The sequence below is a fragment of the Lepisosteus platostomus genome, chromosome 4 (genome assembly GCF_059453375.1).
Source record: "Lepisosteus platostomus isolate fLepPlt1 chromosome 4, fLepPlt1.hap1, whole genome shotgun sequence".
Classification (NCBI taxonomy): Eukaryota; Metazoa; Chordata; class Actinopteri; order Semionotiformes; family Lepisosteidae; genus Lepisosteus; species Lepisosteus platostomus.
The window spans coordinates 32,833,758-33,066,610 of NC_142614.1; the positions used below are offsets into that span (position 1 = coordinate 32,833,758).

Here is a 232,853-nt window from a genome sequence, read left to right on the forward strand (position 1 = left end):
GCCTTTCTTTCTCGCGAAGAGGTGTTGCCATACCACACGGTGATCCTGTTGGTGAGGACGCTCTCGATGGTGCAGCGGTAGAAGTTCACCAACACATGTATTGGCATCCCCCATCGCTTGAGGCACCTCAAGAAATAAAGGCGCTGCTGACCCTTCTTCATGATAGAGTCAGTGTTCACAGTCCAGGTTAGATCTTTAGAGATGTGAATTCCCCAAAACCTAAAGCTGGTGACTGTTTCCACTTCCGTTCCATCAATACTGAGTAGGCTGTGAGTGTATGGCCTGTGTCTCGGAAAGTCCACTATTAGCTCTTTCGTTTTCTTTATGTTCAAATCCAGGTTATTGCTATGACACCACCTAAGCTGTGATGTCACCGCCCTTTCCTGTGAATAGCAGGGCCTGCAGCCGCTGGGCTGAGGGGAGATCTCTCTTTAGCTCAACTGGCTAGGTCCCTGTTGAGTGAGGCCGGAGGCCCGGTTTGAGTCCCCGACGGTGGGGGACCGACCTGATGCTGCGGCGGCGAGAGCGCCCTTATGAACCCCGTAGCGTTACATTATTATTATTATATCTGACCAATACTGGAACAAAGTTACTGTGACATTCTTGTGATAAAATCATACGCTCTCCTTTGCAAGACCTACCTATCGCAAAAACGTCCATATACAAAAATTGTATGTGTGACTGAAACTTCTCAGCCATTGAATATAACGTAGACTGCAGTTGTAGACTAATCTCAAACTCTTGAAAGGAGGAAAAAAATGTGTATGAAATACATCAAAATGAGAGAGATCACATTAAATAAAAAAAAGACATTGAGACGATAATGTTCTCTTCAGATCATAAATGAGAGATTATTAAAATTATTAACCTTTTAAATGGAATTATTCACTGGTTATGTAGCTGTACAAACACCGCACTGGAGATTGCGCTTGTTTGACTATATTCTAGTAATCTGAAATGACAAACTGGAAATCAAGCCTTCTTAAACAGTTATTCTGAAAATGGACATAAAATATAGTAGCTAATTACGGTGTTAGAGACAGAACGATCATGTGAATCTTTTAAATGTTTTACATATACATTAGTTGACTAGTTCAAAAATATTTAATAAACAGTGCCGCCCTGTATGTCATAAACATTAATGGCATTGATGGCAGATGAATGGTATCTGTAGATAAGTGAGGTATGGCTTCTTTTTTAATACCGTCAAGAAATAAGGATTCACTCTTGTAATTTTTTCTTACCTATTTTTTTACAAGATCCAGTTGCACAACGTCTACTGGCTGACGAGTGTTCTGGACCCAGGCGAGGTTAATTTGATATTACAAGAGGCTCAGACACCAATGGGTGTCCTTACTCCTAAGAAACTACACAGGGTGTCCACAGAAACGAAGCAAAACTTAACTCTTCAGCTGTACGTAATAAATGGATCGAATCACACTGAATGTTGACGTGTGGTTTAAAATTGTATACTTTACAGGAGCGTTATTTAGAAATCTAAATCTACAATATTGTATAAAGATCATTTCGATTATATTTATAAGAATGTGTCACGATATCCCGCCTCCAAAAAGCCCCCTGGTACTATAATAAAAATAAATAACGAAGTTATTACGTTGTTTTCCAGGCTGCATTGCCCCTTAGGTCTACACGGGCTAGCAGTATTGTGACAACTGATAGACTCCACCTACAGAAGCGCTTGTCCGTCATCCTTCAGATACTACGGTTGTTGCTTAGTATTAGTGGCTCAACAGCGCGTACGATTTGCGTGCTAAGCTGTAGGAGACAGTTCTTCATAACAAATAAACACACATAAGTGCACAAAAAAGTATTTTCCACTTTCGTTGTTCGTGTATTTGACCACCGAGGCAAGTCTGCGGTGGAGAATAGGCGAGCGCCCCGGGCTGCTTCACTCCCCGAGCGCTGCTGGAGACTCGGGGAGCCCTGCGCGCTGTCTGCGGGTTCCGGGAAACTTCGCGGTGGCCGCTGTTGGATGGAGTCAGAAGCGCTGGTGTTTCCACTTGGTTTAATTTTTGGGTTCTACTTCGGAGGAGGAGCGTTGTGTCCAAATAAATAAAAGTCAATCTGGAAGAGGAGGAAGCGCGATGGTTTCTGTTTTGGTCGCAGAGTGAACAAGGTTTCGTTCATTTTACATTAAGTCGTGGCGCGATATATCAAGGACGTGTATTCAGATAAATTCAGTTAAAATAAATAAACATAAATCATAAACACGTCAGTCGTACTGGAGTGAAAAGAAAAAAGGAAAATTGTTTCAGATTGGAAACGAAAAACAACGACTGAGTAAGTACTGAAACTGTTTTATCTCATTATTATTGAGCTGTTTGTGTCATGTTAGCACTGGTTTAATTTTGTAACTTTTCCAGGATCTCGGCGATTTACCAGCAACACCAACACTAAAGACACCATGTACAGTGCCAGCTAATGTTGTTGGTTTCTTTTGCTAGTTTAAAACTACAGTATTTTCTAATAATGGGAATTTTGATGGTATAGTACGGTGATACTGCAGTTTTAACTCGCGCTAAGTTTTTATTTTACTGCTGCTTGTACTGCATGCTAAAAACCCTATGGAAAAAGTGCAGATAACCGTACCGTATGTTTCGTTTTCAGAACAACTTGCAACAAGGCCTCCTGCCTTAGTGTCCTTGTTGTTCCGTCAGTAATACAAGTGTGAGTGGGTACGCTTTTATCTTTAAGTTAACTGTGCTTTGACGAGGGGCGGAGAACGTGTTTTATATTGCGAGGTTTGCGGAGATGTTTAAAGGCCATTTTATTATGATACTCTTCTGCTGTTTCTACCGGAAGTAAATGGCATCACCGATGTGCTGTCGGCCTAAAACTGTAGGGAAAGAGGAAAAAAAAATTGAACTTCGCAGTTTTTCGTTTACTTGTAATGGTGATTCAGAGGCGTTTTGCTGAAGATATTTTAAATAAAAAATGAACGTCTTGCTTTTGGATTATGTACACACAAGCCCGACCTCCTAAATTCACCTTTATTATGTCGTTGAATTGAAAAGTGACAGAACCATATTTGCTCTAATTTTCCATTGGGAGTTTTCAGGTTTTAATATTTTACTTCTTTAAATGACTCATGTGGAGCAAAATCGACTCTAGAAACAACTCGGCACCGTCAAGAATTTAGCTGTACTAAAGCTTTTGCTGGAATCACTATGTAACAGTTACAAGTGTGGCTGTAAAAAGAGGTAATTTCTCTGTATAACGAGTTGTTTTACTCTCTTGGCATTATAACTACCTACAGACTAAGGTTTTGTTTACACTGTTTTTGTAGTGGAGTTTTTCCTTACGTTTGGTAACTGGGTGTAATATTTTGAGCTTAGAGCAAAATTTGGTTCTCCGAGTTTGTCTCTGTTTTAGAACATAAGAACAGTAACAAATAAGAGGAAGCCATTCACCTCGTCTAGCCTGTTTGGTTGTAAGCTACTTAATCCGAGGCATGTTTTTGGAAGAAGCCAGGATATTGGCTTCAACAACATGGATGGGTAGCTTGCTTTCTGTTCCCACAACATTTTGGGTAAAGACGTGCTTCCTGACCTGAGTTCTAAATGTACTTTCACATTGTTTCCACTTGTTTCCAACCTGCTGTTGTAGGACATTTTCTTATGAATCAGAATGTATTTGGTTGCTCTTCTCTGGACTGATAAAAGAGCAGCAATATATTTTCTAGAGTCTGGTGACCAAAATTAAATGCATTATTTAAAATAAGACTTTGCTAGTGCACAATACAATTTTAACAACATCCCTTGATTTAAATTTTAAACCTTCTTACTGTATATCTCTAGATCTGGTTAACCTTTTTAATTGCTTCCCTACATTATCTAGAGGATGTAAATGATGTGTCAACATAAACTGTGGTTCCTATTTTTGTAGATATTGTTAGTTTTTTTTCACTTGGCTACTTTAAATGTCATTTTCCAGTTGTAGTTGAAATACTATTGGAAATTAATTGACAGACATTCATGACATATTCAGCAAAGATGGCCACATGGTTTTTCAGTAGTTACTACTTTTGTAAATATGTCTGTCTGCCTCTACAGTAAGTGCTAAATTATATGTTAGCTAATGTTGTAATGAAATGTAAATGTCTCTGAGAGATGATAAAATTTGTCATTTTTGCATCTGAAGTAAATTGAAGGTGAGTGGGACGGGGAAGATAATTAGATTGGACTGAATATAGCTGCTGAGAACGCTGAAATATTCATCTGAATTATCAAGAAAATGGTTTTTGACCTTTATGCTTTGCTCTGATCTGTCATTGTTGGTCACTTTCTCTAAAAGTGCTGCTTGGTTTTTGCTTTCTTGTTTTATTAAAACAGATATATTTGTACTGTACTCTGTCTTTCACTGGTATTAAAAGTCAAGTTCTTGCTGGTTCTGCTTTAGTTGTGCTTGATTTATTTGATGGAGGTGATCTGTTGAACAGGTCTGTGTGTCAGCAAGTCAGTCTTACCATAGCACTGCCTTGCGTCACTGGACAGAGAGATGTCAAAACTGATTTGTTGCCTTAGGATCAAAAGTAGATATGAATAAGACCTTGTGATGTTCACTGATTATCAATGGTCCTTGCTAAAGCATGGGTTCAGTAGTTTTTTGTGGTAATTTAATTAGTTGTATTACAAGGCAAAAATAGGATTATAGAACAAAGATTACAAAGAGTTAACATTATAGATAACCACCCTCCCAAAATCTCTCAGCCAAATAATTTGCTGGTATGCAGCTAAAGAAGTTATAATGAAGGAAGAATTGTGTATTAAGCAAGTGGTGCAATAGCAGACCTGTTTCAATGAAGCCATTAATCATCCTTGGCTTTTAAAATTCAAGTGGGCGTAGGTGTGGAATCTGAAAGCAGTTGAACGTAATTTCAGTCAGGTCTCCAAAAGACAGTATGCAAGTCTTCCATCACAACACTTTCCAACATTAAGCTGTTGAGAGGCTGACCAAAAACATCTTGACAAAACCTGTTTCCAATCATCCAGCAAGGCAGAATCTCTAGGAATCAATAAAATAATTTGGACAAATACATCTTACAGTAGTTACTTGATCTTCTTGCAAACTAACTGAATATGTTTGGCTTTTAAACCTTTTTTTCAAACTTGATTAGGGCTCTCTATTACAGTTTGTACCAATCTAATCAGAATGTGTTTCAGCTCTTACCAGAACAGTTATCAGTGGGACAATTGATGTTGCAAGCAGTGACAAAGGAGAATCATTCCTGTTGTATTCTAGTAATAGAATAGATGGCATATACTGTAAAATGAATTATATAGAAAAGTACAGTATATGTTGTATGGACTTACAATTACTTTCCTCACAGTCTGCAGAGTTAATGGAACTTTTTAAAAGATTTCTCATGATTTTGCTGTAGAGCTACCCAGTTTAATGACAACATTATTTGTAGTTAAATCCTAAAATGATTTAGAACAATTTGAAGACTTTGACCCAAAATAATTTCGCAGCCTGACATAAGGGTATAAGGAAATGGATCAAGTATTTGCTTTGCTTCATCCTTTGTGGGCTTTTTCTTTCTGGTGTGTGGTAAATGAATCAAATGAAATGACAGAGGGAGACCAATTTATAGGTCACTGCTTCTTAGAATGTGTAACAGGCTTAATGGTGTGGGCTATTAACTGTGGGTAATATACAGATACATGGAAAAGCAGAAAACAAAATGGAACATTTCTGTTAGCTAAAGCTATTTAACAGCTAGCCTAGGCAAAGGTTATAGAGTGGTAAAGTGGAGTGATAAAGGGGGTGCACATAATGTATGTTATAAAACAAAGCATTTTTTCTCCAAGTTAGTCTTGCATGGTTTTGTATCCTGAAACACTACAATAATTTATTTTATGTTGTGTTTTAGTTTATTCCAGGATTCATTATTGTTATAGTTCACAGCTATGTAAGTTGACAATTTTCAGTTTGCCAGGGAACATATTTTTGCATACACTTCAAGGTGAGCTCAGGCCTTGAGTTTGCTTTAATTACAAACAGCGCTTTTCTGCTTGCTTTTTATACAGTTGGCAGAACACCTTGGTAGCTAATGCTCAGACATAAAAATGGTGTAATACATATAACTGTTCATCCTGTGCATTTGTTAAGACGTAGTACAAATTGTTTTGGAAAAATAACAAAACTAGTAATGTAGGTCTTTAAAATCTCCAAGAGAAGACATATTTCAAAGTAATATGGCTTGGAAGGGAAAACAGAATAGTTTATCCAGAATGTGTACTAAGGTAAAAAGTGAAAATATTGGGACGGTGAAGTACAATTTTTCATTTTTGCTTTGAACTATGTACTATTTGTAATACTAATGTAATACTGTAGTACTAATTTGTATTTCAGATAATTAGATATTTATAAGGCAAAAGTGCAGAATTTCAGATATTTTGGTGGATATATGTCAGAAAAAAATGTTTTTGTGTTTAATGACCTATATAAGTATTAGTCAGCATTAGTATTAGGACTAATTAGTATTTGGCTACATGCCCCTAATATGCAATTGCTGCTTCAAGTCTTTGATCCGTTGACATCACCAGGCTCTTGATTTTTTGCTTTCAGATACTTTGGCTTCAGTTTTGTGGGGTTTTCTGACTTTCCTCTTCAACAATAAAATTAATGCTTAGTCAGATTCGTATCAGGGGAATGACTTGGCTATTTCAAAAGTTTCCACTTCTTCCTGATGAACCCATTGATTAAGTGTGCAGTTTGGTTTGGGTCATTGTCTTGCTGCAGGGTTGAAATACTGCCTGCTGAATTTGGATGCATTTTATTTGGACATGGGTAGACAAGATGTTTCTGTACACTTCAGAATTCATTCTGCTGCAGGCATCATCAGTTATATTGTCGATAAAGTCAGGTGAGCCAGTTCCAGAGGCAGCCAAGCATTCACATGCCATCTTTACAGATGAGGTGGTGAGCATGAGATGGAGAGGATCTGTTGTAGCTCCTCTCTTTCTCCACACTTATGCTGTTCTGTCACTTTAATAAAGTTTGTTTTCATCTTGTATATCCTTAACATTTTGTTCCAGAACTGTTGTGGCTCATTCTTGTATTTTATTGCAAATCTTAATCTGCCTTTCTGTTTTTAGTGCTAATGAGAGGTTTGCATCTTTTAGTGTAGCCCTTATTCTCCTGTCAAAGTCTTCTGTAACTTGAATTTAGATTACTTTCACCCCTGCACTCTGGCAGCTGTCTGTAATCTCTTTCCCTGTTATTTTAGGTTTTCCTCACAGCTTTAATGAAGACATATCATGTTGTTGATCATGCAATGCAAAGGAGTGTAATCCAGGCATCCTAGCCAAATTTCCCATTGGCCTTACCAATCATAATAATAATAATAATAATAATAATAATTCGAATTAATAATAATTGCTTACACTTATACAGCGCTTTTCTGGACAGTCCACTCAAAGTGCTTTACAGGTAACGGGGAGTCCCCTCCACCACCACCAATGTGCAGCATCCACCTGGATTGTCACCAGTCATCAATAATAATCCCCATCTCTGAATTGGCTTAATTACTCTGTTCTCCTCTCCACTAATAGCTGATGTAGATAAGATCACTTTATTGGCCATATACAATTTCTTGTATTAGGAATTTGTCTTTTCGCATACCCCAACTTGCTCTTCATGAGAGACACATGATGTGTGGTGAGCGTTCTGGTGCACCATGGCTGCCATCGCATCATCCTGGTGGATGCTGCACATGGTGGTGGTGGAGGGGAGTCCCTTCCTGTAAAGCGCTTTGAGTGGAGTGTCCAGAAAGTGTAAGCAATTAATAATAATAACAGTAATAATAATAATAACAACAACAACAACAACAACAACAACAATAGTATTATTATTATTACCTGTCAGCCATTTGTCCTAATACTTATGTTAATCTGAAATAAGAAACTTGAACACAGCAAACGACATATGCAAAATGATACCCATGTTGTCTCATATTTTTCTTTTGGTCTGAAATACAGATTTCATTAGCACACAACAAAAATAACACATGCCACTTCATTATCATAATAGATATGCTCTTTCACTGTATATGAAAGATACATTTATTAAATGTTGGCAGTTCTCCAGTATTAGTGAATAGTCTACATACATTTTAAATAAAAGGTTTTTAACCAGGTGTCTGGGTTTGTCAGAGAAGGGTTCCTCTGTGCTTTGTACCATCACCCCAAGTCTTGTAGCATTAAAATCAGCAGGTGAAATGTGCTTTGACAGCACTTACAGAGATCGTGTTGGTCTGCAGTTTTATTTCTAATGTTTTATAATTAATTTTGTTGTTGTACTGATTATCATTATTTGAACTTTATTGTTAGAATTTAGGTGTGTCCCCAAAATTATTATATTTGATGTCCCCCAGTTTTAGTACTACTGTATACAGTAGAAGCTTCCTGTATTAAAGGGAACAGGAAGGTGCTGCCATTGTCTTAACTAGGAACTATAATGTGTTCCACATGTAAATTACTTGAGCTTTCTTAAAGTGAATCACTTTTAAAGTGGAAGTTTTCCTGCTGTATAGAATTGCTTGGAAAGCACCTATTTACAGGAACTCCAATTTCATTTCTGCATTTGCTTTAGATGATGTACTGTAAATGTGAAGCATGGCAAATGCGTGACAGCTCATTCATGGGAGGCTACAAAAAAAGATGTTTTCAAATGTTTTTGAAAAACAAATTTAGGGAAATAGTAAAGAAATAGTAAAGCTAAACTTATAAATATAAATGGTGTCTTATTCTAACTCAGTCTTTGTTTTTTTCATTATGATTGAGTTTGTATTGTTAGCACTGTCGTCTAATGTGCAGTGCAATATTTTTCAATTCATTTTTCAGCATTAAGATTTCATACGTGAATCAGTGCCAGGATTGGTTTACATTTATAAAACCAAATATAGTAATACAGCGAACGAGCAAGGCCACTTAATAATTGTAGTTCAATTCAGGAAAACTGCTGATAATTTATGGATGAGAAATGTACTTAAAGAACATTATTATTTGATTATCAGCTGAATAACTAAAAAGTATGTAATGTTTCTTGGAGAATATCACATTTAAAACTGTTTTAAAACAAAAATATTTCATCTACATGGCACTAAGAATGGAAAATGGAAAAAGAATGGAAAAATATATCTAGTATTAGCCTTAAGTACAAAAATCAGGACAGAACTTTTTTGCCACTACTCGTCAACCCATTGTATTATTTGTAGTACTGTATTACCTTTCCAGCTAGAACAGGAAAAAAAATTGTCAGCATCTTGAAGTATTATTCAAAACTTCAGGGTGCCTAGTTTTTTCCTTATTACTAGTACTCAGTACTATAGTAATTGCAAACAACGACAAAGAAATAAAAAACTATGAAATGTGCTGTTAAGTTGCGTGTTTTTAGCTGTGTTTTTAGATTGTGTTTGTTTTCTGATTCTTGTTTTACTGTTGGTTCTGAAGATGACCATTGGGTTGATATTACTTATGGCTTTGAGGGCTGTTGATAAGTATACAGTATAGAGATTCTCTTCTTTTAGCCTGCCTGTGTTGTGCATTGCTTTCAAACCCAGGAATTTATCTGGTTGCCATTTTCTGGACGGATTCCCAAGCAACAGTATCCTCTTAAGTAACATGGTGACCAAAATTGTGCACAGTACACTAAATGAGCTTTTTCTAATTTATTGTACAGTTTTAATATAACTTTCTTTCATTTAAATTCTGTTTGTTTTACAATGTAACTTAACATTCTATACCTTTTTTCTCCAAAATGCCTGCAGATCAACATAAACATCCAGCTAGCTACTTCAAGCCCAGTGTTTCCTACTTTATATTTATAATGCAACACACTGCACTTGCCTATGTTCAGTTTCATCTGCCAAGTATCTGCCTAGTCCTAATTTTGATCTAAGTCTTTTTAAATTTCTTTGGCAGCTACTTTGAATCAGTATAGGCAGCATCTTAAAATAATCCTAAAAATTATTTATCTAAAAATCCCCTGACAGACGTTTTTTTTTTTATTTGACCATTTCTCAGCTATAATACCCAATAAAAATAAAGTGTACCAAGCAGGGTTTTGTGCTCTGCTGAGACACATCTTTTACTGGTACCTTCTCACAGGTACAAGCCTCTCGGGATGCAGGCTCTCTCAGCCACCTTGCTTCTCAGCTCTGGAACTCACTCCCTCCATAATCTCTTTCACAGTCTTTACATCTAGACTAAATCTGCTTAGTCTTTTTAGTGTTTGCCTTTTTGCCCTTCTCCACGTTTTTTTATCTCTATCTTTATTTCCGTTTAATGATATTTTGATTATTTCTTTTTGTTTTGCTTTCACCCTGTAAAGTGCCCAAACACTGTTGGCGTACATGGGCACTGAAACTTGTAGTGCTCATGGTTTCTAGATCATGAGACGCTGTAAGGCGGGAAAAATCCTGGCTTGCTTGTGACAATTGACATGTAATACAGTATATGTGGGAAGAAAATATATCTAAGAAAATCAAGGTATTTATGTTTGTTTATAAGCAACAAGGTGCAGTTCAGAGAATGCCATATTATGTTTTTCCTGTTACTGTATTCTGCACTTGTCCAAAGCTCTAACAGCAGAGTTTGATTATTAATAATATCATAACACAATAAAATCACCACAAAAATAGTCATGATCAATTATTGTCCAATGGTTATTACAGACTAAGCTTTTTTGGGGGTCCTAAACATTTGATCGCTTACTTAGGGGTCTTCATTTCTATTTTCAGATTGCTGGAAAAATAAGCCAAGCAACCTTATGTATTCATGCTTTGAATTGTTAGCAATGTCACAAGCAATAAATTGACAAGTGTAATTCAGAAAAGTATGTTGACAATTAATCATTAACTTTTGATGATAGCACCTTGCCAGATTTAAACTTTGACTATCTTTGTATTCACAATCTGAACCTGGATAATTGTACGTTTTCATCTGAGACGTGGTGCACCTGAAATTCATTGTACAGTTTTAAGATGCTTTTTAATATAATGCTTGTTTTGGTTCACAGACACAATTGTTTCCTAAACAAAGTATTAGTAAGAAAATCTGAACAAGATAAAGAATCATCAGACCCACTTGGCATTGATCAGTTTATTAAAAGTGTTTCCAGGATCCAACATACATATCCATGAGCTACAAAGCACTGGGAGACAGCTGTGAAATACTGGAGACAATCAGAAGCGGATGGATACAATAGCATGTACAGCTGCAGTTGTTGATGCATATTTCATCAAGCTGTCACTGTTAAAGTTAACTTAAAATTTTGGTGATTACTGACACTTGACACAATTATCACAACCCAGGATAACTAGTGTTGATCTTTACTGTATAAAACAAAATGACTTAGCCTTCTGCCCTTGCTAATCTCTCTTGTATGACCTTGGTTTGTGTTCCAGTCTCCCTTGGTGTCAGGAGGGTGTCAACATTCATTAGTCTCCTTCCAAAGGAACTTTCAGTAGAGAAAACCAGCGGCTCTATAGATGTGTATTATAAAAAAATAATTTCCTAACAGAAATCAGGGCAACCTTTTCTGAAATAACCAAGTAAAACAAAAATACAAACCTTTGCTTTTTAGATACCCATGTGCAACATATTTTTTTCTTATAATGTTTTGAGCATTCAGTTTTTAAGATTTGTAGTTTTGTATTTCCAAAAACCGAATAAGTTAAGACAAAACAATGGAATGCAAGAGCATTCAGCAGCATATCTGTTTTGTTCAAAAAGGCATTTCATAATGTATATTTGTTTTTGTTTTACCGAGTGGTTTCATCCTGTCCACCTAAGGTATTAAATAGCATAACCTGCTACATTGCAGTTAGCTTATTGATTTTTTTTCGACTTTGTTTTGTACTTTTCTTTAAGGCATGTTAGCCTGCAGCAAATGCTTTCATTGTGCAAGTTATGTGCATTCAATTTTTGCACATTTGTGCGAGTGATATCATCTGTCTGAATGAATTCTCTGACCTGTTTTTTATAATTACCAACCTTGATAATGTAGTGCTACATTTCGGAATCTACAGTACCTCATTTTCATCAGTCTTTTAAATAGGCTGTTTCAGTTTTCAATCAGAACTGTTGAATATTCCTTTTTTTTAAATTTAATTTCCCAGAATAAAAAAAATATCAAACATATTTGGGAGGTACTACCACCTTCATGGAATCAGCTTTGTGAAGCTGCCTTTCATCTTTAAAGCTAAATGAAATCTGAAACGCAAACAAGAACATAAATATATGTACTCTCTATTGAAATAACAGTAAATAAGAAATAATAAGACATAACAATTATGTTTCTTCAATAAGAAGTAACAGAATAAATGTAAGAGGAATGCAGATATTGTACATGATGTGTTCTTTAAATACCATTTGAGATTAATTTGCTGAATTATAAAGGTATAATATTTGTACCTCTGTTTAAATCTGTAAGCATTACTGTATTTATGATATCATTAAGAAGCCATGATAAATATGCACACTAACTGTCTTTCAGGCAGTTTACAGTTTTAAAGGGTGAACTCTGCTGTTAATGTCATATAGTGAATTACATAAGCACCCAATGAATGAACCCAAAAGAATAACTTGGAGTCATGCTTATCATAATGTTACTTATCGAGTGTAAAAAGGCTTCTATTTGTATGGTTTGCATTTTACTAGAGTCCTTATTTTATTTTGGGTCTTTGTTTGGAATAGATTTAAAAGGTTTTTTGGAAAGAGCAGAAAACAGATGATAATGGTCTATCTGAAATTTAGTGCTAAAGCTAAATTAATTATTTGTGTTCAAAATGTCATTGAAAGTTTGTCAGGTGGAATTGAAGAGTAGTGAAAGTTATGTGTTCTGTTGACCGTACCTAGTGGTGTTCAGAACCCTCGTTTATTTTACATGCAAAATGTTAATGTATTAATATCAGTGTCTCAGTCTTGAAAACTGGTTTTGGGTCAGGGTTCCAAACATTGGCTGGATTCTCCTCCAGCTCTCAGAGCTGACCACATCCCTTAGTACGGAATCAGCCTGTCTTATCTTGCTCACAATTTTGTTTATAAATTGTTATTTTTCTATCAAGGATTACATAACATTGGTATGATTTTATTTAGTTCCTTGTTTCTTTTTGAAATTTTTGTTGTACTTCACTGTTGCTAACCCCTCCCTCTTCACCCGAGATGTGTGTGTTCTGCGTTGCTATGATAATAACAAGAAGTGCTGTTATTATTACTTGCCACCTGGAAGGCAAGACAAGCCATTAGACCTTTGAGACCCAGAGATGTGTTGTTCTCAGTGATTTGTGAAAGGCTCTGTGGCAATTTAACAATAATACCTTTATTTGTGAAGTGCTTTTCTGAACCCAAGGAAATCTGTTGTGAGTGCTATACCAAATAATAATTGAATTCAATTAAAATTTCATTTAATTCAGTTGGCCACTAATTTTATCCTCAGTGCTTAAATCTGGACTTTCTTTTCTGTAGTTTAATGTATTCTACTTTGATTATATCAAGACCATTTGGCTATGTGTCCATAGGCAAATCCAATACAATACAAATCCAATACAATCAATTGTATTGATTGTTAAAGTATGTCTTCTTTAAGCAGTGATGCTAAAATCACATAAACTAGACCCACAGTGATGGACACACCTATGTACCAGCTAGTGGTGGATGGTACAGTATGTAAAAAAGCAGCAAATTAAAAAAAAGTTTTGGTTAATTTCTTGTATTTTTATACCATATGCTGTGAGGTAGCTCTTCTTCATTCTAGCGTTAATCCCGCATTCGGCAGGGTCCGCTTGTCGACTCGCCCGTCTCCATTTGGAGTGGTCATAGGTGTCTTCCGGGGCGACGTTCACTTTCCGCACGTCTTCAGTGATCTGATCCATCCACCGCTTCTTGGGCCGCCCTCATGGCCGTCGACCCTGCGGGCTCAGTCGCATCGCTGTCCATGCCACCGTGTGCTCGCCACTTCTCATCACATGTCCATACCATCGCAGTCTTCCTTCTCGCATCTTCTCCGTTATTGGTGCCACTCCCATACGTCGACGGACATCGTCATTGAGGACGTGGTCAAATCCTGTTAGGCCGAGACACCACCGGATCATCCTCATTTCCATGACATGGAGGGCCTGCTCGTGCCTGGAAGTTGCATCCATACAGGGCGACAGGGCAGACAACGGTCTTGTAAACTTTGGCCTTGAGTTGGATTGGCATCCGGCGATCGCAGATGCACTGTGAGGTAACTAATTAATGTTAAGTTTAATCTTTTTCTGCATCTGTCACCATGGAGAGAAATAAAGATGATTTGCTTTTCTTCTCCGAGACGTTTCACACTTTGATCCCGGGACTTTTTAGCTGTGCTTCTGAACTGTTCTGAAAAGCACATGCAAAGTGTAATTTAAGAGGATTTTCCAATATTTAATTGGAGTTAGCAGCTCCAACAAAAGTTAATTTGACTTTGAATTTTTATTTTTTGGAAACCATTTATAGAATAAAATTGAAAGTAATCTTAAATTCATATTTTGGTATTATGGTGGGAGAGCCCCTGAAAGAAGCAGGTTTCTTAATAGGGAAGTGTTCCAAAACTGAGGTTTCAGCTCTGTGAAAAACTCCAAAAAGAAACACAGATGTCCTTCTGTTTTCATTTAGTTTGATTAGAGTATTACATTAAAAGCAGCCAAAGTGTAATTTATCTTCCTGGACTCATGTTGTTGTGCATGCGATTTCACATTTTACAGTAGCAGCATCAACTTTATGATCTAGTATGGTTTTATTACTGTAATGTATTAGATATATTTCCTGCAGTTTGATGACAAAGATGATGTTATACTGCTTTGTGTAATTTGTTCTTGAAATTTTAGGTGGGTGTCAATAGCATGGTTGGCTTTCTGAATCATCTTCTTTTAATCTTTAAAAAATAGTTAGTTTAATTCATTTCCATGCCTATTTCAAATATTTTCTGAAGGAAAATACATGAAAATATTAGCATTGTATAAACACAGACATTTGAAACTCTTATAGTGAACTAAAATCTTTACAGCCTAAGATATTTTAGTATGAACTGCTCAATCACTGAAAGAATCAAAAGGCAAACCAAAGCGGTTTCATATGATGTGCTTCTCACGTACTTAATGGGTCATTAATTTATATTAGAGCAGAGGTTTTCATTCGTGTTCCTCAGGGTCTCCTTTGTCAGCTGGTTTCAATACAACCTTATTCTTCTGTGGTAATTGGTGTCGTTTAAGATGGTGTCTGGCCTTAGTTTAAAACTTCCCTAACTTAAGTGCAGATTTTCAAGCACCTTCAGCACAAAACTTTATGCAGTCTCTCCGAAGCTTAGCAATTAAGTAAATGCTCATTTTTCAAAGGTGACTTACTTGCAATTAACAGATACACGTGGGAATGACAAAATATGTCCTAATTCATCAAAGACACCTAAAAAGGACAGTTCTGAAACTTTCCCATTACTACAGGGTTGAATTAGGTTGACACACCTCTTGTGTCTGAGTTGATAAGCTATGTCAGTATAATTCAAGACATCTGTAATACATTAAGACAATGTCTTTTAGTTAGTCTTTTCATTGTATTTGTATTTCTAATGTTAACAGTGTCTGGAAATGTGTTTGTACCTACCTAAAACTTTTTGTAAAATGCTAGACTGGAAGAGATTTGTTTTCTCTGCAAGTAACAAACTCTAAAGTGAAAGTCAAAACACAAAATATTTCATCTTATTTTTGTGTTAGACTGTTCACTGATAACTGTGGTCTACAATAAAAATAAATGTATACTTTAGAGTTTATTATTTATTATTATAAAAATGATTTTCATATTTATTAGGAACAGTAATAGAAGATGGCATGATACACACCAGGTCGTTACATTGTGTGTATAGTGTCTTCTTGATAAAATGTCTGAACTGTTACCACAGATATTTACAAATCATTTTAATCAAGTATTAGATAAAAAGTAAGACCTGTAGTTTCTTTCTTTCATTTCTTCTGATCAGCATATGAGCAAATTTTACTTTATGAGAAGGATGGTGGTAGTAAATAAACAAATGAATAATTTTCTTCAAATCAGCACCTGGAGAAACAGAAGCATCTTGAGGTGCACCTCAGCTGGATGGTCCAGCTCGATGGCCAATGAGATAAGGAGTTTAAAGTGGTGAAAATAATGCATATGCATGACTTTTTATTACTTTGCTTCAGTTAGATTGGAATAAGTGGGTCATTGTCACATAAGAGGAGGTCTGGAGATTGCACTTGCATTTCTTTCTCCATCATAAGGAATTATTCAGACTGTTCACGTATAATTAATTAACTAAAGCACTGAATACAAAGCCCTCACTTGCGTATTGTGGTGTAACATATGATGACTTCATTTTTTACTGTTCATCCCTGGAAATTCTATTTATCTTAATAGGTTTTTTGTATGAATGTATTCTCATTGGCTTTTAATAACTACAGCTGTCCATGTATACCTGTTTAGGAAATAACAAAAGAAGACTTCTTAGATATAGCTATTATATAATCAACCAAAGACCTCAGTTATTCTTAAATCCATTCCTAACCACACCATCAGCCTTTTGATGATTAGACACAGTAGTTTAATATGGGTCTTAACTGTATTACATGTATACACCACTTGTGTTGTGTTCAGACATGATATATGTCTCCTACAGACAGCAGGAAGATACACTGTATGTTTAATACAAGGTAAAGGTTTTCCACAAAGTATGTAAGAATACTGGAAGCCGTTTCATGTAGCTTCACAGACAGATTCAGTAAAATGCAATAGGGGATAGTGTTGTGATAACTTAAAAACAAAGCATCTGACACAAAATGTTGGATGTCAGAAAATGTACTGCTCTGAGAGAGAATTTGGAATCGCTGTGTGATGCAAGCCTGTACAAACACTCTGTTCACAGTGCATCAGGGAAGATAATTATTAATAATAATTGCTTACACTTATATAGCTCTTTTCTGGACATTCCACTTGGAGCAATTTACAGGTAATGGGGACTCCCCTCCATCACAAGCAATGTGTAGCATCCACCTGGATGATGCAACGGCAGCCATAGTGCGCCAGAATGCTCACCACAGATCAGCTATTAGTGGGGAGGAGAGCAGAGTGATGAAGCCAATTCATAGATGGGGATTATAAGGAGCCCATGATTGGGACATTTGGCCAAGATGCCAGGGTTACACCCCTACTCTTTTCTAGAAACGCCCTGGGAATTTTTAAATAACCACAGAGAATCAGGACCTCCATTTTATCTCTCATCCGAAGGACGTTAGTCCCCATCACTATACTGGGGCATTAGGACCCACATAGACCGCAGGGTGAGCTCCCCCTACTGGCCCCAGTAACACCTCTTCCAGCAGTTCCCACCCTACAATTCTGGTTGCATACTGTTCATTTCACATTGGTTATACTACCTGCATTACTTATAAACAGATTACATTTGCATTTACATCTGTGTTTTCTTTACACATCCTTTGACTAATAAGGATGTGTTACAAAATAGGAGGCCATTTGACGTCTAGCCCACTTGGTAGTTTGTAGATAATTTGATCCAAGGATTTCGCCCAGTGTTTACTTGAAAGAAGCCAGGGCATCAGCTTCAGCAACATGACTGAGTAGTTTGTTCCATACCTCCACACCTCTTGTGGTAAAGAAGTGGCTACCATTTACAGTTTTAATTGCACTTCCATATACTGTACAGTAGTTTATTCTTCTGTCCACTGCTTCATGTTTCAATGTTCATTCTCAGGATGTTCCCTGGGTTGGCTTTGTCCAGTGCCCTTGAGGATTTTGTATACTTGAACGCTGTTAATAACTGGAAAGGTTCCATTTCTTGAACCTGTCAGTGTAAAACATTCCCTTATCTTTTAGAAGATATCTGCTTTCTTTTCTTTACGCTGATTCCAGAGCAGCAACATGTTTTTTACAATGCACCAAAGTTGTACACATTCTAAGTATGAATTGAACCATTTTCATACATTTCATCTACAGATTAGTAACTGTTCATCAGCGTCTGAAATCTGTTCTGTTGTATAATTAGTTTTATTTTAAAAAGAGCAAAAAGAAAGGAATTGAATGTATAGTATTTACAAACTAAATATAACTTGAACTATGTGATTAACAAAAGACAAACAGAATGCATACAAAATGTGGTTTTGTAAACCACATGCTCTAAATTTCCACTCAGTTTGGCGGTTTGAGTAAAAAGGTTTCCAGCTATTGCCCTATCAAATACCCCTGAGACAGCAAGTTCAGGTCTTCCGCAGACTGTGACTTCGTTCCAATTAGGCTATTCATTTTAGTGAGATACTACATTCAATTACTCAATAGGACTTGATATGAATAAACATTCGGAAGAGAAAGAACTAGATTCTGCTGTTCAGTGCTTAGTGATCAGTCAAGATTATTAAATAGGTGGTTAGACAAGGACCATGGCCATTGCTGAGAGCAGTATATTCTCTAAAGCTTTGTTGATTTAGAGCAGTACAAACCTGTTAATATTTGTAATCAATAACTATTCAACAATATTGTTTTGTTCTAATTTTGAAATATCAGCAACACATTTTGTATTAGGGAGCAGGTGTAAAACCTTAATAGCCTTTGGTGGTATTTGGTCATAGTGATAATTTTAAATGTGCCCTTTTCTTTGCTGTAAATTTGGTCTGATCTCATTACTTCAAACTTCTGAACAAGAAGATTAAAAAAACATGCACAGCATATATGGCTTCACAAACAGCCCCAACCCCAGTCTCTTGCCGCTTAGAAACGAGTATTTTTAGAAGCTATATGGATGGCTATTGATTTTGATTTTTTAAATGATTTTGGCACATTTTTTCAAATGTCCAGATAGCATGCAGATAATGCATAATTAGTTTTGCCATCTATGACATACAATTTGTGTAAATAATGGAGATCAGTACATTGAACAAAAATTTGAACTATTTTACAGCATAGTAAAAAGTACACTTCAGTCAGCTGTAATTTGTTAAACTGTTACTACACTAGTCATTTTTATGTTAAAGAATGAACACTGGATCTGATGTCTTTAATGTAAACTACGGCACATGTTGTTTACTCAAAACACAAGTGTACAATCCTAACCCATTTCTAAGAAATACTCTTAAGGCCAGCAGAAGTCTGTGGTAAAAATATTTTGTCTCATTTTTCACATTGCAATACAATAGTATACTATTCTTTCTATTCTTTTAATATTTTGAGACTATAAAAGATAAGAGCTAAATTTTCTAAAAGACTGCAAAGTGTTTCACACCACATGAACAACTCCCTATATAAACACTAGCGTTTAGACTAGCACTGGCATGGATGTAAAAGTTTGTGGTTACAGAAAATAGGCGAGATAAGTTATCAACAAAATCTCCCACACAAAATAAAGATGACATAAACCATTAAAGACCTTTTGTCACACCATGTATTCAATATACCCGACCAATATAGATAAGTTTCACTGTATAGATTCAATTGATTATATTGTCTGTATGGTTATTTATATAACTGTTACTTTCTGTCAAAATTAAATAACATTAAATAAATAACTTATCTGTCAGAATTAAATAACATATACTCAGATATTCCTATACACTGTTTGATCTCTTCAAATATCAATTAGAAAGTGAGAACATTTTAGAAAGTTGAGGGTTTATTTAAAGAACCTAAATATGCATATGATACAAAAATGGGTTGAGTGGCAGAAAAGGGAGCAAGGGAATTGCTAGAAAACTTAAAGTTCTGAAGTAGTAGACAATGTGGCAAATTAAATTTAAACATTGATCTTTGCCAAGTGATCACACTGACAGTAGGAATGTGGGTGTTTGTCGAGTCTGCTATGTCCTTATATAGACAATGTGGCATTGGAATGAAAAACCAAATAGAATGATTAGGTATGTAGCAAACAGTGTTCAATTTAAATCCAAGGAAGGTTTGTTTAAGTTTTACAAATCTTGAATAAGAGCTCACTTATTGGACTGTGATGGTCATCATACCACAAAGAAGATATAGCCCAAGAAAGATTTCCTAAAAGAGCAAACAGAATGATTCTTTCTCAGGTTATTGTTGTATGCAAACAGCTCAAAGTAGATACATCTCTTCAGTATAGAGCAATGGTAATAATAATAAGCTCCTCAGAAGTACAGTATAGATGCATTTAATCTATGGGACTGTTTCATAAGGACACAGGCTAATTTGGAAACGTAAAGGGAATTCAGTTGGGACTGCGAATAGAAAACACTTCTTTACACCAAATATTATGGGTATCTGGACAAGGCTTCCCAGTCAAGTGGTCCTAACCTTGCACACATTTAAGAACTGGCCAGGTGAAATTTCAGTTTCACTTCACTTCCCAACATCCAAAATGAGCAAGATGGAACTAATGGCCTCCCCTCCTTTTTTGGTCTTTTTTCATTTTCTTGTGTATTAGGAACTGAAAGTAGGAGTTACTTTCTTTAAGCAACTATGCATGCTGGGTCCCTTACACTTTTCAAGAAATGCCAGAATGAATTTCCTATAGCTGCCAGCAACCAAATAAACAAGATTAAGTGAATGTTTTCTAATTTTTAAAAGATAAAACAATTAAAATAAAAGTTGTAGCATATGGCTTTTTAGTTTATCTTCTTTAATAGAAAAGATATTGGACAATCTGTACTATATAGTACTAGTCATAGACCCACCGATTGTTTGGCAATTATGCGATATAGATGAGATGGTGTGCTACCCATCTTTCATGTATAACTTGTGAGGGCGCGTATGTGTGCGAGCCTAAAAGCTATTTCAGTATTTAACAGTTCTGTCTTTCTTGTGTTGTTCCCCTCAGCTGAATATCAGAAATAAAGTAGCATGAACCACTGTGTCAATGTAACAATGTAAGTTGCCATCTTAACATACAGATGCTTTCTGCAGTTTTCTATAAAGATTGTTACATTCCTACTGTAAGATGAAAAACAGGAGAAAGAGATTATTGTTTATTTTTTGCACTGTAACCCATGAATCCAATACATTTCCTCATAAATGCCGAAGGCATTAAGGTCCCAGAGCAAATTTCAGGGTTATTGTTGAGCTCTTAACAAATGGTTAAAGTGATATTGACATGTGTCTTGCAGCAGAACATGATTGTAAAAAATGATATGTACTGTAGTCAGTAGCCTCAACAGTGTTGAGAAAAAGACAAAATCATGAAGATACAGGTGAGTTTAATGTCAAAATATTTGCCATCTTTTTCGTAGCAGTGGTAAGCTGATAGTGGTTCATTTCCATTTCTAAAATAATAAAAAAATGAATTAGAGATGACAAGCAGTGCTTTCATTATGTCCTTGTAGAATACTTGAAGGACAAGCTCACATACAGACCCAGCCACATGTACTTTAAACACAGCTATACAGACACTTACACACATTGCAGACAGTCCCAGGGGGTGTCCTGTCTGCTGCTGTTTAGAATGGAGCATCCAAATAAGTTGCTCTTAACAGAGCTTGTTTTTCAATATCATAAACTGTAACACAAGATGCGAGTGATTTAAACAACAGCAGAGCTATCATTAGCTTGGATAAAGTGAAAACTATCCCACAGAGCATTCTCAAATATGTGAATGTGCTGGATAAGATTTGAATTTGTTTACATTTTAGTTTTTCACATATGGAAACCTTTAGAAGGTGCTTTAAATGGTAGAAGGCTTTGATGCTAGAATGATGTACAATAATAACTGGTTTCCATCATATGGTGCCAGCTGAAGCAGTGCTCCTGTTTATTTGTCTGTCTAAAGTGGTTAAGACTATACAGATAGAGATAAAGGTGTTATTAGTTAACTAGTAGGTGTTGTATCAAAGCTCACCACAGGTTTAATATAGAAAGAGGTTCAAAACATAACATAAGGAAGTTTACTTTTTGTGAGCTTCAGGCCCCCATGTAAGCAAATGCCAGGAGCTAAACATCATGCTTCTTACATTTGGTCAATTATTTTACTGACGACACAAAAGATCAGTTCATAAAACTTTCAATGTCTGTACAATTGTGTGTTTCTGTAAGGTGGTTGAGAGTGTTTTACTGTGGCATGGGGTATTTGGTAGAATGGCCAAAACATTTAACACTAAGTTCAAAATGTACTGGTTGTACATTTTAGGATAACGCCTTTTTCACTGAGAGCATAAGTAGATTAAATCACAAAACCAGTGTGCTTGCAGTAGGTGGCTTTATGTGTATGTGTTGCTCCAGTTGCCTGGTTTTGCAGCAGCCAGGAATGGGTTATGTGTGAATGCAGCAACTCGTGTGAGTCTGTACTACTGTAGATTAAGGGATCTGTGTTGAGTGGTCGCTGCCTGGCCTGAGTGATAGGAGCAGCCCCTAGACAGTTCCAGCACGCAGATAAGCAGAGAACAACTGGTGGTTTTCTTGCTGTTGTGTGATAGCAGTCACAGAAATAAACAAGTGAGGGTGTGAGCCTGTGCTCAGGAGATACTCGGGGACTGGCTGTAATTTGTTCTTCCAAAAAAAAAATGTGTGGAGTTCTCATGTGATGCATTCACCTGTGGCAAAAAAAAAGCCAAAGTGAAACTAAAACTAAGACGACATTCTGCCCTGTGGAAAAAAAAAAACTTCTGGGTATTAAAGCTGATATTATTTTCTGGGTATTAAAGCTGACGTTATTTTCATGACAGAATGTCCTAATAATTGTTATTCAATTTATAATGATTCTTGGAACATGCTAGAAGTATGTGTGTACTTTTTGCTGAATCACCACATTAGGAGGTCTGGATAAATATGCTGTCTAAGTACACCATCATGACCGAGAAAAGCGATGTAAAGCTTTTACATTCATGTTGCCTGCTGCTTAGCTAGCTACAAGTATTAGAGTGTTTGTATTGTGTCAGAGAAAGCTTGTCTGAAGATCACAGAGATGGGGAAAAAAAGCTAAATGTTTTGACAAGATAGTGGTTTCACAAAAGGTAACTGATAGTTCCTTATTTTATTATCTTTTAGTTCTTTACTTTGTAGCTAATTGGCATTAATCCTGTTAATCCTACACCCATGTTCATTTGGGACTCAGTAACACTTAATTTTCATTAACTTTCATTATGAGCTACATGACTCACTTAAATCTTTAGTAGACCTCCACACAGTGTGTTCCATGCAAGCTGTAAACAGTCCATTGTGGTCATGCTGTTTACAGAAGAATAGGAGTGATAGAAGTCTAAGGTGGGTAATCTGATTTCCACATTTTGATTTCAGCTCCCACCAGCAGCCATGCATTTACGGGGTAGGGTGGAAGTATGGCGTAAGACAGATAGAAGGGACTCGATTTCTATATTGCTTATGGGGTTGCAATGTTGATCCCCCCTTCCTCTCCACTGTCAAGTGGTTTGTGAAGTCATTCTGCCAAATGGCTGACAGTCTCGATGTGCCCTATTATCTGTAATTGTTGCCTTTGCCATGTAAATGTTTTATCCTAGCATAAAATGAGCCCACACAACACAGACTGAGTAAGGAGTTGCTCACCTTTCCATTGTTTTTTTTTTAAGGGGTTGTGGGGAAGCAAAAACAATTTTGAGTAGCCATGAATTTCATTTGTCTCCATTCTAAATGTTTACAAGAGTGAAAAGATCATTGCTCCCTTAGTCTGTCTTTAACATTAAAATATAGTTCCTGAGATAAGTGAAAGATTCTTAGGAAACAAGGTAATCACCACATCACCACATCACCTCAGAGTTGTGCATTTATATGTTGTTTTACTGTGTAGTACACAATCTTCAGTTCTGGGGTGAATTGTAGTTGTGCATTTACATCAGGGAAAACAGTTCCAGCCAGAGAGGGTATAGTGTTACCCTTTTCTAATGGAGAAGATGTTGATTATTGAAATTTGTAAATGTTCTCTGTAAAATGCATTTAGCATTATAAAGTTTACAATGGGGAGTTAATCTGCTTGAAATTGTTGATCCTGTCTAATGTGTTAATGTTTTATTTGAGCTGAATATAGTATGGTATGTTTTATCAAAGAAAGACTTCATAGTGTAACACAGTGATTTTAAACCTTGATCTCAAAGGATCTCTGTGTCTACTGGCTTTCATTCCAGCTGAGCTCTTAGAAAACAGAATCTCTACTAATGATCACTGGAATTGAACTTTTTTCTATAATAGACCTTTTTATTCAGTATTTTCTCTCAGTTTTTGGGTTCAGAAATATCCTTCTGCATGTTTGTTGTGAAAACAGTAGCAAGCAGAACTGGATCTATTCTCTCCTCGGCTTGTTTATTAAGTGGTTGCTGCCTTATTTTTACTAAATAGCTTGGAATAGGTGACACAATAAATAATGTCCAGACACAGGCTAAATAGAATTGCGCTTTATTCAAAACTTGGATTAAAATATAGGGTGAAAAATCCAAGATGGTTTCACCATGATTTTTTTTATTTATTTGTGGGAGTTTTTGTGGATTTGGTATGTAAGGAATAAGTGATAAATACACCAGACTGTTTCCTAAGACACATGCATTCTTATACCAAAATCTAAACTCTTCTTGTAAAAGATCATACTGATGGCTGAAAACAGCAATTCACAGGGGATTGTTCAGCAAATAACAATTGCAGATGTAAATATGTGTGTGTGAGTTAAATATGATCTGATTAACCTGGTAGTGTTCTTTATTTTCTTTGTTGAAGATAAGAACTGGATAGTACATGTTGTCTACATATTCGTTGTGAACTGAAAACAGTAAAAGACTGTCGGACTTCCGCTTTGCTATCTGATTTTGAGAGCAGGTTGCGTAAGTTTTGTACATTCATGACTGTTACTGTTTTAATAGACTGAAAGAAAGATGGTAGAAGATGTCAATTCCAAGGGTTTAAGACTATAAGACCATGACTTTCAACATGGTAGTGTTTTACACATTGACTTTAGCATCTCAGTGTCAAAAGAGACAATTTCTAGGCTTTTTTTTGTGTACAGATAGGTTGTATCAGACAGCCACAGGAATATCTGACACATATAGAAATGTTAGTAGGGTGCTCTTAATTGAAAATATGTTTGAATTTTGCGTAAGCACAGTACAGAATGACAAATGTTATAAGCAAGAGAGTGGAGGTAGAATCCCAAAGGTTTACCCTTGACTACAGGATCAATAAATAAACCAGAGAGAGCAGGTTAAAACCCTGCTGTGTACATGTAATCTGAATATGATGGTGTTACTTCTTTTTAGATGTAGTATTATAAAGTTTTTCTAAGACGACATCAAGCTGTTGACCTAATTTGCTGTATTTTCATTTTCCAAAGTGTGAGTTGCATCATAATAAAAATTTCCTAGATTAAATTTTGTTTAAAAATACTCTTATTATTTACCTTTGTACAATCATTTTGTGGTACTTACTGGAGACTGTAGAAGTATACTTTGCAAAGTCCTACTGTCTCTAATTGTAGGCTTTATATGCACCAGAGAACACAGCATACTTATGTAGGATGGAAGCAGTTTTAGGTCACATAGTGTTTTTCCTGGGGTTTCCAACACACCCTTGCATATATGTAGCTTTGCTGCATGTGTTGTTTGATGAAGTCATTTTCTTTGTACTTCTTGTATGTATTTGAGGACATTTTAAAGGGGGAATTAAAGGCTTCTGCATGTGTATGTCACAGTTTTAGATTGTTTACAAAGGGAAAGAAAGACAAAGTGAATAAATGGGAAATTAGTGCTTGATGTTCTGTTGTGCCTGGATTATGCATTTATGTGGGTGAATAGAAAATGCAGTTCTCCATTGTTTTGCACAATTGGAAAAATGCTTAAATCATGAGGGTTATTTGGCAAAGGAGCACAGGGCTCTGGGAGGCCACAACTTGCCTACTGACCTATTACACTAGACAGATGGCACTGATTTGATTTCCCATCTTGAGGAATGACAGCTGAACCAGCTAACCTGTGCTGTCTTTGATATGAATAAACATAAACAGCATCATTTTAAGTCCTTGAAATCATGGAGATTAGATATATTGAATTGATTGTGTTCATCTTCTGATTTGTTGTAAAAAGACTTCCAAATTAAAAATGTCAATTCCTTAATTTTCTCACTTAAAATATGAAAATCACCTAATGCAGTTTGTTTAGTGGTGTACTTAATTGGTAGGTTGGTGTAGTGCAGTGTTTTGGACATATTGTAGGGTTTAGCTACTGCACAGGACCTTTATAAATTCGTGTTGTCCCATAAAATAGCATGTTTCAGGATATTGGTAATAGTTAATGACATCTATTAGAAGATTTGATAAAACTGGAGGTTCACTCTTAGTGTTTTTTCACCCTTGAAAATAGAAAGCCACCTGTTTTAACGTGACCCACACAACAAAGGGATTTTTTTGTGTAAAAGCATGCGCACAGAACGCAAAGAGAACTTGCTGTGGTTTGTTTAATGCGTCAGTCGGTGAGATGTTGTCAGGAAGTAGCATGACATCTCTGTGCTGTAATTATCTTGCTAACTAAAAACTTCAGTGCTGTTTAGAAAGTGTGTGCAGGATCAAACTTCAGGATGTGGTAACTACTGTAGCTGCCTGTTATCCTGCTGGGGCCCATACATTTTTGTATCATGTTTTCCAGTGAATCTCTTCTAGATTTTGGGTATGTAATCTCACTTTTGGTAGGTGGTTTTGAAAACTTTGTAACATTAGTCTTAAATGCCCATAAGGCATAACTGTTCATAATAAAATTTCTTGTTTGGTGATATTTAATGTCTCTGTATGAAGATCATATATTTTTTGTATTTTGTAATGTACAGTGCCTTGCGAAAGTATTCGGCCCCCTTGAACTTTTCAACCTTTTGCCACATTTCAGGCTTCAAACATAAAGATATAAATTTTTTATTTTATGTGAAGAATCACCAACAAGTGGGACACAATTGTGAAGTGGAACGAAATCTATTGGATTTTTGAAACTTTTTTAACTAATAAAAAAATGAAAAGTGGGGCGTGCAAAATTATTCGGCCCCCTTGCGTTAATACTTTGTAGAGCCACCTTTTGCTGCGATTACAGCTGCAAGTCGCTTGGGGTATGTCTCTATCAGTTTTGCACATTGAGAGACTGAAATTCTTGCCCATTCTTCCTTGCAAAACAGCTCGAGCTCAGTGAGGTTGGATGGAGAGCGTTTGTGAACAGCAGTTTTCAGCTCTTTCCACAGATTCTCGATTGGATTCAGGTCTGGACTTTGACTTGGCCATTCAAACACCTGGATACGTTTATTTGTGAACCATTCCTTTGTAGATTTTGCTGTATGTTTGGGATCATTGTCTTGTTGGAAGATAAATCTCCGTCCCAGTTTCAGGTCTTTTGCAGACTCCCAACAGGTTTTCATCCAGAATGGTCCTGTATTTGGCTGCATCCATCTTCCCCTCAATTTTAACCATCTTCCCTGTCCCTGCTGAAGAAAAGCAGGCCCAAACCATGATGCTGCCACCACCATGTTTGACAGTGGGGATGGTGTGTTGAGGGTGATGAGCTGTGTTGCTTTTACGCCAAACATATCGTTTTGCATTGTGGCCAAAAAGTTCGATTTTGGTTTCATCTGACCAGCGCACCTTCTTCCACATGTTTGGGGTGTCTCCCAGGTGGCTTGTGGCAAACTTTAGACGAGACTTTTTATGGATATCTTTGAGAAATGGCTTTCTTCTTGCCACTCTTCCATAAAGGCCAGATTTGTGCAGTGTAAGACTGATTGTTGTCCTATGGACAGACTCTCCCACCTCAGCTGTAGTTCTCTGCAGTTCATCCAGAGTGATCATGGGCCTCTTGGCTGCATCTCTGATCAGTCTTCTCCTTGTCTGAGGTGAAAGTTTAGAGGGACGGCCAGGTCTTGGTAGATTTGCAGTGGTCTGATACTCCTTCCATTTCAAGATGATCGCTTGCACAGTGCTCCTTGGGATGTTTGAAGCGTGGGAAATCTTTTTGTATCCAAATCCGGCTTTAAACTTCTCCACAACAGTATTACGGACCTGCCTGGTGTGTTCCTTGGTCTTCATGATGCTCTCTGCGCTTTCAACAGAACCTTGAGACTATCACAGAGCAGGTGCATTTATACAGAGACTTGATTACACACAGGTGGATTCTATTTATCACCATCAGTCATTTAGGACAACATTGGATCATTCAGAGATCCTCGCTGAACTTCTGGAGTGAGTTTGCTGCACTGAAAGTAAAGGGGCCGAATAATTTTGCACGCCCCACTTTTCATTTTTTTATTAGTTAAAAAAGTTTCAAAAATCCAATAGATTTCGTTCCACTTCACAATTGTGTCCCACTTGTTGGTGATTCTTCACATAAAATAAAAAATTTATATCTTTATGTTTGAAGCCTGAAATGTGGCAAAAGGTTGAAAAGTTCAAGGGGGCCGAATACTTTCGCAAGGCACTGTATATAGCTGGAGTTCATGACAAATAACAATAATTATGATATTAACACCAAGAATGCTGTTGGTGTAATATGCCTAGGATTACTAGTTTTCTATCTTGATTGGAGGTAAAAGAAAACATTACTTCAATAATTGCCTGAATAAGGTGAAACTGGCAACTGAGTATGCATTTTCTTTATGACTTGAATATCAGATGTTGCTAGTCTCAGCCAGAGATTCAGCAGTTGATAACAAGGGATCCTTTGTGATTTTGTGAAGTGCAAACTTGGTAAACACAAAAAGCATGAGAGTAAAAGTGTTTCATAGATGTACAATGCTGGCCTTGTCTGTTTTTTAGTGATATTTGAGAGATTAAAAACACAACAAACAATAACATTGTTGCAGTGCCACCTAGTATTTCTAAAATATACAGTGTCATTTTGTGCACATAGGTACAGTAAGTAATGTTATAATTGAGTAAAGGCCATTCCCATCCTGATCATTTAGTTTTTAGTATCTTTTAAGTCTTTTTAGTATTTATCTTATCTTAGCTTACATCTAATAGATATTTGTCCCTTGGTAAGGGTTCTGGACTTGTAACTGGAAAGTTGTGGGTTAAATTCTGGATAGGGTGCAGCGGCTGTATCTTTGAGTGAAAAACATCACTTTCATTGGTTCAGTAAAATGTCCTGCTGGATAAGTGAGGACAAATTTGCTTTGATAAAACCATTAGCCAAAAACAAAATTGCACACCGTACACTTTAACCACGTCTTTGGGTTTAGATCCAGATCTCCACAATCTTTCTCTGTAACAAAGCGTCACCTCTGTTGGTTTTGAATACTTTTGAACTTAAATTCTTCTTGTCCCATTATTCTTGTATTGCTACTGATGTGCGCATTGAGTTTGAGGTGCTCTAACAAAAGCTTATTGAAAGACCAAATATCATGTAATATACTCTTAAGTTATTGTTTTACTATAGTTACTTGTACAAAGACGTCTAGTAAGTTAGCAAGACAAAATCTAGCTCTTCTAAATCCATGCTGACTACTTTCTAGACCATGGATGAAATGTCTGATCCTGGAGAGCTGTTGTGTCTGGGGATATTAATTCCAAAGTAGCTGTTAACATCCCAAATCTGAATTGGAAAGATAGGATTAATCATCCAAAACTTTTGATATTGATTTAAAATGATAAAAGTTAAAGCTAATGTTGTCACTGGGAGTTGAAACAGGAGACTTCACCTCAATTCTAAGCACTGCTGTGGTACTTTTACCATTGGCAATTAGATAATTGCAATGACTGGATCGGAGAATCAAGGTGGCTTGAAATGATGTCTGTCCCTTCTATCATATATCAGGTCAAAGACTCGCAAATATTATGCTATTAGACAAAAGGTATGCTGAAAGCATTTTGTGGCGTCCTAGACGCATCTTGGGTTTAGGTAATGGATTACATTTTTTTAGTGTTTCTAAATGACGTATTTGCTGGATTGACTCTCACACACCCTATAATAGATCTCAAAGTGCTAGAGGTACCAGTCTGTAATTCTTACATACTGTATGTACATTTTTTTGCAAATACATTTTTAAAAGATTGTGTCTGTACTGTGTATACACACTGTGCACTAAAAGCATAAGATCTTCATAGATTTTAGACAAAACTGTGCCAAAATCCTGTTTATTTCAAATAGAATAACCTGCTAAAATCCTGTGAAAGTATTGGTGGTGAATGCAGTAATCCAAGAAAACTGTTAAGCAGAACTAGTAATGATCTCAGAAAACAATTATATAAAATTTGAATGTAAAATTGCAATCACTCTCATGAATAAGTGTAGTTTGCATAATGAAGTTATCTAGAGATGTTTTTGGATACATCATTTGGAGGCTGGGATCTTATAGTACACTTTTCTTAACTTTTAGTTAACTCTAGTTTACAACAACTGTGATCTTTAGAAACAAAAGCTTCAGCTAACTTTTAATTTTGAAAATTCAGTTAACTGTTACAGTGTTCTGTCATCTCTGGAATGTATGACTAAAAATAATCTTGGTTGTTTTCTGTCATTATTATGTCAATGGTTATGCTTTTACAAGTCATTATACATTTATGTTTGAAAAAAATGGAGGTGTTCTCTCACATTTTAGAAACTGTAGTTTAGACTAAAATATTTTATTTATTTATTATATATTTATTTGAGTACTAACAGTTAATTTTTACAGGAGTACTTAATCTGTGGAACTCCATTGTCAGATCAAGAAGAGTGGCATAACAACAACATTGTATTGTAGATTTTGTTCAGCCGAAATGGAATCTGATAACCATATTTGCATGAAAAATGTTAGCATTTTTACTACCTGCAGGTAGCTGTCAGAGAAACTGGTTCAGTTGAGAGGGTAATTTTGTTAAGAGTTCCATGATTTTTTATTCAGTCCTTTCTGACTTAACAGTGCCTTTCTGCATTTGAGGTTTGTAAATGTCCTGTGTGGGAAGCAGCATTCTCCAAAAGCATCCGCCCATCACTTCAGTTTCAGATTACATCTGTCTGCATCTACTGTCACATTCCCGTGGGCTTAACGACATTACTTTCAGTAAGTGTGGGAAGACTGCAGATGTGCCAACACATTCTTTACATTTTACTATTAAGGTATTACCACTTTGTTTTAGTACATCAAATTTATCAATCTCATTTATTCATTTGTTTAAGCACTTTGGGATGCTGTGGCAAGGTTCAGATTGCAATGTAATCGTTAACTGACAACAGGTGTCTGTAGAAAGTGCTGTTGGCTTAAAAGTGCTACCCACTGAAGAGATCTATTTGTTTTTAAATGACAGTCATAGTCTAAGGAAAAATGAAAAATAGAAGTTAAAAATGGAATATGCAGAGCTTGAAGTTAACAAGCCCATATCCATTACTGATATTTATTTCTTTACAAAATGAAAAGTGAACTTCCTTTTCTTCAAGAAATCGTTGAGTTTAGAGTAGTGCAGAAAACATCATCAGCAGCAGTGTTTACAGAAATATCTGAGAAAAATGAGTATGAGAATTAGCTTGAGTTTGTCATCTGTATGCACATCATGACTGAAGTGGCAGAACGTTTTATGTGATTGAGGAGCTCTAAAGCATTAAATTCACTTGCTCATATTGCAGGTTGAGCCCTATAATCCTGACATCACAGTTCACGCCTGGGCTGTGTCTTTAGCTAACTGTAACTGGGATAACTCATATTGTAGTGCACAGGCCTCTGTGCTGCTTGGGCAGTGAGGGCACAGGGGTTACATGTTACATGCGATGCACAGGATATTGCACAGAGCTGTTGCTTTCTTTCTTGTAGAAAAGCTACAAAAAATTTGCTTGCTTTCTTGTAGAAGCTATGGAGCTTTGTCCTTATTCTCCTCATACACCTTCAAGAGTCCTTCATGTTAATGAACAGTTGGAAGTTTCAGATTGAGATGGTATTAATCTAATTCACAATTGCCTGATAATTTCATGTCAAATGTGAATGAAAGTTTCTAATTGACTTGTAGTATGCATTCTTCCTTAAAAGTGCATTTTGTCTCCACAGAAGGACTGTACAGACTGCGGGGTTGCATTGTTGGTCCTAGCAAAGTACTGGACTGTGCATGGAACATCTCACTAGTAAGACCTTAACTTACTCAGCATTCTTCATTTTTTCCTTTTTGTAAAATAACATTTATGGGGTAAACAAGTTTTATGTTTGTTGTGCATAACAGCAAGTTATGGGAAACTAAATAAAACCAAAAGGTTTTGGAATTAATATTGTAAAACTTGGTAAGTGATAATCCCGCAAACAGCAGGAAAACAGGACAGGCCTAGCAAATGCTACATAGTACCAAAGCACCAAGTTGGTATTGGACTATGTGACATTACTCCATTATCCCAGTAAATGACCTGATTCACTGTATGGGTAGAGTTGGGAAAATTTATCTAGTAACTCATTAATATGATTTTTCTTAAATTAAAACTTCTGTGCTCTTTTGGTACAGAATTATACAGGTATACGGGTTTGGATACTGTACCTGTCCTGGATAAGCACCTGGGCTACAACCAAATACTTTTGATAACAAACTCCAAGTTTAAAGTTATAAACAACACCCTATTATTTTAATTTTTTTGTGAGAAGGTGCACACCTTCATGGTTAATGTAGTTTTTTCTGCGACATTTATTTCTAAACCTTTGTATTCTTAAATCTGATTAGTGAACTATTGGAACACTTCTAATTAAACTCCCCAAAAGAGTACTATCACCTGAATATTAGTGTCATAATCTGAACAATAACCTTCTTCACAAATGCATTTTATTTTGTACTTTTACAAAAGTAAATACATTTTAGAATACATGCTTTTCCTCTGTATTCAAGGAGTTGACTTTTTAGTTTTTAAATCTTTAAGATTTGCAAGCAAAAGGTTTTAGTTAAACACAAACTTTTGATATTATGTTGTTGTACAGTACATCCCGTATGTGTATGGTGTACAGAGTAATGGAGTATTTGAGAAAAATATAGCTCAGAGAACAAAATTAACCATAACAAAATCAGTTTTCAGCTGTGCTTTAAAGGCTGTTATTCTAGATTTTCCTGCTTAGAGAAATGGAAAAATAAATAGAAACATGGCAGGATTTGTGAGTGTATTAGGAATCTGCTGTGTTTGCAGGCTCATTATGGTTGGTCAACTGGATTTATGGCAATGCACTTGATCATATATATACTGTAGTTTGATACTAAATTTCCAACCTTCAGATATGTTACCATGTTTACAATTATTGCGATTCCATCTTCTCTTTCTTAGTTCAACTTTTCATATTGAGAGCAAGATTAAATTTAAAATTAAAAAATAATTTTGTGGCAAAAAACAACACAAGCTTCAAACAAAATATGATTTATTTTTTTTTCTCCTTATTCCAGCATGCAGCCATCTGTAGTTAATTTGAGGTGGTGAATAATAATTATAATTCGTAATAATTGTGTGATGGAAAGATATTTTGCTACCTGTAAATTAGCTTCCATGTTAGGGCACAGTTTGGTCAAACGTCAAACATAATTTCATTATGTGGGAGTGATGAATGTAGAAATGCTTGCTTGGGATGACTTTCTGTCAATGATTTGGTACCTGGTGTAGTTAGATTCTGCAGTAAAATATTTTTTTGGTGAGGGATTTTTTGCTGTTGATCAACACAAAACATTTTAGAATGTCAAAGTGAAAATAAAATTTTAAAGACGCTCCTAAATTAATTCTATACTGTAAGTATAAATTATATAATAGATTGCATATGATCAATTATCAAACATGATTATTCAGGTCCATAGGTATGACACACCTAAACAGGCTCTAGTGCAACCAGTTGACTTCAGAATTCACATAATTAGTTGAATGGAGTCCTTGAATGAAGACCTGTGTGCAGATAAGGGGTTTTACAGTTCAGGAAGACAGCAATTACCCAGGTGCTTCATAAATCTGAGCTTCATGGAAGAGTAGCAAAAATGAGTTGAAAAATACTCACATCAAATCTTAACTACAGTTTGCTAGAAGGCATGTGGAAAACTCTGAGAAGTGGAGGAGGTTTTTATGAACTTTGGGTCATATGCTAAGCGTTGGGTTTGGCACAAGTACAACAGGCACAAATCTTGCTATGGGGAGACTTCACTGCATCAGGGCCTAGTGAAGGTACTGTAAATATAATATGCAAATAAAGATATATATATATAAAATGTCAAACTTATTGCATTTGGTTAGTTTGATTTGTGAATTGTTTCACAAGTTTCACTTTATCATTTAAACACCTGTTTATTTTTGAGACACTATTTCAGATGTCAATAACTTTGTGAGGAAAATACACAGATATTTCAAACCATTCCTAGCGATTTTGGAATTTATTGCAACATTTAGATCAGCATACCTCTGTGAACAGGTATTTTCACTTATTAAATCTGTTCTTTGTCCCTCCTGTAGTTGGTTTATAACTGAACACTCAGAGACTTTTGTGTTACTTATAGTTTCAAGCAATGAAAACAAGGACAATGATCACACTAAATGGTAAGATGTGCACATTAATTTATTATTTTTAGATATTGTCATATTTTAATATTAATCAAAATGTAAGTGGGGCTATTATTGATGTTAAAAATGTATTAATTGCTTGCAGATCCTTAATTGCAACATTTCCAGTGGACCCCATACTGAAATAGAAACCCAGTCATGTTTTATAGGTTCTCCTGGGACCAGGTGCATTAGGGATACAGATCTCACACAGATAACTGTGGTAAAACAAAAGACCCACTGATGCCAAAGAAAGGCATACAGAGGCTCCCATCATTGAGCAATGGTTTTAGCAACTGTGAGTCCAGCTTGCCAAACCCTTTTCTGCTTCAAAGATCAAGAGAGAATCTGTTATTCACTGAAAGCACAATAGGAAAATCATGGAGAATTCTGGTCTACAATACTAGATGAAGTACAGGACCCCTTATCTCCTAGCCCAGACAAATTTGGCCATTCCTTAACTGTATGCAAAAATGCAGCTTATACACTGTGTGGCAAATCTGTGTTGCAAGAAAAGGAAGGAAACAGCCTAGTGACATATTGTATAAACAATGTGTTCAACCAATTCCCTTTTGTCATTTCAGCTTTGATGAGTTACATAAGATCTATACAAAGTGAAATAAGGCAAAATGAAATTGGCATGTTTTGTTAATGATCTACATATTTGCTGTGTGTACAGTGGCAAATCAGCCTCTTTTGTGATTCAGGACATTTAATATGTCTGTTTTGCAAGGCTGCAGCTGCATCTTACATTTTCTGTCTTCATAGTTGAAACCAAGTAAAAATGTGGTAAAAGTAAAATAAAATTATTGAAGAGAGTGTTGGTTATAAGCTGATCATGAGTTGACCACAATTGCAGGTCAAATGCAGGCGTCTTTAATACAGCAAGCTCATTAATGAGCTGTAAACTTGGCATTGTCTATGGTCTGTTTTTTCACAAAGAGCTTTTGGGTTTTGGATTCCATTTCACCACCTCATGATTTCACATTCTGGAAGTGTATCTTATCTACATCTTAGACAAAGTCATATGACGAACTAAGTTTTGCCTATATTCTCATTGCAAACATCCTGAGAAAATGTGCAGCTTAACAAAAAAAACAATATCTATTGATACATTAATTTAAATTGTATAATTTGAGTTTTGGTAGTTTGTATATGTGTATTAATTTGTATTCAGAATATAAATACCTTTAAAACAAGGATAAAAAAAATTCTATGTTGTGTACAGATGTAAACTGAGCCTTAAATTTAGCTGTCCAAGCTACCTGAGTGGAAACTAAAAGGGATTTTTTATGATACATTTTAGTTGGAAGTCAAAGTGCAAAGTATCAAGTGTGCGTTGGAGGCGAGACGTACAGTATTATTTTATTTTGTAAGGCTTTGTAAGGTTTCTTTTAGGCTTGTGAGTTTAAAATGACTACAGCTGTAGTGGGAGTGGGTGATGGAAAGTACTGTACATATCTTTGACACACTTAATTAGTCCACCAGTGCCTAGTACCACTGGTTGGGATATGATCAATAACAGCACCTAGTTTGGCACTAAGATCCTTTAGTGCAAAGTGTGGAGAAATGCCTGTGACAGTTTTCTACTTCTATTATTGTGCAAGTAAGTTGGTTCTTGCTCTGTAATGTAATTGGTAAGCTATGTTTTTACCCTTTTGTTATGAGTTTAAATATTTGACATTAATACTGAACACCATGCCAGCTTCTTAACCAAATTGCAATATAGCCACATCATCATTGCCTTCCAGTGAGAGGCCCTTACAAAAAACAAACAAGTGCTTTATTTAGAAAAAAGGGCATGATATCTTCTTTGAATGGCTTTACAGTTAGGTTGTTTACAAAGAAGCTTTTTGAAAAGATGCTTTGAGATAAGACATAATCATATAAAATATATTATTGTCAATGATAATGAGACGTTTATTATTATATGACAACTAGAAAAATGAATGAAGGCTATGCACAAACTATGTCAAAAGAATTCAGTTTGTTTTTTAGCAAATTCAAATAATGTATATGTACTGCATTTTCTTATTTTGGACTTTAGGCAGTTGTGAAAACTCACTTCTGCTTGGATTCCCAATCCAGGTCCTTTTCACCACATTGTCTGTATTTTGTTTGTATTTTCAACATTGGTTTGTAAATCTCCCTCTGATCAGCTCATGTGTAAAGCCATAGAGAATCTGTATTAAACCATACAGATAAGCGAGTTGCTGTGCCTCTGTATTGCACAACATCGTGCTTTAGGAGTCATTTCTGCAAAATCATACCTTTCTAGCACAGGAGATTTACACAGCTCAATGTTGTGCAGTATATGAGTCAAGCACAACCGGACTATGCAGAGAAGACATTGATTCCCAGTCTTCCAGCACGCCTAACATGGTTTGTGTTATGACACAACATATACAGTATACAGAGAGAGCTGATGGACAGTCATGCAACTGGCAAAAATTTGGTTTTATGTTGGCATGAATACAGCATTTATTATTTATTCCTCTGCTGAATTGCTTTCTTCATTAAAACTCAGAACGCGATTTTTTTATTTTGCTTTATTTAAAAAGACAGTACCTACAGTTTCATAACCTTGAAACTTCTAGCAGTTTGTAAAAAAAAAATTGGTAAAGTATGTTATAACTGTGGGGAACATATGTTTTTTGGAGCATAGAGTCCTTTAAATCCCTTTCTTGATTCATCTGTTTCAATTTAAATAAGGTCATGCTTTTTACGTCACCAGTGTGTCCTATGAGATCCTGACTCTGTTTGATTCAGAGTAAATTGATTTGTGGTCAATCGATGTCAGTGTCTGTCGCAAAACAATATTTAATTATATTTTGTTACATTTTCTTATGTAATAAAAACCATACTTGAGTACTGAGTACAGCTACTAACTAACATTAAAAAGGGTTTACTCAGTGAAAAGCTACCCTCAGTCTCCATCGAAATAGCTGTGGGTGAAATGCATTATCATTGGGTAAATTAAGAGAAATTATTTTGAATTAAACATGGTTGAAAGATAGTAAGATACTCAGCAATGTAAATAGGTAGAAAGTTCAGTTATACCTGTTGCTTTGAAATGCATGCAAATGTTTGAACATTGCAGATCTTTTGCACTCAAGTATAGATAAAAATTAATAATAATAATAATAATAAACTTTATTTTATATAGCGCCTTTAAAGGTGGCTTCTCAAAGCGCTTTACAGGATGACAATAACAATAAATAAGAAGACTACAACAATAAATAAGAAAATTTCACAAGACAGGACACAATTATAATTACAGCAATACAACAATAACAATAGAGGAGACCGTGGAAGATGGTATTAAGAAGAGCAGAGGGGTGAAGAATGGAACCAGTTAAGTAAAGGCTTTTCTGAAAAGGAGGGTTTTGAGTCTGGATTTGAAGGAGTTTAGAGAAGGTGACTCTCTAATATCCTTGGGCAAGGAGTTCCAGAGCTTGGGGGCATAGCAGGAGAAGGCCCTGTCGCCCATACAATGTAGACGGGCTTGGGGGACAGTAAGGAGGGCAGAATTTGAAGAGCGGAGGTTGCGAGGTGGGGAGTAGGGCGATAAAAGTTCAGACAGGTATTGAGGTGCCAAGCCATGTAAAGCCTTGTAGGTGAGCATGAGGATTTTAAAGTCTACGCGGAATTTGACCGGAAGCCAGTGCAAGGACTCCAGGATAGGAGTAATGTGAACACTTGCACTAGATCTGGTCAGGATTCTGGCTGCTGAATTTTGGACATACTGCAGCTTGTTCAGAGTAGATTTAGATACCCCAGGGAGCAGAGCATTGCAGTAGTCAATTCGAGAGAATACAAATATGTTGATCAGCTTTTCAGCCACAGTTAATGATAGCATAGGGCGTAGTCTTGCGATATTTCTGAGGTGAAAAAAAGATGTTTTGACAGTATGCTGTACATGTGGGTCGAATGTTAAGCCAGAATCGAATATAACCCCAAGGTTTTTCAATTTTGATTGGAGCTCAAGTACAGAGCCATCTACAGACAGGGTTACAGGACTGGCTTTGCGAAGTTGATGGGGGGTACCAATAAGCATGACTTCAGTCTTGTCACAGTTTAGATGAAGGAAGTTTTGAGTCATCCAAATTTTTATGTCAGAGATGCAATTAGATAGAATAGAGACAGCCACATCAGTGTCGGGTTTGGTATGGATGTATATTTGAGTATCGTCAGCGTAAAAATGAAAGCTGAGGCCATGTGATCTTAAAAGCTGACCAAGTGGGAACATGTAAATGCTGAAGAGCAAGGGGCCCAGTATTGAGCCCTGAGGGACACCAGACTTGACAAGACCAATTTCAGACCTGTACCCATTGAGAGAGACAAAGTGACAGCGATCAGTGAGGTAAGACTTAAACCATTTGAGGGCAGTGTCAGAGACTCCAAACACAGTCTCGAGACGAGAAAGTAAGATGTTATGGTCAACAGTGTCAAAGGCAGCACTGAGATCAAGAAGGATGAGTATGGAAAGAGAACCAGAATCAGAAGCTATTAGGAGATCGTTGGTGACTTTGACTAGGGCGGTTTCTGTGCTGTGAAGTTGACGGAAGCCAGATTGGAGGGGTTCGAAAAGGTTGTTTGTCATGAGGTGGTTATGTAACTGAAGTGTGACAGCACGTTCTAGAATTTTAGAGAGAAAGGGTAAGTTGGAGATGGGGCGAAAGTTGTTAAGATTGTCGAGAGCCATGTTAGGCTTCTTTGGCACTGGGGTAATAGCAGCAGTTTTGAGGACCGTTGGTACAATGCCGGTGCTCAAGGATTCATGTATTATATTGAGGACAATGGGACAGAGAGAAGAGAAACAGGACTGGAATAAAGTGGTGGGAATGGGATCTAAAATAGATGTGGTGGGTTTCATGCGCGTAACTAGTTTGTTTAGGGATGCTGAGTCAAGAAGAGAGAAGCTGGAGAGACGGGAACCAGAGAAGTTGGATGAGGAGGGAGGAGGTGTGGAAATTATATCCGTAGTGGAGAGAATGTGATGCCGGATGTTGTCAATCTTAGAACTAAAGAAATCTAAGAATGTGTTGCAAAGTTGTGATGAGGCAGGTAATGTGGTGGGGCAGTTTGGCTTGAGCAGTCTGTTGATGGTGGAGAAAAGATGTCTGGGATTGTTTTGGTGATTTTCAATGATGTGAGAGAAGTAGGTGGATCTAGCAGACTCTATAGTAACCTTATAATCAGATAAGTAATCTCTCCAGGCCTGATAATGTACATTTAGGCCGGAAAGACGCCACCTACGCTCAAGTTTGCGAGAGGCTGCCTTCATGAAACGCAGATGGTCATTGTACCAGGGGGCAGGGCGAGAGAAGGAGATGGTTCGAGTTTTTAAAGGAGCAAAGGTGTCGAGGGTAGATAAAAGAGCATTGTCAAGTAACTGTATTTTGTCCTCTAGAGGGTCAGAGGAAGAGAAACAGGATAAGGAGGACAGAACAGAATTTGCAAACCTTGGGTGATCAATTGATCGCCAGTTGCGGAAATTTACAGAGCGTGAGGGGGAAGTGTTAGAAACAGGTAATTCCAGATTGAAGAGAATGGCTAAGTGGTCAGAGAGGCCTAGATCAAGGGGGGAGCAGTGGGAGACAAAGGAGTCATTTGCAATAATTAGATCTAAGGTGTGTCCTTTGTTATGTGTAGGGGTACAAACAAACTGAGCAAGGTCAAAGCATCCCAAAAGAGAAAGGAAGTCTTTAGCCAGACTGGAGGAAGTTGAATCAATGTGTATATTAAAGTCCCCTAGAATAAGGATCCTTTTAAATGTAAGGGATAAGAATGAGAGAAAATCAGCAAACTCACCTAAGAAGACTCCACTGGGTTTGGGTGGTCTGTAAACTGTGGCAATAATAGTAGATTTGGGGATAGAAACATTTAAAACAAGACACTCAAAAGAAGAGGGAGGAGGTATAGCTATAGGACTTAGACTGTAAAAAAGGTTGTAAATAACAATGATGCCCCCGCCTCTGCCTGAAAGACGCGGAAGGTCAAAGAAACCATATCCAGGAGGAACTAGTTGGTTGAACAGGAGTCCATCGTTTTGTTTGTGCCATGTTTCGGTTAAGCACAGAAGGTCCAGTTGTTTTTCTTTGATAATGTCACATAAAAGAAGAGCCTTGCTGTTAACGGAGCGGGTGTTGAGTAGCGCTGATCTGGCCAGTCTCGGGGATGCGGGGGGAAGCGGAGTGCGGTCCAGGTGCGGTAGTGAGAGGAGAATTTTTAGATCGGCGCCGGTACGTGATGGACTTACAGACGTGCGGCGAAAGGCAGGGATAGAGACTCCGCAGGCAGACGAACGTAGAGAACGGTGTCCTGTGCTGCGATGGATGTAGCGAGTCGGTCGTAAAATCCCAGTAAAACGGCAGTAATCGAATGTGTCTTTGACCAGGAAGTAGCTTTGTTTTAGTTGAAGAAGTTGCAGTGCAGTGTACCTCAGAGACATGATTGATGAAACGAGACGGGAAGGAAATCCAGAGAAGGCGGTAGCAAGAGGTGAAAGTCTTCAGTTGAGTAAGTTCACAATGCAGTGGAAGTCGCACCCGTGAACTTGTAACGTGAAGCGGATGAAAATAGATAAACTAGAAATCAGTGCAATCGAGGAGAAAAAGGGAAAAAAAAACATAAATAAGTAGATAGAAATGAAAAACTGGTGAGAGGAGCGGCAGCCAAATGCGCCAGCGTTCCCTCTCGACCGGGAACCGGATTTAACCGAAATTAAATTGTAGACCACCAGTGCTACTGTAATCTACTATAGCCTTTCAATTTTAGACCAGTTAAAAAGTAAAATTGGACAGTCGACTATAGCACAAAGTAAACTGAGGTGTTCAAATTGATGTTTTCTGTCATTCTGGGATTACTGGATACAGCTGATTTTGCATGGTTTATTAATGGAACCAAGTGTACTGTGTCAGTATTACAACTGCAGCTGCCTGTGCCTGCAACAGACAATATCTGTAGGTCAGCAAAACTGCTCAGTGGCAGTTGCAACCTTTTCTTGTGTATAAGCCAATCAGTAAGACTGCTACAGAGCTGTAATTCAAGCATCATTCCAAAAATGGGCTGTATGAAAATTAAATGCAGAAAAGGAATTACCATCCATTATCAATTACCATGCATTCTTTTCTGTCAATTTCATGTCTCTCAGCTATTTCAAAACTGTCAGCTGACCAGGACTTTTTATACATTATGTAATCTTCATAATTCAGATTTGAATACTTTACTCTTTGACTCTCCTGGTAAAATACAGTGTTTTTTCTATTGCCGAAGAAATTTGATGGATTAGAGCTGTAGACATTTGGTGGATGATAGACATTCAGTAGTAATGTTCAAGCCATGTTCTTGCAAACTTCTAGTATGAATGGGAAGCTAAAGATACAGTTTTTTATATGGGTGCGACTTATGCTATTGACTCTTTTAGCTTACAACAAGATTAACTTGTGTAATGCTTGCTGTTGTTGCTGCATCTGTGAAACGCAGTAGCAAACATTTTATGCTTTCAAACTTTCACCACCTTCTTTTCTTTGTTGGTAAAGACTTTCCTTTGATCCAAACAAACACACAACCTAAGGAAATTGAAAACACAATTACATTAATAGGCCTTTATAAAATTCACCTTAAGAGTACTAAATATTTAGGTAAGCTGACCAGATGTCCTCTTTTTCCTGGACATGTCCTCTTTTTGAGACCTAAAATATCGGTCCGACCAGGATTTATAAAATTCCATAAATTGGCCGGGATTTTGTTTTGCTCTTCACTCAGACTGTGTAAACAAACATAGCCCTACATATTTTCGTTCATTACATGCATTACCAGTAGATGTTTTGAACCTACAGGCACCATATGCAGCACAGCTTGAAAAAGGTTTTTGTGCGCGTGGCTGTTTTTATGGCCATGACAAATAACAAGTAACAAATAAGTTAGAAATAGGGCTATTTTTCATTTTTTCCTTGTTTGCCATTATGGAGAAATATTAAGAGAAATAGCGACCCTGTAACTGTTTAAAATTTTACTAAGAAGTTTAATAAAAAGTAGAGAGTTTAAATTGATGTTTTGATTAGAAAAAGTAAAGAAGATTGATTACTTTGGAGGCATATGCTGAGTGTCAATTATCCCTCACCCACCAAGTCCTCTTTTTTGAAAACCAAAATATGGTCACCCTAATTTAGATCTACTTTTCATACAGTGGCTATAGAAAATCACCACTCCCTTTCAAAATTTTTACCTTTTGTTGTATGACACCTTGAAAATATAACAAATTAAATTCCATTTTTATTTACACACAGTAACCCACATTAGCCAAGTGAACATAACATTCAAAAACATTCTGAAAATTAATTTACAACAGTACAATCCCTTATTTGGATAAGTGAACCTTTAAGTATCCCTTGGAGCACAGTCAAAAGCATCATTAAGAAGTGGAAGGTGTATGGCATCACCCAGACTTTGCCTAGATCAGGCTGTCCCTCCCAACTGGATGAGCAAGCAAGAAGGAGACTGATCAGAGGCCGATGGCAACTTTGAACAAGCTACAGGTCTGTAAAACAGTTCTGTAAAAGGAATGGGCAAATATTCCTCCCTCTAGGTGTGCAAAGTTGGAAGAGATGTATCCAAACAGACTCAAGGCTGAAATTCAAGCAAAAGGTACTTCCACCATTTACTTAGGTGGGCGTTCTCTTATCAAACCTAGTTATTCTATTTTTTTATTTTTATTTTCAGAAATTTTGCTTCTTTTTCACTTGGATGTTGCAAGATACAATTTGTAAATAAAATTGATTTTATTTGTCTTCTTTTTGGGCTTTAGGGCAACAAAAGGTGAGCATTTTGAAAAATGGTGGTGACTTTCTATAACAACTGTATCTTATGCTTCACTGTCAGAGACAGGGTGGGATACTGCAGGCAGATATCCTAGGACAGAGCAATCTACCACACACAGGACCTGTCCTCTGAGCCTAAAGTGTACAAGTAGTAGGTCTGAGTGATGTAGCAGACAACTCTATATGTGCCCAGCAGAATGGCAGTGATCTGAGACATACCTATTCTGTGATTCTGAATGAGCACGTCTAAAGTTCTGCATTTAAAGTGAATAGCCTTACTGTTGGCTTTACTTTTGGGTATAGTCAGCATGTCATTTTTAAATGGTGATCCTATGTAAAATTCCCTGAATTTCATTGAAGAAGGATTTTTTTTTCATTCATCTAGAGACCAAGTATTATAATTTAACCTTATATCAGAATGAGTGGTTAATATATTTTGGTCCTTGCAGAAAGATACTGAATGTGTTAGCATTGGAACTGTTAACTGTCTGGTAGAAGATATGATCCAAGGATCTCATCCATCCAGGCTATTCTATAGGTTTCGTTGCAATTGTGTGGTCAGTTCTGCTAGTCTAATCATTAAAAGGACAGTTGTGAGAAAAGAGTCCCTGTTGAATTTAAAGCCATGCAGCTTTATCTGTCTGGTTTATGTGAGACTTGATTCAGGGCTATGGGAGGGACCTAAATAAGGCATTTATTTCAAGAGCAATAGATGCTGTAGGCGACTTATTCTGGAAAACGTTTATACATCTATTGCTCCAGTGCAAAGAAAATGTTATATACAATATATAGTTACTAACAGAACTAACATTCTTCTGTCACTTTGTTCAAAACTTTAATTTAGTTTTGAATATTTTTATGGTGGTGCATATATGCTAATACATTCAGCATTTAACCAACCTGTACCATAAAACTAACCAGCATGTAGGTGTATGAATACTATCACTAATAATATAGTTAGCTTGATAATCTTAATATTTAGTATTTAGGAAACATGTCCTTATTTATTGTAACTTCTATTGTAAATTTATTGTAACTTCTCCATATAATGTAGAAAAATAAAAGTTTCATCATAGTTACTGTTGCATCTTATTTATGATGTGTCATTGTTAAGTTTCCTGGAGGGTTTTATATTGGAAACCAGAATTGCAGACTAATGTTTAGGTGGTGTCCAGTCATTGCAGAGATTTAATTTAAATTGTCACATTTAAATAAGATGACTGTCTGGGAGAAGCTGTAAGAATATAAATAAGCCAGAACAGAACCAGGTTCAGAATTACAGAAGCATCTAATTTGCTTTTTCGTTTTTTGCAATTTAATTTGATTTGCAAGTACATGTTTTATCGAATACCCAGAACTTAATTTTAAGTTAAACTTCTGTCAAGCAACAAATCATGCTCTCTGTTTTCTACACAGTTCCAAGTTTGTTTTGTATATTTTTTTGTTTTGGGAACCAAAATAATGATGCGTGAGAAATACATGCATACATGGTCAGCATGGCAAGGAAGTGAATATGTCCTCTCAGGTAGTGATGTACCAGTAACACATGGCCACATTGAAACACATTGCATTAAAATGCTTCTTGCTTTTTTCAAAAACAAATTAAATTACTGGTACTGGTAGCCCCAGGAATAAATATCATAATGGATACAAAGCCAATGAGGTAAATAATGACTGCAAACTGTTGCAGAGAAAGGTACAATTCTAAGAACTTTATAAGAAATGTTACAGTATGCTTCAGTAGTGGCACATACTGTCGATACATGGTACTCTTCAGTGCAAACATTAGAAAGCCAGAAATTAAAACACACATTCACATTTGTGCACTAAAAACTGCAAATTTCAACAGTTTCTATTTACACTATGTAACATTTCTGTGTTACATAACTATATATAAAATACTAAAAATACTATGTAAAAGCTTTAAAGGGTTTGATTTATTTTACATTTTTGCATTTTACTTAACAATATACAGATGACATGCATTAGCCTATCTCTGGATCTGGATAGATCTAGATAAAACTGTAACCAGACTTAAAATTGTCAAGCTTTTGTTCTGCAGGTCTCTCTCTGCATTGACAGCAATGACAAGTGCGGAGAGATGCATTTCACATGTCTGAGTCTAAATACATGTCTTTGTCTCAGTGCTTTTGTTACAACAGCGGTTGTAATGAGGGAAACACCCATTTCTGATGACTATGTACCAATATCTACTATGACTTAAATAATAGTGTAGCTAAGCCTCTCAAATGTAATAACCCATCACATGCTTGTAAGATAGACCAAATATTTCTTATTCAAATCCAATCAGTGATGTTGTCTGTGTATCAGAACCCTGTTTAATTTGCATTTAAACAGAGACATAACCTGTTCCTTTGCACATAAACCTGATGTGTTACATGGACTATTTTATGCATTTAGTTGTCAGTTTTAAAGCACATTTGTGATGAATACCATTTTTCAGAAATCTATAACTACACCGTCCACCTAAACAGAACTAGAAACCTTGTTAAAAAGAGAAAATAAAAAGGAGGTACAGTTGAGCTTTTTTACAAAATATATTTTGTGCCTTGAATAAAAATTAAATATTAAAATATGTTTCTTATTCATTTGTATTGTGATATATGTAGGTTATATGTCTGTACAGAATTACCCCTATTTTACATTTCCAAATTTTTGAAAAATTACTAACCTCAGAAGCTTCCTGCATAAGATTATTTTTTTTCAGAATGTGTGGGCCTGCATTAAGGTGTAATTATTGAAGTAGTTAGCAATAACTTTGGGGAAAAAATGAAGAACTACAGAGACAGCTACTACACTGAGAGTTCTTCACATAAAGTTTTATAATCAGTTTTTGGGCAGTTATCTTCAGTAGGTTGTAATTTGCATATTCCCTGTATCTGTTATTTTGGGGGGATTTTTTGTGCTTTTGAACGGAAAGATCTGTAAAGTGGGTTTGATAAAGTGAAAAAATACTGTTCCACATCAGAACGCCGCAAGGAGGCCCTTACATGAGAAGATAAAAGAATTTCAGCTTTCGCAGTGTGCGGTATGCTGTCACCTCGTAGAGAACAGCGGAAGGCCAGATGAGTAGGTAGGAAGGATGTCACGGCGGAGCTGTAAAACCACAGATGTGCCTTGTAAGTGGCAGCAGGAGTGTTTTGCACCATCAGAACTCATTATCTGTCTGGTTTCCTGGGAAAAATTAAGTTGGCTTTGGGGTACTGAACACGAGGAGTCAAGATCATGAGAGAGATTCTTCTCTCTTTGCAGCTATTTTACTCTTTCATGTGTATCACCACAGGATATGCCAATGAAATATTTGAATTCTTCTACTTCTGATTTTTTGAGGTTGGGTTTGTGTTTTGTTTTTAGCAAATGTGCATAAATCATGCTGTATTTTCTTGTAGATATATTTCTGGATAATAGTACCTTGTACACCAACTGTCCTTGTTTGTGTCTGTAAGCTGCAAAAATGTGGAAGAAACTTCTGATCTGATTTTTCCCAGCAAGTCCAAAGTATTGCTGTTTCAGCCCCTTGAATTTGTTTTGCCATTTTTAAAAATATTATTGAAGGTCTCTTAAAAAATCTTTCTAAGGAAGAGAAGCCACAAACACTTTGAGAAGGCTGTGTGAGGGTTCAGAATAGGTAGAACACTATTGAGGTGTTGCATAGCTGTAACATGTTGATGACCCAAAGCAAGTGCTTGGCATTCTTGGAACAGAAGTGTATTGAAACTGTGCTTACAAGCAGCTTTAGCAGAAGTTAAAATCACATACTAGTGTGAGAATGTTACTCTTCAGTGAGCGTTGGTCAGTGTACTAAAGATATTTATTGCTTTTTGAAAACAGTGGTCTGCCCTTGGAGTTTTTTAGGTGCTGTGTATGTCTTGAAGGCAGTTAAGACAGCTGAAACTCCTGATTCCTGTAATTTGGTGTAGTGCCAAGAAAAAGGCTTGGAACCTACTACTATATGTCCGTCCATATTCTCATATATTTTAAACCAAAAAGTAATTAGATATTCATGAAAGTCTTAATGATGAAGACAATCAAAATGTAACACACAGACTTTTTTGGATTATTTAATTAACAGAGCAGTCCAACAATAAGTATTCTTATGTGAATATGTCTGTGAACACTTAGATTCAGTAACTAGCGGCTCCTCCTTTCGGCAACAATGACTTCTACTAGATATGTCCTATAACAGTTTCTGAGTCTCTCGTATCATCTTTTATTAATTTTGGCCCATTCTTCTTTACGAAACTGCTTCAATCTGGTATCATTTGAGGGTTTCCTTGCATGAAGAGCTTGCTTTTTTGGGGCAGAACAACCCCAGACCATGATACCCACATTACCATGCTTGGCAGCTGGGATGAAGTGCTTTTATTGGAAGTTAGTGTTTGGTTTGTGCCAAATGTGTTGATATTATACAGTGACAAGTAAACATTTAAGGTTTGCCAAAGAACACCTACTGGAATGTTTTCAGGACAGGTGGAAATGTTTTGTGTGGTAAAAACTGTGTGTATCGTAAAGCTAATGATTTTATCTTACTAGTTTTCAAGAAATTTCAGAATAGAAACCAGTCCACCTTGACAGCTGACCTCTATTTAAATATTCGCCTTTCCTAAAAGCATGGATTCATATATTTTTTAAAATGCATACCACAGTATTTAGTTGTGATCTGTAGCCTTACTTGAAAAATATCTTTGGGCTTTAATCATATTTGTCACATTGAATATTAATAGAACACAACAAATGAAAAACAAAATAGCTACATTGTAAATATGAGTAAACTTAAGTCATTATTCTTGTTCAAAGATTGCTTTTAGTCCTTGCTGATGGTGAGCCAACATTTTTTTCATGTGCAAATCCATGATGTATTGCTGTAAAGTAGAGGTAATATATTTTACTTTAGTCCATTTTACAGTATTTTAATAGAATATTCCATGTGATTATTTTTATTACCTTTTTTACTTATGTGAATATGAAATAACAAATATGAATGCAACACTGTATGAAACAAATGAAAATGTATGCTCAATTACAATATTGAGAGCAAGGCTTAATTGTATTTATCATTTGTAGGTTTACCTAGAGCTGCGAAGTTTGTTTTCACTGTTTCAAACATAGGTTTTCCACTTCCAAACTCATATTTCACTTCTTAGTGACTACTGTTGAACTATTATGCAAATATCATTATAGTTATTTGCATATCAAGTATATTTGCATCTGGCAATCTTTTATCATATCTGTCAGGCTGCCTTATCTCAGGAAAAATTCTATATGGAAAATCTTTTTTTTTGGTATTCATTAATCATCACACCAACACAAATTGTGCTTCTTCCATGTTCACAACTTGTTTTTTCACATAATCTACTATTAGATGTGTTAAAAACATTTCTGTTGCCAGATTTTTCCAATTGACTTGGTCTTTTTGTCTAGGCTGTATACCGTTAGTGTTAACCACAATTGCCTATTAGGATGGACCTATTTAAACCTTGTTGTGTCATTTTTGGGGTTTTGTTTTCCATACAGTAAAACCTGAATATTTGCAAGTTCTACATTTGCAATTACTCCTATTTGTGCAAAATGTGAGTGACCACTGTTTCTGAATTTGTGGAGTATATTTGCAGCCTGTGCAGTATCTGTCTCTGTAGTAAAGGCATGTTTTGGTTAACAAAGAGTTAATGTTTTTTATGTAGAACTGCATCATGGGTTATGTTTATTAATCTAGTTTCTTCAGGAAAGCATTAGAAGTGTGTTGTGTATAGAGCTGTTATCATAGAAATGTCTGTGTATGTGAGTGTTGTGCTGTGAAATAAAATAAATGTTAAATAAAAAAAACACTGATAGAAAAGAATAACTGGTGAGGTTGTCCCACATTCGGAAATTCAGTATTCCTGTAGATTTCAAGATACCTAAACCTCACAAATACTTTTTTTTTAAAAGAACATGAAGGTATACAATAATAACTTCTGCTGGTTAAATTAAGGCTGCAGAGAAACAAAACTGATTTAAATCAACCCATTATTTCCTGCTGATTGTTTAATTGATTTTAAATGGTAAAGATCCAGTAATCATGTAAAAATGTACTAAATTACCTCTCACTGGTTAAGAGTTTTTCTTTAATGATGTCTGCCTTCTTTAAAATCAGTGAAGTGTCAGGTTAATGGGAACAACAAATATCCTGGGGATATATAGGGTTACAGCTTTAGATGTATATTGAAAATAGCTTAAAGTTAATTCACTAGACCATCTTAAATATGAATGCGTTGATTTAACCATGAAGAGGAATCATTGACTACATATTGTATTTTGTTATTTCTGTTTATTATTTTTTACTTATTGACAATAACTGGGATCAGCAGTGCTTCACTGTTGAAGAAAGACAGTCTGTCTGCCTAGCTCTTCAGCTGTGACCAGTTGCATTTATCTTGTTGCAATAAAGTTCAAAGGGAATCGATCACATGAAGTTTGAGGCAATAACTAAAGGCAAGTCTTGTGATTGTACCGCTGAAAAAAAATATGCCTGACATGCTAAACTTTACAATAACTGAAAATATTCTTGAGGTGAGATGAGAACCTCTGTGTTATACTGTTGCGAGGGAAGGGGGGTCTTTGAAAGGCAACTGAAAAGAATTACAGTTTTTGCATTGTATTTTTTTCTGAATGGCGATGTGTTTATGCACGTTAAGAACACCAGTTTTTATTTTATTGGCAAAGCAGTAAAACATGCATCTTCTTCTAGCAAATATATATTATTGCTATCAGATTCCCTAATATTATTGGATTTTTTTCAGAAATCTGTGATTTACTTTGGGATTCAAATGGAAAGACATTATAGCCATTATAGAATTATAGCCAGCATCATGACTGGAATACTAATTTGCTTACTTTGTGTGAGTCCTGGCAATAAACTATAAGATATTTTAGGAATGACCTTTACTGTAATTAATGCTTGTCATGGAGAAAGAGAAAAGAAGACTTTTGTTACACAATTATCTAATGATACTGACTATTCAAAGCTGATAATGTGTAACTGCACACTATTAATAGTTTCATAGACAACATGACCCCATTAAAAACTATCAGGGTTATTCAAAAGTGAAGATACAGTAAGAAAATCATAATATTCTCCCTTGTTCAGAAAGTACATTTACATAGGTTTATAATATTTTGTATACGTTTCAGAACTTAAAAAAATAGAAACTGTCTAGTTTGAACTAAAATGATAGAATAACAAAAATCTGTGGAAAAAGCTTTTTAATCTAAATTTTTAAACATTGCATACTTCATATTTTGTTTTGACCTGATTGTATAATTTAATGGTTTTCACATAAAGAAGTATGTACCGCCTTAATTAAGAAGTATGCACCTCCTTTGTGTTTGTTAAGAATAAAGCTTGTAGCATAAGGATAATAAGAGTGAACCATTGTCATGAACTTTAAGACTTCAGACAAACAAGCATGCAGGTTGTACGGAAAAATAGAAAGCAAAAAACACCTAGCCGTCTTCTCCAGTTATCCCATCTTTGGAACAGAATACAGTATCTGAGGGCATTTTGTGGTTGGTGGCTGTTTCTAAGGGAAACGTGAGACAAGATGGTGTGTGAATGAATGACAAAAAGTAGATGAAAGAGGCCTGGTAAGAAAATCGCTGTTTTTCCAGCATTCATGATCATCTTTAGAATTGATCAGTGTGGTTACTTCATGATTGAGGTTGCCTAATTTCCTCGTGCATTAGTCATATTAAGCACATGCATGATCCCCGAAGGCAAAATGGCTGAAAAGCACTTGTGTTGATTTTTCCGAGTAGATAAATCTGTTATCTTTTAGTATAATGTGAAATTTCATAGCTGCTTTGATTAGCGCCTTTTCCAGCTGACAGAATTCTGCATACCAAACGTTAGATCAAACGTGGAAAGATTAGATTGTTATCGTTTTTTTTTTAAATACATTTTAGAAAAGTGTAATCTATACTAAAAAGCTGTACACCACCTGCTATAAAGATACATATTGTGATACTTTCGGGTTCGGATAGGACAGACACAAGAACTCAGACTTGCGTAGTTAAAGCAAGTTAAAGCCTTGATTTTATATATCACCTTTAAAAGTGGCATCTCAAAGCAAAGTAAATACCCAACACTGATTGTACCCATCTGTCATGCTAATAAAGCACCTTGAATTGAATTGAGAGAGAGAGATTTAAACTGCGACACTTATCATTCAACCAGAGCTCGAAATATCACAAGGATCTCAAGAGCACAGCAGAGACTGTATTAAAAGTATACTAGTGACAAACTAGTATACTTTAGATCTTTTTTTCTTAACCAGGGAAGATCTGATCATGTTTCTCTATAACAATAATAAAAAACATTATTTTACCTATCACCTTTATGTGATATCACCTTAAGGACAGCACATACAAGGGTTAATTGCACAATGGACCACGCAAAGAAATTTAAAATAGTCTTCTTTAGGTGTGAGGGCAGGAGTGGATCGCAGAAGGCATAATCGGCAAATTAGGAAAACAAAGAACAGGACAGGCGAGACGTTTATCCAGAGAGCGAGTGATCAGTAAAAGGAACAGCTGTTACGCCCAGGTTTTACGCTCTCTCTGCTGAATGAATAAAAGCATTTTATTAAAAACACGTTTGCGTTTGTCTGGGTATTTACTTTGTAATCTGTGGTTTACATCTACTGTATTGCTTTGAGATGCCACTTTTAAAGGTGATATGTAAAATAAAGTTTTTTATTATTGTTATAGAGAAACATGATCAGATTTTCCCTGGTTCAGAAAAAAGACGATTAAAATCTGTAATCTTTCCACTTGTATGTCATCGGAAAATACAAGACGTTTTTTCTTTGTGTAAGGATGGTATCAAAAAGTAATCTAAGTCGTGAGAAAGCTGTGCTCCTCAAAGCGCTTTACAGGATAAAAACAATAAGAACAATAGTGTTAGGCTGGGCAAACGATCTTTTTATAGAAATACAAAATGAGATATAATGATGTGTTCCGGCTTAGACATTAACGAGTACAACCCCCCTCTCTGCGGGAGTGCTGGCTGTGACGAATTAAACCGGTTTCACAGGTGTTTTCAAAGTAGAAGGGAGATTTCCAGCGAAAGACACCTCCCCCCTCCAAAACCAAGGAAGTACAGTGCTTACTAGTTAAGAAAGCTAGGCTCCTCAATGAAATCGCTTTAACATGCTAATGCGTTGGTGTAACAGTCCGGGCGTGGCAAGCTTCTAATGTCAGCTCGCCTCGATTGGAAGACAATGAACATATTCTAGCCCTAAATGAATTAATAGCGAACATGGTTTACATAAAAGACATTTTTCCAAGAAAGTTTATAATAATACGATCTATAGTTGAAATCTGAGCCTAAATAAAAAGAAAAAGCATTTTCAGAGAGCAATTACGCTGTGTTTATGTAGAATAAGTGATTAGGTTTATGAGCAATCTAATTAATTATTTGTTTAAAACGCTATATAAAATAAAGTTTATTATTAATTTGCTGGACAGAGCGGTGAACATTATTATGCATAAGACAAAGATAACGATCCTGATCAGTTTAGAAATCTGTGTACGCTGTAAGGTTTTTACTTCTTTAACTTTTAAAATACACGTTTTGAATAGAAAGAAATCCTCTTCCTGGTACAGTATGTACGTATAGCAAACCAGCACGTCTTTTTTCTCCAATCAGAGGGGTGTCAGATGGTGTCAGCCAATCGCCATTCTGAAGCCCTACCATAATCTCTGGTATGGGGAGACCCCAGAATTGTGTCCCATAGTTTAGACAGATGATAGATACTTTTATTGATCCCGTGAGGGAAATAAAGTAAATCATTTTCATTTTAGGAAATTATTAAACGCTTGGTTAAAAGCAAAGGAGATTGTTATAGTGGACATAAAAACAAGAGTTCGCTGGCATTATATCCTAGAAGAGACAGACCGGGAGAATGCCCGCAGCGTAAAAGAAAATGCCTGATGAACTAGGGATTGGACAGTTTCCAAGTGCTTGTACAATCGATGGAAATGTTCAAATAAATGTGCAAAAGAAATAAACAAAATTAATCATTTTTTTCTTTATCATATTGGCTAGCTAATGTCCTCTCTTTGCTAGTTAGTGGCTGTGTTTCTGCGTTGGGTAGCAACGGGTGACTGTTCTCAGGCGGAAGATGTAAACAGCTTAATTTTCGTGTTAAATAATTTTTTACAATTAAAATTCATTCTATACAGCAATCACATATTTGGGTACCGTTTCATAAAACTTTCATGCTTAAAATGTTTAGGGAGAAATGGAAGACTGGTGTGTATTTTTTCTTTAAACTACCAAGACCAGCCATACACAGTACAGTTTACGTACATACAGTAATGTTTATGTTCCTAAATTAATATCGTTTATGACCTTCAGATGCGTTATGCTCTTCTTCTTTTTATGCTCAGCTACTAAGATTTCCCTTTAGTGGTAAAATTCCATATAAATATTCAAAACTAAGTGGATTAAAATGTGCACAGTAAAGACATTAAATGATTAAATCTTTTCACTACCAACCAATGCACCACGAGTGCCCCTGTCGGTCATTTTGGCCAGCCAATCACTTACCGTGGTGCCCTACGGTGCCCCGCGGTGGCTTGTGGGTAGGTTACCGTACTGCGGGTTTGTACCGCGCATTTTGAATGGCTGCATCTGTGGCAAACCATGTCTGGAATGGAATTCAGGGCCCCATTGCTGCAAGGCTGGAATGCTAACCACTGAACTGCTCTCATTATTTGGTTGATTGTTTAAAGAGATGAGAGATGGGAGTCCCTGTACACTTTCAAGGCATGAGATCTGCCAGTAGGGATGCTGTGGATTTCGCAAGTTGCTCTACACACATAGCTCCACTCAAATAAGCAAGAGCTTTTAGAGTAATATTTCAAAAAACCAATAAAAAGGATATAATCATATGTAATATTTAGTCAGTGTCTATTACATAAATTACTCCCCCATCCCCCAGTGCACTTCAGTGTAGTCTAAAGGATAGTAGAGCTTTTGTATTGATAGACGCTAAGATGTTGTGGTCTTCCTCAGTGAACAGTGGTATTTTGTACCAAAAGGCTATAAAAATATTTCACAACAATCCTATTTGTGGAAACAGGCAGGATTCTGTCCTGCAGCACATCTTCATCTTTCTAATGGTCTCTGTGCAGTTTTGTTTTACTGTTCATAATCATAAGTTGATGTTAATGTATAGTTGATGTTAAAGACTTTCTTTCGTAATGTTCCTTCTTGACAAGAGCAAAGTTTATTTAAATTGTTCATATTGCAAGTAAATGTGCACTCTACATTTGGGGCACACAATGGTCATCTAAATGAAAAGAGGCTTTATTTTTATTAATAGACATGTTATTTGGAAGGTTGTAAATCTGAAACTTAGGTCACATACTGTATATGTTGTATATTTCTTCATCCCTGACTGTTCACCTCTTTTATTTAGACCACCATTGCTCCAGAGCACTAGCTCAGCTATTAAAAGCAACAGTTAATGCTGAGCTTGTGGGGGCTGTTAAGATATCAGAAGGAGTCAGAATGGTCTTTCCATGTTAACTCAACCAGAGGTTCCAGAGTACCAGTCTAATGAAGCTTTGATGGAATAGAATAGAATGGGAAGCTTGAGTCAAAGCTTGTGGAAATGCATTTTTGAAGATGGCTGTAATGAAGATCATCAGTAATTCTGTACCACTTACATATATGGATTTTTTCTTTTTATGGTTTTATTATATACATTTAAATCTAAATATATCCATCCATCCATTTTTAACCACTTTATTCAATATAAGGTCACGGGGGTGCTTGAGCCCCCCTCAGAAAGCAATGGGCACGAGGCAGTAAAAACCCTGGATGAAATGCCAGTTCATCACAGAGCATACACATACACACACACTTGGCTTGTAGGAAAAATGGTCCAATTAACCTACGAATAGGTCTTTGGACTGTGGAAGGAAACCCACACAAACACAGGAAGAAGATATAAACTCCATGAAGATAGCACCCAAGGTCTGGAATTGAACCCAGGGACCCAGTTAACCACCGTGCCACCCTATAAATATGTATGAATATGTATAAATAGTAATGTGCATCTATAGCTTTACCAAAATCTGGGAGGTTGAGTCAGCAAATGTAATCTCTCTTTGAGAGAAGGGGAAAGGTGAGAACGAAGTTTCAGGATAATTTTTGTTTCTGATGTCTTTCTGCTATAGGAGGTAAGAAACCCTATGTTGAGAATGCAGACAGAGAGAACAGTGTGATCATGGCCGTCTGACGTGAAATGAGAAACTATGGGCTTGGAGAGATCTTTAATCTTCACAGCCCTGACATGTTCTCTGAAGTGGTCTCCAAGTCTCCTTCCTGTTTCGCCAATGTAGATGGCTGGACATTTACTGCAAGCGATACAGTAAATAAGGTTGCTGGAGGTACAAGATGTCATCTGAGTGATACGGAATTGTCCTGAGGGGCCTTGAATGAATGTGATGTTAGATATGTAATTGTGATACAGCGAGCTCTGCTGAGAGGAAAAGTGCCTGGTGTGGATGATTGCTAAGGGCGGTCAAGGGAGCAGTGAACAAGTAGGTTACCGAGATCAGGTGATCGACGATATGAGATGATAGGGCGGTCATATCTTTTGTGTAGTTACTAAACTCATGTTTCCTTTTACTTTGTAAATACTCTGGAGAGGGGTGATGTGGTATGGTGAAAAGCGTTCCTCCAGGCACAAACTGTGGCCGTGAGTCAGTAAATCACTTGATCTTATGTGCACATTAGTGTGGTTGGTCAGTGTTGAGTGTGCGAAACCCATCCAGGCTCCTGTGATTTACGAGTGTTCCCCTTTCAGAGAAGCCTGCTCAGCCACTAAAACCAGTTTGTCTCACAGACGTCTGGTATCGCGTATATGTTCCATGGGCTTTCATGTAATAGGCATATTGGTCTATAATTAATTAGTTCTGTTTTATCCTTTTTATGGATAGGCGCAAAAATGAGCAATTCTCCAGTCCATTAGTACTTCCCTTGGCCACTATTAAAAGAGTTGTGTTTGTGACTTTGAATTGTTTTTCTTGTTCTTTCATTGACTGAACTGGTAAGGCTTCAAGCCCTGGAGATTTATCTTGTGTACTTGTAGTACTTGAAAGAGTTCTGTGTTTTCTGTGCTATGCTGTTTAATAAAGAACTACTTCTGCTGCCTGAAGCAAGTTGTTGACTTTTTCCTTAATGTACACCTGAGTCAAATACTTAAGTACAGTACTTTAGTTCTGCCATTTACCTTTTTATCTAGAGGTTTACTGTCATTGTCTTATATACATTGTACTTCATTCTTAATGGTTCTTTTCCTGTTTTAGTACAGAAAAACATTTTTTACACTTTTTTTACACATATTATGCAATATTCTGTTCTCTTTTTAGGTTTTACTAATATCATATTTAATCTATACTTACAACTCATTGTGTTATTTTCTCTAACTGTTGTTTTTAATTTGTTAAAAGTGCTTTTGTTTTCCCTTATTTTTCCTAATTGATTTGTTGAACCATTTGGGATTTGGGATTTTTTTAGCTTTTGAATTAGCTTTTAAATTGTTTTTTAGCTTTTGAATTGGTACTCTCGGGATAAATTTGTTCTGTGCCTAAAGCAGAATTCTTTTAAATCTTTTTTTTTTCCTCCCCGTACAACTTCCTTTTGGACTTTCTTACTTTCTTTCTCTCCTTCCATTCTAGTTTAGCATTCTTGTTCTAGATTTCTTTGTGTGTACCAGTACATCTGACTGCCCATCCCACTGAGATGTAATCCAGCACATCTAGACAAATGGCCTTTGCCACGGAAAGGTTTTCCAGGTCTGTCCACATCCATTAGTTGTTTTGTCAAATTACCCTTTTAGTTTTTACAGCTTTGCCCGATGCTGGAAGGAATCCTGAGGAGGTAGTCATGTTCTTCAGTTTCTTGCCTAGTTGTCTGAATTTGCTGGATGGTTAAAGTACTGTTCATACCAGTGTCATTTTTCCCCATGCGGACAACTGGGTTGTTTTCTGCCCTACCAAGGAGCCTGTGAACAATCAACAATATCAGTCAGCTTAGCCTCACCTTTGTCTCATTGTCTCTTCTATAAATTGCAGTTGTTCCAGAGGATGGAGTCTTCAAAATCCACCACTTCATGCTGATAGTAGTTGTAGTCAAGGTGTGTTTGGAATTTCTGGTTGCAGTGGAGGTGTCATGGCCTTGAGCTCCCGCATCTAGTTGCAGGTCTTCCTCTAACTAGTACCGTTTCAGTAATTCATTCAGCTAGAATAAAAAAATGAGATTAGAGTGGGTTATAACGCATTGAAGGCCTTTAGCATAATAGGGTTAAAAAATATATTTGACCAGCCACGTCTGTTTATGTTTCAGGTGAATGTGATCGTCTAGAGATCTATGGCCTGTATGATCGACATGGAGATGTCCACATGCCCCACACCTCACCAAAATGGTGATGTCCACAGGAGCCCCCAAGTCCCAAAGCAGGCCGACTCCATGCTGAAGGTCTATCTCTACCACACCCAGGATGGGACAGATGGGAAGACTCTGGGCTACATTCCAGGAGAGTATGTGGTGGAGGAGATATGTATCGATGCAGCAAAAGCATGTGGTGAGTAAAAAAAAAAGATAGAACAGTAGACCCGTCATGATGATAATGAAAAAAACCCAAAGAGAAAAGGGGCAACTGAAATGAGCATATCCATTTGTGTGTTTTTTCTTTAAAAAAAAGATCCTTAGATTTCAGGAAGACACATTCCATAACAATTTGAATTGCCATTTTAACTGAGCAGCTCACACAAAGTCAGTATTGCTTTTTGAAAACATATTTGAGGATTGTATCTATTAAACAGTTAATATACTGTACTTATACCTGGCTAGACAGTAGTATGGCAGTTGTATTTTTTAAATGCATTTAATAATGTATGCACACTTTTAATTGGGCTTATGACAGCATAATTTATCAATTCTAAAAAGGTAGTCTAAACACCTTTGCAGATGAAAATTTAATGTTATGCACAGCACATACAGTGGATATAGAAAATCTACACATCCTGATATCAAGTTCTCCTAATTCCCATTTTTAAAATGCATAGCATGCAAACATGTTTTTTATGACTATTCTTATATTATTCTATATTAGCGAATACATTTGAAAATATAAAGTTACATACTGTTTAAAAAATACTTTTAGTTAGCAAAATACAAAATTATGTTCCAGTTGATTTTTTTTAATGACTAAAGATTACATTTGTTTAATTAAGAGAAATTGCTCTGAATAAAATTAAAGAGGCGTGCTTTATTTAGGAATATATAATAGGTTCAGGATACTTTTTCATGTTTTAACTTTTAATTGCAAAGTGGTTATCCCCAGCAGAATCCCTCTGTATTACTGGTAATCTAGTTATCATATTTGTAGAATATGTGTTTTGGCAAAATATGTGTTTTTATACATTAGTTTCAGTTGCTTTAGCATTTTTGTAAATGTATTATGATAAGAGTTACTTCCTGGTGCAGCAATACTAACATTTTTCACATAATAGGGTTTAATTTCATACAACAATATGTTATGTAAAATAAAGTGTTTTACCTACTGTAAGTAGACTGTTGTGAGACAAGTTACCTCATGGATGATTTGTTGTTGGTGGTAGTCTGTTCAGTATGAGAGGAGAAATCACAAGCTAAGATATCTCATATATATCCTTGGCTAAGGCTGAGAAGGTTCCAGTTGTGGGATTATGACTCAATGCCTGTAAACCAGAAGTAAGGCTAGGAAGTGTACTTTAGAGTACCCACCCTACCCTGTTCTGTAAAGACATTGTTTTCACTATGCTTGGTGATAATTGATTTGCCAATGACCTAATTCTGGGCTAAAGAGTCATTATAGGAGTTATTATGATTACCTAATTAAGAGTGTTACATACTGGTATCAAAAATATCCTTGATGAAATTACCTTTAAAAACACTTAGGTGTTCATGCTGATTTAATTTAATCTAGAACAGGATTTCTCAACCTGTTTGATGCCAGAAACTAGACTGGCCGCTGCTCTGCAACAGTTTAGGAGGCCTTAAAGTGGTCAAGGCTATGTTCATCTGTTTTTAAATACATTTATTTAACAGTTGTTTTGCTAATTTAGTATGGATAACAACAAGAAAGCTAGCCATTGGCCTGTGTATTATGGCTTCCACAAAGGAGGGAGAAGGTTCTAAAAATACACGATACACAGGTTCTTTTACTGTTTTTACTCAATGCTGTATAATGGGGGCACTGGTTTGGAAAGGATTTTCTGGAGGGTAGTGTGCCATCTTCTGGTCCAACGACACTAGCAAAAGCAAAGGCTTTATATAGTGTGGTGTCTCCGGGGGAATAGATAAATGTAATAAGTACGAAAGTACTCACACCACAAACTCTTCTTTTATTTTCGTGAGGTTTCGTCCTTTTCTTTCGTTCGTCCGTCTTCCAAACCAGTCCGCAATCCGTTTTCTCTGTCCTTGTTCAGTCTGTGTTCCAAAAGTTCGCAAAATCCAACAAATCCGCACTGAGTCCAAATCACAAGCCGTATACCGTTATCCTTTATTTATTCCGAATATCCGTTGTCCTTAAATCTTTATTCACTCCAACCAAACTCCCCTATCTTCTCCAAAACGCATTCACCTACTGGCTTCCGCGCCGGTTCACTGTTTCCGGGGCATATATATTTTGTTTCCTGATGAGACCCACCTGCGTCTCATTGTCTTTCAGACTGAGCCCTTTCCATCTGCGGGTCAGCTGGTTTCTCTTAGCGGCCATCTTGGTCAGGTCTAAGTCAAGTATAGTGAGCAGATCGTTCCTAAAATACCTGTCCTGGATGACCCTTCCTCTGGTCCTCTTACATACCCTCCCCCTGAGATCAGCCCCGTCCTCGAGCTGTCTGGAAAAGAAGCAATGCATTCGGGAGAGGGCATCGACATTACCTTGTTTTCTTCCTGGTCTATAAACCGTTTGGAACTGAAACCTCTGGAGACTAAGGCCCCATCGCGTAATCCGATCATTTTTGTCCATGATCCTTAACAACCAGGTAAGTGGCGCATGGTCAGTATACAAGATGAATCGTCTTCCCGATAAATAATATTTTAAATAATCCAGGGCCCATTTTATCGCAAGACATTCCTTTTCGATTGTGGAATAATGTTTCTCCGCAGGGCTTAATTTACGGCTAATATACAAAATGGGGTGCTCCAATCCTTCAATTTCCTGCGACAGTATGGCTCCAATCCCTGTGTCCGATGCATCAGTTTGTACCATGAATGTTTTGTTAAAATTAGGTACCTGTAAAACCGGCTGCGATGACAAAGTCCTTTTTAGTTCTTGAAAGGCCCTCTCTTCCCTTTCTGTCCATTTTATTTTTTCAGGGCAACTCGTCTTTGTTAAGTCGTGCAATGGGGCGGCAATGGAGGCAAATCCTGAAATGAATCGACGATAGTATCTTGCTAATCCCAAAAATGTTCTTATTTGCTTCTTTGTAGAAGGTTTAGGCCAGTTTCTAATTAACTGTACCTTCTGTTCTTGTGGCATGATCATTCCCCTCCCAATCGTATAACCGAGATAATTGGCTTCCTGGGTCCCTAGACAACATTTTCTTGGATTAGCAGTTAATCCTGCTTTCCGCAAAGCTCCGGTTACTGCTCCCAAGTGTAGTAGGTGTTGTTCCCAAGTCGTGCTATGAATTACGACGTCATCTAGGTAGACAGCCGCAAAATCTCGATGAGGTCTGAGTATGCGGTCCATTAATCGCTGAAACGTAGCAGGAGCGCCGTGTAAACCAAACGGAAGGACCCGATACTGGTATAGCCCCTCCGGGGTGGCAAACGCGGTTTTGGCTTTAGCTTCTTCGGCTAGGGGTACTTGCCAATATCCCTTCGTAAGGTCTAGCGTACTGATATATCGGGCGTTACCTAATCGCTCGATTAGCTCATCTATACGAGGCATAGGGTATGCATCGAACAACGAGATCTCATTTAATCTTTTGAAGTTATTACAGAACCTAATAGTTCCGTCTGGCTTGGGTATCAGTACTATGGGACTAGCCCACTCGCTATGGGATTCTTCTATTATCCCCAATCTTAACATTTTTTCTACTTCTTCCTGAATTAGTTTCCTTTTTGCTTCAGGTACTCGATAGGGGGCCAACCTTACCCTTTTTCCTGGTTCCGTGATAATCTTATGTTGAATGAGGTGGGTTCGACCAGGACTTTGGGGGAAAAAACATCCTTGTTTTGCGACAGGAACTCTTGTAATTCTTGCTTCTGCGCCGGAGCCAGGTCCCCCACGGCGACGGCACCCGTTTCTTCTTCCAAAGGATCAGGGGAGAAGTGGGTGAGCAAATCTTCTGCACCATGCCATCTCTTTAGTAAATTCACATGGTAGATTTGATGCTGTCGTCGTTTGTCAGGTTGCTTAACTTTATAAGTGACCGGACCCATTTTTTCCACCACCTCATAAGGCCCCTGCCAGGAGGCCAGGAATTTACATTCCGGGGTCGGGACCAATAGCAGTACTTTGTCCCCTGGCTGAAATTCTCGCACTATAGCTCCTCTATCATAAATTTGCTGTTGCTGCGCCTGGGCCTTCTCCAGATTTTCCCTCACAATGAGAACAACAATGTTTATTCTTTCCCTCATTTGTCCCACATGTTCAATGACAGTCTGTAATGGTGAAGGTTGATGCTCCCGGGACTCTTTGACCAGGTCTAATAATCCCCGTGGTCTCTGAGCGTATAATAACTCAAAAGGAGAGAACCCAGTCGAGGCCTGCGGTACTTCTCAGATAGCAAACATTAGATAAGGGAGCAATTGATCCCAATTTTTGCCATCCTTTTGCATGGCCTTCCTCAGCATGCTTTTCAGGGTTTTATTGAAGCGCTCCACTAGTCCGTCTGTTTGCGGGTGATAAACAGAGGTTCTGATTTGATGAATACCCAAAAGCTTACTTAGGTCTTGCATGACCTTTGACATAAAAGGAGTCCCTTGATCGGTTAAGATCTCCTTAGGGATTTCCACTCTAGAGAAAACGTGCACTAGCTCTCTAGCTATGTTTTTGGCCGTAGCTGCCCTGAGAGAAATGGCTTCGGGGTAACTCGTGGCATAGTCCACTATCACCAGTATATACTGATGTCCCTTTCTAGTTTTAATCAGGGGTCCCACTAAGTCCATACTAATCCGCTCAAAAGGAGTATCTATTATTGGGAGGGGTATCAGAGGGTTTTTATAATAAGGTTGTGGGGCAGTTTTCTGACAGGCTGGGCATTCCCGATAATATCTTTCGATGGTCTTGTATATTCCGGGCCAGAAAAATCGAGAAAGTAGCCTTTCAGCTGTTTTCTTCACGCCCAGGTGTCCTCCCAAGAGGTGGCTATGGGCCAAGCTGAGGAGTTTCGACTGGTAGGCTCGTGGAATGAGAAGTTGCTCCACTTCTTCTTGTCCTCTCTTCTGGACCTGATAGAGGAGATTGTTTTTTACCATAAAGTAAGGGTAATTCAGGGGACTATTATTATTACATAACTCCCCCTCAATTTTTCTCACATGTCCCCATGCATGTCTTAAATTCCCATCTTCCAACTGGGCCGTTCCGAACCTACCTCGATGTTCGGGTGGCTCCAAGTCTGGTAAATCCATATTTAAGAACTCATCTCCAAGTTCCGAGCCTTCTCCTGGTTGGTCCGCCTCTCCAGGGGAATCTGTGTTATCATCTGAATCTCCTGGACAGGGGAGTGGTTCTTGCCTAGCCAACTGGACAGTATTCAAAATTTGAAGAAAGTGGGGACAGTCACGACCCAACACCAAAGGCAATTGTTCAACCACCCCTACAGTCGAACCATACATTCCCATTTCTGTAGTAATGGAAACTTTCACAGATGGATACACCTTAGTTTCCCCATGAATGCACGTAATAGGTATCCCCACCGGTTGCCTGACCTAGGTTCCTTCAGGTTGGGCTGAAGAGGTCACCAGGATCACTATACTTCCAGAGTCTAACAGGGCCTTGACAGGCTTTACCCCTATCTTGATTTTAGCGATGTGGGGCGCCTCACAGGACTGGACGCTCGCCGTGAGGTAGTTGCACTTGGCTTCCTCTCTGGTGTCCACTTGCATAGGTTCACCCCAATTGGGACAATTACTGGCCAAATGTCCCTCTTTATGGCACTTAAAACACCTACGGGACTCTTTCCATGGTCGGGGCCTTTGAACCGATCTTTCCTGAAAAGATGTTGTAAATTGAGGAGGCTTCTGTGGCATGCTGTCGCTCCACTGAATCAACAGCCTGGTCTAAGGTCTGGGGATCCACATCACTCACTTTTCTTTTCAAGTGAACAGGCAGACTCCTCACAAAGTGGTTCAATACTACTCTTTCTGCCCCGAGTTCAGTTTTTCTGGCTGAAGCCATTTCTTCGCCAGATGTACCAGGTCAAACATCTGAGATCTGGCGGGCTTGTCCATTTGGTACTTCCAGTTATGGAACCGGACTGCTCTTATCGCCATGGTTACCCCTAATCTCGCCAAAATCTCCTTTTTTAGAGTTTCATAGTTCTCCGCATCCTCTTTTTTTAAATCATAATAAGCCTTCTGGGCTTCCCCAATTAAATAAGGCGCTACTGTCCCTGCCCATTGCTCTCTGGGCCAGGCATTCCTGGCAGCTGTTCTCTCAAAGGTGGTTAAATACGCTTCTACATCATCGAGCTCCGACATCTTTTGAAGCCCAATTTCTTCCATCTTACGGGGTTCTCTCCCTGTTACAGAGGACCGTCTAATTTCTTCTCCTAATCTTTGCAATTCCCCTCTCACCAAATTCTGCTCTTCTATAATTCGTTGATTCGTCTCCGTTTGAATCTTATTAGCCTCCTGCTGTGCCTGTATGGCTTCTTGTTGTGCCTTTAAAGCCTGGAACTGAGTTAGGGTGGCCTGGGACAATTGTTGTATCAATTGTTCCATTGTTCTTAGCGAGAGTTCTTACCCAAACCGAGAGAAGGAAAGAAAATAAAAAAAAAGTCAACTTTTTATTTCCACAAGTCTTAGTCACGATCAGCGGTTGCCCGCATCCTCCACCAATTGTGGAGTCTCCGGGGGAATAGATAAATGTAATAAGTACGAAAGTACTCACACCACAAACTCTTCTTTTATTTTCGTGAGGTTTTTTCCTTTTCTTTCGTTCGTCCGTCTTCCGAACCAGTCCGCAATCCGTTTTCTCTGTCCTTGTTCAGTCCGTGTTCCAAAAGTTCGTAAAATCCAACAAATCCGCGCCAAGTCCAAATCACAAGCCGTATACCGTTATCCTTTATTTATTCCGAAAATCAGTTGTCCTTAAATCTTTATTCACTCCAACCAAACTCCCCTATCTTCTCCAAAACGCATTCACCTACTGGCTTCCACGCCGGTACTCTGTTTCCGAGGCATATATATTTTGTTTCCTGATGAGACCCACCTGCGTCTCGTTGTCTTTCAGACTGAGCCCTTTCCATCTGCGGGTCAGCTGGTTTCTCTTAGCGGCCATCTTGGTCAGGTCTAAGTCAAGTATAGTGAGCAGATCGTTCCTAAAATACCTGTCCTGGATGACCCTTCCTCTGGTCCTCTTACAATAGGAATATAGAACAACATGTTTTCCTCACTGTGACTTGCTATGGATCAATACACTGATTTAATGGTAAGGACAGACACTGAGAACAGAAGGCACCAAAGGGTTCTGGGAGTATGGAACAGGGTGCAAAGCCATTATTTTGAAACCAGTGCTTCAAAATAATTTTTTAAATACTGCTGGATGAGATCCTTGAATCAATAAACTGATAAATGCCATAGGACCTAGATGGCCTGAATGGTCACGTCTTGTGTGGAACTGTTCATATAATCTTACAAGTGTCTTACACATCCAAACATCTTCTATTACAGAAAGAGTAACATGTTTACCTCCATGCTGTTCACATACAACAAATAAGGAAGTAATATTTCACTACACTTGACCTTGTATCAGTACAGGGCCATTCTCACTTGAATAAGAGAGGCAGAACAAAAGAAATGAGAAAGGAAGAAAGGAAGAAATTGGTACAGTTGGACACAAACTTAGTTATGTCCTTATGCTTAACCCTTCACATACAGAACCATCCACTTATCAGGAGATGTTATCAAGGTGCTCTTAATACCTTGGGGAAGATGTTCACTGCAGCAACTGAATGAAACAGCTGTGAGAAATGAATGACAGTGGTTAATACAATAAACATTGTTTGTCACATATTTTGTGAGCATAGATGCTTAATTTCCTGAATTTGAGCTCAGTGAGTGATATGCTTTTGACATGTGGGCTTCTACTAAAAATAGTCAAAAATAACTGTTGTGGTCTGAAAATTATTTAAGCTTGTATTAACATTTTGTACATTGTAATTATCTGGTTGAGTTTAAACGTAACTCTTTGGTAATTTTTTCTGTGGTATTGCACAATAAGCCATGCAGAAGCTTTTCATCAGTGACCTGACCAATTAGTGATGAATTCCAGGACCGCAATTAAACTTTTATAGAGTTCACCAATGTATTTGTATCCTAGATGTGCTACAGGGGACTTGTAGTACGCTGGGCAAACGTCCCGAGATCGAATTCTTCCGCGACGGGGGTACCTTTAAAGCGGAGACGACGGCACCGAAAATTTTTGGCGCGCCCTCTCTTTAAAGCCCTGGCCAAATACGAAGACAGTACGTACAGTTATAATTCAAACGGAATTAAAAACTACACATCCCAGTTACCATGGTGGTGCTTGTGATCATTGCGTTTAACCAACGAAACAGGGCGAAAAATCAGTCACATGACTTTGGGGCAGAGTTTCGAAAGCTTAACCTATCAGCAACAAAGCGAAATTTACACGATAGGCTACCTCAAACTGTCAGTTACACGACTGTGTATGTCGCTTAAGCCACTCCTATTTGGCATTTTAGTTATGGAGGCGAGAAAACGCCCCCCCCCCCTCTCTGGGTGTCTGATTTGCCGCCATGTTTAACCGTCCGTGTCCGAATCGCAGTAGCTACGCGTATGAAATAAAGTTCATCCCAGCTACAAAACATATATATTTTTGTGGTAAGAGGGCGCAAAACATCAGTATTTACTGCTATTAATTACTGTACGATTTATAGTTGAAATCTGAGCCTAGATATAAAGTTAAAATCTCGACAAAACAATGTAGGAAATACAGAGAAAAGAAATCCTTTCTGACATCTAAAATCAGTTTCGATCAAGGTCTCTAAAACGAACAAGAAAAAGAGGATTTTCGGAGGGCAATTACGCTGTGTTTATATAGGATAAGTGATCTATGAGCAATCTAATTTCTTGTTCGTTTAAAACAGTGAAATGTCAGCTGCAAAAGATCGCACCAGAAACGGCACTCTCTCTGCCTGTCATAGACGTTCAGGAAAGGCTGAATGAAGTCATGTTAAGAACAATAATTCGGTGATCAATAATAACAGTTGTAGGACAAGAAACAAAAGATAATGAAAACTTCTTTAGGCTAAAACTCAAGTTCATTCTACAAATTAAGGCAAATGAAAATTCAGGATGTTAAAGTGCTAGAGGTGTAAAAAATACAAAAATGCACATGAGTAAAAAGTTTTAGAAATGGAGCAGGTGTTGCTTTGAAATAAGCAAACAGAAAAAAAGCCATGACTAAAGTGCAGAAGAGGGATGCAGGAACACTTGCTTAGATATACAAAAAAAATCACAAAAAGGTGTATGTTACAAAAGAACATGCAAACATGTTCATCATGTACATCAATTTCCCTTCACGATCAATAAAGTCTTATCTATAAACATGAAACAGAGTGAGGAATCAGAAAATTAGCATGCATAAAAAACAGCAATTCTGTCAATAAGCCCTAAATGAATTAATAGCAACCATGGTTTCATGGAGGGCTTCTCAGATAGTTGGGCATTCAGGTAGATTGCCAGGTGAAAGGATTTGTAAACATACTTTGTTAAAGCAAGTCAGTTTTTTCTGCAACACATAAAATACATTTTTCCAAGAAAGTTTAGCCTTTGTCACTAATGAAACCACTAAATAAAGACATAAATATAGAAATCTTAAGATTTTGTTATTCAATGTTGGTAGCAGGATGAACTGTGCTAAGTGTATATTTTGTCGCAGCTTTGCTGCAAGATGTTAACAGTGAAAAAAGGTATTTAGAAATGAGTTATTTCAAGAAGAAAATGTTCAGAATAATTGCAAATCTAGCAGGATAGAGAAAGCACAGAAAACAGGCAGTTAGATTGATCAGATTAGTATGAAAAGTTATTTAGCAAAGGGAATGAGAAGAGTGACAAACTAGTATGCTTTAGATCTTTTTATCTGGACCAGGGAAAACTGATCATGTTTCTCTATAACAATAATAAAAAACTTTATTTGATATATCAACATTAAAGGTGGCATCTCAAAGCAATACAGTAGATGTAAAAACAGATAAAAGGACCACAGATTACAAAGTAAATACATATAAGAAAGACAAGCAGTTAGAGGTGCTACCAAAATTAGAAAATGAAGCAGATACAGACACTAAGTCTTCTGAAAAGAAAGGTTCTGAGGTTAGATTTAAATGCACTCAGGGTACGTGACTGATATCACTGGGAATACAAATTGAGACCTCTGGGGTGCAGCTAGAGAAGACCCTGTCACCCACAGAATGTAGATGTTCTTGAGGACAGCTAGAAGACCAGAGTCAGACGGACAAAGGTGGGGAGTAGACAGATAATAAGCCATATACTGTAGGTACTGAATGAGGATGAGGATTTTGAAGTTGACTCGAAACCTGATAGGTAACCAATGCAAGGACTTGAAAACAGGTGTAATGCATCCCTGATAGGATTCTCGCTGTCATATTCTGACCATATTGAAGATTGCTCAGTGTGGATTTAATTTCCCCAGTGAACAGGATGTGCATTTATTAATTCTAGAAAAAAAAGCCTTTCTTGATTTCTCTAGTTCTTAGTTTCACTAGTTCCCTTTAAAATAAACTATTATGCCACAATGCAGAGTATTATATGGACAGTATTTACACATGATATTGTGATTTAAAGAAATGAACACAAGCAGCTTTTCGAGATTTAAGTGTTGGCTGAGTTATTGCAGGATAAAAAACTAGAGATGTTGGTAAGAAGATAATTTTGGGATAGCTGAGGAATACACTGATAACAAGAACACTTCCTAATGGGGTTAGGCATACTTTTGATGAAGATGATGAAGTTAACAGACTGTATGTTTACATAGATACTGAAATGAGGATTGTATTTTAGATTTTGTGTAGTTGCTAGCATTGAACTGTGTGTTGGATGCACATGAATTGAAGGAATGGGCAAACATCGCTGATGCGGATCCACAGAGCCAGCATATTAAGATGTTTATAATTAGAGGCAATTTGTTTAAATAACTAGGTATGGATACTGATGTGCAAGAGAGGTGGAAAGGCTGTTTACTTAAGCCAGCACTATAAAATATTTTATTCTCAATGAGATGCTGCCATTTCATAGTGGGTTTCTAACACTGAGTATAGTTCAATCCACACAGTGCCTTTACTTCCATCCATTTCTAATCTCTTTATCCAGTACAGAGGATTAGGAGCCTATCCCAGTAAGCAACGGACACAAGGCAGAATACACCCTGGACATAGCGCCAGTCCATCACAGGACAGACAGACACAAACACACACACACCAGGGCCAGTTTTCCCATAAACCAATTAACTTACCAGTATGTTTTGGAGTGCGAGAGGGAGTCATATCACACATATGGAGAAAAACCATGTAACCCAGAGAGAACATGCAAACCCCACACACACAGGATGGCAGGAATTGAATCTAGGACCCCAGTGCTCCAAGATAGCAATGCTAACCACTTTGCCACCATTATAAATGGATGGATATCTTAGTTATCTTTCTAGTTCACAGGTTTGCATGCATAATTTAATTTTGAAAGGCGCTGAGACATCAGGTACTACTGTTGTATTTATGAAAAAGAAACAAAACAAAAAGCATACTAACAACTGTGCCATCCTACTCTTTAGTTAATACAATTTATTATTTATAAACAGTTAACATTGTTAGCAAAATATTTTGAATTATATTTAATTAGTCAGATTTAATGTATATTTGAACAATGAAAATATATTTTTACAAGATGCGGGGGAAAGTGCAACAACTTATTACAGTGCTAAATTTAATATTGATTGCTAATAGTTTATGCTAACACCTAACGTTCTTAATTAGGTGTAATTAAAACAGTGAACTAAGTGATAACATACCATTCAGAAATACAATCGAGAATAGTTTTGTGGTGTTTGTATGGATGAAACGTTTCTAAAATGTATAACGTAACAAATTTAAAGACGATTAAATTCTGTAATCTTTCCACTTGTAATGTCATTAGACAGAACAAGAAGTTTCTGCTTTGTCTAAGGATGGTATCAAAAAGTAGTCTAGGTGGTGAGAAAGCTGTGCTTAATGATAATTAAGTGACTTAAAAGTAAAAAGAGATGCTTCATATTGCTTGATTAATTTTAAAAACTAAGTTATAAATGCAGACGCGATCGCTGCCATAAGCGCTCCAGGCAGTAGAACGTTCGTTCTGTGCTGCTGCGCTCCGCGCCTCCTCCCTCTCTCGGTGCCGCGCCCCTCTCTGACGGAGCGCAGTGGGCGGTACGCTATTTTCAGAGCCTCTGATTGGGAAAAAAAGACCTGCTGATGAGTTTCACACAACAGGAAGAGAAAAGAATGGGATTTTTTCTCTTCGAAACGTGTGTTGTCTTTATGAAATTCGTGTATTTTAAACGTTTAATTAAGAAGTAAAAACCTTACAGCGTACACAGAGATTCTGAGCTGATCACGAGGAAGAAAAATCACCCATTTTTCGCGCATAAAAAGTGGTTTTTAACTCTCGTAACCCATTTTTATAGGTTTTAAAGTCGTGCAATGTCTAAGTTAAGCAGGAACACATCATTATATCTCATTTTTTATTTCTTTTTAAAAAAATTTAAAAATCGTTTGCCCAGCCTACTTGTAGCAATACAAGATAGTCTTTCTGTGAGCCGAATACAAGATAAATGAAGTTTCTAAGAAAAATTGTTGAATTCATTGAATTTAGTAGTTCCTAGCAACATTATGTAATGTGGAAAAATAAGTGGTTTTATGCAAATGAAATAAATGTAGTTTATAAGTGAATAAGTCCTTCCTCTTATTTTTTTAGATTTTCTGGAGCATCCAAAAAACCCAGTACATTTGCTCTCAAGGTACTCACAGCTTTGACATTTGTGCTCATGAGGTACTCCAGTTTACTCCAGTTTAATCTGGAACCGCTGGTATGGTGTTGTATACATTCTCAGTGTTGTAAACTTGCTGATGGAAGAAAACTTTTTCCCAGTCTCCATCCCAATCAGGATAACTAAGTAATTAAAGACTGAGAAAGCCTGCTCAGGTCTTGCAACATACATATGCCATATCGCCAAGAGTGTAGAGACCAGGGTGGGTAGATCAAGGGCTGAGACCCTGACATATGGGGCCATTTCTGTCATACCAGTGAAGTTGTTCTACCATTTTTGCAATAACTGGGCCCCTTCAAAGGGACAGATCTTGTCCTCAGGAGCAGAAACTAAATGGTCCTTGGAATGCAACCTGAACTGAAAAGTCCAAAAGCTTTGGAGCACTGTAAGGCTGTGACAATTAGATCTTTGGCTTCATATACTTCCAAAGAAAAATAATTACACAAAATGTCATTTTTTCTGGGTAGTTTGGTTGGAATGAAATGGGGATCATAGTAGATAAGCAATCAATGTGAGAAAGTATATTCATTTTATAATGGATATCCTCTCAATCATTTTAGATATTTATTTATTATTTCATTTATAAACAATACAACTGTATGATATAGTAGCCAAAAACCAGAACAAATCAACCCCTCCCTTCCATCCTCATTCACAATGGCAAGCCACATCTACAGAGAGATAAAAACACTGCATGTAACAATGAAAAATCTGAAATAATGGTAATGGAGAGAAGAGGAGATACTATGACCAATGTTGAGGAGACAAATGGAGGAAAACTGAAACAAGTTGATGACTTTAAATACCTTGGATCAAAACTGGTAAAGGGAGGGGAAACACTGGAGGCAGTAAAACAAAGAGTGAAAGCTAGATGGAACAAGTGGAGAGAAATAACTGGAATAATCTGTGACAGGAAAATTCCCAGAAAGTTAAAGTGCAAAATGTACAAGACTGTGATTAGACCTGTACTACTATATGGAGCTGAATGCTTGGCAGTTGGAAAGAGGGAAGATAACTTGATGAGAAGAACTGAAATGAGGATGTTGAGATGGATTCTGCAGATTTCAATGAAGGATAAGATCAGAAATGAAGAAATCCGTAGACGATGTAGGGTGGTGGATGTGGTTGAGAAGATGCGAGAGGCGAGGTTACGGTGGTATGGACATATCATGAGGAGGGACGTTGAGGAAGTAACAAAGAGGGTAATGGAATTTGAGGTGGAAGGTAACAGAGGAAGAGGCAGGCCTAGAAAGAGATGGATAGATTGTGTGAGAAAAGATATGGAGGTATGTGAAGTGAGTGAGGAAGATGTGCTCGACAGAGACAAATGGAGAAGAGCAACCAAAGCAGCTGACCCCAGGACAGTCTGGGACTAAGGCTGTGAAGAAGAAGAAGAAGATGTAACAATGAGGGATGTAAACTGGTTTTAATTAAGACCCCCTTATCTAATTGTCAGTGGTCAAATAATTTTGAAATCATGATTTCATTGCCTTGAGCATGTTCTGTTTATGATCCTGCTGAAAATTCTTTAAAATGGGCTAAAATGACTGTCCCTGAATAGGTCTATCCTAGCAGTGTGTTTAAGAGACATGAGGACTGATTTTGAGCATTTGTTTCATATTGTTATAAAGAGAGTCTACTATCAGAGTTATCAAATACGTTTAGAATGTGTGGAACTGACTGCCATCAGCCGAGAGTGAAATATGGTTTTTGGGCCCCTGTTTGTCACTGAGATTAATACGTACATTGTTTTGGATTAAAACTCTGTTCCAGGAGTTCTAATGAATAAACAATAGAAATAATGGAAACCTCTGGTTAAGTAATGGTTAAGTACACCAGCCCATACAGAACTAAGGATCTATTACTCAATGGATGTGCACACAAACACTTGGTTTATTATCTGCCAAATATGGATTACATTGATAGGGGGATTATAACAACCATAGTGTACTATAACCAGCCTATAGCTAGTGCTATACCAGAATGTAAAAATACACTTATATGCATCCATAGAAAGTTTCCTTATTTGGAGTAAAAAATGCAACAGATAACACATGAATGTTCCCTTTCACTTAGATGCTAAATATTATTATATCTGAGTTTAATAGTTGTAATGCTCTATGCCTAAAGCATTCTAAGGGATATTTGTCTTTTTAAGATGAAAAATTAGAGCTGATTTTTTATGCTGGTGCAAAGACTCAGATTGAAATGACATTTTAACAGGATTTATTAAAATGCAGCCTTTCAAACAGAGCAGTGTTAAAATGCTGATTCTGTGTACTGCATCAATCTATATTAATCTGTTCACTGCATTATAAATACAGACTTACTGTACTGCAACTTTAATTAAATGCATTTGACTAGCTCCTCCATCTTCTAAAGTCTTAAAAGTAAAACAGACTCTGTACTTCTGGCGTAACTGTGTTTCTCAGTTCATTTAAACCAGATGCCTTAAGCTGGTGTTTATACATTAAGTGGGCTCTGTATTAGGAGTGTGTGTGGCAATCAGCCAGGTGCTTCTGTTAACCTTGGAATGTTGCCCTGCCTGCTGGCATTATGCATACTGAAGGCCATGGTGGATTAGCTGAGCAGCAGTACATGACTGTGTTTGTGTAAACAGTATCAACGGCACCAGCACCCACATGCAAAGTCAGAAAGAGGGCTGGCACCTTACACAAAAGATTTGGTCAAAACATAAGGGTGCTGGGGGATTGGAGCAGGAGAGCTGGGTGTTCATGGTAACAGGCACAGAAAACAATGGTTTAAATATTGAAAAAACAAGAAAGGGCACTTACCCTAGGAATGTACTGTACAGGATGTGGACAAAAAAACGGAAACACTTAACAACAATATATTAATATCAAGGACCTAATAAGGAGTATGACCACCCTTTGCCTTCAGAACAGCTATAATTCTTCTTGGAATGCTGTCATACAAGTCCTGAACTGTGTGTAGTAGGATATTGCACCATTCTTCAAGAAGAAAAGCCTCCAGGCCTTTGAGGGATGAAGGAGGTGGAAATCTACTTTGCACTTTGCGCTCCAGAACTTCCTATAAAGGTTCAATGATGTTTAGATCTGGTAATTGGGGAGACCATGGAAGGCGTTTGACTTCATCATGGTGTTCATGAAACCACTCTTGAATTTGTTTAGCAGTGTATATGGGGGCATTATCATCCTGGAATATGGGACCATCATTAGGGAACAGTGTTTGCACCATAGGGTGCACCTGTAAAATGGCCTCATATTCTTTGGCCATTATATGACCATGCAGAGCAATCATTGGACCTAATGACTCCCACAAGATGGCTGCCCATACTATTACAGATCCCCCACCATGTTTAACAGTTGGCAACAGACATTGTCGGTTGAAGGCATCCCTTGGCTTTCTCCAAACAAACCCGTCCGGATGTAGGTAATAGGTTGAGATGACTTATCAGACCATATTACTTTTTTCCATTGCTCAGGGGTCCAGGTTTTGTGCTCCTCACACCAGGTTTTGTGCGTTGTCATTGGATACAAGCAGTTTCCGAATGGCAGCCCTGCCATAAATTCCAGCTTTGTGAAGCTCACGACGTACAGTTTTTGTTGAGATTGGGTCACAGAGGTGCTGATTCAATTCTGTGGTAATTTTTAAGGCTGTACTTTTGTGGCATTTAGCAACTATCCTTTGAAGTGTCTGGCTATCCCTGTCAGTGAGCTTCGACTTGCGACCACTGTTCCTCTTTGCCGATGTAGTTTGTCCATGTTTGGCATATGGTGTCATTATTGAGACTGTTCCCCTTGACACATTAAATAATTTTGCAGTTTGTGTGACCGATGCACCTGCAATTCGGGCACCGACTGTTTGGCCTCTTAGGAAATCTGTTAGTGGCCTCATGTTGTTTGAGAACTCGCATATCAAAGTACTGATTGTCAGACCTCTTTTATAGCTGACGCATACTGCTAATTGGCAATCAACCTAATATGACTCACCTTTGCATCTGCATTTGAATTTGTGATTTAGTTACTTCAAAGTTAAACTTCTTTTTCATGTGGTGTTTCCATTATTTTGCTGTTTTATATTTTCGACAGATGAAAGAGCTGCTTTTTCTGAAAATTAAAAAGTGACATTAAGTGTGAAGGGTAAAAGACCCTGATATTAATCAGTTTTAACTATGAACCAGATTTAATTATCCTTTGGTCACCCTCATATATAAATGTGCTCTTTTTCCAAAACCAGACAGTTTGAGGTAAATTGTAAAATTTATCAAGATAATTTTGTCATGTGACTTCTTTGAAGTCTTGTGTTGGGAGAGAAAAGTCACAGATTTTCCTCACTGTTTTCTTTATGTGGACCCATCTCTGATGAAAAACATTTCTAGTGAATGTCTTGACTATTTTTTTACCTCTGAACTTTCATGCCCATCAGAATCTGTTCATTGTTGAGTGGTTATTGAGAAACCTCAGACCGATGTGTGAATGAGGAACAGATAATCTTGTCAAACCAAATCAAAATTCACACATTTGTATAATTTAAGAGAACAGTGTCATTTGTATGCAACCTTGGTATGATGCGCCTCAATATACTGTGGAAATTATCATGTTCCCCGTGATGGGTATGTTTGATTTAATTTCAACATAGAGGGTAGAGTCTGTAGTTATTTTTTATTTGAGTACAATATATTGTTGGGTTCTCTAGTTTTGCCAAGTGTTTTTATGAACTCTTCTAAAACCTTCTCAACCTCAGAAACCCTGGAAAAGGATATGGCACATGCTATCTACCACGTTCTTCTAATATACTCATTAGTAAGTTAGCAGGCCTGCAGTATTGACTTCCAAAAGACAGAATGATAGCTGACAAGCAATTGAAGCTTGTTGAAAGACTGAAAAGGGGGAAACCAAAAGCCAGTCTATTTCGCAAACATGAAATGTCAGAAGGAATGATGTACTGTAAAATAAACTCACTGTATTATAAGTACCTAATGTTTATTATATCAACATTTTATTTATGTTCAAAACTGTGGGGATGAGTATACTTCACAAATAAGTTGAAAAATGACTGAAATACGTCAGTTACCTACACCTTGACAACTGTTATCCCGTCGGTTTCTTCTAGAGGAAGATGCATTGGTTCAAAATGAGGCTCCTCTTCCTCACTTGCCACAAGAATTCCTTCAACAATATTCAACCTATAGCGTTGTGCAGGATACAACAACCATTCTGTGCCCTCATCTGGGAGTCGTATTGAAGCATATTTTTCATTGTTTAGACAGTGTTCCCAGCTGCACTTTAACCGTGATGTTTTGTCGATATCTCAAGCTAATATCGCTGTGGGACTGTAAAGTTTTTTTTTTAAGAAGAGAGCCCAAAATGCTCTGAGAACAGATTTAATCATTTTTTTTCTCTACTAGAGAGAAAAAGAAGTAGCGTCTTGGCTTGCGAGCCACAGATGAGTTTCTGTGAACAAACGCATGGAAATCTGCATGGGCATCATATCTGCATGGGCATCATATTTAGCAGCCTGTTTTGCTGGGAGCAGCTGTTAGCCACAATCTTGTAATTACATTCCCACGCGGCCGTCAAGATGGTGAGAGGAGAGCTGAATGGATTCTAGTGATGATGAGCGGAGGTTCGGTTCAAAGGAAAAAAAAAGATTCTCTGCTGTGCCACAGCAGTAGGACTTCATTTTTGGCAATCCAAACATTTGCTTGATCACATTGCCTTAAGGTCTGCATACCATATTGTAAGCCTTTTCTCCTTCATATGTGGAATGCGTACAATTAAAAGTGAAGGGCAAACATGTAATTATTATAGCAATTGTTAATGATTTGCAAAGCAGACAGGTGGTTTGCAGTGGTTAAGTATAAAATAGAAATAGAAAGTCAAGTGATTATTTTCTAGTTTCCCAATGCTTGTTACATCAGCTTTTCAATAACTAGAATGCCCTTTTCAAATCCAACATATAAATATTATACTATTTTTGTGTGTACACAGAAAGTAGTATAATACAATACATACATGAAATCACAATATACAGTATTTATCCACAGTTCAGATGATGATACTATATTTATGATTTACTTAAGTTAAGTAAATTAAGTTGGAAATTAAGGGAATATGTTTAAAACATATCTGGATGTTATTTCAACACTTGTGTGCAAAAGTTTAGGCAGCCCTGGTTAAATTGTATTTCAACAAAATGAACATGAAGGTGACATAACCTCTACAGGGTACAAAGTTAAACCTACAGATACAGCCATTCAAAATGCGCGGGCGATACCGCATTATTTTGCGGCGCGCTTTACGCGGTCTACCGCGAGTTACCGTAAATTCTCCTATAATACCGCAATTAAAATAATAGTATCCGGAATTTCCACAAGGTGGAGCTAATAAAGCTCAACCTCTCATGTTTGAGCTGTCGCCATCAAAGTCTTTAACGAAGATATTACTAATAGTATTAATAATGAATGACCTTGGACAAGCTGTAAACAAAGTATTGCCCTGGTCCACATTCTTTTTTTCATTGACCGTCTTTGTAAAAGTAACACCACAGCATTTCGCAATCACGCATTTGTTTCCAATCATGCAAAGTACAGTAATTTTTGAGAATCGATTCACCATGCCTTTCACATGCTCATAAAAGAGATTGATTTAAGAACATAAACATATTACCGTATGCAAACTGTACTGTATACAGTATGTATATGTATATTTAATGTCTTAACTGTGCACGTTTAAGTATTGAATATTTATTTGGAATTTTACCACTGAAGGGAAATCTTAGTACCTGACCATAAAAAGAATAGGAGCATACTGTAACGCGTGTGAAGGCCATAAACGATATTAATTTTGGAACTTAAACAAACAGTATATGGCTGGTCTCGGACTTTAAAGAAAACATACACACCAGTATTCCATTTCTCCCTAAACATTAAGCATCGAAGTCTTTAACTAACGTGATACCGGAGTCAACAAGCATACTTTTAGAATTTGATTAAAAGGGAATATAATATGGAATCGTGTATCTAAAGAAATTAATAATGATGCCGCAACACAAGAATAGTACACGCTGTACATTGTCTGTTGATAATGTTTCTGTAGTGCTTTTTCATCACTCTGCACGTGACCTTGCTGGTGGCGCTGTGGGTTAGGTTCCTGACTCCCACCTCACACGGTCTGTGATCGAATCCCACTGGAGCAATGAATTTTTTTTAACAAACATTTCTTTGAAAAATGAAACATTTCCTGAGTCAGAGATTAATTAAAACCTCACTCGCACCAAACAAATTTATATTTATAAATATCACAACATGATCGAATTTAAGTCATTTTAATAACAATGAATAGTCACCTAGGCGTTACAATATAAACATTTATATTGATTTAAATCGCGTTTAAATCGCCTTTATTTAAAACCCATAAATAAAGCTGATACTGTTTAGACTTTTAATTATTTAAAACTGTATTACAGCAGCACAATGCACAATGCAATGAAATCGCTATCTTTGTCTTCTGTGTAATAATGTTCACCTCTCTGTCCAGCAAATTAACAATAGTAATAATAATGAACTTTATTGTATATGGCGCCTTTAAAGGTGGCTCCTCAAAGCGCTTTACAGGTTAAAAACAATAACAACAATGTTAGGCTGGGCAAACAATTTTTTTTTGTTTAAGAAATACAAAATGAGATATAATGATGTGTTCCGCCTTGACATTAACGAAGAGCATAACACGTGGGCGACGTAGAGGTCGGCTCTGGCTTTCCCATCTACTGTATACACTGCAAGTACAACCCCCCTCTCTGATTTTGTGTAATGCTTTATGTTGAAAATTGAGGTGGATTTTGTTTATGATAAAGAGGATAAACTGGGATGGGAAGAGGGTTTGGTTTTGCATAAAGGGCGGGATTATGATAATTGGAGGAATTTGCGAGAGTATAATGGTTTGATATATTTGATTTTGTATTTTGGTTGTTATCTATGTTTGTGGTTGGTATTATGTTTATATGGTTGTTTTTGTTGGTTGGTTGTTATTATGGTTATTAATAATACGATCTATAGTTGAAATCTGAGCCTAAATAAAAAGAAAAAGCAATTTGCTGGACAGAGCGGTGAACATTATTATGCATAAGACAAAGATAATGATCCTGATCAGTTTAGAAATCCGTGTACGCTGTAAGGTTTTTACTTCTTAAACTTTTAAAATACACGTTTCGAATAGAAAGAAATCCTCTTCCTGGTACAGTACTGTATGTATAGCAAACCAGCACGTCTTTTTTCTCCAATCAGAGGGGTGTCAGATGGTGTCAGCCAATCACCATTCTGAAGCCCTACCATAATCTCTGGTATGGGGAGACCCCAGAATTCTGTCCCATAGTTTAGACAGATGATAGATACTTTTATTGATCCCGTGAGGGAAATAAAGTAAATCATTTTCATTTTAGGAAATTATTAAACGCTCGGTTAAAAGCAAAGGAGATTGTCTGTTATAGTGGACATAAAAACAAGAGTTCGCTGGCATTATATCCTAGAAGACACAGACTGGCGCCAGACAGGGAGAATGCCTGCAGCGTAAAAGAAAATGCCTGATGAACTAGGGATTGGACAGTTTCCAAGTGCTTGTACAATCGATGGAAATGTTCAAATAAATGTGCAAAAGAAATAAACAAAATAATCATTTATTTATTTATCATATTGGCTAGCTAATGTCCTCTCTTTGCTAGTTAGTGGCTGTGTTTCTGCGTTGGGTAGCAACGGGTGAATGTTCTCAAGCGGAAGATGTAAACAGCTTAATTTTCGTGTTAAATATTTTTTTTAAAATTAAAATCCATTCTATACAGCAATCGCATATTTGGGTACCGTTTCATAAAATTTTCATGCTTAAAATGTTTAGGGAGAAATGGAAGACTGGTGTGTATTTTTTCTTTAAACTATCAAGACCAGCCATACACAGTACAGTTTACGTACATACAGTAATGTTTATGTTCCTAAATTAATATCGTTTATGACCTTCAGATGCGTTATGCTCCTCTTCTTTTTATGCTCAGCTACTAAAATTTCCCTTTAGTGGTAAAATTCCATATAAATATTCAAAACTAAGCGGATTAAAATGTGCACAGTAAAGACATTAAATGATTAAATCTTTTCACTACCAACCAATGCACCACGAGTGCCCCTGTCGGTCATTTTGGCCAGCCAATCACTTACCGCGGTGCCCTCCGGTGCCCTGCGGTGACTTGTGGGTAGGTTACTGTACTGCGGGTTTGTACCGCGCATTTTGAATGGCTGCATCTGTAACATCTTTCTAAAAATTACTGTATAATGAAAAATTATTATTTATTTGCTGATTTTAACAGATTGGAGAAAATTAATGTGGCATGTGTATTGGGCACTCTTCAGCTGATTCATTACTTCTTTTTTAATTTGTATTTTTCAAAAGCCACAAAACGTGATTGACCCGTTAGGCCACAAATTAAGTCAGGTGAAGACAATTCCATGGTTGAACAAATACTCTGACCCTTCTAACCTGTCAGGTTGTGAGTGTTGTTCTGCCTACGTTCAACAACCATGGACTCCTCTAAGCAGCTGTCTGAGGACTTGAAAATAAAGATGATTCACTCTTACACAGCAGGGTAAGGCTGTAAGGTCTCTAAGGCTTCCAGCTTGCAATATTAACTGTCAGAAACATCATTCAGAACTTGAATGTTAAAGTCCAGGCAAGATCTGGAAGACCCAGAAAAGAAGATAGAGCTGGTTGGTCAGATCTGCAAAGCAGAACCCCGAGGACCTGCAAAAAGGTTATACTGACACTGGAGTAGTTGTCCACAGGTCCAGAGTACAGCTTTCTTACACAAAAATGATTTGCATGGAAGAATTGTCAGAAGGTGACCTTTCCTATACCTCATCACAAAAGTGAATGTCTAACAAAGTGGAATTGGAAACAAAGTGCTGTGGTCTGATGAAACGAACATTGAACGTTTTGGCCATAACCACAGAAGACACTATACGTTTGGAGAAAAACTGGTGAAGTATTTGAAGAAAAGAACACCTTGCCAACTGGTGAGCATGGGGTGGATCTGTTATGCTTTGGGGTTGTGTGGCAGCCATTGACACTGGAAATATCGTGCTGGTGGAAGGAAGAATTGATTCAGCTAATTATCGACAAATCCTAGAAGCTAATGTCCCAGAGTCAGCAAAGAAAGTGAAACTGAAAAGAGGTATGGTATATCAGCAACACAACGATCCAAAACATACCTCATAATCAACCATGAAGTACTTACAGAATGAAAAGATTAAGGTTTTGGAATGACCTTTGCAGTCCCCAAGGATCTCAAACATCCAGTGGATGCAAGAAGACCTAAGAATATTTCTGAGCTAGAACATTTCTGCAAGGAAGAGTAGTGAAAAAAATCCAAAAGTAAGAATCTGAAGACTCTTAGATGGCAACAGGAAATGTTTGTAAGCTGTAATTTCTGCCGATACAGATGTTGCTAAGTATTGACTGCTAGGGTGCTTTTGTACGTGCCATATTCATTATTTTATTATTTTGAATATCTACAAAACTGTCAATAAATACTAATTGTGCATTATAAGTTGCAGAAAGATGTCATGTTTAAATTTTTACAACAAAGAGCTTTTTTCCACTTAAGGTGCCTACACTTTTGTACAGAACTTTACCTTATGGTGTATTTGGTCCCTGACAGTGATTAAACACAGCAGATGGTGACAAAGTATTAGATTTGCGACAAGAGCTGTGGAATTACAAGTTACAAGTGCAATTACAAATTCTTGTTTATATGATTGTGTGGACTGGCGTTGTTTTTAGTGCAGTGTGTTTTTGTAATCATTGTCTTCAATTACTCTAGAAAATTGGACGTGACATAAAACATGAATTCTGATGTATCTGATGCTTTTGCTGATTAAGTTGTAACCAGCTATAACCTGATGGATTGGAACAATGGTAGATTGAGTCCCATCAAGTTGCCTATGACTCTGGACACTGGTGCCCATGCACATACCTTCATGGCAGTACCTTTATCTGCCAGGACACATTGTGATTGTAGTTATTTTGCTCATGGAATGTGTATATAACCAGTGTAAGCAACACTCTGTGCATTGGTTTAAATGAAAAGAATTATGGTTTTGCTGGGAGTTTTGATTTGCAGCTGCAAGTGTAAATATATTCATCAATTGGTATATTTTTTGAATTTGTGAATCTCTTTACCATGATTTCTTAATAATACATGCATACATGCACCCATCTAAAATTATAGTATTATATAATATTCAATATTAATATGCCTGCATAAGTTAAATAAAAGGTAAAAGGTTTTTAATAAACATTTACTTTTGTAAAATAGTGACCTTAGTTTTACTTACTTGCGTTGCAAATCTGAGGTATTGGTCTTGTGAATTTGTGTATTTGTATGATACCTTCATCCAATATATTTTACAGATGTTAAGTTAAAAAAAGTGTGCTCTTTCCTTCAAATAACTAAATACAAGGTACAAATATAGGATAGGTCCTCCTTCTTTTGCTAGATTCCTTACCAGTTCTACCAATCATCAGGGTGTTATGATGCCACTTTGCCAGTGAAGTTAATGATGTTTAACCAATTTAAAATGTCAGCATTTTTCTAAGCAGGGAAGCAGTAGATGCTGTTGTTTACTAAATTTATTATTTCTCCTTCACTCAGTCAAGAGAACAAAAAGGCAAGTGGGATTTTGGCATTCAGTGTTCGGATAGACAACTTCCTTTACACCTCGCTCTCTTGTCTAGTTGACTTGATTAGATATTGAAGTGAAGTGGATCTGCTTTGCAGAGGCCTAAGATCAATTTGCAGGAGCTGTTCACACAAGATTTAAGAAGATAACAAGTGCAGGGTAATCTTCTTTACCAAATTAAGTATTCTTTTGTGTTGTATAATTTACATATTCTTCCTTTTTCTTTCAGGAGTCACCCCAGTGTATCTCAACATGTTTGGCCTTATGAGAGAATGCGACCGTAATTGGTACCCACCCAACCATGTCTTCCATGTGGATGAAGCCTCTTGTGAAACTGTGCTATTCAGAATCAGGTAAAAGGAGAAATAAGAAACTGCTAGCTTTAAAAAAATACCCTTGAAAGTCTGAAAATCTGCCAAAACATGCAGTAGACATTCATAGAATTGGTTAACAAATAAAAAATAGACAGTATAGACAAGTGGTTGATGTTAGATTTAGGTGATATATTTAGTGGAATACCACCTAGTATTAGAAAAAACAAAGCCTTATTTTCAGTTTAGTTGTGAAATACCAGAAAATATTTTTTATCCTACATCTCAATGCCATACAGTTACAGGTAATGGACAAAAAAATAGAAACACCTGGGTTAATGAGGGACAGAAGGTATATTGAAAGCAAGGGCTCCCACTCCAGTGTGGTTCAAGCATTAATTAAGCAAGTAACATCCCATTAAGCTTAGGATAAAGTATAAAAGTGTTGGACATGCCTTGTTGCCTATACTTATTACTAGCTTGGCTGCAAGAGAAGTCCTACCTCCCTGACATTGAAAGAGGAATGGTTATTGGGACATGTGTGGCAAAAGTGTCAACAGATGCTTCAGAAGCCACAGTTTCTAAGGTGATGTCAGCATGGAACTCTAAAGTAAAGACATCATCAACAAAGATCAACAGTGGGTCAATATACATACTTTTGGATTGTGACAGGAGAGCAACTGCAGGTCAGTTGACTGCAAATTTCAACCTGAAGCATGAGAAGCCAGTTTTATCAAAAAAGGTCTGTCAAGAATACCATAGAGTGAGATACCATAGTGGGTTGCAGTGAACAAAAACGACTCATCAAGCCTAGTCATGGATGTTTTTGAGTCCAGTTGTGCAAAGAGCACAAGCTTTTTTAAGTGCCTTAGCTTTGTTAAGTGCCTTGGGGCAACCTTGCTGTGAAAGACACTATATTAAAATAAATTGAATTGAATTGGACATCTGAGCTGTGATATAGTTTGAATGAATCATCCTTCACCATGTTCTTGACAGACAAATTAGTGCATGTGAGGCTGTATTGGCCACGCATGTTGACCCACAGTGATTTTAACTGACTTTACAGGCGTTTCTTTCTTTTCCACTGCCTGTATTTACAGTAATTTACATTAGAGGACAGCATGTTATAACCCTTCTCTTTCAAACAGGTATTATTTCCCTGACTGGTACAGCAATGGATCCATCAGAGCATATCGATATGGGGTGATGAAGGGTTCAGAGAGCCCAGTCCTTGATGATTCTGTAATGTCTTACCTCTTTGCTCAGGTGAGCACAGGCTATGTTTCTATTCTGTTCAACATAATGAACACAGCAGAGCAGGTGAGGTGAGTAGTTTGTATTCAAGGAAGACCAGGAATATTAGTCTAGAAAAGTTTAGCACTTTATTTTCATTGCTCAACCAATTGTTGTTTGACACCAAGAATCATAAAATAACCTAGTCAAATGTATTCAGTTGAATATGTATGCCACTGCATGCTGGATCAGTAGTGCAAATAAACCATAGATTATCCCACCTACTGACAAATATAAATACTCACAAGTGTCTCTTAGTTTAAAATCAAATGGCTTTCAAATGACAACCCTCACAATAAAAAAACACATTGTGGTCATTGTAAATTTATTTTTGCAGTTTTGACCCCACCTACAGTGTTTAGAAAAATCACTTTTTATTAAAATTGTTTTTTTCAAAGAATTCGTTTTTCTAGAGGGTTATCACTAAAACTTGAGTTTTCTCTTCATGTTGCTTCTAATGTCTCTAGCTAAATGAGTAGAACTAAAGTGATATGATGCAAAAATGGATATGTATGCTTGAGGTCATATGTATGTATGATTTTCTGTATCCAGAAATAAACTCACCATTCAGACAATGCAGAAGAAAAGTTTTTAAAAAATGATTAAATTTAATTATCAAAAAATAAAGGTATCTAGAATAGATATCACAATATTGCCTTGGTGTGGTCAATAAAACAATATGGACCCTATGGAGTTTGTTGACTATCCTCATCAGTTTGCCTGTTTAAGGGTTTGCAGTCTACAAATAGAAAGACTATTTCTATTTGTGTCATGAAGTATTCTATCTGCATGTTTTTCATAGTGCTTTCTGAGAATTTTGTAAAGTTTACCTATGCCTGGGCTCTGTAAATCTATGTACTGTATTTGTAGTCTTTTTGAAATTATACAACTAAATGCCAGTTATGAATATTGTACAAAGCTGCAGATAACTGAACAATTTGTGTTGAACAATTTTCATACTACTGTGTAGAACAAGTAAAAATATGTTCTTTATAATTATGAAATATAATTTCATTATTTCACAAAAGGAGGAATGCAAAATGAGAAATGTATTAAATATAACTCAGATTGTGTTAATTCATTTTACTGGACACACAACAGTGCTTTCAGTCTCTTTATAATAAAAAAAATGGAATGATTATTCCAGTTATTCATGATTGGTTACTTCCAAGTGCTGGTTTGTGACTTTCCTTTGAATTACCATTTAGGAGAAATTGAATTTGCTTACTCATAAGAAGTCCCTAAAGTTATTTTTTTAAAGCAGCTCTAAAGGCAAAAGTGTTAAATAACCTTCGAGAAACAGTGATTGTAAAATAACCCTTAGAGAAACAGTGATTGTAAAATAACAGAAGTGAAGACATAGCCACTAACACTAAGCCTTCCACATGAAAGCAGGCAAAGGTTTCCAGTCTTTTTATTGGCCTGTCTACCTACCCACTGCTACCAGTTAAGAACACAGTGAGGATTAAACTTTCTACTTTTTACTTTTTTCGGTTTATGGCTTAGTAAGTTGCATATGATGGTGAGTGGTTTACTTTTTCCAACATGCATTTTTAAGATGAAGATTAGAAAATGTATCACCAATTTCACACATCCCTAAGGCTTCGAGAGTCCTGTCAGCAACATGGAAGTAAGGACGAGCAAGAGATCTCTAAGCCCAAAGAAATCACCTGAACAAAAAGAGAAACGGAGACAGATTATGACTTCTGAAAACTCAAATGAAAACTGTCAAGTACAGTGATGTAGTGGTTCTTTTCTAAACTGAAAAGTGTAAATAGAAGTATTTCATGTAAGAATAAAAAATGTATAATAGTTTTTGTCCTAATTAGAGTTGCAGAGGTGAGTATTGTGTCAATTTAATATGTACACTGTCCCATGTCTTTAGTTTATAGGTAAACCTGCTTTAATGTTCTTGAAGAGTTGAAGAGCAAAACCACTGACAAATGTATTCATCTCTCCTAGATGTTTCAGTCCAAAGGAGGTTAACTATTTTTTTGGTACTCTTAACAGGTTTCAGGAATGCTCAAAACTAAAATGCTGGATTGTACAAAGTATTGTTTTGAGACTGACAAACAAGAAACACAACAGACAAATGCAATAGTCATGTAGTCAGTGAGATGAATAGTGAATATTTTTTGTGGTTATTTCGTGTATGCAGTTTTTCTCCCTCAGCTTGAATGTGGCAGGAATAGTGCTATTCAGTTTGACATCATCCAAGAAAAATAGTACTGTACTTTAATTGCCATGCATGGTTTGCTCCTTTAGTTAAAATCAGATCACTTGCTTTTATTCACCTTAGTTTTGAAAGCTCATGAGGTTTTAAAGTTCTGCAAAATTTAATGAAACATCTATGGGGACATCTACCACAACATGCAGTTGCCATCAGACAAATATTAGATCTTATAATAATACTTTAAAGTATCTTCTTAAAGTGCTTTACAAATGAAAACATTAACAAAGATAGGAAATATATTTAGCACAAAGAAACACAAGGGGTTAGAAATACAGTACAGGAGAAAATGCAAGGAGCAGACACAAAATACCAATTACAATAAAAGCCTTTCTGAAGAAGAGTGTATTTGAATATGCTGAGGGTAGGTGTCGCCCTGATATCCTTAGAGATAGAATTCCAGAGCCTTGGGGCATAACAAGAGAAGGCTCTGTTACCTGTTGCATGTAGAGGGACTTTGGGGACAAACAGGAGACCAGAGTCAGAGGAATGAAGATTGTGAGATGGTGAGTAGGAAGATAATTAGTCAGATGGGTTCCAAGGTGACAAGCCATGCAGAGCCTTATAGCTTAGCATGAGGATTTTTAAGTTGACACGAATCCTGATGGAAAGCCAGTGCAAGGACTCCAGGAGAGAAGTAATGTGATTACTTGCTCAAGGCATGATCAGAATTCTGGCTGAAAAATTCTGGACATACTGAAGTTTCTTCAGTGTGGATATACAGTAGGTGCCCCAGTAAGTAGGGCATTACAGTAATCAGTTCCAGAGAAGTCAAAAGTGTTGACCAGCTGTTCAGCTACAGTCGGAGACAACATAGAACATAGTCTGGCGATATTTCTGAGTTGGAAGAATGATGTTTTCACAATAGTTTGCACGTGTAGGTCAAAAGTCATGCCTGGATCAAATTTCACTCCCAAGATCTTCAGTTTAGATTGAAATTCAAGTACAGTCAAATTCACAGACAAGGTTACTGCATTAGATTTACAAAGTTGATGGGAGGTGCCATGAAGCATGACTTCAGTCTTGTCGCAGCTTAAATGAAGGAAATTTTGAGTCATCCAGAATTTTATGTCCAAGATGCTGTTATACAGTGCAGAAACATGTGCTTCAGTTTTAGGTTTAGTATGGATGTAGATTTGATCATCAGCATAGATGTGATATTTAAAATCATATGGTCTTAATTAACTGACCAAGTGGGAACATGGAAATACTGAATAGATATGGTGTTTAGAGTACGATTGCTGCCTGCAGTTTGTTGAACTGACTCTCCGTCAGCTGTGTTTTTCATAACTCTGAGAGTTATTCAGAGTTTTGACCTTTTATTTCTGATACCCATCCATATTACTTTCACATTATTTTTTAAATCTCAATTACCTCATTAGATTTTCTTCAGTATTCTTTCATTTTTTCTGTACCCTACTGTTTTTTCCTCCAGCAACTGATCAGCCCATTGTGTGTCACAGGTGTATCATAACAGGATCTTTTATATAGGCAGGACAACAGACACCTCAAACTCAGCTGTAAGTTTTAAAATTGACAGTGCAGGGAGTAAAAAAACTAAACCAACACCCAAAGAAAACCCTGTGCTCCCTTTTCAACTTCTGGTAAACGTTTTTACAGCATCCCTCTCTATCATACTGGGCAGCTTAAAAGCTTCAGAACAATTCAGTCTCTCTCCACAGTTCTCCTCAAAACTACTCTCTCCCTCTGAGACTCTTCACAATCATGTACTTCCAAAGTTCTCAAAACTCACAATTCCTTGTCACTTAGTGGGTCGCTTCTATCTCCCCTCCCTCTTGTAAGTGTGAATTACAGAGGATCTGCCTGGTACTTCCATACAGTATATTGACTAATGCAAAAAGCCTCTGCTTCCTGTTTTTTAAGCATTCTGACTGGGAGCAGCAGCTCATTCCCCCAGAGGTTTCTGGGAAATGTGGTCCAGACAGGGCTGCTCTCTTACACTACCTTATTGTAACATAAATCAGAAAAGCCATTCACAGCAACGCTATATGACACATGATTGAAGTACTAAAGTTTTAATTTATTAGTAATAATTCTTTGCAATTATATAGCTGTTTTCATCCCAATAGATCAAAAGGGCTTTTCATACCAACTTAATTCATCACTGAATAAAGTCAGTGCTGATGCACTGCTGATGCACAGCAGTCATAATACTGCAGCAGTCCCACTATACAGGTTCAGATGGAGAGGTGGAGAAACTACTTTGAATAAAAAGGGAAACTTTAGGGAGGCTAGATTGTGTAAATTCAGAAGATAATAATGATAATAAACTTTATTTTATATAGCGCCTTTTAAGGTGGCTTCTCAAAGCGCTTTACAGGATGACAATAACAATAAATAAGAAGACTACAACAATAAATAAGAAGATTTCACAAGATAGGACACAATTATAATTACAACAATACAACAATAAGAATAGAGGAGACCGTGGAAGGTGGTATTAAGAAGAGCAGAGGGGTGAAGAATGGAACCAGTTAAGTAAAGGTTTTTCTGAAGAAGAAGATTTTGAGTCTGGATTTGAAGGAGTTTAGAGAAGGTGACTCTCTAATATCATTGGGCAAAGAGTTCCAGAGCTTGGGGGCATAGCAGGAGAAGGCCCTGTCGCCCATACAATGCAGGGCGATAAAAGTTCAGACAGGTATTGAGGTGCCAAGCCATGTAAAGCCTTATAGGTGAGCATGAGGATTTTAAAGTCTACGTGGAATTTGACCAGAAGCCAGTGCAAGGACTCCAGGATAGGAGTAAAGTGAACAGTTGCACTAGACCTGGTCAGGATTCTGGCTGCTGAATTTTGGACATACTGCAGCTTGTTCAGAGTAGATTTAGATACCCCAGGGAGTAGAGCGTTGCAGTAGTCAATTCGAGAGAATACAAATATGTTGATCAGCTTTTCAGCCACAGTTAATGATAGCATAGGGCGTAGTCTTGCGATATTTCTAAGGTGAAAAAAATATGTTTTGACAGTATGCTGTACATGTGGGTCGTATGTTAAGCCAGAATCGAATATAACCCCAAGGTTTTTCAATTTTGATTGAAGCTCAAGTACAGAGCCATCTACAGACAGGGTTACAGGACTGGTTTACGAAGTTGATGGGGGGTACCAATAAGCATGACTTCAGTCTTGTCACAGGTAAGATGAAGGAAGTTTTGAGTCATCCAAATTTTTATGTCAGAGATGCAATTAGAATAGAGACAGCCACATCAGTGTCGGGTTTGGTATGGATGTATATTTGAGTATCGTCAGTGTAAAAATGAAAGCTGAGGCCATGTGATCTTAAAAGCTGACCAAGTGGGAACATGTAAATGCTGAAGAGCAAGGGGCCCAGTATTGAGCCCTGGGGGACACCAGACTTGACAAGACCAATTTCAGACCTGTACCCATTGAGAGAGACAAAGTGACAGCGATCAGTGAGGTAAGACTTAAACCATTTGAGGGCAGTGTCAGAGACTCCAAACACAGTCTCAAGACGAGAAAGTAAGATGTTATGGTCAACAGTGTCAAAGGCAGCACTGAGATCAAGAAGGATGAGTATGGAAAGAGAACCAGAATCAGAAGCTATTAGGAGATCGTTGGTGACTTTGACTAGGGCGGTTTCTGTGCTGTGAAGTTGACGGAAGCCAGATTGGAGGGGTTCAAAAAGGTTATTTGTCATGAGGTGGTTATGTAACTGAAGTGTGACAGCACGTTCTAGAATTTTAGAGAGAAAGGGTAAGTTGGAGATGGGGCAAAAGTTGTTAAGATTGTCGAGAGCCATGTTAGGCTTCTTTGGCACGGGGGTAATAGCAGCAGTTTTGAGGACCGATGTTAGCCAGGACCCTGGGGTTTAGGCCCTCAAAGCCTAATGAAAAGTGGCATGGAATCTTTACCATTCAAAGCACAGTACCTCCTGCGGCAATAGTGTCCCTAGTTGCCACACTTGGACACTTGGTTTAGAAATTCTGTTCCACGGGGAAGGGTGCCACCTACTTGTTCATTATTAACATGACAGTAACATGGTTTTCCTTGGAGTTTTCCCATCCTGGTGTTGCTTGGGCCCAGCCTTGTTTTGATATCTGACAGGATAACAGGGTGCCAATGCATCTACCAAATATTGTACAGACATATTATAATAGAACTATAGATCTAATGATTTAAGAATGATTTTTTCAAAATCAAAACTCTCAGTAGTATTTTCAATAACCAACAGGCATTTATTTTTTAAAATTTCTGACCAATAAGCACTTACAGGGTACTGTAACTGTTTTTATTAACATAACCATGTCACATAAATTATTGCAATTATTTTAAAATGAAATTTTTGCAAGTTATTGTTCAACTGCTGATTTAAAGAGTAAATTACAAAGTTTTGAATGTTTATACTGGCCTGATGTATTAAGAAATGTACATTGTGCAATCTTATTGTGTTTATTTTTTTTGTCAGTTGTGATCTTTGGACTTCTGTTTTGTAAGTACAATTTCATCTGTCTTAAAGCTTTGGCCTTGGGCTGCAGTATCATGTGCTCACATTCACTGTTGTGTTGTGACCTAAAATAGTAAATTGTGAAGAACGTTAGACTGTTACAACCATAACAATTGTACACAGAACACATTCACCAGTCAGAATACAGACATACGATTTATATGTTTTTTTATAGAAGTGACAAAAGTAAAAAAATATATCATAGCAATTCCCTTACACCTCAAAGAGGGTTCCTTTATTAGCCTTAAAACAAGCAAAAAAGCAACGGTTAATTGATCTGTGATCTAGCAGAGCTTGAACTTTGGCTGACCTCAGCAGCTTTATTTATTTGTTGTCTGGATATCATCCATGTTGAAGTGTTGCCAGGATAGGTTAGTGGCAGTGAAGACAATCGCAAGGACAGCAACCTTGATACAATCCTCTAAGCTCTCTGTGGAGAGTGACAGAGCTTGTCTGATTGCGGGTACCAGCCACTGATATGGAGACTAGAAATGTATGTATTGTGCAATAAAAATATCTTGACGTATGCCTTGGGGGAAAGACTGCTTTTTGCTATGCTGTTTTACTTAATTTACAAATATAACTTGCATCATGTACTTGCTAATCGCTTACAAAAAGCCATTTAAATGCTTTGGTTTTTGTTTTTTAGAAATGATATAAAATATGTAGTGGCTTTACATTCAAATATTTGAGAATAATATGGTTTTGAAAATACATTATCATACACTTATTATGATAATAACCAATCATAAGAACCATTCAATGGTTCAAATACTGATTTTATAATCTCCTATATCAATGATGTTCTGCCATGAATACCACAGATAAAGTTTCCCGGAAAAGGAATTAAACCTACTTGGAATTGAGTAGGAAGTTCATGTACTGCCAGTCTATATGTACTACAAGAAATATATCAAGAGCCTTCTTTTTGTTCTATGTTTTTTTTTTTATATTTAGCTTCTGGCAATGATCTTGTTTTGCAGTACTTTACATAATCCACCCTTAAGTAATTTTCTGATCAAAAACTAACTAGATGGAGATAACTGTGAGTTGTTTTGGCTTTTAAAACTACGTATGTAATTGTGAGGGTTTTCATGAAAAACCTACAGTTGTAGTATTTCTTTTGATTTATATGAAGTTCCATAAGGATCCTTAAGTGTTTGACAGGTAGGAAGGGTACTCACTTTGCTTATGGTTTCTTACTTGTTGCCAGTGTGTTGCATCATTACTTCCTGCGTTAGTCAAATTAAGCACGTACTGTATATGATTCCCTAGAGCAAAACAGAAGAAAAACTCTTGTTTTAGTTTTGCTATATGGACATTTCAGTTTCATATCAGTTGTGGCACACCCAAGGGTGGTGTGCAACAACAGAGATCATTTTTATAGGCAGAGCTTGGTAACCAAAAGTAATGGTCTTTTATTTACAGTACAAGAAAAAATAAACCAGTCATAAAACCTCTCTCAAAGCTCTAGACTTCTAAGTCCCTCTCCATAAACTCATGCTCATGCTCACAGGCTTGTGTGTCAGTTGTTTCCTCACTGCCTTCTCCCTCTGGTGTATTCCATAGCATGGCTCTGCTCTCTTCATGAGCAGATGTCAACAGCCAATTTAAAAAACCTCCGTTTCCAGGTTTTAATTTTCACCTGACCGGTTATGTTCCTCCAAACAGTCAGGTGACTTGGGCTGCAGATAATTTCTCTCTGGGGGAATGTATTAAGGCAAGAATTACCATTACGTCTCCACCTACCATATTCTTAAACGGTGTAATTTGTCAAGCCGAATCCTAAGTCACAAACGTCAACAAGTGCAGCTGGGTCTTGAGGGTAAAAAGTTCAGAAGGGTAAAAAAGTTCCTGCCTTTTGAGACTTAAGTCAAGTCTGTCTAAAAAAAGTAACCGAAATTGAAGAAGTTATTTGACCAAAAATAGTTCACATCCATTAACTCCCCCTGAAATAAACACCATTCGGATCAGGTCCTCGTAGCACTCAGCCCCATGTAACACCAGTACATTATGTCATTTTTTAGCATTTAAGGGTCATTTGGTACTTATCTTATAAAATCTATGCTTATGTTTAATACTCTCCAGACTAATTGTGGGTACTCTTCAAACCAAAAAAAACATGATAAGAGAGATGAGAAGAACATTGGAGCCATGTTAATCAGACGCTCGGTTACCAGTTTCCTGCTGTCCACGTGCTTCTTTTTAGAATACATTACAGTCTGCTGTAATCCTTTCAAAAAGATTGTGAAGATCAGGGAACCAAAATAAGGCATACGGGAATGCAGTTTTCTTGTTCATTTCACACATATTGTGTAGTGGTTGTCTTCAAACCCAGTGTATATAGGGATAAGTAGAAAAACTCAATGAACATTCCACAAGGCTGGCTGGTGTCACCGAATTACAGACTATAATTCTCAGATGTCTTAACTACATTTTCTGTGCATTCAATTTCTGCCTCCAATTACTTTTTGTCTGTAACATTTAAGACATTTAAAGATGTCCCTAAGGTGGTATTGTGGTTAAAATTTTAATTTGATAAGTTTGATTGAAATTGATAAGAAATTGATTTGTTTGGCAAATGTACAGTATGGGTGCTTTCTTCTTCTCTAAATTTAATATGGTTTTGAAGTGCAAAAGTCCCTACTCTTTGGATTGCTATTTAATGTAAAAATAGAAAGACATGTCAAAACCATAAGGAGGTGAAATCTCCTAAAAGTACCTGGCATATAAAGTATCAGCTGTCAAGCTTATAGCTTATTCTTTCTTCTTTCTTAAGTGGCGGAGTGATTTTGTGGATGGTTGGGTCAAAATAGCCATCAGCCATGAAACCCAAGAGGAGTGCCTAGGAATGGCAGTTCTTGACATGATGAGGATAGCCAAGGAAAAAGACCAGTCTCCTCTGGATATCTACAATGCCATGAGGTGAGACAAGAAGACCTTTAGCCCTGCATTCTAACATTTGAAACAAAAATATGGTGTCTTTAGAATAATTGTGAAAAGTTCAATTGAATTTCTTAAAGTTATGCACTTTAAAAATAATGCACTGGCATTAATTTGCTTCATTAATTAAGAAGGCTTTAAATCTTCAATGAGGTTAGAAAATGAAATTACTAGATAATATTATTAGGATTAGTAAAGTGTAAGATAGTGAGAGGTGGCATTTTGAGGGAAAGGATAGGCTTTGTGTGGAAGACATGGAATTAATGAAGTTGAGTACTTTGGTGCCTGCTGATTACTGAAGATCAAGACTAAAGAGTTAGTGAGAAGCTCTAGTGACTGTGATGAGTGTATGTGTGGGTAAAACCAAATTAAGACCAGCAGAAGGAAGAGGTCTCTCGTCTTCCCTAAAAGGGGGCTAATGATTTCATAAGATGTGTGATGTAAATATCCCTTAAAATGAATCTGAACTCTTTTACATAACCAAATATGCCAGTCTGTACAGTGTCTGTACAGTTTCTTCAGTATTGCTCTTTCCAGAAGATAATTTGTTGCAGTATGCAACAAAAATGAGATCCCTTTAATATCTCTAATATTGTGCAAGTTATTATCTGTGGTGAGACTGTGAAAACCTCATTGCAAATAGTCTGTGCTGTCCATTGCTCTGGAAGGTTTGGTCACATTCATTGTTGAATGGAATTTTCTAGGCATTTTTTGTTTCCTATTTTATGAAAAATAAAATATAATGTAAACAACAGCTGATTAATTCAAATTCATCAGCTGCTAGGTTCTATGATGTGATACCATTGTTGGTTTTTTCAACACTATTTTATTTCTTGTCCCCCCACAGCTATAAGTCCTTTTTGCCCAAGGACATGAGGGCGAGGATCCAGGACTACCACATTGTTACTCGAAAACGAATCCGCTATCGCTTCCGCCGTTTCATCCAGCAGTTCAGCCAGTGCAAAGCAGCGGCCCGTGATCTCAAGCTGAAGTATCTTATTAACCTGGAGACGCTGCAGTCTGCCTTCTACTCTGAGTACTTTGAAGTGAAGGAGCCCTCTGCTGGCCTTGTCACCATCCGCGTCGCAGGCAACAACGGCATCCAGTGGTCAAGAAACAAGGACAAAGAAGCTAGCTCAATTTCTGAACAGGTAGAGCTCTTCTAATGGGTCCTGACACTTGTATTTAGGAACAAATAAAGTTTCTAAAGTTGAGCTAGAGAACCAGAATCATTTTTGTTTCAGTTATGTCACACAGTAGCTCTGTCCAGAATGTGAACAAACCTTTCTCCCCAGTCTAAATAGTCCTGTCAGTATAACTCTGGCAAGTTCTTGAGTCAAACACCTACCTTGCCTACCTATCACCCTTTATGTGCACACCCCTTTATGTGCAACTGTCCTGAATCTTCTTTGTTAAATTACAATGTCCAGTGGTTTTCTTTTTGAGCAAGGTTTGGAATAACTATGGTAGTCACCATCATTAATTACTTATAAAAACTTTGTAAGCTAAAGTTAAATATGTTCTCTCAAATACAAATATGTACAAATTTATACTACAAATATAAAGAGAAAAAAAGCTAGTTTTCAGTTACTGAAAAGGAGAAATCAGCACATGGGCAGATAGAATTTCAAATGTCACACTGATTCATTATTTTTGGGGGATGGGGGGTGGATTTATAATGTACAGCGAAGTTCTTAAACTTTAAGGTATACTGAAGTGCTATCTTTCTGATTCAACTGTTACATAATGGGGATAAAAGCTGTTCCTTGTAATCAGGTAAACTAAAGTGTATTATTGCCACATAAGCATTACTGTTTTCTTATGAATTGTTGTGCAAGTCCTTCTGCTTTTCCAGAAGTGCTGATTATGTATCTGTTTTAACAAAAATAGCTATTTTTTCTCTTATGTACACTTGATGCTGATGAAGCATTAGATTTCTTTCTAGTGAAGTAGATAAACTTAGTTTTTTTTTTTTGCAAGACCTCATTGGTTGATTATCTTGATATACTCGGTTTACATAGAGTATAGTGATCTCCTTAGATGGTAGTGTGGTTTCAAACTATAAAATTATAAGTGAATTTCCTGTGCAATTTAGAGAGAAACATAGAGAATTGCTGACATAAGTCCAGTTCCAATTATTATAAGGAGAATAAATTTGTTATAATAAAACTTTAGAAATATTACAGCTGCCTCAAATGCCTCAAAGCAAGAGACTGAGTTTTGCAGTGCTGTCACCTATTGGGTGAAACAGTAGTGGTTGGGAATTTAGTATTCTTTTCACTTATACCTTCCATCTTTAACAATTCCTGTGTTTTTATACACTTGTAATGCTTGCTAACAGTTATTATGGAAAATTTTTTCATTCATAACTTCAAAAAAGCTCATATCAATCTTTAAATGTACATTTCTTGTCATCTTGTCCCTTCATGAATCTCTGTTTTGTCATCAATATTATGATTAATGTATACTATATATGTATATATTACGGTATATATTATACTACTGCATATACTATATATTCTACTATATATTTAGATAAAGTATTGGTAACTATATATCAAATATGCTTTATTTGTAATATTGTGTAGTGTATAAAGCATTGTCATGGTCTGACTCAAAAGTTTGCTGTAAATCTTTTTAATTTCTCCTTAGGACTTACAGACATACTGCAATTTCCCTGATGTTATTGATATCAGCATCAAGCAAGCCAACAAAGATGGGTCCTCTGAAAGTCGAATTGTTACCATCAACAAACAGGATGGCAAAACACTGGTATGAGTCTAAATAACTGCATATGCACTGGTATTGATACTCCTTATATTATGTTGTCTACGCACATACCTAGTATTCCTTAAACCCTACAGTTTTGTTAAACTCTGACCTTTTCAATGTATATGAACCCTTAATTGAAAGGCTATAAACAGGTCCAGATGGAATTTGCAGGAAATTTCTTCAGGTTGTGCAAAATATTTTACTAAATTCTGTGGAAAATAACCTCAATTTATGTAAAAACTAGGTTTGATTTTTTAATGAAAAATATTTTAAAAAATACTGCAGTGTACATGATTGTACCAAACTGTAACAACCTAAAAGCAGTAATGAAATAATTGCCATCTTAAACATTTGTAATAAGCTTCTTTGACCATATTACATTTGTATTAGTAGCAGTAATTATAGCTTTTCTGCTTTTTCATATAGTACAATATTTAGTTCAAATATGAATTATAAATCTCTATTAATGATAGATTATTACAGTTTACTTAGAATACAGTAGCTACATCAGAAACATAACACGTACTGCATGTGTACATGTACAGTATACATGTAAATGTCACTTGTTTACGTTTTTTCAGAAAAATTATGCAATTATGTTTTTAAACTAATAAACAAATTCCACCTGAAAGAATGGTCAAAATGGCCCCTCAGGACTTCAAGAGTCTTGTAGCACATTACAGGTGGTATTTGACAAAGAGATTTGCTACAGGCTTCATCACAGATGCACGGCTGGGTTTGTTAGAAACCACAAAGCCAGCTGTTCCCAATAAAATATACATTAATTTATCTGTCTATCCCATAGCATAGTAGACTAACAGCAATGAATTAGACTACCAGGGTGCCTTTGAGATTGTAGTTTTGTCACTGAGATCTGTATCGCTTCTCCACTCGATGCATGTCATTTTCAGAATGACAGATGTCACAAAAATGGGCATGCTCCTCTTCTCACAGTGCTGGAGAGAGGGTCATTATGCAAATCCTGATGATTGCAAATGTGTGGGTTTTTGAAAGAAAAAAATCCAAAACAAACAGTAGTTAACTTATTTTACCAATCTTGCTGTTTGTACTTTGCCATTTTTAAGAAGGTCTTGTTTTCCATTCTGAGAAATTTATTTTTCTTTCTTATGGTTTCATAATTCACTGCTTTTAAATGATTGTTTTTCACTTTTTCTATCATTTTCAACATAATTAGATGCAACGTAATGAGAATGTACATAAGGTGGAAAGAACTGAAAGAAAGATGAATTAATACTTTATAAAAAACAATGATCCAGCAAATTGCATCTTATGTGGGGATAACTTTTATCCAAAAGTTACCTGTTTTCTGACTAGAATTATACATGCAGCTGGACCTAATAAGCCGAGCAGTCCTTCAACTGGAACAGTTTAGGCAAGAGGCTGTGTTTTGCCAAACAGCAGATGACCTGCAGTGGATGGGTAGATTATTACAGCAACATGTGAGGTGAAAATATGAGGCAGCACTGCTTGTTCATGTTATCTGCCTAGTTTCAGTACAATCTGTAAACTGGTTGCTAAGATGAAGATAGTGTAAGATGAGAGGAAATTAAATATCAGCCACATTACTATCGTGGTACTGTATATGCCGGAACAAAAGCGTGTCAGATATTAATGATTTGATCACTAGATAGTTACCATATTTGGAGTTAATTGTCAAATGCTTTTTAAACAGCAGGAATCCATTGTATTCCATTTGCACATATATATGTTATGGAAACATTCACCAAATTCTTGATCACGTGGTATGGACATAAACAAAGGTAACACAAGTCTAGCAGCGCAGCAGCCTGTGGTTGAAATCTGCTAAATTTAAATTCAATTGGTTCAAAAGTTAATATATATAAGATTTTGAAAGGGCTTTGAAACTTACCATCTTGAGTGGTACTGGACAAAATACTCTAAAATTTAATGGCTTGTCTGTCCTAGTATACCTGTCCAGAACAAAGTGTCCAGTCTGTCCAGTCTCTAAACAGTGACAGTAGAGTTTCCAGTTACTGCCAACAAGTCTAATAATGCTAAAGTGGATATCAGTAACAGAATAACGCTGTAAACACAGCTTGAATGAAGCAGTTGAAAACATAAACAGTGATGCTTGGCAGTGCAGGCTCAAGTGAAGGCAAGGCTTGGCAGCCTTTTATCAGTAGAAGCAATCTTATATAGAGGACAGTGCAAAAAACATTTTAAATGTGTATATTGTTCGTATATTAATATACACTCATCAATCATTAAACAAGTACTTAACTCACAAGTACTCACTAAAATGAGAAATACATATACATACTCTTTTTCTGTCAGACATGTGAACTTTCCCAGCCCAAGCATGTAGCTCATTCTTCCATTTCTTTTGTTCCTCTTGGCTGTTGTCATCTAAACTATCTTTACAGAAATTGTAAAATGGGTGTTATTGTGGTAATGGTCGGTAATTATCCTTTGAAAGTATAATTTGTAAAAATAATATAGATTTGCAAATATTAGCATTATATACAAATGTTTTACAAAAGAGATGTTTTATTTAGATTATGTGCACTATGAATGCACCACACGGGTCTCACCAGGCAACTACTCTACAGTATATCACTTTGACAGTTAGGGGTTTTATTCTTTGACATTTCCACTACATTTTCTCCAGAAGTTGTGTCCTAGTGTATAAAAGGGTCATTGTAAATTAGATTTTTTGTGTAATTGGAGTACCACTTAACATGTAGATAGTAGATATGTAGATATAATAAAAAAAGAAGTAGTACTATTTTATTGATTTTTCAAAAACCGCTAGGTAAAGGTGAGATGTACAGTAAATATCTACTGTGTACAAACAGGTGTATCAATTTGTGTCACTTAATGCAAAAAAAACACGATGTGAACTGGAGATTTGCCTTGAATGAAAATGCATCTAATCGTGTGCCTAATTTTGAATAATATGTGTGTACTTGGGCATCACTGTGACATGGAAGTTAGCACTACTGCCTCAGAGGTCTTGGTACTGGGTTAAGGTCTGTACTGGTGCACCTTCTACAGTATGTGCAGTTTCTCCAGCTGTTTCTGTTTCAACAACTTCCTGTGAGGTTAATTAATGTCTATAACCTGTTCCTGTGACACTTTTGTTTGTGCCTCTCTGTCTGCAGGAGCTGGAATTCCTTTCATTAATTGAGGCTCTCTCCTTTGTGTCCCTGATTGATGGTTATTACCGGCTAACGACAGATGCACATCACTACCTCTGCAAAGAGGTGGCACCGCCACGACTACTAGAAGTCATTCATAGCTACTGCCATGGCCCTGTTTCGTAAGTCGGCACCTGTTAGAGTTCTGTGGCCTTCACGTTTTTCCTATTTTGTTATACTCCTCATAAATTAGGGTCTTCAGTGTTCAAAAACTATCGTTATTATAAGGAGACTTAGCTAGACTTTTCTTTCTTCCTCATCACTTCAAAGGAGAAAAATCCAAAATTGGGAATGTCAGACTAAATCAACCACACAGTAAGGAATCTATAAATGTCAATATTGTGTACAGATTTTTCACCCATTTAAGCTTCACTGCTAAAATTCACTGTTCAAATAGCAGTCATTTCAGTAAACTCTTAATTAAGTTTTATACTAGTAAAGAGAACAACTCCCAGCTCCTCTGTCTGAATCTAACCTTTAGAGTTGAGCTCAAGCTTTTAAACTGGGCATCCTAAGAGAGAAACATTCCTTTGGATAGAAAAGAGGTGCCTTTATCTGAACATAATTCAAGTATAACATTAATTGAAGGGACTCAGTTTGGACAGATTTTGAATTATTAGACAAAAATGAACTAATTTGAAGGTTAGCTTAAACCAACTTTCGTATTTTGAGAACCTCTAAACACTATTTTTTATAGATATCTTCACGCAAAGAGTTTTTCTGATTTTATTCAGTTACCCATTCAACAGATCCAATAGGAGCCAATTACATTTACAAGAAATATTTCAGAAAAATATTTACCTATTACTAGCACAACTAGTGTTATCCAAATTCAAGGGAAATTTTAAGACAGCAGGAAGGGCTCAGTGAATGACAGCACAATCATCTGGAGATAATCTAATTTCTTCTGAATTACAGTAAATACTAACTAGTCAATCAAACTACTGCTCATCTTGTGATGGTCTTGAATTGTTAGGATTCACCTGCTCTGTAAGGGGCTGAATGGACATCTCAGCTGAGGATCCTGCAGTAATTTTGACAACACAGAAACAAGTAAAGGTTTAGGTGTATTCCATGCTGAAAAGAGAAGAAAAAAACACAGCCTTTGGCTCCGCAGCCAAACCATTGTGTTTCTTTTCTTCTCTTTTTAGCATGAAATAAACTTAAACCTTTAATTGTTCCTGTGGAGCCTACACATGCTGACGCAGCTACCTACTTGAACTAATTTTGACAACTGTTGCATATTGTGATGCTTTGGCATTCTTGGTTAAAACAGGTTATTTCTTCTTGTCCTCTAGCATAAAAGAACAACATAGACATTAATCCCCTGCATGGTGTAATCTGAATGGCTGTTAAAATGAAAATATGCCTGTTCAAAACATTCTTCATCGTTATCCTTCTATTACCAATATAGTTTACAATCGTGATCCAGAGAGCTGTTTCCTCTTTAGAAATATATTGAAGACATTGATTCAAAAGAACCATAAGTCACAGCCCAAAGGCACTTTCTTGCCCAGTTTGACTATACACTTTCTCCACAAGCATTCTTCCACCCCCACTCTTTCGAGCCCAGACTGTGTCTGTGATCCTGACAGTGACTGGGTAGTAGAGCGCTACTGATAGCCATTGCACCGTCTCTCTCTTGCCACAGGATGGAGTTCGCCATCAGCAAACTGAGAAGAGCTGGCAACCAGAGAGGGCTCTATATTCTGCGCTGCAGCCCCAAGGATTACAACAAGTACTTTTTGTCCTTTGCTGTAGGGGTCAGTATACTGCAGTGATATATCCTGTGACCTTCTTTTCTTTCTTCACAAGCAGCAATCCTCCCTGCTGTTCATTAGTCCATAGTCTGCCTTTCACAGAAGTACAGCTCGTGTGTGGGACACTGGATTACATTACACGTATGCTACTATGTTTGACCAACTTCACAAGATTTGGACTCCAAATGCTATAATGTCGATTATTATCATTTATTGTTATCTGTTTATTTGGTATATTTTCCCAGATGGGGAATAGCATAGCATTATGTGAATAGTTTGCAAACAGCCAGCCACAACAGCATATTTCAGTTCCCCTTTATTCTGTACTATTAAAATTAACCACCCTTCAATATCTGCAGAAAGTACAGCAGGCACATTTTCGAAAGTTTTTTTTTTTACTTTTATGCATGGAATAAATGTCTTCCTTGGAACTCCAAGAAAGTCATGTAATTCAAAGTATTGTTGTTTTGTTCCAAAACATCTCCTTTAACAGTTCATATTTCAGAGACAGTTAAGAGAAAATGTGGCACTACTTTATACAGTATATAATGCTTTACAAAAGTATTCAAACCATTTCATGGTTTTCACATTTTTGCTTTAAAGCTTGCTAAACAGAGAAGTAAATAGATGATATGAAAGAGTAATAGAAAAGGAATTTTGTGTAATTATATTTGGACTCCTTAGGAAAGCCTAGGTTAATTTGGACGCACAAAGTTACCATAATAAGTCACACAATTAGGTGAGTGTGTAGTGACTGCTGACTGCCCGGGCCACAGCATGTGAACCAGAGACAGCACTTCACTTGAATAGGTGACTTTGAAAAAAAATACAAAATTCAGTGGTTGAGGCTGGTCACTTCACAAAGGTATATTGTGTGGAACTAAAAATAGGTCTAAAATCCTGCATGGGGTTTGCAACACAATACCTAAGTGATACTGGAAACGTGGCAAATAGTTTTTGTGGTCTGACAAGACATAATTGGAATTTGAATATCACATCTGACACAAACAGATCATCAAACACAAACATCATTCAGTGAACACCATTCCTTCTGTATGGTGGTGGAACATTATTTTATAATCCTACTTCCCATTAGTAGAGAGTAGGAAGCTTGTCAAGAGTGATGAGAACATAGAACAAATAATGTACAAGTATATCTAAGAAGTGAAGTGAAGGAACATAAACTTAACTTTCACAAGGGCAATGATCTAAAGCATATGGCCAAAGCTAAACTAGTTTAAGAACAAGAAAGTGAATATGCTTGACTGGCCAATCAAAGTCTTGACTTGAATCCTATTACAATTTTTTGGAAAAACTTGACAACTGCTGTTTGAAACCAGTGTACAAATCTGGTAGAGATTTACCCAAAAGACTTGTGGTTGTAAGTGCTGTCACTGGAGCCTCCACCAAATATTGACTTAATGGTTCTTAATACTTATGCATTCAAAATATTTCTTTTTTTTTCTAACATTAATTGAAGCCTATCTTACTCATTATCAATTTGAGCATTCTGGTTTTAAATAAAATATTAAGTTTAAAAAATGTGTATGCATCATTTATATAATTTCACGATGGAAGGGTCTGAATACTTTTGTATGGCACTGTATGCATGAAACATTTATACAGGATTATTGACTGAATGATTGTCAAATAATACTTAAGAATCACTCTAATTATCTTACAACTACAGCAAGAGGACTTGTATAAAAATGTATGTAGAAAGTATTGACCCCCCCATGGACCTCTACCATACAGTATTTTGCTATGTTACAAACCTCAAATTGTAACACAATTGAACAGGATTATTTTTCATATGGTTAACAAAACATAATTAACATTTTGATGGGACATAATCATTTTTATAGTAAAATAAAATTTTATGAAAAATTTAAAACTGAAAAATACAGCTTGTCCAAGTATTTACCCCATGAGAACCTTTAGCATTTAATATTTAGTAGCTCCCCCTTTGCAGCAATTAAAGCCTCAGGTTTTTTTCAGTATGTTGTAACTAGCTTTTCATTTTCTGTGTAATTTGCAGACTATGTAAGTCTGCATTTTGACTGGGCCACTAAAGAACATCCACCTTCTTTTTAAGCCACTCAAGGGTTGCTTTGACTTTGTGTTTGGGGTCATTGTCTTGTCTTTTTGAAGTATAAATCTCCCTCCCAGTTTCAGATCTTTTGCAGACTGTTTCAGGTTCTGCCTATATTTTGCTCCATCTGTTCTGACCTTTATCTTGACAAGCCTCCCAGTCCCTGCCAATGGAAAGCAAACAGAACATTATGCTGCCACCACCATACTTCAGTGTGGGGATGGTGTTTTGTAAGTGATGAGGAGTGCTTTTCTTTTACCAGACATAATGCTTGGCATTACAGCCAAATAACAAAATTTTTGTCTATTCAGACCACAGATTTTTTTGCACATAATTTAAGAGGCTCCTCTATGCCATATTCAACGAGGGACTTCATGTGAGCTTTTTTTAAATATGGCTTCCCCCTCGCTTCTCGCACCTCTCAGTACCTGAGATACTGTTTACTCTCACAGTTTCTCCCATCTGAATTATGAGATATTGTAGATTATGGAAGGTTGTTTTTGGCCTTTTGACTTCTTTGACCAATGTCCTTCTTGCCAAACTGCTGAGTTTTGGAAGACAACCTGGTCATTGAAGATTCTAGATAGTCCTCCATTTCCTTATTAACTGTGCTCTGTACCTCTCAGTGCCTTTGAAATCTTTTTTGTGTCCTTCGCCTGACTTCATCTTTTCATAACTAAGAGAAAAAGACACAGTCTTCCATACTGTAGTTGTTGCGGAAGCTCCTATTTCTTTATATTGATTTTTATGCAGTGTCCAATGGTGGGAACTCATACAAACAGGTGTGTTTAACCTTCTAAAGATAGTTGTGTTCAATCTGAATGGTAAACCACTTTAATTGGACTCAGATGGATTTCAGTAAACATATTGTTCAAATTCTGAAGGCAACTGTTTGAAGTAGAGCTTATTAAGGAGCGTTAATGCTAAGGTGGTGAATCTTTTTCCAGTGAAGATTTTTAGAGGATATTGTATGGATCAAAAAGATATACAGTAAATACATTAGTCTTAGAGGTTTTCTGGTTGTTACACAACAAAATGTGGCAAAATACAATAGGGTCAGTAATGTCTACATTGACTGTATTAGGCACTATTAACATGGCCAGATCCAGTGCCAGAAATTTGGAATACAATATAATTCCATTTTTTTCTTCCTCTCTTTGTTCCACAGAATGAAAGTGGAGTTGAGTACAAACACTGCCTTATCACCAAAACGGAGAATGGAGAGTACAACCTGAGTGGAGCAAAAAAGAGCTTCGGGACCCTCCGGGACCTGCTTAACTGCTACCAAAAGGAAACTGTGCGTTCAGATGGCATCATCTTCCAGTTCAGCAAATGTTGCCCACCCAGGACCAAAGGTCAGCTCTTTTGGCTCATACAGAAATCCCCTCTCTCGTCTGATTTCAATAGTACCAATATAATCTTAAATAAAGAGAGCAACACCGTTTTGTGTTCAGATGTAATGAAGATTTAGTTTTGCTGCTTTTGCTGTTTAGTTTAGCTCCTACATGCAGGTGTTTAAGTAAGGGAATCACTTCAGATTGCTTTCCTTTCTGTTCCTGTAGTACTGCTGTAAATGTATCAGATGTGTTTGATGGGATTGAATGCTACACTGTCTATGTTTTGTGAATGTGGGAATAAAAATGACACTGGCTTCTTGCTAATTTCAGGATTGAAAAACACCAAATTTTAAAAGCAATCACCATGATATTGTGATAAGGAGTTGGCTGTTTTATTGTCTTTGTTTTCTTTCATTTGTTTTTTTTTTCTGTTACTGTGTTTGTGTGGTAAGATACTGAATATCTCTCCAGTTTCACTCTTTCAATCACTGCTGTCCTTACAGATAAATCCAACCTCCTGGTGTGCAGAAGTAACAGCTGCTCTGATGTCCCCCTGTCCCCAATGCTGCAGAGACATAACATTAGTCAGATGGTATTCCACAAAATCAGGAAGGAAGACCTTGAAATTGTAAGCACTGGTAGTTTCATGCCTACGATTCATATACATTTCTCTTCAGTGAAAGTAAACTAAAATTAATGTATATCTTGCATGAGTGGGTGTTTTTAATTTGCAAATATGAGTCAGACAGCAACAATTTATGTCTTTACAGTGTCCTTCATCACAATTTATCATATTACCATATTAGTTTTGATTTCATGCTGAAGTCCATCTTATCTTCAGCTTGCTTAATAAACCTTAGCATGAAAGGAGAGCAGAATCACTGCCAGGTTAAAACTCCCTAGTTATCTGTATGCCATATGTCCTGTAAGAAGAAGGCTCTACAATATCAACCATCTCACAAAATGTGGGTACAAAGTAGTCGGAAACAGAGCATAATCCAAGTGAAAGTGTAATTCAGACTTTTGCCCTGTATGGCAGTTTAATGTATGGGGTAACAAACTAAGAATAAATAAAAGCCCTACAAAAACCATTCTGTAAAAACATTCTTAATGTGCAGAGAAAAATACCATGGTCACCAATTCCTGAAGGGCTGAAATAGGCTGATATCCCTTGTTCATTAATATATAGAAGATAGCTACACCTATAAACCAGTGACCAAAACTCCTACTGGTACCAAGATACTGCAGAGCCAAGAAACTCACTATCCTGAGCCACACTGACAATAACCAGCTTCAGGATGACACTGCTAAAACACCACAAATCTGAGTAAACCAAATGACAAATGACAGCACACCCCAGTAACACTGAACTGGAATGCAGTAGGTCCTAAACAGGCTGTTCATACTGGCTGATTATCTGACTGGAGTGAGAAACAATCATGTACAATGTACATGATACCCAGAAAGCACAGGCTGAGCTCCAACTGCCAGCAGTTGGGAGTTTGAGAAATACTTCTTATATCTTCTTAGGTATATCTCTATATTTTAGAGAGATACTTCTTTAGTCTTTTGTGTAATTTAATGGGTATAATTATTTGACAATTACTGTTCATTTTGGACTTTTTAAGTATGACATACTCAATCACCAGTTGAATTGCTAAGAAAATCTGTGAAAATCTAAAAGCACAATATGTCTTAGGTTCTTAGCCGTTTATAATCATTTAATGAACAAAAAGCAAGAATAATTGAAGAATGTATGAAGATTCATTGGCATTTAATCGTGCATTTTTCAACAAAAATGCAGCAAAAAATATGCTTTTTGACAAAAAAATGCAACATCAGAGACAATGCAGCTGCACAATTAAAGTGGTAAACCTTGTTGATGCTAAGTTTTTATGCATCAACAACTGAGCTGCAGCCAGACATTTTGTGGACTTTATTTCACCAAAAAGTCATTGTCTCCTGTGACACCGAAAAAAAAATAATCTAAATGCTAACATGCTGGAGATCCATCAAAGGGGTAATTGCTGATGGTTAGCGCTAGTGGATTAGTATTTAAGTGAAGTGGCGTAGTCACCAGCTTCATTAACTCGTCATTTGGTTTTAGCATATGGGATGGGGAGCCTGGATTAAGGGTTGACTTTGATAGCCATTTTTCATGTCACTGACCCCTGTTACTTCACTTTTGGCCCTCATAAACCACACATCTAGCTATCCCTTAATAATGGTATTGACTCTTCTGTGAAGACCAGTCAGATCCGACCCATAGATAAAGGCATCAGTGGCTGGAAGGGGCTTTGATGCTTTGGCCACATCCAACAGATGAATTGGAGAAGATAAGCTTTTTAGCACGCTGATTTGTTGAGCTCAAACAATAAAATAAAATTCTGGGGGGGTACAATATCTGGATTACAGAAACAGAACATTCCAGTCTTCTAGGTAATAGTGTATTGACTAATGGGCACTTACTCAAATTAATTCTCACATGCCTTTGTTAAGATTATAAGGTTTCCTTGTAGTCCTTAATGTTGCAAAGTGTAGTATCTTTTGTTTTATATTGTTTCTTACTCTTTAAGTAACACAAAGTTAAAACCTTGCGATTTTATCAATTGTGCAGTTTTTTTCCAGTTGTAATATGATGACCCGTGAGACATCCATAATAGCACTTAAAAACTGAACATTGAAACAAGAAATTTGAACTTGTTGTAATGGCAGTTCAAACTTAGACATTTTTCCATTAACTGCCATGTTGTAATGATTTACTGCAGTGGTTCTCAAACTGTGGTACGTGTACCAGCAGTGGTACGCGGCGCGCCGCCAGCTGGTACGCCATATGACCCTGGACCTTTGTTGTGTGTGCTGAAAAATTGGGACAGGTTTTCATATTTTCTATTTTAATGTGTGTCGAATACGCAGCCCACGTACTACGATACGGCGCGCGCTAATACTTGAGTGGACACAAGAGCTACAATGTAGTTCTATACCGTTCTATAGGAATGCGTGCTATGAACGTAAGTGATCAATTGTATTTAAAAAAACATATCTCCAGCAAATAGAGAGGTAGGAGAATGCGTAGTAATGCGTGCTAGGAACGCTGGTGATCTTGTGAGCACAGGAAAGCGTGATAGATAACAGAAAAATATTTAAGAACTGTTCTAGGTTAGTTTGAGAAAAATACACCGAGCGTCTCTGTGTTTCGCTCCCATGCGCATGAAATAAAAACTTCTTTTAACTTCTGAGACGGACTCCTGAAACGGTAACGGGGAAAAATACAAGCTTGCGGATTGCTAAAGCAGGTAAGCCCCACACTATTTTTGAAGAACCTTGTTTACCATTGGCAAAAGAGCTGACACGTATTATGTGTGGAGAAAAGGCTGCTAAACAGCTCGACCTGCTGCCCCCTCTGAAAGACGCAGTCACTCATAGAATTATTGAAATGGCGGATGATATCAAAGGTACGCTGGTAGAGCCCGTTAAGATGAGCAGATGCTTTTCATTGGAATTAGATGAGTCTGTAGTCGATTTGGCCAGTTCGCTCGTTTACGTTAGATACGAGTTTGAGGGTACGTCCCATGTGGACTTTCTGTTCTGTAAACCGCTACCAACAGGAACTACAGGAGAGCACATATTTCAGCTTCTGAATGAATTTATCGAAGAGAATGGCATCGACTGGATAAAATGCATCGGAGTTTGTACAGACGGTGCTAGAGCGATGACAAACTGACACAGCGGTGTAGTTGCACGAATTAGAGAGGTTGCTGCAGAAATGAATGGATGCATTGCAACATCCACTGCGAGACCTTTGCCATCAAGAAAATGCCTGACGATTTATAATAGATTTTGCTTCAGATATGAAGTGGATGCACTGCAGCATCCATCAAGAAAATGCCTGACGATTTAAAGACTCAGTTAGACTCTGTTGTGAATTGTGTCAAGGCTCAAAAAATGAATTCACATCTGCTTTGCTCGACTAAACAGGCTCACCCCTCTCACTGAAATAGTGCTTTTTTATTGTTTATTTTTATTTGTTGTTGTTCCTGGTTATTATTGTTCCTATTATTAAAGTTTATTATTATAATATTTATTTTATGTGTATGTGAGTGTTTCTGGGGTCCCTATGAGAAGATGTCTTATAGGTGGTACTTGGATGCTGGATCAGGGGTGGTACTTGGTCCAAAAAGTTTGAGAACCACAGATTTATTGGATTTTAACTTGTTGCAACATTTGTCAGTGTTGTAGAACTTTGGTTACTTTTTGTTTGCTGCAGAGTCTTGACAAAATATCTGTTTTTTTACTTAATGTATCTCATGATGATAACAGTATGTTTGTTTGTTTGCAGCATGACAGTTTAGGCCAAGGAACATTTACCAAGATTTTCAGAGGAATCAGGAAAGAGCTTGGGGACTATGGTCAAATGCATGAAACTGAAGTCATTGTGAAGATTCTGGATAGAGCACACAGGAATTATTCTGAGGTGTGTATAAAACACTTGCTAGTTATTTCCTATCTTTGCAGGTAACTGAAGCTCCTGAAGTCATAGACATAGCGACATCATAATAATAATAATAATAATAATTGCTTACACTTATATAGCGCTTTTCTGGACACTCCACTCAAAGCGCTTTTACAGGTAATGGGGACTCCCCTCCACCACCACCAATGTGCAGCATCCACCTGGATGATGCGACGGCAGCCACAGTGCGCCAGAACGCTCACCACACATCAGCTATCAGTGGGGAGGAGAGCAGAGTAATGAAGCCAATTCATAGATAGGGATTATTAGGAGGCCATGATTGATATGGGCCAATGGGAAATTTGGTTAGGACGCCGGGGTTACACCCCTACTCTTTTCCAGAAACACCCTGGGATTTTTAATGACCAGTCAGGACCTCGGTTGTATGTCTCATCCGAAGGACGGCGCCTGTTTACAGTATAGTGTCCCCGTCACTATACTGGGGCATTAGGACCCACATGGACCGCAGGGTGAACACCCCCTGCTGGCCCCACTAACACCTCTTCCAGCAGCAACCTTAGTTTTTCCCAGGAGGTCTCTTATCCAGGTACTGACCAGGCTCACACCTGCTTAGCTTCAGTGGGTTGCCAGTTGTGAGTTGCAGGGTGATATGATAGCGAACATTTCAACAATGTTAAACTAAGATATCTTAAAAGGCTAATTTATTTATCTTTTCTACCAATCAGTTGGAATAGCCAAGTATTATTTGTGAGAGACTGCAGGTTTGTGAAAACCATTCTACTAAAACGAGCAGATTAAATTTTCTTGCATCTTAATTTGGCATTAGAGAAGTCAAGTTGACAGTATTATTTAGGTTTGTGTTCTAGAGCCATTAGGTACAGGTATGTCACTGGTAAGGGATTTGAAAATTGATTATATTTTCTTTATTAAAACAGATGTTTAATTTCCGTTCTTTTATGTATAAAACTTAATTTATCTTTCTACATGCTATACTTCTCAGGTGTGTCAACCACTTTTTCAGTTGAATTGCCATTAACCACACTTTCTGAATCACTGACTCAGTGAGAATGATTTTTCTGTACAAATTAAGAGTGAATGTGTCTGACAATATTTGTCTCTTCCAGTCTTTCTTTGAAGCTGCCAGCATGATGAGCCAGCTCTCCCACAAGCACCTGCTGTTGAATTACGGAGTCTGTGTGTGTGGTGAAGAGAGTAAGTCTTTGCATTCTATCTGACCAATCTTGAAATTTAGACCTGTTACTACAATACAGTCTTTCTGTACACATTTGACCTGCAACACATTTTATTTCTAAGAGCTAAACTGTTAAGGATTAACTGTTACAACATAAATTACTTCTTAATCCAAGGCATTCTACCATGAGAGGAGATGGCCTTTGATATGAATGGGAGGTTTTGGCATTTTCTTTCGTAATGGGAAATGTTTTTGCAATGTAACCCTTGGCTGTGCAGCAGTGTCTCTTGTGGTCTGTGTGAATTTGCAGTACACCTGATGCCTTAGTATTGTTTTTGGCACAGATGTGAAACAAAAAACAAGAATATATGTGTTGTTTTCAACTCAGTTGTAAATATTCTGGTGTTTTGGTGGCAAACCAAGTAGTCACATAATTGGAGATTTCCAATTAGGCAATGATAGAAGACAAAAAATGTTTTTAAATTTATTTAATTTAATTTTAAATGTTTCAGTTTAAGTGGAAAAAAACTAAATAAATTACTTTTTGTGATAAGAAAGAACATTGAAAATGAGTCAGAGAGGTTTTATGCTAAATTCAATTTAATATAATGGATATATTACTTATCATCAGCACAGACTGTGTAAGTCACATCACATACAGGGTTGTTATAAAGTATGCTATGTCACATCTCTAGATCACTCACTTGCTTATATCATAGCGAGAACTCTACCACAGGTAGCTGTTGTATAACAGAACAGTGTATGGCAAACCACAGGTTGACTTAGGTCAATAACAACAGACGCCAAATTTCTTCATTCTCAGATACAGTGGTTCAACTACAATCCCTACAATGACGGTGTAATGATACATTCATTGAGTTACTTATGTTTTTTATGTTTGTTAACCAGACCAGAAAATCGCCTTCATTAAGTTAAAGCTAGCCTTTACAAAGCAGGTTTGCATTTGAGAAAAAAAAATAAGTTTCTAAGGAAACTTTTTGTGCCCTGAGATATTCAACTATAGAGCAACTGTTCTCAACTCTGGTCCTGGGAGACCGCTAGTTTTATGATTGCAGGCAAATTGGTTTCATCTTTCTATTTCAGGTTTTCTATTTTTAAAATTAGTTTTGGTTCTGAAACTGTTTTATGGGTTTTTATATTGGTATCACCCCTATGCCAACTCCTCAGTTTCAGAACACTCCTTGTTTAGGTGTATTAGCTAAAATGAATCCAGTTGAGTGTGAGAAATACATTATCTTTCTTCTTTCTCTATTCATCATAAAGTAATTTCCTTTTATAAGTATTTTGTTATAAATAAGAGAGCTCGTTCTTAATTAGAAAGTTAAAGAACGAAGTTATGTGCTGAAGTTGTTAAAAATAGTATAGTTTTCAGTGTATTTTTTAAACCAATGATTGCCAAAGAAGAGTTTAATCAAATTGAGACCAATTACATGATTAAAGACCCCACTGAAAACTAAAACCAGCAGACATGGCAGTCCCCCTGGACCAGGGCTGGGAACCCATGCACAAGAGGATCTCCAGTTTTGGTTAAAGCCTCAAAGAATACAGGAATTCCACATTCTACAATCTACATATCTACAATAAGGAATACTGGAATTCTATATTACCTATAGTAGGTGTAAAGTGTAAGTGCAACATAACCCCTGCTGGGCTGAATGTTGCAATTGAAAAGAAAATTTCGAATGACCCTGTCATAAACTGAAAATCACTAGCCTGTATTATCTTTTATGTAACAACTCTGCATTGACTTTTGCTGCAAGAAACTACATTTTAATTCCAACAAGTGCATCTGACTGTGAAATGCATTACGTCTGCATTGTCACTCCATTGCTTTGTTCAGAAGTCTTCCAACACTGTAATATGCCTGGTCTGAGTGAAAAAGAGCCCATGTGGGCATTCTTGATGTGCATTATTCTCATTCCTTTTAGCTGACTGGGTGTAGGCAGGATGTAATTCAGTCCTTTGCATTTCAGAATCGTGCATATTAAAAGCTTGTGAACAGAACAGGAAGCCACTGCAATACAGTGTGCTTTGCAAGAGACAAATCATACAAATGACGTCTTAGAGAGCGAGGGAGTATTGATCAACTAGATCTGTTCTCAGAAAATAGGAACACTGAGATCTCTTGTGTTCATTGAAGGGGACTGTGATACACACAGGTCAAATATTTGACCAGGACAGTCACTGTCCACAAGGCCTTGTTCTGTTCATCCTATTGTATTTGAAATCTGAAGGTAGGATGTCAATAAGGAAGTGTATAAATTGCATCACTACTAGAATTTACTAATAATAATAACTACTACACTGCTGAAGAAAGATATAAGATGTGAAAAGGTGTTAACTGATTTCTTTCTGCACAAAGACTTCTTGTAACACAAGACATACCATGTTTAAGTGCCTTTGAGTTATGGCGGGATGGGAGTTAATTGATATGAAATTCCAAGTGCAAGATAAATACCCCCCCCCCCAACTAAGGTAAGATAAAACCGACCATTGAAAGTGTTCAAGGTCTTAGGAATGTCCAAACATAGGGGGCCCCCCATTACTGTGTTACAAGAAGTCTTTGTGCAGAAAGAAATCAGTTAACCCCTTTTCACATCTTATATCTTTCTTCAGTAGTGTAGAAGTTATTATTATTAGTAGTAGTAGTAAATTCTAGTAGTGATGCAATTTATATGCTTCCTTATTGACATGCTACCTTCAGATTTCAAATACAATAGGATGAACATTTTATGGGCGGAGCGGTGGCTCTGTGGCTAAGGATCTGTGCCTGTGGCTGGAAGGTTGCCGGTTCAAATCCCGCAGCTGGCAGAGGAATCTTATTCTATTGGGTCCATGGGTCTTTGTCTCATGGAGAGCAAGCTGGGGTATGCGAAAAGACAAGTTCCTAATGCAAGAAATTGTATATGGCTAATAAAGTGATCTTATCTTATCTTATTTGCACTATTTTATGTTAATGTCACATCCACTGTATGACACAAGGAGCCACAATTTTATATACAGTATATAATAAAAAAATCTGCTTCATAGCTCTAGTATAAAGGATGGAAAATTATCTCAATTATCTTATTTCTCTTTTAAATGTTTAAGTGCTTTTTTTATTTGAAAGTTATTTTTTTTAAATAAGACCCAAAATATGATTAAATCATTTGGTTGAAACCATATTGTGTATTACAAAGAGCAAACCTGTTTGCGAATTTGTATTTATTTTGCAAACAGGCTTCCAATTTGGCTTGACTAAAACTTTTAATTTATTTTTAAACTAGATTCACTTTGGTATTTTTAACCATTGTAGTATCCCTGGTAGGCAGAGTGAAAGAGATACAAACACTTCTGTAAGGCACTTTCAGTTCTTTTTGTACTGTAGAGTAAATCGCAAAAACAAAAGCCTAGCTCTGTCTGATATCTAACTAAACATCTTCAATGTCCCTCTCTCAGAATAATTGACAGTACCATAGTCCCCGGCCAAATCTGAACCTGTCAGTTTCTAAAATTTATGTTTCTTTTACAGACATTATGGTTCAGGAATATGTGAAGTTTGGGTCGTTGGACACCTACCTGAAGAAGAACAAAAACTCTGTGAATATCATTTGGAAGCTCGAGGTAGCGAAGCAACTTGCTTGGGCTATGCATTTCTTGGTAAGGATTCATAACTATATCAATGTAACAAGTATCATGGGTATCAGAGTGTTTGGTCCCATTTCATTTGAATTGAATTTGTAGGAATTATAAAGTAATCTATCTGGTTATTTTTGGTTTTTCCTCATGAGGGAATTTCTGCACATTTTAATTGAATGTGTTTGGGAAGGGGTGTTTAATGAAGTATATCATGTTTTAAATTGTTGCAAAGTACCTTAAAATTACTTTAGCACTGTACCTTTTGGGAGGATTTCTGACTTAGAAGCCTTCCTTCATAATCTAACATACTGTATGTAGCTTTATGGAGCACCATTGGCTCCTCTGCCAAGCACAGACACCAAATATCTGAACCTGTGGTTCCAGTCCTGCTGAGCAGGATTACAGTTGCAACACCACATCATCAGCAGGGTAAAACTATTAGTGAGTGAAAAATCAACAGCTTAGAAAATTCTGCTTCACAGGGATAAAAAATCAACTTCACTATGAACGCATGGTTGCCACGAGTTATCTCTGTGGTAACGTTTTTGATACCTCCTGCTTAAAAGGCCAAAATCCAGGAGGATCATTTTTTGTAATATGTATATACTATTATAGAGTTATCAGTAAAGTACTTTGCTGCATTCACTTTTCCCCCATTCAAATGTTCCTACAAGAGACAAGTGATTTCTGTTGGTATATTATTATCTTTTAACTTTTACATTAACTTTTTAGAACATTACAGTTAAGTTTTTCTCAAGCACACAAAGCTTTGAAAGTCTGGTATATACTGTATTGGGTGGAGGTGTGGTGCAAGACAATCATCAAACCTATTTTTCTTGATTTCCTGAAAAAACTTCAGAGGTTTTAATGAAAATTGGCACAGCGAAACACCAGATAAAATTGGATGTTGTTAAATTGAAAACAAATAAAATGGTCATCCGGGTGATCAGATCTTCTTTTTAATATGCATTAAAAGCCACCATAAAAAAGCCACCACCTCCCATATGCTGCTCAGTTACAGACCTGTATTCTGAAGTCCACTTTGTTGTCTGTTTCAAAGTCCATAAATCTTTCAGACTTTGAATTCTTTCCAGAGCACACTGCAATTTTTATTAAAGTGATTAGGTTTTTAAGCTGTTTCACTATGATCTCTTAGTGATTAAAGATGCTCTGAGTTTAAAAAGTGGCGATTGTTTAATGTGGTGGCACATAATTCTCTTGGCCTTGGCAAGAAGTCACAGCAGTCATCAGCCTGCCATTAAGGTTGAAATTTGGCCCACATTAATTGCACAACAAAAAAGACATATATCTAATGTATTGAATTTTGTGTTATTCTGTATACATTTGTATACCAAGATGTCCCTTAATTATTTTTTCTTTTTTAAAACCTGATATTCTACAATAATGGCTTTCATAAAATATAAAATAACTTTGTTTCAATAGCACTGCCTTACAAATGTCAAAGAAGTCTGTATGACACACTCTTAATAAGTAATTAATAAGTAATTGGTGTACTTGATTTCCTTTTCTTCCCCTTATATAGGAAGACAAAAGCCTTGTCCATGGAAATGTATGTGCCAAAAACCTATTACTCATCCGGGAAGAGGATAGAAAAAATGGCAATCCTCCCTTCATAAAGCTCAGTGATCCAGGAGTGAGCATCACCGTGCTCCCAAAAGAAGGTAAGCGAGCCTTTTTCATTTTCAGCCATAAATATTGCATTTCTCATGAATGATTTATAGGAATGTTAAGGTTTTATTACTACCTACAATTTAGACAGAGTAGTAGAGTGTGTTTCCTAGCCCTTTTGAAGGATTTCAAATTTGATCAAATTGAGCAGTGTATCCCAGTTGTTGATTTTATTTAGCCAATAAATAGGGATGGATCCTACAAAGTTCTGTCTTTATGGGGTCACCACAATTAAATGCAAAATGGAAATGTAACTTGAACATAGAGTATCTGCAGATGAGGTCTTTTCAGTGGTCCCCTATTGGCTCTGTGAGTTGGCAAAAGATTTTGGTTTTCTCCTATGCATTATTTAATGATCTTTTGCTATCTTCAAACACTTCTGATAGAGGTTACATCTGGACCATTGCACATTAAAATAATTCAATGGTGACTAGCAGTGTTTAAAGACGAGAGTTTTTATTGACTAAAATACTTTAGTATTCTTTTCACAAAAAAAACTTTACTGCTTTGTTTTTCAGTTCTCATTGAAAGGATCCCATGGGTGCCTCCAGAATGTATTGAAGATCCAAAGAACCTCAGCCTGGCCACAGACAAGTGGAGTTTTGGCACAACACTTTGGGAGATATGCAGTGGTGGCGATAAGCCCCTCAGCACCTTGGACTCAACTAAAGTGAGCGCCGTATAGGGACCTTACACATTCCCTTTTGTTTTTACTTTGTCTACTTTCCATTGTTCTATCCACAATTTTTCCCAGTGTCGTTTGGACAAGGGCAGTACAGTGTGACAGATTCTTCACAATATTTAGAACAACTACAAGTTTGTTTAAACTGCCATATTTTAACTAGCCTTTTGTCATGTACCTGTCGCTTTAGAAGTATCTGTTCTATGAAGATCACCATCAGCTGCCTGCTCCAAAATGGACAGAACTGGCCAACCTTATCAATAACTGCATGGATTATGAGCCCGCTTATAGGCCATCTTTCCGAGCCATCATCAGGGATCTCAACAGCCTCTTCACTCCAGGTAGTCGCATCCTTCCGCTGTGAAGAGGAACGCTCAGGGGTCCGTTGACAGAGCACAGTCCAATGCTTCCCTGTGTCCCAGCTCTGAAATTAGGATAAGTGTGGAAGCCTGAGTATGACCACCTTCCAGCCCAGGCTGTGCCACTAGTGGACTATTCCATTTGAAGGCTGGAGTGGGCTTACTGGATTACTCTATGGCTGGTGTTGTCTGGCACAGCAGCAGTGTGAAACAGGCCAGGTGCTGCCGGTAAAGCCAGAGTTCAGAGAGCTGTTGATACAGAGTATATTTCATGGTTGTCTTGAGTTTTCTCGGGCTGCTTGTAGTAGGGCTACAGCACTTACAGTAATCATGTTCATGTAAAAGCCGAAAGATAATCATTTTGATTACAGACAGAACAGGTAACCTGTTTTTAACAGATTTTTAAATATAAATATTAATAACTTTCACAAATAGCAAATGTCCATATCACTTTTCATACAGCAACTGAGAAAATAGACACTACAGCATTACCAACTGGTGAACAAAATGAATGGCGTATAGCAAGTATAAGAAACATTTTCAGAAATGCTTTTTTTGCTTTTGTCTACTTAGACTATGAGTTGCTGCTTGAAAGTGACATGTTGCCAAATCGATCTGGTGGATTTGGGTATGGCGGTGCTTTTGAAAACCAAGAACCTGCTCAATTTGAAGAGAGGCACTTGATTTTTCTACAGCAACTTGGCAAGGTAAATAAAGTCACCATTAAAACTGTTTTTCATGTAATTGGGTGGTTTTGAAAGACTTTTATTTGACCTGGGTGATACTAAAGCATATGTGGTAGCAATTGAGTTTGCTTTAAAGTAAAAGCAGTGTAAGAAGTGGTGGAATGGAGTACATGATGGAGCTGGAGATTCCTGTGTGTTTGAAGTGAATGTTCTCTCTCCGCTCAGGGCAATTTTGGCAGTGTGGAGATGTGCCGCTATGACCCTCTGCAGGACAACACTGGGGAGGTGGTGGCTGTGAAGAAGCTACAGCACAGTACCGCTGAGCACCTGCGCGACTTTGAGCGCGAGATTGAGATCCTCAAGTCACTTCAGCATGACAACATTGTCAAGTACAAGGGAGTGTGCTACAGTGCCGGTAGGTGGGCAAAGAGAAGGCCTTGTTTACAATGGCACACCCTCCCCTATGTCAGGAAAGCTTAATTCTAGCAGCAGTCCATCCACTCTAAAGAAGCTGCTCCTAACCGGTTGTCCACTAAACTACTACAGGGTGTCTGGAAAAAAATACATCTGAGAAAACAGGACTGCTTTTGGCATCTCCTAGCTTACCTGTGTTCAGAAGCAATCATCTTGATCATCATATTGTTCTTCACAGCCAGAGCTCAGAAATTTTTGAATTAGGAATTACTTCCATTCATTTTGTTTGTTTCCTCTTTTTCACTAAAGGCCGAAGAAACCTGCGGCTCATCATGGAGTATCTCCCCTTTGGGAGCTTACGAGACTACTTAATCAAAAATAAGGAAAGGATTGACCATAAGAAGTTGCTTCATTATGCATCTCAAATATGCAAGGTACATAGTGTCGATTTTGTTTTAAACCACCTTCTGGACCATTGCAGTATCCTGCTCTAAGTATTTAAAAAATAAGGCTCTATATATCACATCAATTCAAATGGCTTTCTTTAATATTGACTGGAAAGTGATTAAATAAAAATGCTGAAGCTTTCTTTTGACACAAAAGTGAAATTCAGTAATAAAGTAAGGACAATTTTCATGTTTCTCCTTGTAGATTGCAAGACCATTCTTGCTTAAGTAACTTGGTGAAACTTGTAGAACAATATAAGATTTGAAAAAGATCTTTAAATCACGACTGTGTTATTGCCTTTGTAGGCTTTATTGCATACAGTAGCCTGGGTGTAATGTACAGGTCTAATAGAGGTTAAAAGAGCTGTGCGTGACAATATGTGCTTCCTACTCTTCAGGGGATGGATTACCTTGCAACTAAGAGGTACATCCACAGAGACCTGGCTACCAGAAATATCCTTGTTGAGAGTGAGAACAGAGTGAAAATTGGAGATTTTGGTTTAACAAAGGTTCTGCCACAGGACAAAGAGTATTACAAAGTCAAGGAACCAGGAGAAAGTCCTATTTTCTGGTAAGATTTTTATTTTTTGTTTCTCCTAAAACACAGAGAATTACACTCCATTTTAAAACTGATTTATAATGAATAATAAGTATTGAAGTCAAATTCTAAGTCATAATTATAAGATTTCAATCAATATGCAGTATAGTATAGATTTTAAGATTGTGTTAGTGTTTTATTCCAAATTAGGAACAGGAATTTAATAGTTGGATGTTCCTTGCTCTTGTTGAAAGTTTAAAATAGTGTCAAAAGGATGTGTACCTTCAGATTAATTTTTCCTTAAAAAATATTGATAATGAAAATGCAGTGAATATAAAAATTGTAAGACTTCTGTCTTTTCTTTATCCTTTTATTTTTGACAATTAATATTGAAAGGCTTCATATATATGAAATGAAACAACTGTAAAGAACTGTGAGTAAGTTCAAACTGTTTTGAATGATACAGGTACGCTCCCGAGTCCCTGACTGAGAGCAAGTTCTCCGTGGCATCAGATGTCTGGAGCTTTGGAGTGGTGTTATATGAACTGTTCACACACAGTGACAAGAATAAGAGTCCACCAGCGGTATGTCTGTCTTCATCATAGTGATTCCTTCAGAAAAATAAAACCACAGAAAAAAAAATTGTGCATGGTAGAAGTTCTGCAGGTATAAAAAATTTCAATTCACAATGTTTTTTGTCATTGTGAAATTTAGAGTACATATTTAAGGCAATACAGGTTTCCCTCGTCTTATTTCAACAAATGTGATTTATGTTTTTTGTGGTCCCATTTTTATTGTATAGTGCAGTGCTTTGAGATTCTATGCCCATAAAGACACTGTAAAAAAGGGCATTTATTTTGTTGTACAATGTCATATTTTAGATTATATTGCATATTGGTTGTGTTCTTTGGGGTAAATTGTAATTGTAGTCTGTTACTGTTTTACATTATATAAAAAATGTCAGGATGAAGACAGATTTAACTGTAAACTGTACACAAATGTTCTTTTACAATATCCCAGCATTTCAAATCTAAAGATTGAAACACAACAGATTATACATACAGTGGGTTTTCTGTGAGTATTAATTTGCAAGTGCTGGTACCAAATCATGTTCAATTAAGTGTTAATACTTATCTGTGTTCTGTCCACAGGAGTTTATGCGGATGATTGGTAATGACAAGCAGGGACAGATGATTGTCTACCACCTAATTGAGATCCTTAAAACTGGCAACAGATTGGCCTGTCCAGAAGGATGCCCTAAGGAGGTAGCATCTTATTGATTTTATATATTTTTAGCTACATGCATAATTTTTCATAGTTGTCTCTTATATACAAAAAGTTGATTTGTGCTATGACACTATTTTAAGACTGCAAACTATAAGTCGCTGCACACTTAGAAGAGCCTTTAAAATATCACCTTCATAATGTATTTTATTCATGAATGAAGTGTGTACTTATATTTATAGACCAAAATAAAAATTGCTAAAAGAAGAGTTGCATTAATAGCACTTCCAGAGTTTGAAAATTGAATTGAATATACTGTACCTAAAAAGAGCTGTACTGTATATAAATAATGATCAATAACTTAATTTGGGACTGAAACACATCATTAATTAGTTTGGTTATTGAGCATTATCTTTGTTTTCAGGTTCTTGGTTTTATTTTACAAACTATTGTGTTTGCTGTATAAAACATTTTGCAGTGAGACATAAGAGTAGAGAGTGGAATTCACCTACAGTATGAATATTGGTAAATGCTGAATCTAGTGGTTCTTTGGCCATTTTAGATTTTTTTATATAAAAATTGGAAGTGGACATTTTCCATTTTTTAATTTGAGTCAGGCTGATGTAGCCAAGTTTCAACTTTGTGAAGGAGTTTAGCTGTTCTAATCTTCTTTAACATGACACAAAGCAGACTAATCAAACTAATGTGTTATAAGCATTCAAATACAGTTGCCACTGATTTCAGTATGGGGCAACTTGATGTCGTGTTTGTTTTGCAGTATGTATGGTATGGTAAGAATGTATTCTGCCTGAAGTTCAATGTATCAGTGATAATACTTCTGTCAGAAGGTATTTTTCTGAAAAATAAAAATTTGTTTCAGATTTATCAAATGATGCTGGATTGTTGGACCAATGATCCAGCTCAGAGGCCATCCTTTAAGGACCTGACACTGGGAGTGGACAATTTCCGGGATAGCAAGGAAGGATGAAGCCACCAAAGTGCATTTCTTGAGGAAGGAATTTTTTCTTTAATTCATGAATACAACCGACACTTAGGCCATTTAACTATGGCAAGGACTATGAGTTGGGACTAGCAGCCCTGGCTGGCTTCCTGTTTAAAATCTCTGGCTTCACAGTTGACTGAATTATTTTACTTCCACTGGAACTTTTCAAAGGCACTTGTATCAGAAAGAGGAGAGGGTATATTCCTAATGTTTTTGTAATTTGTTTTTCTGCATCCTATATTGTATATTGTCAGCAGTGCTGGCCTTTTCTCCTTATTTTAAGAAGGCAAAACTGTGAAGTGAATATAAGGTTTTGTTTGTATTTTTTTACAGATAATATATAATCATGAAGACAAGTTTTTTTAATGCAATGCAGATTATAGTTGAGCAGTCCACAAACAGTGAATGTAAATGGAGAACTTGGTTTGAATATATTGCATAATTGCTTGTAAAATATAAATCTATAATTTTGTATTTTTTTCATTGTGTTGCAGACACTGTTGGAATAAAGAGATAATTCTGTAATTCTGTAAGTGTTTGTGTATTTTAATATTTCTGTTTTAGTGCAAATCCAACTATATATAAAAGCATTCTTTTCACTGAGGAAAAGAATTTAACTTTTAGAGCCTTAGTCATTACTCTTAGTCTTTCTACAGATGCAGCCATTCAAAATGGGTGGGGTATTTCGCGGCATACCCCGGTGGGCGTGTCGCGGTATCACGCGGTTTCACGCAGTATCACGCGGTTAATCGCGTCATTTGACGTCATGCCGGAAACTCCGGCGTCACCTTGTAAAACCGCCAGGGGGAGCTTAACCTCTCATGTACAGCATTTGAGCTTTTAATTTTGAACTGTGTATTGCAGCATGTTAATCATCAGTCATTAAAATGTTGGTATATTTTATGAAAGCAAGATTGCTCAGTTGGACAAAAGTACACAACCTACCTTTATCAGAAATATTTATGCATCAAAGCCTTTACCGAAGATATTACTAATAGTATTAATAATGAATGACTTTGGACAAGCTGTATACTCAAAGTATAATTTCTTTAGCACATTTGTACAAGCACTTGGAATCTGTCCAAGCCATACTTTGTCAGGCATTTTGTTTTACTTCAACGGGCATAAAAACTCCCTTGCTTTTAACAGGGCGTTTCATAATTTCTAACTACGAAAATGATTTAAAATGCGACACTTATCATTCAACTAGAGCTCAAAATATCACAAGGATCCTCAAGAGCACAGCAAAGACTGTATTAAAAGATACTTGTATGAGATACATGAGAATCCAGGCTTTTTTATCAACGCTTTCTTTTCCGTATACCAGATTTTATGGAACCACTTCAGAAGGGTGTCAGCCAGTCAGATTCACACCGGTATTCCATTTCTCCCTAACGATTTTAAGCATCGAAGTATTTAACTAGCATGTGAAATAGCGTGTGAAAAAGTGGTAGTTTTAAGCTTTTCTGCTAATATAATATGGAATTGCGTATCTAAAGAATTTAATAACGATATGATTATATTCGTGTACTGCGACAGGGCTGTGTAGGGCTGTTTCGCCTCTCTCTTCATATGACTTCCCTTGTAGCCTACTGGTCTACCTGCCCGATTACCAACTCACGGGTTGTGTGTTCAAATCCGGCTGGTGCTGGACTTTTCTTTTAACAAACATTTCTTCGAAAAAATATAGCAATATTATGGACAATCAATTGACTTTTATATTTCAAAATATCACAACATGATCGATTCTAAGTCATTTTTGATAACAATGAATAGTCACCTTCTTCCCTTCTGACAACGGTCCCTGCTTCTGCTTCCTGCTTCTATTGTGTGTGTGTGTAATATTTTTATAGAGAAATGGAGGCTGGACAGTATGCGTTACAATATAAACATTTATATTGATTTAAATCGTGTTTTGATTTAAATCGCAAACACGTGTTTAATTATATGTGTTTTTTTAATCATAATCAGGCTAATGCAACAAAAATTGATACAGTATCTTTGTCTTCTAAGTATCTTAATAAACTTTCAGCATAGCTTTCTACCCGTTTAGATTTATATTTCTTGGGATTTTGGGATCAAACGTGGAAGGATTCGATTGTAATCGTTTTTATTTTTCAAATACGTTTTAGAAAAGTGTAATCTATACCTGCCCAGACTGTACGCCTTCCTAAACCCCGCCTTTCACTCCTGTCCTGCTCTTCCCCGCGCACCCCAGCCTCTGCCCAGGACGAATGTATATTTTGATATTTACACCCGGCGCGGCACCGAGGGAGCGTCTGCATTTATAACTTAGTTTTTAAAATTACTCAAGCAGTATGAAGCATCTCCTTTTACTTTTAAGTCCCTTAAATACATTGAGCACAGCTTTCTCACCACTTAAGATTACTTTTTGATACCATCCTTACACAAAGCAGAAACTTTCCGATGACATACAGTACAAGTGGAAAGATTACAGATTTTAATCGTCTTTAATTTTGTTACGTTATACGTTTTAGGAACGTTTCATCTAAACAAACACCACAAAACTATTCTCGATTGTATTTCTGAATGTTATGTTACACCTACAGTAGTTCACTGCTTTAAATACATCAAATTAAGAAAGTTAGGTGTAGCACTTTAGATCTTTTTTTCTGAACCAGGGAAAATCTGATCATGTTTCTCTATAACAATAATAAAAAACTTTATTTTACATATCACCTTTAAAAGTGGCATCTCAAAGCAACACAGTAGATCAAAAAACGGTTAAAAGGGACCAAAGTAAATACCAGACAAACGCAAACGCGTTTTTAATAAAATGCTTTTATTCATTCAGTAGAGAGTGAGAGGGACATCCAGCAGAGAGAGACACACACACCGGTTTCCATTGACAAAATTGTTTTTTTTCAATTCCTCTTGTCTAACAGGAATGTTTTGTTTGTGGACAGACTGTTAGACTAGAGGAAAAGAGCGCCTCCTTCTACGAAGCATTTCGTTGATCCGATCACGAATTCTTTTCCAGTCGCACGAAGTAAGGGTTGAGAATCTCCAATTCACCATGCTACTAATGGTTTCCCGGAGATTGCAAGGCAAGGCACTTTTGCCTCTGGACCCATTGAAATTTACAGACGTGGTCCACCCCCAGTAAATTTAAAAAGTCACAAGATTTCGAAACACGAGGGCGGCGTAGCGGTCGGCTCTTGCTTTCCCGTCTATGCCGATGCACTGCAAGTACAACCCCCCCCTCCATCTCCTGAGTGATGGGTAACAGTTGGATATCTGGGAGAATTATTCGTCCCACTGGCGTCTGTGAATTCCGCTCTGTAAACGGTGCTTCCTGGGGGGAGATAGACGGCGGGGACAGCATCAACAAATTCCTGCGCAGTGGTGAGCGGAGAGGCCGGGATGGAGTGTCCTGAGGCGGTGTGTGCCAGGCATTGCAACCTGCACGGCGGGGAGAGGCACTTTTCGGGAGACAGACGCTCAACTGTTTGACTGCTGGAACATACTGTCTCCTTCCTCTGCATTTTCAGGAGTGTCTCTAGCCTCCCAGTCCTCCCCAGTAATGCATCGTACTGCTCCCACTGCTGCCGAAATGTTTCCACACAGGTGCTGCTTCTACAGGTTGGCACCCTGGCCAGTGGCCGAGAGCAGAGACCCACGGACTGTGGCAAAATAACATAATTCATGTAAGAAATAAAGTCACACAGTAGTATTCATCAGTCTCGGAACAGACGTCAAAATAAACTTTTCTTTTTTTCCGTCTTACCGCTTTCTTTTTTACTGTCCTGGTGGTAGATTTCGAAGATCGTTTCGCCCGTGTGGTGTTTTCTTGAAGAACAGGCTACGAAGAAATAATTATAATTGAATTTAAAATTCAAAACGGCAATAATACCTTGTAATATGCGCTATAATCGCGTATTTCAGATGAAGTCTGCTGTATTTGCTTACCCTTTGCTCTTTGGAAGCTGGGGCGGCAGAAGCACCCCGTCTCTTCCCGTAAAAGGTCTTGGTCTCCATACTGTACTGTGGTTGCTGTAGTGCAGGTTCGCAGTTTTTTTTGTGATGGGAGCTCACCCAATCCCTTGGTGTATTTATGCTATATTCACATGTACAGCTAGAATGTTCATTGTCTTCCAATGAAAGGCGGGTGCCTTTTGCCGAAGTCGGGAGACATTAGAGGCTTGCCACACCCGGACTGTTAAACCAACGCATTAGCACGTCAAAGCCCATTGAGGACCCGGGCGCAATAGTTGTTTTGTCCCTTGATTTACTGATCTGCATTAATTATGGAAATCGAGTTCCTGCTCTTTGCAGACGACCTGGTCCCGCTGTCGCCCACAGAACAGAGGCTGTGCCAGAACCTGGCACTGCTGGAGCAGCACTGTCAGACCTGGGCGCCGACAGTCAATCTGGACAAGACCAGAGTTATGGTTTTCCAGAAAAAAAAACAGACCTCAGGGAAACAGGTACAAATTCACACTTAACAACACATTAACACCTAACAACGGGAGCAGGGACGAATTAGGCCAGCACCCACTATTGTTAAACATACAGAAAAGAATATTAAAGTATTGAAGTATTGGCTTTAGTATTAGCCATACAGAACATTAAAGTGCCCCTTTTCCATTCAGTGGGTGCCTGAGCCGCTGTGTCCTATCTTCTGACAGTCACCGTTGTGAATGTCTGTAGAGTGTATCTTATTTTTAGTACTATATTTTTGCATTATATTCCCTATTAATCAAACTCTAAGAGTATGTATCGGCTTGTCCCCTCCTCCCGCCCCTCTCTGTGTACAGTAGAGCCTCCTGTCCAGCCAGCACATGTCCACAGACATTCACAACAGCGAAATATCATAAAACGTTTGCACATATAGATACATTATTAGTTGTTTTTCAGGAAGTTAAAAAAAACACTTGAATTACTTATCCAGTCTCTCGAAATAAAGTTATTTTTCAAGCAATGCAACAAATGTCGGGCAATGTGTTTTTTTTTAATCCAACATTGACAGCCACATCTTAAATCTTGTCAGTCAGCTCTTTTTTCTCTATTTGAATTGTGGCTTACACATCGCACGACTTTAAAAGCTAGAAAGACAGGTTTCGATTCACATTAGCTGGCGAGCCTTGTTAACAAAAAAACAGACAATACTCAGGGAGGGGGAGGTCAAGCCAGAGAGAGAGTTTTTTACCCTCTGTCTAAAAACCCAAATAACACGGGGCAGAGACTCTGGGGGGATCATTGCGTGGTACAGAGCGGAGCTCAGTCAATTCTTATGGAATGTGTTTTCTTTCTTCTTTTTTTCAGCATGGAATAAACCTGTTACTTGATTCATATGGATGCCCGGTTCCGCCGGGGATTCAAAACATTTTTTTTTAATCGGGTATCAAAGGGAATAGGCAGTATAACCCTGTTCATGCACAAACTGTGGCATGTTACATTGATTTGGGTGTCTCTTCTTGCCAAAAAGCTCTAAATTGCATTTTGAGCGCGGTTTTTGACTTTTTTTAAATTGCATTTTGAGCGCGGACAGCACATACAAGGGTTAATTGCACAATGAACTGCGCCAAGAAACTTCTTCGAGGAAGTCGTGGTCACACAGCATGCTGCCCCATATATCAGGGAGCAGTTTGGATCAAGGCACCGTCTCTTTCAAGACAACGATCCGAAACACACAGCAGCACGGGCGAGGCTTGTAGCAGAAGGAGTGAACTGGGTGAAAACTTCAGCCGAATCCCCAGATCTAAATCGGATAGAGATGGTTTGGCATTCGTTGAAAAACTACGTTCTGAAAACTGCTAAGCCCGTCACAAAGCAGGAACTGATTGATGCGATCTATAAATTCTGGGAGGAAGAACTGACCGAACAAAATTGTAACAATTTTATTAACAGGCTGTTTCGTGTTCTTCCTAGGATTGTTGACCGGGGCGGGGGACATTCGGGAATGTAAGTCTGAGAAAGACAGTCTCACGTTTGTGGACAGTCTGTCCACAAATAAAACATGTAAAAAAAATGTAAAAAAATCAATTACTTTTTGTCAATGAAAACCGGTGTGTGTCTCTCTCTCTGCTGGATGTCCCTCTCACTCTCTACTGAATGAATAAAAGCATTTTATTAAAAACGCGTTTGCGTTTGTCTGGTATTTACTTTGGTCCCTTTTAACTGTTTTTCGATCTACTGTATTGCTTTGAGATGCCACTTTTAAAGGTGATATGTAAAATAAAGTTTTTTATTATTGTTATAGAGAAACATGATCAGATTTTCCCTGGTTCAGAAAAAAAGATCTAGAGTGCTACACCTAACTTTCTTAATTCGATGTATTTAAAGCAGTGAACTACTGTAGGTGTAACATTACATTCAGAAATACAATCGAGAATAGTTTTGTGGTGTTTGTTTAGATGAAACGTTCCTAAAACGTATAACGTAACAAAATTATAGACGATTAAAATCTGTAATCTTTCCACTTGTACTGTATGTCATCGGAAAGTTTCTGCTTTGTGTAAGGATGGTATCAAAAAGTAATCTTAAGTGGTGAGAAAGCTGTGCTCAATGTATTTAAGGGACTTAAAAGTAAAAGGAGATGCTTCATATAGAAATATATTTTTGTATTGGGTTGATAGTTCCCACAGGATGTAGGAAATAGCTGTTAATGAGTTTGATATATCCAGGTGTCTTGAGTGTTTTCTGCTCTGTAGCTGTCTAAAAGAACGTGCATTCAAGATTCTTTATCAATATTGCATTTAAGACACAGGGGTGTGCTGTTGATCTTCATCCTCTCTAATTCCTGGAGTGCAATAAAGTCTATTTAGAAATTTAAATTGAAATAATATATTATTTATTGCTGTAAATGTCTGGTTAGCTTTGAGCCACACCATAGCCCAGTCTGTTTAATCTGAATTAACTGAGAGATCGACTATTCAACGAGAGGCACAGCTCTCAAAAGACCTACAGTATCTGTCTCTGCAAATTATAAAATGCCTGTGTCTTCACTAATCAGTTGGTCTGTATCATCTGATTGATGATGAAAATCACTGAAGATGGCTGTTTTGACCAACAGAATTTTAAACTTTGCACAACTAAAAAGTAAATTCAGGAAGAGACGTGTAAAGAACTAGATTTTGCAATGCTTTTAATTACTTTTCCTAATAACATCCCAAATTAGGCTAGACTAATGCCTGCCCTATCACCCTCTGGCAAATTTATTGGTTTGAATTTATTGTAAACTTTGGAGATCTGAATAGTGGTTTGTTAAAACACAAAGATACATTAAAAACACCTATTAAAACTATTAAAGTTCTTAGATTTAAAAGCAGCTGGCCATACATTATAGTACAGTTTTTCTAAGCTAATGCCCCTTCCGTTAGCTGTATATTTTTCAATTATTACCTTTTTTTGGTTGAACCTGGATAAAAGTTAGGTAAATTGAGTCCGCCTTTGCTCAATACTGCAATAAATCTCTCGAATGAGCATCTTCATCTCTTTCCTGTGCAAATAAAGGACATGATTATTCTACAGTATGCACTGCATCAAACCATTTTCATGAAGTACAAGTCACTTCCATTTTTTTTGCCACCTACATACACTCCGCAGCTGCAAGAAAACCCAGAACTCATGACCGCAATATGCACTTCTACCCTTCTTGTGTCTTACATATCAAATTACTACACCTTTCACATGTGGCCAAGCCACAACGTTAATACAATTATTCATTTTTAAACCTTGATTCTAAAAAGGAAAGTAAGGGACAACTCATTGCATAATAACCTTTATAACAATAGCAATGAACTGTAAATTCCTCTTCCCCTCTCCCCCCACCTGTATCCCCCCTCTGAACTTTCAATGTGGCCTTACCATAGTGGACCATTTATTTATTTTAAGCTCTTACAATAAAACATTATTAACTGGAAAAAAAAAAGTAAAAGATATGAGAGGCAAAACCTTAATAGCAGTAAAAGGATATCCTGAAGTGAAATCATTTTTCCTCACAGCCAAGTACAGTGCCTTGCGAAAGTATTCGGCCCCCTTGAACTTTTCAACCTTTTGCCACATTTCAGGCTTCAAACATAAAGATATAAATTTTTTATTTTATGTGAAGAATCACCAACAAGTGGGACACAATTGTGAAGTGGAACGAAATCTATTGGATTTTTGAAACTTTTTTAACTAATAAAAAAATGAAAAGTGGGGCGTGCAAAATTATTCGGCCCCTTTACTTTCAGTGCAGCAAACTCACTCCAGAAGTTCAGCGAGGATCTCTGAATGATCCAATGTTGTCCTAAATGACTGATGGTGATAAATAGAATCCACCTGTGTGTAATCAAGTCTCTGTATAAATGCACCTGCTCTGTGATAGTCTCAAGGTTCTGTTGAAAGCGCAGAGAGCATCATGAAGACCAAGGAACACACCAGGCAGGTCCGTAATACTGTTGTGGAGAAGTTTAAAGCCGGATTTGGATACAAAAAGATTTCCCACGCTTCAAACATCCCAAGGAGCACTGTGCAAGCGATCATCTTGAAATGGAAGGAGTATCAGACCACTGCAAATCTACCAAGACCTGGCCGTCCCTCTAAACTTTCACCTCAGACAAGGAGAAGACTGATCAGAGATGCAGCCAAGAGGCCCATGATCACTCTGGATGAACTGCAGAGAACTACAGCTGAGGTGGGAGAGTCTGTCCATAGGACAACAATCAGTCTTACACTGCACAAATCTGGCCTTTATGGAAGAGTGGCAAGAAGAAAGCCATTTCTCAAAGATATCCATAAAAAGTCTCGTCTAAAGTTTGCCACAAGCCACCTGGGAGACACCCCAAACATGTGGAAGAAGGTGCGCTGGTCAGATGAAACCAAAATCGAACTTTTTGGCCACAATGCAAAACGATATGTTTGGCGTAAAAGCAACACAGCTCATCACCCTCAACACACCATCCCCACTGTCAAACATGGTGGTGGCAGCATCATGGTTTGGGCCTGCTTTTCTTCAGCAGGGACAGGGAAGATGGTTAAAATTGAGGGGAAGATGGATGCAGCCAAATACAGGACCATTCTGGATGAAAACCTGTTGGGAGTCTGCAAAAGACCTGAAACTGGGACGGAGATTTATCTTCCAACAAGACAATGATCCCAAACATACAGCAAAATCTACAAAGGAATGGTTCACAAATAAACGTATCCAGGTGTTTGAATGGCCAAGTCAAAGTCCAGACCTGAATCCAATCGAGAATCTGTGGAAAGAGCTGAAAACTGCTGTTCACAAACGCTCTCCATCCAACCTCACTGAGCTCGAGCTGTTTTGCAAGGAAGAATGGGCAAGAATTTCAGTCTCTCGATGTGCAAAACTGATAGAGACATACCCCAAGCGACTTGCAGCTGTAATCGCAGCAAAAGGTGGCTCTACAAAGTATTAACGCAAGGGGGCCGAATAATTTTGCACGCCCCACTTTTCATTTTTTTATTAGTTAAAAAAGTTTCAAAAATCCAATAGATTTCGTTCCACTTCACAATTGTGTCCCACTTGTTGGTGATTCTTCACATAAAATAAAAAATTTATATCTTTATGTTTGAAGCCTGAAATGTGGCAAAAGGTTGAAAAGTTCAAGGGGGCCGAATACTTTCGCAAGGCACTGTAGTTATCCGCTGTGAGACAGGCTTTGTTGACCTGCACTGGATTGCATTTCATGACTGGGAGAGAGACAATATCTTTGTTTAGACAACATACTTTTACTGTGGTTTAGGTGGGTAGCTACGTCAGCATGCGTATGCTGCAAAGGAACAATAGGTTTATTCCATGCTGAAAAGAGAAGACAATACAACGGTTCAGCTGTGGAGCCTTCTTCAGTTGTGACTTATACTTTTATAGTTTTAAATCACCAACTATAAAAATATTATCATAACTGAGCTTCTTGAGGAGCTTCTTCCACCTAGCCACTGTCTCCTGCAGAACCCGATTGTTGATGTACAGTAGAAGCTCTTTCCCTTCAACTCTATTCCTTTCTCCTTCACCATCATCTTCATTTTATAATGCGAGAACCATACAACAATGTGCCATAGTTTAACTGTTGTACTTCACTCCTCCATCTGATACAATGCATATCCCAGCAGCCTGAGCCTCTGTTAACCTCATCTCATCTATCATAAATGGTTTCACCATCTCCTCACTTGGTAAATGCCTCTCTTTTTTCCCTCCACCCCCATTAAAATGACGTTTTTCTTCTTTCTCCCACAGTGTAAGTCTAGGACTGATTCTTTCTTCAGTGAGTTTTCTTTTTGCAGACTTCCTCATTTAGTTTGTTATTTTTCTAACATATTATTGAGGGTCCAGTCTGATTTAATAGTTCAATGAACATTTTGACAGGCAAACTAAATTTCAAATACAGTTAAGCCAATATATTGTTTTTTTTTCTCAAATTATTTAGTTGGCAATAGAATATGGACATTATCCTCCCAGGGGAACATGTGGAGTTTCAAAGCAGGGACCCCGCTTACAGGATATTGTCCTCGACCAGTCTTTCCCAATCATGCTCCTGAAGTACTCGTTGTCTTGTGGTTTTTATTCTGACTGGACTGTTTGTTTGAATCCTCAGGCTCGTTAATTGAACTGTTTGCTTGTAGTTTTAAAACTGCTTTAGGTCTCATTTAGAACAAGTTTAAAAATTAATTAAATCCTTAGTTTGAGCTCTCCTCTGAGCTAGGGTAAGAGTTTCAATTTAAGCCTTTTGGACCAATGCAGGACTAAGAATATTTATGATGAGAGTGTTTGATAGTGTTATTCACACCTACTGTATATCTGCACATCATTAATTGATTAATTGAAACAATTAGAATTGTTTGGAGAGCTGTAGGGGAGCAACAGTTTTGAGTTCAGCTCTCTACAGTATCTTTATACAGTATATTATAGTGCAATATTTCCTGGAAATGACGCAAATGAGATTTGAGAGAATATTTTTGTAATGCTGAAGATCATGGGTTTAATTGAGGTTTCAATACGTTTACTTGATTTAAGAGCTCAGCTGGAGTCATGATAACCATAAGACACAAGGGTACTACTGTTTTATATATGGTTCTGTATCTAGCTATCACACTCACGGGAGAATACTCATTGATCCGAATCACACTTGCTTCAGCTTAAATGACAACTTTCACTTTCAATAAGTAGCTGTATATAGGACCTTGTTCAACCTTCATGATAGAGCTTAGTGAGTTTCTGTCCAAGTAACTACTAGCAATTGGTGATTTAAAAATATAGAAGTATATTTTGTCTAAATTGATATATTATCTGTCTTCCAAAATTCTTACTATTGTATGCACCATTCACTATCCCATCAAATAGTAGTTGTAATGAAAACTGCTAGTATTGTTAAGCAAACATTAACAGAAAGTGCTACTGTCACGATATTAGTTCCCCCTCCTTAAGGGTGCTCCAGCCCTTTCACTCAAGACTGTATTCTATGCACCTGCTCCCTATTCCCAGCCCACCTTAAAAGCCAGGCGCTGACGCTCATCCGGGCTCTGCATCTGATTTCCATATCGTGCGAGTCCGGGACCAGGAAGCGCCTGGTCCCGTTAAGGTTTTAACCTCTGTTCCCGTTCCTGTTCCCCGTCCGCCGGTTCCGACCCGGCCTTCGTAGTTTTTAATTCCTTCTTCTGATGGATCTTCTGGTTTTGGACTTACCCTTGTGTTTTGGATATTCCCAAAGGACTACTCTCTCGGATTGTTCGCCTCGGCCACACCTCCCCCGTGCACCAGCGCACCTTGGACACGCCCCCCTGTCTTCAACCCCGTATTCCTGCATGACGTTTCCCCAGTGTTTCCCCACTCCGTCGGATTGTGTCGTCCGCATAGGGTCCGGAAAGAACTGTTCGTTACAGCTACACCCGGCATGAGAAATTACTTTATCCCCAGTACCTACCTGGAATCAGCCTATCCTTGATTTTTTTCTATGCAATCAATCACCAGGAATTAACTTGATTTATTGCCAAAACCAAAATAACCCCATTGTGCTTAGATTCCATACCAACTAATGTAATAAAAGACTTACTTCATACACTTGCCCATCATCCTGTATTAAGTATAATTAAAATATTGTAACGCTTACGGCCGACAGGCACTGTGTAAGAGCCGGCGTACCAGAGCGGGTGACGTCACCGCCCTTCCCTGTGATAGCAGGACCACAGCTACTGGGCTGTGGAGAGATCTCTCTTTAGCTCACGGGGCTAGGTCGCTGTAGAGAGACGCGGAAGTCCCGGGTTCGAGCCTCCAGTCGGGATGGGGCCGACCAGATGCGGCAAGGGCGCCCGCCTGAGCCCCCGTTGCGTTACAATATAACTGCTTACAGGCATATTTCCAGCTGTATTTAAGGTTGACATATTAAAGGTACTCAAGTAACCAAATTTGGACTTTAATTCCCATTTCTTATCTAAAAAGCATAGCAAACCAACTACAGTACACAATTTCCATACATAACATAATAAATAATGAAAACATAATGAAAAAAAAATCTCATCCCAAAATTGATTAAATCAGAATCAAGAATGATTTGGTCTTGCCTTCAGATGCTGAAAGCATACCCATTTTTGTTCTTCTAGATCTAAGTGCTGCCTTTAACACTATCAACTCATCAAATATTAATCATTTAGAAACCTCAGCTTCTTGAGCTTCTCCTAGTTCAGATCATACCGCTCAGTTCTGATTATAAGCAAATAAATGATGCATGCTTATATTTGTCATCAATTACTGTATGTGTAGAGTCCCGCAAAGTTTTTGAATAATAACATTCCATCATGTTACCTAATGGTCACCTAGAAAAGGGGCAATGCAAGAACACAGTCCACAGTCTAGCCTGTTTGTAAATTTGTCATCCAGCCTGATTATAAGTCTTTAAGTAATGCCATAATTTTTTTTTATTTAATCTGGTGTAACTGAAGACCCATATGTACTACATCAGGACTGGGGCAGCTGTCATGGCAGAAGTTTGGGCAGCTTATAATAACGTTTGATGCATAAATATTTTAATGTATCATGGCAAAGCTAATACAAAGGATCAGCAAATACAGGGAAATGCAATTATGTACGTTTAGTAACTGATGGTATCGTTTGAATGAAGCAAAAACAACCTACATTAAACTGAATTGGGTTATAGCTGTCGCAGGTGCGCAATAAAACAGAGGTCACAAGCAAATTTTTTCCTGCTTTTGTTTCACCATAAAGTTTAATGGTGTTTTTCTGAGAGTATGCATTAGATGAACTCTGTTGCAGTTTTGAAACATGTTTTAGATGCCCTAGATCTTGGGAACTCTATATGTTTTTCTAGTGTACCTTTAACAATACATTCTATGCTGTGCAGTTCAAAATGTGCTGGTGAGCAAAATTACATTGGCATTAGGAATTCCTGTTCCAGAGCACAGACTGGCATTATCTGCATCTGTGTAGTCACCCTTCAGCCAGTGTGTAAAGTGGTGTGAAGACTGTGCCAGTACGAATGTGTGTGTTTTGCAGATGGGAATGAGAATGTTTGAATCTGAATCTGCTCTTCATGGTCTTTTTCGGACACTCCCAGTTATAAGAGGATGCTTGCACACCTTGGCTTGTGCTTCTCCACCATGTTTTCACTTCATTCTCAATTTTATAGTTGCTCTCCATTAATAGTTTCAAGTTCTTTTATTAGTACAGTATGCTTCTGTTTGCTCATTTGTGTTTTATATTACTCTCTTGACGTTAAGATTTTCAAACTCACTACATACTTGCTTACAAATGAACTTGACCACCTCTGAAACTAACATTAATTTTCCTGACAAACAGCAGCCAGGTTTGCCATTTAAATTCTCTTACTCTTCAAAACCACCTGTCTCTCAGCTGATGGAAAAACAGAGAGTCCCTATACTGTCTCTCTTTCAGCCATGAGGAGAAGACACACTGCTAACGCCTCTGCATGCATGTCAACCCTGTCCAGCATGTGAAACCCTGTTCCTCAGCAACCTCACAAACGCTGTTTCTGCCTGTCCAGAACCTGTGATGCCCTTCAGTACAATATCAGCTGTATTTTCTCAAATAGCAACCTATTCTCGGTCCCTAGCTCAGCAGTCCCACAGGCCTGTAAGCCAGACCAATCCACATCACACAATAATATATCAATTTATCACACTCCCTTTTTCCATGCAGGAGCCTAAATGCAGATTGATTTTTTTTCCTCCCAAATGTTCTTATAAGCATCTTAAGTAGCCCAGAGGACTGGCAAATTCCCCGCAGAGCCAATCCTGACTTCTTTTCCTTACATAAAATTTCACTCACTCTGATTGCCTACTGTTCATTCAGACCAGCTGATCCTCATTCTGTAGGTTTCCCTATAAATGTTTTGAAGACAAATGGTGACTCCTACAAAGCCACCACTCACTAAATCACACTTATCTTTAAGGCAAGACCATGTGCATTCTTTGAAGTGCTGGAGTCAGATTAATAGGAGTCTAACCATTTTCAATTGCCTTGTCAGTTGAGGCGGCCACAAAAACCAGAAGCCAAATGACCAGACATTGTGAACTCAGGAAGGCAGCATTTCTGTGGATGATAAAAAGTGGAACCTGATACAGTACAAGTAAGACTCCACAATCTTTCAAAAGATGAATAGAGTGCTAAAGACATTACAGTGTGAGTGGGTTCCTTCTGTGGCAGTCCAGACTACAGAAAGCATCTACAGCACATGATCACTGATATACTTCCATTTTATACTCTAGTCCGGTGCTGAATTTATTTGGTTCCAAGAATTACTTATGCCAAACGGTGACATTTTAACTCCTTACCTCAGAACGAAGCTTTCTCTTATCATCTCTATATGTACGTAAAGGATTGTTAAGAGATCTTTCTTTATCAAAGGTTGTTGCATGTTCCATTAGGGACAATGGAACTATTAGTCTAAACAAATGTTGCATGCAGATTTCTCTATTCTACAGTTTGTTACATCAAAAGTATAACCTTTTGCAGAGTAAGGACACACTGGAAATTTAAATTAAAATTAATTTTAATTCACCAAGGCAGCTCTAAGACAGTCACTAAATGCACTCTTGTAAGTCGCTTCAACTAAGACTAAAACAAAATGATGGTATTGCTGGTATTATAACAAAGTTCTCTGTGACTTACGTTTTGTCACATCTCTACACTTCTTGGGACTTAGAATAACTTGCACATGACCAAGATCAAAGAATTTTCAAACTCACATTTGAAAAAAAATCCTTATTCTGTTAGAACCAATTTCATTCGCAGGGGTAAATGCTCAGGGTATCACATCCCACACTCTGCATTCCGCAGTGTTCACGTCATCGCACAGGATCTTCCTATTCAACCTATTGGTTCCTGACAGAATAGTGAGCTGAAAAATATGGGTCCAGCAGGCCAGAATAATCAATTTTCTATTTGCCAAGAGCACTCCCGGACCCTGGGCCAGCTAACTGTGGCAGTCCAGCAACTAGTAGTCTCATGATCACCACCTCCCCAGCTGGCAGCTCCAGTTCCTGTTCCCCTGGTTCCAGTACCTGTTAATCCACTACCCCCTCCTCCTCTGGAAAAATTTGATGGGACCCCTCCAAGTGTCAGAGCTTTCTGACCCAATGTTGGATGGCTTTCCACATGGATAGAGAGAGAATTGGTATTTTACCTCACTATACAAGCTCTAGGTTGGGCCACGCATTTCTTCTCTCCGAATGTTCCAGAGACTACTAACCTCTACTTTTTTCAGACAGCTCTACAATCAGTCTTCGGACAATTTCACTCTCACCACCTTATTGTTGCACGTCTCACTTCCCTCACTCAAGGATCTCGTTCCCTTCAGGACTATGTCACAAAATTCTGTTCCCTGGCTGCTCAAATCCCTTGGATTCCGTGCTTTTTCTTCCAGCCACACTTTCATGGAATAAAGGACAAATCTCTCTGCTTTCGTCGATTCAGGCTCCAATGAAAACTTCCTAGATTCCGGACTCATTTCGTCATGGAACATTCCCTGGTTACCCATCACTCCTTCTATTCGTCTACTCACTCTTGATGGCTCCCCTCTCTCCCCTGGTTTGGTGAAGTGGCAGACCCCTCCCCTCACTCTCCACATCAGCGCTACCCACCTGGTGGTCATTCAGTTCCTTATCACCCAATCCCCTTCTCACCCACTGGTTGTTGGTTTCCCTCGATTACAGACACGCATTTCCTGGTTGCAAGGGGAACTCACAGCCTGGGGATCCTAATGTCTTTCGTTTTGCTGTCAACTCCTCCGGAAACGTTCCATTTCCCGTATTTCCCAAGATAACCTCTCTAGAATTCCTTCTTACTACTCCGATCTACACCTAGCGTTCCTTCCCTCCTCGTTGCCCTTACGATTGTCCCATTAACCTGATTCCAGGAGTTCTTCTTCCTAAGGAACAGCTAAAGGGCACTCCTGCTCTGTCCTGTCTCTATTTTCCCTGTGCTTTACTTGTCCTTCCGGTGTGTCTTTGTCTGGGGCTTTATATTTCCAGGTCACTCTTTCCTCCACGCTCAACATTGAGGGATCGGATATCCTGAGACCCTCTTGCACCAGGTCATCTCCTACATGGCCCGAGGGCATAGGTTTCTACCCGACATCGTCTGACCTCCTGTGCTCGGGCTAACCCCCATCTTGCCGCTACACATAGGATCTTTTTTCGCTCTCCTGCCATTCCACAGCAGGAGAATGTCACATCTGTGACAGAATCTGTGACAGAATCTGTCACAGAATGTTGAGCCATCTCCTGACCCCACGAGCGGCGCTTTTTGTTTTTCCGCATTGTTTTGGGCCTTTTTTTCAGTTCTCCTATTCTAATTGCGGGATGCCACTCCCGACATCCGTGCCTGTGAGCGAGTCATTCAGCGGTATGCGTTTCTGACATCCACATACAAATACCTGGCTTTCCTCGGGTTGTCACACGGTATCCGTGATAGAATGTTGAGCTTTTTTTTTCCGTTCTCCTATTCTTGTTTCTGGATGCCACCCCACAATATCCGTACCTGTGAGCAGGTCATTCAGCGGTATACCTTTCCGACATCCACGTATGGATACCTGGCTTTCCTCGGGTTGTCACCTCCCAGCATCAGCAACAGAATGTTGAGCGTGTTTTTGCCCAGTTTGCGGTATTTTACTATTTTTGTTCCCAGGTTTTTTGTTGTTACTTTGTTTTTTCTCTTGGTGTTTTGGTTTTTCACTTCCCAGTTTCCCTGTTCTCTCGTCCCCCCGACCCCTGTTTCTTGGAACTCTTGGTTCCTATCTGTTGTGTGTGGTTTGTTACCCTGGTCTTCCAGGTTTATTTTTGTTGTGTGTGTTTTTTGGTCTCGCTCCCCGGAGCCCTCCCCAGCCCCCCCTTCCTCTACCCAAAAAGGTTTTTACCATGGAGGAAGGGGTAGCTCTCAGCCGTGGACTCCCGGAGGTTTCCTTTCAGTTAAATGAGGTTTTTTCTCCCCTCCAGAGCTGTGCAGCTAATTTGTTTTTTGGGCGTCAGGAGCCACATGTGAAGGGGGGGGTACAATCACACCCTCTACAACTAGAGGGCGCTCCTACTCTGTCCTGTCCCTAGTTTCCCTGTGCTTTCCTTGTCCTTCCGGTGTGTCTTTGTCTGGGGCTTTATATTTCCGGGTCACTCTTTCCTCCTCGCTTCTAAACCCAGACTAACTCCATGTCTCGTTGCTCCGCATAAGGTCTTTTTTCGCTCTCCTGCCATTCCACGGCATGCCTTTCTGTGACAGTTGGCTTTGGAATCACTCCTGGACGGCATTCATTACTACCCACAGTCAGTATGAGTACCAAGTAATGCCTTTTGGACTGGTGAATGCTCCTGTTGTCTTTCAGGGTTTCATGAACAACATCTTTAGGGATATCTTACACAAATATGTCCTGTTATACCTGGATGATATTCTAATATTTTCCCACAGTCTCCAGGATCATATATCCCACATGCGTGAGATTCTTAACCGTTTAATAAAGAACAAGCTCTATGCTAGATAAATGCACTTTCCACGCATCCAGAATTCACTTCCTCGGCTAAATCATCTCACCCCTGGGCATTAAGATTGACCCAAGACTAACTCCATAAAGAACTCATTTTATTCCCCTCCCTACTCTTCCATCCGCTCAAGAAATGGACGATCTCTTTGTTCTTCACATCTTCAGACTCCATGGCATTCCTGCAGACATCGGATCAGAAAACGCAATTTATTTCTAGATTTTGGAGAGACTTTGCAAATCTCTTGGAACTTCCACATCTCTTACATCTGGTTATCATCCCGAAGGTAATGGGCTTGCAGAAAGAACCAACCAAGACCTTTTCACTTACCTCCGAGCATACGTCTCTGCTTCACAAGACGACTGGGTCTCTCTCCTCCCATGGGCAGAATACGCACATAACTCTTTTTCTCATTCCACAAGCAGGATGTCCCCCTACTATTGCTCCCTAGGATACCAACCCCCCCCCTGGACTTAAATCCTCCCTTCCCTTCTACCATTGCAGATGAGGAGAATTCGTCTGTCTGTCTACCAGGAATTTACCCCTTAGAGAACCTTCATATAAGTTGGGGCCCCCGTTATATTAGACCTTTTTGCATCCTCTCCCAGATCACCCCTGTCACCTATCGTCTTGCCCTTCCTCCAACTCTAAAGGTTCATCCGTCCATGTCTCTCTCTTGCAACCCTGCCATAGATCTCCCCTCTCCCGACCTCAACCCTCCACCTCCACCACAACTCATCGATGGCTTACTCTCCTACACAGTTAATAAGATCTTGGATACCAGCTCGCATCGGGGCCGCCGACAGTTTCTTGTTGATTGGGAGGGCTTTGGCCCAGAGGAGCGTTCTTGGGTCCACGAGAAACATATTTTGGTCCAGAGCCTCATTAAAGAATTCTTCCGTCAACACTTAATGGGGTCGTCAGGACCTGCTCTAAGGGGGGTGTAATGTCACGTCCCACACTCCTCCTCGCAAACGTACTCGTACTCACGTACTCATTCCCACTGAAGCTACCACATTCTCACGTGCACCAGATTCCACAGATTCTCATTCCTGAACCAATTATCCAACCATATCTCTCTTCCTTTAGTATTTAAACTTCCCTCACTCACCAACCCACACTCACTATTGAGAAGCCTCCCTTAGAGTTGTCTACTGATTTTCACAGTTCCTGAACTAAACTCTTTTCTTATCAACTTCGCTAATTGGATATCGCTTCTCAGATTTCTTCCCCTCGTTTGGATTCCCCTGGTAACCAGACTCATCGCTTCTTCTCTCGACCTAGCCGTGCCTCAGATTTAGTTCTAGTGCTACTCTGCATTCCGCAGTGTTCATGTCATCGCACAGGATCCTTCTATTCTGACACAGGGATTCTGTGTTCCTGACAAGGGGATTCTTTTGGTGGCCTGGTTGTAGGTGATTAAAAATATTAATATTGGGCTTTCTGGTTAAGGATGTTTAAGATGTGGTTTGATTCAACAGCCTTAGCCTCTTTGAGGTGGAATTAATCAAATTAATTCAATCACAAGCTCATCCGTTTGGAAAGATTTTCACTTGCTGATGGGTTCTCCGAATTTGGTGTGCTCGTCACAGTATACAAAATACTGTATGTGCATACATTTAGTGACTCTCTCAGTTACCTTTGTAAAGGTTCCACAGCCAGACACCCCGTCAGTCCCAACTGGAATGCAGACTATTCAGTAAATTCATTTCCTCTATAAATAGCACACCAGCCACATACAATATATACTGCACAGGTATAAACTGTAAGCAAAACCACACTGAAAGATTGCTCTCCACCTTCTTTGACACAGATGTACTCAGAGCATACATAATGTGATAGGGTATTTGGGGATGGACAGAATGACTAACGTGCTTTTGATTTCGGCTGGTGTGACAGTGTCCATGACTCCATCTCAGGAATGACTCTCAAGTTACTATTAATCATCAAGCACAACATTTTCTCGTGTAGACCTAATTCCAGCCAGAAAATCTACCTTAATGGGGGATGATAACCTTAAATCCATTTTGGTAACATTCATTTGCACAATTTGTTTTTCTTTTAGAAAGATAGGCTGATAAATTAGTATTCACAATTACTGTTTAATACACAAGTAATCCATATCCCCAAGGCACTGACAAAGCTAACCCTGCAGATATCTTCAGAATGAGCAGTGAAACATTAACCTGAGAATGTAAGTGTATAATGTGTAAAAAGTGATAACAGGAGGCATTTCTTTACCTAAAGAGTTGTAGGAGTTTGGAACAAACATGTTGTTAAAGCCTGTCTTCCTGCATGAAAAAGCTGGATGAGATCTTTGTATCAATTTGCTTCAAATGAACTAGATTGGCCAAATGGCCTCCTCTTGTTTCTAACCTTTTTATATTTTTATTGTGAAACATTATAATAAAGAAAAATGACAAAGCCACTTATTCCTAATTAGGGTCATGGAGACCCTGAGTCCAGCTTAGAAGCAAAAGGTGGAAGAGTGCAAAGTGAGACCACACTTTGAGCAAAGCACCAATCACATACAAGGAGAATTTGAGAGACATTAATCTGATGAGCATGTCTGTGACAGCTGGGAGGAAACCAGATCAACAATAGTGACACACAGACATACAGCACATGGGAAGAACATAAAACTCCACACAGAAGGCACTCAAGGAGGGAATTAAAAAATAAAGGTCATGTCAAACTATTTTACTGTACATCTAACAAGTACTAGCCTTAATTCCAGCAGGGATTAGATAATTGAAATGTACTTTGCTTCATTGAAGTACCCAAACCTTAGTCATATACAGTACAAGCCCTATACAGAGTTGCCCAGTGATGCCACAGGCTCAGACATGTACACCGGCAACAAGACAAACAGACGCTGGAAGAAGGGAGAGTTAGCAGAGAGAGAGAGTTCATTGATCTGCAACGCTGATGTGCCTGAGTGTCTGTGTCACTCCCAAGCTGTGCATCAGTTCCGCAGTATAATGATTTCAGTGAATTTGTCAGTCAACTGCTGGGAGAAACTATTAGATACAATTCAGGCCCCAAAACTCCTGTACTCGAACTCCAAATCTGTTCTGTGTCATTGCTGATTTTGTAGGCTAAATATTTATGCAATAGTAAGATTAATATTTTCAAATGTGTTTCTTCCAATGTTGTAAACAGAACAGCATGTGCATGAAGACGTTCAAGTACAGTAGGTAGGATGCATAGGCTGCAAAGGTTTATTCCATACTGTGTGATATTCCACACACCTGAATAAAGCTTAACAGCTGAAACAAGCTTAACAGCTTTTCCTTTTGGCACAGTGTGTACATGACCTGTTTCTAATCCTGATATAGAATACAATATTTTTCAGCTTTAGCTGTTGTTCACTCTCCACTTGTTTGACTTCATTCAGCACTTTGCAGTTATTATCTTTGAAAAATTAATGACCAACCATATTGCACACAAATATTTTGGCACCTCTGATATTCCTACCTTCGTCTTTCAAATCATAAATGTAATTGAAAATTAATTTTCTCCTCCTGATGATAAGAGCTCTTTCTGTATGCAAACCATTTTGAAACCATATCTTCATAGTGTAGTCGGGTTCACAAATTTGTGGAGCTCATTATATACCACTATGTGATTGAGTCAGTTAATTTCCAATCATAGGTACATAATACTTAAGGAGCCTTACAGTTGAAATGTCATATTCTGAAACAAAATGTGTCCCTGAACACTCAGCAGACTGTAAGTGTGCTATATGGATATTGATATATGCCCAGTTATTTGTGTTTTTGTACTTGTGATTGCTCATGAGTGTGACAACAAGCTCTCAGCAACATTTATGAATCTTGCATTGAAATAAAGTCCCCCCTACACATTGCAGATGCTCATTTTGTATGCCAACCTCCCATACCTGTCTGAAAAAAAATTGTTATGCTAAGTGCCCTATTTATTACTTTGTTTATTGTGAAGTTTTGAATCTAAGGGTCGGAATGACAGACTTGGAATGGAACTTCGTGTAATTGTGCCACCATATGTTCCTCTGAATTATGTCTTCAGGACCACTGCTTTTTAGCTGCACTGGTTTGTGTGTGATTTTTTCTTCTGTGGTTATCTTTTTTACTTATCTTAGACAAGATATAAGACCTCAAAGACAATATCATACAAGCTTGGAATTGGTGTTTGGGGCTAAGTTTATATTTAACTTTCATATATCTCAGAAATAAAATATGGTACAGTCCTTTTATTTACTTAGCTGGGGGAAGAGTCAAATATAAATATATAGTTAGGAGTTATGTTTAATATAACGTTCAGTCTACCTTACAACAAAGACAAAAAAACTATTTGAAAAAAAGTGCACCTCATCACTTCCACTTCATTGATATTGTATTTTAGTACACAGAGTTGAATAAAGAAAAAAATCAGGCGAAATAATACAGCAAAACTGTCAAACAGAAGAAAATATTGTAGGAAAACTAATTTTATTGTCCTCTAGGAAACAGAACATGTAAAGCCATAAGGACAGTGGATCATTGAGAAAATTAAAAGATTTCAAATTCAAAAGTGACCCCTCACCCAACACATTCTCTCAAGTTCCCAGCACACAACAGGAACTCTCTTCACTGACACACAGTCAATATACATTAAATAAATACAGCTAGACATCGAGACTGGTTAGCGCGGGCTCCTGCGATCTGCTGTATGATCAGCAGAGCCTGCCAATGTCATTCTTAGTGCAGCCCTGATTGCAGCACATTCCTGCCAAGCCCACTGAAAAGTTCCTCTTCCTCCTGGGGGACTTCAGCCAGGGGATGTGAGGACTGTTGCCCACTTTGTCAGTAGTCTGTAACTTCTGCTGCTGCCTGAGCTCTGACACCTGCTGCGGGAGCTCTCCGAGGTCATCAGGCACTGACTCATAGTCACTGTAGACGCCGTACAGGCTGACAAGGTCCTTCAGGGATAGCTGCGTGATGGGCAGGGGGGGTCTTTTCAGGATGGACTGCAGTCTGCTCAGACTGTCCTCACCTTCAGGGGCGGTGTGGAAAGCAGAACCCAGGGGCAGATCTGGTGAAAAAAGGAAATGGCCACTGACTAAGGAGAGGCATCAAACATTGCCTCAAGAGTAAGTTTACAGAATTTACATGCGGCCATGGTTATTTAACTGAGTGTAATGTCACCTGAACTAGAAAGGTTATCTTAGTAGTTTAGGTTTATTTAGTTTGTAGTGACTGGAATTCTCCATGACGAATTTTGAAGCATTTTGTAAAATATGCAACTAATATTCTGAAAGTAATGGTCAAATTACTGATTGTAAATACATTGAGACATATAGTGGTCCATATTTTTTTTTTTTAAATGTAACGTTTTTGCCACTTGGATGAACTACAATATATTTAAAAAACAAAAGGTGGGGATAGCTCTGCAAACACCCCTAAAGCTTTTTCCAAACATTTTTGTAAACCTTGTGCAGGTGTAACAAACAGTGTTGTAAACAACCTATGAAGAGCTTTGTTAAGGCCTTGGGGCAAGCTTGTTTTGAAAGGCACTATATAAAAATATATTATATTGAATTGAAAAGAACTAAGAAATTAAAACTCAAAAAGTTTTAACCCATCATATCATACCATTTATATTTCCACATTAAAGTTGGATTCCAGATATTATTAAATGCCAGTACACCCAGCATGAATAGGCAAAGATAAAATAAAAATGGAATAAGTTTAATGAGCTCCATTGACAGATTCAAAACTCAGACCCTCATTCTCAATAAGGAACTGTTACAACTGGTGACCACCATTGATGTACTGTATAGTACACATGGAACTATTGATTACATTTTAAAATAATGGCCATAGATTCCAGCAAGATAATACAGCAAAATATTCTAGATAATGCTCTCTCCAAATGTATGTAAATGCTGACTGAATAAACAAATATTGTGAGGTATTCCCAATGTATTATCTTGTAGTTGTTAATTAATTAATTCTTAATATTATTATTAATTTATGCAAGTATTCGCTCATTTTTCTATGTCAGTTTTATCTCTTACATGTTAGACATGTGACACCACCAGCCTATTAGAAAAATGAGAGAAGTGTCTTTGAAAACAAGGAAAAGATTTCAGTTGCTCATTATCAGCAAAATAATCCATTAATTATCAGAAAGCATCTTATTCCTGGTATGGGGTAAGGACTGTTCATTTCGATAGGTCAAATTCCAAATCTTTATCAACAGGCTGGAAAATATGCTTTAGTTCTGGTCTTTGAACATGTACTGTAAAAATGAAAAGTATAGAAACTAGAAATGCATATACTTTATTCCTTCTTTTTGGCTTTTATTCTATACTATTATGACTGGTCATCAATCAAGTGGTTTTTATTTGAAGGATTTTAAGGGTTGTGAAGCGGGATGTTATTAATCATAACTTGGGACATGATCAACTTAATGATTATAATTAAAGAAGTTTTTTAAATGAGCATATTTAGGCAGATAAGTGAACTTGCAAGAAAAGCAAAGATGTTGTTGCTAAAAAGCTAACACTTTCAACTATCAGAACAAGAAAAACTCATTCAGAAGAAAAGGTAGATTATGTATACACTTTACAAATACCCACAATTTGTGTGGCTGTCCTGTATGGATGGTATGGATGGATGGACACAAAATTAATTAAACGAATTAATTATGTCTATTTTAAGGAAATTCTGTTCAAGTACTGAAGCAACTTTAATTTTCAGAAGCCCTACCAAAACATAAATTTAAGATAAAATAAATACATGCAGGATTAAAATCAACATTAGTTAAATTATTTTAAAGCACGTTTTATTAGTATGAGGTTAAATTGGACCAGGTTTATCCTCTGTATTAAAAAACGTTTTCGCCGGTTTTGCTATTTGCAATTTCGTACGGAAGCACCCTTTACCCTTATGTGTGAGTGGAACAAATTTACTGTACAATCCAAGGTCGTTAAACGAATCTTCTTCTATTCAAATTCAGATTACTGGTTGTTTTCTCAGATTTAATATCGTTCATGGCTTCAGAGCCAAGGACAGTCCTGCTGCTTTACGATCAATGTTTAGTCTAATTTATCAAAATGTATAATTATATCAAGGACGACGTCATTATCGATAAAAATATCAAATTACCTTATTCTGGACAGCAATTTAAAATTTCTAGACAATTTATCCTCAAATTTACTCAAACAATGACAGGTGATGAGTTTAGGCGTTTTAACGAGACAAAAAGTTTAATAAAATTTGTTCTACATAATATCCTGTCTGTAACTGCAATATAACTCACTAGGTTCTAATTCTGTCACAATGACGTATTCTCTTATCACAATATACACAAAGCATTTCACGTAGAAAACAATGTTTGAACTTGAGGTACAACATGACTTTTTTTCAAAACCGAAAGAATGATCTTTACGTTTTGCATTTTCATTTATTGAATGCAATAAATTATTTTAAAATCATAAAAATTACAAGCAAAGATTTTGAAAATTAAGAAAATTGCTTAGATTTTGGAAGTTGTTTAATGATAAAAACCTTTTGATTTTTGGTTTTCAGAAGAAAGAAGTCTACTGAAAGAGCCATAACATATTGTAGTGTGTAATGTGACATTTCAGTTACTACACATACCATTGACACATAGTCATTCATTAAACAACAGCGCACTGCATTAGTTTGTACTGAGCTGAACGCAAAACAGTCAAGTGGGTATTTGAAAAGATGTACTGTAGATATAAACACCGGTAAGTCACACTCTATGTCTACAGAACACGTTCAAACACAAACTTTATAAAGCCTAGTACTCAAGTACTCACTCTTCTCGATGCCCAAAGGTGAATCCGAGTCCTCCGAAAGCCTTTTCCATCTTGAACCTCCGCAGGTGAATATGACGGCTCTGATAAACTCTCTGCCACACAGCTTCACCCCGTATTCTCTTGTCAAACCTCCCTTGCTCACACCTTGCGCTCTGGCACCCAGACACATGCTGCCAACACACATTAGAAACACAGACAGCAGCTTTAACATTTTAACCAACTGCGCTTACAGTACGTACAACTAAATAAAGGACCTTTCCGTAACTCTGCAAGTGGTGTTTTGAGTAGTGTGGGTCTAAGTAGAAGATTCTAAACGCTTTATTGAAGTTGCAACAACTTCTGGAACCCTAAACACAGCGGCGTTGTCAGCGCTAAGCACTCCTTTAGTCTAGTAGTATTACGTTTTTGGAAATGGTGTGCCTTAACTAAACCTAACTTCACAGAGTTGCTGTTACAACAGCCAATGCACCTCCTTTCCTTACTGGACATGTTGTTAATTTGTCTCCCTTATATAGCTCCTGTCCCGTTACTCTCTGACTCATACAGTACGAACAACCTTTCCTCCGCGATCAACCCCCTCCCCCATGTGTTTTATAAATTACCTCACTTCTTTGCTTTCGCAAAAGTTCAAGCGTTTTTCAACAGCCCGCCCTCCTGAGAAATAAACTGTGATTAAATTAATATTAAAATATCGATTAAACAAATCGTTATTGTAGAGGCACATGCTCCTTTCCATTAGCCGTTAGTCTTGAACCTTTTCAGCGTTATATTGTGACAAAATTTAAAAATACAACTGTTCTCGACAGACCGTTAAACAGTAAGAATTAAAAAAAATAAAGCCAAGTACAGCTAAAGCAAAACCATATCTCAGAAACGTACAGTGTACCTTGATTACAATCCCTTATATTAAGTACACATTTCTTCTTATGATAATTAAATGATACTGTCATTTCTTATAGAAAAGCTTATTATTTAAATCAAAATCCAGCAAAAAAAGTGATTCTGCAGTAAATTTATCTGAAAAACGATTTATTTTTTACTTTATCTATGGGGTATAAAAAAATCAAATTTGCTCTGTACCATAAAAGCAACTAAATATTGAAGAACACCTGATATGAATAACAGATATCACTTAGACAACATATAATATGAAGAAGTAACAAAGATGGCCTAGTTAAAATGTATAGTTCCACAATCCTGTCCCACCAGTATACTGTAGCTCACAAGGAATAAGGACACCTAATCAGAAAATGTGTTATGAATATAAAGTTTCAGTTCCTTCAACATGTCAGTGTAAGCTCTTCTCTTAATGCCCAGGATGTATCTCCAAATAGATTTATTGACAAAATTTGAAATAAACAGCTTTGGTTTATCCTGCTTGGCTGAGGGTCAATCACCCAGGAGGTTAGGACACTCATGCAGAGTGAAATTCACCAAGGGGATGCAGCAAAGCTGGAGATGAGCTAGAGAAGGGATGCAAAAGGAAATGTATGTGAGGAGAAGAGGGGCTTAGTTGATTTGTTTTAACATTTTGGGAAGAGACACCGTGGAGGATTACAAAAAAGAGCAGAAGAAATGAATGGTTGCCATCATTCCTCCCAAACTTCACTACAAACTCAGTTGAAAGAATCCTTTCCATTTGAGAAGAGAAAGCCAAACAGAAATATCCCACACTTCTTCAAGTCACGCCCAGCCAATCCTGCAGTGTATGAACACAACTAATTATTTACTGATTAATCCAGATTCTTTATCAGATCAGTGAGCACCTCTAACACATTGAACATTAAAACACACTTCACTTCAACCTGTTGGCATACAGAGTGGATAAAGCTACTCTTTTGTATTAATATAAGGAAAGGCTTATTGGCTTTCCTTATGTTTATACAACATAAGGAAATATAATACAGTACATACAGAGCAATGTACTGTATATAGGATTGTCAGCATTTTTAGATCCTTATAAAAATCCATATTTTATTAGATTTTCATTATCGCATTTCCAATTATACCATCACATAACTGAAAGAACCAAAGCTCTTGAAAATAGATAGCAAATAGGGTAAAAATGAAAATTATTTTGCACATTACACATCTGTCACAATAGACCTACAAAAAATACCCAGACATGACAATATAATATGTGTCTTTGTGCTAATCATGTACTGTAGTTGACATAGAATACTCCACTAGAGCTAGTAATAGAATAAATATTTTATTAATTAAATAAACCCGTTAAGTGCAATTTAAAAATACACAGTAATTCAAATGGATATCTGTTGAATATGTGAGTTCAGTTTATAATGTATGGCATGAATCTACTGTAATTTAACATACAACAGCAACCAATAAAATTAGACAAAGGGATGTAATATTATTTCTAAGCATTACATTTTTACTGTACCTTCAAATTCTCCAGCTTCCACCAGAATTTTGTCTTCATCTAATAATGGAGTGAAAGCTTTTTTGTATTAGGTGGCATTAATAAAAGTGATAATTCCCTTTGTTCCAATATAAGTCAGTTGTGAAATTAAGAATGAAAGATGTATAATATAGTTGCTTTAATTAACTTCCACAATAAATTGATTATAATGTAATCAGACAATATAAAACAGTTTGAAAGGTAGAGTATTACAGGGACTTTTGAAAATTATCTAGGTATTTATTGAATAAACTGAAATGAACAGTCACTGCATGACAAATCCTGCCTGCAGCAGATTGGCTGTCACCACCAAATGAGAAACGTGTAAGTGCATTTTCACTCATGCAAAGGGAATTGGTTTTCCAGTCAAGATGCTGTTACACATGGAATTACTGTACATGTTTGAAAAGAAAATCACGATTTCCTTTCAAAGAAATGTGAGACGTTTTAGAAAAACATTCAAGCTTAAGTCAATTTTCCTAGTTACAGTATATGTTTTCTAATATTACTTGTATTTCTTGTATATTTTTAGTATAAATGTCAGTTTTTCACTCGAAAAACCCTTTCCATTTAAAGTTACATCTTGATTAAGAACGTTAAAAATAGTCACACAGTCCTGAGTGGTTCATCTGGAAGAAGCATCTGTTCACAGTGTAGAAAATGCCATATAACCTGAAGATTGATAGTGCTAACCTGGGCTGTGACACTTAGCGGGGTTGAAGTCAGCCTCTGGCTATAAGGGAAAGTTGTCATTCATACAGTACATCTAATGCAAGAATTTGTACTCTGCTGTTGGAGGCTAAAACCAGGATACAGTTTGACAATGCACATCTTAGAGAGAGCTTGTCTGCTGTCTTTATCTTTTCTGAAGAAGAATGGGAGAGATGGATTGAACATTATTCTAATTGGAATTTCCAAATTTTTGCAGATAAGCGAGGAATATAACTGAGAATCCAAATGTTTTAAAAGACGGTCATGTTCATCCAGCTAAATAATGAAAACAATATTTTAACAGGTACAAAATTTAAAATAAAGAAAGGAGATGTGCACACAGTAATCTCTTAAGCCAGAAAAAAGAAAAGTGCTGTTAAGTACCATTACAAAGACGAATTGGGATTTGCAAATTAACTAAACATCAAAAGAAACATATCACTTATAAAAGCAAAAAAATCACAAAGCTATTATTAAGAAAATTACACCTGGAGTAGGTGCAATGATATTCCATTGAATGGACATGACATTCATGAAATTTGTTATGCTAATTAATATTTGTCATCAACAGAATTGATCAACAGGGGATCTAATGTGAATGTGGTTGTTAGTAGTGTGTGCAGCCATTGCTGGAGGCAATACAAGCTGTACATACTGTATAACACATGCTCTGCCGCAGATAGCAGAAGCGGTGTTGTGAGATTCTGTCCCCATTTATCTCATTGAGCCTGGAAAAACATGTGCCTCTGCTTCCCAGGTCTCTAGATGCAACACATTGTCCCAGCTCCTTCCACAAATGTTCAACCAGGCTCGATTTATAATAATAATATAATAATATTTATTTTATAGCGCGCCTTTAAAGGTGGCTTCTCAAAGTGCTTAAGAATGACAACAACAACAATAAAAAAACACAAGATATGCTGATGACAATAATACAAATTTAGAGGAGACAGAAGATGGTGGTACAGTAGGAGCAGAGGGGTAAAGAACAGAACCAGTTAAGCAAGGCTCTTACAAAGACAAAGGTATTGAGTCTGGTATAGGTGAGAGAGTCATCCATGTCATGACTGTCATATTATAATCTTGCAAATAACCTGTTATTACATGAGGAGCATGAGGATGTGCTTCATCCTTCTGGAAGTTTGTCACATCGGGAAGAGACTGCAGGAACGGCAGCAGTTAGGTCCTAGCTCTTAATCAATGAAGAGCCATGTGCACTAGTTGCCATCAATCACTAAAAGTCGAGTTCTGCAGCAACTAGACACCATGACCATCAATCTTGGAGATCTCCATCAAAATAAAAAAACATTCTGCACGTCTGCCTTAAATTCACCAATCTTCACTATGATGGTCTACACAACATCTACTGTAGATTCATTAAAAACAAGCACTTGAATCCACAGAAAATAACAGCTTAGTCCAGCCTCCAATGTATCAATTGTACACAGGTGTTCTCTTGATGAATGAGCAAACTTGACTCCGTTCTATCTCCATTCTTTCTTGGCTACATTCTTTCTTTTCTCCAGATTTGATACTCATCTAGATAATTGAACACAACACCTGTTCCTAATCAATCCAAATCTGTGAAGCGTATCACAATGAACGTTCGATAAATAAAAATGATGCCAATAACATTTAATCAGTATCACAAATCCATCTCTTTTTCTAAAAACACACAGTGATGTTTCTTTTAATGCTGAAGTTTAGATTTATATATTACACATACATAAACAATCTTTGAAGAAAATGAAATAAAAAATGGCAAAGCCCTCAGAAAGATCTGCAGTACTGTCTTGAGACAAACTAACATCCCTAAGACCAACACTCCTTGTAAATTCCACAGCAGTGTATACTACAGTATATAAACACAACACCACCTCTTCCACACTCTGGCCCTCCCGTCTGAGTGGAACAGGCTGAAGAGTGATTCATCTATGAAGAGGTCCTGATGCCACTGCTGAAGAGTCCATCGCAGCCTCTGTCTGGCCCAAGCTGGTCGAGTGTGACGTCTAGGAGGTGTGAGCAGAGGGCCTCTGAAAGGTCGCCTTGCTTTAAGGCCAGGAGCATGGAGCCTCACTGTCCTGTCACTGATGCAGGCATTGTATCTGCCGGCAGTTTCAGCAGCAGTACGGATGGCAGATATGAAATGGTCTCTCAGATGGACCAGTCTGATGTGTCGGTCGTGGTCTGGTGTGATCACTCGAGGGCGACCGGATCTTGGACGGTCATCTGTTCTGCCGGTCTGCTGAAACTTTCTGCAGCTGGGACACAGTGGAGCGGCTTACTCCATGGTTTCTGGCAACGCTGGCACATGACATGCCTGCCTGCCTGCAGCATGCCAATAGTTCTGGTGACATTCGAGGCATTATGGATTGCACAGAAAACTAAGTATGGCCTTTTTCTTGCAGTGACCTAAGCTTTGAATTAAGGTCTGTTTAAAGGTGACCTGATCAGGCATTGTTCCACCTGGACATCGTTGAGTAAAAGTGCACCTAACGAGCTTTCATGTGATTGACAAATTGCAATGCCTCACTGCACAAGCTGTATTGCTGGTCAAAGGGCTTTAAACAAATTGAGAACTTTTTGTACATAAGCTATAACTATAGTATTCTCATTCCGGAGAATGTTGCGTTTCTTTTTTCGATCAGTATAGTATGAAAATTCTACCATCCCAGTAGACAGTAGATAGGACAATTAAGATAACTCCTAAGAGTTTTATGAAATAAAAGTTGCTTCAGTTGTATTTCTCTAAAACAAGCTCGTAAATTACATCAGCCGACTTCAATTTTAAAAGCCTATTCAAACTGATAATGAATATACCTGTTTTATATCTGCCCTGCATGCTTGCAAAGTTAAAAAAGGGGTTTTCTCTTGATTTTCGAAAAGTATAACAACTAAATATTCTAAAATAAAAAAGCATAAACATTCTGCTGTGTACATAAATTGTAGAAATTTTGCATTTATTTTTACAAATAAGTTTAATGTGAAAGGTAACAGGGTCAACAGCATCATTTCCTTGCACTGTAGCTGTGAATAATAAAACATAACCTTGTTAAAAGTTCTGCAAAAGCGACTTGTTTACAAGAAAAAGCTTAGTAAATATTACACACAAGTGCTTACAGTACAGTGTGAAACAAAACAATGCACAGGAAGATTCATTATTTAAAGTACAGAAACATAGAAAACACTTTATTCCAAGTACATGTAGTACAAGAAGATGTCCATCAGAAATCCATGACTAATATTATGATGTGACCTTGTATACTAAGATTTTAAATGCTTATACTGTTCAAGTTTTATTTAAAAAATAACAGAAATCACCAACACTTTCTAACTCCCACACAAAAACCTTCCGAATTGCATTTTTTTAACATTTAATCAGTTATCCTGATTTGTGATTTGTCAATAAACAGAACTGAGAAAATAACTACAATTATATGACAGAATTAGTGCAAATAATAGCTTTATCAGTAAAGACAATTCTCTTTAAGCATTTGAGAAGTGAATTCAAAAATCCATTTCCATTATTTAATTGACTTGGTGTTCCAGGTCACACCTGGATCTGACCTTGTGCTTTTTTAATCACTTCCTACAAATGATTTCAGCAAGGTACACACAAGGACCTCCAAAAACACTGGTAAAATTGGCACCTCAAGTCTATTTACAAGTAAAATCATCACTTTAACATTATTCATTTACTCTGAAAAAGCTTAGGAAGTTTACTTGAGACTTTGCCTTTGCCTTTTAACGCATTTAGTTTATAGTTTAATAGTTAATATTAGCTTTACTTATAAACTTTGCTTGATTTTATGTACGAATTAGGGCCCTTTCTGAAATAAAAATCCTGTAAAGGGGTCATTCAGGCAGGAAACATTGTTGGCACATTCTATATGCCACAAACTGTATAAATAAACTGGATAAAGCAGAGCATTTTTTTTTTACTTGAGTAGCGAATGAATTAAACACTTTTATGAAGGCCTGGTGTCAAGAACTTTTATAAGTGTTGCCAACACTGAGTACAGTTTATTTCTCAATGAAGAAGGTGCTCTGGGCTCTTCGCACTTTCTCAATGGTTTCAAAGGTGGGAGCTCCATGAGGCAGGTCTAGACGATCATGCTCCGACTCCATTATACCCTCTGCTTCAGCTGAAAGAACATAAGAACGTAAAAAATCTAAAATTTCGACCATCAGTTTCTTAAAGATGCTAAGAGTTTAGGCCTGTTCAAGATACCTACTGCTTTACTTTATTTAAGTGAAAAAGAAGTGTTTCCTAGTCTCTGTCCTGAAAGAACCACCCTTAGGTTTCCCAAACCCTTGTTTTACTACTGAGTATTAAAGTGTCCTCTGGATTGAACTGATCTATACCATTTGGGATTTTGTATACTTGGATAAAATCTCCTGTCATCCTCCTCCATTCTAGACTAAAGAGACATCTCCCTCAACATGTCCATATACAGTATGACAGACACCTGACACAAGGAGTCATTTTTGCTGCTCTTCTTGGAATTCGTTTTAAGAGTATAATATCTTTTTATAGTATGGTGACCAAAATTGAACACAGCATTCTAAACAATTGCATTGTAGAGCATAACTTTTCTGGATTTAAAATTACAAAAAATATACCCAAGCATTCTGTTTGTTTTACTTATTGTTTATCCACTTTATCTTATTGAGGTCATAGAATAATCTACACCCAGATCACTTTCATGTGTAGCTTCCTTCAGCTCAGAAGCACCCATGTGATGTATGATTAGAAGTGTTATTACTATCGGAGTGTAGCACTTTTTACTTATTGGTTTGGAATTTCACTCAGCCCACTCCATGATTTTGTTTGTCATTTTTTAATTCCTTTGCAGCTGCTCCTGTATTTGCCCCTCTCTTGTTTAGTACCATCAGCAAACTTGAATAGTGTGTTAACAATACCAGGATCCATGCACACAGTGGGGAAATGGTCAGAATCTTCCTTTGCTCTACACAAACAAAATGACTTGCAAGGTAAACTTATTGTAACGTCTATAATATATCACCAGATGGATCATTAAACATCTGACATCTGAAAGTAAGATCCCTTAATTCGCTAGTTGAAGCATGGCTATAGTAATGCAAATGTATGATGCTTTAAATGATGTCAGAGACACAAAAAATATAGCATGCATATTACAAAAATAGATTTAAATTACAGTATGTGTAGAATCAACATAATAATAATAATAATAATAATAATAATAATAATAATAATAATAATTGCTTACACTTATATAGCGCTTTTCTGGACACTCCACTCAAAGCGCTTTACAGGTAATGGGGACTCCCCTCCACCACCACCAATGTGAAGCATCCACCTGGATGATGCGACGGCAGCCATAGTGCGCCAGAACGCTCACCACACATCAGCTATCAGTGGGAAGGAGAGCAGAGTAATGTAGCCAATTCATAGAAGGGGATTATTAGGAGGCCATGATTGGTAAGGGCCAATTGGAAATTTGGCCAGGACACCGGGGTTACACCCCTACTCTTTTCGAGAAGCGCCCTGGGATTTTTAATGACCACAGAGAGTCAGGACCTCGGTTTTACGTCTCATCCGAAGGACGGATCTATCTGTAATTGTGCAACAAACAGCCAAATTAGTCATATTAGTAATACTGAGATATAAATGGTGTTGTGCATTGTTCTTTTATTATGGATTTGACTCTACATAACACTTCTGATAAAACAGTTTTGATAGGGTACTTCTGACACTAAAGTACACTATACATTCCACAGCAACAAATGTTTCTTGGAGAGGGTAGCCCATTTTAAATACCCAATACTTCTCCCCCATAAGCCTTTACTTAACAATTTAGTAAAAGCTGATGCTTTCTAATCAGCCTTTACTGTAATAATTTATTCAAGCTACAATTGCACAAGTGCTGTGAATCCAGTTACCTTTCATTCTTTGCAGTAAGGTTCCGTAGCCCATGTCAAGTTGGTAGGCGAGAACAAAACTTAGTGGGATTACTGGTATGAATAACATGGGCCTCCTTCTTTTCACAGCACTAGAAGACAAGATAGTTTCAGACTGGGACAACAATATGAACTAAAAACCAATGTTGTCAGATAGCTCTACTCTCAAACACTTTGTATTTTAAAGTACTTATAGTACTTCCCCATAAGAAGTAAAGGGAAGTTAAATACCTAAGTGTTTTAAATCTAATGCCAATGTAAGCATGGTGAACTCAAATATGATAAAAATGAAAAAGTCTAATGAAATTCTAAACAACAAATTCAGACAATGAAATAGTGGATGTTCTGGATCCTCTATGTTGCAGATGAGAAAGATAACTTGTGTTTAAACTCCTTTGCCATTTCATACAGTACATAACTTTTCACAAAGTTATTTTCACAAAGAAATCTCCCAGATTACCATCACTAACACCTGCACAACCTCTACATTTGTGACACTCAGAGTATGCAATTATAATCACATTCTAATCACATTGTAAGGAAGAAGGCAAGTCATCTAGGCAAGAAGGCAAGGGTGATATGCCAGCAGCCATATCACCCTGCAACTCACAACTGGCAACCCACTGAAGCTAAGCAGGTGTGAGCCTGGTCAGTACCTGGATGGGAGACCTCCTGGGAAAAACTAAGGTTGCCGCTGGAAGAGGCGTTAGTGGGGCCAGCAGGGGGTGCTCACCTGCGGTCCATGTGGGCCCTAATGCTCCAGTATAGTGACTCCAGTATAGGATGCGTGGGTCCTAATGACGGGGACACTATACTGTAAACAGGCGCTGTCCTTCGGATGAGATGTAAAACCAAGGTCCTGACTCTCTGTGGTCATTAAAAATCCCAGGGCGTTTCTCAAAAAGAGTAGGGGTATAACCCTGGTGTCCTGGCCTAATTTCCCATTGGCCCTTACCAATCATGGCCTCCTAATAATCCCCCTCTATGAATTGGCTATTCTGCACATTGGTGGTGGTGGAGGGGAGTCCCCATTACCTGTAAAGCGAGTGGAGTGTCCAGAAAAGTGCTATATAAGTGTAAGCAATTATTATTATTATTATAATCTAAACTAAACGTTTAGTAGCTCCTGAGTAGCTCAACAGTGATATGTTTCAAGGCTGAGTCAAGGCTACATCACAGGTGAAGTGTTAAGATTCCTTTAGAGATGTAGCACAATTTTGGTTCAACCAGGATACCCACAACTTGCTACTCAAGAGTGCGTACTAGGTTTTGAAGTTTAAGTTTTATTTCTGTACAAAGAAAATCTATAAAACTATATAAGGGCCTCCCAAGATTTCTTGTTCCCATGAGGTATAAAATTAGATAACACATGGAACACATTCAGCAGTAGATTCAATCCTTTGTGGTTTATAGTTGGAGAACTGTCTGAAAACTGCAGGCACTCAATCACTGACCTCCAGAAGTTGGAGGATGTCTATAAAAGAATCCACAAAAACCTGAACATACCACATTCTACTGCAGTATCCATTAATAATGAATATACAGCTATTGGTAAAGAGACAACTCTGCCAGGAAGAGGATGCAGGTGTATCCTACCATCATGGACTGTGAGACACGTGGTTTGGGAGGCAATCGGTGTGAACTATGAACCACTGTTCTTTCCATTCCGCACATGATATTTCCAGAGTTTTCTATAAATTACTGTACATGGCAAACTCAGGTGGGGGTAATTTACCCATTTAATTAATTTATTGTGGACTGGCCATTTAGCCCACACAGGAAATATTGTGTCTATGCCTCCTGATCTTTTTTTATTGTCTAGTTATTGCTGATAACACTACATCAGTGTTTGCACAAGTTGTAACTTCTGCTAACACTGATTTAGTGTTTATATTTTGCAAGCCTGAACAGACATATTTAATAAATATAAAATGAACTTACCCAGCAGTAAGAGCAAGGGATGCTAATCCAAAAAACACTCCATAGTACTTGAGGAATTCCCTTGACCAGGCTATCTGCACGGCCATCTGCCTCTCTCTCATCTGATTCTGCATAAGGATCTGCCTTTCCAGCTAACAAGACAAAAAATAAACTGTCAACGTACAGTATGGAACAAAACAATATTTGAAATGGTGCAAGATGGAATAAGGTGAATAATGCTGGAACTAGGACCAAAATGTTTTCAAATGTTGCTAGATGATACTTACACATCTTTTTCCAATCAGTGTTTTTATTGCAAACTCAAAACATTTTAAAGACAAAATTAGTTATTTGTCAGCAGACATTTTTAAATAATTGCTGCTTGCATAAGTATTCAGACCCACACATTACTAGAGCCATATTAATGTGTAATAATACACATTTGTAGAGCCACCTTTTGCTGCAATAACAGTCTTTTGGCTTAGGTTCTGTATCTACCAGCTTTGCACAGGTGTGCTGTTCACCCATTCCTCTTGGCAGATTTGCTCCAGCTCATTTAAGGTTCTTGGACAACTTTTTAGGACTGCAATTTTCACAGATTCTCAACAGAGGTGAGGTCGGAACTTTCACTGGGCCAATCAAAGACATTTGTGTTTTATTCTTGATGGTATCAGGCAGCTTCCACTTCTTGATTACTGAGCCAACAGTGCTCCCTGGGATTTTAAACACTTTGATATTGTTATGTACCCTTCTCCTAATGTATGCATTTTTATCACTTTATCTCTAACATTCTTAGAAACTCTTTTGTCTTAATTTTTGTACCTTTTCTTTACTCCCAGACCAACCGTCCCTACACAGACAGTGTTTTTTATCCAGTAAGTGTCAGTCACTTAAATGGTGAACAGGCAGAGGCCAATGATAATGCAATTTTATCCTTGGGCAATTTCTTTCACCTATGTGAACATAGAGCTACTACAGCACAGGGCTCTGAACACTTATGTAGGCAGCATAATTTCAGTTTTTGACTTTCATTAAAAATATCTGCTGACAATGAACTAGTTTTGTCTTTAAAAAATGTCTGTGCATGTTAGTTTGCAATAAAAATACTGATTGGAAAAATACGTGTATCATCCAGCATACTTTGAAAACTTTTAAAGGGTCTGAATACATTCGCTAGCCACTGTATATATACATGTATATACTTTCATGTAGCCCTCACCAAGTCCTAATAGTAGATAAAACTTACTTCATTTGACAAATAACACACAAAAATATAACTTTGTAATTATTTAATAAAAAATAGCCAGGATTCAATATCTTGCACCCTTAGTTCTAACAACTCAATTAAGGGGCAATGTTAATACTACTACTACTACTACTACTACTACTACTACTACTACTACTACTACTACTACTACTACTAATAATAATAATAATAATAATAATAATAATAAAAAACGTTATTTTATATAGCGCCTTTAAAGGTGGCTTCTCAAAGCACTTAACAGAATGAGAACAACAATAAATAAAAAGAATACACAAGATAAAACACAATTACAATATACAGAGGAAACCGTGGATGGTGGTACTAGGAAAAGCAGGGGGGTGAAGAATGGAACCAGTTAAGTAAAGGCTCTTCTAAATAAGAAGGTTTTGAGTCTGGATTTGAAGGAGTCTAGAGAAGGTGACTCTCTGATATCCTTGGGCAGAGAGTTCCAGAGCTTGGGGGCATAACAGGAAAAGGCCCTGTCACCCATACAATGTAGACAGGCTTGGGGGACAGTTAAGAGACCAGAATTAGAAGAGCGAAGGTTGCGAGGTGGGGAGTAAGGCTATAATACTTCAGACAGCTACTGAGGTGCCAAGCCATGCAGAGCCTTATAGGTGAGCATGAAGATTTTAAAGTTCACATGGAATTTGACAGGAAGCCAGTGCAAAGACTCCAGGATAGGAGTAATGTGATCACTTGCACTAGACCTGGTCAGGATCCTGGCTGCTGAATTTTGGACATACTGCAGTTTGTTCAAAGTAGATTTAGATACCCAAGCGAGTAGAGCATTACAGTAGTCAATTTGAGAGAACACAAATATTTTTATCAGCTTTTCAGCCACAGTTAGTGATAGCATAGGGAGTAGTCTGGTGATATTTCTGAGGTGAAAAAAAGATGTTTTGACAATATGCTTCACATGTGGGTCAAATGTTAAGCCAGAATCAAATATCAACCCAAGGTTTCTCAATTTAGACTGAAGCTCATCTAGTACAGAACTATCTACAGATAGGGTTACAGGATTGGCTTTATGAAGTTGATAGGGGGTGCCAATAAGCATGTCTTGTCAAAGGTAAGATGAAGGAAATTATTAAGATGAAGTTTTTATGTCAGAGATACAATAAGATAGAATAGAGACAGCCACATCAGTGTTTGGTATGGGTGTATATTTGAGTATCATCAGCATAGAATTGATAGCTGAGGCCATGTGATCTTAAAAGCTGACCAAGTGGAAACATGTAAATGCTAAAAAGCAAGGGGCCCAGTATTGAGCCCTAAAGAACACCAGACTTAACAAGGCCAATTTCAGACCTATACCCGTTAAGAGAGACAAAGTGACAGCGATCACTGAGAGCAGTGTCAGAAACTCCAAACACAGTGTCAAGATGAGAAAGTAAGATGTCATGGTCATCAGTGTCAAAAGCAGCACTGAGATCAAGAAGGATGAGTATAGAAAGAGAACCAGAATCAAAAGCTATTAGAAGATTGTTAGTGACTTTGATCAGGGCAGTTCCTGTGCTGTGAAGTTGACGGAAGCCAGATTGGAGGGGTTCAAAAAGGTTATTTGTCATGAGGTGGTTATGTAACTGAAATGTGACAGCACGTTCTAGAACTTTTTGCAAGAAATGGAAAGTTGGAGATGGGGCGAAAATTGTTAAGATCGTCGAGAGCCATGGCTTTTTGGCACGGGAGTAAGGGCAGCAGTTTTGAGGACCGTTGGTACAATGCCAGTGCTCAAGGATTCCTTTATAATATTGAGGACAATGGGACAGAGAGAAGAGAAACAGGACTGAAATAAAGTGGTGGGAATGGGATCTAAAATAAATGTGGTGGGTTTCATGTGTTTAACTAGTTTATTGTGGGATGTTGAGTCAAGAAGAGAGAAGCTGGAGAGAAGGGAACCACAAAAGTTGGATAAGGAAGGAGGAGGTATGGAAATGATATGTGTAGCAGAGAGAGTTGTCGATCTTGAGGCTAAAGACATCTAAGAATGTGTTGCAAAGTTGCGATGAGGCAGGTAATGTGGTGGTTAAGTTTGGCTTTAGCAAGCTGTTGATGGTGGAGAAAAGATGTCCGGGGTTGTCATGGTGATTTTCAATTATGTGAGAGAAGTAGGTGGATCTAGCAGACTCTATTGTTACCTTATATTCAGACAAGTAATCTCTCCAAGCCTGATAATGTACATTTAGGTCAGAAAGACGCCACCTACGCTCAAGTTTGTGGGAGGCTGCCTTCATAGATTGCAGATGGTCGATGTACCGGGGGGGCAGGGTGAGAGGAGATGGTTCGAGTAGCAAAGATGTCGAGGGTAGATAAAAGAACACTGTCAAGTAACTGTATTTTGTCCTCTAGACGGGCAGAGGTAGAGAAACAAGATAAGGAGGACAGAACAGAATTTGCAAGCCTTGGGTGATCAATTGATCGCCAGTTGCGGAAATTTACAGAGCATGAGGGGGAAGTGTTAGAAACAGGTAATTCCATATTGAAAAGAATAGCTAAGTGGTCAGAGAGGCCTAGATCAAGGGAAGCAGATTAGGGGATAGAGACATTTAAAACAAGGCACTCAAAAGAAGAGGGAGGAGGTATAGTAATAGGATTAAAATTGTAAAAAAGGTTGCAAATAACAATGATGCCCCCGCCTCTGCCTGAGAGACGCAGAAGGTCAAACAAACCATACCCAGGAGGGACTAGTTGGTTAAACAGCAGTCCATCGTTTTGTCTGTGCCGGGTTGCGGTTAAGCACAGAAGGTCCAGATTGTTTTCTTTGATAATGTCACATAAAAGAAGAGCCTTGTTGTTTATGGAGCGGGTATTGAGTAGCGCTGATCAGGCCAGTCTCGGGGATGCAGAGGGAAGCGGAGTGTGCTCCAGGTGCGATAGTAAGAGAAGATTTTTTAGGTCGGCGTCAGTACGGGATGGACTTACAGTCATGCGCTGAAAGGCGAGGATAGAGACTCTATTGGCAGACAAATGAAAGAAACGGCATCCTGTGCTGCGATGGATGTAGCAACTCGGTTATAAAATCCCAGTAATACGGCAATAAATAAATGTGACTGGGGTGCACCACATGTTGATTGGGGTGCACCAAAATGTGTAAATGATCATCAGGAAGTGAAGTTTTCCTGGGTGCACCCACTCATTCAGAAAGTCAGTGCTAATTGTTACTTATTACTACTAAAACTACAGAGAAATGTACCGAACTTGATTTATTAAAATAGAAAAATGAAATAACTTTCTTCTATTGATGGATAAATGACTTTATAAATAATGTTTAACGTTGTAAAGATAAAATTATTTGTTTCTACACGGTAGGGATCTCTTTCACTTTAGAGATAATGCAACATTTTATGTGGAGCGTCACTTGTTCTCTAATTCTTTAAAGCATTATGCCTAGTGCAATTACGGGACTGTATTTTAAATGTAATTGTGCTTTCAAATGTCTTGGTCTCTCACATCTTGACCAGGAGTTCGAAAAGGAGGCTTCATCACTCAAAAAGCACAATGACAAGGACATGAGTAATCACATACAATTTAACATATCTGCTATGACTTCACTGAAATGAAAAGTCATCATTATAACTTCCTGAATATTTTTCTCTACTCCTCTTCTCTGCACATGATGTTTTAATGACTTCGTTTGCAAGTACTATAATGGGCAGCCTTTGTTTCACCATCTATTCATAGAGACAAGTGCTCTTTTTGAAAAGAAATAAGATGACAATCAGATCTCATTTTCTTCCAGACCTCATAATGCTCATGTAAATTATAAAGGCAAGTGTGATACTGTGTGTTCACCCATTCATTTCAAAGTGTCTGCATGTCTGAGTGAGGGGGTCACAACTGACATAATGTATCTATAATAACTTACAGACATTGTGTTTGCTGGGGTTAATAAACATGAATGTTCATTAATGAGATAAAACAATTAAAAATTATTGAAAGTACATCACAAAGTACACTACTCCTTTAACACAAAAGGACATAAATGGTCCAATTCAAATCAGTGTTATGCAATGAAAAAATCACATCTAATCAAAACCCTTAAAATCAGTGTATTTATTATTGTCTTCTGAATCTACTTTGTTTTTACAGAGTAGCCGGAAATTTAGTTTCCATGATCAACAAGTAGTCAAGACTTATCAACTCATGTAGCTCAGGTGACAACACAAAAAGACTAATTTTCAGTCGAACAACTCTGAAATTCAGGTTCAATTCCATAGAGGTAACATGACTGGCAAAAAAGGAGGAAATTTATTAAATGTATTCTGAAGTTGTTGTGTTGCTCATCACAGCCTTAAAAATGTCATGTCAAAAACGTGAATTAGGAATAATTAAAATCAAGCGTTTACTCAGTGCCACCAGTGGTAGGGGTTTAACTCTCCGTTAGTGAAACAATTATGCCTGTGACTTACTGGATATTTACAAACCTGCTGTGATTTCGGTGAGGCATGTGTGTGATACTGTATATAAAAAGATACTCCTACTCTGGATTCAATCCAGACAAGCAACCAGATTCATTCCAAGGCTTAAAGGCTAAAAGGAATAAAACTTTTTCTTCAACTTTTTGACCCTCTTAAAGACTTTGAGGGGAACTCCGTTCAAGTACTCAAAATCCTCAAACCTGTTGACAAAATCAGTCCTATAGACTTCTTCAGAAACAACACTGAAAAAGGAAAATAAAGATACTACGCATGATGATTTGGAAGTGCATTTAAAACTGAAAACAAGGGGCACTTCTCTACAAAACAGGTTGTGAGAAAATTCCCACTTGAACTTTTACATAGAATGGTGATGCAGTACATAAAGGAATGCAAACATTTAATGCTTTGTTTCATCAGTGTGCAGTGCGGTTATTTTTTTGTAAAAGAAAGGCCATTAGTTTAATCATAAAATGGCTAAAAAATATATTCTGAACAATTTTCCCATCTTTAAAATCCTTAAGGCAATTCTCATTAAAGAGCTTAGAAATAAAAAAAATGTTCATTAATAACATATTCAATAACCAAATTAAAATGTGACTGCAGTATCCTTATCAGAATATATGACAGAGCAATTTGTTGACAAAAGCTAAATCTATAGTTTACAGCTTCCATTAATCCATTTGCAGTGGATTTTATACTACAGTACATAAGATTATTTTTTAAAGAAAAGGTGTCTACTCACATGCTTTTCTAGTTTAAATGGTATTGCTGCTTTGACTACATCACAAAGTCTAATCTCAGTAATTTCAAACTATAAAAAGTAACAAGCATCAAATGTGGCGCAACTCACATATTCAAACTATATTAAATATGTCTGTATAAAGTAGCTACAGTAGAAACATTAGCACTTTGAAGAACTCAAAAAGCAATACAGAAGTCAGCCTACCTGATTTTACATCACTTTGATGACTAACAGAGAAGACAATCTTCTAGATGTGAAGCAAATCTAGATTAATATCCCATTAGCAAATACACTTTTATATGTTTTACAAGTACTGTATAGTATCAGAAGCCTATTCCTTGGTGTCTAATCTAACCATTTTTTCTGAAGCAGAAACCATTTAAGGAACTGAATTTGTCTTTATGTTTATTATTATATTCTTTTCACTCAGAATAATAGTATTGCCTTTATAGTTATGTGTCATAAATCATTCCTGTTGCATATTAATATTCAAAATAAAGCACATTTTACATTCCCTGCACCTTTATCTCAAAAATACTTTTGACATTTGCCACTTAAAGGCAACGTGAAAGCTAACTTGTAGTATTCTCAGCGAGGGAGATAAATAAGAACTGTTAGGTGTCTCAGTTTCACAAAAGGCAAGACAATGAAAACAGTTTTGCAATCGTGAAATCTGCAAAAATATAGAGAAATTACAAATAATTCAATATGACTTTTTGTTAAGAGCTTTATTACTTTTACAAATATTACCTAAACAAGCGTTTTACAAATTTCACTTGATACAATCATTAATTTTAATTCAAAGGTAACCTGAAAACCCCTTCCACTCTCAATGGGGCCAAAGGCAGGTCTTGCCTCTTGCCAGTACAGTAAGTTCAGGGCCACTCTAGGTAAGGCTTCAATCAATTTGTACATCTCTATCCTAGTGATGCACAGCCAACAAAGACCCACACACCCCTCTTCCCCTGGACATGAAAGAAAACATTCTCATTCCTGTTCTCTGGTTTGCAATATTACTCTGGAATGCACTGAGCTATTCATCATGCACAAATTGCTTGGACGGCACAATTGCAAAGCTACGTCAGTAACTGGATGATTCTTTAGATTATTTCCCTCCCCCAGCCCCTTCAAACGCATAATTTAATATAATATTAATATTACCATTGGCATAAATTCTAGGATACAATTATTTTTAAACATCAGAATTTTAAATCAAGAATTAGGGCAAAAGCACATACTACTGGGATTTTAACTCATAATACTCTAAAGGAAGACCTTTCAAAACAAACTGAACTGGTAACAGGAAACTTTTATAAATTCTAAATTCACATTTATAAATACCCCTGTGATACACTGTTTAAATGGCAAACAAAAAACAAAATATTATTTGTCCTATTTCACTCCTGACAAATCTGAAATGTTTCAGCGAATATTTCCACAAGCACATTAGACAATATACCTTGGATGGTGGTGAACAACATTAGTATTGTGTATGTACATTACTGAAATTAAAATAACACACAACGCTGTAGTGTAGCACACGTGTAGCACAATGCTAAATATTAGGTTACTTTGCAGTTTGTCAATTAAATGTGTAAGAGTTTATATTTAACTGGATACTAGTTGCTAGTTTTTATAGAGTAATACTGTAAATAAAAATGGTAGATAACCTGAACAGAAAAAACAGTAGAGTATCGCTAAGAGACAATAAGAGAGAGAAAATAAATTAAAATGAAAAGAAACGAAATTGTTAGTCACTGTTGGCCAAAAGTATTGTAAAGTCTTCAACTTATTGTGTACATTTTATTATTTATTGCAAATTATCTGTAAATTAATAATAGAAGAAGAGTTGTAGATAGCCACCAAAAGATAAAGTGCTCAGGACCAGATGGCAGTTGTCTTCATAAAAATGCTAGAATCATGTACAGTATTGGCATAAGTGTTTTTCCGGTTATAACTTGTGATATTTTGTAAATCATGTGGAATCAGCAGTTCTTTTATACAATTTTAATCTCTCCCGAGTTTTTTACTTGCTTTACTACTGCAACAGTTGAATACTTTAATATATTCATGACTCCTCCAGCACAGATCCATTCATTCATTATTTGACACACTTTTGAGCTCCAGTGTGTCACGATCGTCATGTCATCCCTTCTCTTAAGGGTGCTCTGACCGTTTCGGATTTTACTTTATTATGTGCACTTGCCCCCTGTTTGTCGGTCATTATTTAAGCATGGTGCCCTGGTTTCCCCCTTTGGACTGTCTGGATTGTTTGCCTTCGCCACACCCCCAAGCACTGGATCACCGCTGTCATCGCCCCCTGTCTGTTAACCCTTCCTGATCCTCTCCGTCTTTTCCCTGTTGTCCTTCTTCACTTCTTCACTTTCTTCCGGATTATACTATCTGCATAGGGTCGTGAACTACGTTACACAGTGTGCACTACAACAGGAATGGAGCCAATAACAAAAATGATGCTTCTCTCACTGACACTGCTGTAATCCCATGGCAGCCTGGCACATCTCAGGGGTGTCTGTATTATAATATCGCCAGAAGCATTATTAACTTGTCACCTGATCTTGTCAGATCTCAGCTAAACTACACCTGGTCAGTACTGAGATTGGAGAACTCCAAGGAATCAAACCCAAAACCTAAGAACTAAGAGGCAGTTGTACTAACTGGCACACCACCATGCCAACCTTCTTTACCAAATTAATATCAGCAGCAAACAATCCAAAACATTCTTATAGTCTCAACATGATTCTCTGGAAGAATTTAAGAATTTCTTCTTAACTGAAACCCTTACTCATACTGAATGCATCTCACTTATACTTTCTCATGTAACTTTTTGCTATGTAGAATCGCCTTTTGTTTTTTTTACTTCTTAAATCACCATTTTTTAAAGCCTCCAAAATGTTGGTTTATGTCACATCTCAATGTGCTTCTGTGAACCCATATCCTCACACAGATGAGAAGGTGGAAGTGTTGGCAGTCTCCTCAGACCCACTCGCCTTCAAATCACTCATCTTTTAACACCTCTGAGGCAAACACTGACTAAAAGGATGTTCATCACCAACAGCACTGCAAACTTGCAAGTCCAGTACCTCAGAGGCTGCAGGGGTCATTTTATTTTCAGACCACCACATGTACCCCCACAACTATGTCTTCTTAAGTCAGTATTGAATGAGCCACAATTTGTTAAACATCTTTAAAACTGGAAACAACCCAGATTTGTTTTACTTAACTTATGCTACAATATCTCCAGGATTGTGGAGGAAGATGTAAAAGATATAACACTTCTACAGTTTCTGTTTCTGTTCAGGTTCTCTCTCACATTTCAACCATCATCTTTAGCAACTCCTCAGGGCTATATGAGACAAAATGACAAAAAATAACGATTCACTGTGGAGAAGGTTTGGGTACAGATTCCTTAAACATCTCGGCCACCATGTCTTTTTTTACTCTAATTTCATTCCCACAATATACTTCCTTGGAAAGTTACAAGACAAACTCAACACAATATATAGAATGTGTTAAACAAAAAAGGAAGAGGAGTGAAAAGCCAGCCCTGTAAACCATTTTCTTTTAAGAACATTCAATTTTTTTCTGTGCACAGACTTCACAGGACGTTAAGATTTCTTAAATGTGTTTGTTGTTTTCTGTCTCTTAGTGTAGAGCACACAGCACAATATAATTCTGTGTGTCCTTGAAAATAATCTTGCTATTGTATATTAATGAACCAAACTAAACTACCATCAATGATGCCAGAGCAAAACATAGTGGCCTTTTTCTTTTGTCCTTTTTTCTTTCCATTTTCATATTAACTAGCCTCTTTAAAATTTCTAGATGCAAAAAAGCTCAAGACATTTAGAAATTCACTAAATGGAAAAGGTGATCTTTCTGTGCCAAGAAGAGGGTCAGGCATTTTATTGCTCATGTAGTTTCCTGTTTCCTGTCAGAAATAAAATGTCAGTCCTCTGCTGGCCTCTCTCTTGACTTAGCAATAGAACACAGAAGCATAATTTGTATTCCTTTCCACAGCCTTGTCTGCAGGACTTTTGCCATATCTATGCTTGGATTAGGTGCAAAAGAAGGGGCAAACTCCTATCATGTGATCACCAAGTTTGGCAACAGAGGGACAAATCTCAGTGCTGCTTTAGTTCACTGTCACAGTGTCAGTGCAATTCCATTTAAAATGCTAAATACTAAGATAAACATAAATGTCATTTTCTACTGCTTTTGAATTAGAAATGAGCTGATACGGTCTGGGGGGGGGGGGGTGTGGCTGTAAAAAACAGTTATCTTTCCAACCACTTGCCTTAAAACTTTCAATAACTAATAGGAAAATGTATAGTGTAGTCAACTTTATCAAATGTATTAAACATTAATTATTGTTGTGTAAATATTAATTATTGCAGAGTTTCTAATTTTATTAGACTTCATGACAAAACAGTGTTTTGGCAAACACAGTATATAACTATGAATTATGAATGTACAAATTATATTCATCCCTCACTATACAAGCACAAATGGTAACAAAATTCCTGTTTGTAGCCAAACACTTGTATAAGAAACACTAAATTCCCATTACAATAGTGTACATGTGAAAGTCTGCAATTAATTCCAAGTGGTCCTAACCTATTGAGATTAGGTGTGTTTTTCTCATGGATTTGAATAATTTGCCACCATGAATTTTTAAGAATACTGTATGTTACAACAAGTAGAAGAATTTACCAATGCTTCTTTTTAATGCAAACTTATATTAAGACATATTATGAAGCAGTGATCTGCTTGGAGATCTAATTAATTTGCATGATCTAAATATGATGAACTGATCAAATTTTCTCACTGAACAAAAATTGTTTATTATGTTAGTTAATAAATATTGTCAGTCAAAGACCTATAACCTAAAAGTTGTATAGAAATATATGTTGAAATTCTAATATACAATATATCCCTAGGAGTGGAATAATGAACTAGGAATGGAGAAGAAGTTACCATAGACCGAAAAACAAAGTAAGGAAGCATGTTTGTTTAAGGAGACACAAGCTTGAAAAAAATATTCGTTTAGGTCAGTGTTTATCTACTTACATTTTCTAATTGTTTTTTTGTGATGGCATATAAAGAAGAGTAAATCTCTGCACGTCGATCCCAGAATTGACAACTTCTCACTGCAAAATTTAATTAAAATAATACAGACTTGAACCGGTTTATTTTATGCCCAGATAGAGCACTGAAACCATAAAACATAGCATATGAGGTAGGGATTGAAAGACACTGCCCGTATTTGAAATAGACAATCCTGAGTACTATTAACAATTCCAGGTTTAAAGTGCTCCTTGACACAGTAAACTGGGGGGGATGCTGTTGTCTGAGGATACAAATAACTGCAGAAAATTTTAACCACACTAATGAAACCCAAGTCATATAATCCAGAACCAACCTTAGATATTCCATTTCCCTTTCAAACTAATCAAAAGACTTTTCATCATCTAATTACTAAAAGGCACAGGGAGAGACAATATCTGCAATTGAGTGTGTAAATGTAGAAAAGACAGTAAATGTTATGTCTGACAGCCTTCAATAAAGCCTGTCTGATTGTGATGAATTCATTTCCTACTGTAGGTATCCATGCAAATCAATGAAATGACAGCTCCCACATTGTGTAGGACCCTTATCTTTTTTTCCCCTTCCCTTCCCCAAAGACCAAGGGCATAATTCTGGCCTTAAAGTCTAGTCCCAGGAGATTCTCCTTTTGCCCTTTTAACTACCCCCTTTTAGTTGGACAGGAGTATATTTGCCTATATATCAACAGCTACTTCTGCAGGAGCAAAAGATGAAAAAAAGAGTTTATGAACTGTACAGTTTATAATAAAACATGCAACATTCGGAGTTTATCTAGATGGGATCTGTAATGCCACCTATGTTGATCTAATGGCATAAATATAAAAAAAACAATCAGTGTTGCGGAGATAGTAAGTGTCTAGGACGATTGGGATTCCAATAATAATTTAGCCTAGATCAATATATTGATGGGCTCTATTGGAAAGGTAGTCCATTAAAACAAGTTTTGTGTTAGTAAGCAAGTGTCTTCCCAGGGGTGAGGTTAACAAACTGACACCTGGATTACAAAGTTATCTATAACAGTAATTACGTATGACAGTAATAACAGGGCATAACAGAGCATTAACACCTTCACTTTGGTTTAGACAGAATGCTCTGAAGAAACTCAGATAAAAAGCAGAAAATCCTATCTCCCAGCAATTTAATTCACTATACAAAAAGCTGATTAAAGTAACCATTTGTTTATTATTAATCTATGCTATACATCTAAACGGAATGAATATCTGTTTACATTTCAGTTTAGCCTTGAAACTTCACAAATAATTGCACAATGATGATTGTGCATCAGCAGGGCTATCTATTAACTAAAAAACAAATACTAAAAAAATGAATTTGAACAGTTGAATTTCATTTGCTATAAATATTTCAGTAAGGTCTTCTTAGCTGTGATTTATTCCCTTCCTATCATGATCTACAAGCAGCTCAAAAATATTACTTACTGAAACCTGACCAGCGTACACCCACATAAAATCAGATTTTTATTCAATACATTACTTCAAATACGAGATTCACAAAAACACGGACCTTCGCTGGCTGATGGGGCAAATCTAGAATTTTATTAAAGGAAAAAACTATATCTGTCTGTTTTGAGATTTGTTCTAAGATTTGATTTTGAGCCAGTGTTCTACATCTACATCTTCATTTCCGAGAAGAGACACAGAATATCTGCTAATCCGAACATCCATTTTTAGTTTAATTTCACATTTTGCACTCGATACGGATTTAAAATATTTAGGTTCTATCGCTCTGCAGGGATTAGGAGGTACACACAATAATACACACTCTTAACACTTGATACAAAAGGGGCTTAAAAGCTATCCTAATATCCTTTTAACAGGGCATACAAAATACAGTAAATTAGTTCTACTTAGAATTTGTTCCTTCCACATTTGAGGTTGTTTTCCTGTTAAACTGGAGTTACGGGAACTGTTAATGAATGAAATAACTCATAAAAATAATTTGTGCCTATTAGAGTATAAATTTAACAGAAACATGTCTGTAATAACCAATGTTGTTACAGTATATCAGTTTTCAGTTTTTCTCTATTCTTCTAAATTTAACTCAAACAAAAAGTTTTTTTAAAGCATTTATTCTTGAAACTCAGTAATACTAATACTCAATAATATCATCAAATAGTATTTTCTTTTCTACTAAAGATTTTTTGTAAATGTGATTTAATAAATGTGTTGAAGTACCAGCAGAACCTAAAGAACAGAATGTATGAAAACTCAAAGATTGGGTTGATAAAATTGTCAACAAAAAACAAAGGTTTGACTTTGCAAAGTCAACAACAAGAGTTTTCTGAAAAGTTATTTGGCTAGTGGAGTCAATTGTAGCAAAAATTAAATTCTGGAGATTAAAGAAATCTTGAATCATGAAGAACTATACACAAAAATCTAAATATTATTCCAAATGTTATTCAAATATCAGTTGTTTTGAGAGCACATCACATTATCTATCAAATGTATTGTTATTGAGGAAAGCATGAACTATTTAAGAAACAGCTAAACACACACTAAACACAAAAGCACTATACTTTGCAACATATTTCAATTTAAGATCACAAGAAACCAAGTCAACAATGGCTAAAGAGTTTATGTACACATTTAACTAATACTAAATCAGTATAACATAGCCATGTGCTGAAAAAACATTTACAGATAATTACCATCTGTTAGTGATAGAACAAAGTTCTTAAGAGTTAATGTTGCTAATGTTGCAGTCCTAAAATGAAGTGAATATCACTTCTTACTCGTGTACAGCACTGTACATGCTTGAAAAATGGTGTTGTTGTTTCTGAAATACACTGACAGCTGGAGCCCGTTGCCTGGTGGGGGATTGTGTTTCCCTCAGTATTGTTATAGCTTGTCCATGTGATGGAAGAGATCCTTCAAACATCCTGTGCAGTAATGACTGCATGGTAGTCTTACACAAAAGGATAAAACCATGCCAAAGTGAACAGAGCTTATGAAATATTAGTAAAAAATACTTGCCTTCATACTTGCTAAAAAGTATATGTATCTGACTTCCTGAAAGTAATCGCAAAGGTATATGTTACAATGTACTGCACTTTATTGGTACTAAAATCTAATCCATACATACTAAAACTTTCTAATTTTCTCATAAATGTGACGGTTCACTTCCCAGTGGTTTCTTTTAACAGTAAAACTAACTCAATAAGATATTAAATGTCAGTTATGGAACATTTAAGACAGGTTAGACTAACATTAAAAGAGTATGAGACAAGTACTAAGTACTGTATATAATGAATTAAAAACTAGGTATTTGACTACTTAACAAAGAAGCAAGTAGTTTCTGGAATTTTTTTTTACCAGTTCCTTCAGAAATTGTATTTCATTTTGTGATTAAGATGTCACAACTAATGATTTCCTTTAACCTTTTGTCAACGTTGGTCTTTTTTACTCACATTCACTGAATAAGGAATGATTATCGAGATACTGTGATTTTATTCCATATTGTTATGAGAACATGCTATTTACAGTGACAGACATACTGTACCTCACTAAACAAGAGTGTTCTGGAATTTTATATTTGGTGCCTAGTAAAAGTATTAATACCCTTCTTATGGTGTCCCATTTTGTGAAAAAAATGATGCATACAGCAGTTTTCAAGTCTTTCCACAGATTGTCGATAGGATTCAAGTCAGGACTCTGACTAGGCCAGTCAAGGATATTGAAGAGTTGATGCACACATTTAACTCTGTTCATTTTCCCTTCAATCCTAACAGGCTTTCTAGTCCTTGCTGAGCAGAAGCATCTCCATACTGTAGTATGATGTTGCTCACCTCCATGCTAGATTGTAGAGATGGTGTAGAATTAGTTCAACAAGAGCTCTCAGGTGCAATGTTATAAACTCTAAATGGACTCTGAGACTGCTTATTGTTAGTACTACTTTGAATAATGGCTTCCTTATTGACACCCTGTCATACAGATTTGTTTTATGTAACCTTTTGGTTACAGTACATAAATGCAATTTACTCCCAACTCAGTTTTTGCTGGCCTCACAGTAGCCTCCTTGGCATTCTTCACCAGTTGCCTCTTTGCATGGCTGCTCAGTGAGAAGGGATGACTTGATCTAGACAGTGTCTTGATGACTGAGTAGACTGTGCTTACAGGAATATTTAGAGACTTCAATATTTTTGTGCTTTTTAAAGACTTTATTCCTAACTTGTTTACAAAGCTCTTTAGTCTTCATAGTTGAATCTTTGCCCGAAATTCTCTATCTGACTAAGCACCCTCACAGTGACAGAAAAACACAGAGGTGCATAAATTGAACTTACATTAATTTAGATTTGCCATAGCAAAGGGTTTACTTATGCAATCATGACTTTTCCATTTTGTCTTTCATATTAATTATTAATTTACTACTTTCTTTAATTTTTGGTTTAAATGTTTGGGGTAGTTAATATATATCACAAATTTTAATTGCTACTTTGCTAATTGCTAAACCAAGAAAACGTGACCACTATGCATGGGTCTGAATATTTTTGCAAGGCACTGTATACACATATATAAACAGAGGTATTGAAAATGGAACAAATGCTACTGGTTTCAACAAAAGCCTGCAATTAAAATAATACTGTACATCAAAAATCAAAGTCTAAAGGTGCAAGAACGTGAACAGACATGATAGTGACAACAGTGTTAATAAACTGGAGGGAGGTTCATTCAGTGCCTTATCATGGCCATCGATTCTTCTACAGAATTCTTCTATTTCCCCTGATGTCAAAGCATGAACGACTGCATTTGAACCTATATTTCATTGATTGGCATCTGGCAGCCGAACATTCTCATCTGCAGTAATTTAATTGACTCTGACATCTCGAAGACATTGATTTCAGTCCTTCCTTGGCAGGCTGCGTCATCCTGGTAAAGATAGCTTTCAGGAGGTAAACCATAAAAGAAAGAGAGGGAAGCGCAGTTAAGGGCTGTATTGTGTCAGCTCAAATTTATGAATGACAGAATTTCATTCTTATACTTAAGAACTTTGAAGGACATTCTAGATAAGCCGCACAGAAACATTACCCAGATATAATAGTGAGAACCAGTGAGAACCCCTTGGCTTTCCATTCTTTTCTAATTACGCTCATTTTTACAATATCTATAAAATGTAAGGGTTCATAAAATACATTTAACTAGACTTTAAAATGCTTCAGGTTTTTTCCGTTTCTTAATGTTTGCAGTAGATAGTAAGCAAGAGACATCAAAGAGGAATAAAGGAAAATAGAACTTAAACATTTTCTTTTCCTTCTCAGATATTGTTGGGAAATGCAAATGATACACGAATACTTCTATGTATGCAGAATGGAAGATATGTACTAAAAGAAAATCAAAATTAAAAATAATAAGTGCATATCCTCTATAATGTTATAACCTATCTTGTTAAGATGTTACAGTACCTCCCAATAACGGCCCATTTGTTGAGTTAACAATGTATACTCATTTTGTTAAAATGAAGATTTTTAATCAAACTTAAATGGGCAGATAGAATACTTTTAAGGGTGAAAAGATATTGGGAAAACGCACAAAAAATCCCAAACTAAAATATGTTGATTTTATAAGTATTAACTCCTTAAATCAATACCTACTGAAAGCACCTTTGGCGGGAACAAAGATGTAAAAACAAGAGCTTGTCAGCCAGACAGAGCTTGTTTACCCTATCCACAATTCCACAAATTATAAGTTACATACTGTAAGTAGGTGGAAAAAACACATCATACCACCCATCAATCTTGTCATGCCACCACCACCTTTACAAACTGTGAAAAAAAACAATCCTTTATAAACGGTTACTGTTCATAAACATTGTTGTACTGTAAGTTCCTATGATACCACAGCAGAAGTTGTAGTTTTGAGTCTCGTAACAGAAAAATACAAGAAATTAAACAGCAAAAACAAACCTGCACACCTACATGATTATGTTTATTCAAGCATGATTCCCAGGAGAGTAAAAGCAGGCTTAGATATTTTTATGATTACATAGAAAGATTAAAATACAAAGAAAGGGGGTTATTCAAAGATATGAAATCCCAGTGCATTCTTCTTCTTTATAGCTCAGATACCTGTCATGCTGTCATGCTGTTTTTTCACACATCAGGTGAACAAATTCCCCATTAAAATAACAATCAACTTAGGAAGGCAATTTGAAACAGAAATTTGATCAACAGTACTATATATGGCAGCTCCCTAATTAGGACAGTTATCAAATAATCCAGCACAGAAATTACAGTTGAGAAACAGCATCTGATGTGCAGGAAAATTTTCTTACGTATTAATAGTTTTAGCTATATAAAACTGGCTAGCATTTCTTTAATATGATGGCTGCACATACACAATAGACAGTAGCAATAATTCAAATACTCAAACTAATTTTCTATCTTGTAGTTTGCCTTTGTCTTTTTAGAAAATGCAATATTTGCAAAGACAGTGTATGCGTTAATTTCTTGCTACCTGCATTAAAGAATGCTTGCCTTCACAAAACGTAGCAAACCTTTGTAAAGTTGAGTTAAAGCTTCGAACAAAAGACCACAGGGAGAAAAGAATGAAACGTCCTATTAAATTTTATAAAACAACAAAAAAAAAGAAATAACATCTCACACGTAAGCTACATATGGAATATAATTGACAGCAATATGCTGGCACTGGTGTGAAGCAAAAACAGTCAACATCTGGAATCCTGCACTTTTTATAAAGGCAATTGGCAACAAAATGAGATGGACTTGATAAACTTGATAAAAGCTATCAGAATTTGTTACTGTGGTTACCATTCTAATTAAGGTAGAACTAATTTTTAATTGGAATTTGCAGCCACTGAATTAGTCCTGAATTAGATTGTTTTACAATTAACACAACAGTCAGTAATTAATTGTAAAAAAATGTAGTTGCAAAATAAAGCTCTTAATGAAATACTGAAAAGGAAGGCCACTTTATGAAATCGCTGCTACTGTCCTGTTTTATGTATTCAGAATTTGCCTGCAAAGCATTGATTTCTTGTCTGAATATCACAATTCAATGTTGTCATTTTTCTTGGACGATCAAATCACCATGAGCAGTCTGTGACTATGTTTTATGGTATAAATATTTAGAGCATTTTAAACCTTTTGCTTTGTGCTCCCAATTTAGAAAGACTATGCGCGCATGAAAATACGCAGTTTGTAGCATTTGCAGCATTCCAATAGCAGCTGAATTAATGTGTTCTGAGGGCCTTTGGGAAAAAAACTGTTCTGGCTAAAAAAAGGCAAAAAAATATTAACTTTAAACTGTTAAAGGGGTAATATGCTTAGATATCTGCATATTTCCTGCGGCATAGTAACTGTGTCTAAATCAGTCTAAAGCTGTGTATTTCACCAGGAAATACACCAGACAAAGACTGTTTTTGTATACAAGGAAAGTATTAAGGTATTAAGGCAGCAAAGTGGTAAAGGGTTAGCATTGCTGCCTTACAGCCTTACAGCACTGGGGCCCTGAGTTCAATTACAGACCAGGAGTGCCATATATGTGGAGTCTGGATGTTGTCCCTGTGTTTGTGTGGATTTCCTCCTGTGATTGTGGTTTCCTCCCACAGTCCCCAAACATACTGGCATGTTAACTGGCTCCTGGGAAAAACTGTCCGTGTTGTGAGTGTGTATATAAGTGTTTGTATCTGTTTCAGCCCTGCCTTGAGCCCATTGCTTGCCAGGATAGCGTCAGCTCCCCAGCAACCTTGAATTGGAAGAAAATAGGAAATGGTTGGAGGGAAAGAAGTAAACAATTGAGTCATCTGATGGATAATTAAATCAACTAATGTTGAGCGACTGGTTTTCAAATGCAGTATAAAAAAATACCATTTCAATTAACTGCTGATTGTATTTATAAATAAACCTTTAAACATGTACTGTAAATGGCACAAAAAACACTTATTTCAAACACTGTTTCATTGGCATTTTGACATTTTGCCAGAGAGATTTTTCTAGATGTTTACTAATTTCAAAAGCTTTGGTACATTTCTGTCCATCTGGAATTCTGTCTTATTTGTAAAATTATTTAGAAAGTGTATCAACTGGTATTCATATTGTGTTACAAAAGTCTAAAACATTGCAATCCCTTCACAACATTTTTAAAAATATCAAAATACACAAAGAAAACATAAAAATAAAATATAAATAAAAAGGAAGACTACATATTTTCAGCTATCGTCATAGTTTTCGTCATAGTTAAAACTCAATGATCACAAATCCAACTAGCTACAGTATGAACAGGTTCATCAGATTTTCTTCCTGTGTAGCTGTGGTCCACAGAAAGGTAAACCAGAGCTTAGGGTAAGATTAATAGAAATTGAGTATTCTGCAGTAAAAGTCCAAAATACATTGAACAAAGGGTGATGCCACATCACCTACAGTAAGTTTCTATTGCCTATTCTCTTCAATTTGCTCATTTCTATATATCACACTTTATTAACAACATTTTCATAATATTCTCCTTTCTCTTTTAGTAAAGTGAGAATCACGTTCTGTAAAATGACAAGGGAGCTGCCATTGTTATTCTAGTGAATAGCTGAACTGATACTAAGACAGAACATGACTCGCTGCAGCAAAAGCCCAACTCATGCTCTTGTCCAACTCGACCAAATGCAGCAGATGTTAAACATCTAACAAAAAAAACAGACTGAAAGACAACAGCTGTTAAGTTGTAGATATACATGTATGTTTTTAAATCCACAAGCGAAACAGCAAATTGACGGATGAAATTTAAAGAGGTGACGATGCAGAAGCAAAAATCAGATTCAGGAAAGAAGTTCACTGACATTTGAAAAGGTCATGTATAAAGATTTCCAGATTGAAAGTAACCATTCGTGAAGCTGATACTGCTGCTGGTGTGAAGGGCTCCTACGAAGTAACTAGTCTTTTCTACAAATACTGTGAAGTTTCTTACCAACTTAACCCAAAGGTAAATATGAGCAACCTGCACCTATACTTTCTATACTAACTTTCTAGGAACTATTTCCAGTGGTGCCAACTGCCTAACCATGGTAAAAAGATTTTAAAAAAGAGAGACTACCCGACCTATGACTTTATTATTGTGTAAGGGTTTTATAACCTAGGAAAGGGTTAGGCAGCCTGTTCTGTTCCATTCCTTTTCCAGATACAGTACATTGACTTTATTCAATTAATAATTTTAATTAAATTAATAATTGCTAAACTAATGATAGATTATCAGAAAAACTTTGCAGTGAATTAGTGGAATAAAGACTTGCAATGCCCATTGGCTGGGCTGCCCTTCTAGAAATAACAGTCACATCTTAAAAATGCCACTGACCTGTAAGGTGTAAGCATTCTTCCACTGTACAGAAGGATAATACCAACAGTTACTGACAGGATGGTACAGTAAGGAGACTATAAAACATAATGAAACTTGAATTGAAAAGGTTCTCATAATCCATCCCCATTAGACATCAAGAGACTCACTCTGACTCTTTCGCAGACCGAGAAGCCCATTAATCTAGGCGCTCCACAGTCACCATTTCAGGAAAAAGAGACAATACATTAAATCAGGATTTTAAATTTTTCAACAATTCTTTATCTAACCCGACAAAACCAAGAGCAAGCAGCAGGGCATTTAGTGGTGCACACTAAATTACAGTGTCAAACAACAGCATCTCACATTTTTGAATCTGAATCCACAACCTGCCGATACGAAGCTCAGAGCCTTAAACCACCCCTACTCGCTATTGCCCAAGAGAAGAACATTTGGCTCATTTTGCTCATTGGGTTGAAAGCTGCTTCTTCCAGATTACAGGGAATTATCTTAAACAATTTGACTGCCTAGCTATTTCTAGATACAAGCAACCTTTTACAAAAGACATTTTCTTTGTTTTCAGTCCTAAAGGCAGATCCTCTACATGTCCATGTTTGTCTTTGAGTCTTGAAGTAGTTCTCTAGGTAGATTTTGTCAATATCTTTCAGTGACAACTGTCACTATATTATGTTCTTTTAATGCTAGGAATTAACTTAAGACACAGGAATGTTTTAGCAGCCTTTTAGGCTTTTAGGTAGGTAACCAAATCAATTAAAGGCCCTCTTTTAATCAAATGCAGTGAACCCTTGCATAGGGAGATTATAGAGGGTTATAGAGAACCCTTGTGTAGGGAGAGTCAAGGGCAGTCGCTCGGCCTGTGATAGGGGAGGACACAAGATGTCACAGTGAAAATGAATGGTTAATGCCCTGTATTATTAACTGGAAAGAACGATCGTTTTGTTCCATGAGCTGCGAGTTGTGTTCTCTACAAAACCTAAACTCTGCTCATTGAGCATAGCAGAAACATTGCGTTAAAAATAATATTTGTCTTATGCTGGACAACATCAAAAATTTTCTCCGTCCATTCTTTTATTTCAGCTGACAAAGCAATTGATATTCTATTGCAATCATACCATATAATTAATAATAAAAATAAACTTGAAAACCTGAAAATTATACAGCTTCCCACAGTTTTTGTTTTTGTAAAAGTTTGTTACTGGGAGTAACAGTCACTCACACAGAAACCATGTACATCCACTTTTCCTTTTCTAATCTTTAGAAATATCATTTTTTTCAAGCTATATGTAAACTTATTTTAGCGCATTTAAATTTGAATACGTTTGATGACAGACTCAATTATGCCAGTGACACTGCAGGAAATGGGTGCTCATTAAACATTTCCATTTTGTCTTTAAACAATACAACATTACTGCAGAATAGTAATTACCCCCACTCAGCCTTATGCAAACAGTCATTTTCTTCTCATTATTATGACTTCAAAAGAAATATCCTTCAATATAGCTGTTTGAGAATACATCATAGAATTTTCAGAAAATGCAACTTTTCAGAAAATGCAACTATTTATTCAGATTTTCCTGTTCACTCTTATTAAAAGCATCTATGACAGATAGCAATTTATATTTCAAGGCTCAAATTCTAAATATCGTGATAACATTAATTTACAAATGCAGAGATTTGTTGAATTTGTTCCATTGTGATGAAGATCCAGAAACATAAGCTTGGCGTTACAATAACTCAAACTTGGAGAATACAGCTTTCTTTATAATCATGTACAGTGGTACCCACAGGAGGGTGACTTTGGGTAAACAGTGGGGCTATGTCCCACCATTGTCAAGTCAATGTTTTGACATACGGTACTTTCCTTTATGTCCTTTTCTTGACCAAGGTATTATTCAAATTATTTATTAAATAATTGTATTATTTTAAATGTTTTCTTTGTGTAGCTGGTATAATTGAACAATATTAATTTTATCCTGACCGACTGTGAAAATATTGTTTTATCAGCTCCTGACCTTTTTCCTTTCAAAGTATGGTAGGTTCACCACAATCATGTTTCACACAAATATTTGCAATCTTTTAATTTAATTAAAAAACAGATTTCAGGAGCTGTGGACAGGAAATAAGGGGAGTACTTTGCTAATTAAACCATTTTTTATGTTACTGTTCATTGAGTGCAGTATTCAGTTGTGATTTCTCCTACCTATCTACACAGATCTATCTATCTGTGTTGGGATTTCAAAGCATGTAGTGAAATCAGATTGAGTTAAACGCACAGGGCTAATTAAAAAAAAAAAGTTTCCACCTACAGTTCAAAGACATACTGGCAGATTAATTGGCTTCTGGGAAGACTGTCCCTGGTGTGAGTGTGAGTGTGTGTGTGCCTGTGTGGTGCCATCCAATGTACTAGCATCAAATCCAGGGTACTGTATATCCAACTTTGTACCTGTTGCTTGCTGGGATAGGCTCCAGCTTCCCCGCATCCTTTTATTGGAGAAAGCAGTAAGGAAATGGGTGAATGGAAGTTACTTTTTTTCTGCTCGTGCTCACAATATAGTAACTGAAATTCCCTAACAAAATCCAGTAAAATGTCCTTCAGAAATCCATTAAATAATTTACTAATTACTTAACTTTAACAAGAGGTGTATAAAATCAATTTTTTAGATTATATTCCTGACCTTCCCACACTTAAAGCTATTATTAGCATTCTTAAAACCACCTCATTTTCTTCATTTAATTTGCTGTCAGTGTGCTGCTGTAGATTAAGAATACCTTTCATAAAACATTCTGAGCTGACTATATAAACCATTACAGGTTGTATTAATGTTTACCTCCATTTTTTAGAATAAAATCAAACTCCCAATGATTCAGCATGAAAACAACACATTGACTCTTCTCTTAAATTTGCAACCTGAAAGATCTGAGTTTATTTTCACAAATGTTTGTGTTGTTTTCTTATTGGATAAAAAGAGGTGATATGAATCAGAAGGATAGAATAGCCTCTGGCTGCAGACTTTAATTGTGATATTGCAGTGGTAGAATTTGATTATTAGAACTCTCTGGAGCTTCAGACAGCAAATTAACAGAATAACAGAGGTGGTAAGGAATAAGAGTACCAGAATATGGTAATGTTTGTTTTTTTCTCAGGATAAACTGGAATGATAACCCAGTAATACAAATCCTTATTGTATGGCTTTACGTAAGCATCAATAAAGGTGAAAACAGATTAGAACCAAAACAATGTGCAACAGAAATGAAATTACATTTTTCAGGAAAACCTTGAAGCTGTGACTCAAAGTAAAGACCTTAAAGAGGAACATCTAAACTCAATCTCAGATGTAGAAATTTTTTAATAGATAATCAATCAAAGTGCATTATTCATTTATTTATTATGTTGATGAAAAAAGAAAACAAGAACATTATTTAAAAGGAAGTCCAATAACCCTGTCAAGTAACACAGCCCCCTGTGTGATAAAGACATTCTTGTTTTCTTCAAACATAGATTGCAGTTGTCAATCGCTTATTTATTGTTTCCCTCAAGGCACAACCATCATGATGGATCAAGGCCAGCAAATTGCATTCTTTTCATCTAAAATAACTTACTTTAATGACTGTCATATATTTAACATCGCAGATCTGATAAGTGCAGTCAGAAGAAGTAAAGTTCAGAGGATACTGTATCTCTTCTCACAAAGGGTTGTGGATTTCAGGTATTAACTTCTAATCATTGTTCTGAAGCAGGTTTTTGGAATTCTTCAGGAAAAAAATGGATGAAATGCAAAAACTAATGAGTTACTAGCCACAAATCAAGCAAAACTGGCTGATTGAACTTTTTTTGTTTGTTTGCTTTGCCTGTAAACTAAAAACAACTAGAGGCACCTTAAAGCAGTAAAATGAAGTAGCAATCTGGAAACTTGCAGCAGTGATAGAAATTACTTTAAGAAACTGTCTAGAAATAAAGTTTTAACAACTGCATCATCCGTCTGAAGCAGGTTTCAGAGTGTTCAAGCTGACCAAAAAGGGGTATGCAAGCAGTTAGGGACAACTACCTGCAAAATGCACAGTGAAAGACTCAAACTAAACCTTTTGAATATTGGACTGCATGTACATGCGTCAACATACAGTAGTATACTGTATAGTTTATAGTACACTTACAGGCAATTGTCCAAAGCTTTCTTGCATTGTGAACAATCAAAAAGTGCTAAGTGATTTTAAAGTGTTTTGTTTTTTCTATCTAGTTTTGGGTTCCAAAATTAGCCCACTTTTAAGATTGTGACCAGCAGTTACAACATTTCTAATCTAGTCCAAAGATCTCTATTTTTTCAGAATAAAAAAGTGCTCCACAAGTCCATCTATCCATTTGTAGCCTCTTCATCCAATTCAGGATCATGAGGGAGCCACAGCCTATCCCAGCAAGGCAGGGTACACCCTGAACACGGCGCCTGGCCATACATACTGTAGACATTGACCTTCTTGCTAAAAGCCAATTAATTTACAATTAATTTAAGTTTTTGGGGGGATCATGAGAGAAAACTTGGTTTCCTCCACCCAGAGCACCCAGAATAAACCAACATGGGGAGAACATACAAACTCCACGCAGACAGAACCCCAGTTTTGGAACTGAGCCCAGGTTCATGGGCTGCAAGGCAGCAATACTAACCGCGGCACCACCGTGCTGCCCTGCTGTATAATTAACATTTTATAATAATAAAGACCTTTACACACTGTTCTCAAAACAGTTAAAACAATGAAAACAGTAACAAAGATAGGTGGCAACAAAATAAGCACAAAGAAACAGAACGGTTTAGAATGCAGAAGAAAGTGCAAAAGGAGCAGACACACGAAAGAAAAAAGAAAAAAAGGTTATGAGTCTGGATTTGAAAGCTGTCAGGGAAGGTGTTGGGGATCGAATTTATGACTGAAATTCAAGTACAATGCCATCCACAGATAGGGTTACAACACTGGCTTTACAAAGTTGGTGGGAGCTGCAGAGAAGCATGACTTCAGTCTCATCGCAGTTTAAATTAAGGAAATATTGAGTCATCCAGGTACTGTAGATGACAATTAGAGAGGTCAGAGACAGCCACTTCACTGTCAGATTTAGCTTGGCGTTTTGTTTACCAAAAAGGAACAATCTAGCAACAAATTTATAAAATATAAAATAAAGAGTTACAAATATGGCTTAAAACCAAAAGTTTGAGTGAATGACAAATGTTGAGGAACATAAGGAAGGTTGTAGAGGAGAGGAGGCCACACCAGCAGTCACTTGAGACTGCTACCTTACTAACTTGAGGAACTCGTCCAGCTGTTTAAGAAAAGTTTCCAGGGAAATAATGACTCCAGTGCATGTAAGAGCCTTTCCATTTTATGGAAATACATTTTATGAAAGGATCGCTGAAGTGCTGTGTCTGTGTTTTAGTTCACAATAAATATCCATAATGAAACAAGACTCCTTTGGTGGTGGCAGAAATAAGATTTATCTTTTAAATAGGTATGAATCTGGAATTTGGATTCTGGATTTTATTTTTAATTAATTTACTAAAATGTCTGGATTTTTTTTTTCACTTTGACGTTATAGAGTACTTTTTGTTGATGAGTGGCATACATTCTTAGTTAAATACATCATGGTTCCATGCTGTAAAACAATAAAATGTGAAAAAGTCCAAGGGGGATGAATACTTTTGCAAGGCACTGTATATACCGTAGCTACATACTTAAAAATAACCTATGAATTAACATACACAGTTCTGGAATGAGGAAAGGCAGTGAGAAAAGTGTGCAATCTTTCCTGAAGGCATTAAGTCAAAGCATTTGGAAAAGGGACGGTGCACTGACTCCTGAAGAATTTCTATGTTTGACTACAAACTGCTGCATTACCCTTCTTTGACAAAGTCCCAGAGAGTGCACCACTTAGTGAAAGGGTAATTGATTCTTCAGGCTATTCTGCCCTGCCTTGCTCTCCAAGAGAGAGACGTGTTAGCAGAAGTGACTAAGGACAGGCAAGCCTGGTGAGTACACACATTGAAAGCCCTAAGAGAAAACAGACTTGGGTTTGACATGATGATTTTGATTTTGCTGAAAGAGTACAAACCCTTGCTGAGAATAAGTGAAAAAATAGCACAGCTCAATTCTATCCACCTGGACCAGCACAGGTTCTAACAAACAACCGACCATGTTTAACCTGCTCTTTAAAACCCATGCTGCTTGGACTGGTTTTCTAATTTATGCTTTTGATTTTAGATAATTGGCCCCTCACAAATACCTTTACATTATACGGTCATTAAAATGTAAAAGTCAAAAAAATATATATTGGATGAGTTTGTTTTTAGGAAGTATGACATACTTTTCCATTGCAATTCTTAAAACGCAAAAATACATCTCTTTTTATTCTGAAGATAAAGAACTATCAATGCCACCTAGTGGAAAAGAGTTAGCATTAAAAATATACTCACACCACTTAGCCTCCAATTTAGAATCATTGAAGAGCCTACAGTAGGTAACAGCGTACGCAGTGTAACAGCATGGTAATAACTATTTTGTTTTAAAAAAACTAAACTGCTTAAAATCTTTGAAGAATTAGCACAGATGAAATGACTAAAAACAAAACACTGATTTAATCATGTTATGTAAGCTTTTTATCACAACTGAACGTGCCTGATAGTATGAATTTGAACTTTTAGCATCTTATTGTTAAATCTTTTATCTTAATTTAATAGTAGAAAGTATAACATCGATATTTACTTCTGACCTACTGAATTACATCCATCCATTTTCTAATTGCTTTATCCGATACAAGTTTGCAGGGGAGCCAGAGCCTATGCTGGCAAGCAACTGATGTAAGGCAGGATACACCCTGGACAGAATGCCAGTACATCGCAGGGTACACACAGACACAAACACACACACTCACACCAGGGCCAACCTTCCCAGAAGCCAATTCAACTACCAGTATGTCTTTGGAGTGTGGAAGGAAACCCACACAAACATGGGGAGAACATACAAACTCCACACAGATAGCATCCCAGGTCAGTATAGAACAGAATCCAGAGCCCCAGCACTGCAAGACAGGAATGTTAACCACTGTATCATTGTACCGCAATACAGAATCACATTTTATTAACTAATGCAACGCAATATTAATGTTGCATTTTAATATAATGTAATATTTGGTTCTTACTCTAATCTTTGTACAGTATAATTACATAAGACTTTGCTGTTATACAGTATATAATTAACAGGGCATACTGGGTTTGTGAGAATACTATTTTTCATACTGTTTTTCACAGTACCTCACATATACTATTGTATGTGCTCAGTTGTTATTGTATATATAAGGACAAAAAAAACAGCAAAAACAAAATGTTTATATAAAATGTAGAGCCTTAACACTACAGAAACACTACTAGTGAACATTTATCATTATTTGGCATTGAGCTACTGCTTATTGTGAGGTCTGAGCAAAGCAAGTTTCAAATACAAAAACAATTAAGACTATAAATGTTTCAACACAGTATTCTGGGGTTAGAAGACAGTGAAAGAATAGCAAAGATAAGTATGCTTTCTGCTGTACCTATCAGTTAATTTATTTGACTATGAATGAACATTCGTCTAGGTTCTACTTCTGAATGCTAACAAGCATTTACTTAACAAAGGGATTGGCGTAATTGGTCTGCTCTAATTTGTCCCTACCTTTCATTGTTAATATATGTGAAAATACTCTGTAAATGATTCTAATAATAATAATAATAATAATAATAATAGCTTACACTTATATAGTCCTTTTCTGGACACTCCACTCAAAGCACTTTACAGGTAATGGGGACTCCCCTCCACCACCACCAATGTGCAGCATCCACCTGGATAATGTGACAGCAGCCATAGTGCGCCAGAACACTCACCACACATCAGCTATCAGTGGGGAGGAGAGCAGGGTAATGAATGCCCGATTCATAGATGGGGATTATTAGGAGGCCATGATTGGTAAGGGTAAGGGTAAGGTAAATTTGGCCAGGACGCCCGGGTTACACCCCTACTCTTTTCGAGAAACACCCTGGGATTTTTAATGACCACAGAGAGTCAGGACCTCAGTTTTACGTCTCATCCGAAGGACGGCACCTGTTTACAGTATAGTGTCCCCGTCATTAGGACCCACGTGGACCGCAGGGTGAGCGCCCCCTGGTGGCCCCACTAAACACCTCTTCCAGCAGCAACCTTAGTTTTTCCCAGGAGGTCTCTCATCCAGGTACTGACCAGGCTCACACCTGCTTAGTTTCAGTGGGTTGCCAGTTGTGAGTTGCAGGGTGATATGGCTGCTGGCTATAATAATGCATGAGTTTATTTGACCAAAAGAACTTTACAAACAAAATCTACATCCAATATTCTCTGTGGCTTGAATTGTGCGGAGAGGGATAAGGTGAGGCCACCTTGCACTTTTAACCTTTGCAGAAAGATAAATGGGTTATAAATGATGCAGCAGCACAAAAAACAAATCTACCCCTGGTTTCACTCACCTGGAGACGGGAGTTAAGAAGCATGAACTCCTGCTGTTTCTTCAAGTTCTGATCCAAAGTCTTTGACATGAAGAACCCCATGGTACCCCTAAAAATACAAATGATCAAAGTCAGACAGTAGAGTGCTGTTTTTTATACACATCTGCAATGTTTCAGTAGCTTTTCTGAAGTGTGCCATAAGCATTGTGTGGACAACAGATGTTGCCACTCAATAACGTGTAATGCTTTTCAGACGATGGGTTTAATTAGTCAATTAATAAACAGTTATTGAGCTACAAGGATGTTAGTCAGCACAGGTTATCTCTACGTTAACACAGACCAGCAAATTTAGCCAGGACTCAGTCATACAAGTTTGCGGATACCATGGGTTTGCTCAAGGTGCTCAGTTTTCCTCCCACAGTTCAAAGACATGCTGGTACTGTAGGTGAACTAGCTTCTGAGAAAACTGTCCCTGGTGAGAGTGTAAGCGTCTCTGTGGACTATCTAGCATCTTACAATAGAACGATCTAAAAAACTTTAGGCAACATCAAGTCATAATTTAGAAAATCTTCCTAAAATAGTTCTCTTAATTTATTAGATTTACCTATTTATTAGAATGCTTGAATTTTAGTTGCTGACTTTGCAGACTGCAATTTGCCATGGTTTTACAGTGCCTTTACAGAATAAAATGAGCATGTGTGAAACGTGTACATTTTTTAAATTGAAATTAAATATGTATTAGATCTATAATTGACTAGTATTAAGTTGTATTGGCACATACATTGCATAATGCTTGAGTGAGGTTTGGCATGGTATTTATGAGTTCCTGAACGTTGGTGCAGATTCAACTTTAACCATTTTTTCTGATGTATTTACTTGCCTGACAACAGGATACTGAGAGTTACCATATTTGCCTTTTCTAATATTAACCCAAGCCTACCAAATCTTTTGTTTCTTAATACAGCAAACATTTCCAACATTGCTCTTTTGGTTGCATAAGGACCCTCATTAGGAGATACAGCAGTACTGTCAAATAGAGACATACATCCGTGCTCAGCTTGTCAATTGTAATTGTAATTCAGTGTAAATGGGAGAGCTCGCATGTATGACAGGCAACAAAGATACTGGAGGAGTTGTGTGACAGGCACATAATGTTTAATAACAAAGTAACACACTTTCAACTTCATTTCATTTTAAAGCTACCACTGTCAATAACATGGAAAACGGGTAAAATAAATAAAAAATATTAATCATTAAGTTCAAATACCACAATCATGTGCTTTTTTCTTGAAACAGTTCCACTTTGGAGAACCTGTCATTGAATCCATAGGGTTGTAGAATCTGACTGGATGATCTCCCACTGGCTTATGCTATACATAGTCCACGTGTAACCATATTGACAAAAATACATAATTTTGTTGTAAAGAGTTTAATCTTGTCAATTAAAAAAAGTATGAGCACAGTGGTTAACACTGCTGTGTGGTAGGTTAAGTGGCCTCTGGGAAAACTGGCCCTGGTGTGAGCATGCATGTGTCTGTGTGTATGTCTGCATGTGCTGTGATGGACTTGATGGTGATGGTCTTGCGCCCCATGCTTGAGTGGACGGGCTTCAGCTTCTCCATGATCCTGTATTGGATAAGGTGGTTCGAAAATGGATTGATGTTAATCATTTTTATTTTTTAAGTATTTTAAAATTAGGTTATAATTTTAGTTTCCATTTTTGTCATTTTATATAATTTTTAAAGTTGTTTTCTTTTTTGTTAACCTATTATTGTAAATCGTCTAGAACAAAATCTACTACCAAAATATTAAAACCTGAATCCTGCTTAACATAAACAAAGTACTTGTTACGTTTTATTAATAAAAATATACCGAGAGCCATTAAAACCCTATTAAATTAATATTTGAACCAATAAAAGGTGTCGACGTTCGTTTGGAAGTGCAGAAAAACCCAGGATCAAAGCTTGCTTGGACATCCTAATTTTCCCCAGTCAACCTTGAAATGGCCTGAAGTAAACTTTGAAAGCTTGAGCTCTTAAAAAGGACTAGATTTACTAAGGACACTGCGAGAACTGTAATGAATCTGTTAAAATGTCAGTCCTTATGTGTTGAGATATTGCCAATCTCCCTGCTCTGAAATAATTGATTTACTGTGCCTGTGCTTCGTTTATTGTCACTAAGCATCTCAATACTGATGAGCGCCTTGTTGTATCGCACATTTTCACAGATTTATGCAGGACTGAGGTTGAGCAGCTGTCTTCCAACACAGCGCTATTTCAGCACAGATCTGTTCAGAGTCGAAAATCCCGCGCAGGGTAGGGATTTGTGGGTGGTCAAGTCTATTTCCCATCCACCCGTCAGCGTCCTGACATTTTCATAACTCTACTCACATAAAAAGTACGCTACATTGCATATATTTTTTCAGATCTTAAGATCTACTTTCCACGCATCAGAAGGAGACAAAATGTGCAGCACAAGGCATCTACAACAGCTTCAATTCAGATTTTTTTAAAACTGATTGGCACAAAAAGTATCTGGATATACGGTACACCCGCCACATTGAGCTCTCATTTCAGTCAGGACAGCCCACATTTAAACAAGCTGTTCTGCGGTGAAAGTGATTCCAAAGTTAACGAGTTCAATGACTATAACTTGTTTTCACATAGAAGCTAACTGAACTGCAAAGCTGATCCTAGAGAATACAGTGTATGTTTATACAAATAAAAAGATCTGTAGGCACAGTAATAGTCTAGATCTGGAAAGGAAATACACTTTTAGTTAATCCAACAAGTGTATTCTTATTAACAATTTTAAATTAATAATAGCCATATGGAGTAGGCTGTTGACAGTGACAATATCTGATACATCAGTCAGACGCTTTACGTCATCTATTCACCTTCATATACGCACCGGGGTAAAGTTAGCTCGAAGTTCGAAAACGATTTTGGCACGCCTGTAGCGCTTTCACGAAACCTCTTAGAGTTGCGAGAATGCTTGTTTTGTGTATAAAATACATTGTGGATGCTTTCTCAGCCTTTACTTTGTCGTTTTTATGACATTTTTTTGACCAAGCACGCATATTCTTTTGTCCATATCTTCGCGATGGAAGCACAGAATGCTGTCAAACCAAATGCATTTTAAAGACCACGACTTGTGGATATTTCCACACCCTTTATATCAAACTATCAGTGAGCTAATTATCTTTTTTAAAACCTCCGGTTTTTCATCGATGCGTAATTACGCACGAACTGGAACCCGGGGGACCGCTGTGTGCACACGTTCACAACGCGAGAAATACTGTTCAATACGGCTTCGTGCGAAAAACCGGTATATGACCATAGGAAGCAGAACAGCGCAGTCTCCAATTACCCAGACTGTAAGCACGGGAATAAAGCTTTGTTTGATTTCTGAAACCCTTCTTTTACGTCCTGTTTTCATTCAGGTAAGGGTCAACTATATTCACAATACTACTGACAGCAGGAAGATAAAAATATTCTTTACTCAGCAGCTTATTAAAAACAGCTCCCATGATGTTCATACCGACTTTTTACACAGAACACTGACACAGCTTTGTGTTCTGAATCTCTTTTTCTCTTGCTTTTATTTAATGTGGCACAATGCACTGGGATAGGGGTATTCTGTTCACAAACCCATAGCATTTAAACCACAGCACCCACAATGCTGCAAGTGTTTTGCACACTAAGCGGGTCCTCTGACTTTTCCCAGCTTTATTTTGGGTTGTGGAACCTTTCTTTATATTTTTTAGGATTTTCTGAAGATAACACTACAGGTGGGATGGGTGGGTTGTCTTCATGGCTCAATAGCATTTCAAATACAGCACCCACACTGCTGAAACCAAGTGTTTTACACACCAGACAGGCCCCCGAACCTCATACAACCTTACTGTGGCTGTGGCCCCTGTCTTTATTTTGTAATGAGTTTCTGAAGATAACACTACAGGTAATACACTGGGACAGGTGGGTCGTCTTCATGGCTCAATAGCATTTCAAATACAGCACCCACTCTGCTGAAACCAAGTGTTTTACACACCAGACAGGCCCCCAAACCTCATACAACCTTACTGTAGCTGTGGCCCCTTTCTTTAATTTTTTATGATTTTCTGAAGATTACACTACAGGTAATACACTGGGACGGGTGGGTCGTCTTCATGGCTCAATAGCATTTCAAATACAGCACCCACTCTGCTGAAACCAAGTGTTTTACACACCAGACAGGCCCCCGAACCTCATACAACCTTACTGTAGCTGTGGCCCCTGTCTTTATTTTGTAATGAGTTTCTGAAGATAACACTACAGGTAATACACTGGGACAGGTGGGTCGTCTTCATGGCTCAATAGCATTTCAAATACAGCACCCACTCTGCTGAAACCAAGTGTTTTACACACCAGACAGGCCCCCAAACCTCATACAACCTTACTGTAGCTGTGGCCCATTTCTTTAATTTTTTATGATTTTCTGAAGATTACACTACAGGTAATACACTGGGACGGGTGGGTCGTCTTCATGGCTCAATAGCATTTCAAATACAGCACCCACTCTGCTGAAACCAAGTGTTTTACACACCAGACAGGCCCCCAAACCTCATACAACCTTACTGTAGCTGTGGCCCATTTCTTTAATTTTTTATGATTTTCTGAAGATTACACTACAGGTAATACACTGGGACGGGTGGGTCGTCTTCATGGCTCAATAGCATTTCAAATACAGCACCCACTCTGCTGAAACCAAGTGTTTTACACACCAGACAGGCCCCCGAACCTCATACAACCTTACTGTAGCTGTGGCCCCTGTCTTTATTTTGTAATGAGTTTCTGAAGATAACACTACAGGTAATACACTGGGACAGGTGGGTCGTCTTCATGGCTCAATAGCATTTCAAATACAGCACCCACTCTGCTGAAACCAAGTGTTTTACACACCAGACAGGCCCCCGAACCTCATACAACCTTACTGTAGCTGTGGCCCCTTTCTTTAATTTTTTATGATTTTCTGAAGATTACACTACAGGTAATACACTGGGACAGGTGGGTCGTCTTCATGGCTTCATGATTTTTTGACTGTAATCAAGTGTTGTGCATTTGTGCAAGTGTCAGGCCTCCTGACCTTTCACAGTCATGCTTTGTTGTGTGAAACTTTAATTCTCTTTTTAGGATTTTTTGAACATGGGAACTTCCACCGAGATGAATGAGGTGCTCTTCAATAGCTTTTTCATCTATACACACAAGCGTATGTAACCAAGACACTCAGAACCAACAGAATCAACGTGAAGTCATAGAAAAACAAGAATGCCCCCGAGACATCTGCACCCCCCTCTTGGACCACTCTGGTATCAACACCCCCAAACCAATCCATACCAGCTAACAAGACTCAGAATCGGTGCAACCCTCCAACCTGGACCAAGAGCAGGATGGGACAAGTACCTGCACCACACTACGCACCCCTCATCCAGACCAGCAGGACAGCCAGACAGCACCATCATGACACACATAATGAGATCACTTTCTGTCAGTATGTGTAACATTCTGGGCCTGGGCTCCTCTGTATTTTGGCTGAAGGGAGTTCAACAACATTATTAAACGGACTGACATCATAATCTGACAAGATACATTGTTTAGGGGAGACTTGTCCACCCACTGTCCCCCTGGTAACATGAAGATCATTGTCCCTTGGCTTACCTAAACCAGAATCACTTGGGTCTCCGGGGCGGATCGGTGTATGGTACAAAGTCTTAAAAACAGAACATTGTTGAATTGTCTATAAAAAACAACCAATATCCCTTGGATTTCCCAAACACAAAGCTGGAGCAAGTATACTAACTCCATACCCTTAAACTACAAAAGGCCTGTGGCGTAGACAGGGTAAACAGCCACATCATGTGACATAACTGCATGAGCCTAGTGATGAGCCTAGTTTAAAATACTCAACCCCATCCTGAAGTACGGATGTTTTCCTTTGGCCTGGAATCCAGGACTGATCACCTGACCCTAACAACTGCCGGAGCATTTGTGTGAACAGTAACCTGGGCTAGCTATTCACCAGTATCTTCAATACCCTATTACTGGCAGCTTGCCAAATACAGTGTCCTGAATAGAAGTCAGATCGACTTCATATGAAGCTGGCACATATCTGACCACATACGCACTCAACACACACTTTAAATGAACAGAAAAATAGTGACCTGTGTCTTTGATTTCTAAAAAGCAATAGGCTCTATTTTGAACAAATAACAAATATACAAACTTTCAATGTGGGGTAAGAGGTACAGTCCACAACTGATTTTTTTTAGCGTACTCAGAAAGTATAAGCGGTTTGAAAATACTTACATAAATTATTTTAGGAAGACTGTGTTGGTTTTTGTATCATTTGTGTTTGTGTTGACTCTTATTGAGATCTCCAGTCACCTGCCCTTATAGATGCCTCTTTTGCTTATGTGTTGTTAGAAATTGAGCTCGCCTGTGTGCCTGCTTCTAGGGTTTTTTTAAAAAAGGAATAGGTTGGTTTTCTATTTTTTTTACCCCTTGCCCAGTAGCAGTCTACTACAGGGGGGATTCTGGGTCCTCTCTCCATACAGTATGTCTCCTTTTGCATTGTTTCCAGACCTGGGCTGATTTGAGTTTTTCATGGTAATGGATTACAAGGGTAGGTCTGACAGAAGTGAATGTGGTGGATCTGCCATCTGCCCAGGCAGGAAGGTAGATACAGTATATGTAAACAGGTTTTAGCATTAATGTTTTGCATACAATCACCCTTTCCAAAAGGTGAGATAACCAGAGAAAACAGGACACAGCTTTTCTAGGGACTTTTTTTCCCTACAGTATTTATGGTTACGATGGGTTTTAACTCTTTGTGGAGATAAGCTATTTTTATCTTTTCTTTGGTGTAGGTTCATGAATGCATGGGCTTTCTTTTCTTCCATGTCTTGTTCCTTTGTTCAGTTGTTTTGTATTCTTTCTGTTTTGTCCCCTTATTTTTGTGCTGGTGCTAGAATTTCTGCTGGCTTTTCCATGTTTTTCCCTTTTGCTCTTTGATTTAATTTTTTCCTGTGACCCATTTTTCCTTATTTATCTCAATGTGATATTTTCCCCTTCTCCTCAGCTGTTGAGTCTCTTGCACTTTCTTCCCTGTTATCAGTATTGTCTGATGTTGGATTGCATTTTAAGTTCCTTATTTTTTAGTAATCCTGTAATTTTTTTTCCACTGTTATTCTCATCTTTTATTGTACTATTGCTGTTATTGCAGTCTTCCCACAGTTTATTTTATTCTTAAACAACATACTAAATAATATAAGAATACATGTTGTGCTCATCTCTTTCCTGCCACTTGCACTCCTGATATTGTCTTCAAATAATTCCAATATTTTAGAGCTCTATATTTTCAAGCCTTGAAGGCCTAAGGTTGTTTTTTAAAGTGTTTGAATGTGATGTACTAACTACTGTCTACAATAACAATAACATACATAAATTACCAATAACATGCATATAAAAAATAGCCCAGAAATCAAGTATGAAGTAAGGAAATGGCTGCAGCTATGAATCAGAATTTTAATCTATTGGTTTTGTAGTTGGTTGGAACTTGGAACTAGTTAGACAAGGGGTGTGAAGATTCGTTACAGATGTATTTTGCTGTACGCAGAACAAGTGAACAATAGACGGACATAATTTCACAAGACAACCCAGTTGGTTCTTGAAATTTCCAAACCACACATCAGAGTGAAAATTAAAACAAATTGAGGAAGGACCGATAGGAGAAGATCAACAATGAATCATTAACATTACAATGCTTAAGTTGCCTTTATAATAAAGACAATTTTGTCCTTTTGTGAGGATCATGTCCACATTGGACCTGTTTTTTTAAGTTGTTTTGAAATTTCACTTAGGGTTCAGAACATTTCACAACTACTAATTTTTTTTCCTACCACCTCAGCTAATTCTCTCCCCCTTTAGGTTTGGGTGGGGGTATGGGTTTTTTCCAGAAACCTGTTATCATTTCTTTGATGTTGGACACATTTGTCTTCAGGAAGTTTTCTTCACACCTCCTATCATACTCATCTGACATGTCCATAGCTACACTCATTTACTTGCAGCAGACAAACAATGACAGAGTCGTCTGCAAATTTTATTAAGTGTCTGGAGTGGTGAGAGCTCTTGAGGGTGTTTGCTTACAGGACAAAGAGTAACGGAGACAATATGCATCCTTGGGGGAACCAGTAAAACAATACCTGTTGTTGGATAATACATTGTTGACTTTCACACTCTAAGTCTGTTCAGAAATCAGTAACCCCTCTGATGATGTTAAGATCAAAACCAAAGTTTGATAATAGCTTTGCTGCCTGTACTTGAGGTCAAATGCAATTGCATACAGAGGAGGAAGTATAGCACAACAAAAATAACACACTTCTAAATCTACCACAGCACAGAAAAAAACTAGAAAAATCACTTATAAAACCACAGGAGTACACAAACATAACACAAACTAGAATGCCACATAGACAATAATCTGTAGCAGAATATCTGCTTATGTTGTATTTTCTTTGTGGATGTTTTTGGATGTTGTATTGGCCTTGGCAACTCTGTGATTTAACAGTCATGATAATAAAGCATTTTTGAATCTCTATGTGAGTGGAACCTGTTGAATATTAGTTCAGATGTCTAGCTGTGTCAGCAGGTGTAGGCTGCAAAGGATCAAGTAATAGTTTAATTCCATGCTGAAAAGAGAAGAAAGAAAACACAACATTTTGGCTGTGGAGCCTTCTTCAAGGGTTACAGTTGAAGAAGGCTCCATGGCCGAAACTTTGTTTTCTTTCTTCTCTTTTCAGCATGGAATTAAACTATTACTTGTTAAATATTAGTTACACTTGGGTTTCGCAATATAATATAACCAAGAGGTATTGTTATTTTTTTAATACTTTTACAGCAGTCAAACTGGCATACTCTGATATCTGAGAGAGAGTTTAATATAAAAATTTTCTCTTGAACTGTCATGAACCAGTTTAATTTGTTTTTACCTCTCTACAAATCAGCCTTCAAAAGCTTAACTCATGTAGCTGTAATGTACATGAACACCATTAAAAAGTTTTCCTTTCTCTATGTGGCACGTGGAGTGCTGAGAACGCATGCTCCAAGCTGCTTGCTCCTGTAAGGAATTAACAACTTAAAGATTAAGTTAAATTATAAATAGGCCTCACCCTGTACATAGGGAGTTATGGGACATGTTTCGTTTAGAAGGGATTTAAAAGTAAAAAGTAAAGCCTGAAATAAACAAACTGTGCCATGTAAGACCAAGGTAAGGAATGTTTGTTACTATTTGTTTTGTCTGGTTATTTAAACCATTCCGTCTATTTCACACTTAACCAATTTTGAATTAGAAAGACTACAAACTGTGCAAACTTCCAAGTCTGTAAGGGTGTATGATGTAGATCATTCACAAGAGCACACGGCTGCTTGTTATAATTGTAAGAACTGTAGTTCACTACTGTTCTTTTGACTCTTGAGCTTGCATCATACAGCCGTTGGAGTGCATTTCAAACCTAAGAGATATCAAACTCATTTAACCTGTCAGACATATGTTAAATGGGTTGTGACTTTTGGCAAAGTTTTTTGCTACATAATTTGTTTCATGAATACCATTTATCTCTATAACAACTTTCCTGTCCCCAGAACATATGTTTTAAGCTGCTTGATCCCATTGGGTGCAACCTTTCCATTGTATTCATAATGTGTTGTTTGCATTAGGAGTGTGTTAAATAAGCAGAAAAGAGGCCTGTTTTTTCTGTTGCTTCTGATCTTATACAGTGGTCAGAATCTCTCATCCAAAAGCTTATGAGTGGAAAAAAATTAAGTACAGATGCACAATCCATTAAAAACCATTTAAAGAGCATAAGGGTTTTCATCACATGGACTTGTTCGACTGTTGAGGATTTCTGTTTTGGTTGAGGATCAATTAAAGGAGAACAACCTGAAACACTATCTTCGATCTTTCCAGAGCTGTAAGTAGTCATTCCAAGTTTATTAACTTGTCTCTTTTTTTCTATGTACTTTTCAATAGCCACTGATGTTATTTACAACAGTTTTTTTTTTCAAAATTGCATCTTTTTGGACAAATTTTAAAGAATTGGCACAATAGGCGGAGGAGTGGCTCTGTGGCTCAGGATCTGCACCGGTGGCTGGAAGGTTGCTGGTTCACATCCCATGGTTGACAGAGGAATCCTACTCTGTTGAGCCCCTGAGTAAGGCCTTTAATCCCAGCTGCTCCAGGGGTGCTGTACAATGGCTGACCCTGTGCTCTGACTCCCAGCTTTTCTCCCTGTCTGTGTGTCTCATGGAGAGCAAGCTGAGGTATGCAGAATATGAAGTCCTAATGCAAGAAAATGTATATGGTCAATACAGTAATCAGATTTATTCCATGCTGAAAAGAGAAGAAAGAAAACACAATGTTTTGACCATGGAGCCTTCTTCAGTTATGATTTGATTTTTTACAATCATACCCACAAAAACTTTGCAATTTTTAAAAATCTTGCAAACACAACCCAGATATGTTGACTTCTTTAAAAACATTTTTTTAAAAGAAACACATACTTCTTTTCTAGTTTTTTTTTATGTGGTGGCTGCCAGGAATCCTCAGTGAAAAGGTATGCAGATCCTGTGCAGACGCAGGAGCAAGTAGTTATTGAGACAAGAGAACAATCCGAAACGTCAGGCAAGATCATAGTCGATCGGCGAAAGGTAGATCAAAATCCAGGAAGTACAGAGAGAAGCAAACAATCCGAAACAGAAGGCAAGGCCCAAGGTCGAGAGGCAAAAGGGAGATCAGTAACCAGTAAGCGAGATTTAGAGTAAACGCGAGGTAGAGCTCTCAAAGAGAAGACTCAATACCGAGGGTTTGGATGGTTAAAATTGTGCTGCTTGCCGCACAGTAGAGTGTGTGCTGATGGATTAACACGTGCGGCGGTGCTTGTTATAATTAACCCGCTGCTGGTAGTGGTTAGTTCTTTTGTGAGTTATTCTCCGCTAGCTGGTGGTTGTGACAGTGACAGAATGCTGTTTTGTGATTGATGCTATATCAAAATATAGGGCCCGTAAAATTAAACACAGAACTAAAACCATTTAATGGACTTGTACATCTGTTGCGCTCCTACACTATTAACATCCATTGGGCATTGAATTTCAATTATGTTTCCAGTCCATTCAGATATGTTCTCTATTTTTCAGATTGCTGGCAATGTCACATGTTAAAGGAGGACAGAGGAGTAGAAGGCCAGACCTGTGGTCAAGGGCTGGTGGAGTAGGGAATGTGATCAACGAATTTCTGAAGTTTTCTAAACTCGAAAAAAAAATTAGGTGGAATGACAGTATGTGGTCAACACTGTCAAACAGACTCCTTGGAGAGGAATGCCCCAGCAACAAGAAATGGTTATCAGTGATTTGGCATGAAGATAGAAAACAACTAAGAACCAAAGTGCTTAGGGCGCAGAAAGAGGAGAGTATTGGTAGGGATTCCAAACCAGATGACAGTACACAATCTATAGTCAATATTTCAAGTCAAAGTGAGGGACATAGTTTGGAAGGCAACACAGAGCTCAGAAGTTCATCAGAAGATACAGAAGATGCATGGGCAGCACACGGCAGCACAGACAGTGGTGACATGTTAGAGGGAGAAAAAATCTGTGTAGAATCAGAAAAAAAGCCTGAAGAGCACAGTGAATATTCCCAGGGGGCAAGCTCATCTGGGACATCACCTCAGGATAAAAGGGGATTAAGAAAGATTATGTCTGTGCCTAAAACTTTCCAAGTATGTTTAAAGGCTGAACAATGGAGAAAAATAGCACCTCTAAAAGGTACATCTAAACTAAGACGACCATGGACCCAGATCTTATATAACGAGTTCAGGAAGATAAATCCTTGTTGCCCAATAGCCTTCAAATACCAATACATCAGGAAAGAGAACAGCAGAAAAAAAAAAAAACTTTCTGATGATAAAAGCAGTCTGTACCTTCAGGTCCTGCAATGTAAAATACATTATGACAACAAGACACAAACCAATGGGCAATGATGACATCACAATTGATGTTGTACGAGCAGGGCAAATACAGCACAGTAAAAGGGAAACAAAATTTCGACAAGCACGTCAGCCTTATCGTCGAAAGATTGCCCGTGCCCTCACAAAAGGAATCAGCAATGTGTACTACAGGAACCTGAGCAGAACACCGCTTGCTGAAATTGCAGCAGGCAATTTATCTAAACCACTAACACAGAATGTCCTGAAAGTCATTTCATCAGAGTTCAGGAACAGTAAACGCATTCACTATGATCCAGTGTTTGAATTACATATGGCACAAAAATATATGAAAGCATGCGACTTCGACATTGTCCATTTCCCAGGATATATACAGATTTTGCAGTTAGACACATTTGCTGCCTATCTTTACACAGAACAGAGTATGCGAATTCTTATTGCCCATCTAAAGATGAAGGAGAAAGTCAGCCTTTACCTGGATGCAACAGGAGGGGTAGTCAGAAAAATTCCATCGGAGAACAAAAGAATTTTGTACTACAGTCTTACGTTACCTGGAGGTGGAAAAAGAAAGCCTCCATTACCAGTGTCTGAAATGTTGACAACTGACCACACCATTGTCAGTATAGAACGTTGGCTACGGAAATTCATGTTTGACATCTCAACATGTACTACCAAGAGAGTGCAGCATGTAGAAACTGACTACAGCTGGGCCCTGATTCACAGTGTTCTTTTTGCCTTCAATGGGGACACCATCCATGCATACTTAAATCGTGCAATGAAAGTCTGCCAAGGCAAACTTAAGTACACAGAACTTCAGATGTTCACTGTTCTGCACCTTTGCTCTGCCCATGTCATAAAGGCTGTCTCTCAAGCAATTAGTAAAAAAACAACAGACAAAGGACTGCGAGACTTTGCAACATTTTCCTTTGCCATCCTGCAAAACAGCACAACTTTGAGTGTCGCCAGAAATGTTTTCAAACACATGTGTATTGTACTCTCAAGCAGGAGGTTCACAAATGAAGTCCAATCTAGTGTCTGCCTCCTTAACGCTTACATTTCTCAAACAACCACACCAGACCAGATGGAAAAGGAAGCAGAAGTCAAAGACACAGATGAGGTACTGTACCCAAAAATGAGAGGCAGCCTGGGCCGCTCTCCTTTCGCTGTGGAGTTCAAAGGTATTTATGAAGACAGCATATCAGCTCAAGGACATGATGACTATGGGACACAACACAATGTGAACCCCTATTTCTGTGAAGACATAATAAGATTTCTGTTGCAAAGATACATGGCACTATTTCCACTGTGGAGTGGAATTTTGTTGGGTGACCTGGCAAGATATGCTTCAGACAGCAAAAAAGACATATCAATGTCAGAGGTAGCACAAACAAGAGCCACTAATTGTCATGTTGAGACCTGGTTTGGCATTGTCAAGCATTCAATACTTCAGCACAGGAGGAAACTGAGGCCAGCAGAGTTTATTACGATAATGAGACAATCCCTCCAAGGCCGGTACAGAGAACATATAATCCAAAATGCTCTCCCCAAAAAGGTTTTGACGGCTCCATTGATCACCACTAAGACACGTCATGAACATGCACAGGAACAATGGGCAAAGAGAGCACCAGGTGTAGGCAAAGAAACAAAAAATAAATTCTACAGCGCACCACAGAAAATTCCAATCCCCAAAAAAATGAGAACACAGGAAAAAAAAGTTAGCAATAGAAATATTGAAACAAATGAAAAATCGCCAGATGACAGCAACGGCCTGCAAGTACAGCAGGGGAAAGCAGGAACCACAGAATATAAAGAATGGCAGCACAAAGAAGAAAGGAAAGTGTCACCCAAGCAAGCTGCCGTGGGCATGGCTGAAGTGATCACACCACACTGTGATGCACGCCCCATCTCAAAACTTATAAAAGAGAAAACAGATTTCAAAAAGAAGGTAGGATTTGTATTTCAAATATTTCTCTGTGTGGACATTCACTTCTTTTTCAGAGCTTATGAATGTCATCTTCTACTACTGTAGGTGTTCTTTGTCGTTTCTCTCTAACTTGTTATACTTGTTGACATACTTGTGTTATACTTGTGGTGTGTAATCTCAATTTTCATTATGTTAGGTCCAGTGATCTCTTGTGTATGCTTTTGGCTTGGTAAATCTTTTTTAGGTACACGCCCTTTGGAACATCAATCCGAGTGAATTAGTGGTTGCAGTTTTGCCATCCATGCACAGTGCAGACACATATATTCTCAGACACTCGGAGTTTGTGTCTCTGAAACCAGATGAGTGGCTCATAGGCGAGGTAAGATGAAAGTGTTTGATTGCATGCATTTGTTAAGGTTTCTGAGCTTTTGTGTAATCAAATGTGTGTGAGTGCGTGAAATCACATCTTCTTCAATTGTGTTTGCTTTTTCCATAAGACCATTGAGTGTTACTTTCAAGTAGCGAAAGAATCCATGGACTTGGGGAAGAAGGTTTTCCTAATGAACCACTACACAACTGGTGTAATCATGAGTGGGAATAGAGAGCGCATGGCTAGACAACGTTTGTCCAAGGTAAGGACATCAAACACAAATGTTGATGGATTACATTAGTGAGGGGGCAAACATGGTTTTTCACTAACTGATGATTGTTTTATCAATAGAGAAACAAGGAGAGCTACAAGCAATCAAAACAGGTCACAACTGTGCCCATGGTGCTGCCTAAAGAAACTACCTTTATAGTCAGAAATCAAAATTCAAAGGTAGCACACCATCCCTGTGAGGCAGCCTGTTGTACTAATCTTGTCATTCTTTTCATTACAGGTCAACTTTGAAAACTATGAAGCCATTATTAGCTTTTTTAACACTGGTGTCCACTGGAAATTGTTGGTAAGTGTGGTGCAGGTAATCCAAAACAGCGTAGGTTTATAATTACACCTGGAACCATTACAGTTCAAGTGATTATCCTTGTTGCATCTAAAAAAATTACAAAGTCTCAATGTATGTGTTCCTCTCCTGTTAAAAAAGGTGGACATTGATAGTGAGTGTCCAAGGCAATGGTGACAGTGCACTTTTCCTAAATTATTATTGTGAATACTGCTGTGTAATGAACAGACAACCAAACAAGTCAAAGTGTCATGTAGGAAAAAAAGTACTGTTAGGTCATTTCCTGACTGTCTTTGCCGAGGTTTGCAAAATATTAAATGTTAAATAATATATAAATATAAATATTATATATATAAAATATTCAAATATTAAAAACCTTTGTTTAAACAACATAAAACTCCTGAAACTGCCTGTGTGTCTGGCCCCACATTAAATGCAACTTCATGTCTGATGATGGGCCCTTTGTTTCTTGCAGTATCTGTATGCTCCATCCCAGAAAGTCTTTGTGGTCGACCCTATGGGGAGTGATGAGATGGGAGACTCCACTGCAGCGGCAAAAAGGTTCAGGTAAGAAATCAAGCATTAGTTTCGTGGTGAAATTCTGCAGGGGCACACATACATTTCAGGTTCAAGTTCAGCATGACAAATATTTCCTCATTTATCAATAACCTATTGTTTTGATTCACAGGGACTTTTTTAAGATGCGAAGGAATGTCCTAGGAAAAGAAGACTGGTTGAATATCAACTGGCACCCAAGCGTGATTGGTCACACCAGGCAAGCAGATGCCTCAAGCTGTGGGGTCTTTGTGATGCAGGTCAGCATAACCTTTCCACGCCTAAATTTTGGACTTAAAACTATTGTATGAGAGATTTTTAGGGAAATAATTGAAACAAACTTTTGTCTGTTAGATGGGCGCAGACATCATTAACAATTTCCCGGATATTCCAACATATATCGAAATAAACAGCAGTGCCAAAGAAATGAGAAAGTTGCGGGAAGACCTGTCAATCAGAATTCTTGAGGCTTCAGGTATTGTACCATTTGATCCTCATTGCCTACGTTTCTTGGTGTATATTATTTTCCTGAAGCATGTTCTCTCTCTGTAACAAGTCTGGATGAAAAAGATTCTCAATTTATTTATATGCAGAACTCATTTGGGTATTCTTTTTGTACTATATAACACAGTGATGAAAAGTTAATTAAATCACATTTCACACAGTTAAAATTCAATGACACTTTGGCCTTCGTCGTGGTTGACACAACCATTGTCTGGGAAAAGTGTGGGTCTAAATTGCCCATAGTGAAGCAAAGCAAACTGAAACATGATAGCTGTGTTATCATGTGCCCCCTTAAAATCATAGCAACACACGCTGACGCAAAAAAGGGTAACAGGTGTTGACAGGAGTATTCTGAGACATGACAATGTGCGGTTTAAGAAGCAGTAGAACACCTAATCAGGAAAGTGCATACGAAAAGGTCTCTATCAAACTGTCTTCAATTATGCAACAATGATCTGTAGATAACATTGGAAAAATCAGTCTATTTGGCATGTTTATTATAGCTCCTCTCCAGGACATGTGCCTGATGTGTGGAGAAACACCAGTGCGGCAGACAAACTGGGTAAGTGAACATCATCTCTATCTGTATGTGTAATGTAAGCACATAATAACAAAACATGCCAGTGAAAGGTGATAGCTGAACTGATATAAGGTTTACTGTCCGTGTAGATTCAGTGTGACAGTTGTGAAAACTGGTTCCATGAATTGTGCATCTCAAAAGAAGAGTATGAAAGCGCAAAGAATGAAGTAACATGGATATGTACATTTTGCCAACCCCAGTTTGGTGAGTATGCTCTGCATGCAAACTATCACTATGAAAGGGTTTTTTAAGCAGGACATGTAGTTTTAGATTCAGCAGAAACATACAGTAGGATGACATATTTCAGTGGACGTTATAATTGTTTGTTATTGTTAAGAAGTTTGGATTGCAGGCTTGTCTTCTGGCATTAATGGTTCTATAAATTAGAGATAACTTTTCAAAAAACACACCAAAGAAGGCACACATAAAAGATTACTGATAATCTGTGCAATTTATTACATGACACAGGCATCTCAAAGATAGAATTACTGTGTCAGATTAATGATTAGACATGGATGCATCAAATCACTTACTAGGTTTCTTTCCAATAGTATAGAAACAAAGACACAACCATGAACACCTAAAAGAGCTTGCCATTTAGCACAGAAACAATATAACGTCTTGCTGTAAAAACACAAAGTAAGAAAAAAGGAGTTTGATTAAGAGAGATCTGGAAAATTGTGCAAATACCTAGATCTTGATTTGTGACCCATTTATACTCCTTGGATCCTTTGCAGTTCGTAACCCTTCTTACGGTTTTATATTTCAGGCACTGTTGATGAGTGAGCATCCACCCCCTACTCCCGAGCATTACATAAAAGACATGCTGGAAACTCAAGAAGACTGTCAACGTGTTCTCAGCAGAATTCACCCCCAAAAGACACGTAAGTACAAGTTTCAATATCCCCCCAAAAATTTTATCTTGGGTAAGAGTAAACTTTCGTACACTTTGCCAAACAATAATGAAAAACACTAGAACACAAAATCACTAGAAACCATTTGTTATCTATTGCCAGAAACCAAACAAAGTCTGTATGAAAACAGTAAAAAAGTTAATCATGACACAACACAGTCCCTTTTAAATATGATCACTACACACTGTTAACATCACTGTAGTAGTGCAAAGAAATGTAAAACGACAGTATGTCACCATGACATGATTTATGTGAAAGATTTCCAGATAAAATTGTATCCATCCTAGTAAGATAGATTAATCAAGAAATTCCACTCCGTTGTGAGAAAGATCAAAGAAAAATGGCTTCTATCAAATAGAAGTGTATCTAGGGTGATTCCTTTTTATTAGGTTTCCAAAACAGTACTCTATCTACCTTCAGACAGGGCACAGTGCTAAAAGGATTCTAACCGGAACAATAAAACACAATTGCATCATCGAAGTCCGAACCCCACTGGCTTTCAATATCGTACCATGTACATCTCCAGGAGTGGAGACTCATGAAAAAGAACAGCCTAGACACCAAAGTGATACTTTTCTTACAGTAAGGTTAAGGTAGTTGTAGGATGCTGTCTAGATCAATGAACAGATTATGTTAACAATAGCAAGCACGTAGCAGAGCATTTAGGCACACAGCCCCTAAATTGTGGAAATATATGTCAGACCTTTTTAAGGATGCCCCATACCTATAAGCATATTTAACAATGCTGTAGTCTTCTACATCGTCTCTGTAGTCTTCTTTATCCCAAGTGATCTAATTCTTTAGGAGGTGCAGAAACATAGATATCAAGTGGGTAAGTAGACAACCACGTTGCAATTGTTTTTTCTGTGTCTAACCCTTTTTTTTTCTCCACACCATGCCTGCCACTGTTCTCTCTTCGGTGCCTTTGGTTGATATTGAGCTCCGTCCCCCATGACAAGGGATCCTCCTGGATTTCTGAAGCAAGGAACCCAGCCTACAAAACTCAAGATCCTGTACTGCTCAACCCAGTGGATGGGACACACTCAACATTAACATCTAGTCTCACATAATATATGAAATAGAATTCACCGTGTCAATCTGCATGGTTGTGCATGTGAACTGTTTCTAGTAACTATTTGTCATACACAACCAGGACCTGGAGGGGAGGTCAACCATCAGGCCTTGGACCCCCAGAGATTTTTTTTCTCCTTTGGAGTTTTTTGTTTTTCTCTCCTTCGTGCCTGATGGTTACACAGTCACATCATCAAGACTGCATACCACACCTTCATTGTGATTACAGATATAGCTTATTTAAAATGTGAAATTAGGAAAAAACTAAACGAAACATGGGAAATAAAAAGAATGTAAAATCTAAAATTTTCAGATGTTGTGATGAAGCTTTTGACTCATGAATAGCACCCACCTGTCCCAGTGTATTACCTGTAGTGTTATCTTCAGAAACTCATTACAAAATAAAGACAGGGGCCACAGCCACAGTAAGGTTGTATGAGGTTCGGGGGCCTGTCTGGTGTGTAAAACACTTGGTTTCAGCAGAGTGGGTGCTGTATTTGAAATGCTATTGAGCCATGAAGACGACCCACCCGTCCCAGTGTATTACCTGTAGTGTAATCTTCAGAAAATCATAAAAAATTAAAGAAAGGGGCCACAGCTACAGTAAGGTTGTATGAGGTTCGGGGGCCTGTCTGGTGTGTAAAACACTTGGTTTCAGCAGAGTGGGTGCTGTATTTGAAATGCTATTGAGCCATGAAGACGACCCACCCGTCCCAGTGTATTACCTGTAGTGTAATCTTCAGAAAATCATAAAAAATTAAAGAAAGGGGCCACAGCTACAGTAAGGTTGTATGAGGTTTGGGGGCCTGTCTGGTGTGTAAAACACTTGGTTTCAGCAGAGTGGGTGCTGTATTTGAAATGCTATTGAGCCATGAAGACGACCCACCTGTCCCAGTGTATTACCTGTAGTGTTATCTTCAGAAACTCATTACAAAATAAAGACAGGGGCCACAGCTACAGTAAGGTTGTATGAGGTTCGGGGGCCTGTCTGGTGTGTAAAACACTTGGTTTCAGCAGAGTGGGTGCTGTATTTGAAATGCTATTGAGCCATGAAGACGACCCACCCGTCCCAGTGTATTACCTGTAGTGTAATCTTCAGAAAATCATAAAAAATTAAAGAAAGGGGCCACAGCTACAGTAAGGTTGTATGAGGTTCGGGGGCCTGTCTGGTGTGTAAAACACTTGGTTTCAGCAGAGTGGGTGCTGTATTTGAAATGCTATTGAGCCATGAAGACGACCCACCCGTCCCAGTGTATTACCTGTAGTGTAATCTTCAGAAAATCATAAAAAATTAAAGAAAGGGGCCACAGCTACAGTAAGGTTGTATGAGGTTTGGGGGCCTGTCTGGTGTGTAAAACACTTGGTTTCAGCAGAGTGGGTGCTGTATTTGAAATGCTATTGAGCCATGAAGACGACCCACCCGTCCCAGTGTATTACCTGTAGTGTAATCTTCAGAAACTCATTACAAAATAAAGACAGGGGCCACAGCTACAGTAAGGTTGTATGAGGTTCGGGGGCCTGTCTGGTGTGTAAAACACTTGGTTTCAGCAGAGTGGGTGCTGTATTTGAAATGCTATTGAGCCATGAAGACGACCCACCTGTCCCAGTGTATTACCTGTAGTGTTATCTTCAGAAACTCATTACAAAATAAAGACAGGGGCCACAGCTACAGTAAGGTTGTATGAGGTTTGGGGGCCTGTCTGGTGTGTAAAACACTTGGTTTCAGCAGAGTGGGTGCTGTATTTGAAATGCTATTGAGCCATGAAGACGACCCACCTGTCCCAGTGTATTACCTGTAGTGTTATCTTCAGAAACTCATTACAAAATAAAGACAGGGGCCACAGCTACAGTAAGGTTGTATGAGGTTCGGGGGCCTGTCTGGTGTGTAAAACACTTGGTTTCAGCAGAGTGGGTGCTGTATTTGAAATGCTATTGAGCCATGAAGACGACCCACCCGTCCCAGTGTATTACCTGTAGTGTAATCTTCAGAAAATCATAAAAAATTAAAGAAAGGGGCCACAGCTACAGTAAGGTTGTATGAGGTTTGGGGGCCTGTCTGGTGTGTAAAACACTTGGTTTCAGCAGAGTGGGTGCTGTATTTGAAATGCTATTGAGCCATGAAGACGACCCACCTGTCCCAGTGTATTACCTGTAGTGTTATCTTCAGAAACTCATTACAAAATAAAGACAGGGGCCACAGCCACAGTAAGGTTGTATGAGGTTCGGGGGCCTGTCTGGTGTGTAAAACACTTGGTTTCAGCAGTGTGGGTGCTGTATTTGAAATGCTATTGAGCCATGAAGACAACCCACCCATCCCACCTGTAGTGTTATCTTCAGAAAATCCTAAAAAATATAAAGAAAGGTTCCACAACCCAAAATAAAGCTGGGAAAAGTCAGAGGACCCGCTTAGTGTGCAAAACACTTGCAGCATTGTGGGTGCTGTGGTTTAAATGCTATGGGTTTGTGAACAGAATACCCCTATCCCAGTGCATTGTGCCATATTAAATAAAAGCATGAGAAAAAGAGATTCAGAATGCAAAGCTGTGTCAGTGTTCTGTGTAAAAAATCGGTTTGAACATCATGGGAGCTGTTTTTAATAAGATGCTGAGTAAAGAATATTTTAATCTTCCTGCTGTCAGTAGTATTTTCAATATAGTTGACCCTTACCTGAATGAAAACAGGACGTAAAGGAAGGGTTTCAGAAGTCAAACAAAGCTTTATTCCCGTGCTTACAGTCTGGGTAATGGGAGACTGCGCTGTTCTGCTTCCTATGGTCATATACGGGTTTTTCGCACGAAGCGATTTGAACAGTATTTCTCGCGTTGTGAACGTGTGCACACAGCGGTCCCCCGGGTTCCAGTTCGTGCGTAATTACGCATCGATGAAAAACCGGAGGTTTAAAAAAAGATAATTAGCTCACTGATAGTTTGATGTAAAGAGTGTGGAAATATCTACAAGTCGTGGTCTTTAAAATGCATTTGGTTTGACGGCGTTCTGTGCTTCCATTGCGAAGATATGGACAAAAGAATATTCGTGCTTGGTCAAAAAAATGTCATAAAAACGAAAAAGTAAAGGCTGAGAAAGCATCCACAATGTATTTTATACACAAAACAAGCATTCTCGCAATTCTAAGAGGTTTCGTGAAAGCGCTACAGGCGTGCCAAAATCGTTTTCGAACTTCGAGCTAACTTTACCCCGGTCATATACGCCCAACCGATATGAAAATCAGCTTCACCTGTAATCAAGGGTGGTTTATTTTTTTTCCATTATGATTTATATACCTATAGCGTCTACAATAATTGGAGTCGTCCATATTTAAAGTCGTCATGTGCTTCGCTGCTCCACAGCACGTTTTTGTAAAAAGCTTTCTCGAGAACATGCTGGTGACATCATACTACCAATTCCACAATCCAGTCGGTGTTAAAGGCTACAGTAGATTTGTCACTCTTATGCTAATCCTGCGCTAAAACAATGCTCATATTATATTGCATTGAAACGCCAGCACTGCCGAAAAATATTTATGGGAAAAAAAGACATGAACTGCCTAAAAATACTGACGGAGACATTATTTTTTTAAATCACCGTGCGCTGTAGTTTATGTGAATGAGAACGTACCTTATTCTTTTGACGTTTTAGGTCTCTGTAGTTTATCCAAAAAAAACAAACCCCAGAATATAATATTAAGTTGTTTTTAACGTAGTCTTGCACAGTACAAAAGAACTGACCCGGGTTACCTCCACGGTTATTCAGTAAAGAGCTCATTAGAGATTCTGTAAGTGGGTCAGACATATACTTACACGGAGTTTAAAATAGCAACATGTTGCCACACTTATGCGTTGCGTGCAGTCATGATTGTGAGCTTACTAAAGCACATAACTAAAAATAAACATTTAACTACAGTATGCTCACAGCCTCATCTCTAACTTTCTCATCTGAGAAAACAAACATCCCATTTTGTTCCTGCTCCAGGACAATAAGTGAGATAAATCTATAATTACAGCCCTTTGTCCAACAGCAATATAGACAAAGTGCTTTACAACCAGGTAGAGGTAAGGAAGGTAAAACCATCTTAAAATTCTACAAGTCCTTGAAGTTACTGGATACTAGCCACGAAGCAGCAGTTTTTCTGTATTCAAAGACCCTTTATGGCTCTCCTGTATGCCCTAGGGAACTGTGTCTCTAAACCTGAATCTGGCTTTTGTGACCTAATTATGAGCATCATTGCTAGAGACTATGTAAAATCTAACTTCAGTGTCAAGATTTGGTACAGGCCACAGTCCCAGTGCAGTGTTATGGATTGAAAAAAGTTGGTGGTATGAAGATATTTTCAGTAGCATGGTCACGAACTTAGATGCTTTGTGCCTATATATAAAATAAAGTTCACATAAAGTATAAATTGCGTATTTTACACATAAAAAACAGTTTACAATGTTTAACATTTTTATTCATTTTATTTATCTTGTTGATCTTATGTTAATCTTGTGCACTAGGTTAAATCCAGGTGGATGCTGCACATTGCTTGTGATGGAGGGGAGTCCCCATTACCTGTAAAGCGCTTTGAGTGGAGTGTCCAGAAAAGTGCTATATAAGTGTAAGCAATTATTTATTATTATTATAATGATTATAATTACTGTATTATAATTATAATTATTATTATTATTATTATTATTATTATTATTATTATTATTATTATTATTGTTGTTGTTATTATTAAATGGGATAATAATTAAAACACACAATAGTGTCCTTATTTTCACAAATCAGCACTTTCCTAAGGTGGGTAATATGGGGTGTTTTTTTTTTATTGATTAGGAATCAGTCATGAGCTTTTACACATAAAGTAATGAAAGTTTAAAATTAGTTATAAAAATGTACTGATGAGCTATGGAAACCTACGGATGTTATTTATTCAATATAAACGAATTACCTTCTTAAACGGACGGATAACTGCAAGACTGAATTGTGATTTATACGGAATTAGTGGTCAGCATCGCCTTTAAACTCTGGAGGAGAGTCTGTTCAAATTAATACTCATTGCCTGTGAAAAACAGTTTGCTTTCTTCTGTATTAAGCATTTTAAGTGGGAAACAGAATCAGCTAAAAGCAAGGTCAAAGAGATCCTGCACAACAAAAATACCAAAAGAATGTTTATGGGTCAGAATTAGAGGTCAGAAAATCACAGTGAATGCTGTGTATGTGAGGCTGTTACAGTAACATCACCAAGGTGAAAAAGCTACCTCTTTTGTGGGCTATACAGACTCAGACAAGGTATGAACTGAATCACAGTCACGTTTCCGACATCTGTCTCACTCACCAAACAAATGAGCCTGGACTGCAAGTCATATGTTTGACACCCCTGATCACAATTTTATCTTCTCTCAACATGGCTCAAAATTGAGACCTAGCAAATATCAGTTTTTTCAGAACGTCGTTTTATTTGTGTCAGAATGAGAAACAACTGATCTGGTTAAAGTGGGGGCATTTGAAGAGACCAGAATTTGAAGAGCATGTGTACAGTAGGAGTGGAAGCTCGTTTCCTATTTTTTGGGGATACTATAATTGTTTTGTTAAAGTTATGCAAAGTTGGTGGAACCCCTGCACAATCTTTTGGTTGCAGTAGCTGAGACACATGCTCTGTATAGTCAGAACCTGCAAGTCAGGATAAAGACAGTGAAGAAGGTTTGTTAAATCTGAAAAAGGTCTTAGTTAGTTCTCCCATTTGAGACTTTGATTATGATCTGACCTTTGATCTTTACACAGGTGCCAATAATGTTGGGCCTTGGTCCTAACTAAAAACAAAGATGGTCAAGAATGGGTAATAGTCTGAGCTTGTCACGTCTTAAATCCTTCTGAGTGAAATGGTTCCAAATACGGCCCTTTTAAATTAATATTTTTGACTTTAAAATGGGTGATTTCAGAAATATTTTATGACCATCTTATCTTTTCATATTATAATCCCTTGTCTCACTTACAGTACATACAGCAGAACTGTATAATTTCCTGGGACACATCACACAAATACTACCAGTACCCAAATTTGCTTTGATGACTGGAGTTGTATGCATTCTCTGTATGATCTTAAGCTGATTAGTTTTCATCCTGGTACATTTATTTTCATAGTATTTTCTCAGACCTCTTCCCACATCTCCTACACTCACCTCATTCTCTCTGATTCTCCTCAGGCCTTTAGTAGTGGTACTAGAGTAGTTCTTCAGTATATCATAATTGATCTGTTTTCTTTAGTGAGAAAAAAACATCCTTTAACAGATGAGAAATTGAAATATGTGATTAGTAAGTTTGTAGGTTTTTCTTTAAAAAGTCACTTATCTGCAAGTAGCAGAAAACATCTTGTCTAGGGATGTTGTACTTCTCAATAATCTGATTAAAGGACATCAGCATAGCACTATTTTACAAATTACTAGAATTAACAATCCCTTTGACACCCATAATGTAAAATCAAAATCCATCATGCATGCCTGGTAAGAAGTCAGGATTGTTAGTAATTGGAGTAAATGCAGAAGCTAGCCCTGGAAAAGAGTAAGGCCATGCAATGCAGTCAAATGCCTTCACGGCATCCAGAGAGAGCACAAAACCATCTATCGCTCACTTCTCAAATATCTGAATAACGTTAAGAAGCCTTCAGATGTTATTAGATTATTTGCAGCCACTAATAAAGTCAGCCTGATCTTCCTTGATTATCAAGGGTAGCAGCCCCTCAAGATTTGTGGCTAGTATTTTTGACAGAAACTTGAGGCCCACGTTTAAAAGTGCCATTGGCCTGTAAGAAACACATTCTTCTTACAGGACAATTTCCCTTCTTAAGAATCAAGCAGATATTGGCCTCTATCATCAATGACGGGAAACGTTTATTTTCAAATGAATTATTAAACATACAAACAATAACTATTATACAGACAACAATATCACAATTTGCATGATCTATAAATGAGGGAGAAAGAAAGGGTAAAATAAACATAGAACATGTGATTATCTCAATCTTTGCAGTAGTCCCTAGATTACACACAGACCTGTCATCCAGCAGTTCTCAGAGAGTCCAGTGGGTACACAGAGCAGCACTAAGCAGTTGTTTATTCCAGCAAGTCGATGAATTCCATAGATATAGCAAGACTGTCGAACACTTTAGTGGACCCGCTGTGAGTGCTCTTTAGTTAGGCTGGGTAGAGCTGCGAGTAAACTGTGCCTTCATCAGATCTTTTGCTCCTTTGTTGCTGCTGAAAAGTCCTGAAAGATCATACTGTTTGAGTCCTCAATACCTCAATCACTTAATGCTTTTCTACGCAGTTGAGCTATCTGATGACAATACTGTAGGTAGTGGCTGTTGGTCTGAACCTGGCTTGGGGGCTAGCGTGCAGTGGGTTCTCTTAATCTGAATGCAATGTAATTTGGCTTCAGTTCAGGAACATACGCTGCCAAATCTCAAAAACCTTGATTGGGTTTCCTCTGTGTTCTCTGGGTATGGGGATATACAACAACCTGTACTGTATATTCTTTCTTTCTCCCTCTATTTTCCAGATGGTCAATAAGATCGACCATTTCCTGCACCTGTTTTTCCAGTGCTTGTAGCCGAGCCTTAGCCGAGTCAGCTTCTTCCACAGTTATAATCCTTTGCTCTGCTTCCATAGCTTGTTTTTTAGCATGGGTTTGAAGTGCTTGTGATAACAGCGTGAGTCTTGCATCATTTTTTGCAGTAATCTAACGGATTAACTCCAAGAATCTTCAGAAATATTATAGTGACTTTGACCGGACGAAAAAAAACCCCCAACAAATCCGTATGCAATCTAAAGTCCAGAAGAACCGCGTCACAAAGCCAAAAAAAAAGTAAAATATCCAAAATGCGATCGGAGATGGCAGTATTAAAGTTAAAAGTTCTTAACTTGAAGATTTTACTTGTGGCGAACAAGTAACGAATTGCACTACAGTACGTTTTGTCTCAAGGTAATATTGATAAAAACATATATCCTAAAGTTATAAAAATAATCAGTCAGATAATGATGCTCATACTACTGAATACATGAAATGCTAAAGCAGTGTAGTAAACTCACGGTGCAGTCCCTTTGCGAACAGCGAATCATCCAAATGAAATGTCCAAACGGCAAAACACGGTGCTGAAGTTTTTGTCCGTGAAGACCACACACACAAAAAAAACCGCCGCTGACACCAAATATATGTAAAATCCTGGGTTCGGAATAGTTTTTCAGGCATTCAAGTGAAGGACAACAGAGCTTTCACTAGCCGATTAAGCCAGAAGAAGACAAAGAATCAAAATAACGGACAGCGCGAGCCAGTATTCTCTTCTCAACCGTCCATACCACACTTTTCCCTGGGTCAGAGATTAAATAAAACTTCACTCGCAAAAAACAAATTACCACACACTGAACACTGAACATGTTTACCCAAATATGTCTCACAATATCAATGAAATGGTGTGGGAGTTGAGCCTAAGATAATGGCACTAAGCTGTGATCTTGAATTGATGATCCAGTTTTTAAGAGATATCCACCTAACAAAGCAAAGAAGGTTCCGACAAGCAACAAGAAGCTTGTTTTGTTGCTGTTTTTTTCTGGATCAGCATAGCTTTGGGTATCAAGGCCTATTGTGCTACTTGTTTGAGGTGTTGTCTGTGGAAAGATCCACCCCAGCAGTCCAAAGCACCTTTTCTTTGAATCCTTTCTTAAATTGAACTGTTCATCAGGTGAATGTCTCCAAGTCTGCACACTGCCTACCAGAGATCATAAGGTCCAAACTACTGCAAACATCTTATGAAAATATGTTCATCATCCCTTTGATTGCATACAACAATTTCACTAAGACTGGGGTCCTTGAATCCAGAGTTGTAAAGGAGATGTGTAGGCTTTATGGAGCTGCAAAAATTCACACTATTACCTATCATGCTTATGCGAAAGTTTTAATCAAACTTTGCTTAAGATTTTAGGCCCACTGGACTCAGAAAGCATATCCATATATACAATAACATGGTACTGTACTTGTCTCAATAGGTTTTACCTATTTTACATTTGGAAGACATGCTAGGCTACTCATGGATCTTGTCAGCTGAAGAATGTAGTCTGAACAAATGGTGATTAATGGGACCCTATGCACCAGTGTGTCAGCCTACTTTAGATGCACTGTACCTGTTTATTACAACCTGTTTCCATTAGACAAGAAAATGAGGATGGGGGGGACAAGTATGACATTATTAACCTCTTCATCCATGTCCTTTCCCTTTTATAGAGAATGCTGAGCCAGTAACTAATGAGGTTCCTACTTAAATGGTATCATGACTTTCTTGAGCTATCATCTTATGATCCACAGATACCTGTGGGACGGGGATGCTATACTGTAAACAAGCGCCGTCCTTCCAATGAGACGTAAAACTGAGGTCCTGACTCTCTGTGGTCATTAACAATCCCAGAGTGTTTCTCGAAAAGAGGAGGGGTGTAACCCCGGCATCCTAGCCAAATTTCCCATTGGCCCCTACCAATCATGGCCTCCTAATAATCCCCATCTATGGATTGGCTTCATTACTCTGCTCTCCTCCCCACTGATTTCTGATGTGTGGTGAGCGTTCTGGCGCACTATGGCTGTCGTCGGAGATATTGGTTTGCACTCATGTAATGTTTCCAGTTTTTGTTAAATTCTGACTAATACTTTTTACTGGAGAAAATAAATCTTGTGGATTTGAATGCCATTTTCCTTCTGTCATTGGCACATGGTTACTCTTCCGGTTGAAGATTCCTGTGTTTTTCGGAAATTAAAGAGGAAGTGCAATTGTATTTTTATATTTTGCATTTCAAACTACAATGAAAGAAACATATACACAGTAATGTGTAAAAACTCCAATTTACGTCACAAAATGCACAAAATTTCCAGGTTCGCGCAAAGCCATATTCTATGATTCAGAATGAGACAACCAAACCTTCGGTGACGTGAACTGCATCATCAGCAAACTTAATGATGTGTCTGTCCTCAGAAAGGCTTCTACAGCTATCTGTATAAGGAATGTACAGGATGGGGGCATACCACACAGTCTGGGGAGATCCAGTGGAAGAACAAAGGTGCTCTGATATGAAACCATTTACCCTCACACTCTGTGATCTGGTGGTCAAAAAGTCTAAGATCCAGCCTAAAATATTGAAAGGCTAATTTAAAATTTGAGAGTAATCTCCCTACAAACAATATAAATAACAATGCAATATAAATAATGGTCTTTGTAGTTCTTGGTTTCCCCATGTTTATATGTTAATAATAATAATTGCTTACACTTATATACCGCTTTTCTGGACACTCCACTCAAAGCGCTTTACAGGTAATGGGGATTCCCCTCCCCCACCACCAATGTGCAGCATCCACCTGGATGATGCGATGCCAGCCATAGTGCACCAGAACGCTCACCACACATCAGTTATCAGTGGGGAGGAGAGTAATGAAGCCAATTCATAGATGGAGATTATTAGGGGGCCATGATTGATATGGGCCAATGGGAAATTTGGCCAGGACACCGGGGTTACACCATTACTCTTTTCAAAAAACGCCCTGGGATTTTTAATGACCACAGAGAGTCAGGACCTCGGTTTTACATCTCATCCGAAGGACAGCGGCTGTTTACAGTATAGTGTCCCCGTCACTATACTGGAGCATTAGGACCCACGTGGACCGCAGGGTGAGCACCCCCTGCTGGCCCCACTAACACCTCTTCCAGCGGCAACCTTAGTTTTTCCCAGGAGGTCTCCCATCCAGGTACTGACCAGGCTCACAACTGCTTAGCTTCAGTGGGTTGGCAGTTGTGAGTTGCAGAGTGATATGGCTGCTGGCTATGTTCTCCTAATGTTTGCGTGGGTTACCTGTGAGTGCTCCGTTTTCCTCCCACAGTTCAGAGACGTACTGGTGGGTTAATTGGTGGGATGTGGAAAAATTGGCCCTTGTGTGAATGTGCTCGTCTGTATTAGTGTCCATCTGCCCTGCGATGACCTGGCGTTCTGTCCATTGTATATCCCACCATGCACCCATTGCATGCCAGGATAGGCTCCGGCTCCCCCAGAACCCTGTATTGAATATTGAATGACAAAAGTGGTTAGAAAATGGAAGGATGTCCAGGAATGGTACATGGTAATGGTAATCCTGGTACTAGTCAGATACAAATAAACCAAGTCCACTACGAGCCTGAAATAATACCCGTGTATCGAACATTAACTTCAGCCAGTACAGGAGTGCATAGTGGATCCAAGCTTTACAGTCTGTACAGGTGCTGGGGTTCCCAACCCTAGTCACCATGAATAACACCTTGTCTGTTTGTTTTCATTCCAGCTCTTGGGAACCACTGGTACAAGGAACAGTTTCGTAAAACAGAACTGCGAACCACTGAGGTAAACTATTAGCTAACATACTGAAGCAGTATCAGCATGAATATTTACATTAGCAGCATTAAAATAAAGGAGAATGCTTAAAAAGTTGAACCACAAAAAAGATGTACAGTATAAACAAATAATGGTGTCTGTTCAGACATTTCAAATAACATTAAATAAAGTATTAAAATTGTATGTTTAATATGTTTGAGTTTGAAATATATTTTAGAGTATTTAAAATATTAAAGTATGCCGTTTAATGAGTAGAATAGCATATCAAAAGTTCACAAGGTACAGTACTTTGATTTTTAATAGCTGCATAGCTTTAATTCTGTGTTCTGGTGTATTTCATTCAGTTCTTATTGTTAATGTGTAAAAGTAATTATTTATTAAAAATTCATATTACAGTATTGTATGTTATCGAGTTCTTAGAATTAAAAGGAAAGTGTATTGGAATTGATTACTGGTTGAGGTTACATAAGCGATAGATGGCGCTGTCTACCTAACGCATCTTAAAAATAAAAGGTTTATTTTTTCATGATCTTTTTAGTGTAATTGTAAAGGTCTGTATGTATATTGGAACTTTTGATTTTTTATCGGGATCACCTGCAATATACAAATAAAAGTAAATATTACAGTGTAATAATCAAAGAGGTCATTTATTTTTTTCAAAGGTGGAATTTATTGTACTTAAAATGTAGTGGAAACTGACACAAAATGCTTCTTCATTTGTAAATGTAGGCAGTGTTGGTTAGGTTAATGCATTAGAATTAAGCCATCAATGGCACATTTAGCTAATATTAGAACCAGTCCTGAAAGGTCCCTGCTTTGTCTGTGGTACTGTGACATGCTGGCCAACTTTGGAGCACCAACAGGAATCACTGAAAGACATTTGGTGTTTCAGTAAATAATAAGGTCTAAAAAAAACCCCTCCTAGTTATGAAATGCTCACTCAGCACTCAGAGAGACATATTTTCAGCACAGGATGTAAGAAAACATTAATAAAAACCAAGCTGTTATGCCTCACAGAACAGTTTCTGTTTCAATTTAGAGTTTTATGTACCCTCTAAATTTTGAGAAAAAGGAACAGTCTTGCAATCAACTTTTACAGTAAGGTTTCCATTTAAGTCTAAAGTAGAGCCATGTAAGGGAATAGACTTAAAAATACAGCAAATATTCACACTTTTGAGAAAAATGAATCATTCAGAAGCAGTGGATGAGAGTGCAGAATAGTTATTTCATTGTAGATCATCTTTAAGTGCTGAGTGCTAAAATATAATGCTGAAAAAAGTAGTAGTATACAATCTGAGTTTTCTACTGTACATGGAAACTTCCATCCATTCATTGTCTAACTGCTTCTTCTAATTCAGGGTCATGGAGGAGCCCAGTCCAAACCTATCCCAGCGAGCAACGGGATCAAGGCAGGCTACACCCTAGACAGGACACCATTCCATTGCAGGGCACACACAGACATACTGTACACTCACACCTAGGGCCAATTTTCACTATTGTACCAGCATGTTTTTGGATAGTGCGAGGAAACCGAAGCTCCCAGAGGAAACCCATGCAAGCACAGGGAGAACATACAAACTCCATGCAGATAGCACCCCAGGTCCAGACTTGAATTGGGGACCCCACTGCTGCGAGACAACAATGCTAATCACTGTGCTACATGGAAACATAAAAAGGATATATTAATAAACTGCTTTTGAAAAATACAGTCCTGAAAATCAGATTTTTTATAAATCGGACAGGTCTTTGAAGAACTTAGGCAAGAATCTTAAGAATCATATGTCTTCAAAGCATCTATCATCTGTTTTGTGCATACAGTAGCTACCTTTGAACATTGTTGTCACTGAACCTTGTCCTGCAGCTAATTTTTGAATTATTTCTCAATATGCAAATATGCATGTTTTTGTCTCACTAGCCTTTTTGATCAGTGTTGTTATTGCATTTCATGATTTTCTGCACTTATTTCTTGATGTTCTCTTTTTTATGGTCTTTCATCACCATAGTGCAAAATCAAACTGTGCTTTCATTATGTCTGTGAATTAAGATTGCAGTTCCCTTCCAGCTCACTTACAGGAATTTGCTGTATTCAAATTTAAATGTGAGGCACAGTGCAGTCAGTCATGGTTCACTCGACTGTAAAGAATGGATCTGAAACAACATGTAGTCTTCCATAAATCAACAAATTGTCATTCTAGCATCTCTCACATTAGAGATAATAATGATTCCTTGAATTTGTATAAAACTTTCCATCCCAATATACTTTTACCTACAGAGGAGAACCCACTTCATTAATTAGTGAAGTGACCATTAGGCCATTAGGCAAAAGTATTGTAACAGGAGGACAAAAAAAATTGATAGTGGGATTTCAGGATTTTTCCATATTGGATCCAAGAAAGGTTACAAATGAGAAGAAGGAAGCAATTTGACCCATTTAGTTCAATTGGTTGCTAGTGACTTATCTGGATGTTTAGAAGAAACCCAGGTAATCTCCTTTTAGCAATATGATTGGCTACTTGCTCCAGATGTCCAGATGTAAAGGACAGACACAACAGAATGCACTCATATTCAAACATACCTAGACAATATTATTGAAATATAATACAGAAGGGAGAAATAAGCATAAATTACTGACTAATATGAATATTTCTGAGGTTTTTTAAATCAATAAACCAAAAAGAAGCATTTTACTCTCATTTAACAGCCAAAATTGTCTTATAAAATGCCCCAGTAATGTTATCTATCACAACTGCACATGAACTCAACATTTTATGTTGCTTCGGCAATATATTGTTGTCTACTGTTCATACAATCAAAATAATTTCCCGTATCATATCTATGTTGCCTGGCATTGTCTTTTCATTTTTTTGCCAAACTTATTTTCGAACATTTTGAACACCATGAGGTTAGGGGAATAACAATAACAACACACAAGCTTTCCAACAAGTTTTTTTTATCTCATTTACTGTGTGTAATTAGGTTGAATTTGTTTTTTACAGTTAGTTTTACTTTCACTTAAAACTTTTCTGAGCCTATCACCTACAAACACAACATACTGTATTTTGTTGCCGGTCATGATTCACTACAGACACATTGTTGAAGTCTCTCTACAGTTTTTGGTTGGTTTAGAAAAAACATGTGTCCATGTCAAATATTGTCTAGTGTTTTAAACAAATGGGAAAAAAAGCTTCCAAGCAACTCTGCCCATCATACTAACTTTCTAAAGAGGTCTCTTCACTTTTTTGTTTAAAATGGAGAGATCTGATGTGGAAATGAAATCACTAATGATGATTTCCCAATTGCTGATTGGGAAATATGCCATTTATGTTACTGGTCGGTATTTTTTGCAATCCCTAACTTTCTAACCCATGCAGTGAAAGGGCAATATAGATATCATACTTTGTTCCCCTCATTCAAGCTTTGTAACTCAGTTATTCACTCCATCCAAATCATTCTGCAGCTGGCTTTTCAGCAGCTCACCTTCTTCAATTAGTTCAGAGGTCTGTTTTCTTTCAACTGGCCGAAAAGGAAATGGATAATCCATCACAGGGAATCAGAGTTTCATCAGAGCAAAATGGTAGTGAAATGTGTTCACTGAAATATTTATTTTTCAGAGGTATATAACACTCCACTATACTTAGAAGAGGTTTGGAGAAAACTTGCAGAGGTTTGGAGCAAACATCCCAAACCGACATCCCAACCATATTGTTCAATCTCATTCCATTGGATGCTTCAGAAGACATCCAGATGAGATCCGTGAATCAATAACCTACTAGCAGCCAAATGAGCAAGATGAGTGACTCAATTATACTTTCAACAATATTTCCAGGCTATGCATAATTGTAACTGACAACGTACACGAGAGCTCTATATTATTGAATATCTGGTAAGAATCTCTTCTTCCTTGAACACGATCTGTTTCCCATCAACCAGATTTTGCCCAGATGATATCATACAACTTCACTCAACTATATTACCTGCTCAATATAAGTTATAATTACACTGTATAATGCATTTCCCGTACATTGCAGAGCAGGGATGTCAGTGGGACTGTTTTTGTAATGAAAAGGAAAGTTGGAAGGTCTGAGAAAACCCTGATAAAAGATGACACTACATTTTCCAATGAATTTCTGTAGATAAACATCAAATATTTCTGTAATGGGGTTTCTCCGCCATGATTTCTAAAGGCATAGACAGGCTATCTGTGTTGATTAGTAATTATTTTGAAAATACATACAGTATTGCTTTTCATGTATGAATAATGTAGATTTAGGGATGTTTACAGCTGTAGCTAAAATGTGAATTAGGTTTGACGTTTAACACTGTTACTCATATCTTTCCAAAACCAATGCTATCAATCTAATTTCTTTGTTCAACTTTCTAAATACATAAAGTTAACACCTTGCACTTTCATTATGTCTGCTATTGTTGAATGAAATTTCCCTCATTAGTTTACTAACATATGTTCTTATGAAAGCCTAGATATGAATTATAGTTAATTTTCAGTGGTACAGTATGTACAGTATTTTTTTTTGTAAAAATCAAGTGTGTGTTTCTCATGCTGGCTGTCTGATTCTGAGCCAAACTAAAATAATATTTAGTTGTGAAGGAATCTATGCCTGTTAGGAGTTAACAATTAAGCCCTCAACTTTTTTACTGCTTTGTGCTTTCCCAGCATGCCTAGGTTTCTTCAATTCAAAACTCAACAGCAAAAACATTCCTGGGACTTATGCCATTTAGGTTAGTTGGTATGTGGTTTTGACCATGACTCTGTGCAATTGCAGTATAGTAAATAAAAGCTAAAGTACATAGGGAAAAATCCTGTTTATTTGTACCATGTGCATGTGAAAATTATTTGCATTCAGTTTGGATATTTTTTGCTTCTTTCTTCCCTACTTTTAAATAAAAAGAAAAAAGGAGTTGTACTGCTGACTTACAAAATAATGATTTTCTCTTCCAACACATCTAAGTCTTCGGAAGACACCATCACCATTTTAAATTCACACTCAGAACAGCAAGCAAGGTAGAGAGGTTGCCCCTTTCGGATGGAGTATACTCAGTTCCTTTTTCTGCATAGGTGTTTTTTTTGCATTTGTAGTTCTCAATAAGAACTTTCCCAGCCCCTATAGACAGTGCCTGTAGTATATCTGGTGGCATAATAAAAATAAAATTAAAAACAGAAGCATGTTTAGGAGGAATTCCTCTTTAAAACACCTTGAGAATCCCAATGATCTAATCACACAGGGCACCTTCACGTGAAGGAAACCACAATGATAGTCGAGAAAACAAAAGAAAAAGGCATCCTCTCTCCACGATAAAGCTTATTAATTTGAACAAATCTCCTCAACTCTTCAGTATTCTAAGTACTGTAGTAGTATTCTAAATTCTTAGAAATATCATCAAACTCAATATTAGCTCCTCTGGGTAAGCACATTTTTTGTATGTTGCTTTTGATTGGATCTTTTGCTCAGCTTGTTCGAGGCTCCAGGAACTGAAAACTGAAAAGACTTTGCACCTAGTAATATTCTCTGACACTTTGCCCTGCATGAATGGAGGTAAAATGAGTGGGGTGTTGTGCTCCAGTTGTCAATGAATTTCTGCACTATGCAGATTACGATTCAGGGTATTGTCTTGCATGTAGCTTGTGTGGAAAAATACATTTTATTGTTATTGACAGGGTATCTAAAAGAAAATACAACTACAAAGCAACTTTGTATTATAAATTACGTTTATACGGTAATAAAAGTGTGGGATGGGATTATGAAGTGCTTCAAGAGACTAGTCATTTCATACATCGAGGTCTCTATCTTACCCACACTAGACCCACACCAGTATGCCTATTGCCACAACAGATCCAGCGAAGATGCCACTGCCGCTGCAGTACATCTGGCCCTGACCCATCTGGAGGGTATAGACTATGATGTCAGAATGCTGTTCATAGACTTTAATCTGGCATTCAATACCATCATCCCCTAACAATTGGTACACAAGCTGTCCTCACTAGGTCTGAACACTCCACTGTGCAACTGGATCCTGGAGTTCCTCACCAACAGGCTCCAGGCTGTTTGGATCCATGGTAACACTTCCCACACCATCGTTCTGAACACTGGTGCACTGCAAGGCTGTGTGCTTAACTCAGAGCTGCCCCACAACTGTATTGCCAAATACAGCAGTAATCATATCAAGTATGCTGATGACACCACAGTTGCGGGCCTCATAACTAACAGCGATGAATCAGCCTACAGGGATGCAGTGGAGAGGCTTGCATCCTGGTGTAAGTCCAACAACCTGTGGCTCAATGTCGACAAGACCAAGTAGATGATTATTGACCTCAGAAGGACTCGGGCCGTTCACACTCCCCTGTATCAATGGCTCAGCGGTGGAGTTAGTGCACATCTTCAAATTTCTGGGAGTGCATATTACTGAAGACCTCTCTTGGACCCACAATACACCACACTTAGTCAAAAAGGCACAGCATCGTTTCCACTTCTTGAGAAGGCTGAAAAGAGCCGGACTTCCACCCTCCATCCTCACCAGTTTCTATAGGTGCGCTATCAAGAGCATCCTGACATGCTGCATCACCATCAGGTATGGGAACTGCACTGTCTTTCACCAGGGAGCTCTACAGCGTGTGGTGAAGACAGCCCAGTCCATCACCAGGACTTCACCACTGGTGCACTGCCAGGCCACCATCCAAAGCACGTACAACAAGCAGTATGTCAGGAGAGCATGAAGATTCATCAAAGACCCCTATCACTATTTTCAAAGTCTCTTTAAACGCCTGCCTTCTGGAAGACGGTATCACAGTTCACCAGGCTCAGGAATAGCTTTTTCCCGCAGACTGTTAGATTACTAAATTCCAAACAGCACATGGACTGATCACCACCTGCTGAACAACCACCCGCTGCTGTGCTATTACAACCGTCTTACTGACTGTATGCCTTGTAATTTTGCACTGTCATATCATTATATGACTATGTCTTCCACTATTGTCTGCATTTATCCCCCCACCACCCCTGTATTGCAGAATGCTTATTTGCGCAATACAGCTTACACTACTGTACATACCCATTTATTCATTTATTCATTTAATTATCTGCTCTTTACATTGTTTTATTTTTACTTATATACCAATACTACCTCAATAGCTGCTAATGATTCTCGGCCCCTCTCCTCGTATGTGTTCTTTTGTGTTGTACTGTGACATTATGCTGACTGTTCTAGTGTATTGTGCACCTTGGCCCAGGAGAAACTATATTTTATTCTCTCTTGTACATTTATATAAGTGCAGAATGACATTAAAATGAACTGAACTGTTAAGCCAGATTTTATTGTGACTAAAACACTCCATAAATTTCAGTACCCTTAAATCTTGGATGTTGTTATTCTTAGTTAATGAGGAATTTGTTCATAAGATTTGGAGTTTAACCTATTTTGGGACTTAGGTACCTGCTAGCGTCTAGCAGTGTGTACTCTGCCTTCTGCCCATTATTTGCAGGGAAAGGTTCAGGCTCTCCTGTGACCCTGAATTGGAAGAAGTGATAGAAGTGAAAATGGATAGATGGGAATTAGGAAAAATTTAAAGGCTTTGAACTTGGATGATTGGGTCTGTCTTTCTGCTTCTGTTTTTTTTACATTTTATCTTTCAAATACCAGGTGACAATGGTTATATGGTTTCTGTCTTATTTATATTTCTTAACAAAAAACAATCACAATTCCAAATGAAACTTTGTCCTCTTGACATGGCACGGTTGTCAGCCTTTGGCTGTATATTCGTCCTCCCGTGCTCTTCTTGCAGCAGGCCTGGTGTGGGAGGATGACAGCCTAGATGAGTCTTCCTTGGTTCACTGACAACTCATTTCTTTGCCTCCATACTACCTAATACAACATCATCAGTAACAATGCACTGAAGAATTCATCTTCTTTGAAATAATTGGAGTTAAACAATAAGGGTGGAGCATAAGTTTGTTTAGTGTAGGTGCTGTGGTACAGATTGCTTTTAAAATAATCCATTTTAGGAGCAAATCAGCTTTGCTTTGTGTCATAATTTTTGGTAAATTTGCTTGTGGCACATAGAAACTGATCTAAGATTTTAAATCACGGCATCAGGTGTCTGCAGATGTACTGTACGTAACCTTTGCCCCTGTACATATTGTAGCAATGTTTTTGTCTAAAAAGCACGCTGCTGAGCATGGAAACAATATTATTTGTACTGAAAACTGCATGTGAGAAGTTATCTAAACATACACTGAGCACTAACATTTTTGATTGATTTTCATTTTAGATCCTACCTCTTCATTTGCATTTTGGACTGTGTATACTACATAAATAGTAAGATTTATTTTCTACCCGCCAGTGTACATACTGGATAAGTCTTCCCTTTTTGCTGAATAACGCATGAGGTCTTGTTGCATAAATGCACATCCCCAATACAATACAGTGTATTCTGTAAATCTTAACTAAGGACTCACTGGATAACATTCACAAAACATACTGTATCACCATTTTAAACATAAGACCTTGTTTAAGAAAGTTGTAATTTGATGTAAAAATCATAATTTGACTCACAGCAAATACTCTTATAAATTTTATATCACTAAGTGTGATACTTTCAGCCTTAAGTATTCCTCTGTAGACATTTCTCTGTATAAGCTCTGTATCTAAGCCATGAGCTACAAATAGAACAATGATTTTGCATGACTGTTTGGCACACTGTATGTCTATTACTGTAACTTCAAAACTTTCCTCAAGCACCAAAAACATGGATGAAACATACAGATCTAGAACTCCTCATTGTTTCCCAATTGTCTGTCAACCATCAAGTGTCAGCTCTTGTTTCATTTTATAATGATTTGAAATACTGCTAAGCTGTATTAAAATATTAAAAAGAAAACAATGTTCTCTCAACACTACACCAATTTTCTGGCTAATTTACAGACATAAAATAAGATCCAACTCATCTACTGGGGTTGAAAAAGATTGAAGTTAATTAAAGAAATCCAGTGGTAACAATAAATATATAAATACATCTACAATACAACTTGGAATCATGAACTTTAAATGATCTACACCCTATTAAAGGCTTTTAAATGTCTAAGTCAATGCAGTAATTTCATGCTATATATATATTCAGTGTTAGTCAAATAAATAGTATTTTATGCAAAACACAGCATGAATAGTAATTTTGTCCATATTAAATATCAGATCTTTCATGTGTTTAATTTATAAAATCAATATGAGTATTGTATCAGAGACCTTTAGCCAAGATGGGCAATTGAAGGAAATCATTATGTTTAATTCTACACAAAAATGAAAGAAGTCTAGATAGTTAATTGAACGATATTTAGGATATGTTAAAAACACACAGGAGACTGATTGAATCTTAAAGAGTTAGCAAAGCATTTGTTAATTTTCAAATATAAATGTGGGAAGTTCCGGCAGGGAAAAAACTACCGTCACTTCCTTATTCTTCAGGCCTGAAATGTACTAAATTGCACCATCTTGCTGTGCATTTCTAAAATTTCCAGGGGATAAGGACAGGCTTCTAATCCCCTAGGCTTCACCTAACTTGGTTCCCCTTCATCCCTAAAACACAGTTGGTCTGGGACTGTTTTACACCCTCATTAGAAGGCTACGTCACTCTTTTTATTTAGATAGATGACATTAAAAAGGGGGAGATGTTTTGAGGGGGAGAGTGTTGTGATGGTGTCACCTATTGTCCATCTCTAAATTGCTGTATGGAAGACCAATCACCTCATCACAGAAAGGAAGAAACACCTCATCACATACTGTAGATGTCAAGAGTTTGACAAAGGGCACTTCAACCTACTTATACTTCAGTATCAAATGTATGTACAGTATGTGCTGTTAACTATTAAAGTAGGTTTACAGTAGATAAGAAAATGTTTTCTATTTCAAGCAATATTAAATATTGTGCTGGATTTTTGCTGAGCCAGAGATGATGGTTATATGGTAATGTAACAGAGGATTATACCTCATTATGTGAGGTTTACATCTTGTTTTATAGGTACCACAAAGCTTATTATGAAGGAATTCAGAAATTTGTTATAAATGTCCTGTAACACCTTCCACTACGCATTCATTTTGTTTGGTTGATGTTTAATTTTTTTGAATGTGTACAAGTGCATACTGTAAAATCTCAATGATATTCACATTGTCTTTGTGAATGTTGGACCAGCCTCCTTCCAGATTCTCAGTACTTTGGCTGTAGGACTGGGGTAGTTGTCATTTATAAAGATGAAAATGACCTGCCTTAATGAATTGCATTCCTGAGAGTTTGGCACAGTGGATCAGGATTCACCAGTATCAAGTCAGTGATCAAGGTGTTTTCCATGTTAGACAAGTCTCCGGGGAAATACAGCCCCTCCCTGATTGGCTGTTGCCAAACAGCTCAAACCATATCTTGTCTGTAAGGAGCACTTTTATTCAGGTCATTTCATCCCACTTTTTCATTTCAGTGTTTTTCTTTTGTTGTTACTTTCCAGCACTCATTATTAAGTAATTGAGACTGTTCCATAAAAGATGTTAACTCCTGCAGTCAAATAAGAGCATTCACAACTAATTGATTCTCTACTTGATCATCACCTCTCACTGACCCTTTTCAGGATCATGCATATGTCACTGAAGGAAGCCTGAAGGCACGATGTGATTTGTCAGTCAGAATAGCTTTCTTTAGATAAACACTTGAGATTACTTTACTAGGTTCCACTGCATTCACTACGTGTTCCAAACTCTAAAATGTTATCACTGCCTGGCTTTATGCTGATTTGGCACGACTAGAATTAAATGTAGTTCAGGTGGGTACCTGCGTCCTCATGCGTAGGTTGCAAATGAACAAGTAATAGGTTTATTCCATGCTCAAAAGAGAAAATAAAAAACAACATTTTTGGCCCTGGACCCTTCTTCAGGTGTAAGAAGAAGAAGGCTTGAAGAAAGCTCCACAGCTGAAATGCTGTGTTTTTCTTTCTTCTCTTTTCAGCATGAAACAAGCCTATTACTTGTTCCTTAGAATTAATGTGCCGTCAGGAAACCAATAACATCATGCCAGTTTAAAGGTTAGGGTTCTTAGTTTTCAAAACTCACCCTATGAGGTAAAAATTGTTTCGGACCCCTCTAGCCCTTGAATGCCAGGAAACAACAAAGTTGCAAGGGGTACATTTCCCAATGTTTGATCAAGTAGCACATCCTACATCTCCAGTGCCTGGCACACAAAAGCAACCTGTACCAGAATCAGTCTTACAGAAATCCACCACTGGTACCTTGGTGGCACGAAGACGAGAACTTCAGATTCAATATGAGATTCAATTATTGCTCCAGTCTGTCCAGGCTTTTCAGCATTGCTGGAGGTTCAACCTGGAGTAAATGTGAGTGTTATGCAAGGACAACTTGTACTCTTCCTTCACTTAACACTGTTGAAACCAGGATGGTACCATATTATTGTTACGAAGCATCTTTCAGGACCCTACGCAGATGACACAATCCGGAAGGGAGTGAACAAACACAGGGAGGAACTGGGCTGGTAGAGGAATGGGGGGGTGGGGAGCGTGAGGAAGGTGCTCCGGGGGACGTGCTCCAGGCGAACAGTCCAAAAGGGAGTCCAAAGGGAAGTCCAGTCCAGGCAAAGGTCCAGGGCTGGGTGATCAATCCAAGATGAACAAAACAAAGTTAAAAGCGGAATCCTACGAGGGGTTGTAGACAGACATGACAAAGTTAAAAACGTCCGGCGAAGGGTCGGGGGGAAAAAGGGGGAACGGGACCAGGCGCTCCAGGTCCCGGACTCGGCTGGTTCAGGACACCTAACCACCTGAGCTGCGGACATAGAGTGACTCGGTGGTACTGTAGGTGAGCCTCCGGGCATCCGTGTTCCAATGCAGAGCCCGGAACAGAGTGAGCGTCTGGCTTTTGTAGGGAGGCTGGAACAGAGAGCAGGTGCACAAAATCAACTAAAAAGTGAACGAGCCGGAGCACCCTTAAGGGGGATGGACTACAAGCGTGACATTATGGTAACATCTCCTCCTGTATTGGCTTAGTCCCTAAACTTTATAAGCAATATATTAATGATTGTATTCCTGCATAAGCCTGCTCAAACAATTTAATAAAGCAATTTCTACACACTTCGCCAACCTCCATCCATGCATCCTTGAAGTTCATTATTAATATATCTTTTTTGGCCACTCTGTTAACTACTCAGAACTGTAATAAACATGTACAGATGTAATAAACATCTGTGTATTACAACTGATTCATAGTTTTTTTATTTCCTTTTTCACATTTCCTCAGAGTTCATAGTTTATGCAGCATTTGTGCAAGCTTTGAAAACCAAGCTGTTAAAAAAAGGGTGGCTCTGCATGAAACTCTCTATATAAGCATACACATCTACTTCCTCCTTTGGCAGGGTGGGTTTGTCAAAAAAGGACAGTATGTGATGTTGTCGACTGGCTCTACTCTTCAAATAGCATAGTAACCATCCACTGTTATGCAGCTGGGCACTCCAGGTTATTGGAGGTCAGTGTGATTTAGTGAGACATGACTCACTCCTGCCCCTGCTTGCCACCCCCAACCCATGTAGTGAGGAACTCACTACTTAAATGCCTACGAGAAGAGACATGCAGGCTGCTCCTTTGCTCAGATTTTATATCTAGATTGAAATACGGATATCTTTGTATATTGTGTGATATATGCCCTCCAGATGTATTCATACCACTGGAGTTATCATATACTGTAACTGAATAAGTTCTGGATTGGATAATGTGTCTTGCTAAAAAAACAGCTAAAAATGTTATACTGTAATTGTATTAAAATTATTTATTTTCAGTAGGACACACTATTAAATCTGTGTATCTTTCTGCTATTTGGTGGTTTTTGTTCTAATTTATTCAGGAATATTAACAAATATGGAGGGCATTGTATCTGTAGTATACACGTACTGTACATGTATCATGTGTCATACAGTATACATGTAATGTTGCAGACTTGTATATAATATAGAATAATAACTTTTGGAATTTATAGTCTACAATTGAATTAAGTTGATTTCATCAGCCACATATGACTGTCCTTCAAATTAAATGAAAAAATATCTATAAGAAGGCAGATTGGGTCATGGTTACTATAGAACACAAACATGAACTCTTATGTGTTCTACAAAAAACAAACCTTGTTCCATATCTATGCAACTTCTAGGCTGATTGAATCACAATTTGGTACAGGTACATTAGGAGAGCATTCCTATCAAAGTATTTTAAGACAAACTTGCCTCACTGAAAACTTTGTCCACCATGAGTCAATCAACTGGTTGGAAAAGCACATTCTGTAATGTTAACTCTGTAAAGCATTCTCTGTAGCACTCACAGGCTGTTTGGTCACCTAAGTGCAAAATCAGTAAATGCCTTTTGTTTCCTGCAGGAGCCCTGTTTTATTTGTATCAGTACAGGTAACAAAACACGCTGAAACCAAAATGGCCACCTAGCTATTTTGTTCTCACAGCTCAGACGGCTTCTGTCTTGGGAACTGCTGCACTTATTGATTTGAAAATTGGCATATTTCCACACAAATAGGATTTGCACTTGCACTTTTTAGAGCAAAACTTTTTATTCCCACAATACGTTATCATGGGCACTGCAAAATGCATCCCATAATTGATGCCCTTCATCACGAGCTTGGACAATTATCTCCAAACTAGGTGTTGTGCAACTTTAATACATTCTATCAAGATTTATCAAACTAATCACTAAATGCATGACTGCAATTTTGTGCAAAAGCTGCATATAATCCATACCTTTAAGAGCTCCATGGACAACTGTGTAATTAAAAAAAAATTACATTTATTTTTAAATAAATTCAGATTTGGTCAGTATACTTCTAGTGATTACTCAATCAGCATATGATGAGTTCCTTAACCTCAGATGTAAACTGTCTCATATTTCCTTGGAGACTACAGACAAAGTCAAGAAGAAAAACCCTATACGCAGTAGTAGAGAAATATCTTTCTCAAGACCTCTGAGCTTTCCTAAAGGCCAAATACAAAATAACTTTGCTCCTTCCTTTTGCACTTTCATTTAAGTAGTGAAATGCAAAACTTGGAAATGGTTATGTTTATTCTGAGACACATATATGAAACAATATGTGCTTAATCAAAAAATGCCAATATCCATGTGATCTGTCAACTGAGGATTGAGTGGTGGATTTACAATTTACCATCCTGTGTACTAGCAATACAGTTAAGTGTAACTGGAAGTTGTAGAGAGACACTCAGGACAATAAAATGATAGACTTGTTACTCCTTGTTTGAATGCTTGTCTTGTATTGTCTAAGATGTTCTTATTGAGAGAGAAAATGCAACTTGGACCCAGATTGTATCAATATATAATACCCTACCAAAAGATTAGACAGTACCCCTATTGCATTATTAATGCATAGATGCAGCTTTGCACAATATACAGTACGATATTGCCTGATACTGCCTGTAAACCTTTGTGGTTCTCTGGTTTATCACTTTAGTTGTTGCCTTGACTAATGCACTAAAGGTTCATGCACTGACAAATGTGCTTCCTAAGAGGCCATTTACATACAGTATCATCAGACACTTTAATATAGTACTGCTCATTGAGAAAAGGCCAGGTCTGCTACTACTTTACAGTCCTGAGAAATCATAAGGCACACCATGAGTTGGGCTATTCCCTCTGCTTTGGACAGTATGGGTCACTTTAAGGAACATACAATTCTCTACCATTCTCAGGCCTTAGTAGGAGAGTGTATACAGAAGTTAATGTAATTGACTAGTCACAAAATATTAGAACCATGAAATTGTGGACTCATGGCTTGTGTCAACTCCCATGCAGATGCAGTAAAGCCCAGAAACCAATGATGTGCCTGGAAATATCCTTGTCATAATAAGATTTAGTTGCTCTCTGCCAGTCTTTCTAGTAACAGAATCGTAATTTAAGCTGCTGACTAACTCTTGCAAGGCTGGCTTTTCATATTACTGCATATTGGAAAACAATTTGGCATGGGAGTTTTATTATCAGAAATATTTTTACCAGATTCAGCCCTTTTTTTGGAAAATCTGTTAGAATGAGTTAAGACTGAATCGGAAATGCTCCTGAAACTTGTGTTTCCCAGAACAAAACCTGCTGAAAGAGTAAGAAAAAGATATAGAAAAACTTTTCTGAGTAATCAAGGATACTTAAATAACCAAATGAAACTTTGACCAAGGAAACAGAAATAGATGTGTGTGAAAAGTCGTGCTGTCCTTTGAAATTTGATGAGTCATATACAGTTCCTCTCTTTGACTCTGTTAGAAGGAATAACTAGTCAGCTTACAGTAACCGTGTTCTTTATTTCCTGGTTCTCCAAATTTGCAAAGTGTGTTTTTTTTTTAATCTGAAAGAAAGGTTCTTACTCACAAAATCCTGAAGTTGTCATGGACCTTATAAATAGTTTTTGTTCATTTGAAAAATTTCCTTAGGGTTGCAGATTTCATGGAATTTTAATGCAATTTCAGAATCTCTCAGATGGTTCATAATGGATTCAGTTACCAGACACCACAAATTGTCTTTCTTACATTTACTGAAGCAGTATCACCTCTTCTCCTTTAGTTTAACCTACTACCTTTGTTGAAGTCAGTGAAATATTCATTCTTAAATTATCTGTGTTTTAATTTTTTTACCAAACAATTCTACTTTCTTACTTATACACCTTTAGATTTTTTTTTTCTAAGTCTGTAAGCAATATGTT

General features: G+C 37.5%; 4 protein-coding genes across 12 annotated transcripts; 2 read left to right on the forward strand and 2 right to left on the reverse strand.

The window, feature by feature from the left end:
- Nucleotides 1-1,701: 1,701 nt before the first annotated feature.
- Nucleotides 1,702-121,604, forward strand: LOC148673124 (tyrosine-protein kinase JAK2-like). Of its 8 annotated transcripts, XM_088629415.1 has the most exons (27): nucleotides 1,702-2,301; nucleotides 30,861-30,983; nucleotides 31,959-32,032; nucleotides 57,424-57,485; nucleotides 57,695-57,932; nucleotides 82,565-82,688; nucleotides 83,795-83,912; nucleotides 93,430-93,575; nucleotides 94,441-94,744; nucleotides 96,246-96,365; nucleotides 99,509-99,666; nucleotides 101,196-101,307; nucleotides 104,565-104,751; nucleotides 105,237-105,361; nucleotides 109,073-109,207; nucleotides 110,332-110,419; nucleotides 113,932-114,059; nucleotides 115,582-115,720; nucleotides 116,246-116,397; nucleotides 116,600-116,750; nucleotides 117,342-117,475; nucleotides 117,680-117,869; nucleotides 118,178-118,302; nucleotides 118,713-118,885; nucleotides 119,319-119,436; nucleotides 120,004-120,117; nucleotides 120,957-121,604. In XM_088629415.1, the coding sequence occupies exons 5-27, from the start codon at nucleotides 57,719-57,721 to the stop codon at nucleotides 121,062-121,064; spliced, it is 3,363 nt and encodes a 1,120-aa protein (XP_088485541.1). In that variant the 5' UTR covers nucleotides 1,702-2,301; nucleotides 30,861-30,983; nucleotides 31,959-32,032; nucleotides 57,424-57,485; nucleotides 57,695-57,718; the 3' UTR covers nucleotides 121,065-121,604. The 8 variants fall into 8 exon arrangements, with proteins under 8 accessions (XP_088485541.1, XP_088485535.1, XP_088485537.1 ...); XM_088629409.1 differs by lacking the exon at nucleotides 57,424-57,485; XM_088629411.1 differs by lacking the exon at nucleotides 30,861-30,983.
- Nucleotides 121,605-143,498: 21,894 nt separating this feature from the next.
- Nucleotides 143,499-147,434, reverse strand: LOC148673125 (relaxin-3-like). 2 transcript variants are annotated; one of them, XM_088630833.1, is made up of 3 exons: nucleotides 147,339-147,434; nucleotides 146,857-147,026; nucleotides 143,499-144,098 (listed from the first exon to the last, which is right to left on the reverse strand). In XM_088630833.1, exons 2-3 carry the CDS (start codon nucleotides 147,023-147,025, stop codon nucleotides 143,740-143,742), a joined length of 528 nt encoding a protein of 175 aa, XP_088486959.1. In that variant the 5' UTR covers nucleotide 147,026; nucleotides 147,339-147,434; the 3' UTR covers nucleotides 143,499-143,739. The 2 variants fall into 2 exon arrangements, with proteins under 2 accessions (XP_088486959.1, XP_088486958.1); XM_088630832.1 differs by lacking the exon at nucleotides 147,339-147,434 and having other exon boundaries at nucleotides 146,857-147,332.
- Nucleotides 147,435-152,925: 5,491 nt separating this feature from the next.
- Nucleotides 152,926-209,499, reverse strand: plgrkt (plasminogen receptor, C-terminal lysine transmembrane protein). Its single transcript, XM_088629417.1, has 5 exons — nucleotides 209,341-209,499; nucleotides 187,222-187,309; nucleotides 157,871-158,001; nucleotides 155,912-156,021; nucleotides 152,926-154,131 (listed from the first exon to the last, which is right to left on the reverse strand). Exons 2-5 carry the CDS (start codon nucleotides 187,300-187,302, stop codon nucleotides 154,010-154,012), a joined length of 444 nt encoding a protein of 147 aa, XP_088485543.1. The 5' UTR covers nucleotides 187,303-187,309; nucleotides 209,341-209,499; the 3' UTR covers nucleotides 152,926-154,009.
- LOC148673127 (uncharacterized) lies at nucleotides 197,950-204,809 on the forward strand. Its single transcript, XM_088629416.1, has 11 exons — nucleotides 197,950-198,036; nucleotides 198,429-201,178; nucleotides 201,402-201,536; nucleotides 201,655-201,789; nucleotides 202,039-202,104; nucleotides 202,577-202,668; nucleotides 202,790-202,916; nucleotides 203,011-203,131; nucleotides 203,664-203,722; nucleotides 203,830-203,944; nucleotides 204,510-204,809. The coding sequence occupies exons 2-11, from the start codon at nucleotides 199,190-199,192 to the stop codon at nucleotides 204,524-204,526; spliced, it is 2,856 nt and encodes a 951-aa protein (XP_088485542.1). The 5' UTR covers nucleotides 197,950-198,036; nucleotides 198,429-199,189; the 3' UTR covers nucleotides 204,527-204,809.
- Nucleotides 209,500-232,853: the final 23,354 nt, after the last annotated feature.

Bases quoted from the DNA above. Each gene is read 5' to 3' on its own strand.
- LOC148673124 (XM_088629415.1), top strand. From the start codon at position 57,719: ATGGCCTGTATGATCGACATGGAGATGTCCACATGCCCCACACCTCAC. The intron at 83,913-93,429 runs GTGAGCACAGGC...TTCTTTCTTAAG, and splicing joins TGTCTTACCTCTTTGCTCAG to TGGCGGAGTGATTTTGTGGA. The intron at 118,886-119,318 runs GTAAGATTTTTA...TGAATGATACAG, and splicing joins GGAGAAAGTCCTATTTTCTG to GTACGCTCCCGAGTCCCTGA.
- LOC148673125 (XM_088630832.1), bottom strand. From the start codon at position 147,067: ATGTTAAAGCTGCTGTCTGTGTTTCTAATGTGTGTTGGCAGCATGTGT. The intron at 144,099-146,856 runs GTGAGTACTTGA...TTTTTTCACCAG, and splicing joins ACCTTTGGGCATCGAGAAGA to ATCTGCCCCTGGGTTCTGCT.
- plgrkt (XM_088629417.1), bottom strand. From the start codon at position 187,302: ATGGGGTTCTTCATGTCAAAGACTTTGGATCAGAACTTGAAGAAACAG. The intron at 156,022-157,870 runs GTAAGTTCATTT...CTTGTCTTCTAG, and splicing joins TCCCTTGCTCTTACTGCTGG to TGCTGTGAAAAGAAGGAGGC. The intron at 154,132-155,911 runs GTAACTGGATTC...ATGTTCTTTCAG, and splicing joins CTTACTGCAAAGAATGAAAG to CTGAAGCAGAGGGTATAATG.
- LOC148673127 (XM_088629416.1), top strand. From the start codon at position 199,190: ATGATAAAAGCAGTCTGTACCTTCAGGTCCTGCAATGTAAAATACATT. The intron at 201,790-202,038 runs GTAAGGACATCA...TTTTCATTACAG, and splicing joins CTAGACAACGTTTGTCCAAG to GTCAACTTTGAAAACTATGA. The intron at 202,917-203,010 runs GTCAGCATAACC...TTTGTCTGTTAG, and splicing joins GTGGGGTCTTTGTGATGCAG to ATGGGCGCAGACATCATTAA.